Genomic DNA, 288,358 nt, shown 5'->3' with positions numbered 1-288,358 from the left:
AAGAGAGCCAAGGGAGCAGGGCAAATGAAATGCATGGCTTTTAGTGACATGGCCAGCATAGCCAGGGATGAGCAGGCCAAGTTAGTCTTCAGGCTGACTCTGTTCTGTGTCTGGTTTCGCATGTGAAGGGGAGTCTGTATGATGAGGGGTAATGACGTTGGTTACTAGACCAGTGGGCAAAATGCGGAGACAGAGTAGCTTGGGAGAGCTTTGTAAGTGAGCAGCACCTCATGGCTGCCCTGGGTTGATCCTGGGTCAGCTGTTGTTCTTCAGAATTCAGGGGACCCGTGCTACCCAAGGCTAAGATACTCCTGGAACAGAAACCATCCTGGTTCACTAGAGAGCTTCAAACAGTGTTTCCTGCAACTCCTTTATGTTATGCGGAGCGCTAAAACCTTGTTTTGCATCTTTGTGTTGTGGGCAGTTTTCCACAACACACTAAATGTGTCAGGGGTCCAGATAACAGGGGTCATGCTGTCCCCTCTCTTCTTGTCAAGGGTAGGTGAACTTCAGTGGCACACTGGCTCTGGCCTGTGGGGATTCCCAGTCTGATCTGAGCCCTAAAGTCAATGCAGTTTCAGATAACCCTGAGATGGGACAAACATAAAGTGAGACAAAAGCCCCTGCCACCAGATGTTAGCTTAGATAATTCTGGATAATTAAATATGCCTTCCTCCTACATGTGTGCACCCCCGCCCGCATTTTTACATACATACATCTATTAATTTTCATTCGTGTAATGATGAAAAATCCAGGTCAGATTTTTCCTCCGAGATGTCATGAAGCTGTCCTGAAAGAGCAGCGAATGGAAAGCACCTCCCCCCCCACACACACACACATAATAACCACATTTTCACCGCCTGTTATCTGACTATTGGGCATCTTGCTCTTTGTGTTCAGGGACCCGAGGAAGCCTGAGATTTAGATTCACTTTCCCTGGTCCCCTGTTGACAAGACCAGTGATGGGGGAATACGGTTAGGATGCTGGTTGCTTTTCCAGGAAGGCTGACCGAGCAGTTCTGCAAACCTCTGCAAGCGCAGGGCAGAATTCCACCCAGCCTTCCAAGTTTGCACAAGGCCAGCATTAACAAAGCCAAAGTTTCATGTCCGGACTGTGGGAGTCCTGCAATTCATTCTAAAGTGGCCTTCGATTTGGCTTTCAGTAAGCACTGGGATATGAGGCACTTTTGTTGCAAGGTGACAGTCTTTTAAATGGTGTATGGTGAGCGCTGCAGTGACTGTAGTCAGTTTGTACACACGGTTGACTTAGATGTGTGGGTCTTCAGGGTGTGTGTGTGTGTGTGTGTGTGTGTGTGTGTGTGTGTGCAGGTGAGGACAGGTGTGAAGGCATTTCTTCTCTATTCTACTTCAGAAGAATTCCTGATTTAAGCCCCGATGTCAACCTCACCACCTACATGGTGGACACTGGGAGCTCTGGTATCCTCACAGCAGGGATTTAGAGCTGTGGCATCTCAGTAGTCACTGATTTGGGCTTATGCTTTTCTGAGTTTTTTTGTTTGCAACAAGGCATCCCTATGCAGCCTAGGTGAGCAGTAAACTTTCAATCCTCCTTTCTCAGCCTGCCCAGGTCTGGGATAAGTGTCTGCCACCATGCCTGGTTGGGTTGCCTGTTAAAGTTCCACATGGAGCTGTCCCCGCCTGTCAAGATTGGAGTAATCACAGGCATGTGTAAAGGGTGGTGGTGTCAGTGTGCCCAAAGCAGAAGAAATTCTGCAGGACACTGCCTTGCTGGATCCCAAGAGGATGGGCCAAGGAGAAGCCAGTGCATCTCCATGGCAAAGAAGCAAGCTCTGTGAACCGTGAGACATCCTGCCCGATAGTGTGGGGCTGCTCACGTTCCCTTTAGATGTCAACACTGAACACGTAGCTGCATCTTTGCTCCTCCCAACTGGAGTATATCATGAAGAGCACAGTGAGGAAACAGAAGACCTGCAACAATTAAGAAGTGAGAGGGTTGAATCCGACTGTGCTTTCAGAAGGTCTCATCCTCAGTGGCCTGACTCCATCGTCCCTGGGCTGTGATGAAGCAGGATACTATGGTGGAGCCAAGCTACTCAATTTATGACCACCAGGAATCACAGGATTGAAGAGATCCAAAGACAAGATAAACCGTTCTAGGAGCTCTTCTCAATGACCAACTTTGTTTAACCAAGTCTTCCCTCCTCAGCACGCATCCAACGGTGATTAATCCACTGATGAGTTTGGTGCCATATAATCCAGTCGCCTCCCAAGGGCTCTCCTCGGAACACTGAGACAATGGGACCAAGCATTTGATACTGAAGTCTCAGGGACACTTCATATCCAAACCATAACGGCACTCACGTCAGTGCGTGTAAAAGTACTCCGTAGGCTTAAAGCACCAAACAAATACATGTTATCAGTGAGGAGGATCGCTTTGCACATCACCTGATTTGCCCAGGAGATCTGAAGCAGTAAAGTCATAGGGATAAACATGTCGCCATTGCTGTGACACCCATACCAGACTGCTCTTTACCTGAAAACAAAATAGAACGAAAAGTCAAATGAACAAAGGCTCGCCACAGCCAAAGGACGATGGTCTCTTCTGCTGCTTCCCGGACAGGGAGTCTGAGGTATTAGTTCCTTCTCTGTGAGAAAGGATGAGGATGCTCTTCAGTTTTTAGACACAGAAAGATAGCTGTGGCCTATGGAGTCAGTGAAGGTCATCACTGGGCATAGCTTTCTCAGCCGTTCTCCCTGGACACACAGGACAATTAACACTCAGGAGGGTACCACTAATTCAGCTATATATAACATAAGCGAGGAAGGACATATTTATTCTTATGCCATGCATTTCAAATCTTTGGCAGCTCCTATCGCTAATAAACGAGAAGTTATTTGTGACACATCTCACAAGCAGCGATGGTGTGGTGTACCTGAATCAAGCTTGCGAATGCTTATCTTCATCTGTGAACAGCGATGAGAATTTGTCTAACGCATTTTGGGGCTTCCAATGCCTGGTACGTGGTAGATATTTATTGTTGACTTAATTGGTAGCTATAACCGGGGAAGGAGAAACCTCGGCGCTCCCTACAGATAAGTTGGAGACCATTTCGAGCCTCGGGGTGACTTCGTCATAGCCGTGGTGGCATCATTACAGTCACATGTCGGACCGCGTGGAGGATTTCATGGCTAGGGTGAGCCAGCCCCCTTCACACTCTAAACTAGTGACAGTTTTAAGTGCCGGAGTTAGTCCTCGGCTTCTTTCAGGTCTCCCTTTAAAGAGAGTGGTCTTCTGCCAGAAAGAAGCACCTGAGGTTTTGGCTTGATGGGGATGGAGGAACAGAGTGAAGGCGATAAGGTTCAGGGAACAAATGTAAACAGCCCAAGTCAGTCTTTAAGCACACAGCGAAGCGTCACTCCTGAGTGTCCGTTGTTCTAAAGATGCTAAAGGGGCGCGCTATTATCCAGGTCCTGTGACGGGACCTGCGGATTTGAGGACTGCGGATGTGAAGGCCAAAGTTGGGGTGGATTTCTCTTCCTGACTGGGAAAGCCTTACCTGTTTGGGGTTCAGCCTGCTGGGAGCAGTCTGGAGAATGGCCACCCATGAGAACTAGCGAGAGCACACAAGTGTTGTGACTCTGTTGGGTAATTTGTCACAAGTGTGTTCATAACCCACACCTCATGTGCGGAAATTCGATTGTATAAACAGTAGATTTGTGAATTATTGAATATTCTACCTGTAGCTCAGAAAGAAAGTCAGTCTGAGGGCTGAGCACTTGCTTAGGAAGCAAGCATTCGCCCTGAGGGCAGTAGCATGACTCTTTCAGCTTGGCAGGTGAACAGCTGCCGGAGGCTGAAAACCTCTGCCCACCTTGGTATCGGTTATAAAACAGACCAGGTTGGGAAAAACAAAACATGGTTCCTTCCATCTTTTGAAAGACAGGAATTACAGAGAGCAAATGGAAGGAAAGAGGGACCGGATGAAGCACACAGACAGAGGGCACAGGGAGAGTCGGGTCACTTGCTGCACGGCCGACTCAGCTGTAGCTCGGTGTGAGCTTTACGTGTGACCAGACCCGGGTTTCAGCTCTGGGTCAGCGCCATACCAAGCTCTATGGGATGAGGTGAGCCGTCGGCCCTCAGGCTTCAGTCAATGACCCAGAAAGAAGTGAGGGAAGTCTGTAGTTCCGGCCACTGTGCCTCACACAGGCTAAGTTTGTTATTTTGACCATATTCTTACATTGTTGTGATTGCCATCGCCCAGTGTGACTGTTCCAGTGACCATTGCCACATCATACATAACACATTAGCCAGAAAGCATGCATGCGTGCACACACACACACACACACACACACACACACACACGACCTCATCCATTTCATATATTCACAAGCTGTGGGTCAGGAGTTATGAAGCAGCAGAAAAAAACTGGTTTGTCATTCTTTCATGTTTGAGGAATCAGCTGGGAAGATTCAAAATCCAGACTATCTTGCTGGTTGGGGCCTGGAGTTATCGGGAGACTCATTCACTCATACTTACAGTGTCCCAGCCTGGAAGACACATGAATGTTGAAACTGCCAGCCAACGAGCCTACTTAGACCTCTTTCAGTGGCTTCCCCATAACATGGCAGTCTCAGAGAACCGAGACTTCGGACATGACATTTGACTTCTTCCTCAGTGAGTATCCTAAGAGAACCAGGGTCAGGTGAGTCACCTTTTCAACCTAGCCTGGGAAGTTTGCTGTGTTGCACTGGCTGCCGGCGAGTCCCTAAGCTTGACACACGTGGGTGGAAGGAGTGTTAAAGACTATGTAGACATGTTTGGAAACCACCATAGTGATGATGGAAACAGTGATGCTTATCTGGTCCCCAGAATGCCTTTCGGGGGTGAACAGGACAAGAAAAAGGAGCCTATTTTGTCAGTGCAAGGGCAAGGCTTGGGAAGGTCCCTCATCCCAATCTAAGCTGTGAGGCAGAGAGTGCTTGCTTAAGTGGTCCCCACCACCTCCTCAGGGTGGTGGCTTTCTATTCTCTGCCGAAAGGGTTGGCTTTGCCAGCAGTTTAACCAGAATCCTGCTTAAACTATTTCAACAACGCCGGTGACTTCCTGGGGCAAATGGAATTGCTTCCACTTAGCCCGCACCTGGATTCTGAAGTCAGCTAATTTTAGACTCCTTGGTCCAATGCCAAATATCAAAGGGGAGTTGAAAGAATAATCTTTGCTCAATTAGAGTACAAATTCCTTCAACTGAGACCAATTCTGGTGCCTTGTTGTGTTAAGATAAGAAAACCCGCATTTATCACGTACCTTTAAGCTGAGACATTTCAAATAGAACAAGAAAGGGGAGGGGGGTGAGATCAAGAGCTTTGGGCAAATTACTCACCGAGAAAGTAAGCAGCAAGCACGGAGAGTTTTGTGGAAGTTGTGCAGATGTAGGGTGATTAGCATAATACTGTGTTCCTCTCCTGAGTGAAAGTCGGGCATCTCTAAATCCAATGTTTGATTTTAAGCTAATTTAGAAGTGATGTGAGGATGGATAATTTCCTAGCAAACATCTCCTGTGAAAACTGACATCTTAATTTCAATGTTTGTTAATGTGAGTTTCTAGAGATTGGATTTTCTTCAAGTTGGACCAACTTGTATTATATAATTTCCAAGTAATTGCTAATATGATTTTAGATTTTTTTCCTTCTGCCTGTTGAAATATCCACTTTGAATATTGCATTCATAGAATGTTTCCTTTTACTTTATGTTTTTACAAATACAGTGACAGTGAGGGAAGGGTAATAAGAACTGTGAAGAAACATTGGACAGAATTAAAGCCAAACATAACCCTTTCCAGAGGGAATCTCAGTGGGAGATCAGTACAGAATTACCGCACTCAAAGCCAGCAAAGATGGCTCCTTGAATAAATGCACTTGCTACCCATATGGTAAGATGAGTTCATCCCTGAGATGTACATGGTGGAAAGAGAGAACTGAATCCCACAAGTCATCTTTTGACCTCCACAAGCATGTGTGGTGTGTGCCTCCTACACACAAAATGAGCACACACACACATTTCTTTTGTTGAAGGACTCATTATAATATTTTAAGGCGTGCAAAATCTTTGTAGTTAACCTGAATCATTTGGCAAGTCTAGGCTTAATTTGAACATTTTAAGAAGGGTAACAGAACACATGAGTGTTCACTCAGACTTTGATCTTGCACCTTCCTATGTCTAGCACTTTCTTGATTGTGTGGGTAATAAAGGAGACATAAGAAAGTTTCTGTCTTTCCTCCCCACAATTGAGCTATGGGCTGAGATAGGTGCACAGACGCTGTAACCGCCAGCTTCGGTCACAGCAATATCATGCAGGGAAGAATATAGTTGTAGACCATGTGATGCTGAACCATCATAAGTGTTCTGTAAGATCATTACAGATGGTTCCGGGGCAGATATCCCCCTAATATAATTTATTAGCAACAATCCACATTTCCTATGGAATAGTTGTCTTTCTTTTCTCTATATTCTACAGAACTGTTCTGATAAAGGATCTAGACTACCCTCCCCTTCCACACAGAACAGCTTACTGCACAGCATATTGTCACATTAATCTAGCTTGTTATTTGACCCTCAAAATAATTACATGTTTGTTTTTCTTTGGAAGATAAACTGCCACTTACAATGGGTCAAAATGTTGTCACCAGGAAGCTAGGATTATTGATGGCTGAGGGATCATCAAAGACTCCTGTTACAGGAGCCGCAGGAAACTAACACCAACACACACACACACACACACACTAACATGGTAAAAAGAGAACCCTAGAGAAAAGATGTAGAAGGAAGAACACACATGATCAAGCATGAAGTATAAAGCTGGATGAATGGAATTAAGCTGGAAGTAACTGGACCTGGAATTAATAAACACAAAGAATGAAGGCCATGGTGTGCTAGACCTGGCTCCTACAGGCTCATGGGGAATCCCCTGTGCCACTGTCTCCAGTGCACATTGGGCGCCATCATGTCGGCAGTGAAGTGAGCCATAGTATGGGTATTTCACCATGGAAATGTGTGAACACCACATAGGCTTCTCTCATCTAGCCAGAGATTGACAGGTGGGGGAAAGACAGGAGAATGGGGAATTAGGGAGGTGGGAGACTCTAGGCGGGTTTGTGAGGTTCTGGGAACTTGAATTCAGAACACAGAGTAGAAGCCTAGGTAAGTAGGCTGGCTGCACTCATGTAGGTCTATGCCGACCGCTCAATGCCATTACCGGCTTGTTGCATAGCACTGAGTGAATTCAGTTAATACTTGTTAAATAAGTAAATAAATAAATGTGTTAGGAAACTTTGACAGTTAATCCTGTCAACTTGATTGGATTACAGTATTGTCTTAGGGCTTCTATTGTTGTCCTAAAATACTATGACTAAAAGCACTTGGGGAAGAAGGGGTTTATTTTAGGTTAGAACTCTCAGGTCATACTCTGTTATTGAGGGAAGTCAGGACAGGAACTCAACGTAGGAACTGAATCAGAAGCCATGGAGAGACACTGCTTACTGGCTTGATGCTCACATCTTGTTCAACTTGCTTTCTTGTACAACATGGTACTACCTGCCTAGCAGCAGTGCAAATCAGATTGAGAGAGAAAGGCAAGAAGTCAAGAAACTCACTAATAAGCTATTCTAATAGTGCCGGTGAATGCTAATGAAATCCTAAAGTAATTTTGTGCTATGGGGCATGGAGGAGACAAAGTCAAAGGATAATCAGGAGTTTTGGTCAACCACATGGGGTGAAGATGATACAAAAGACTGTGGGTGTGATGATGTAATGGTATTACTCTAAAAAGGAAAGGTAAGAAAAGGGTCTCAAGAAAGTTGAGGGTTATCCTTAGGATAGCCACTGTAATGCTGGACACAGACAGCCTGTGCTGCTGAGTAGTAAATCTAGAACCTAAACATAGCAGAATGTCTCATCAGAATCCACTCTCGTAGAATGGAGCCTGCCAATGTATATATTTTTGGGTCTGTCTCTCTATTCAAAAGTATGTTTCAAACCTGATGGTCAGAAACGATGTTGAATGTGTGTACTCGCTGCAAGGGAAGCTGGAAAGTCAGTACCTAGACGATCTTTGATTCCCGCCTAAGGTCTTAGGGAAGAAAATTGTTCAACTGAAGGATTTCTGGAGGGATTGTTCTACCATAAATAGCAAAATTTCTCTAAATACATAAAGAGATAAACAAAGAAGACAAAGACGAGAATCCTGAGGGAAATATTATCTAAGGGATAAAAAGAGTCGGTGAACTCTACGGAAAAGGAAGATTCAGAAGAGTATAAAGGAAGAGAACGCATTGAGCGAGACTGAACGGCCACTGGATGTGACATTGTGAGGTGGCCGGTGGCCTGGGGGGGGGTCACTTGTAAGGTCAAGTGAGGGCTCTCAGAAGCATGGAGTTATGTTAGTGAAGACAGAGGATAGACTCTTCCAAAAAGTTTGACTGTGGAGGAACAAACGAAAAGAAAGTCGAAACTAAGGAGTGGCAGAGAATGGGAGGGTGTGGACTGGAGTGTTTGAGCCTGGAGCACCGTGAGTGCGTGCCAGGCCAACTCCGTGTTCTCTAAATGTGCCCACAGGCTGCAGGGAAAACAAATTTAGCAATGGCCTCTCCCTTTCTGTTACTCTGACGAAGCTGCTCTGTTCAGCAAAAGGTATTAGTGTTCCTTTCAAGGTCCTAAACACCCTATAAATCTGCTTCTTTAGGGATTAAGTGCATAGAAAGCCTCAGCTTCGGTTCTAGTCTTTGCAAACGTTCCCTGTTCCCTGTAAAAGACTCCCGGGAAGGGCGGAGACATGATGTAGGTCAGAGACTTGACCTGAGCCCAACCTTGTAGCACCTCAGCCTGGTGCATCTTTACCAGACCCCAGAGGGGCATGGCATCTGGTCCAAGTATTTTAGAGTCTGCAGATGCCATCTCTTTTCTGTTCCATCCTAGAAAACTCCAAAAACTAGATGTTCTCAGTGTCTTCCCATCCCACATGCTTGCAAGCCCAACAGCTAATATGCAATCAGCCGCCTTCCCTAGACAGAGGGCAAGAAAAGCATCAGATCTTTGTCTGAATTGCAGTCCTCTTCACGCCAAAGATGTCTAACAATTAGACTCACAGGTACTGCATATGAGTTAATAAAAGCTGGAGAATTCTAAGCACTTCTGTTTGTATTATCACCTCCCCCAGGTACATGTCCGTGAGTAAAGTTGAAGAGACTTACCTTTCAGATAGGGAAGCCACCAAGTAAGTGGCGTAAGACAGGAGATACCTCACCACCATTAACAGTGGGGTTATCAATGCCTGAAAGTCCAGGGTACTTTTTCTGCCAAATGAATAACAAGAGACACCTGGGAGAAAAAAAAAGAGGTGAGCGGGTCGGAATGAGATGTTCAAGTCAGTCGCCCACCTGTGTATGTGTGTGTATGCTACCCAATAGTTTTGGGATGTCATTTATCATTGACTGCCCATCTATTGTTTGGTCTGAACTTTGCTAAGTAGACTAGGCAGGCTGGCCAGTGAATTCTAGGGATCCACCTGTTTCCCCATGCTGAAATGACAAGCATGTACAACCATACCCAGTTTTGTTGGTTTGTTTGGTTGTTTGATGTGGGTTCTGAGGATTGAACTCAGGTTTTGCAGACGTGGTTTTACGGACTAAGCTATCTCCCCAATCCTTGATTGCCTACCTTTGATCTGCATAAAGCATTTTAGTTCAAAACAATCTAATATTTGGTGGTATCGGTATGGCCGTCGGGGCATAGGACAAAACCATTCTTGACGCAAATTAGCGGTGGCCCACCCTGCTCTCCTCACAGATGCTGTGGACGAGGGCTCTGCTCATTTGTTGAAGGAGACCTGCAGAGGCTGCCATGGATGGCAACTCCCTTCTGCACTACTGAGCTGGCAGTGTCCCCTTCTCCCTTCCCCTTCCCTTAGCACTTTCATGACCGGCCCAGCTCAGAGGACCAGCTTCTGTTCTGCATGGTGGACTCTGCCCGGGTGACTTTTTACCCCTCGTTTACTGAGAGCGGTCGGTTTGTTTGTGCACTGCTGACCCACAGTGATCCCAGCATCCAAATAAGGGTATACCTACTGGGTAGGGCAGACATGTGTGTGCCTGATTTCCAGCTAAGGTTCCTGGAGACAATTAAGTTAAATGCCTTTGAGTCTTGGCCAAGCTCATGGTAAAACTAGGCAAGGCCTTGAAGAGGAAACAGAAACCAAAGTTAGGGCAAAGTGGTTCATTTGCATTTTTTTCTTCCTTCTGACAGCATAGCAGCTTGAATTCTGAGGTTTCCTTGCAGGAAGGTAGGAAATGCATTGCAGGATGCTGGGCAGAGGTAACAGATCGTGTCAATGAGGGGGGTGTAGTGAGTAGCACAGGGAAAGCAGGACAGGGGTTTCTGCTGGCCTCTTTATGATAACAACACAGTTGGGGAAAGTAAGGTTTTATGTGGGGTGTTCCAGAAGGAGACTAGAAGGAAGGCCCAGGATGCTTCAGGCTGCCTCATGGGGCTCTTTTCAGCCCCAGAATGCTGCTGTGGTTTTCGTGTGTGTCACCGGAGAGTGGCCCAGTGCTGTGATTGGAGAGGCCCAAGGACACTCTTAGATCCCCTTTTCCAATAGTATTTGTTTTATGTGTGTAACTGTTTTGCTTGCATGTATGTATGTGCACCACATGCGTGTCAGGTACCCAAGGAGATCCAAAGTGGGCACCTGGTCACCTGGTGCCGGGAACCGAACTCAGGTCCTCTTTCGGAACATCAGTCTCTCAGTAACCTCAGCTCCTCCCTCGAGCTCACCTATTAGTGGTGTAGAAGGCTCCCATGGTCTTCCCAAGGCAGGAGCCCCTGAGGTAGTTTTTTAACAAACATTTTAGAACATGTCCTTGAGGAGAAAACCAGTGCTGATGGGGACACCCCACCAACTGATTACCTTACCTGGGCAGACACTGGGAAGGGGTGCTAACAGGAGAAAATGATTTTGCTGCTAAGTTTTAATATGACCAACCTCATGCCCCAAGTCTTGACTTTTAAATCTAGAAGGTGGAGCTAAGATCCTTGTAAGAGTAAAGGGAAAACTCGGGTAACCGTCGCATATAGTATGGATGGTGGAGGCCATTGTTGTCCCTTGCCTTCTGGCCCTCAGGCTACAGCTGTCTTTTCTCACCACCTTTCCTGCCACCATCTGTCACCCATGACTCCCACCATCCCAGCCTGTCTTAGGTGTTCTTTTTACGTGACGTTGTATTCTTGACACTATTAAGTTTTAACCCTCCCCCCCACAAAGTACACAGCAGTAATGTAGACAGAGAGATGACAGGCACATGGGCCAATGGGGAGTCTTTATAGAAGGAGGCACCCTAAGTAAACATCTGTCCGCATGAGAGCAAATGATGAGGTCAGTGTACCTTGGGGTAACTTGGGGAAAACGGGTTGTCTGTTTGAATGATCGCTCTCAGCAAAATCCCACATCATTTCCTACACAAAGGACTCAACCTGAAAAAACACCACCTGCTTGAGCCAAAGTAGTCAAGTGCCCAGAGGGAAAGCCGTAAGAGTGCTTTCCCGTAAAGGCGCACCTTTTAGCAGTGAGGAAGGCTTATTGGGCCCGGGGCAAAGGAATTTATCTTATGGGTCTTTTGCCTCAGAAGCTCAAGACCTCGTGACAGAGCTGGGAACCTTAAACTTGAGGCTGCTCTGGGGGCTGTTCATAGGGCCATCTGTCTCCAGGTGGGTTTCTCGTCCACTGATCTAAAATGGCGGCCTCCAGGACTTCCCTTGTGTGATCTTTCTCTGCCATGTGATTTAGTACATCAAATAAAGCTCCAAGGAGACATTATTAATTTGTCTGGCTCCCATTCTCTCCAGGATTAATTATTTTAGGAAGAAATGCACGGCATAAGAAGCCTTCCCCATGGTAACAGTGTCGTGGTAGCTTTCCTTCTGAGCGTCTTGGAAATACAACCTTGGTAACAGTTCATGCTTAGTGTGATGCTACTTTGGAGGAGATCCTGAGCTCAGTTTGGGGGAATCTCCAGGGCACACCAGTCTAGATTTTGCTTGGCAAGTCCCCACCAAAGTAAATAATTACTACTGATAAGAAAAGAAAGCCCCAGGACAGGGTTCAGCAGAGCTGTGGTTGTCGGGAGCTCTGTGTGCGACCGAGCGCAGACAGGAGCAGCTGAATCTCACTCTATGGAGCCAGTGGAGTTTTCAAGCAGAAGAGTGAGAGAGGGTTTGTCTTGAACTGCCATCGAGATTTTCCCTTCAGAAACGTAACTTGGAAGTACTCGTGAGCCCTTGAACCTGACCGTCTGTTTTACCCCATCATCAGGGGTCTCCTATTAGCATAGGTGTCCGGGCTTCCCATAGTGCTCCCAGCATTCCAGAGCAGAAAGTAGCGCTTCTGGGAGCTGCTGCGCCATGTTCTGCTATGGGGAAAAAAGGTGGCAAGTAGCTTAAAATCACCCAGTAAATATACACAAGAAAGCTGGAACCCAAAGGCCAAAAGTGATCCATCTCAAGCAGTATCCAGGGATGCTGCTATTCAGCAAGCTTTATTCTGGGTGTAGTAGATACTCAAAACCAAGACATAATTCTTATCTTCGGGGTGTACACAGTCTTGTAATGGAGAGGAACACACTGGCTGGTCCTGTTAGCAGAGGAGCTCAAGAGGTGTCTGGAATTGGGAGAGGTGATCACTGTAGTGCTACTGGACTCTGAATTTCTCTGCGTTAGTGACTGAAACGGGAAGCCTTTAGTGGGAGATGGATGGTGTTGGGATTATGGGAAAATAAGAATGAATACTTGACACACACGGCAAGGTTGCAGGAGGTATTCTGTGTAGCTTCAACAATCAACTTGCCTGACACAGCCTAAAGTTATCTGAGAGAATGGTCTCAATTGAGGAGTGGCCTAGGTAAGAGCAGCTTGCTGGCATGGATGTGGAGGATTATTTTGTTAATAATTGATGTAGGAGGGCCTGGCTCACTATAGATGGTACCTTTCCCCTGGATGGCGGTCCCCAGCTATATAACCCAGTTAGTTGAGTATTAGTCAGCCAGTGAGCCAGGAACGTTCTGCTGTATTTATTTGGCCGTGAAGTGAGTTCCTGGACTGGAAGTAATGTTGTGTGAAATGGCAAGTAGACCTGCCTTCAAGTTTCTGCCTGAAGTTCTGCCTGGACTTCTGTCGTGATGGAGTGTCACCTCAAATGTAAGCTGAAATACATCTTCCCACTACAAGCTGTTTTGGTCAGAGTGTTTAATCATAGCAAAGAGAAGAAGAGAAAACAATGTCTTAGTCCATTCTGTGTTATACCAGCAACTCAACCCAGGTAACTTACAGTGAGTAGAAAATGCCAGGGACAAGATGGTGCCCGTCTGCTGTCCCATCACTGCAGATGCCAGGACAGGAGGATCACAAGTTCAAGGCCAGCCTTGCTAATATCAAGACTAAATCACAAACAACAACAAGACAGTTTATTTTACTTATGGCCGTTAAGACTGGGTGTTCCAAGAGCATGGCTCCGACATGCTTGCAGCATCTAGTGACAGCCTTATTGTCACTGATAGCGTGGCAGGGGCATCACACGGCAAGACAGCTCAGCAAGCCTATGTCTCTTCTCATAAAACCACCGATGCCATCTCTGGGGTCTACCCTTAGCTACTTCTCAAAGACTCCACCTGCACCTCCAAACAGCCTTAGTATGTGAATATGGAAATTGTCTTTCCAGCACATGAACCCAGGCTCTGGCGAGGCAAGAGCAGGCTCTGCCACGGAGCACATCCACAGCTCACCAACAGGTGACTCTTTTGAGGACATAGTCAAAGCAGAGCAGAAACCATCCCGGAACGGGCTAGTTTTGGGGCTTTGGAGGAGGCTGTCACTGTTGCATGCATTCTAGCCATGTTCCAAGCCCTCTCCTCCCACACTGAGTCACACCTGGCCATGGAACCATAACAGCATGGCAGAGAGGAGGGGAGAGGAGGAGGACTAATGGCCTTGTGGCTAGTCTGTCAGATCATCCTGAGGGGGATGACAGCTCTCCCTGCTTTGAGGCTATGCAAGCAGTCCATGGAGAGGCGAATTTAGAGATGAGCTGGGAATTCCTGACATCAGTGAGCATCAGTCTGTCCATCAAGTGAGCAAGCCCTCTTGGGAATGCTGGACTCTAAGCTCCAGGCAGCTGCAACTCTTGCTGACGTGTTTTATCAACCCTCAAGAGCCAGAACCGAATTCCTGACCGCAGACACCATGAGAGACAAGAGAATGCTATTGCAGCTCTCAGCCAATGAGTTTAGAAGTTATTTTATTTTCTTTTACCTAGAAATAGTGAACATAGTACTCAAGAACATGGGCCTTCTATAGCCAGTCTAGATATCCCTTGACCGCTTTTCAATTTATCACTATCCTAAACGTTCCTTTAATGTTATATGTGTGTGTTCATATGTGGGGGTGGGTGCATGGATGTGCGCACACACACGAAGTCCAGATGATACCTTGGGTGTCATTCTCAGAGCCATTTACTTTGGTTTTTGAAGCAGGGTATTTCCCTGCCATGGAGATCACAAAGTAGATGAGACAGGGTAGTCAACAAGCCCTGGATCCCCCGTCTCTTCCAACTGCTGGGGCTACAACTGGGCGTTACTGCACTCAGCATCTTTAACGTGTGTTCTGAGAGTTGGATTTATTCCTCAGCCTGCACAGTAAGAATTTTACCATTTCCCCAGTCCTCCTAAAATAATTTTAACATCAAAAGCGATTAAGTAACTTTATTAGTATTATATAAGGAAATGTAACATTATATGATTTAATAAAATTTGCTCTGTTTTAAAAGTGATGAATGGTTAGAAAAGAGGTTTGTGAAGTTAGACAGACTCTTCATTTTCTTTCCGAGGCTCAGTATGAGGGAGGTGACATTTCACTGTGTCCCTTCAATCACTTTCTTTATATGGTGGCATTTTGGCAAGAGAGTTTCTTTTCTGTGGGGTAGCATTTCTGAAATAGTTGTATGTGGGTTTTATTTGTTTGTTTTCTAAATAGTGGGCTTACAAAAATTCCCTGTTTCAACATGTAAAACAATGTGCTTCAGCAGAAATTTATCAAGAGTTCCTGTCAGGGTTTAAACGCAAGAGACCTAGCGATGCTCCGACCGATTTAGCTTAGGAGAGGACAAAGGGAGGGAAGCCATATGGATAATAAATTGCCTCTCACAGGTGTAGGTTCCATTTGGAATAGACCCAGATGCTCATGTGAACTGGAGATGATAGAGCCTAGCAGATGGAGGGAGGGAAGAAAAGCCAGGTCCCCCAGGAGTATTGGTTTCAATCACACCCACTCAAGGAACACTTCACTGAGATTTGGGGGATTATCAGGAACCGTTAGCAAAAGCCCGTTTTATAGCCTAAAACTACTGCCTCTGTTTTCTTCCTAGAGACTACCTGGTCTTGGGCCACTCTGCTGAGTTTCTCTCAGAAGAGCCCAGTGAATGACAGAGGAAGTGTAGACAAACCCAGCAAGCGTGTCTCTAATTTTTTCCGTTGCTAAATCGGGCGCCACACTGCTGTCCCAGAGAGACATCTCTCCTGCATCAACCACATCCTCACCATTAGTGCCCAGGGGAAATTGAAAGGACATCTTAGGGTTGGAAATGCCGGCAGAGATGCTGACTCGGGCCCTTCTCCCGTCTCCCCCTTGACCATGGATGGTATAATGGTGTGATGTGGGGCAGATGCGCGGGCTTTCATTCAAACTGGACTCTGTCACTTACCATCTGGGTCCCCTCAACAGGTTAGTTTTAAGACCTGCCCGTGGGCATCCCTTAGAGCAGCGCTTCTCAATCTTCCTGATGCTGCGACCCTTTAATACAGTTCCTCATGTTGTGGCAAACCCCAACCATAACATTATTTCATTGCTACTTCATAACTAATTTTGCAATTGTTATGAATCATAATGTAAATATCTGATGTCCAGATTATCTGCTATGTGAAAGTATCGTTTGACCCTCAAAGGGGCCGTGACTCAGGCCTTTGTGTGTTATACTGAGGACCGCATTTAAAAATATAATACTTTCACCTGTTATTGCACACTTGCTGGGTGCTAGGCATTAAGTATCGACTTATCCTTATAGTCACAGAGTTACCAGGTATCAGAGTGACATGTTCAAGTCCAGGTGGTCTGACCTGGGTCTATGATCTTCACCCCTCACTGCACTGTCTTCACAGAGACAGCAGATGTTATTAACATGGTGACTGTTAATAAGGTGTTCTTCTCAAACTGCAGTCTGGTTTCTCAATGTGGGCCCTGTTGTCCCTGGGGTGTTGGGGCCCAGCCATCAACCCCTACCCATTAGCACTGCTTCCGGGTCCCACCTGGAATTACATCTCTGAGTCCAGTAACATATTTTCTGAATTTGGGTGCTGGGTGCTTGATGGCAGCCAAGCTAGGAATACAAAGGGAGACAAGCAGGCATCAAGCCAAGCACAACTTAGGCTCATTCGTAGCTGTTATCCAGCCAGCCCCAGCCAGCGGCAGAGGATGTGGAAGCCAGCAGGGCACAGGGCTGGAAGCACAGCTGGAAACAACCCGCGCTCTGGGGTTATTCTTGACTTCCCATTAGAAATAAACAAAAGCAGGTGCTGCTGAATTTCCCATTGGCTTCTTGGCTTGACAGCTGGTCCCTAGTGCCTATGGCCTAAGATAGCAAAGATGTTAGGCCAGGTCACTGGACTAGAACAAAAGAGGGTGGGAAAGGCCATTCCCCTCCCTGACCTCTGCTCGGCTCAGCTACCAGGCTGTGGGAATCCAGATGTGTCAGGGTTTGGGGGCTGGAAGGGGATGGGTCCAGAGTGTGAGGTGAGGGGATCGTTGAGCAGGAAGACCAAAGAAGGAAAAGAATGCTGAGCAAGCAGAGTAGATAAACCTAGGGACACCTTCTGATTGGGATTCCCTGATGGAAATCCCAGGGCTTCCCTGTGCCCATTAACCAAGCCCATGTTTGGGCAAGGACCCACCCACAATAGGCTAATGGAAAAGTGGGTGAGGGAGACACTGCTCACTGTGGAATTGAAAATGGTGGCCCAGCTTGTGGCCAAGGCCAGAAGGCTCCATAGCCACCATAGGTCTCTGGACTTTGTGCTGTGCATACGTATCTGTGCAAACGCATATCTCTCTGGATATGCTGACTGTCCTGGGCCTGACGGGCCTCATGTGTGGCTCTCTATCAGCATCTGGGATGAGCAATCTTCCAGGTGTCCACATGCCTACCTGGGTGACCAGATTTCTCAAACGGCACCACTTCCCAGTGTCACTCTGTCACAAAGGTTGTCAAGGCTGGCATTGAAGTGTGCTATACTCATATCTTAGGCATATTCTATCCCTCCAGGACAGGGCCAGGAACAGAATTTACAGAGCCAGGTGTCCAAGTTCTAGGCCTCTGGTTCAGAAGTTATCAGGAGTTTCAAGATGGTGACAGCATAGCATTCAACCAATTGTAGGGTCCTTCTAAGTTCAGGGCCCTATGCATGTTGGAACCCATTACATTCTTACGGAGCTGGCTCTGTCATGGGCTCAAAGAGGCTTATGTTCCATAGACAAGACTAACTGGGTCAGAAATATTACACAGGATACCTTTTGAGTCATTTTTAGTCTTTGAATACTAAAATATTGCATTATAAGATCCAGTCATCAGGATTTTTAACAAATCATTGCAGGATTTATAAACTCCAGAGGACCTTAACTTTGGGAGATTGGAACATCCAGGGGCTTATGTATTAGCTCATACTCAACTCAAATACATGTTTGGAATTGCTGCTTAGAATAGCCCTAGTTTCTCCCCTTCCCTGAGTACCAGTGATTCCGTCTCACGGCTTCACTCAGGGCAAGGGTATCCCTCTAACCGGAGGGAAGCTTTCTTGAGGTTGGTGTGGAGTCAGTCAGCCCAGAGAAGACAAGTTCAGGAGAACTGAAGCTTGTAGCCCAGTTCTACAGTGAGAAACTCGGGAACAGAAACAAGGAGACTAGTTCATATGCATAGAGAAAGACGGTGTGCAATAGTTTTCAAGGTTGGACTTGCCGAAGGGTGGAGGCAGCGCCAGTTCAACCCAAGTACTTGTGTAAATTGGACCAAGGAAACGTACCCTTAGAGAATGAGGCAAAGTTCTGGCCCTCGGGCTTCTCCAGGGTTTTTGCTTTCTGACTTGGCTCCAAGTTAACCTTCATTGACCTGAAGGATCCCAAGGTCACTGGACTTAGCAAATTTGAATAAATGGCATCAGTCAAATTAAAATTTCAGTTTAACAATGAATAATGCTTTAATGTAAGGATGTCCTTTCCAACGCTTCTTCAAATATGAATTCTCAGTTGTCTTACATTTGAATTTGACTAGGAAGTTTGCATTTCATCAACCACGCGGACTTGTTACTCTTCCCCCACCTCTCCCAATTCAGGACTGGCTCTTCACAGCTATCAATGCTCCCAGACTCTGGCAAATCTCGGCAGGCTTTTAGGACTTTGCTGATCTACCCTGCCCAGCCAGCCCTGCCGAGGTAGACTCCACAGACACACTGTTGGAGAAGCTGCTAACCACGGTGGGAGACACTGGTGCCAGGCAGACTCCTTCCTGACCAGAGGCCAAGCTCTGTTGGGCCTTTCGTGCATTCCTTCCCAGCTCAGCTCATCCTTGGCACTGATACCAGCAGCAGGAGAAGGAGGCTGAACACGAGCTTCGTTCCGTCGCCAGCCTGCGGGGTGGGCTCTCTGTGGGTTAGGGTTGTGATTATGGCTTGGGGCTGCTTGTTGGACAAGTTTTCTGGATTTCATTTTTAATTTCCATGTTTGGAAAAGAACAGATTTCCTTAAAGTATGTCATTCAATCTGCTTAATATATACTCTATGGTTGGCCATATTGTCCCTACTTTGAAGTTGAGAAAACAGTCTTATTATAGGTAGGTGCCCAAGTTTGAATAAGCTCCAGTGTTCTTCATCCAAACCTATGTCCTGTTCAACCTTATCACTATGTTCAGCCTTATCACTGACCACACGACTCTATGCTTCTGAACAGTTATTGCTCACACACTCTCTACCCGATCTGATCTCTTGGTCTTTAACATCTTGCCACTTCATACAATTGTATTACTTCTCTTAATTATTCTGAGCGTCCTCAGAAAATGAACACAAGCCAGATGACGTAACACAGCAGAAATTTACTGTGGTAATCTGTTGTTGTTGTCCATAGTGAATGAAATACCTGAGGCTAGGTAACCTTATAAAACAAAAACAAAAACCGTTTTGTTGATCTTACAGTTTTGGAGGCTCAATCTCTAAGATCAGATAACCCCCATTGGTTTGGCCTCTGGTGCGGGCTCAGTGGTAGATGGTATCACGGCAGTGCGCCCACGGCAGCAAGAGATAGCATGACTAGACAGGAAACCACAGAGACCTGGCCAGTCTCCGGCTATTATAGCACCTTGTCCTTGTGAGAACTCACTCCAGAAGAACGCCATCCCCTCTGAGGACAGCACCTCCAGGGACCTGGCAGTCTCTCACAGAGATGTGCCTTCTCAAAGGTCCCAGCACCCTCTGAACCTCTGGAGGAAAACCACATGGGGTTTATCTATTCTCACAGTTACGAGGCCAAACAGACAAAACAACAACGAAACCCTCAAATGAATCCAGCTGTGAGTAGGGCTGCCTCCTGGAGGCTCCGAGGGAAGAGTGTCCCCAGTCCCAGCTTACTGCTGGAAGCAGGTGCCTGTGGCGCTCTGTGGTTAGGACTGCAGTGTCCTAACTACCCCATCATCACCGTCACATGGCTCCTCTTGTCATTTTTAACTAAAAATATTTTCATATAAATACGTTTGAATGATATTTCCCCTTCTCCAACCCCTCATAGCTCCTCCCCACCTCCCTACCTACCCAACTTTATGTTCTTTTTCAGAAAACAATACACAAAAAGGAAACCAAAATTAAACAACACAAACACATACACAAAACACCCCCCCCTTCCAATTCACTGGGTGTTTTAACCACACTCCAGACAAGTCCCCAGGTCCAGGAGTAGTTGGGCAGTACCAAAGGAACTCGGTGGTATTTTTGTAGAGTTTTTATGTCATTTTGCTTTGCTTTGGCACATGTCTCGTTTCCTTTATGTCTCCCGGGGTCTGCTTCCATCTCAATTTCCTTGTCTCTGTCACGAAGACATCGTTAGGTTCACGCTAATTTACTATGACCTCATCTTAACCAGATACAGCCACACAAGCCCCTGGGTCCACACAGGACTGCATCTTAAAGTTTAGACAGACGTGTATTTTTAGGTGGGGGTTGGAACACACTGCTCAATCCAGTATCCTGGTCTTTCTCTAGCTGAGACGCTCACCTGCACTGGACAGCACAGGAAACTCTGGACTGAGCATCTGTATTAAGGCCTCCCTATCTCCATTCCATTACTTTCTGGAAAATAAATTCACCCGTAGCTCTCCTTCCCTAACTTCAAAGTATGTGCCTTTTTGGCTTACATCAGCAGCTCTCAGCCTTGAGGGTGAAAAAGGTCAAAAACAACGGCTGCGCTGGGCGTTGGGTGGTGGTGGCACACGCCTTTAATCCCAACACTTGGGAGGCAGAGACAGGCAGATCTCTGAGAGTCCAAACTGGTCTATAAGAACAAGTTCCAGGACAGGCTCCAAAGCTCTGTCTCAAAAAACCAAAACCAAAACCAGAAAGAAAAAAGAAGAAGAAGAAAAAAAAAAGCAGTAGCCCTTAACCTGGGGGTCGTAATCCCTTTGGGAGTCAAACTATTCTTTTCCAGGGGTCCCATATCAGATATCTCAAATATCAGATATTTACAGTTCATAACAGTAGCAAAATTACAGTTATGAAGTAGCAATGAAAATAACTTTATGGTTGGGGGTCACCACAACTCAAGGAACTGTATTAAAGGGTCTCATCATTAGGAAGGTTGAGAACCACTGGTCAAGAGGAAATCCTTTTAGAATCCATAGTTTCTGGTTCATAGGTGAAGATAAAAGCTCAGGAATTTGCCTTCTTCCAGCTCCGGAAGATTCTGTAGGAAAAAGGAATTCAGATTCTGCCATTGCCCGCAGGAATCCTCATTCTTTGACCCAGCTTCTATTTTTAGTTGCACCACCCGGTTCTCCAGCCTCAGCCAAGAGGCCTTCACCCAGCCAACTGGACTCCTCTCCCTCCACTCTCTCATCTCCCACACAGGCATGGGGCACGGTGAAGTAGTTCGGATCTGCAGCCAGCCTGGGCAATTACTCAGCTGCCTGTCTCAGGTTCCTCAGCCCTAAAGCGGAGTAGCCCTCCTTCCCTGAGCCTGTGTGAGGAGAAGCCTTGACTGCAAAGGGCTTGGGGCTGGAAAACAGGTACACAGGAAGCATAAGTTTTTTTTTTCTGTTTTAAATTATCTTTGCTCATTTTTACCTTTCTTCTTGGGATTCTGCTCCATCTTTCTAGAAAAATTCCTTCCATCCATCCCAATCCAGAGAAGGCTTTGCCTATGTGATCTCTTCCCTAACTCCAGACCCATACTTCCCCCCCTTTTAAAGTAGTTTGGTGTCTTTTTTTTAGTTTACTTTTTGCTTTTACATTTTTTGTTTCCCCCTTTTATTGAAAATAGATTTTTTTTCTCCTCACATAATGTCTCCTGATGATTTCTTCCTCCCCCTACTCCTTCCAATTCTTCCTCAACTCCTCTTCTATTCAGATCCACCCCCTTTCTGTCTCTCATTAGAAAACAGGCTTCCAAGGGATGGTAAGTATAATAAGATTAAAAAACACCCTAACCCATCAGAACAGGGTAATACAAGCAAACAGAAGGGAAAGAGCCCGTGAAAAGGCACAAGAAACAAATACAGACATTGAGACCCATTCCTTCACACACTCAGGAATCCTATCAAAACTCTAACTATAAATAGATGCCAAGGTATGTAGGGCAAAAGATTTTATCTGTGTGTGTGTGTATGTAATTAAATTCAAAAGAAAAAGTCCCAATGATATGACATTATTGGACAAAGAACCTCCAAAGATGACATTGACATTCATTTTTTGTTGATCATTTGCTGCTGGTCATGTGGCCAACCCTTAGAATAATTTATTTCCCATCTAGAGAATCATTAGGCTATATTTCAAAAACCTGTACTCCACAAAATTGGAAAACTTAAATGAAATGGACAACTTTCTAGATAAATATCACTTAACAAAATTAAATCGAGACCAAATAAGCAAATTAAATAGACCTATAACTGCAAAAGAGATAGAAATAGTTATCAAAAGTCTCCCAACCAAAAAAAAAAAAGTCCAGGACCAGATGGTTTCAGCTCAGAATTCTACAAGATTTTCAAAGAAGAACTAATACCAATACTCCTCAAATTGTTTCACACAATAGAAACAGAAGGAACATTGCGAAACTCTTTTTATTATGAGGCTACAATTATTCTGATACCCAAACCACATAAAGGCATTATTAAGAAATATAATTACAGACCAGTCTCATTCATGAACATTGATGCAAAAATATTCAATAAAATGCTGGCAAATCGAATCCAAGAATACATCAGAACCATCATCCACCATGATCAAGTCAGCTTTATCCCACAGATGCAGGGATGTTCAACATAGGAAAATCTGTCAATGTAATCCGCCACATAAACAAACTGAAAAATAAAAACCACATGATCATCTCATTAGATGCTGAAAATGCCTTTGAGTGGTATAGTTGGATCTTGAGGTAGATTGATTCCTCTCTTCCCGAGGAACCACCATGTGACTGTACAAGTTTGCATTCCCACCTGCATCAATGAGTGTTCCCCTTACGCCACATCTTGGCCGGCGTGAGCTGTCATTTGTTTTATGGATGTTAGTCATACTGAAGGTTCTAAGTAGTTTTGCTTTTAATTTCCCTGATGACTAAGGATGTTGAACATTTCTTTAAGTGTTTCTCAGATATTTGTGTTTCCTCTTTTGGAAATTCTGTTTAGAGCTGTACCCCATTTTTAAATGGGGTATTTCTTTGATATTTGGCTTTTGATTTCTTTATATATTTTGATATCCCTTTATTGGATGTGTAGTTGGGAAAAATATTATCTTCTCTGTAGGCTGCTGAATGACAATGTCCTTGCCTTACAGAAGCTGTTCGGTTTCATGAGGTCCCATTTATTAATTGTTGCTCTATGTGCTATTCATGCTCTGTTCAGAAGGTCTTCTGGGCCAATGAGCTCATAACTCTTCCCGACTCTCTCTTCTTTCAGATTCAATGTATCTGCCTTATGTTGAGGTCCTTGATCCATTGGGATTAAGTTTGTGTAGGGTAAAAAGCACAACGCTATTTGCGTTCTTTTGCATGCCCCTGTCCAGTTTGACCGCTGCCATTTGAAGAAGCTATCTTTTTCCCAGTGGGTATTTTTGGCTTCTTTATAAAAATTCAGGTGTGCATAAGTATGTGGACTCATGTCTGGGTCTTTAATCAGTTCTGTTGGTCAAAACCAACAGAACTTACATATTTTGTTATTAAATTCTTTTGTCACTCTTCATTGCATAACATTGGATATTTGTAAGCCAGGTCCCAAATAATCACATGAAAGCTCATATTAATTACAGTATGTTTGGCCTATAGCTATTACCAATTCGGTCTTGCAACTTAAATTAACCCATTTCTATTCACCGACATTTTGCCACGTCTTCATTGCTTTACCTGTTCTCTAGCGTATCCTGTTCCTCTGGTGGCTGGTTCGCATCTCTCCCTTTCTATTTTCAGTTTGTCTTTCCTGCCTAGCCTTATTGTGCCTTACTTCCTTATTAATCAATGAGAGTAAGACATATTCACAGCATACAGAAGGATTATCCTACAACAGATATTCAGTTTACTACTTTAGAACTGAACTTCACAGGGCATTTTGGAATTTAATTCAGTGATGATGATATTTTGCTATTAAGTCATCTCCTCTGTCTTCCCACCTCTTCCTGCCATGATCTACCCTGTTTTCTTTCTCCTGAATTCTCCAAGTTTCATCTCTGTGGCCAGTGTGCAGTGCGCTTCACATTCCGAATGCCCACTCACAGATATGGCCCAGACTTCTGGGTAAGAATGTTCTCCTCTGTTCTGCCTACAGAATCCAGAGGAAGGCTGCCAAGTGTTAGGCTTTCTATAGATGTGTTTGAATTTCAGAAAAAACAAACTGGCTACTACCAGTGGCTACTGGGAGAGTGTGAAATTCCAGCCGTGGACCTTGCTATCTTGGCCCAAAGAATCTTCTTTCTGAGAATATTATCAGCAGGCCCCCTTTCCAATCAATCGATGAAGGAACACTTCATAGACCTATAAACAAGATGTGCGACACTGAGGGATGAACTCAGTGCCAGAACTCTTCCCAGGTATGAATAATGATCCAGGTTAAATTACTATTGTAGAAAAAAAAGGAACTGGGCATGGTGGCTCATACATGTTATTCCAGCACTCAGAAAAATGTTGTAGGTGGATTCCCATGAATTTGAAGCCAGCTTGTGATACATAATAAGTCTAAGGTTTGAGACAAGCCCGGGCTATAATGTGAGATTATGTTTCAAAAATATTTTTTTAAACCTAGGACTCTGTGTATGATAAGTAAGTGCTCTATCATTGGGTTATATCCCCAGTCTTTAAATCCATATGTATTTATATATGTCTATATCTGTATCATCTATATCTATATACCTATTACACACACACACACACACACACACACACACACACACACACACACATTTGGGGGTTAGCCAGATTCTCTTTAAATTATTCAGGCTGGTCTTGACCTTTCTCTATAGCCCATGCAGACTTCATACCTGTGCAACTAGGCCCAGCTGACTACAACTCTCCCATGGTAACATGTTACAGTTTATGTAGACGAGGGACCATTTTAGCAGGCTTTATAAGGGATATAGTCTCCCAAAGCAAAGGTGTTTGATGCTTATGAAGCTTTCAAAATAGCCTATGTTTTCTGTCATGGCTCTGTATCTGATTTCCCGGACAAAGAACATCTTTTCCTGTTCCTCGTGTGGCCACTCTGAGATCTTATCTTGAACAGAAAACAAACAAACAAACATCATCTAGTTAGATGATGGCAAGTCACTCTACAGTGTGGCCACTGGTATATGGTGTAGGACTTAGAAGAATACAGAAGACACATCTGTAGACAGCTGCTTCTCAGCTTAGAGCTGAGGTCCAGGTCAACACTGACCAAGGTAGAAGGAGCATCAGAGTGTCCTAGCTTCATCTTCGTTAATGTGATAAAATTCTCTGACCAAAATCAACATAGGGGAGGAAAGGATTTATTTTATTTTATAATTCCAGGTCCCAAGCCATCATTAAGGAAGTGAAAGTAGGAACTCAAGGCAAGAATTTGAGGGAAGGTCTGCTTGCTGTCCCCACACAACACTACCTCCAACCAAAAACAAAACAAACAACAACAACAAAACCATTTTATAGCTGAAGAAGCATGGCAGGAGCCATGGGGGAGCATGCTCACTGGCTGGAAGGCAGGTTTATGCTCAGCTAGCTTTCTGATACACATCAAGATCAAGAAGGATGCTCTTCACAGTGGGCTGAGCCTTCCTACACCAAACAACAGTCAAAGCCTCCCACAGACAAGTTAGCAGTCGATGTGAGCTAGGCGATTCCTCACTGGAGACTTCCCTTCCAGATGATGCGAGGCTGTGACAAGTTGGTGTCTAAAACGAACCAGCATGGAGACAGCGCATACCACTCAAGAAGGCCTAGAACTGTCCCGGCTTCATCAGCGAATCTACACTAAGCCTAACAATATTCCCATCACGGTGCCACTGCGGACAGATAAAGCTCTGAGCAGGGCAGGTACCATCTCTGCCCTTAGGAGCTGACAGTCCAGCTATGAAAACAAATCTTAACAGCTAGTTACAGTGGAGATAAGGCCACGGTGGGAACGCATGGGTGTTTAGCAAAAATGTTTGTCTAGTCTGGGAGCCAAGGACGTTAATGTGGTGGTTGAGAGGGGTTTGTAAGAGTTACCCATGGAAAAGGATTTCTCACAGAAAACCTCTGGGCTGCCTATCAGCTGCACCCAGAATCCCTTATGCTCTGTAGCCCTCCTGCTGGCCCAGTAATATCTCTTTTACCTGCCTTGGTGTTGCCGTTTGCTTGGAGCTCTATTGGAGTCACAGATAACTGCTTGTTTTCCTGATGTCTTGCTACACCTGGATGTCCTGGCCTTTGTACTTGATGGTTTGGTCCTGGTGGCCCGTTCAAAGATATGATGCCACCGCCACCTATTCATAAGCTTTAACACTGCTCCAGAACACCACATGATCTCTTCAAAGGTCAGCCCAGGCCACATCACCCTGCTCCTTGGCCTCTGTGACCACAAGGCCAATCTATTACAGCCCCATCTTCCTCTGACTCATGCCTACAACACAGCCGCACCTTGTGGCAGAACCTAATTGAATGTCCTGGGTCACAAAGCATTGCATCCCCAACAGGAAGATCCAGTGTACCCCAAACATATCCATGTGTCCCATTTGAGTCAACCCACACTGAAGATGAATGTAGTGACTTCTGATTGACATGATTATACACATAAATACTAGTGTAGTTTATAACTCAGGCACAGGCACACGGCTTCTGTGGGATCTAGTGTCAAAGCCTTGCAGCCTTTGCTCTCTTTGTTAAGATGAGGTGGGTGAGTGAGGAGGAGGCCTCTCCGTGGGGGTGCAGGTCTCAGATCAGACTCCCCCCTAAATAGGAGTGTTTGGGAGAAGGCGGTATTCGGAGGCTCCCAACACTTGACTGATCTCATGAAGGCCTGAAATGTGGGCCTCAGCTTTCCTTCTGGAATCAGGTCTTCAATGCAGTATCAACGGGAGAGAAGATGCTTGGGTTCAGGTGGCACCTGAAACATTTTATTTTGACACCTACTGTTTGTTTCTGTAAGGCACAGGCTTCCGCAGATGTCCCATCCCATTTAGAACCTGTTTTTGAAGCTGAGTCCATGGCCTTCCACGGCCTTCCTTTTCAGCCTCCTCCCTCTCCATATCTCCATGATAAACAGATTGACTGAAGGGCTCGGCAGGTCCGGTGGCTTTCCCCTGGCATAAAGTCGCTGCTATGCTTTCTCTCTGATGAAAACAAAAATCCGTCGATTGACAGAAAGGTTGCAAAGATAGGGCAGAGTTCCTGTGTCTCCCCCCTCTGCAGGTGTCCCTATTGTTAACACCTACGTTCCCATGGAGCCTGTTGTCCTAATGAGAACCCCGCCCCCCCCCCCCCCCCACACACCATGTTCAGATTCAATTAGTTGCTCCCAGTGTCCTGTTATTCTGCAGGATCTCACCCGGATGCCAGCCTTCCCCGAGTCACCCTCACCCTCCTCTGCCTTCTTCCCGACAGTGCCTGACTTTCTTTTGTTTTAATGACCTTGGATGTTTTGAGGGATGCTGGCCGGAGGCTGTGTAAATAGGCTTTCGGTCTGACTGTGTATGAGAGAGTGTGCGGGTGTGTATTTGTGTATGTGTGCACGCGTGTGTGTGTGTGTGTGTGTGTGTGCACGTGTGTGCAGAGGCTAGGTGTTGGTGTCAGGCCTCTTCCTCCATCGCTCTCCAGTTGAATTTTTTGAGACAGTTTTTCACTGACTCTGGAACTCTGGCTTGCATAGCCTCCAGGAATCCACCTGCCTTTGTCTCTTCAGTGCTGGGATAACAGTTTCATCTTGCTGTGCCCCCCTTTTTATGGGTCCTGTAGGGACTGAGCCATCTCACCCGTCCTCCAGTCTGTTTTCCTTTGGTGCTTTGGCTAAACTAAAATGTTGCGTCTGTGGGGAGACCCCATCAGTGCCGCCTCATTCTCCCATCACTACGTCAAGGATCCAGGCATCGGCACGACTCGCAGAGGCGTGAGTTAGCCCTGATCATCTGGCCTCATAAGATGCGCCAGGGCTCTCCATGGCTAGTTACTCCCCACTCACTTTCCACTCTGGATTCCCTGAAAGCAAAGCATGCTGGGGGGAGGTGGGGGCAGGAGGTGAGCTCTACTTCCTGAGCAGAGACTATCTACCTATACCACCTGACTTCTCCTTTAGGGGACATCCCAGGGATGCTTTTGATGTGACTGAGAAAGTCCCTCTAGAACCTACTAACAGGCCAGTGGGGCTGTGCACATGGATTTCTGTGGGGCGCATGCTGCAGACCCCACATGTGTCTCAAGGGGCCATACCCTGAGGGTTTCTAGCTTCTAGGCCTTAGGAACGGTTTTGACCTGCAGAATGCAGGGCACACGCGTATAGAAATGCAGCCACTGGCCAAATCATTGAGTCCTGAGAAAGCAATTAGCAGCTGTGCATCGATATACAGCACCCTGCTGAGTACCGAGGCACAGAGGACAGAGACGATGGAATCAGACAGACCCTAAGCATCACTGGATGGCATGCGCGCCAGCAAAGACCGCACGATGCTGTCTGCCCAGGACCGGGAGTAAAGGAAGCAGCGAAGAGTGATGAGCGGTAGCGGGAAATCCACGGTGCTGCCGGGGGAGCTGATTTAGGGGAGGTCAGTGAGGGTCCCCCTGTGGATCTGAAGATGAAGAGGAGGAATGAAATATGAGGCCTGACAAGGACAGTCCAGGGCGAATAGCTCTCCAAACAAGGAACTGCGTGTGTTCAAAACAGACTAGGGTCAAGACATCTGAGGAACCGAGAGAGGCATATGTAGAAAGACAGCTTTCCTGAAAAAAAATATCACATGTCAATGAAGTCATATGGAATGGTTCTGCTTTCTGAAAATGGTTTCTTCTAGAGAATTTAGCATGTGAAACTCGGTGATGTTTTGAAAATGTCTTTGCACCTTAATTTGTGGGTGAGTGTGAAGGATAAGCAGTTTAGAAACTCTGAACATTCAGTCTGCAGGAACAGCTTCCCAAGGGTGGTGGTTCTTTCTCTCCCTGGCTACTGAGGCCATGAAAGAAGTTTCAGGTTTGTGTAAGTGTGTGTGTGTGTGTGTGTGTGTGTGTGAGAGAGAGAGAGAGAGAGAGAGAGAGAGAGAGAGAGAGAGAGAGAGAGAGAGAGAGAGAGAGAGAAAGGGGAATCAAACAGCAACCAAGCCAAAAGTTAGGATCCATCTTTAAGAAACCTTCCCCAGAGGGCTGGCCCATGACCCCCATTAAGGGAATAGTAAAAGAGCTTCTTGAAAGAAAAACATCCCCCAGTTACAGTCAGCAGCAAAAGTGTTTGCATCCAGGTCCTTTACTGGTGGGAAGGGGGGCAGGCCACTCCCATGTTGCTACCGTGGATGCAAGGTACACACTCCCAGAAGAATCTAGAAGAGAAGGCCTGTCAACAGCTAAGTGTCTGCTTGCCTGCAAGCCAACAAGGCAGTTGGCCAGGGGATGAGGGGGAGAGTTTTCCTAACTTAATCTCTTGCTAGGTCGCTTTCCTGGCCAAGGTCTGTACTCCTGCTAAGAGCATTGATTTTCCAGAAACACCTTATCCCTGGGGCCAGGTTGGTGTTGAAGGATAGTCGTGGTTTTTTTCTCAGCACACCTCTGGGACTACCCCTGTTGCTTCATTTTTCCTCCTCCAGGCATTTTGAAGTCTTGCAGGGAAGCTCAGAGATCTGCCCGAGCCTCTGTTCATAGCCACTGTTTTATTCTTCAGGCCTCAACTTCAGTGACCTCAACTGACATCATCCTGACCCCTCCATCTATTTGAATCTCTCATTCTTTTGTCTGGGTAAAAGCGCTTACTCTCAGAGGTCTGACTACCCCACCCCCAGTGCCTAGCGAAGAAGGAGGAGCCTATTTGCTAGATTCTGGGGTCGGCAGCCCTCATTGGCAATCAAAGTGCAGACATACTCCTCTTCTGAATTCCTGCCCTGTACTTCAGCCCCGAACACAAGCTCTTCTGTTCTTCCGCTGCCCTCCGGCCACTGGGACCAGGACCGTGGAGAGGAGACTTATGATATAGAAAGGAATAAGTCACCCTTCCAACAGACCAGCATTTGGTACAGAAACAAGTTAGTTTCACTATTGTCCTGGCAATATGACTCCTCAGAGACAAAACAACCCCTCACAGAGTGTTATGGTTCTATAGTGGCTGCCCGTGGATAAATGTCTGTGAAGGTGACAGAGTCCGAGACTCAGGCCTTATTATCCTGGGACCCCGGTGGGTCAGTGTCAGCTGCCTAATTTCTGAACTTAAAAAGTACATAATTATGGTATTGTTCGGCTGCCAAGAATTCTGGGTTAATCTCGGTTTTATTTTGACTGCTACCTAAAATAGCATGTCCCCGAGGACAACAGCAGAAAGCCGGGAAACCTAAACCAGCAGGGCAGGCCTGCCTGAGAGTCAGGCAACCTCCCACTTGGGAGCATGGAGCCAGCTCATCCATCCTCCCCCCGACAAGCCTCTTCTAAGCTAGCCTCTGGCCCACAGGAGCCCCCACCCTACCACCACCCCAGGCCCAGGTTCAGGCCCAGGTCCAGGCCCACCCCCACAGCTTTGGATCTGGCTTGAGCCCATGTTGAGCTGCAAAGATCCAACCCCCAACATACTCGTATCCCCAGATGCACTCAGGATAGTTCCTGAGATGCTTTGGCGCAAACATGGTAACTAACATCCCCAGTCGAAGTGACTAAGTGAGTACCTGTCCCTGTGCAAGCAAGTAGCAGCCTGTTAGTCCTTGGGGGCCTGTGGCAGGTTTTTTGGCTAGTGTCTGACTTTACAACTAGTAAGAGGCAGAAATAGAATTCATCCTCAAGGAACCCTTGTGCCAGAGGCCATCTCCTATCCAGGTAACACACGGTCTCCTGGAGGTGAATAGTAACTGTATGCAGGTTTCCATTTGTAAATGGAGCCACCAGAAAAGCAGGCTTGTGAGTGGTGCCTTTCCTTCCTGTATCACGGGAAGAGACGTGTGAGCATTCTCCTCCATCCTCAGTTCAGTGCACGTATTCGGAAGGTCCACTGTCCCCTCTGGGCCTCTGGGCTTTGTAATATGTTAGCCATACACGGAAGGAAGAGATACTAAACCTTAAGGGCGTTGGATGCCTCTGTGTAGACAAGTGGAGACAACCTTCTAAATTAGAATGGAAGACATGGGGAGGCCACTGCTGTGTTCCACCAGGGTGTCTTTTTTTTTTTTTTTTGTGATAGGGTCTCTTAATGTAGTCCTGGCTGTCCTGGAACTCATTCTGTAGACCAGAGTAGCCTTGAACTCACAGACATTCTCCTGCCTCTGATTCCCAAGTGCTAGGATTAAAGGCGTATGCCACCACGCCAGGCAATGTCATCATCCTTGAGCCTTCTCTTCCTGACCCTCTGAGCAACTGGGCACAGGACTCCAGCCTGCAGGGCATGGCAGGAACTGAGTAACATCCTCTCCTCAACACTGCTGATCTCCACCAAGCTGACCTCAAGGCCTTCCCTGCTTCCTTCCGGCTCCACCTAATATCAAGTCAATTTCTCCAGTAGAAGACACCTCTGGAGTCCCGAGGTGCCCAGAGCTACCCCCTCCAGCTCCTGCTGGTGGCAGCTGTGTAGCAATGCGACCAAGGGTCAGCATTATCTCAGCTGGGGTACCCACCCAACTGGCTCAGCTTTGTTCCAGCCACTCAGAATCTCCAGCTATGCCAGCAGAACAATGTCAGGGCAGGTGGACAGCCTGAGAACACAGGGAAGGTACGGGCCGGCTACTCCAGATTGCTCCTCCTTTCCTCTACAGTTTATTAAGACAGGGAGAAAGAAGCCAGAGAGCCAGGCTCCCGGCAGCAGAGCAGAGAAGCTTGTCCTACTGGCCTCTTCTTCTTCGCTCTGTAGCCCAGGTTGTCTGGAACTCGTCATGTACCCTAGACTGACCTTAAACTAATAACAGCCATCCTGCCTCAGACTTCTGAGTGTTGGGGATTACAGACACAATCCTTGCCTAGTTTAATCCCACCGCTTAAGGGGTCTGCCACCTTCCCAGGGACTCAAACCTTCAGCACAGGAGCCTTCAGTGAATGTTCTACACAGGCATGTGAACTGGAAACACTGTTGCTGTCTTTCTGACTGCTTTGTATCTTTGTGGGAAGTGAAAAGACACTTTAACCTAATAACCACAGGGTCCATCTTGTGAGCATTTCCTCTATGGTTAGACCAACAGCGCTGGATAGACATCATATCATTTAAACGTTCTGAGGAACTTGGATGTGGCTGTCTTTTCTTTCCTTTTGTACTCAAGTAATGTGATGCTCAGAGGTGTGAAGTGGCTTGCCCAAGGTCATGGCTGGGATGTGAGAGAGCAAGGACTCACGTGTCTCCCTGAATTCATATTTTTCTCCATTAGTGTGGTGCATCCCTCCCTAGCATCATTCCTTATAATGTAGCCCGTGTCTGCACAGTATGCTGGCATGCTCTCACCTTGGCACATACAGACCCTCATCTTAGGTACCCGGTGTCCTTTTGGGGAGTGTCTGGTCACAGTAACTAAGTAAAAGCCTGCTTCTGTCCTTTTTTCTTAGCCACTGGTCCCAGTACGGTTTATGCTTACCACACACAACTGCCGCAAAATGTCTCTGCATCCTCCAGTTGGACTTCAGCATCTGCCTTAGTAAACGGTCAAGCTGACTGGAGGCCGATTGATCTAGGGACGTTCAGAACAGCCCCTGCACCTGTATCTGCCTGTCAGAGTCCATTCTGCGCCTATGGTGTGTCCGACCTCTATGTAAAGCTGACCAGATAATGCCCCCTTACAGGTTTGAATGTGGAGTGTCCTCCACGTCTTCATGTATTTGAACCCTTGAATCCCACCTGCTGGTCCTGTTTCGGGAGGCAGAGCATAGCAGACACAGTGAATCCTGCAAGAGGCTGGCCTTAAAGTATACAGCCCCACCCCTACTTTCTTACCTGCCTGTTCCACGGAACTGTGAGGAAGTTCGGAGTCTCAGCCACGAGCTCCTACTGCCGGGGTGAGGCCTGCGGGTCACAGCCATGAGCTCCCCTCCCTATTCAGCCATGCCTTCCCCACCATCATGGCTGTACCCTCACAGTCAGTCAAGATATTCCTTCCTTGAGCTTTTTCTCATCAGGCGTTTGGTCAGAGCAAGGACAGAAGAAAAGTAACATGGGCTGTTGGGGGAGAAACGACAGTGAGGAAGGAAGCCAGGGGACATACTGCAGCCTCCCACCCTTAGGCAGATGAGCCCAGGGTGTGCACTACACTCCCTCAGAGGGACCACGGACAGTTGAAGCCAGTGTCCCATCGTGGCCACTAGCCCCTACGCCACCTTTATTGTTCCTCCTCTTCCTTGTTTCTCACATGTTGCCTGCCGCTGCCTCATTCTCCGGAATTATCCTCCTCATGAAATCCCGCACTGTTTGTGACCAAAGCTCCTGAAATCTGCTCTGGGGGACGATTGTGTGAACACACACCGGCAGCAGTGTGCTTGTCGGTCTCGCAGGCCAAGCGAAAACCTTTGAATGTATTCTCTCGAGGGCCTTGAGCTAAAGAAAACTTATGTTTTCAAAACAAAATGAGTAGCGGAATTGGGCCTCATTCCCAGGTCCGCTGGCTTCGGGCCAGGACTGTTAAATCCTGCTGCTATTTCAACGTTCAGATGTGAGATCTGTGGATTTTTTTTTTTTAAAAAAAAGTCATTTCTCTTTCAAGGGGCAAGGAATACATATCTTGTAAAAGTAGAGAAGCACAAAAGACCTATTTTTGTAATCATTCCCACCACCAAAGGAGCACTGACATGCCATTGTTTTAAAGGTGTTTTGTTTTTTAATACAAAGCAGAGGGCTGGAGGCGTGGTCAGCGGCAGAGCGCTTGTCTACCATATCGGCAGCCCTGGATTCCATTTCTAGCACACATAGAAGTATATTTAAGTGACTTAAAAGGCAGGAGAGCTCGCTTTGACCCCATGAAAAGGCCCCAGCCTATGTCTTGCTCTTTATATCCCTATACTTCTGTCAGCCTACATAGGGCTCTCTCAGCGTGCAGCATCCCGCAGGCTGACTTCCCGTCCTCCCTCTGGAGAAGGATGCTGACATTCTTGGTTCAGAGATAACTGACTCAGTGGGGTTGACAGATGACACCCATTGCTGCATGTCATCACAAATAGCTACAAGTTGGCTGAATGCTACCCTATTGCATTGAGGTCTGTGGCTTGTTCTGACAGAAAGTGACACAGTGTATACCCAAGGCCAAGCTCGAAGCTTTTATCTAGATGAGTTGGAGAGCGGAGGTAATGATTCATCACACGTGGGTCTGTAGGCTTCTCCCAAAGAGCCTCCATCTGTCCAGAACATGAGGGGAAAAGGGCTGTCGGGTTGATTGCCTTGGATCAGTCAAAACATCTGCATCCCTTCCCATCAAAGTCCCCAACACTTCAGAGGGTCTGATGGAGGCCAGCTCTGAGCTCAGCTCTCTGGCAGTTCATGGAAGTCTGAACCACGAGCTCTGGCACCCACAAAGCAGGCTGATGAAGTGGCAGCTAGACAACTTTGGAGTCAGGCATCTCCAGCGAGGATTGCAGTCTCATCCCTGACAAGCTGAGAGATGGCTAGTTGAATCTTCTCTGAACTCATCTTACCTTTCAAGGGCCCTGCCTGAGACACAGGAGTACATGAAAATTCTAAAGGTGGGTTTCCACTTCCCTCCTCCTTCCCAGATACCAGTTAGCAGGGAAAGAAGATTTGTGGACTTTGCAAAACAAAGACATCTCTAAGACATTCACATTTCGAAATTTAAAAGGAAGCAAGAATAGAAGCAGACCCACTATATACCAATGTCTCATAGTAGGCTATTGGGGCTTCTTTTAATCTTTTGTTATTCAATAAAGCTCAAGAGTCAAATATTAGGGAATAAACCCCCATTGATCCACAGAACAGCAAAGCAAAGATCACATAAAATAATCTTCTCTACCTTTCTGCTCCCAAGGCATCTTTTTAAAAATTGATTTTTATTGAGCTCTACATTTTTCTCTGCTCCCCTCCCTGCCTCTCCCCTCCCGTTCAACCCTCTCCCAAGGTTCCCATGCTCCCAATTTACTCAGAAGATCGTGTCTGTTTCTACTTCCCATGTAGATTAGATCCATGTATGTCTCTCTTAGGGTCCTCATTGTTGTCTAGGTTCTCTGGGATTGTGGTTTGTAGGCTGATTTTCTTTGCTCTATGTTTAAAAGCCACTTATGAGTGATTACATATGTAATAGCTAGAACCTAGAAATAACCTAAATGCCCCTTGACTGAAGAATGGATAAGGAAAATGTGGTATATTTACACAATGGAGTACTACACAGCAGAAAAAACTTATGACATCTTGAAATCTGCAGGCAAATAGATGGAGCTAGAAAACATCATTTTGAGTGAGGTAACCCAGACCCAGAAAGACAAAACTCTGCCCCAACCCTAGTTCTGGAGAGTTTCCCTTTTTGGTAGGTTATAACTGATCGAATGAAAAGCATTTGCTAGTTTTACAAGTTAGCTTTGGATTAAATGATCAAACTGATCAATGAATTACCATCTCTCCTAATCAAGAGGTTTCTCCTGTTCAAATCTAATCTTTATCAATCTGGATTGTATCCATAATTTTTCTTCTCTTGTGAAAACCAAAGCAAATATTCTTTCCCAAAGTAACATATATCCTGGTTTCCATTCTGAGGTCAACATATCCTTGACGTACACAGGCCAATTTAATTCAGCAGTTTTTTCTACTATCCAATGTCTCTCCACAGCTGTCATTCCTTATTTCATTAGCATTCAAAAGCTTTAAAGTTAATAGAGAGCTATGTAATCTATTTCTTGGGGTCCTTATTACCCCTTTCATGTTTATTAAGCATATCTTTTAAAGTGCAATTAGATCTTTTTATAATTGCTTGTCCTATAGGATTGTAATATGCTTTATGTTGTAATATACAAAAAATTGTTTAACTTTATTAGATATATATACTGGAGCATTGTCAGTCTTAATTTGTACAGGTATTTCCATGATGGCCATAACTTCTAAAAAAATGTATAATTACAGAATCAGCCTTTTCAGAACTCAAAGCAGCAGTTGCTCATTGAAATCCTGAATATATAGGTATGGTATTATACACATACTTTAATTTTACAAATTCCACAAAATGAAACACATCCATTTGCCAAACTGCATTTCTTTGAGTAACTTTTAGGTTACTTCCTGCAGGTAGTAGAGTTTGGTTATACAAAGAACAAATAGGGCTTGTTGCCAAGTGATAGAAAAATATTTCTTTAAACCCTTGCTATTAACATGGTGTTTCTTATGAAATTTTGAGACTTCTAGCACATTTACTACCAACAGTTGATTGATTTCATTGAATTCTTGTGCTGGAGGGCCTGTCAGACATGTATGGGACATGTGTTAGACATATATGTGTCATATACAAGAGATGATTGCTATTTTTGATTTTTTTCTTGTAATTGAATAAGAAACAAAGTTAATTCTGAATCATCTGTAATAAGTTCAGTGGTTTCATTATATAAAACAACTCTGTATATTGAGAGACAGTAACTATTTTAAGAGGTTCAGGAAAATATAATAATATCATGAGAATAGCATATAAGTCTAACTTTTGAACAGAATCATAAGGGCTTTGAGCCACTATTCTTAAATTTCCTGACTTATAACCTGCCTTTCCTAATTTATTTGTGTCAGTATAGCATACAGGGCCTCCAGAAACCGATGTTCCTTATACCATGTGAGGAATGATCCAAATAGTTCTTTTTTTTAAACTGAAGTCTCTTCTTTTGGGATATTTGTTGCAAAAAAATTACTGAAAGCTCTTTGCCAATGTTCGTTTTCTGCCCATAATGAGGAAATTTTAGCATTAGTAAAAATCATCACAATTTCTGCCAGGTCTATTCCTGTTATTGACAAAGTCTCAATTTTCCTTTCATGATTAATTCTAAAACCTTTCTATGTTGGCAGAGGCTGCTCATCCATTTTCAGCCACCCAGACCCAAAATAAGCACATGGAAACTGTATTAATTGCAATGCTGTTTGGGCAATAGCTTAAGTGTATTTCTAGCTAGCTCTTACATCTTAAATTAACCTATTTCTATTAACCTGTGTATCACTGCGTGTTTGTGGCCTACCAGTAAAGTTCTGTCTGGTATCTGGCATTTGTCTCCTGTGGTGGCTACATGGCTTCTCTTGGACTCTGCCTTCTCTCTCTCTCTCTCTCTCTCTCTCTCTATATATATATATATATATATATATATATATATATATATATATATATGTTTTCCAGCCTGGCTGGCTATATTCTGTTAAGCCATTGGCCAAAAGCAATTTCTTTATTAACCAATGCCAATAAAACATATTCATAGCATACAAAGGGGAATCCCACATCACCCACAGAATTTCTACATAGATATTTAATTTTTTACTTTGTTTGTATGGCAAAATATCCATTCTAAAATATTATCTTCTCTCTCTATAAGAATTTCTGTAGTAAAATACATAGAGGGTAAAATAACCGGAATACAATCAAACTCTGGATCTAAATACTCCACATGTGCATCCTGCGATTTCTTTTCAATCAAAGCCAATTCTCTCTCAGCCTCAGCTGATAATTTTCTTGGACTATTTAGGTCTGTTTCACCTTGTAAGGTTTGAAATAAATTGCTTAGTTCTTGAGTTGTTAATCTAGTTGTGGGATGTAGCCAGTTAATATCTCCCAGCAAATTTTGAAAATCATTTAGAACTCATAATTGATCTTTCCTGATGTGAAATGTTTGTGGTTCAACTTTTTTTGTAAATCTATATTATATTCTAGGTAATTATAAAATCTACTCTTTGTACTTTTTCCCCAACAAGGAAAATAATTTCTTTACTTCAAACATTTCTCTAAGGTATCTGCATAAGAAATCAGTTAGTAAGGTATCATCCATATAATGTTAAATTATAGACAGAGGAAACTGTTTAGGGATTATTTCCAATGGCTGTTGTAGAGAATATTAATGTAAGGTGTGGCTGTTTAACATCCAGTGTGAAAGAACTTTCCACTGATATCTTTTTAACAGTTGGGGAATTATAAGTAAGCACTGTGAAGGCAAAATTTTCTCTACCCTGTTCTTGTAAGGTAAGAGTAAAAAACTAGTCTTTTAAATCAATTACAATAATAGACCATCCTTTAGGTAATAGAGAAGACAAGCAAATTCCAGGGTGTAGAGAGTCCATTGACTGAATCACCTTATTTATGGCCCTTAAATCTGTTAACTAGTCTCTATTTTCCAGATTTCTTCTTAATGACAAATATAGGAGACTTCTAAGGACTGGTCATTTCTTCAATATGTTCAGCATTTAGCTGCTTCTGTATCAGCTGTTCTAGTGCCTGCGATTTTTCTGGTGTCAAAGACAATATTTTACCCACAGAGGTTTGCCAGTTAACCATTTTAAAAGTAGAACTATTGGCACCTTTGAAAGATCAGATATTGTGCCCTGCTTAAGTAGAGCCTGAGCAGTCGTGACTGTTCGTAATATCTTTTAATATTTTTCTCAGAAGTATACTTTGGTTGATGTTTGTTTCTGAGATTGGAGGAATGTTAACCTGTGATTTTACTGCTATAAAAGAATCACATCCCCATAAATTTATTGCTATGTTAGGCACAGATAGTTTAATTTCCCTATCTGTCCTTCCGACCCTATAAACTCAACCCACCTTGTACTTTGTTTTTATCCGAGATTAATTTCAAATCCCTAGAAGCTGAATATTTACCTCTAAGAGGCTAATCCAGATAATAAAATTTTGGTGAAATTTTTTTTTACATCCACTCATGTGTTTAGTAAATCTTCAATCACAATGCCATTTATCTGTATTTTAAGTTTTGGTCATTGATCATTTATAGAAGCTGGCTAAAATTCTTATTTCATGGTCTCTCCTGAAAATTTTGTTTTTTCTAGTGAAGCTTTTATGTCATCCAGAGCAGTATGGTTTTTAACAGCTGGCATTAAGTCTTTTAATTGTGGAAGGGTTTCCTCAATGCTTACAGGGAACGATTGAAATAGATTTGACATTGGGACCTGTGAGAGGCTTCCTAAGACATTTACTGATAGCCAAGTGTTCCCTTGTTTGTCCCTTGTTAATCTGTACTCATTAGTCCAGTGCTCGCCTTGCCACACCTTCTGCATATTCCAGAATACTGTGACCTTCTGTTTGGATTATATCTATACAAACTATTGTTTCCAGGAATGCCTTGCCTATACTCCCCTATTAGATGACCTTGTTGACCACAATTAAAATATCTGACCTTCTTAAAATTAAAAAAAAAAAACCAACACTTTTCTACCCAAGTATCATCATAAGTGTGATATCCAATATCATCTGTATTTTGGATCTATTTATCTATGGGTAATAATCTTGTCTTTAAAAGTCTACATTTTTGCGCTCTGAATTAGCATTTTCAAAAAGCCAAAGATTTCATTAATATTTGCCTAGGTACTCTATCTGTTATCATTCTATTTAGAGCTCAAGTCAATCTTTGTAAAACAAAACTCAGTAAAGGCTTGTATAACTTTTTGTAAATGACTCAGTCCTCTTTCCTAAATCTTCAACTCTGTGCCAAGCTTTCAAAGCTGCTGTATGGCACAGGGACAAGCTGTGATCATCAAATCTAAACTGTATTTGCCAATACTGTATACTGGCCCTTTCTAAGAAGCTAGTCTTGGGAAATTTCCATACCTCTGTCTCTACTTCATTGTTCTATGACCTAGCTTCCTCTCTCCACCTTGTTTTCTATTGAAACTGAGGACCAGCTTCCAATGTTGCTGTAGCTGTATCTTTCCAATCCTGTGGAATAATTCTGTTCTCAGCTGCCCATGAATTTAACAACCTGCCTCACAAAAGGTGAATGTGTATCATATTAAACAACTGCTTCCTTACTTCTCTACAAATCTAACATTTCTACAGGATCCCAGTTAACTTCTGCATAGCCTTGGGAGTATCTGTCATCTGCTGGTCATTCTTGTGTGGTAACTGGATAAATTAAGGTTGGTTTTCTAATAACCTTGGGCTGCTGCTCTGTAATTTCATAAAGCAATGGTGCAGTAGGTTCTGCTTTAGTGAATATTTTTCTTAGTTTCATTAGTAGGTCTTTCTAAGGATTGTATCTTATCTGTCAATTTTCATATTTGACATCAATACCAAACCAGTTTTTTTAACCAAACTGATAATAATTTTAATCAATGTTATGCCAATCCTAGCTAAGTTGATTATTCCTTAATTTAATTTTTCAATTTTTCAAACCAGTAATTGTGGAACCATACAGAGACCTAACACCCTACATGGTAATAGTCACCATTCTTAACATGGGAAAGATGTATTATGTGTGTGTGTGTGTGTGTATAGTTTTTTGTTTTATTTTGTTTGTTTTTTAAACTTAAATTCCCCTTTAATAATTCCCAAATGTCTTATCAGATCTCTCAACTAGAGCAGAAGGTGAAGGCAAAGCTGTGGGGAGGGTAGCCGGTTCTGGCACAGGCAGTCAAGTGTCTGTGGGGGCTGACCAGGGAGCTGGTCCACACAGGACCAGGACCAGCCTGAGAGGGGAGCAGCAGGAGTTCCAGGAAGGTAGCCTAAGCATTTGTGCCAGGTTGTACTTGGAGCCCGGTGTGTGTGTGTGTGTGTGTGTGTGTGTGTGTGTGTGTGTGTGTGGAATCTTAGAAGCAGACTCACAGGCAGGAGAAGCCCACCTGTCTAGAGCTAGCGCACAGCGTGGAAGTGCACTGGCCACCTGAATGACAGGCCTGGAGATGAGGGCTGATTCAAACAGCTGTAGAGCCCTCGGATGGCTGTGACTACACTTTTGGAGACCTAGGGTGCACAGTTGGGGGATCGCAATGAGAAGAAGGCCCTGGTGGGACAAGCCTGGGACCTGTGGTGGCGGGATGGTACAGCTTTAAAAGCTGCAGCGTGATTTCACCCCACCAGGTATTGGGACTTCTTTTAATGTTTTATTATTCAATAAAGTTTGGAAGTCAAATATTAGAGAATAAACCTGATTGGACCACGGAGTGATAGAGCAAAGATCACTTCACCCTCTTCTCCATCTCTCCACTCAGAAAGCCTGTGCATCCTTTAAGCCCCTTCTTGGTCTCTGTCTCTTCTGAGTTTACTAGAAAACTCTGTAGTTCACTCCATGGGTGGTTTCAGCGTGAAAACACAAAAGTCTCTCACGACAGGAAGCACTCAACAGATGATTGTTGGAATGAATGTGCAATCAATCGATCAACAAATAAACTAATAAACAGATGAATGCTTTATATAACTTTTGCCGTTGAACCCTATGAAGCCTTTCCTAGACAACAGTATGCAGAAGTCACAAACAGAACGAATAGCTTTACTATTTAAAAAGTACCTTTCTCAGGCTGGCGAAATGACGAATGGGTCAAGATGCCTGCCACCGAGCCTGGGACCTGAGTTCAATCCCCAGGACCCACGTGGTCAGAGGAGAGAACCAGCAGGTTGTCTTCTGCGTTTCACATCTGCACCACGGCATAGTCACCTTCCTTTACACTTTAGATGGCTGTAAATCTTCCTGGGAGTCTGGGGATGTAGCTCAGTGATAGAGTACTTATCTAGTATTTGTGAGACCCTGGGGAGGGGAACCCACCATCCAATATTGTACTGACAGAAGCTGATGAAGGACAAACTTTGAACTTAACGTTTTGAAACACATAGAAACAAAACAAAACAAAGCTGCAGTGTGCAAGGAGCCCGTGTGTGGGCAAGTATAGTTGGAGAATTGCTCTATTTTGAGACATTAGAGGCTGTAAATATAACTAAACCAGGGAAGGAGCTGATGAATTTATGAAAGCTTATCTCAGAGTTCAGATGCCTCAGACTCCTCAGGGATTACACTGCTGGGTCCTAAAGGACTCCATGTTTACTCCTAGGTTGTGGAGAGCATAGATACAGCCTAGCTTCCGTGGCTTTATGTTTCTTCAGGGAATAAGTTGTAAGCATCCACCATACACAGGGCCATTTCCTCTGGAGAAGAAACCCTTACCAAGTTCCCATTCTGTTCTGGACATTGCTCTAGGAACCATATCCATAAATAAGACAGTAACCCAGCTGTCAAGAATCCCCCAGAATACACATAGAAACATATAAGTGCAGAGATAAATTGCAGTTTATTGAGTTAAGCTTCATAACAGGAGTATGACCAAAGTCCTTTATGACCTCAGAAATTCTAGTCTCTAAAAGGTCTATCTATGTATTAGAGGCAAGAAAATCTGATAAGTAAATATATGTATGAAAAGGACCTGGTAGAAGGTACTATTGAGATAAGGGGTTCAAAGATATATGTTATTTGGACTTATAAAGTCTGGAAAGTGATGGCTCAACAGTCAAGAGTACTTGCTACTCTTTCAGAGGACCACTTCATCCCCAGCATCCCTGTCAGGTTTCCCTAGCAACCAGAGAATCTGACGTCCTCTTTTGGCCTCCTGTGTATCTGCATGCATGTGCACAGAGATACACATAGGCAAACACACACATGCACATAAATAAAAATAAGGGGCTTCTGACCTCTATAGGCATTGGGCACACATGCAGTGCATGCATATAAATTGTGGCAAAATACTCAGACACACACACACACACAAAAAAAATCTTTAAAACATCTTTAAAGAAATCATGCCTCCCTCTCTTCAACTGGACTTTGGGAGCTCTGCCCAGTGCTCCGGATCTGCGTCCATCAATACTGGATGAAGGTTCTATAATGGCAATTAAGGTAATCAGCAATCTGACTACAGGAAAGACCAGTCAGGCACCCTCTCCACTATTGCTTAGAGTCTTAGCTGGGGTCATTCTTGTGGATTCCTGGGAATTTCCCTAGTGCCAGGTTTCTTGCTGGCCCCATAATGGCTTCCTCAATCAAGATATCTCTTTCCTTGTTCTCCACCTCTGTCCTTCCCCCAATGGGACCATCCCAATCCTTCATAGTCTCCTTCCTCTTCCCCTTTCTTCCCTCCCCCTCTTCCTTTCCCACATTCCCAATTTGCTCAGTAGATTTTTGTCTATTTCCCCCTCTCAAGGGAATCTATGCGTGTCCCTTGTAACCTAGCTTCTCTAGAGTTGTGGAATACAGGCTGCCCCGAGCTAGTGGGAACCCACAGAAACAGTTGGGAGGGAATCAAATTGGTAAAAGTTGCATTTCTAATTTTTCAGCCCCTCTTTACCTCCTGTGTTTGAAAACTCCCCACGTGCTCAGAAAATATAGATGGGCAAGTGGGTGGGCAGGTGGGTAGATGTGTGGAAGGATGTTTGGCTGAGTTTAAAAATAAGCAAAAGAATGAAATATATTTGCACAACAAGACAAACTTTTTCAGTTTTTAGGAATAGAAACATTTTTTAGGAATAGAAACGAAATAGAAATGTTTGAAGGCTCACTAGAATCTAATTTATCAGGTAGCTATTTCTGGTTTCTCTTTGTAGGAAAGTCCTCAATGCGCTTTTGAGAAAAAGAAAAGTATAGCTTAAGTTTATATTTAAGTTTCTGGAATTCTTGCTGTGAACTTTTAAAATCTGCATGTCCAGAAAACTTGAAGTAGAAAGCTCTATGGAATTCTAAGCTGCAGGTCAAAAGTCATATTGACTACTTACTGATTTTCGCAGCATACACTGATAAAGGCCGTCTTGCTGGCGTTCTCTCTTTTTATCTTTATGCTGGAATGAAAGTGTTTCATCCTACACATTGCTAAGGAGAGCTAGCTGTCTCTGGAGAGTCTCAATATCCTTGATAGGGCCTGGCATTCTTGGTACCAGTGTTATGATTTGGTGATTGGAAAGCAGAGATCCTGGAAGAATCTTAGACCAGGAATCTGAGCATCGTTTGATATGTTTTCCTTATGAAGTTTAATCTTGAGTCAATCAGTATTCAGGAGAAATGGTTCTGTAGCTTTTTCTGTCACTGCCCTTCCATGTACTCATTCCTAACCCCATCTCCCATCCTCCTCCTAATCACAACTGTACTAAGACCCCGGAGTTGTACTTCACAGTGCAGAAGATCAACTCCAAGTACAGCTGTTTGAGCTGGAAATATAGTTCAGTTTGTAGAGTGCTGGCCTAGTAGATGTAGAACTCTGGGTTTGACCATCTTTGCTGCATAAGCTGGGAATGGTGGCACATTTCTGTAATCTCCAAACTTTGGGGGGAGAGGCAGGACAATCAGGAGTCACCCTAAGCCACATAAGGCTGAAGACCAGCTTTTCTAGGCTACATCAGATCCCAGTCTCACATATATACATAAAGTGAAACATATATAGAGAGATAGATAGATATTTGTGTATATGCACATATATACTTAGAAGATTGTGTGTGTTTATATATCTTCATACTAACAACCTATCAAGTACTCTAAAGCCACATGTGTCTATGAACAATCATGACAGACATCACAGAGAACAATATCATTATAGAAGGACCTGTTGAGCTGCACTGTCCTAAGTAAAAGGCGAAGCAAGAGATGAGGAATTGAGAAAATGCTGATAACAAGTAGACCATCCAGACAGAGAGGAGGAACATTCTAGCAGGAAGTTGTCACAGAACACACAACTGAGCAACAAAGAATGAGTTTGGGGAGCAGAACTAGAGTTCAATTTTGGCTTTCCCGCTCTCGGAGCTTGTGGCCCGAGGAGACATATGAACTATATACATCTCCATCTTTTCATCAGGAGAACGGTGGAAAGAAAAGTTCCTGAGCCTCAGCGTTGATGTCAGGATGAACTAGACGATTGGTGTAAAGTCCTAGGGCTGGGGCTAGGGCGTTCAGATCAAGGTCAAGATGATACAAGACATTAAGGTAAGGGAAAAGTAATGACTTGTATATGTTTAACACAGAATACACACCCACACAACAGCCCTTCAGCAGCACCAATGGTTACCCATAGTTTGTGGGGGAAGAAATTGTCCTCATCAGGCAAAGGAACTTGCCAGTGGTATATGGTAGAAATAAGATTATACCTCCTCAAAATCTTGGTGTCACTAGACCTTCTACCCTTCCATTTCTTGAAATTCTTGAAACTCCAGCTGCCAGGTGACTGTGCCCAGGCTATCTGACCAGATGGAGAAAGACACAAGGGCCTTTTACTTCCATTGCTTTGACCAATGGTCAACCACCTGCCAGAGAAATAAAGGAAGTGATTTCAGACCCGGCAGTCCCATCTTACCCAAGAGCGATGCTGGATCAGTTATCCCAGTCTAATCAGGGGAGCCTGCACCAGGACAGAGCTCCAGCTCATCCACAGATGCATGGAAACAATAGAGGGATACTTTTCCTGAATCACTGGGTTTCCCTTGGCATGTTTCACAGCCAAAACTAACTGACACATGAACAGCACAAACACTGCTTCTCAAGAGTCTTACGGTCTAATGGAGAAGATCAACTTCCATCACAAAAGCCCAAACATGTACTAAGGAAAAGGAATTGAGAATTAGCTGAGCGTGAAGATGCATCACACACACACACACACCCCGCCCCAGGGATCTGCGCCCCCTTCTATACACACCATGGGACCTCTCCTCCGACATTATATGGGGTTTAGTTTTTGTGGACAATAGTGTATGACTGAAGGGATGTGCTCTTTCTGAGATTAGATTACAAAAGACTGGCACTGCTGTCGCTTGTCATTGTCAGCATCAGCAGCATCCACTCATTCTGGGAGAAGCCAGATCTACAGCTAAGGATGCTCAGGCAGACCATCGGGAGCCTCTGAACAAGGAACTGAGGTCTCCACCATCAGGCCAAGTCAATTCCCTGAAGTCTACTGTCACCTGTGTGAGCGAGCTTGGAGAGAGATCCTCTTGCTCCAGATGCCTGAAGCCTGACTGGCAGCATGAATGTATCCTCTTATGAACCCTTAAATTGAAACCACGCAGTTAAGCTGTTCCCAGATTCTTAACCCAAAGGAACTGTGAGAGAACAGAATTTTTGTTTTAAGTGGTTCTGTTGGGTGATAATTTACTACGTAGGAACAGATTACTAACAAAAGGCCGTGTACAGATAAACAGGCAGAGGGTGTGGAAAGGGGTGGAGTGTTCCACACAGAAGGATTAGCTAGAGCAAAGATAATCAGAAGGAGGGGGCAATAGCACGAGAGAGCCCTGTGCCTGGAGTCAAGAGGACAAACAGGACCACAGGAGGCTGAAAGGTCAATGAGGACCAGGCCTGATGGGCGTGGCCTAGTACCTGTTACTAAGAAGTTTGTGTTCAGGAACAAGAACAACAGATAATTAAGGGTTCCGTGCTGAAAGGAGAAGCTGAGGATGCTCAGTGTCTGTTTAGTAGAAGAGGAGAATCTGAGGATGCTCAATGTCTGTCTAATAAGAAGAGGAGAATCTGAAGATGCTTGGCGTCTCTGTCCAGTGAGGAGAGAGGAGGGCAGAGTACAGTTCTAGACAGAATTGTTCCCTTTTGGCCTCAATCATAAATTTTAATAGGATAGGGAAACCTCATAGAAACCAGCTTGGCTGTTCTCACTGAGGACTCTTCTCCCTTTGGGCACACATCCGGGTGTCTGGGAGTAGCAATGGGTGGAAATCAAAGGGAAGAAAGAGCAAGGAAAACATGGGTAAGAGAAAAAGGGTGAGAACTGGGGACTCCTTCAGGAAAGAGGAGCCAGCAGAGAAATAAGACAATGGCTGAAAGAAAGAACGATACTAGGGGAGGCAGGGGCAGCTAGGTTGGGGAATGAACCAGAGAAGGTGTACCCAGAAGCCTAGAGAGATTGTGGAGTGGTCACCTGAAGAACACTGGAGACAGAGAGACAAGGATCTTGGGGACAGTAAAGCTCTGAAGACCTGAGAATAAGAATCATAAACAGCATGTGTATCTTAGTTGGGGTTTCTATTGCTACAATGAAACGCCATGACCAAAAAACAAGTTGCAGGGGAAAGAGTTATTTGGCTTCCACTTCAGCATTGCTCTTCATCACTGAAGGAAGTCAGGACAGGAACTCAAACAGGCCAGGAACCTGGAGGCAGAAGCGGATGCAGAGGCCATGGAGGGGAACTGCTTACTGGCTCACTTCCCACAACTTGTTCACTGTGCTCTTTTGTGAATCCAGGACCACCAGCCTAAGGATGGCACCCCCACTGATGCCTAAATGGGAAAATGCCTTACAGCTGGTTCTCATGGAGGCATTTCTGCAACTAAAGCCTTCTTCCTCTGATGACTTTAGCTTGTGTCAAGTTGACACACAAACCAGCCAGTACGATGTGTTAAGAGTTCAAGGGCACACAGGCCAGAGAGGCAGCCCCCAACTGCAACAGAAACACCCTGGGAACCTGCCAAGCCTGCCAGAGAAACAAGTAGGACAGTGAAGTAGATCAGTGCCTTGCTCAGTCATCATCAGAGAAGCTTCCTCCTGTAGCAGATGGATACACACACAGAGATCCACAGTCAGACAATGTGCAGTGGGAGACACTCAGCCCTAAAGGGGATGTCTCCGTTAAATCCCTCCTCTTAGGGCTCAGAGAACCCCTGTGGAAGAGGAGGCAGGAAGAGTGTAAGAGCTGGAAGGGATGTGGGGGGCACCAAGGAACAAGGCCCTCTAAACTGCAGGGCCGACGCATACATGAACTCACAGAGACTGAGCAGCATTCCCAGGCCTGTATGGGTCTGCAGCAGAGAGTCCTAGAGCTGAAAGGAGAAGTGAACGCACACCGCATCCCTAAGTATCCCTAACCCAGAAGCTAGCTCCAGTTGATAGCTCTTGCAAATGAAAGTTCTTCTTCTCCAAGGGGTCTCACTGGGGAAACTACTCTTAAGGGTAGCCCACATGCCCAGCAGTAGATGGGTAACAGAAAGCAAACTCGACATCATCTTTGGAAGTTCATTATCCCATATTGTCGCCTCAGGGTTGTTTTATAATTTTAATTTCACATTTATCTATCTTACAGGTTTTCCATATACATTATGGCTTTTGGTTTTGAATTTTTATGGGATTCCTGAGTGTGAGAACAAGAGTCTCTGCGTCTGGATCTGTTTCTTTTGCCTTTCCTTGGGCTCTTTTCCTTCTGCTTGTTTTGTCCTGTTTTAATTAATTTGGTTTTGTTTTGCTCATATTGTATTAGTCAGGGTCCTCTAGAGGAACAGAACTCATAGAATGAATATACATGGGATTTATTACAATGGCTTACAAGCTGTAGTCCTGTTAGTCCAACAATGGCTGTCTCCCAATGGAAGGCCCAAGAAGCTAATAGTTGTTCAGTCCATGAAGCTGGATGCCTTAGTCTTCAGTAGACACCAGAATTCCAAGAGTGTGTTCTAGTGCCAGTGAAGGGTTTTGCCAGAGAGGCCCAGAGCATGCAGGCAAAAGGTACAGGTTTCTTTCTCCCATGTCCTTTATGTAGGCTGCCACCAGAAGGTGTGACCCAGGTTAAAGGTGGATTTCCCACTTCAAAAGACCGGGATTAAAAGAGGGTTTTACTACTTCACATGATTTAATCAAAAAACAAAACAAAACAAAACAAAAAAACTCTGACAGGTCAGTTAAGTCACTGGGTTTTAGGTAGTTCCAGATGTAGTCAAGTTAATAACCAAAACATCCATCACACTCACTGTATCTTATTTTATTATTATCCCTTAGATGTCTGTTTGCTTTCTAAAGAGAGGCAGGAAGGGGGTGGATCTGAATGGGAGGGGAGATGGGAAGGAACTGAGAGGAGTAAAGGGAGGGGAAACCGTAATCAAAATATTTGTGTGAAAAAAGCCACCCTATTTTCAATAAAAGAAAAAAAAATAGTTCACAGGATGGGTTAGTCATTGCCGTATTTTGGATAAGTATTCCTTGCAGTTCTATGTGTTGAGTTTGGTCCTCAGTCAAGGTATGTTGTATGAAATTCTCAAAGAATTAATGAAAGCATTATAATTTCTATAAAAAGTTGGGCTCCCAGCCGAACGCTGCTGGGAGAGGGTGGCACAGCCGTCAGAACCCTCTGGGGGTTCTGCAACTCATGGGGGTACGTTGTTAGGTGAACCGTGCCTCTCTGGGGCTCTAGCTTTTCCTTCTCTTTCTATTTCCTGTTCACAAGGAGAGTGACCCTGTTCAGCCTTCTATTTTTAGTATAGTGTGCTGCCACAAGGCTAAAACAATAACACCAACCAACCCATGGGCCAACATCTTTGATGCCAATATCTAGAATTTATCTCATCCCAGGCATTTGTTGTAGAGGTGGAGAACTATTAGAGTCACTTTTTTGGAACATAGAAAGGCTGAAAACAAAAAATAAAGGGGATAAGAATAGTATTGAGTACAGAACTGGACAGCACTCACAGCTCATGAGATTGGATGGACTCGGTGTACCAGGTCTAAAGCTCCCAAGCCATCACTGAGGCTGCTCTGAGTTCGCAGCCTTAGCGAATTCTCAGTCATGGACAGTGAGCCGTGGGGAAGAATGGGGAGATTGGTGGATAGGATGCTGGGGATGTGTTGGACTTGGAAGAATGCTCAGCGGGGTCTCGGAGGCTCTGTGGTGAGCTTTCCAATTACTGTGGCCTAAGACAAGGTCTGCCCTGCCAGCTTTCCAGACGAGAAACTACTGGCTCTAGTGTTCCCTTCTCAGGGGCATCCTTCAAGGTCGCCAAGGGGAGAAGCAAAGAGAGGTGGTAGCCATGCAGCAGGAGGAAGGCTTCTCCGGTCCTAGCTATGCCAGTACAATTCTGCTTGCCAGACTTTCGAGGTCCAGGGCCTCCAGCAGGTGCAAAGACAGAAGGAAAGGGCCACTTGTTTAGGGAAAGAGCCTGCTCTGAGTCCACCTTTCTCGACCTTTCTCGGTTCCTATCGTCCCATCTCCCTATCCCAGTAGGAATGCATGCATATTGCTTCCTGAATCCGGAGACCCTTAGACTCCTATTAATTAAGTTGCTCTCACTTTCTTTTTCTGTTTAAAAGTATCTAAAGCTAAGCTTGTGTCCCCCCCAAACCCAAAACATATGCAAAGCAAAGGAAGCACAGCATCAAGTAGATTCACTCATTTTGGGGTTTCATTATAGGAAGATAGTTAATATATAACTCCTTTTCTTAAAACTGCATTACTTATTTAAAGTAGATGTATGAGTTAATTACACAACGAACCATCAAGGAAAAAGATTCTACTATGAGGTCATAGAAATGAAGTCCTGGTCACAACAGAGGAGAATCAAGCTGATTTGGTAGATTTTCTCTCATCTACAATCCCATAAATATTACATAATAGGATTTGCATGAGACAACCTTCCCTTTTCTCTAGCACAGAGAATAACCCTTTCTTCCTTCTTTCTTTCCTGAAAAGGAACGGAGGGGAGGGCTGACTATTGAACCATCAGTCCTAACTTAATGCCACTAGTTCAAGACATCCACACACGGGATGTTTTCTCCCATTTTCTGGGCTGTCTCTGACTCTAAGACTAAGCAATTTACAAAGAATAAAGGCTCATCTGCCTCAGAGCTCTGAAGGAGGGAGGTGTAAGCCTGATGTCACATCTTCTTGCTGTGTCCTGAGAGGGTAGGGGGCATCATGTGATGAGACAGCAAGCGTGGCCAGCACAGGACGCACTTCTTCTGAAGAAGTCACCGATGGCATCATAGCAGCCCTGTCCCTCATCAATGTATCTACTACTAACTACTCACATAGATCCCTTACCCGAATACCTTTAGCAAATAAATGTGAGGTTTAACTTCCCAACCCGGTGTCTGGGTGGACGCAGTCAAATCATAGCGTGGTGAGCTACTCTGAGAGAGATGGCTCAGTGTGCGGGAAGCCGCTGGCGAACACCTGTATAGACCACAGTTCCACACCACTGAAGCTTGAGAGAGCAACTTTAAGAAAGGGTTTAGAACTTAGCATTTGCTCAAAACCACTTCCCGGGCGGGCAGACTCCTTGGTACCACTTCCCTGCTGGCTATGCTTTGAACAGACCACAGACTGGGAGGGACCAGAGGAAAAGAAAGGCAATGTGACAGAAAGCAGAGTGGCCTCTTGAACGCTGGAGGTCACATGGAGGGAACATAGGCCCCACTTCACAGTCCTGGGATTACCGCTAGTGCATGCGTGTTACCAAGCATTCTGTTTTGGCATCTGTACACCCCCTTGTTCTTTTCTCTCTGGCATGAACCACGTGTTCATGAAGAGCAACAACTCTCTTATCACAGCCCCCACCCCATCCACTTTTCAAACAAAGACTATCAGTGTTTTTTTTTTAAGGAGAAATACCTTCTTAAAAGATGCAATCTATCCTCATACTAGAAAGTTCATGATCTCTGCTTTTGCAAGCCTGGCTGGAGCTTTAGACGCAGATCCTGATAGACATCAACAGAAACGACTGGATGTTGGCACCACTGTCACCTCTCATGGAGAAATAGAACAGCCACCTACCTCCTGCCTGAGGCTTGGGCTGTCCCCTGTAGAGCAAAGGCCATCCCAAACACCATGCTTCTTTGGGAGGAAAGAAGCAGCTCCGGTCAATTTGTGTGTTTTAGAGAATGTCATGGTGATCTTTGTTTTTAATATATACAGTTACCAATGCAGCTTGCGTAGGGCAAACTGCACGGGGGAAGAGCCCTATGGCCCTGACATTTGAGAGGATTGAAGAGGGAAATGAAACCAGTTTCTGTCAGTCCAAAGTTTCCTGAAACCGCCCAGCATCAGAATTTGCTAGTAACATTTAATTTTCTTCCAAAGCTCCTCACATCTACGGGGTGTGATGGGATGCCAGGGAAAGAATTTATGAGCTAACCATGCAGAGAGGGAAAAGATTAGGACATCTTTCAAGGACCCAGCATGGCTTGGATTACAGGAAAGGGGGACATAAAACAGCGAGTGTTAGAGGAAGCAAAGCAGACGAAGTCAAAGGAGAGACGTTGGTAACGCCCTGACGTTTTTTCCGGATTCATCCTAATGCCAGTTCTCTGGTACACACAGGCTCCGTCTAACACTGGCCGCATCCATCTGAACTCCAGATGCAGGGTCTGTGGGGTCTTATTTATCTGCAGGTTGGCTCCAGATGTGCTGTACTAGCTAGCATCCCAGGTGTCCCGTGGTTGCGATTTGGCGCTCTTTCCGGGTTTGGGCTACTTGGAACCTGCAGTTGTTTTGCAGAGTTCAGGAGTGATTTGCGAAACTCTCAGTTCAGGGGTCTCTACTCACGCTCTCCATAAATGAGCATCGAGATGGGAGGCTGTCTGGAGAAGGCACATATGTGGGTCAGCTGTTGTTTAGGTAAGGTTCCAGTCTGACTCTGTAGGTGCAGTTGGCTTTTGATTATTCCCAGAGAGCAGATGGTGGAACGCATTCCCAGGAACATTTAATACTATGAGTTTTTTTTTTTATGGTAGTGTTTGACTTCTCTATAGCATGTGATACTGATCATGGCTTAGCCTCGTGGGATTGTGGACCACAGGGGATCGTGTTGTTATGACTTTAAAGCGTGATTATTGCATCTGAATTCTACACATCCACTGCCTTTCTGAATAACTTTTTTAATTACTTAAATAATATACGCAGGCTACAGGGAATTTGGAAAACAGAAACATCCTTTTGGTATATAATAAAAGTATATACTTTAATGTTTCCATTTCTATAGATTTCTTTACTTAAAGATTTACTGTGACTCTGTGCATGAATGCACACATGTGTGTGCAAGTGACCCGGAAGGCCAGGGGGGCTTCTGAGTCCTTTGGAGCTGGAGTTAGAGGTGTTTGTGAGTCACCTGCTGTAGGTGCTGACATTTGAACTCCAGCATTCTTAACTGCTGAGCCCCCTCTCCTGTCCCTGGATTTATTATCTTTTTTTTAATGATACATACTTTGCAATTTTAAAAATCATTTATAGTAGATCATGGATGTATTTCCATGCTCCTATGAAGATTTTAATGACCAAGTGGAGTTTATATAACCAATTCCCCCTTATCAGAATTCATTTATCAAACACTGATATGTGTCCTCTCTATGTTGCAGACACATATAGATACCAATTCATTCAGCCCTCACCATAACCTGCCATATAAGACTTAATACTGTCAGCATTTTGCAAATGAGGACACCAAGTCACAAAGAGTGTAATAGCTTGTCATACCTAGCATAGAAAGTGGTAGCTCCAGATTCAAGCCCACATCTGTGGCTCCACATTTGTGCCCCAAACATACTCCAAATCCCTGCGCCCTGTCGAGAAGCGAAGGCTTCCCTTACCTGGAGATTGCTTACTGTACACAAGACTTGCCTGGAAAATAAGACGGCGATGAGTCACTGGCAGTGAACTCATCACATCTTGAGGCAACAGGCAATGAAGCAGCTGGGCAGGACGGGTGTCAGGAAGGTGAGTCCAAGGAAGGGCACAGTTTGGGGCCCGAGCTGCTTGACTCCCAGGTTATTCACCCCCCAGGCAGAACCAGAGAGAACCCAGCTTCCCCTGGCAGGTGGTGACTTCCTGACACACAGGTTTTTCTTTTACGTTTTAAACAGGAGCTACTGCCTCTGACCCAGCCAGCTGGCGGGATGCCAGGGAGACAGATAGGAAGTGAGCTGGCTGGCTGCTCCTTTGCTGAGCCAGCAGGAACTGTAGCGGGGCCTGTGGTGCTGCTCATACAGCCTGTGAGTGACTTCTGGCACAGAGTCCGGAGCTTATGGGAAACCCCCTGGCTAATCTGGGGGAACCTGGGAGATACGTGGATCCTTACTCACCTTGGCCTTGAAACTGGGCTGGGGACATGGCCACCTCCCTTCCTTTCCTCTTCTTTTCAGTACTGATGATATGACATCATTGTTGACAGTGATAATGGTTTCCTGACCTCATTAATTCTACCTTAACCACTTTAATTCCCATAATGGTGCCAAGAAATTGAATAGCATTTATTAGCAATTATCCTCACTTTAGTAAATAAAGAAAGACCACCCCAGAGAGGCTAAATAGTCTGACATAAATAGGGAAGGGGGGCCAGGTGTAGTGATACACACTTTAATATAAACACTCGGGAGGCCAATGGAGAAAGATTACAAAAGATTAAGACCAACTTGGATCTACATGGTGATATCCTGTCTCAGAGAAAAAAAACCAACCAATCAAACAATAGAACAAAGGGTATCCTGTATGGCTAGTATTGTGGAGTTCTAGCCTGATGCAAGCCTGTACCCAGAGACAGGCCACCACAGAAGGCAGCTGTGGCCACAAGGGAAATGATGGTTGACCCCAGCTTTACTACAAGAGATTGAAAGAATCTCCTGGACTTGGTAAGGGAAAGCGTTATGGGCTGGAGGGGTTAGAGGTTGAATTGTTGAGACAGGGCTTCATGCCACTCAAACTAGCTTTGGATTTTATGTGCCTAAGGCTGGCTTCAAACTCTTAATCATCCGTCTACTTTCCAAGTGCTGGAATCCCAGGCTTGTGCCACCAAGCCCAGGGAGAAGTTATCTTTTATTTAAACAACTAAGTCAGTCATGTGTAGAGACCGGGAGTAGAGCAATATATGATAACATTCCACTTTTCCTCCCAAGGAGGTCTGTCAATTCCATGACCTAATTTCTTATTTTACAAGGGAACCTGGAACACTCAGACCCTGCATGCAAAGTGAGTGTTGGAGGTGAGCTGGTCTGAGGAGACATGATCACCCCTACAGTCTTGGTAACTTCCCCCTCTAAATACTCAAGAACAAGAAGTGTTCTGAGCAGCTCAGGAGGCCCCTTCCATTCTGAAACCCACTCCTCGGGTTATCCCCGAGTCAACACTCTCCCTACAGAAGCTGAAACAACCTTGAGTAGAGCCAGAAGCAACTCAGGTCAGACTTCTGAGCAGGGAGACACTTGGCATGATTTGATAGACATTTAAAGACTGTAAGCCCAGTGTTTTAAATCCAGACAAGGTGAGACCGGATTGAACTGCTCTCCTGCAATGATTGGAAAGTTGGGGTGCATGCATTCCGTTTTGGAATAACTCTTAGGGGTGTGTGTGGGTGCTTCCATGGAAGACGTAAATTGTAGATAGGTATTGCCTCCGTTAGACAGCTAGTCCCTGGCTGGCACGGTTCTCTGTTATCTGTTGTTCCCCTGTGAATAGGTGCTTTCAAACAGTTACTCCCTGAGCCACACCCAAGGCCACACCCCCAGCTGGAGTCCAGCCTGTTTGCTCACTGGCTGTGTAACTTTGCTAGTCTGTCCTCTGGCTCCGACTGTTCTCATTTATTTGAGATCCTACTGTCACATGGTAAGCCTAGCTGTCACCTCTACCTATTACTTTTGACCTCCCAGCTGCTGTTGCCCCTCTAACCTCAAGGTCACACTGCGACCACCCCAATGTTTCTGTTCCTCAACTTTGCCAGACTTTTTCTTACACTTCCCTGGGTAGAGTCCGGATGAGTCTGCCTGCCATCACTCCGGCTTGTCGTAGTGAGAGTTCTGTTGCTGTGAAGAGACACCATGACCACCGCAGCTCTTATAAAGGGAAGCATTAAACTGGGGCTGGCTCACAGCTTTAAAGGTTTAGTCCACTGTTGTCCTGACAGGGAGCATGGTAGCATGCAGTCAAACACGGTGCTGGAGAAGTAGCTGGAAGTTCTCCATCTGGACCCACAGGCAGCAGAAAGAGAGGGAGATGCTGGGCCCAGTTTGGGCTTTTGAAAGCTCAAAGCCCACCTCCACTGTCATACGTCCCCCCCCCCCCCACAAAGCCACACCTCTTACTCCCTCTCACTAAGTACCACAACCTGATAACCAGGCCCGCAAATATTTGAATCTTGGAAGACCGTTCTTATCCAAACCACCACACCCCTTCACCTGGAGTCTACCCTCCGCCCATCAGCCACTGATTTCTTCTCGTTTTCACACTCCTCCTCAAGGACCCTCCTCAGATAGGCCACCCAGTGTGAAGTGGCCCAGTCTCTTTTAATTCTTTGCCATTAGGTCTTCGAGGGTTGAAGTATTCTGTGCCCATGCCACCGGCCACTAGCCTCGTGGGACTAGTTAGCACTTGGCATGCAGTTGGGGCGAACTTAAGAGCTGCATTCTCATCTCACTTTAGTAATTTTATTTTAATAATTCAGACTTAAATTTAAGTGAGCTCCCATGGCTGTCATGGTGATCAACATAGCCACCACTCTGGTCATGGCCTGACTTTCTGATTCTCATAACACTTTAGCACTCTCTGAACTTGTCATGTGTTGAGTACAGTCTGTCCACCCTAGCCGAGGTGGAGCAACAGAAGTGTGTGTGTGTGTGCATGTGTGTGCACATGTGTGTATTGTGTGTGCACACGTGAGCATGTGTGTATGTGTGTGCACATGTGTGTGTGCGTGCATGTGTGTGTGTCAGGGGAGTTATCGTATCTGGGTTGCTCACAGCTGTGATCTCTTGGGGCTGGAATAGCGCCTGGGTCTTTGTCAATAAACAAATGAACGCACCCGTAGAAGCACTTAAGAAAATCAAAGTGCACTCCTGCACTGTGTTTTCATCTTCCATATGTATAATTAGAAAGCTCACAGAGGAGCTTTGCTTTTTATAATAATAAATCGCACGCGCGCACACACTTATGCTGGTTGTTAAAAGCCAATCATTTCTGAACATTAGCAATTCTTGGACAGGTGAGATGTCTTAGCAGGTAGCAGTGCTTGCTGCCAAGACTGACTGACAACTAAAATTTGATTCCCTGGGAACCACACGGTGGATGGCAAAAAGAAAAAAAAAAGTCAGCTAGAGCAGTGTTTCTCAGTCTGTGGGTCGTGACCCCTTTGCGAGGTTGGTCGAACAATTCACAGAGGGTCACATATCTGATATTTTCATTACAATTCAAAACAGTAGCAAAATTACAGTTGCGAAGCAGCAATGAAAATAATTGTATGGTTGGAGGTCAGCACAGCGTGAGGGATGGATACAAAGTTAAATTATATTAAATATTGTATCTATGCATGCTTCTACTTCTGTTAAAACATTTTTATGTATTGATATATATATATATTGTATTGGTATATATTTACCATATTGCAATGTACATTTCTACCTCTGATTAAGATAATTACATATTGTTTATGTATTGATATATATATACCATATTGCAATGTATATTTGTACATTGTTTATATTTGGAGGTCATTGTCCTCATTTATTGCACAGTTGTTTATTCTCTTAGTCTTTAAGTTAGATAGGTATTAAGAATTATAGATTAGTAGCCATCTATGCTTGTCATATTTATAGTTAGGGTTGCAGCATTAGGACGGTTGAGAACCCCTGAACAAGAGCAAGTTGCCCTCTGGCTCCCCTCGAGCTGTGCCATGTGGGCAGCTCCTTTCTCTACACGAGTTATCAATTAATTATAAAGGAAACGCCCACAACTTTTCCTGTTTATGAATGCAGTTGTCATTTCTTCCCAATAAGATTCCACATTTACAGACTTCACATACAACCCACCTCCCGCCAGAATCTTAAAGGACGCTGGGCCTGGGCTGGCTGCAGCTCCGTTTCCGGGTAATTTCTACGCAGCCCACCTTCCACCGAGGCAGCACACCTGAGAGATCAGACCACAAAGAGCAGCTGCCTTTGCTGGTCTCAGCCCGTTTTATCTGCTGCCTAGAGATTACAGCCATGGGCATGGCCAGGGTCAGGTCCTAAGCCTCTGAAGTGTGTGGGTGGCTGCCTCTCAGACTCCCATAATGACATGAGCATTTTCTAAAGCAGTATTGTGGAAATTAAGAAGTCAGGTGGCTCTCCGTCCTGTGGGGGCAGTGAAGCAGAGTGTCCTGAATCACAAGGCCGGTGCTCGTACAAGGGCTGGGACCTGCTAATTCCAAGTCACAGAGTGTGCGCGTGGTTTTTAGAGGGGGCTGAGTTGCGATCTGCCCTCCTGTCTTAATGATTTGTGTTGGGTTCAGGTCTGCTCTGAGAGAGGTCAGTGACCAGAGCAACAGACTCAAGTCAGAACATCCCCACCATGGAGCAAGTCATCTCTCTGTGCAGAATCTAACCTGAGCACAGCAACACCAGGAGCGAGACCTTGTGGCCAATCGGGCTGCTGGCACTGATCAAACGTAGATGTTGTGTCTGAGAACCTGGATCAGGTTGTTGTGCCCCGCTGTCCTGCACCAGGGCTGTTAAGTCGTTGGTACGTCACTAGTGCAGGCTGGATAAGATTGTTTTTAAGACTTCTTCGTGGTCACTGTGCTTGAATGTCCTGTCAACACCTACCCCACCTCCACCTCTAGACCTAGGCTTTTCCCCATTAGATCAAACCAGAGACTGGAATCCTGGAGAGGCTGAAGTAGCTGTGGGGTGTGTGTGGGGGGGGGGGGGGTGGCGGGAATGGGGACGGGGACGGGGTGGGGGCTTGGCTTTAGGAATTGCCAAGTGTGTAAGGATGGTATGTTAGCTCCTCTAGGTGTGCTATACCTGCAGTTCAAGAGCTACATGCTGCTAAAGATAGCTAAGAATATGGTCCAATACAAAATCTAATATAAAACATGAACTCTTTTATAACTCGGTTATGGTGTTTTGAGCGTAAACCTTGTAGGCAATGCCATGCTGTGAGTGGATATCCTTGCTAGGATTTCTTCCTTGGGGTGCCAGTGGCATGGTCCCTTCCTAGTTTAGACTGCTTTCCTGGATAAAGTGCCAGACCATTGTGCCCACTCTGATTCTGTCTGCAGACTCACATGTGGCACATTCCTCAGCTGCCGGCACCCAGGCACTGTCTACAGACTTAGTCCAGGTTCTGCCCTCTTCTTCGGGTACTTTTGATAAAAAAAAAAAAAAAAGTGGGGCTCTCAAGGATGTCTGGCTGCTTAGAGACACAGGAAATGGCTCCTATGTGGCGGGCACCAGCTGCCCCACTGGGGAGTCACTGACAGAATGCTGGGCTCCGGGGCAAGCCTGTCTAACAGGGACTCTAGGTGCCATGCCAAAGGCAAAATCATGTTTGCCCGTCAGTCAGCCCTGGGGCCGGGGCCTGGAAGTGCACAAAGTGGGGACAGAGAAACCCTGAGTGGCCCTGTGACCCAGTACTCTGCCACATTTTCTCACCTGTACCCCCATCCAGGGACTTTGTGCTGTTTCTACTTTTTGCAAAGGCTTTCTTCTTTATCTATGTCTTTTTCAAAAACAATAATCTGTCTTTGTGAACATATGTCTTGAGGAAGGAATCTCTGGGTGTGTGGGGAGGGGCTTCCCTCATTGCCCAGTAGACAGACAAGTGTAGGGTATCTTCAGCATTCTCGTCTGGTAGAATGAACCCCAATACCAAGCAGCCACTTAGGCCTCTTCTGCCCTTCCTGAAGGGGTTTGGGGGCTGGAGAGGACCCTGGGTCCCCTGAAGGGAAGCTGAGTAGGGGAACTGGGATGGCAGAGCCACTAGGCTTCTGCAAAGGCAAGTGGACCATCGCAGGATGCCTGTGGGTCCCTGGGCTTGCCTGGCATCTCTGTCTTATCCTCAAGGGCTGATTGATGTAAGAACTAAGTCCTCACAGGGTTCTCACCTCGCAGTTGGGAAACTGAGGAGCAGAGAAAACCAAAGGAAGTGGCTAAGATCAGGCTGTTTGAAGCAGCAGAAGCAGTCCTCACAGCTCTGGCGGAGCTGCCCCCAGGCTGTGTGATCTTAGTGACCATGCTGTCACTTTCACCGGATACTGTCCTCTGAAGGCTCCCCACCTCCCGTCCTGCACACCCCTGGGTGAGCCTCTGTTCTTCCATGTGTACCTGAGAGTAGTCTGTTTCCCTCCTCCCCAGTCAAGGGACTCAGACCCCATCCCCCAATGTAATGTTTCTTCCTGTGGAATTCTGAGAGATGGTTCCCGACTGTGTTCATTTGTTCAGCACAGGAGAGTCCTGTTGGGGGAAAGATTATCAAAATATTTGCCCTCCTCACAGGGAGTATTGCAGTCATGGCTGGAGCTCTGTTGGATGCTTGCGGCGCCGCTGTTCCTCTTGGCTTCTGTCTGCATCCGCCTGCCAAGGAGGCGAGGGGCAAAGACTATATTTAACCCATAGGTGGAAGCTGTATTTAGCCTCTGAGCCCATCAGGGATGCTCAAGTGCAGCGCAGATGTCTGACACGGGCACATCCAGATAAATATGCATTTAGGAATTGTCCTCTTTGAAGTGTTAGACGGGATCAAACTCCGAGTGTGTTCATTAGCATATTCCTGGAGTCTCAGGCACTGAGTCTTGACGTTCCTATTGGCTCTGACCTTGACCAAAGCTTGTATCCTAGCCTGTGAAATGGGGAGGGGTGGCAGGAGGGATGAGCTTTGAGTGACAGGGAAGCTTCTAGGAGCCAGGATGTTTAAGTTCCCTTCGTAAGAGGTGAAAGACCCATCACGGGCTTTACTTCCCATCTTTGCTTATGTGTATATATACACATGTGCACACTGTGGGTTGTTGTGTGTGTGTGTGTGTGTCTGTGTGTCTGTGTGCCTACGCATGCGCGATGACTCTAAACTGGTACTTGGCAATGATACAACAAGCATTCAGTGAAGACGGGCTGTTATTATGACCCTTCCCACTCCTACATTTTATGGACTGCGGTGCGGATCTTGGCAATGATTCTCTAGGGATAATGCTTTGTTTGAACAATGGGTTGAGATTGACTGGAGGAAAAAAAGGTTCTCTTCCTGGGATTTAAAAATGGAGAGGCAAAGGCAAGGGTCATATGTATGTCATCTATTCATGGGCGTCTTTTGCCCACCCTTCTTACCCTCCCCTGGTACATCATTAGTGCCATAACTTCTCCTGTGTGGAAGTCCTCTGGGGCAGGGGCAGAGGCAGCTTCCCTGAGATTAGCCTGAAACGATCATCAGGAAGACGGAAAGATAGCAGGAAGATTGGCTCCCATTACTCAACTCCACAGATGTTTTTTGATCTTTTGAATTATTTTGAGTCTCTTTCTCCCCAAAGAAAATATTTTACATATGGCACAGTATGGGTAAGAAACAAACAACGGACGACAAATAAACCAGAAACCACATTAGAGCCAGCCAGCTGGGGGTTTCAGATGGTGACTCCCTAAGACTCACAAAGCGGACAAGGGCATTTTGTCACAGCAAAGTGTAGTATCTTCGTCTGCAGAACGGGGATAGCGAGACTCCCCCAGGGTTGGTGTGGGCTGGAGATCCCCACATAGAGCACAGGACAGCACTCCCCTCTGTGCTCGTGCCTAGACCAAGCCGCAAGGCAGGGAGCAAGGATCGATCCTATAGGATGCTGTTCTCTTTCAGACAAGGCTCTAATCTTCCTAGAGGTTCCAGGCAGGTTAGAACCCGTGGGGTTCCATCAGCAGTGCACACTGCTGAAGAGAAGCTTTAAATAGGAAAGCAACCAATGGAGAAAACACAACAGACCCTTCTCGCCTGTCTGTAGCCACCAAGTGGTAGCTTAGCTTGGCTAAGGTCTTGGCTAGGGAGTGAATGACAGGGGTGGTCACAGGCAGGCTGAGGATGACTTTTCTCCACACAGGTATCTTCACCCTGTTCAGAAATGGGTTGTGAGATTTGGGATGGCTAGGGCCAGCGTCATGAAGCTGTCTTCTTTTCTCTGATCACAGGGGCCTCAGGGCTGGGGGCAGGTACCGGGAGGGCGTGAAGAGGATAATTGGAGGTGGATAAAATAGTCTATTCGGTATCTCAACAGGCTAAAATTATGAGGCACATCTGGTAGAGTGCCCAAGGATCCCCAAGCTCTTGCCACCTGCTGCCAGCTACTGGTTTCCTCTGGCTTTCTCCTCGTTGCTGCTGCCAATATTTTCTCCATTAAAGTCATGATCATCCCAAATGGCGCCTTTTACAGACTAGAAACAGGGACCCTCTTTTCCTAGCAACTGCCTCTCACCCTAGCTTGCCAGTTGGGTGCACAGGTTAGGTTTCGGTCCTGGTCACTGCCTCGGATGGGCACTCACACCCACGCAGCAGCACTCAGCACTGTTTGGCAACTCGGCTTCCCACTCTGTGTTTTATTGCATGCTGCTCTTGGGCTGCCTCCCCAGAATTCCCTGCTCCTGACTCTGCTGATGCCCTTCCTATCTGTGCAGGGCCTGTTGTATGGGTTGCAAAGTTAGCTCAACAGGGTCAGTTTCCAAGCCCACTCTTGAAGGGGCTGGCGATCTATTCCAGGAGCTGGTCAAAGGGCCTCGGAAGGACCCCACAGAATGTAGTCCAACATATTCTTTCTGACCTCAGTCCACACTCCAAGCCAGGTAAAGGTCCACTTGGTCTTCTATCGGAAGATTCCAAAGAGAGTCCTCTGCTGACCGAGGGCAGCGTGCCGCTATTGCGGGCAGAGAGTGCATCCTAGACTCACGGAGGTGCTGCCATCCAGCCTAGGCTGTTCACCTTCCCGTGGAGGAGCTTTTGAGGTGGCTTGTTACCTGCCCCCCACCCCCGAAGCCCCACTCTGACGCCTCAGGATTCCAAACATAGGTGGCTAAGTAAATTAGTACTTTTTCTTCCCACCACACAGTTCCCTCACTGATGACCTGGCTCCTGGGGTACAGGGTGGTCTGAAAACATGATATTTGTGTGATTCCATCTCTTCCCCCTTGAAATCCACAGTTCCTGACAAAGTATCTGGACCACCTGTTTAGACGTGAGCGATTTGATGCCAAGTTTCTGGTAGCTTTGCCAATAACCAGGAGGGCCACTCCCCCAAGGAGCAAAACTAGAGCTGCCCTGGTTCCTGGGTGGTCCTAATGCTCTGAGAGGCCCAGGAAAGGGAGGTTTGGTGTCAGACACCGTCTCCATAGGAGCAAGGAGGAGGTGGCTCTAGACACCCATAGCAACCAGGACTGGGGAGGATGTAATAGCAAAAACATCCCAGACTCCAGATCATGCTGAATTTGCCATTAGAAGCTGGCCGTGGAAGGTGGTTACAAAACATCTCTGAGGAGCACAAACCCAGATATACAGAGCCAGGAAAGGAACTGGGGGGCGTGACGCCAGCTGAGGGAGGAGGATTAGGAGAAACGGTGGCATCCGTGACAGAGACGGGGAGTTTAAGGAGTGATCCAGAGATGTTTGACTTTCAACCTGTGGGCAGCAAGAAGCACATAGCAGAGAGCTGGAAACTGGGCTTTCATTTTAGGATCATTTGTTAGGTGACTAAATGAAAGAGAGACTGAAAAGGGCCAGTGCAGGCCAGAAAGAGACTAGCTGGGAAGCCATGGACGGCTAGGTGAGAGAAGATGAACAGTTGGCCTGGAAGAGAAGTAGAAACAAGGGAAGTGGCCCTGATTTTGAGGACTAATGAGGATAAACTCCAAACCTTAGATGAACAGTGTGTGTGTGTGTGTGTGTGTGTGTGTGTGTGTGTGTGTGTGTGTTTGTGTGCACGTGTGTGTGAGCCCGCACGCATGTGTGTGGGGGCAGTGGAGGCATGTGTGGCGTGTGTGTGTGTTCTTGCACTCAGAAATGGAGAGAAAGCAGGATCTAGGACCATTCCTGGGGTTCCAGCTTGGAACCAGCTTGATGGAGGAGCCATCCTAACACAGGGAAATACAGCTAGTTTTGGGTGCGTTGGGCTTAAGAAGTGCTAATTTTGAAGTGTCCAAGACGCAGTCAACATCTCAAAAACCGTTTGAACATTAAAACCTCATTAACACTGCAGACATGTATGCAGTGACCAGTGACCAGAGACAGAGGTCAGGACCAGATACGTTCATTTGCAAAATAGTCACGGAAAGAAGGCCCACAAGGGAAAATCAGACTGGAAACTCCTGAGCATCCTGAGGAAACAGCGTCTCAGAGGTCACAAGATCAGGAAGATTCACAGGGAGGAAGTGAGTAATGGTGTTCAGTGAAGCTGCAAGACCAGGTAGCACGGGTTTGCCCAAATCACCTCACCAAGAGAAATTCTGCAGAGGTGAGAGCTCTAGCCAGAGGGGTCACAGCGAGTAAAGCAAGGCACTTAGGGTGCGGGGAGCCTGGGCAGATGCCTAACTAAGGAGGAGAAGCTATAGACACAGAGAGGAGAGAGAAGGAGTTTGATAGGATGAGACGTAATTTGGATGCATTAATGTGCAACAGGAGTAAGGCCTGGTCCTTTGGGGGCGGAGCTTGTGGTGAGGATAACTGAGCTCTTGGGTCTATTGTAGGTAAAAAGAGGATGAGGAGTTGAAGGCTTGCTGGACTCAACTTCTAGATGAAGTAGAGTGCAGTCTAGGCTGGAGATCATGGGCTCGTGGTGGACTAAGCCTGTAGAATTATGAAGCATCTCCGAAGATTTTAAAGTTCAGGAGAAGATCAAGGATACTGAGGCCATTGGAGAAATATAGTAGAAGGCTATGGATGGACCAGACTAGTTCCTGTGATCAACCCTGAGTTCCAAATGGCATGAAAAGGAATAAGGAAGCTCAAGAAGGGACTGATGGACTATGAAGATGTCCCTGCATGAAGGGACAGCATGTAGAGGGAGAATGGGTTGTCATGTAGGCAGAAGGAGACCATCGGAATGTCATGTTGGAGCCAGGTGATGGCAAGGTCCCTGTGGGGCCTGGTGAAGGAGACCAGGTGTAGGTCACTGGAGTTGGGAGTGAGTTCATTCTAAGGCTGGAGCTTTGACGGCATTGTTACAGGCACGGAGGAGATCCTTTGAAGACTATAGGCAGCTCCAGGAGGCTGAGTAGTAGCAGTTGCTACTGGGTAACAATGGGAGATCCGTCCAGTGGTCCCCAGAGGTGGGATCTCGTCAGCGCAGGCTCTCCAGTCCGTTCTCTCAGTTTAGAGCTCTAGGAGAGGAGCCTGGGAATCTGCATTGGCTTTCACGTTCAGGCAAGTTTGAGAACATTGCTCTGAGGAAGAGCAAAGCCTCTAAGGAAGGAAAACTGGGCCGTGCAGAAGGAAGGATGGAGAAGGGTGAAAGTAGGGGAGAGGAAGAGAACAGAAGAGCCAGGGCTGTAGAGGGCGCCCATGCCCAGAAGACTAGCTTTTAGGATGGGAGCAAGGGCGGCAGAAGGAGGGAGCACTCTGGGATCACAACTGGGCTGTATCGTGCAGCCCAGGCTCCAATAATGACAGAGCCACCATCCATCCCTACAGAGTCCTGCAGCGGAAAACCTGCCAGTTCAGTGGGATGGCATTCTCCCGGGGCAGCTGACTGTGGGCCCCTGAGCCAGTAAGGGTTGAGCTATTTGTGACTTTGGGTCCTTTGTTCTCTGATGCACTGTCTCACATGGAAGCAGGGGAGTTAACGCTTGGTCAAGCTCCGTTGCCATTGTTTCTTTGGGAGCCTTGTTTTTCTGTGCCTTCCTGCTCTTGGTTCCCATGAACAAACAGCCAGCACCCATCGCCTCAGTCTTCAGTGGTTCACGGGGTGTTTCAGGAATCTAGGGCTGGCGGGAGAGTGACACCTACGTGGAGTGGACAGTCTCCAGTGTGGTGTGAAATCGATGCACCAAGGAAACCCCGGCTGTTCCTTTACTCTCCATATACATCCCTTATCTACCTAAAATCCTGGAGTACGGACAACCGCGTGTGGAGGGACGGACCTGAGCTGTAGCATCCTTGTCTGATCGGCAGTCGAATCTCACACTGCTTAGACACACAACTTCTCAGAGCTCCAGCCTTTGTCTATAAAACGGAGGTGATAAGAGCCAGCTCCAGAGCCGTCTCACGGAGTAGGCAGGCAAAGCACATGGGTGGCCTGTAATCTGTGCCAAAGCAACGACATGGTCATGGAGTCATCATTGCCAAAACTCTGCCCTGGAAGCACAGATGGGAGGGGTCCAGAAAGGGAGGAAGAGAGGCGAGGGGCCCTGGAGCTGCTGCTGAATTCTAGCCCCAATGGTAGCACACTTCCACAGCATGCCAGTGTCCACAGGGGCCCCTTGCCTGGCCTGCGTTTTGATTCTGTTAGCAGTACGGTGGCATATTTTTGTATGGAATGCTTCAAGGCCAGAGACCACCCTTCATTCAGGGGACTCACATAAGTGTTTGTGACCTGGATCCTCAGAATTAAGAAACAGAAACTAGAAATTTAATCATCCGACTCGCAGCCCTCTGTGACTCATGAAGAATGTGTGGGGATTGATTCACCGGTTTCCTCCATTTGTCGCTGAGGAAGTGGGGCGCTCACTCCCTCCGTGCTCATGAACCTGAGACCTACAAGGTCACATGCAGGTCACACAAGGATCAGCCTTCCTGGAAATGCTGACAACTGAGAAGTCTGCCTCCCACACTCACAGGGACAGGCTCTGTGACCAGGGCGGTGGTACCTCGGGACTTAGTCCCCAAGGGCAGAACGAAGGACTTTCCCTCACGCTGCCTGGGTGATGACGGGGACATTCCTTTGCTGAAGAGAACATTGCTGAGCCCTGGGAACTCACCTTAAAGCAACTCACCTGGGAGGCTTCTGACCCGCAGGCTCTTGGGCAGTTCTGCTGGGTTGGGCTGAGGCTTGGCATTTCTGACAGGTTTCTGGGTAGTGGAGGATGACAGCAAAGGCAGCTGCTCCATTGCTCTTGGGGGAAGAGAAAGGCCAGAGAAGCTTTTCTGTGAGCCATCTATGAACACTGTCTGTGGTGTCTGCCACGGAGGAGGCTTGAGTGGGGTTCTGACCAACAGAGGCAGCTTTCCCCTTCACCCCCCACCACTGCCGAATCTAAAACTCCTTTGAAAAGTTCTGTTCACAGATATTACCAAGTCTTTCCCAAGCATTGTTCACTTTGTTAATGAGATCTCTTACTCACTTTTTACTTTTATTTATTTATTTATTTATTTATTTTTGAGGCAGGGTATCTCTGTAGCTTTGGAGCCTGTCCTGGAACTAGCTGTTGTAGACCAGGCTGGCTTCGAACTCACAGAGATCCGCCTGCCTCTGCCTCCCAAGTGCTGGGATTAAAGGCATGTGCCACCACCGCCCGGCCTTTACTTTTATTTTTTAGTGCTGGAATTAGACCTTGGTACTGTGTGGGAGAGGCACACGTTCAACTGCTGAGGTGTGTCCCCATTCTGCTAGACTCTTTCAAGATTCCCTTTGCCATTCTGCATGCTACTCTGGCAGTTTAGCCAGACCCTTTAGAGCAACGCTTCGCACAGAGGAATGGTGCAGGCCACGGAGGAAGGCAGTTGCAGTTTTGAGACCTCTAATCCCAGTTACGTTGTGGCTGGGTACTCCGCCTTTCTGTGCCTGCGTTTTCTCAACTTTGAAACTGGCTTCGTAACTCCTCCGTTGCACCTCTCTGGATATCTGGAAAGATTCATGAGGTGATACACGATAAGGTTGGAGCTCACTGGTGGTAAACATAGCTGGTGTTCCAGACCAGGCTATCCCCTCCCACAGGACATCTGATGCTCTGCCCGTTGCTGCACGCAGAGCGTTGCCTTCTAAGGGGCTCACTCCTTGAATTGGACTGTGTAGTCTTTGGGGAACTTAAGTACTGTCCAAATGGCCACCACCCAAGAGGAGTAGCCCATACTAACTTACACATTCATACACACTTGTGATGAGAAGGGAGGTGTTCCTATGAGGAAGAAACCAGAGAGGAAAAAAATCAAACCGACACCCTCACCCAGCTGCCAACTTTCTGTCCCAGCTGTATCTGCCCAGGAGTGTTGGCACTTACACACGGTGCCACAGGTTAAAACCCATTAATCTTTGAGAATTTCATACATGTAATTCTCGATGTACACGATGAAAACGTATTTTAAAGAATGAATTAGGAGACACAGATTGTCTCTATTCTAATACCCCTTTTATTCACTTGTATTCCGAATGGCTTTTTAAACATTTGTACTAACTTTTCACTGTGGTGTTTTTAAAGCTTATTTAGAAAAAAGTGCAACAAATATTTTGCTCAGGAGGACACTGCATGTGTTGGGGGGAGTGCTTAGTGGCCGGTAACCCCAGGTCTCCGCAACACTTGAATTTCCGCCATGGCAGGACACCAGAGGGAGGGTCACAGGTATAGACTTTAGTCCACATGTCAGCCACTACAGGGCATGAGAGTGAATGACAAAGGTGTGGGATTATAGCTGTGTCCTGGGATTGCATCCTGTGACAGTTACCTCAGAGCCAGATATACAGCTTCCACACTTGGCTGGGGAGAAAAGGCTGAAAGCTCTGGGACTCCAAGCCCCTAGCAAGGTGCTCGTTCCCAGTCATGAAGCTGCTTTCCCAGCTCCCTTTGTCCATTTTTCCTCGAAGCACCAGGTGCTGTCAGGCTATCCATCAAGAAAATAGTCAACAACATTAATGCTAATGTTAAACAGGTGATAATTCAACGTAAGCAGAGAAAACGGACATCAAATGCTCACTCACTAGCATGGGAGATGTCAGCTGTAGTTATCCCAGACTGTCACAAAGGATGTGACGATTACCACCACTCTCTAGGTGGGGAAACTGAGGAAAAGTGAGACAGTTGCTAGGAAGGGTACAGTTAAGTGTCAGAGACTAGGATCCGTAACCAGGTGTGTCTGGTTCTGAAAGCAGCACCGTTTGTTTGTTTGTTTTTGTTTGATCAACTTGAGGCCTTACAACCTCACCGCTAAAGAGCTCAAAGTCCGAGCCAGATATTCTCAGTTCAAAGTTAAGCTGCTTTGCCTTTGGCTCTGATATCTGGACAGAAACTGTCCACAACCCAGAGAAGGGGACAAGGTTAGTTCTGCCTCACCAGAACCTATGGTGCAGGCTTTCTATTCCAGATACCTGGGAGGCTGAGGCAGGAGGATCACAAGTTCAAGGTCTGTTCCAGTTACAGAAAAGAGTTCATGGTCAGAAGAAACAACTTGGTGAGATCCTACATCATTTTAAAGGGGGGAGGGCTTGCTCTGTGTTTAAGTCAGAGGTAAAGCACTTAGATAGTTATACATAAGGCCCTTGGAACAGTATCTGTAGATAGTAAGTACTATGTACATTATTATAAAGGCAACTGGTGTCCACTGTGGGGAGGAATCAAACGGTTTAGAAAAACATGAAGGAAATAGGAAAGTCCCTTTTGATCACTCATCAACTTCGCTTTCTCAGACTATCTGATGGGAAGACTTCTCAAACTGTGAATGTCTAGATGTATTCTACATGCTCCAACACAAATGCATGCTGACACAGAAATTTGTTTTTAGATTTTTAAAAAGACCTTAAGAAAAATAAGACAGAATCTTGCTATACTCCCGAGGAGCACTTTGAAGTGCTGGGTTCAAGCTAGCATCCTTCCTCTGCCTGCCTGGTAGCTGGAACTACAGGCCTAGAGCCCCAGGTTTGAAAGGGTAATGGCTTCTGTTTTGTTTCCTTCTTGCGCGATACTCCACAGCTGTCTCTCCTCACCGTCCTCTTGACAGCTGCATTCCATGTCGCAATATGGATGAGGTGTAATTTAGTCATCGCTGACACCCTGCAAATGAGGCGGCCATCAATTTCTTTACATTTAAACCTTAGCATGTTCAGGTGAGGGGAAAACCTCCGAAGTCTGCTTTGCTCTTGAGAATGGATTCGTACCTCTGCACGAGCCAGCGGGTGTTGCTGTCCGTCTGGCTCTCCTGTACTAGGGGAGCTGGTGGCTGCGTTTTCTTTAGCTACCCCGCCCCCCTTTCACCACCAACCACCCTGTCTCTCCACGGAGGGCAATGCGGGGCTTAACCTGAGCCCCTCCCCAACAGAGTGGCCACCACTAGATACTACGCACTTTTGTTTCCTCTGATTTTCCATAGTTAGGTGGACATCCACACTTATATTACATGCGTACTTGAAATTCCACCCTCGCCTTCATTTTCGTGAGCATCCCCAAGCTTTCCACTGTAGACTCTGAGCTCCACAGTGCAGGGACCCTCTGCTATAGCACCCCCCACCCCCCTCCTTTTTTTTCTCCGTTTGGATCTGCGCTATTTCCATATAGGAAGTCCTGGTACTGTTTTCGCCTTCCTATCTCCCAGATTAGAAGTGCTTCCTGGTGGAATATGAACAATGAATTTGCTTCTTAAGTGCTGTTTCAAATACAAACACTTACTAGGAGAGAAAAAAAAAGAGGGAGGGCTACATTGAGGAGAACGTTGAAAGCATTTGGAATTCCATAATTACCCAGAGGCACTTTATTTCCCTTCTAAATGTTAAATTAGTTAAGAAGCAAATTAATGAAAGTAAATGATAACCTGGTGTGTGGGGGGGGCAGGCTTGTAATCCCAACACTCAAGAGGCTGAGGCAGGAAGACCACGTGTTCAGATCAGCCTGAGCTACATAACAAAACTGTACTGCAAAACAAACAAACAGCAATGAGAGAGACAGAGAGAGAAACAGAGAAAGGGATGGAGAGAGAGAAAAAAAAAGGGAAAGAGGTGAAGGGAGAGGGAACAGAGAGAGAGACAGACAGAGAGACAGAGAAACAGAGAAAGAAGTGGAGGGAGAGGGCGAGAGAGAGAGAGAGAGAGAGAGAGAGAGAGAGAGAGAGAGAGAGAGAGAGAGAGCAAGCGAGCAGGACACAGACTTTGGCCGTGAGGACAAGTCCTGAAGCGGCCGGGTCAAACACGGACAAGCAGGTTTAAATGGACCCTGACTAGAAAATGAGCTGTGTTGCTGGGCGCATTTCTTTCACCCTCTCACTATTCAGTCAGGGCCGAGTGAGGCCCATTAAAGCCATAGCCCTCATGCCATGAATTCTCTAGCCAATGTGGCAATGAGCAAACAGCTGTGCTGCCAGCCTCTTGGAAGCAGCCTGACTGCCAGCTTAGCAGACTGGGGATTGCCATGGCACCAAATCCGCGGCAGGAAGTTAGAGGGGAATGTTCTGGAAAATACTGCGGACCTTGCTGCCACAGTCTGTACCAGAGCTGACAGTTCCCTGGGTCACGGATTGTCTTTCTTTCTTTTTTAATGTGTTAACTTCGGGGACTTCTCAGTCACTCTTTCTGCAGTTGTTTAAGTTTTCAGTTTGGGCCTCATTGCAGCTGCCTGCATCTCTTGTTCCTTATTTTTTTGGGGGGTGGGGTGGAGTTAGAACTCTGCAAAGCTGAAACATCAGGGACCATTCTAGCTTAACATGCAGTTTGCCCAGCGCCTGCTGCAGCTGCCAGTCAACGCATGATGTCATGGGTCGGGACTCAACAAAGTCCTCTGAGGAGCCACTAAGTGGAGGATCAAGTCCAGGCTGAGTCCTCCCTGTCCAGGCGTCCTGCTCAGCCCTGAAGGCATTCAAGCACCGTCCCTTCAGACGGTTGCTGGACTGAGGCAGCTAGGGGCTCCCCTGTCTAAAACCACAAGTGCAGGCTAGCACACAGCCTGAAGAAATATGAATTCTATGACTGCCACAACTAACACAGCATCCCATTTATTTAGTCTGCAGGGAGCTTTAGGATAGGGGAGAAGGATAAACGACCAAAGAACCTGGATATCTGGAGTTCATGTATTCATTCAACAAGTGTTGGGTAAGAATTCTAGGCCAGGCCCCTGACTAAGAACAAAACAGAGAGCAACCCAAACCTAGACCATACACTCTATAGAGCAACAACTATTAAACAGCAATAACAAAAACAAATGCATGAATAGCAACAGCAACAAATACAGGGACGAGAAGGAAGCTCTGTGTATGGGTGACTGGGGGACCCATGGGAAGAGCAAAGGAAGGCTTTCTGCAGAGCAGGACATCTGAGCCAAATTCGCTACTTATTTTGCTCTCGCATCAGTAACAAGGGAGCGACGCCGCTCCTCCGGACCCATAGAGATGTAGGAGAATGACCATGAAACAGACTTTGAAAAAAACACCCAGCGTTCCTAACACTAAGCCCGTGTCTCCAGGGCCAGAGGCAGCTGTTCCCAGGCTTCTGCATCTGTCATCAAGCTAGGCATTACTCACGTGGACTGAAGACTTTGATCATTTTCCTTCTGCCTGCCAGGCAGCTGGGGTTGGGCAGACCAGGGGTTAGCCTTACTCTGTCTGCCACGCACCTCTCATGTGAGTTGGAGCCACTCATTTCACTCATAAAACTCACCTTTTCCCATCCCGAGTGGGTCGGGAACAGTGCGAAGCTCCCCGGGCGCTCAGGACAGCACCTGCGTGTCATCCCTCCTACACCGGCGGCAGCTGCCATCGCTACAGATCACTGACTCCCGCCAGTTCATTTCTTGGTAATAACTTTGGTCCTTCGCTCCTGTTTCCACTGCCACAAGCCAAGTGAAAGCACTTGTTGTGCAACAATAAAGCTCTTGTCACAGCCTTCTGACCAGGGTCCGCCCCTTCCTTGGCTCACTATTCCCAGAGCTTTCAATGTGGGCTCCTAAAAGAGCAAAGCTTTGCCTACATCCCCTCTTTAATAAGTTACAATAGAAAAGGACATTAACGGCTCGCACCATGAAAAACTAAACTTCCTAATATGGAAAGACGCCGTAAAAATTGATAGAAAAGAACCCACAGTTGGATTTTTTTATTGGAAGTGTAGAGCCCTAGAGAGTTGTTTTTTGTTTTTTTTGGGGGGGGGGTTTGTTTTTTGTTTTTTTGTAGCTAAGAGAACTTGTTGCTTTTGCAGAGGACCTGGCTTTGATTCCCAGTACCCACATGGTGGCTTCCAATTCTAGTTCCAGGGGATCTAACACCATCTTCCAACGTCCTGGGGCACCAGGCATGCATGTACATAGTGTGCAGATATATATGCAGGCAAAACACTCAATACACATCAAGTAAAATAACTATACAAAAGGAAAGATAAACACAAAGACAGAAAAACAAAAGCCTAGTAAACACTAACTACGTGCAGCCTCATTTCTTATAAGCGAAATGCAAATTAGAATTCATATTTGACTTGATAAGTTTATGAAAACCCCAGAGTTATAACATCCCTGATCAGGTTGGGTGAAATTAGCCTGACTTTTATAAATTGACATAATTCCTATGGAAAGCAAGTTACCATTATTTATCATAATTTTAAAAAGCATATACTCTTTGAACCAGTGGTTTTTAATTGTGGACATTTGTTGTGTGGGTACACTTGCCGATTGTATTCATTGTAGCAGGTAAGGCTTGGAAATGGGAAAAACATCCAGGAACTCCAGTGCCGTCTTCTGACCTATCAGGGAACCAGACACGACCACGATACACATACATACGTGCAGACAAAGACCTATCTCCATAAAAGAAATAAATCTTTAAAATGTAACAAACCCACGTCTGAGAAAGTCAGGGATTTGCTCAGCTGGTGGAGTTCTTGTCTAGCATGTGCAAGCGCTGCATTCAATTCCTAGCCTTGTGTACACCAGGCATGGGGTTGCACGTCTGTAATCTCAGCACTGTTTGGGAGACAGGAGGATCATATAGTGACTTCCAAGACAGCCTGCGCTACGTGAGACCCTGTCTTTAGGAAAAAGAGTCTGTAGTTGGGAAGTAGAGGGTTAAAGGAGGGAGGCGACCATTATTTTTTTTTTATATTCATATATGAAAATGTCACAGTGTCATTATTTTGTATAATTAATATAAGGTAATGAGATAGATGAGAATGTGTCCTTATTCTCTAAACAATACAATTTAACAAGTATACACATAACATTTGCATTGTATTAGGTACTATGAACTATGGAGAATTTGGAGCACACAGGTATTTGTAAATATTATACCATTTGCTATAAGGAACTTGGGCATCTGTGGACTTTTTTCTAGCCTCACATGGGTAATAATTAACAAGGTGTGTGTGTGTGTGTTACATAGCTTTATTTTATGTGAATATTACCAAACCAAAAATTAAATTTAAATGTTCTCTTTTACTCCATCAAAACACAGTCTGATTCCTATTAGTGTGTAGTAATCCACATGTCTTCACACCAGATAAAAATGGGAAGCATGTCATCAATAATAGGTTTCCACAGTGTGAAGAGAAAATTAAACTTGACAGAGAAAGATAAGAGGGTCATGGTAGTCCATCTTTGGGGACAGCCACTGACCCTTAGCAGCAGTCAGTTGCCCATTTGATTCTACAGCTGGCCATGTTTTTTTTTTTTTTTTGTCAGTTTGCATTAAGCAGTAGACGGTAATCAGAAAATGAAATAAAGGGTCTCTCTGCTCCAGTGGCGCTCGGAGTCCAGGAGACTTGACCAGGACGTGACTGCCACAGTCCAAGCTTGGGAGACTGAAGTGTGACGCCTGGGTTCTTACAAGTGGTTGTTTACGGTCTTGCAGACAAGCCGGAGCTTTTGAATACCGTGTTATACAGCCTTCAGCTGACTTGGCCTCAAAATCGACTGGAACAAACTTAATGTTCTGGAACCAGGTCACCTTTTAAAGGCTACTTCAAAGCAAAACTAAACCAGTGGCTCTTTCAACAGTGGCATGGGGGCCGGGGGGGGGCATGGTTTGAAAAGGACTTATTGTGTAGGTAATACATATACCCATACGTGCTAAGGCTCTGCTTGTAAAGTTTGATGGCAAGGTAACTTATGCTTGTACTTAATTGGTTAGCATTCCCGGGGCTCCACGGATCCAAATGTTCCTTTCTCACATTCAGGACGCTCTCTTCCACTGTCTCCTCCTCCGCTCCTGCCAGAATTCCCACAATGCAATACATTGGTTCACTTGATGGTGCCACAGCAACCGATAGGCTCTTTCCTTTCTTTTTTCAAAAAGCACAAAGTTCCTCAAGTTTACTAATTTTTTTTTTAAATTCTCGAGTCTGTTATTAAAGCTGTCTGTGGAACCTTCACTTCAGCCTTTCTTTAGCTGCAGAATCATTTGGCTCATTTTAAAGATTTGTTCTTGGCGAACTCCTGGCTTTGCCCACTTATTGCTTTCCTGGTTTCGTCCAGTTGCCCTTCTATGAGAGTTTTTGTTAATTTGAGCAATCTAGAGTCACCTGGGAAGAGGGGGCATCAGCTGAAGAATTATCTCCATCAGACATGCCTGTGGGCATGTCTGTGAAGTATTTTCTTGATTAATGATTGGTGTAGAAGGACTCAAACCACTGTGGGTGGTGTCATCCCTGGACGGGGGAGGGGGAGAAAGGAGTGGGGGGCTGGGCTGCATAAGAAAACTGAGCACACCATGGTGAGCAAGCCAGTGAGCCTCGTTCCTCCAGGGTCTCTGCTTGAATTCCTGCCTTGGCTTCCTCGAGGGTGAACTGCAACTTGTAAGCCAAATAAAGGCTTTTTTTCTCCCAAGTTCCTCTTGGTCGTGGCATTCATCACAGCAACTGAATGGAGCTAGGACACTGCCTACATAAAACTACCCTGTTTTCGGTTGACCGTTCTGGTTTATTCATGTGATCTAAAGGCGTTCTTTATATATTCTGTATACACTTCCTTTATTTGGATGTGTTTGCTTATGTTTTGCCTGTGATTTGCGTTTTCATTCATGGTAAGGGAGCTCACAATGTTAATTATGTCAACGAGCAGTTTTCCTTTACAGTTAATATTTCATGTATTTAAGGAATCTTTTTGGCAAAGTATTTTCTGATAATTTCTCCCTTTTACCTTTTATATTTAGATCTAAAATCTATCAGGATTTGATTTGGGGTGTGATATGGGATGGGCATCATGACTCCATGACCTATCACTGGTTATTGGACTGTACTGTCCTCCGGTGTACCATATCAATAACTTTTACGCAAGTCAAGCCACCAGATAGTGCAGATGTGTTTCTGGATTCTGGTCCATCGGTCCTTTAGTCAGTCTGTTTCTGTGACTTTATAAATAGGTTTGAAAACTGTTAGTATGTGTAGCCCCACGAAGCCATATAGTACTGCGGGCACCTCCACCCACTGTACCTTCCATGCTCGCGTGTGGGAGTAACTGATTTGCCTGTTTCCAGGCTTATTCACTGTGGTTACCTCCGTCTTTGTCCCATCAAAGCCCTTTAAATTGAAAGTCAGCCAGGTGTCTGCCGAGCAGCAGGTCTGTTGGGTAATTAAATAACGCCGGCAAGGGGGAGGAGCGGATTAGGCGAGGCTTGCCGGTTGAGTGGGGTTCTCTGTAGGAAGAGTTTGATCTACACTTAAAGTCTTGCTTCTCGGGATAGACAACGGAGAGCCAAAACTTCCAAAGCCGGGGCCCGAGGAGAGCCAGACGAGGTCACCGAATGTAAATGTCGCGGGGGTTCGGCCCAGCCCGGCGAATCGGCTGGGCGGGGTGGGGCCGCCAAGCCGCAAATCACCAGTTGAGGGCCAGAGAGCGCGGAGCGAGCTCAGAGCCGCGCTTGTCGCCGCCGGGCCGGGTGGGAGCCGGGCTGGAACCGCGCCGCGCAGCCAGCAGTCGCGCCGGCCTCTCGCCGGACACCCGCGGACCATGAGCCGCCCGCGCTCCCGGAGCAGCTGCGGGACGGTGCGGGCAGAGCGGCGCTGAGCAGCCCTCCGGGACCCCGAGTGCGGTGCGGGGAGGTGAGTGTGCTCAGGATCCCGGGCTCCCTCGGTCGTCCCGAGTCTGCACTGGGAAGTTTTTTAGAGCGAAGTTAGATCGGGGAAGGGCGCAGCCTGCTTATTTTCCCCCTGAATTCCCATAGACTTGGTGTGGGAGTGGGGGTGGTCAAAGTGGGGGGGGTGAGACTTGTGCCCTCGGGGACATCAGGTCCCGGAGCTCCCGGGAGTGGAGCGCCAGTGATGTGCTTCCAGCATCTCCACACTTTGGCTCCGGAATGTACCATCCCGGGCGCTGGCCTCCTGACCCCTCCGGACCCCTTCACAGTCCTGTCCCGTTCTGCCCGAGGCCTGTCTTAAGTTGGGGAGGTGAGGTGGCCCAGAGGACTCTGCTGGAAGCCGGAGTCTTTCTCCACTAATCTCTTGGGAAGTTTGCTAAGAAAGTGAAGGAGTCTGCCCTGTAACCGTTGACAACATCTCCCTCCCCTCGCCTTCCCTTTGTTGAGAAAGAATGAATAGTTGGTTGTGTGGCTCCCCTTGAGTCCGGGAGGGGAAGGCAAAGGAGGGAGGGACGGGTCGCAGCCCATCTTCCTTTGCCCGCCGAGTCTGCTGCCACTTAAAAAAGTTTGATCAGGTGTAGACACTCATTGAGAGCAACTGGCAGCGGCAGCCAGTGCTGTGGGACTAAGGTTTAACAGTCGCTTGAGGCAAGGTGAAAAGGGGAGTAACCCTAGTCTGGTTTTGCCTACAGCGGTTAGGCAGGAAAAGTAGAGCCCCGAGTTCAGAGATTCTTTTAAACCTTGAGTCTTATCTCCCAAGGTTCCACAGACCTCTCCAAGGCAAGCACAGGGCAGGGGAAGGTCAGTTTGAAGTTGATTATCTCACTCTGTGTTCCCCCTGGTGGAGAGGAGATCCAGGAGGAGGCTCTGCAAGGCCGAATGGGAAGGGGCCTCTAAGTCCCCGGGAAGCCCACCGCCCACCCGCGAGGGTGCCATGAAGCCTCCTGAGTATAAAGGAACGGTTTATTATGCCAAACGCTCCCTCAGTGCCCAACGCCTCGCCGACTCCCTCACAAGTGCTGTTAAAAAGCCTGACATTTCCAAGATGAGTAACTAAGACTTCAGTTTCTATGGATATAGAAAGAACTGCTTTGTCAGATGGGTGCTAATCTTAAGAACCTTGCCCTGTAAATCCTTCACTGTATTGCTTGAAATACAATCCGTGGAAGAATTATTCATACTTCAGTCATTTGGCTAGACTTCATAAGCTTGCCCTCGATTCGTAAAGCCAAGTGAAAGTTCTAAGTGGAGAAGCCAATCTTATCTATGGGGTAGCCAGTCCCATCTGCCCTTGCTGTCTGCCTTTGCCGAGAAGATAGGGCCAAGGGCAGCTGAGGCAGGGGCATTCCCAGTTTGAAATATAAAAGTCCTTGAGGCCCTTTCCTCAGACTGCCACGTGTGAGTTCAACCTGAAAATATCCCGTTTCAGAACCAGAGAAAAATCTAAACAAGCGGGCTGTGCGCCTTTGCCTCCGCTTGCAAGATCATCAGGTTTTGCTGTGAATGGGACCAAGCTCATTAGCTTTTCAAAGCTCTGTGGCTGGCCAGAGTCTGGCAGGCAGCAAGGATGTTTGATGTGAGGGTCACTCATGGTCTCAGCATTCCCAGTGTCATACTCTCCCTATCAAGATGGGGCATTGACCTTTGTATGTGTTTCAGGATCTGGCAGTCGAAGGCTGATGGTCAAAGTCTTTGCTGGTGTTTGTTTGAAAGCATGCAGATGGTTCACTTGGTGTCCGTGCCCTTTTGGGTCTCTGTCCTCTTGACTCGGTGTGTTTACGTCTGTTCTAGGCTGAGACATCTCGCTCCTCACCCTTCCCAGCTGCAGTGGGGACGTAGTGACTGAGCTGTGCAGACATGGCCCCGGCCCTGTTTAGAGGAGATGTGTTTTTGTTTGCTGTGCACCAAGGACTTCATTTTACATGGTCGCATTTAATCTTTCACAACAATCCATGAAGACAGGATTGTTGGCACATTGAAGGAATGGTGACTGACTGTTAGCGGTGTAACGTATCCCAGACCTCATTGCTACCAAGGCAGAGGCAGGGTAGAGGTTTGATGTAGTAAATTCCTGGCTCTGAGACCCAGATTCTGAATTGTACCATTTTGATTTTCAAAGGCCAAATGGTACTTAAGAGTGTTTAGTGACTAGTGGCATCAACATAGAAATATCTGCAAGTAAAGAAGAATACATGGGAGTCAGAGTTTAGAACTCTGTGGATCTGCTCTAGCTGCTTAGTTCTTGGCTTTTGCATTGGTTGGACTGGAATCCTCCCCCTGCCTGGAACTTCCTTCAGATCTTTCCTTGCCTGGTCCCTTATCTTTTTGTCTCAGAGCTCCTGTCATTAGCTCTTCAGAAAGGTCCTGCCAGACCATCATATCATTAAGTTATCTTTCCCTCCAGCCAGCATCTTTTATCATTTCTTCTGTTTTGTTTTGAATTCCTTGGAGTACTTACACCTTGGGTATTGCCTGGTTTATTTTCTTGTTTATGTGGTTTGGCTGGACTTCCCACATCTCAACTGAGGCGTCTTGGGAGCAGAGCCTTATTATAGCTCATTCCTGGTGCACTGTAAGCCCTCACAAAAAATATTTTTGAATGAATGAACATGATTCCTCTGAGCTTGGAAAATGAACTTGAACTACCAATGTTTGCTGCTGTTGTTAGCTTCCTCTATAAATTTTAACCTGGCAAGGTCAGGGGTCATTTCTATATTGTTTTGTTTTGTCTTGAAGACGGAGCACAGTGTCAGCCATCTTTGAGGTCTTCCACCATTCGATTCTGTCACCCGGGAGACAGTTTGAGTGAAAGGTACTGTTGCCAGGGAGGACCCACAATGCCTTGCTTCTCAATCCTGGCTTCAGATTGGGCAATGCTGTGGAACTTTAGAAAAAGTGCTGATGTTGGTGTCCTGACCACAGAGATTCTCATTTTAGAATCTGGTCTGTGGTTGAGCCACACTGCGGATATTCCCTGTAGGGTTCTTAACATGCAGCCAGACTAAGCCCTGGGTGTTTGCATCTTTGAACTCGTTCTCCGCCTTGGTTCTGATAGGCTTGCGGCAGCCATGGTGAGAAGTAGGGATGCAATTCATGTTTTGCTGATGAGTCTTGGTAGTATGGGAGATACTTTCACATCTGTTGTTGTAAGGTAGGTGACACTATTACATGCTCTGGTCTAGTTCCTTTGTGCTGATGATTCCATCTGGTTCCCTGTATAGACTCTAACCTCCTTCCGCGCTGAACTGTCCCCTGGTGCCTCACACACAGCTCCAGTCACTGCCCTCTGGCCTGAGTCCCTTCTGAACCCACTTATGCTGTCCCACATAGCTGAACCCACATCATGCTCGCCCCCCCTGGCCATGGCTTTGCCTTCCTTCCTTCCAACTAGAGACCTTGAGCTTCTAATAATTCTTCCCTCTGTCCTGTCCTTTCTCTTGGCAGCTTCCTGAGGTCAGACTCCTGCATTGCTCTTCCTGGTCCTCTGCCATCTGCCCAAGTGACAGCTTGGCTTCCTTTTCCCTTACCAGAATCAACCAGAGTCACCTACCGAGGTGCGGTCTAGATGCCTCCTGTTCAGGCCTTCCCTGGCACTCACCAGTCATCCAGTCATAGTGCAGTCTAGATGCCTCCTGTTCAGGCCTTCCCTGGCACTCACCAGTCAAGTCCAGACACTTTGGCAGAGCCCTTAAGACTCCATGGCCTTGCCCTTAGCTGTAGGTCTTTCAGGAAAGGGTTTCTCAGCTTTTCCACTCAGGCACAAGGCCTGCAGGGTACCCAGTGTGTGGGGATGATTCGTACCTGAATGGGTCTGGCATTACAGTGTCCTCTCACTTTTTCTGACAGAGTACTTCTGTCAAAGTTAACTGTTGTTCCAGCATGAGGGTCGCTATTTATGAGTTCTAGGTTGGGGTTCTCTGCCTCTTATAGAGAGTCCTACTTAAATGTTTGTTGAATTAAAAATAGGAAAGGAAGACGTTAGCAGACTTTGCTATCGGAGGATAAGTTGAGGTGGGGGATATACTCAAGGGCATCATAGAGCCTTCTAGTGCAATCTCAAACTGCAAACTCAACTTGGCTATGCAGAGAAGCCACCTGCCAAGGTCACCGGGGCTAAAATCACTTTTGCTCTTCTTGGCTCATGGAAATAGACATGATCAACAGTGTGGCCTTACACATGAAGATGTTTTGTGTATGCTGTGTCTCTCTCCCCATCCCACCCCACCAGTTTCTTTAAGATGATGCAGGCCTGTCAATGAAGAAGGAAGGTGCTGATAGTTTGAACAGAGGCAGTTCACAACTGTGGGGGTTGAAAATGGGGGTGGGGTGGGGGACTGCTGGTTGGTTTGCGTCACTAGCGGTCAGGTAGAAGGCTAGGGAATTTTGATTTCTTTTTTTAATAACAATGATTAACATTGAGTAAGTGCTGGCAGTGTGCCAGGAACTGGCCAGGACTCCCCGCCCTGTTTTTCTACATCCCCGTGAGCCAAGCCTTCTCTATGTGGTCTCACACGCAGCAGACAAGCTTCTGAATTTATCAAGACTGGCAAAGAGCAGTGGACAGGGTTAGGGCTATATCCTTGAGTATATTCTACGCAGCCTCCAGCACTTGTGAACTTTTCCCTGTGGCGTGTAGCGGTGGATTTGTGTGGCTTCACATACAAAGTGTGTTTCCTCTGCAAACTCCTTTTGTCCCACTGCCACCTCTGTGGGCTCACATAGCCATTGATGGTGAAGCCAGCAGTTCTGTAAGAGCCAGCTCTGCAGGGGTGCCATAGGGAAATTTTCACTCAAGGCTCTTCTTCCCCTTGACGATTGCAATGGTGCTGCAAGCTTGGGAATGGACTGTGGAGTTCAGCTGTCCCACAGTGATGTGCAGACCCCTTGATGTCATGGGCATGGAAGATAGCTTACCCAGGGAATGGTTACAGTTTCTTGTAGGGCTCCTGTTTGATTTGTATGTTGGCCTTGACGGGTCTTGTATAATTTGACTAAGGTCAAAACCATAGTTTAGTTTGGTTTGGCGCTCTAGTACAAGTGACTGTGAGGCATACCTGGGAGTGGTTGTGGGAGCTGGTGCTGTTGTCTCGCTAGTCAGTTTCCTCTCTGTCTGTGCCCTCCCTCCTTTCTTTTTTCTCTTCGCCTTCCCTTTCTCTTCTTCCCTGACTTTACATGCACCTGTGGGTATGGCTTGACCTTGCTAGTGACTGGCAGGTTCCTGACTCCTCTTGGAAAGAATCTACAGGGTGTTACCACTTGCTGGCTTTCCGGTACAACCGATCATGCTGATGTATGGAAGAACGAGCCACCCCTGACCCCTGACCCTGCCTTGGTTAACTGGAGTACACTGATTTATTTATAAGCATCGAGTCTTTACCAGAAAAGCCGCCCTGTCATTGTGGGTAGCACAGTTTGGGTCTGGCACTGTAGATCCCAGCAGCTAAGGAATTTCACTAGCTCTGCCTGTCTTAACATTAGCAAGGTGGTGGAAATCACGGTAGCCATTGTCTAAGAATTTGTAATATTTTTCCTGGTATTTATTACCGAACCTACCAGTCCTTACGTAACAATCTTTTTTCTTAATTGCAACCCCCACTTCAATAATAGAAAGATGGTCCATAGGATTCTAACAACTCTGAGATGTTTTCGTCTGTTTGGATTGGTTGCCCATCCAGCTGAATTTCCCAACAGAATCCTGAATGAGCGAGACGATGAACAAACATCTGTGCTTATGATGTTCCCCTAGTAATACCATCAGACATTATTCACCTTTTGATGTTTCTTAATTTTTCTCTAGTTTCTTCAATTAGCTTGAAGTTGATTCTTGTGGATATCTTAGCTTTATCCTCTCCTCTTTTCTCCCTCCTCAGCATTGAGAATCATGGCTGCGGGAAAATTTGCCAGCCTTCCGAGAAACATGGTTGTGAATCACCAGTTCCCCTTGGCCTCGTCCATGGACCTTCTGAGCAGCAAGTCCCCTCTCGCGGAGCCTCGCACAGATGCATATCAAGACGTGTCTATACATGGCACTCTTCCGCGGAAGAAGAAAGGCCCTCCTCCCATACGATCCTCTGACAGTGCCAGTCACATGGGTACCCTTCCCCACTCCAAATCCCCAAGGCAGAGCTCACCTCTGACCCGGGACATCATCCAGGAAAACCCACCACAGGACTGGAAAGGGGACACCTTCACCTTCAGGTAACTCCTGTCATTTTATGAGTGAAAATTATTTGTCTAAAGGGCTTTCTGTTAAATCTATGCAATGTATCAATCTCTCCTCCCTTTTCTTGCTTCCTTCTTCCTTCCGGTGTTAGAGTACCCGGGGCCTTGTATATGTGAGGCCAGTGCTCTACCACTGAACTGCATCCCTAACTCAAATGAACAATTTAACGTCTCTAAAGCTCTCCCTGCCCCTTAGCTGTTACCAACTGATACAGCCAGTAGTGTTTTGCCTTTCTTTCTCCCTGTCTCCCCTTCTCTGCTATCACCTAAGCAAATCTCATTTTCTAATAAACTTCTTTTATCTAAATATATTTTTGTATGTGCCTGTTAAGGATAAGGATTCGGGTGTAAAGTGCCTGTAACCACAACTTAAATATAACAACTTTAAAGGAATCATTTCTTCATATCATGTAATATTTGAGTTGTAAAAAATCAAACTTGCTACATTAAGACTCTTAAAACACATAAAAAAAATCATAGTATTGGATTAAACTACATCCACTTAATTCTGTAGCAATGCCAAGGCATATGTAAGCTAGGATCCGCACTTCCTTTAGCCGCCAATCTGCCAAAATTAAATTCTGTGTGGCTGCATTGCCAGATCAGATTCACGGTATTGTTGGGGAAAGATTGATTTCTCTCTGCTGAGGCCAGGGCTCTGAGTAAGTAAGCGTCACAGCTGCCAATGCTGTTTCTCTGGGTTCCTAGTGCCTAGGTTGTGATTGGCCCCTGCTGGTTAGAGCCAGTTTGGAAACTGTGCTCCTTTTCCTGTAGATCAGCAGCGTGGGATGTTATCAGGTAAAGAACAGGGCGGTGTCTTCCCTCGTCATTCTTGTCCAACCTTGTAGCAAAAAAAGCTTCTCTGATCCGGACTCGTTTTTTGGTTCCATCTATAGACTGAATACCCGTGTTCTTCGGAGTATATTGACTTTATACTCCCCAGGGTTTCCACGGGAAAATTCTCCCCAGTCCCATTGAGCACTTAAAGGGTTGGTCCAGTGCTGAAGGTAGTCTCGCAGCCAAAGTATTGTGGTAATCAGCTTTTGTCCTCTTACATCTGAAGCCATGCCTTCTCTGAACTGCGATCAGATACAAGCAATCAAATAAGACAACTCAAAAGTATACCAAATGCTCTAGAAGAAACAGGTTGACATTCTGGCCTCCAGTGGACATAGCTAGTTATTGCTTTGTATTTGTAAAGGTCATTAAGGAGATGATTTTAGATCTAAGATGACTACTTAATGGAAAAGGTGACCTTGACCTGTGTAGGCGCTTCCAAAGGCAAGGAGCTGGAGCTCAGAGCAAGTTGGGTGTATTTGCAAACCCCCCAAAAATCTGGTGTGGTCTGTAACTGGAGTGGGTAAAGCTGAGAGGTGAGCAGTAGAGATTTGAGGGGCTGGGGAGCGGGCAGACAAGATTGAAGCATCAATTTTAATTTCATAATGTTTATAAGAAGAAAATAGGTGAAGGCCAGGTATTCTCCGTGGACAGTGTCAGAAGGCCCTGAAGTGTTTCTCATGTCAGATCGGATGGACCACCCATGGGACACCCAGCTCTGTGGTTTCCTAGCAGAGAGCCTGCAGGCAGCCCGCTGCTGAGATGAGCAAACACCCGAGGGCATTATTGTTACTATGGCCCCGCCGGCATCCAGTAGGCAGGATGAAGAAGATGATTGCCAGAAGCAAGCACCAATCAATGTCAGGCTGCAAGATGCAGAGGCAGAACTGGCTGCTATGGTTAGCTAACTGGGAAGCACATTTTTTTTTTTTTTGCCTTATCTCTTCTTGAGCTAGCTATCTGCCATGTACCAGACACAGACAGTTCACAGAGCCACACCTTAAACCCGTGAGGTCCTCCCTGAACAGATGCCAACTCACACGGGGGAAAGCTAGAGTCGGGCTGCTGGGGAGGAGGGTAGGCAAGTCGCCTCCCGTCTCCAGGAAGTCCTTCATAAACACACAGGGTCCAAACTGCCAACCTGCCTGGAGTTCAAAGCTTTTTTATTTAAAAACCGACTTGGGCAGAGGTCAGAGCTCTGTGAAAGATCTTATCAGAGGGTGGACGCAAGTCCCGAGTTTGAAGTCCCGGCTGTAGAAGAATTAGCAGGTCTTGCCAGCGTAGGGTTTGTGTGTCGTTCACAGCCCCATTAATCTACATTCATACCTTCTTTTCCTCAAAAAGTCTTATTATTTAACATAAATACAAGAAGAACCAAGTGTATATCCCACATGAATCACGGAGAGTGGGAAGACCTCATGGGTTGTGTGCCAAAGGCTCATGAAGTCTGACCTGTTGAGACTCATTACCAAAGATCATTTTCCAACATGTTTTTTTTAATATCTCTGATTTTTTAAGAGTTCTGAATACATGATTTTTTTTCTTCTTTTAAAAGTCAGATTATGAGGTACCTCTATTCCTTGAAATAAACCATGATATGAGGAAAGATTCCATACAAGGGTGGTTAAAGGTGAGATGCAGGAATGAGAATCCAAAATTCTGGAGAGGGAGGTTTTACCCAACGTGCCACAGTGGACGATACAACATTTACATCTGGTCTGGCTTAGAGCTGAAGGGAGCCGGCCAAACACCTGCCATCCACAGTTAATGTCAGCTTACAGTGACCTGGCCAGACGCAGAGTATGGGCCCTTTCCGTCTCGTCACATCTGGTGTTGAAATGGCGATGGCAGGTCCTCCTGGACACCCTAGGCTTCCCGTTTATGGTACCCCACCAACACACAGAAGGCAGCAATCCAGACCAGACCTTCCTTGCATTGTAAGTCTCTATCTGCACGTCTGGAGGTTCCAGTTACCCACCATCAGCTTTAGCTAAAATATTAAATGGGAAATTCTAGACCTAATTCACTAAATTTCAGTGTGGGGCACACTAAGGAGCATGAAGAAATCTATGTTCTGTTCTATTCTGTTCCACACGGGACAAAAATCTCACTCTGGTGCGGTGTCCGCACACTGTAAATGAGGCCTCCCGTCAGTCAGTGCGAAGCCATGTTGACTTACGGTATGGCATTGTTTGTATTCAGGTGGCCATGCTTGGCTTCATCATGGCCCCAAATCACAAGAATAGTGATGCTGGCAATTCAGACATGCCAAAGAGCAGCTCTAACGAGGTTTTTTAAAATCGAGAATTGAAAGTTTTTAACTAAAAAAAAAAAGTATGTTGGAGTTGCCAAGGTGTCCAGTATATATATTATTGTGCATGTTATAGTTCCTTTTTGCTATCATCCTCCTCCTGTGCCTGAGCTATACTTTATCACAGTTGTGTGTCCAGGCCAAAACCTAGCACCAACAGGGTCCAGTGCTATCTCACCTCCAAGCACCGTTGGGAGATAAGGGGACTACTTGTGGCCGATTTGCTGTTTGTACAGCAGACATGCTTAGCTTATTAATCATTAAACTGTAACCGTTATTGTAATTGAAAACAAATTGTATGTCCATCCCGTGGGAGACCTTGAACAAAGCAGACAATTTCCCCTGTGACCCAAATGTTTAGTTATTAAGCTGATATCTCCACATATATCATATCCTCCCTTCTATAAATAAGCCATGGACTAAGAATGCTATATAACATAATATAAAAGGGCACTATTAATGTTCTTACATGTTATAGCTTTAAAATATCTTAAAGGGCCGGGTGGTGGTGGTGGCAAACACCTTTAATCCCAGCACTTGAGAAGGAAAGGCAGGTGGATCTCTGGGTTTGAAGTCAGCCTGGTCTACAGAGTCAGTTCCAGGACAGCCAGGGATACATAGAAAAAAAAACCTGTCTCAAAACCAATCAGCTTAAAGGGTCTATCTATCCGTATTCTTATGGGACATCAAACCCTGTATAAGGCATGGCAGAACTCCTCTTGCTCTTCCCTCTCATCTTGCTCTTCTTTCTCACTCTCTTCATCCTTTCCTTCCTCCTTCTCCTCCTTGACACCACCATCATCATCAGTGGGAAAATGGATTGGGAGCTCTTGAGGCACCTAAGCCTAGACCCTAGTGGATAACTGAATTTGGTGGAAAGGGTTGGTGCTTATTGGCCATTCCTCAGACACTGGCTCCACGGCCTCCAAGAACAATGGTCACAGCTGTTGGCACCCCTAAATTGTCTGCTTGAATGGAAGACGACAGTCTCCCATGTAACCCTCTAACACCTCAGGCATGGGCTCTGGGGAGAATAGAGCCAAAGTTGCCAAGAGTCAGAGGGCCATCCTGGAGAAGGGAGTTGGTCTTCTCTTTCGGAGACCATATCTCTTAGCTTTCCCATTGTCTTGGCCAACCTTGGATATACTTGTGGTTTTGAAAAGTGGCCAGAGCCAGAAGCCAGAGAGTTCTTAAGCCTGCTGTTTGATGTCACAGGGGAGCCATTGTTTCATAAGGACAGCCAGGCTTCTCTAGGAGGCCAACACACAGGATTTCCTTTTGACGTTAGCGTCATTTATGACTGGTGTCCCTTTGACTCGTTTATCTTCAGGGTTAGATTTGTGTTTGAATCTAGAATGCTCCCTGAGTTGAGAGCAGACCAGTTCCTGCTGGGATGTCTGTGTTGCCAGGATAACCGAGAGATCGGTGCTCGGGCCCTTTTCCTGCCTGTGGGAATGTGGAGGAACGCATTCCTGGGAACAGCTGTGAGGGGCTAATTCCTTCCACATCTTGTGCTGTGGGCACATGTGGCAGACAATGTGGGGTTTCATTAGCTTGCAGGACGTGCTCTGACTGACTGGGCACAAGTGTTGTAACTGACGTTGAACCGCAGAATCTGTGTAATTACTCCTGGTGAAAGCCGGCGAGCTTTCCCAGATAGTAAGTAACCCCGCATCACCACATCAGATCTTTCGAGAGGGGGAGCTGGAGGATGAAATCCACCATCCATGCCGACGTTCCTTTGAGAATCATCTCAAAGTCCTGACTCTGGGCTATTAGTGCCGTTGTCTGGAACAATCTCCAGCAATGGCTTTCTCCTTGACGACACAAGATGTTGCCCCAGCAGACACACCAGCAAATCAGCCTTTCCTCTCAAAGATAACCAGAAGGACAAGGAGCCACGTGCAGCCACGTGTCTATAGCTTATGCCTGTCACATCTGCCACCTGCAAGTTGCAGACCTTCCGTCTGCAGAGGAAACCTGGCTTTTGAGTTTTAAAAACGTATTGAGTAGATGAATAGATGCTATTTAATAAAAGGCCCCCTTGTTGGGTGGTTAGGGGGTAACATTGGCTTTTCAATAGCTCTGAGCATAAGATTGCCTCTAGAAAAGGCAAAACTCCAGTGGGCTGAGTTTTCCTGACATTTGGAAGATCCTGCTTGATGTCCCAATGCAGCTGTTGTGGCTGGGCTGCTGGTTTCCCAGAAATTTTATATGGCCTGGCCCTGGTAGTCCCTGGTGTGCTGAGGCTAGGAGCAGCCCGGTCAGAGGTGAACCTGTCCCCTATCTTACACTGCTTCTGTCTTGAAGGAGACCAGAGGAGCTGCCTGGAGGGCTACCAGCTGCCCTACAGTAGCCCTAAATCCTGTCCTGACAAGGAACTGAGGGGCTGGGATCTGTGCATTCCCAGCTGCTCTGGGAGAAAGGAAAGGTTTTCTTTTTTCTTTCTTTCTTTTTTTCCGACCAATTGTAAACCACAACGAAGAAAATGACCAGAGAGTGACACAATGCAGTCCTTGTCTAGCTGACCTTCTTAAGTCCCATCCCTTCCCCCCAGGGCAGACCTGCTCTAACTCAGGCTTTTTGCAGACTCCCCCATGCTATTTGGAAAGGGCCTTGCTTTAATCTTAGTAGTTTACCTCCCACAGAATCTGCTAAGGCTCACTGTAAATAGACCCGCAGCTATGCCAGCGAATCCGCCAGCCATCCCAGTCTGGCCAGGGTGTGCCCTCTGGAGAAGTCATAGTCGCTTTTGTTCATTGGAAAGAAAGACTGTCTTCCAGGGACCTGGGCTTGATGGCCTGCTGTCCTTCAGGTCACAGCCACTCTGTCATCATCCAGTCTTGGAAGCAGACTACCAAGGTCTCTCTTCTTAGGTGCCCCAAGACAAGCTCATGTTGTCCTGTTGAAGCATTGTGTTATGTGCAAGCTATGGAGACCTGAGGGACCGTCTAGCCTGTATAATCTATAGTTCCAGATTCACCTGCAAATAGAGATCAGATTGGGGTGACTCTTACAGACAAAATAACCCTAACACAGAGGTGCTAGAGGCCTCAGTTCAGATCCCAGCTCTGCCTCTTAGGCAGAAAATTCTAAATTATAAAATTGGTTTGAAAATAACCCACACTAAGGAGTGCTGTGATGTTTAACTGGTCCCCAAATAGGAAGGTGTCCCTAACTTTCACTAAGCTAAATCTGGGCCACCTACTGAGAGTCTGCTTCCAGCAGGTCACTTCTTAGTTCTCACCTGGTCCCCAGTAGTCATTCCTCAGCTGCTCGACTCTTCTGGGATACGTGACCTTGAGGATCCCGGGGAAATTCATGTTGCTGGGACCATCAAAGCTACTAGGGACCTTGACATTGATGCCAGCAGCCAGCCCTGGTAGCTTCGGGACATTAGCATGCTATTTTATTCTTTTCTGGATTACCACATTCTTAGGGGGTAGCTCAAAGCAGGTATGGGGGAGGGGCCCAGGCCGGTGGGTTTCCTTCCTTCCTCCCTCCCAGAAGGCAGAGCAGGGAGGCTCCTAATCCTCCTGTGTAACCCGAGATCACGTTCTATGCCTGCAGCTACAGCAGGAGAAAGTTTCCCACGTGTTGATGGAGTTTGGCTAGGATTCCATTCTCTAGGTCCTCCCCACAGCAGTGTGCCTCAGCCAGCACGCTCAGCACCGTCTGTGGGGATAACCATCATCCAGGGTAGTAAGATACCAGCACACCATTGCCTTCCTACACTAAACAGAGCTTTGCTGACCCCTGGGGACTGAAGCAGCCCCTGCCCAATTGTTCTGTAACTAATGTTAGTCTTCCATGTATTTTTATTAAGTTGGTCTTATTTGAGGCATTGTGTTAGGTACCAGGGGCCAGTGAAGAATGAAATAGAAGTGGCCCCTGTCCTTAGGGGGCACCCAGTTTAGGGGCCCTGGAACAAATGCATTGATAAATATAAAAGGAAGTGTCAGGAAGATACCATCAGAGGACCCTGACTTAGATTGACGGTGACAGCTTCCCTGGGGGAGGAAACACTTGTAGATTAAAAACAACAACAACAACAACAACAAAAAAAAAAAAACAAAAAAAAAACTAAAAAAAAAAAAGCAAACGTGTCACTAGTAGTTTTTAATGTTACTATGTATTGAAAGGGTAATATCTTCGAAAGGGGTTAAATAAAATATATGATTAAAATGAGCTCTTCCTATTGGTCTGTTCTTGATTATCAGGAGACTTGAAATCACCTGTGTGATTCTCAGTGCATTTCCATTGGACAGCCAGACTTGCCTGCGTTGGCAGCCAGGCTTTGGCACGAAGAGTGACAGCTGCTTTCCCAACTATTAGACCGGCAGCCCCCCTTGAGAATGGCTGTCGGCCCCAGAAGGCAGCTTCTCTGTCTTCATATCTGGTTAGGTGGAACTCTTTTTATGAGCGGTCTCGACAGTCACTAAAATCTTAGCACTTTGATTCCGCCTTTGGTACCTGAGAAGAAGCCTTAGCAAATGCGCTCTTTTAGAAGGGTGTGGGGAGGATGGAAGGATGGGGGCAGGGTGAAGGGGACAGGGCGGGACAGCTGGAGGACAGCTAGATACCAGCTAGACAATGCCTCTGCTGTCATCGAAGGTGCTGTGTTTGGGCTTCCACAGCCTGACGGGTCCCTGATGCCAGGACCGTGTGTGCCTGCCAAGAGACATGCTGGCCTTGATACGGCTTTTCTTGTTCTTACTCTCTTCAGTCTGGATCCCGCCAAGTTAAAATTTCAGCAGTGACCTTTAGCTAAATGCTGCCACTGGGGTTCCACCGGGCACGAGCTAACCCCAGCCGGGTCATTTACCAACTAGTACCTGCTTGCTATCAGTCTTGATATCAGTCCCGGGTCAACTCACTGTAGCAGAGGGTACAAGAAACACAGACGGTGCTGTTGGAATGCGATGCCTCTTGCTGTTTCCTTTCTTTTTCGTTTTTACTCAGGCATTGCTACATTGTCAGATGAGCTAGACTGACTCAAGGAGGAATCCGCTCTTTGAGAGAAAGAAGCAGTTTTAGAAATACGTACCCCCTCACCTTCCCCCCAACCCCATCCCCACCCCAGGAGGGACATGTGTCCTCATCTCCAGCCTCTCAGGACTATACACAGATTCTCAAAGTGGAAAGTGATGCAAACGTGACCCTGTGGACTCAGACTCCATATGGGAAACTGTTAGCGAAACGAAAATAGAGTCCTTTGACCCAGAGAGAGGGAAAACAGCCAGGTGGTTCTTCCATTGAAGGATTTGTATAAAAGGTCACTTCCAGCCAGCATAAACAGGTTTAATACCGCTCCCCTACACACACACACACACACACACACACACACACACACACACTCATGCATGCACGCACACACGCATAGCCAGAGCCCCTTCTCATTTTCATTCACAGTATGTTGACCCACCATGAGGTGCAAGGCTTTGTACCAGGTCCTGGGGATTCATAGAGAGGCCAGACTTTGTCCTCAGGAGTTCGTAGGTCATGGAGAAAGGTGATGCTTTTGAACCATCTGATCTTCTCAGCACGATTATCTCCATCTTTGCATGCCCCTGACTTCCCACCCACCAGATAGCCCTTTGCACCACTCAGTTAATCCCTGACCTCTGACCTTACCACCTGTCCAGGTACCACAGGAACACACTCCAACACGGGTATTACGTAGGTAATCTTTTCCTCGGGGCCTGCCTCTTGTGTGTTCCCATGGCCACTATGGCATCCCAGTCTTGATCCTCCACCGCAGGAAAGGTCATAAAACTAAGGATCCTGGCGGAGGGTGTCACTGGTCTGAGAGAGAGGCAGAGGGCAGAGTGAGCGGGACTGTGCAAAATGCCACGGGTAACAAAAGGGCTTTCACGAGGTATGGCAGAACAGTAAGATCACAGAGAGAGGTACGGTAGAGAAACCAAATTGTTGGACTTCTGCTCTGCTCACTAGAAATAACTGCTCTGATTGGGAAGGGGGTGGATGGGAAATGTCCAGGCAGAATTGTTGGCCTGGAGTGGGTAAGGCCAGGAGAAGAGGCCCAGAGATCACGGAGACAGAACAGGAGCTGAAGGCATGATAAGCCCTGTCACTATGGGGAATATCAGGCTGACAAATACCTCCGGAAAGAATCTACAGATTTTTGTTTTGTTTTTTATACAAAAGGCAGGGAGTTAAAACTCGTCTATAAAATGTGCTAAGGTTTAGAAACGGTGGGGTGTGTCTCTGGCAGCTGGAGTGAGCCACTGACTAAGGTGGGAAGGGAGGGAGAGGTCGAGGTTTTTGTTGATTATCCTCCGGGAGATGGTGGTGTCTATGGAGTGAAGACAATGTTTGGGGTGACAGCTGGAGATGGACACATATCTCAGGGGACTTCCTTTGAGTAAAGCCAGCAGGGCATTAATGAAAGCAAGCCCTACCTGGCTTCCGATGCTTACCGTGTATAGCAATGTTGGGAAGGCACCATGCAAACATAGCTATTGGTACCATCCTTAGGGTGAGAGAGTCAGGCTCCATGATGGCACATGAAGCCTGCAGAACCATTCTTATCCATTTAAAAAGGCCATTTAGACGATAATATTGGCATAGCAATCTCCTGGGTGCCCGATGTGAATCTTGGAGACTTAAGAAGGATGTCCCCCGACAGCCACAGAAAAGGATATCGGATTCTGAAACAGTACACCAAATTTAATTAAATCAAGTGTTATAGGGAGAGACAAAGACTTATACTAGAAGTCCAAAAACACTAATTATAAAGTAAAAAATATGGGATCCAGATTAACTCCTGGCCATGAGAAATATCCTAGGGGTTGGATCGCTGTGAATGAGTCAGTGCCATGCTACGGTTGTCAGAGAAAATTACTGTGATTTTAGGGGCATTAATTGAAGCTCAATATTCAGACCAAGGGAGGTCGTCACACTTGACTGCGCTGCTCACATATGGTAGACGGTTTGAACTCTGACCTCAGAAACGCAGGATGATTCCTTCTCCCCAGAGCTTCATGGCTCTCTGCCGGGAAGGCCTGTTGATTTAGTCTTCAAGGAATCCTGGTGTCACGTGTTAACCCTGTTAGAAAGTCCTCACGTTGGTCCGGTCCAGAGCGTGTGATACGCATCGTGGTATCATCAGCAAACATGTTGAGATACAGAAGAATGTTTCTCTTCTCGTTTGTTTGTACAAGCTGATATGGCCAAGGTATCTTCCTGTGTCCAAAGTGTTCTGGCCCTTGTGCCAACGGCTACATACCCTTTGAAGTCAGCAAAGGCAAAATCAAACAGTATTTCCCAGTACCATTAGTATTTCCCAGTATAATTGATCTCAGTATCAGCAAAAAGAAACCTTGTCCGTCTGGGCGCAGCTGATATTTCCCCTAAGATGTCATGACTTTGCTCACTGGCTCCATGCTGGGTTTGTTTCTCTTGTTGAGAGAGTTGCTATCTAGTCCAAGCTGGCCTTGAACTCATGACTCTCCTTCCTCGACCTCCCAAGTGCTGGGATTACAGGTGCATACCATGAGCAGCACCTGCCTTTTGCAATACATCTGTTTATCCTTATTTTCCCAGCCAACAGATGGAAATTGTCCCATGGTGAATCCTGTCCTCTGGGTTACCCTCCCGGTTAACTTCCTCCCTGGCATTTCAAGCATGTCCAGAGATTTTCGTGTTCTGCAGGGGTGGTCAACCTGTCGACATCCCTTCAGAAGCTTCTGGTCTGTGGTGTGGGGAGTGAGGCAGCTCTCCGGCCTTGGGAATGGATATTCTATGGCTGACGGATCTATCTGAGGTTGTCACAGCTCAGTCCCAACGATCTTAATGGTTAGACTCCTCAATCTATGAGCACTCTTCATCTGATATTATCTTCCCCTTGGTGAACCCACTGAGTGCGATGAAAGAGAAGGTTTGGGGTCCAGGTCTTCTGCACAGTGCAGACCACACACCTACACACTCATACACACAAACCAACGTTTATCGAGCAAAGATGGCAACGATATGGAGCCTGTGCTCAATGTTTTCACAGTCCAGGGAGAGAAACAGGGCGCACAGTGCATATTCAATAAATCTTACCTTAAAACTTCAGGACTTGGGGTCGCAGAGATGGCTCACTGTTTTAGAGTGCTTGTTGCTCTTCCAGAGGACACAGGTTTGCTTCCCAACGTCCACATGGGGGCTCACAGCCGTCTGTGACTCCAATACCAGGGGATCTGATGTTCATTTCTGACCTCTGTGGGCTCCAGGCGTGCATGTGGCACACAAACATACATGACGCAAACACTCATACACATGAAATAAATATATCTAAAAGATTAAAAAACTTCCTGATTCATAAGAAAGGTGAACTGAGACACTACTGATTCTTTGAGTCGTGGCTGTGACGGAGCATAGAAGAGTGGTCACGTTATTTTTTCTGGGGACAAATGTTAATAAGTTAGAGAATCGAGGCTTGCTGATTCAGAGAATTTGGATTTATTGGAGTTAGAAAGAGCTAAGGCTGACAGCATAGACAGAAACCCAGAACCACAGATAACTTCTAATGGAGTAAAAAAGATGTTGAACTTTTCTGTACATTAACTTTCTCTAATTAAACATTCGAATTAAACATATTGTGACATGTAATATATGATTCTAATAGGCTGGAAGGAAGATTAGTAGGGTAGAGTCTGCCGCTGTATCCCCCTTCCTCTCTTCCCAGCCAAGATCCTGAGAGGTCAGTAGGGTTTCAGGTGGATAGCAGAGATTCTAAGGTGCTGAAGCCAAGTTACCAGTGGGAAACAAGCTTTGTCTTGGTTGTTGGGTCCCTCTTCCTGGCTTTTGCAGCATGCCCTGGTGCAGGGATTGGTTAAGAAAATAATTGGTAGATTCCAGGTTTGCAGGGTCACTCCTTTTGGGGGCCCAGTACTTCAGGTACACGGACTCAGCTACTGGCCACACTTGGCAAGTCTTCTTGTATTATTGTTGCACCCGGTGTTCTAGGAATGAGTGAATTTTGGGAACAATAAGTCACCCACAAAGCAAGGACTCTACCTCAGACGTACACACCTGCTGGCTCCTGCCCTCAGGAAGCTTTAATTCTAAGATTTTATATGGCACTTTAATATCTAGATCCTTGTCCTACTTCCGAGATCTTTGTAGATTTCCTTTGGCTTCTGTGCAGACAGTAATGTAGCACTGTCCTCATAACCCTGACAAAGGATTGACAGAAACACCTAAAGGGGGAAAGGTTATGGGCTCATGGCTGGGGGCAGAGGGTTCTGTCCACCAGGATGGGGAAAGCATGATCCAGCACTCCCAGCAGTAAGAACTGTGGCTCTGGATTTCCCATCGTGGACTGCCGAGGACGGTATAACCACAAAGGCTTACTTCCAGGAGCCTCCTTCTGCCAGCCAGGTCCCACCACCTAAAGGTTCCACAGCCGTTCAGTATGCAAACCATGAGCCTGTGGGGGACATTTCCCCTTCATATCCTAACATAATTTATGAATTGTAACAGTTTGAGTCTCCCTTTGCCAGCTTTTGTACCTTTATTTTATGTTTTTTTTTTTTTTTCTTTTTTGCTTATTTAGCTATATCATCTAAGGCCTGCAAGCCCACAGTAGACAGAAGCAGTAAGTAGGGTGTCTTTCCCTTGTTTCTGATTGGTTGATGCCATGACTGACTTATCCTACTAATACTTCTAATGCTTTATAAGTGAGACTGATGCTCGCTGTTAGAAACCTTTCATTGATCTCAGATGCCATGAAATGATGATTTTAAAAAGTATGTTCCAATCAACTGGGTGCCCCACAGATGTGGCAAGTTGTATGACTAGAACTTCTATTAAACTGACAAAATCCCTGGAGCAAATCTAACTTGGTTGTATTTTTCATGCATTCTTGGCTTTGGTTTGTCAGTATTTTGTTTAGACCTTTTTGTTTTTTCTTACAATTTGTGAAATTCAGCATATACATTTCATTTTTCTTTCCTTTTACTAACTTTGCTTTTTCTAGCAACATCTTAGCATCTTCTTTGTCAAGTCTCCCGGGGAGTTTTTATACTTTCCAAAGACTGGATCATTTCAGCCTGGCAGAACTGACTATGTAGTAAAAGCTGTCGTGTACAGAGATTTTCTTACTGGGAGGTTGTGAACTGCTAATTCCGTGTTTCAGATGGTTGTGGGAGTGAGTGTTCTCTTTCTTCTTGGAGTCTGTTTTAGTACTCTTTTTTTGTTTTCCCCTACACATCTGGTTGGTTTTCCTAACCACATGTATAATTATCCTCTGTTTCATTCCTGCGGTGTCTTCTGCCCTTCACTCTGTCGGCTTCGGTCCAGCAGGCTCTGTGAAGAGTCGAGTTTGTCTGTTGTTCTTCATGCTATCGCTCTTTACCATTTAATTTCTGCCCAATCTTTATCTCTATTTTGTGTTTATTCTGTTCTGTTAATGAAAACCAAACCCCTAATGGATTCCCAGTCTTTCTTTCCAAAAATAAGTACTTGAGGGCCCATACTTCCCTCCAAACATCACAGTAACTGGGTCCTTCTTGCACCGTCTCCTGTATTCTGAAATCTGCCTTGTAATTGAGAGTTCAGCTTTGTCCCAGCCTTGTGTTTTATAATATAATGGGTTTATACCTGCCACTTATTCTGCAGTTCTATAATAGTTGTAAACTAAAAACAGGTGGATTTTTGCTACTGCTTCTGAATTTTTGAAAGAAATTGTCTAAGGCTGGGCAAGGTAACATCAGCCTTTAATCCCAGCACTTGTGAGGAAGAGGCAGGGGGATCTCTGGGAGTTCTAGAGCAGCCAGAGCTACATAGTGAGACCCCGCATCAAAACAAAATAAACAAACAAAACTAAATCCCACTCCTGTTCATTTAGAGGGTACTTTCAGACCTCTTTGGATTACACCGCGAAACAACAGCCACCAATGCCTGCACTCACTCGTCTTGAGCCTTCAAATACCAGCACGGGTCACTTTCCTTTCGACTTTTCTCTCATATTGTCCCATATTTAGGAGTTCTTATCTGTAAAAACTTTGTGAAAATATACATAATACAAAACCTAGCATATTCACCATTTTAATATTGCATTTGTTTGAGTGCACACATTAAAAACTTAAGAATTGTCCCTATTGACTGGATAATGTGATGTTTTGATACCTGCACACAGTGAGGAATAGCTGAATCTGATTAAACACTAAGGCTGGGGGGATGGCTCAGTAGGTAAGATCCTTGCTGTGCAACCCTTAGACCTAACACGAATCCTGGCACCCAGGTAAGAAAAGCCAGGCATGGCCCGTGTGTTCCTGGACTGCAGCCTTGGGAGGGCAGAGGCAAGTGGATTATGGGCATCTAGGAGCCAGCCTGCCAAGTGCAAACAGAGTTTCAAGTTCAGTGAGAGATCGTGCTAGGAGAATACAGCATAGCACAGTGGAGAAAGACACCAACAGCTTCCACAAGCACACACATATGCAGGTCATGGGCTCGCGCGTGCACCCCCCCCACACACACACACACAGGCGCGCGTGCGCCATGTTAAATGTTGCTAACTTTACATTCATCATTGCCTTGCAGTGAAGTTTTAATCCTTTCAGCTTTCTGAAGTACAAAGCAGGCTGCTGTTATCTGCATTTACCTCACTGGGCCATCCTGCTCGTCTCAATGTGTCATTTACTATCTGTTCATCAACCTGGCCCCATCCCTTGCTCCAGCCTCCTCTCCCCAGGCTCAATGACACATGAAGGGGTTGTCATATGGAGGGGGGGAGTGCACACAAATGGGTACACATGGGTATGGATGAGCACACAATGACACTGCAGAATGGGGGTGCTGGCTCTGCAGAGTTTGGGGACATGTGGCGTTATCTCAGTCTGGAATAGTTTGGTCTGATTTCTCACATTCTTCTCTGATTTAAAATCATGATCCCAATCGAGGTGACTCATTTTGTTGTTGCTGTCACATCTCAAACAATGTCTGGTGACACTGGTAGCCACTAATTGTGCATTATTAACAAGGACAACAAAAGCAATCCTTGAGATATTTTGTAGACAGGCAGACCTCTGTGAGTTCAAGGCTAGCCTGGTCTACATAGCAAGTTCCAAGCCAGCCAAGATCATATAGTGAGACCCTAGCTTAAATGAAGGAAGGAAGGAAAGAAAGAAGGAAGGGAAGGAGGGAGGGAGGGAGGAATGAAGGGAAGAAGGGAGAGGAAAAGAGACACTCTGTGATTTAGGACAGAGGGCTTCTCAGTTTGGATTCTAACCACTCGAGAAAAGCAGGGAGGCCTCTCTCAGTGAAATACTGCTTAAGAGGTGTGACTCAAAACCACCACCACTCAGATCAAGTGTCCTTTTGAGAGGAAGGAAAGAATCAATCTGGTTACTAATGAGAGAGTAAATTGTGAGTATATCATTTCCGTGACTTTGACATTCCTGAAGTTGAAACTGGAAAACGTGAATGCTTTCTAAATGACTTAAGTTAAGCAGAGAGTGATGTTATCTACATTTAATACACTTTAAATAACAAGAGTCTGGTTTCACCCTGCTGTCGTCTCTGTTGACCTTGGGACACCAGCCTGCTCACCCACCAGGAGGGGCTGTGGTGCCAGCCAGAACTCCCATTTGTAACCAGAGATGCCACATCACGGATCATAGCCTGGGGAGTCATAATTAGCATGAGCCAAAAATATTATTTTTACCCCTGCCCCCTTCGCTTAGTTTGCCAAGACCCTCTGTTTGTTTTCTAGTGATCTCTCTTGGAGAATATAAATCTGTGATTCGAGAGTTCTGGCTGTAGTCTTATGTGAATAATTGGATATTCTATTTCAACTTAGAGGCAGGTCTCTCAGGCCAACTGCTATGGTATCTGGTCCATTGGGAAGGGTATTTGCGTAGGAGAATGCTCTCTCCTTTCTGGTGAGCTGAGTTCTAGTACTTGCCTGAGAAGGAGTAGACAGTCTTCTGTGTCTAAATAGGTGTCTCATAAAAGATTGTTTTAATTTCCTTTGAAGTGCTGTTTTTTAAAGTATTTGGACAGGGGATTGAACCCAGGGTCTCGTACATACTGTCCCTGTCCCAGACCCAACCAGCCTGGGTTTCTGTCTCTATCCTTCTCCTTCCCACACCAATCTCTGCCTAGCTAGGAGACTAGTTAGGAGTCTTGATGCTGCATTGACTGTATGAGCTGCAGCACTCCTGTCCCCGTATGGAATGCAGGCCTCACTGGGTTTATTTGAGGATGTGACCCAGGGGGACCTGGGTTGTAGTCTCTCTCTGCTCTCAAGGCCTTTCCGATGAGGAAAACAGAATAACCAGAGGGCGTGCCAAATCCCCCCTTGGAAGGTCCTCCAAGCAGCTTGCCAGGATTTCCTTCCATCCTGCGCACAGTGCCTGCCGGTCCATCTATGTGGAGAAGCGTGAGCTGACACGCCCTTGCTGATGTCTTCCACATGCCACCTCAGAGCCGTGTTGACAAGGGCTCGGGAGACTTGTGCTGATGTCTTCTCTCGACTTCACCTGCAGTAGGAGAACCAGGAAAGCGGGAGAGGCAGACAGTTCTGACGTGCTTGTCTTTTGGCCTCTGTCGTCCAGGCGTCTGCACAACTGACTCAGCCGCTACTTTTGAGAGTGGGGGTTGTACACTGTCACTCGCTAGATACCAGGTGCTCTGATCGGTGAGAGGGTCAAACACGACTCCTCCTCCTATCTCTCTATTAATCTGTGCATTGCAGGGAGCACCACTTGCCTTATAGGAGTCTAATTAAATATTATGGTGTCTTTCTTTTTTTTCTTTTTTTTAAAGCAGGGGTTCACTGTTGCCTTGGCTAGTCCCAGAACTCCCTATGTAGATGAGGCTGACCTTGAGTTCTTGAGAGATCTTGCCTGCCTCTGCCTCCCAGAGTGCTGAAATTCAGGTGTGAATTATCATGCCTGACTCCCTTGAAACAGGGCAGCACAAGCTAAATGTTGGTAGAAAGAGCTCCACCCTTACGCCTGGCTTTTCCACCTGGAAGAGACCTGCCCAGCCCTTGACTGACAAATGACCACCACCTTTCCCTCCTGTGTCCTGGGATGACCAGTCTTGATGGTTGGGAAGAGGCTGACATCTTCCTATGGGTCCACCCCTCCCCCTGGTTTTTTGGTTGTTATTGTTGCTTTTGTTTTGGTTTGTCTTTTGTTTTTCGAGACAGGGTTTCTCTGTAGCTTTGGAGCCTGTCCTGGAACTAGCTCTTGTAGACCAGGCTGGCCTCAGACTCACAGAAATTCACTTGCCTCTGCTTCCCAAGTGCTAGGATTAAAGATGAGCAATACCACTGCCAGGCTCCCTACCCCTTGTCTTAACAGAATATTTGCTCTTTCTTGCACAGAGACATTGAGCTATGAGGTGACAATCTTGCCAACTCTCTCTTCAAGCCTCTTCTTGATAGGCTAAATATCTTCTGTGTCAATACTTCTCCCCTTCTGCTCACTCCTGATTTTGCTGGCTGGCCTTCATAAGCTAGCATTTCATTTATTACTGTTTTATCACTTCTAGCATATTACTGAGTATTCCAGACATGTCTGACAAGCGGCTTCTACCTCCCTTTCATCTGGGGTTGAATCTATCAATGTAGCCTAGGATCCCTCTGGATCTTCAATAATCTCATCTCTCTATTTTATGATCTGAATATGGTTATCTAAATCTGATGATCATAAAGTTTCCATCTTCCCTACCATCTCTTGATGCAAGCATGGTTTTTAAAGTTATAGGTTAAAATTTTATCCATTCATTGTATTTGGTTACACTTTATCCTTCACTTAAACTATTTGGGGAGAAAACAGGGGACCAGATTAATGTTATCTGATGCATTGCTCAGACTTATGCTATATGTGACTTTTGTGTGTCAGGCACTGTTTTAAAAAATATTTTGACGAATTAATTTTATCATTATTTGGTGTTCACATCTCCTATGATCTAGGAGCTATTGTGATTCCCACATTATAGGTGACAAAAGCAAGACGCGGAAAGATTTTGTTCATGTGGCAAATTGGTCCCAGGTTCTCACAATTCAGAGTTCGTGCACAGAATCCCTTAGCACAGGTGCCTGTCCCGTGAGCTAGCCCTCCTGGGTCCCCTTCATGCATCCATTGATCACGGTGCCGTCAAACCACCATAACAGTGTGACTAGTGTGGCCGCCAGGCTGGGGTGATGCATCAGGGCCTTTCTAGGTAATCAGGGGTTGCTTTGGTTTTGCTGGGACGATGTTGGTTCAGTTTGAAACTAAGCTACTTGCTCAGACTTCCTGTAAGTCGTCTTGTCCTAGCAATATCATGCATTCTCAGCGCCCTAACTGAAGTCCAGATATAATTTAGCTACTGCATTCCTCAGACCAGCTCAACTGGTGAGCATATCAAAAAGGGAGATACAGTCGTGCGCTGTAATTGGAGCTCTGATTTTAGATGGAACTTTCTGTACTCTAGGATCTGCCCTTCCCACCCTATCTGGGTATAAATTTCCATTCTTTCCCCTCCTTGGAACATTCTTTTCTCCTGTCTCCTGCAATGTGTGTGGGTACTCACTGAGTTCCAAACTTAAACCTCCTTGGGAAAGGGGGTGCTTAACCTGTACTTCCTCTACTAGGTGCTGTGCCTTTGTGGCTCCCAAGCCAGTGCCGGTGTCCCCCGAGAAATGGGATCACCCAGATGCTGGGTGCTCTATGCTTTCCCTCAGCCAGGCCTCTTTAATGGAGCAGGGGGAAGGTTGACTGGCCACCTAGAACAGCTTGCAACAGTGGTGTGGACTGGAGTGACCTGAAGTCAGGCTGGGCTAGGGCCAACTTCCTGGAGGAAGGACTCAGAAGGAAGGTTCTCGGATGAAGCATATCTGGGAGGAGCAGCCTTGGCCACAATAACGCCTGCCTTTCCCAGGAAGGAGACCAAGATGGGTTCCTTAAGTAATTTGGGGTTTCCAAATAGTTTATCCTTAGCTCTGCTGCTTAGACCCTGGAGACTATTAGGAATAGGAGTTACAGTCGCTGGTGGGAAGGAAATTGAAACAAGCGCTCACTGGTTATGTCAGAGATATGAGAGGAAATCACACCTCTAATGTATCTAGCCAACTCATGGGGAATACTTGTCTTTTTGTTTTTCTCGTCTCCCCCACTTGAAGCTGTAGTTGTTAGAGTAGCCTTGGGAGTCTCTACGTGGAGGCTCATGGAAGAGCGTCCCTCTTTACTCTTTAGTGCGCATTCTCTGCTTTCACGAGCAGCTTTTGGCAACACATTCAGAGTTATACTGGAGCACCTTCTCCCCCTTTTAACTCTCAGTAAATCACACTGGACCCTGGATCTCAAAGCCTTAACTTCATTGCTGACATTTGCAGGGAATGGCTCTGCGTGGCTTCTACATGGTTTCCACCGAGTCAGAATTGTTCACACCCTGCTATAGAATGTTCGGGTGACTTGTGCTAGTTTTGACATCTAAAATAGTCTACGGACATGGAAATATTTCAGGGTCTTGAGCGGATAATTTAAAAAATGACTTCCAAAAGCGAATACACTTATTGTACTGCTGGCCTGTGAAGCCAGTGTCTGGGGAGACCTCACCTGTAACTGAACCTGAAATTTCCTTTGCCCATTTAGTCAGTAAATCACGGCCAAGGATAACAAAGGGGCATCTCTTTGGAAGATGGATGTCCTTCTGTTTGGAAGTGTCTTGTAGAGGATCCCTCACTGGGGTAGAACTTGGGACTCTGTGGTGGCAGAGCTGGTCCGTGACCGGGATGCGTAGGACTAGAGCTACTGACCGCACGTGGCCATTGAGCACTTGGACATTTTACTTAACTTTAAATGGTCGCTGGGACTAGTGACAACCACACGGACAGCGAGGCTCTCAAAGGAAGTCACTGGACTGAGATGTGGGCCATGTCATATTGCAATGGTGTGAGCTCTTGCTTAGTAAACCCAAGATCCTGAGTCCAGTCCCCAGCAACCTAAAAATAGAAATGACAGAGAGAAAGAAAGAAAGAGAGAAAGAGAGAGAGAGAAAGAAAGAAAGGGAAGAAAGAGAGGAAAAGAGAGAAAAGAAAGAAAGAATTTACATCAAGTAGATGAACTTAGGGGGCTGAAGAGATGGCTCTCGTAAAGAGCACTTGCTCCTCTTTCAGATGACCCGGGTTCAGTTCCCAGAATCCATAATGTAGCTGACAACCACCTGCAACTCCAGTTCCGGTGGATCGATCACCCTCTTCTGACCTCCATGGTGCACCTATATACATGCAGACAAACATTTATACACATAAAATAAAATCTTGAATAAATGAATTTTGTCTCCTAAGAACAACACCAAGCAACGGTTGTATTTTTTAAAGATGTTCGGGGTGCTTCGAATGCCTGGTTGAAGTGCCAGCCTGTTAGTGAGTGCAGCATGGGATGCCCAGAAGACCTCTCACCTCAGAGCTCCCTGCTTGCATTGCCCCTCTGCTAAGCCTGTGAAGCTGTACTTGGCTGCCTCCATGACTGGCTGGTGGCTTGGGTCTTGACCACCACAATGCTCCATGGTGTTTGCCTTTAGTGGGTTGTAAAGACATCGACAGGCTTCATTGCGTGTTGTAGATGATTGTGTGATGTGTGTCATAGGTGATGAGTGTTCTGTTAAAGTAAAGGGAAGCAAGAACAAGTTGGAGGTGGCGAGGGAATGCTACTGCTGAAGCTGTGTTCGATTGGTAGCAGCAAGCGTTCAAAGGGCGGAGGCTGATCTGTCTGTGCGCAGCTGCCCAGTGAGAGCTGAGGGAGACTGACAGGCACCGTGCGAGTGGGGTCTCCAGAGCCTGATTGTAGTTTTTAAAAAGTCAGTGTTATTGTATTTATCTGAGGTATGCAGTATGTTATTATGGGGTACATACATACAGATAGTTAAAAGGTTGCTATAATAAGGCAAATTAGCACATCATCTCATATAGTTACCTTAAGAGCAGAAAAAAAAAAACCCCAACTCTTCATTTACTGTGAATTCCAAATGCAGTCCGGTTTTGTCATCTGTACACCTGGTGTTACAGCATAAAATCCAGTTTTTGAGCGCTAGGCTGATGTTGCACATTTGTGTCTAGAGGCGAGCACTCATGCACGTGCACGCACACACAAACACCGTTTGGAATTCAAGTTCTTGATGGTTGATCTTGAGCAGGGAGAGCTTCTGTAACCGCCAGTCCATTTTCACAATGGTACCAGGATGCGGCTGGTCTTTTCTCTCTGTGATGACATTTAAGTGGCGATGGTAGAGGAAATGACTGACAGCTCAGGACAGGGCCCCTGTAGTCCTCCTCTCTGTGCTACTACCATTACATCAGACTACTTTTTATGAAAAGGTTAAAAACTTTACTAATAATATTACTAGGTCTCGTTTTTTAAAAAACTATTTACTAGCGCACGTGCTCATGCGTGTGTGTGTGTGTGTGTGTGTGTGTGTGTGCGCGCGCGCGTGTGTGTGTGTGTGTGTGCGTGTGTGCGTGCACGTCAGACACTTGGGGACCAGCAAGGCTGTCAAATACCCTGAACTCGAGGTTACAGGTGGTTTGTGAGCTGCCCTGTGTGGGTGCTGGAAAACTGTGTCCTCTGGAAAAGAAGCATGGCCATCGTCCCGGCCTCCAGACCACAGTTCCTAAAAAGCCTTTTCACTCTCACTGTTAGACCGGAAGCAGGTGGCATGTGAGGGGCTCTGTCTCTCACTGAAGATGCTACCTGCAGCCAGCAGAGCCTTGGGGGTGACTGAGGCCCGGCACACCGCCCAGCCGTGCTGGTTACACAGCCCCTAGTTGAGGTTTAGCCTGAGACCTGGCTGGAATAGTGAAGTGAATTTTCACGTACATTTCTAGAAAGAGGGAGAAATGCCCTGGCTTTCAAGGGTAAGAGTATATGTGGTGGCCAAGGAAGTAAGAAGGGCACAGATTCTAGACACAATTCTAAGGAAAATGATGCAATAAAACCTTGTGGCCTAAAACATTTTATTGTCACAGCACTGCTTAAAAAAAAAGTTGAAATCCCAAATCATGACATTATAGTCTTGGTATTTGACAGATATTTTCCTGAAAATGAATGGCGCCCAAGGGAAATATTTGATACTGTTACTTGCCAGTGATTGCGGTGGGGGAAGACAGGAAAAACAAAACCAAAAATTTAATCTTTCAAGTGAAAATTAGGAGTTTTAAAAACTTGTATCTTTCACCATGAATTTGACAGTCCCTGGTACTTAATGACCTCCCCAGTGAGGTCAGTGGTAATGTTAACAGACAAATGTACCATGTGTGTGTGTGTGTGCAAGTGTGATGTGTGTGTGTGTAATGTATGTGATGTGTGTGTGTGTGTGTGTGTGTAAGTGTGTGTGTGGGGGGGGAGGGTTATGCTGAAATTAGCCAGCACTTTCCAGTTATTGGTCACATAATCACACAACAGATAAAGAACAGGCAGTCTGAGAGTCATACACTTGATTTTTGGTTCCATTTTTGCACCACCAGCTAGCCTGTTGTGAGTTCAAGGCCTGCCTGGGACTCAAAGTGACACTATTGAAAACACAAAGAGGAGGAAAAGCTGTAGTGATAACTACCACTTGCTGATGCATTTGATTCTGTTGTCTTTTCTAAAAACAACAGGGTCTCGCTAAGGTACCCAGGCTCGCTATGATCCTGGGGCCACCTTCCTGACTTTTGGCATCAGAACATAAATCCGTAACTATAATATCTGTAATTTAATGATGTAGTTGTAATATTTGTAATTTCTTTTTAAAGTAGCCTCCCCTTTGCCACTTAACTTACCCGTGCTTCCGGTGTTTCACTCTTGATTTAAAACAGTGCCTATGACACCGTCCATGGAAGGCAGTAGACTCTAATTCAGATGAGTCCTACCAAGTCCACGCTAAGATCCGTGAAGCTAAAATGATGTTATCCTGACTAAATCTTTACTGTATAAACGTGCCTATTTTAAATGTCTTACGTAAATATAAATTTGTATTTATTTTATTATGATGTATGTGTGCATGCGCGCACACACCACGGTGCACATTCAGAAGACAGCTCTGTGGTGTTGGTTCTCTCCTTCCACCTTTTTATGGATTCCCGGCCTTTGACCCAGGGCTCAGGTCTTCAGGCCTGGGCTGCAAGCACTTTTACCCTTCAAGTCATCACGCCGTCTCCCCAGTTCTGTAATGGAGTTTTCCTTTTCTTTCTGCTTTTCCTTGTTGAAGGCAGAGTCTCTCTCCATAGCCTTGGATATCCTGGATAAGCTCTCTCGCTTTGATAAATATTTCAAAGTGTCTCAGTTTTATTTTCTAATATCAATAATTAATAGGCAAATATATACTAAGACCAAAAGGTTTGGAAGCCATCAATTCCGACAATACACACCAGTGTTTTTTTGTTTTTCTGTTTTCTAATCCATGCTTTAGGGCATGTGTGTGTGTATGAAGTAAATTTTAAAATGTCCATGGAACAGAAAGACAGAGAAGATGAAAGTCAGCATTATGGTTAGTGAGACCCTGGGTTGGGCCACTGGGCCTATAAACTCCAAACATCAAGTGAGCGAGCCCCAAGTTTTAAGAATTTAAACGGGGAAGTGCAAGCAAAATGCTGCGGACCATTTTGGTCACTGGTGGGATATTTCGTGGAACCAAGGCTTGATGACATGACCACATTCCAAGCATGACACTTTCCAGATGGACCTAGCACTGACTTCACAGGGACCTGCAGAGGGAGGTAGTGACGTCACAGCAGGAAGACTTAAGATCCCTCCACCCCTGCCCCTTCTGCCCCGCAGACTGTGTTCCTCTGCTGAAAGTGTGGAAGGGTTTTGGTTCATACCTCTCTTCAAAGGGAACATACCCTGTTACTGCAAACTTAGGCACTGCTCAGATCCTTTGACCCACAAAAGACTCAAGTCTGAACCTATCTGCTTGCCCAGCAGCGCCTTGAATACCAGTCTGCCCCTCGCCTGCACGCTCTGAACAGCTCTGAGTAGTGAACAGCCGTGGCGGTGTGAGGAGTGCTTATGAGTAGGATCCCACCTCACAACAGGGTCATTGCGTCCTTTACCTGTAGGATGGAACACTCTGATCCCAAGTGACCTTGCCACAGTCATTCATGTCCCCAGCCTTGGCCTCAGCACTGGGCTCACCCTTCCCAGGTAGCAACTGTCAGTGCCTTCCTACAGTGGCCTTTCTGTCTCTGTGCTAAGAAGCCTGCCTGTTCTTCAGAGACCGGCCGTGCAGGCTTTACAGCCTTTCCGTTCTTCGTCAGTGATCTCAAATCTGTGCGAATGTGTTGCCCTTTTGAGGTTGACGTCTGTGAAGCCGTTGTCCTTTCCACAATGTCTGCCTCTCTAAAACCACGCGAGCTCAGCAAGCGCTAGATCTGGTGTCTCCCCACTCTTCTCCCGTCTCTCCACATCTGCAGTAAGCCACCCTCCCCAGGACCACCCTGCTGTCTACTGCTGAGCATCTGGTCAGCCCTGATGGAGGATTTTAGCTGACGCAGAGTGTACATTAGATGGAGTGACGTACTAGAAGATATTCAGCTGAGTCACTCAGGTTTACACAGCGGGTGGGGAGCGTTACTGATAAGAGATGTTCTTGAGGAGTAGGGCTGTGTGCAAGGATCCAAGGGCTGGGCAGCTGCCCGCCTGCCAGGACCTCCATTTCCTTACTGTCCAACGGGCACAACAGCCCGTCTGGACATTAACCTAGATGACATCAATGCTAGAAAGGGTGGCATGTTTGAGCATCCGATGCCGCCTCCTCACCTTTGCTCCTTTGGTGCTCCGCTTTCAAGCTTGAGGCTAGTTTTCAAGGCTTATGTGTGCTTAGATTCATCACATATAAAATGCTATCACTTCCTGAGGCCTTAATTTGGCTCCAAAGAATGACACATCTGGACTGAGCTCCTGGTTGCGCTCTCTCTCTCTCTCTCTCTCTCTCTCTCTCTCTCTCTCTCTCTCTCTCCTTCCCTCCCTCCCTCCCTCCCTCCCTCTCTCTCTCTCTCTCTCTCTCTCTCTCTCTCTCTCTCTCTCTCTCACACACACACACACACACACACACACATGAGAAGACTCTGGTTTCACCCTTGTGTGTTGGGCATATCATCTGGGAATTGGAGGCAGCTCACTAACGTAAATGATGAGAGGGAAATAATGTTATATATTAAATTAAAATGGATATATTTCTGTAAGAATTAGTGTGCGTTGTCCTAACTTGTTCTAACTGTCTTGTGTCTGTCTCTCTGTTCTCTTTTCAGGGATCCACATCTTCTGGACCCGACTCTGGAATATGTGAAGGTAGGAAAGCAGGGCATAACTTGTAGTTACGGCTCTGGGTAACAGACTCCCCATTCTAACAGTGCTGCCAAATGCTGCCTGCAGTCTAACTTACATAGAGAGCCGACCATATCACCTGAAACAGCCAGAGAAAATTTGGCTCTCATGGGCCTTTGGTAATCTTGGTAAGGGTCTCTGTCACCCTGTTAAAGGCTATGATCTTTCCCCCACGTACCTCCGATGTGTTTTAAGATTTGGAGTCACGGGTTTGTTTTTGTTTTGTAAGTTCTGGCTTGCACTCAGTAATACCTCCAAAGCGGTCTGGCGTCGGCAACCCTATAATCAAACTCATTATTGTGTCCCTGACATATAATATTCACACTGAATAAACAGCTAACAGAGGGTTTTATGGGTCCAAATCACATTTTGCCACCAAGTGAGGTCATACTGTTCTGTTGTTGAGTGAATTCTTTCTTTGATCTCTTAGTTTTCAGATATGGGGGATTTGGGCAGGGCGTAGAAGAGACATTGTGGCCAAAGCTTTATCTTGAGTAGGGAGGATGAAGGCCCTGGAATCCTAAGAGCTGTCTTTTCCTTTACAACAAGGCCCCCACCTTTCCTCAGTCACTAAGCAGTTGTAACGGAGTGTGTGGTGATAGAGGTGGGGATTATTTCTTCCCTTTTCAATTTTTCTATTTTGGGGTATGGGGGCGAATTTCTTCTCTGTGTAGACTTGGCCTACTGGAACTTGCTCTGTAGACCAGGCTGGCCTCCTACTCACAGAGATCCTCTTCCTTCTGCCTTATGGGTGCTGGGATTAAAGATGTGTGCCACCACTATCGGCTTCTTCCTTTTCCTTAGTTCTGAGTACTGTGTGAAGGACTGGGACTGTGGCCAATGTGTGAGCCACAGCCAGCAGGGTTTGTGAACCGTGTGTCTGAGCCCCTCCTGTACACAGCACATCTGTTCGCACGAGGTCATGCACGGCTGAGCAGCGGTGGTATCCACAGAGAGTGTTTGACTTGGCTGTAGCAGAAGACAGTGCGCGCCAGGGTGATGCGGTTCCCACTTTAAAGTCACCCCGTTCCACGGTCCAGAGGTTGACTGTCCCCCACCAGAGGCTCAAACCCTCTTTGCTCACCCAGCGTATCCCTGATCCTTGCTCCAGGAACTCGCTTCCCCCTTTTACAAACCTCTAAACCTCGTTTCCAAGAATCCCATGACGACTCTGCTACATACTGGCCGTTTTAGGATTGTTCATTTTAGTGCAGAAGCTCTCGCCGCTTTGTGGTTTCACCTACCTACGACCAGCTAGGATTCAAAACTGCTAAATTGAAAATTCCAGAAGTAAGCAGTTCATACGTTTTAAATGTCTGAGTAGCATCTTGATCTTGCTGTGTCCAGCTCGTCCTTCTTGTGTGTCCACCCTGTACGCTGCCATGCGTCCCTCACACAGTAGCAGACTGGCTGGCCCAGCATTGCGGGGCTTGTGTTCAAGGAACCCTCATTCTACTGATGGGTTCTGAAGCACGGGTGAGCGATGTGACCGCCACGCTGGGGCGTTAAACGTGAAAGTGTGGACTGACTGTTTCCATGTGGCAGCTCTGCAGGCCACAGAGGCTAAAACACAGGACGGTATCTATAGACTGTGATATCATCTGTGATTTCAGTCCTGCTGAGGGCCTTGGATTATATACCTGAGGATAAGGGGAAGACTGTTGTGTTATCTGAGTTACTGCAACTCGTTCCTGAATGTCTGTCATGAGGAGTTGAACCAAGAAAAGGTGTAGTGAATGTCGGCGTCTTCCATTTACCCTGGCTTTCCCGGCCTTTTTCTGGCACTGGCAAAGCTGCTAGAGCTGCCCTTGGGAGTCTGGAGTCTGCATTTTCTCCCTTCTCTGAATCTGGTCAGAGCTTTAAAATGTGGCTGCATCTCTCTCTCTCTCTCTCTCTCTCTCTCTCTCTCTCTCTCTCTCTCTCTCTCTCACACACACACACACACACACACACCTGAGGAGGCCAGAAGGAAGCATCAGACCCCCTGGGACAGGAGGCACAGATGATTTGAGCCACCATGTGGGTGGGGTGAACCAAACATGGATCCCCTAGAAGAGCGACGAGTGCTCCTAACCCCTGAACCATCTCTTCAGCCCCCAGCTGTTATTTTCTTTCTCTGCCCTTGGTCTAGAGCAGTGGTTCTCAGCCTTCCAAATGCTGCAACCCTTTAATACCGTTCCTCGTGTTGTGACCTCCAACCATAAAATTATTTTCGTTGCTACTTCATAACTATAATTTTGCCATGGTTATGAATTATAATGTAAATATCTGTGTTTTCTGATGGTCTTAGCCAACCCCTGTGGAAGGGTCATCTGACTCCCAAAGGGGTCATGACCCAAGGTTGAGAATCACATAGAACAATGGCTGGGAAGAGGGTTGGGCCAGTGTGGAATATTTCATTGCCTCAATGGTCCACAATAACATCAAGAGAGGTCTCTGAGCACAAGGTCCCAAGAATCCTACCTATCAATCTTCTTGGGCCAGTTCTGGCCATCACAGCACCTCCCTGATGGACGTGTCCCTCAGAGCTAGGCGGATGGTGTAAAGACCAGAGTCAGGGTAACGGGTGTCTGTGGTAGCTGAAGAGAGACCAAGGCAGACGAGAGGTGAGGGTAAAGGGAGGAGCACCTTAGCCCCTTGACTTTGAGCTCTTTCTTCTCTATGATCTCCTTGTGCGTTCAGTATCTTCGGGGCATCAAGAAGTAAGAAATTCCACATTGAGTCTGTTGTGCCCCAAGGGGCCTTTCTGGTAGGTTCACCGTTGACCTAATGAACACCAGTCAAGGGGTCAGATGTTTAAGGACTTAAGGTTCCCCTAGGCTAGGCGTGGTCAGCTCGGCTTTGTGGCCACGCCCCATCTGAACAGAAGCACCTAACTATGGCAAGAACAAGCATCTCCCTGCTTCCCAGTCGTGTAGCTAACCTACGCCTCCCAGGCCTGAGGCTGAAGCTGTCCTCCTAGCTGGTGGCCGGACTGCAGTGTCAGGACAAGATAGTGCTGGGGGAGAGAGAACCCAGATGTCAGCTCTGCCCAGCTTGAGTTCTGTATCCTCACACCTGGGGGTTTGTGTCTGCTGCACATTAATATGGCATGGAAGGGGACCGTTGCTTGGTTACCGAAGTTCTTTGCATAGGGAACGGAAGGAAATCACCAGGCTGAGAAGCCCCAGGGTGGTTGATGGGGTTTCACCCTGCCCATGGGGCTGGCCTCCTGCTGCACCTCCTGCCTAGACCCTAAAGGTTGTATCTGATGTATGGATGGGACAGGAAAATAAATAGCAGATTCCACATAGTCCCCCACCCCACAGTGGGGAGGAGGATGGCGTTGACTTTGCCTTCTTTGCTGATTTTGTCTTTCATCTGCCCTTGGACCGTTTTGGGTCTGTTTTCTCCTGTTTCTACTCTTCCTCATTTCATGAATCCGCCCCTCACAGTTTTTTTTTTTTCCTCCTACAATAGCTCAGAAGGATGTCATCTTGAAGGTCGGGCTTGAGCTGTTTTATATAATCACAGAACCTTTTCTGTAGTCAAATATAACTCCTTCTCACTACATCTCAATGAGACCGGAATGCAGACAGCTCAGTGGCCTCCCCTTCTGCCGCTGCCGACTGTATTGTCACTGACTTGGTTAGGACGGAACAGCTCTGGAATTTTCCTCTGCGTATCTGGCATACCTGATGCTAGATAAAACCAACTTTTCTTTCTTTCTTTTTTAATAGAAGTAAGGAACATTTAGAGGTAGTTACCCCCGAGCATAGCTGGAGTAGAGCTTTGCACCCACCTCCTTCGTGCCTAATCTTGTCATAAGCATAGCTCCATCCAGACATGTTTACTCCGTGTCCAGTTTCTCAGACATGTCACGGGTGATTGCTTAGAAAATGTGATGCTGAAACCATTGCTAATAGTTCAGTGTGTTGTCCTTCCGACGGGAGCTGAGTCACGTGTCCCTTGGCCCCACCGATGAGTGTTTGCTCCACACCAGAGTTTTAACAGTGTGGCCTTGCTGGCCCACCCCAGCATCCATTAAATCTCTGAACTGTTGGAGCATGCGGAGGGGACGAACCTACAGATCTAAAACGGCAGGATCTCCATGACACAGGGCAACAGGGCATCCAAGAAGAACCAGTGTGAACCCCTTATCAGTGGTGTAAGAAGCCAGGCCTGGAGGCAGACCAGTGACTCCAGGAAATAAACACTTGCGAGCAAATATGAGTGGACTGAAGGGTAACCTTCCACAAGATTCTCCGACTTTTGTTTTTATTTTGTTTTGTTTTTGTTTGGTTTGGGTTTGGGTTTTTCTTTTAGGTTTGGTTTTGATTTGGGGCAAGGTTGCAAGTATGGAAGGTGGATTCAGGACAGGGAGATAAGTGGGATCGGAATGCGTGATGTGAACTCCACAAAGAATCAATAAAAGTTTTTTTTAAAAAAAGAAACCAGTGTGACCTTGAACTTTCACTTTCTCTATAGGTTCAGTCTTTCCATAAAGAAGAAGGCTGGGAAGGGCATCTGTCCTTCTAATTTTAACATTTTAGTGATCTCTATGAGAGACTAGAGAGAGAGAGAGACTTTTTTCTTTCTTTTCATTTTTATATTGTTTTAGCAAGTGGTGGAAGTTCTTACATTGTCACTGTGCCTTGTTTTCGTCATTGTTTGAGACAAACTATGTAGCTGAGGCTAGCCATAAACTAACTTTACTGTAGCCCAGGATGGTTAACTTGAAATTTGTAGTCCCCTTGTCTCAGCCTCCTGAGAGCCTGTGTCGTAGACATGTGCCCCCTGCTACCAGCTACGCTAGCGCTCTTGATTATATAAGCGCCATGTTGTTGGGACCACGAGAAGCACTTCATGTTGTATCTCAGAGATGGTCATGGACGATGATCGCTTACTGGTTCCGTCCCCTATGAAGATGGGAGATTGACACTTATATTTGCGTTATGATCCGTTGTGTTGCACTTTTTAAAAAGCCCTAGAGGAGTTATTGCACGTGTGCACACGCATGTGTGAAAATCAGGATAACTTGAAGGAGTTGATATTCTTCTTCCACTTTTACATGGGTTCCGGGGATGGAACTCGGGCTGTAGGGCTGGGCAGCTGTCGCCTTAGCTGGCCGAGCCATCTCGATGGCCCTGTGTCTCACGTCTGTAACCCTTCGTAAACGTCTGCTTCCACGTTTTTGTCATTCTTTGAACTGTTTTTCTGGGCCTGCTTTGTTCAGATTCAACAGTTAGGCATCTGCTTTTACTGAATTCCATGGACATGTATATTTACAGTCTATTTTCTTTAGTTCATCTCCTTTTTATAATTAAAATTTTAACTAATATGTAATCACACATTGCTTCCTTTCCTGTTCTCTTTCTCACCCTTCCCCCAACTCTCTCTCAAACTGATGGCCTCTTTTTGATTATTACTGCTAAACACATACGCATAAATCTATAAATATAGCCTTCTGGGTTTGTTCAGTATGGCTTGTTTGTGTGTGGTTTCAGGACTGACCACTTGGTATTGGATAACCAATTAGGGGGCCTCATCCCTGGGAGAGGCTGATTCTTTCTCTTTGAACAGTTATGAATCGCCTATAGTTCTATGTGTAGGCCTGGGGCCCCTGAGATGTCCCCCTTCCTCACTGGCGTGTCTAGCGATGTCATCATTGCTTGGATCATGGTTAGGCAGCTATGTTTCAGAATTGTCCTGGACGAGTGTTCCTGTGATTTCTAGGAAACAATCTCCCAGCAAACTTCCTGGTCCTCTGGCCCATCTCCTTCCACCCCCTCTTCCGAGATGTTCCCTGAGCTTTTGAGGCAAGCTCATCTTCCTTACGCTGAAGACTCCCCAGAGCCTCTTCACACGGGTGGTCCACCCTTACTTTAGTGAAATCTGTTTTCTGGGCATGTTTGAAAGTTGAGGAGGGATGTGACTGGCAAGGACATGGCTAGGTGATTTTCTTCCAGGAAAAAAAAAATGTTTATTATAGATTTTCCATCTTGAAATAAATTGCTTTTACGAAAGATAAATTAGAAAGCCTGGTGGAGGCGGAAGCATGGGCCGCCTGCATTTTCAAGTGAGGAGCGAAGAGGCAAGTGTCCTCCGATGAGCGGATGCGCACTGCACCGAGTGGCCAGCACACTGAAGGCCTGCTCTCCAGGGAGCACATAAGGAAGTGTTACGAGGGGGCAGAGCCTTTGTTCTGGCTTCGTTCCTATCGTCAGCCTTGCTGGATTCTTGTTGCCTACTTGTGAGCATTAATAAAGGTTGCAGTTTCCAAGCCTGCATTGCAGGTTAGAAGGAAGGTCACAACATTGGAGCTATTGTGCTGAACAGGGCCCAGGGCCCTTCTACTTCTTCCTCTGGGGCCTAGGGGAGTCCTAAGGGGGCTTAGAAAGCCATCCTTTGTGGGGTTAATGCCGTTCTCAGAGGGTCTTCTAAGTCTATAGAAATTAGTCTGCCAGGGGCTCAGATCTCTGTGAGGCCATTTCCTGCAGTCGGCTTGGGATCCCTTAGGTCACCCAGCAGATGAAAAGAGAAATAATTATGCGAATTCCAGCACCAAGAATAAGCAGCATGGCCGTGGGAGGCCTTGGTAGAAGAGGGGGCAGCAGGGCCTCAGCCTCCCCTTTTGTGCTCTATATGGCTGCAGCCATGGTCACGGCTAAATAGCTGTCTTTGAGGGGAGTCTTTTCTTCCGGCAGGAAAGCAGGCGAGTCTGCTCTGAATTAGCCGGCTCACGAAGTCATGAAAGGGACTTAGAGAAACAATGGCTCGCTGTACATTCCGTGAGATTTTAACAAGTTATCCGAACCAGAGAATGGCCCAACTGGCTGGCTCGGCAGGTTTTTTGCCTGAGTGTGCACATCCACAGAGCCTGTGCTGTCCCCTGTGGGACCAGATCAAACCAGTGCCCGCGGCCAGTGTGAAACAGTCCAGGCTCACTCTGGGCCCGCATTCAGCTTCGCCCACTCTGCCCCCAGTGCACGCTGTGTCGCTCGCTATTCTTAGGAAGGTTAGTGTTACTACAGTTTAGAAAATTGTAGCCGCTGGGTAGGAAGACAGACAAGCAGGGTAGAAAACAATTCCTCCTCCAGCAGAATCCTATCCTTCAGGTTTACAGAAGTATGGCCACCTTAAAAAATAAAAAGCAAAATCTTATAACAAGAATTTGTGTCCATAGGAAAGTCTCCGTGTATGTGCTTATATGTGGCATTGTTCTCCAGTGGCAAAAACTGGAGACAGCCTGAGTATCTACTTCAGTTGATGGAGACCCATGCAATGACATACTCTTTGACTAGAGAAAGGAATGGACACAACCCCTAGTGCGCCAAAAGGGCAGTATGCCTCATGAAAAATGTCTCAAAGGCTACCAGCAGGGCTGGAGAGATAGCTCAGTGATTGAGGGCATACACAGCTTCTTAGAGAGGTCCTCTAGTCCCAGCATCCACGTGGCGGGGGGAGGGGGTTAAACAACCACCCGTAACTCCCGTTTCAGAGGATCTGACACACGTAGTCTTCCATGGGCTCTGCACCTCCCCCCCCCAGACACGTACACACACATGATTTTAAAAGAAAACACGTTTTTAATCTTTAAAAGTCCATCAGTTAGAACCATATCTGTAGAGACAGAAAAGGAGTTTGTGATTGACAAGGGATGAGAGAGGGTATCTTTAAAAGAGGACCTTGGGGGAATGATGGGGGAATGAACAAGTCTTTGATGCTAGAAATAACTACCCGACTGGTCACTTGTCAACGCTCACAGAACTGTGCTAAAAAGGCTAACACTTACTGAATGCAAATAAGACTTACTAAGCCTGGCTTTTGAACATGGAAGTGAAAATCTCCTCTTTTAATCTTTGGGGACTGCCCCCTCCCCCATGGGGGGGCAAGTTTCCAGTTTGAGACAGGCTGATTCTGTGGGGACAAACCCCCCATCCCCCCATGCCCCCCATGCCCCCCATCCCCCCATCCCCCATGCCCCCATCCCCCATGCCCCCATCCCCCCATCCCCCATCCCCCCATGCCCCCATCCCCCCATGCCCCCATCCCCCCATCCCCCCCCCACAGGTGGAGTGAACCCTTATGGATTGGGTTTCACCATAGAGGCTCATTCAGCAGGTGCCTTCTGAGCCTCTACCATGTATTCACAACCCTCAGTCAAGAGGGACCAGGTGAGGGGGAGGTTACATGAAGCCTGCTTACCTAAGAGGGTGACAGTGGGCAGGCCAGGCCAGGTGTTGCCAGGCCAGGTGTTGCCCGAAGCCTTTTAGAGGGGGAATTAGGAGCCATTTTATGCAGCGAGCCAACAGATCCTGGCAGGGCTTGAATGGAGCAGGTGAGAGAGAGGAAGCTGGGGGCAGCTCAAGTTCAATTGAAGTCTGGGATCTGGCCAGAGGCCAGGCAGCTTCGTGAGCAGGAAGGGAGTCCCACACAGAGAGAGACCTTGCTACCACCGTGGTAAATCAACCCACGAGCATTTAGGGACTGTTTAAAACCAGGGGTTGGGGAAGCTCCTATTCAGGGCCAAATCTGGCCCATCCCCTGTTTTTCATGGGCAAAACATGAACTTTAGCCTGTAAATGTCTTTATTTCCTAATTTAAAAAGAGTGGCAAAATGATACAAAATTCACATGGCAGCATATATTCATAAAATTTCATCAGGGCACAGCCAGCTCTGTATTACGAATCACCTGCCTTTGTGTGGTCACCGTGTGTGTGTGTGTGTGTGTGTGTGTGTGTGGTGTGTATGTGTGTTTGTGTGTGTGTCTGTCTGCAGAGCCAGCAGGACTCTTCACAGGAAGGTTTGCTGACCACCCCCACTCTCTAGCCGCTCCACCCCACCCCCACCTCCTGCCTTAGACAGTTTACCGCCTCTCCCTCCCTCCTTCGCCCTGCCAATGATGTGTTGCAGGCTCCCAACAGAAAGTTCTGTCGCCTCATGCTGACATTACCATTGTGCAACTTCCTATCACTGACGTCACCCTTATCTGGTGCCTCCTGACCCAGCTGAGTCCTTATGCAAGGCCTGTGATCTCACACCATCACAAATGCAGTGGTGCTGAAACACCATGCAACCTTCGGCGGAATGCAGCTCGTGGGGCAGGCAGACACGCTGGTTCCCAGCAGCCTAGCTCGGCTCTGCTGCTCAGCTCCATTCCCTCTGCATGCAGCGGTGTGTGGGGACATCCCGGTGCTCGAAGCCTGGTGGCTCTGACTGGGGCTTGTCCAGATGGCCCCGCAGGTCGGGTGCGGCTCTGCTAGGAGAGCCCGAGAGTCCAGTTTGACTGGTGAGTGGAATAAATCAAGTGTGGATTTCCTGGGAATTATATTTCATGTTACAAACTTAAGCCTCGAAGCCGAGACACGGCCCTTCCTGGAGGCTTTCCTAAGTCTACTTATATCAGTGGTCATCAGCCTTCCTAATGCTTCAACCCTTTGGTACAGTTCCTCATGTTGTGGTGACCCCTCCCCAACCTTCAACCCTTTGGTACAGTTCCTCATGTTGTGGTGACCCCCCCCAACCTTAAAATTATTTTGTTCCTATGTCATGGTTATAATTTTCCTACTGTTATCAATCATAATGTAAATATCTGTATTTTCAGATGGTCTTTCAGTGACCCCTGTGGAAGGGCCATTCCATCTACAGGGTCGCGACCCACAGGTTGAGAACTGCTGACTTAGACCCTGAGAAAGAGAAGTCACTGAAAAACTGATGAGCAAACATGAACCAGAAATGCGGCTTCTTTTAGAATCAGCTCCGTGACTGGACCTAAAATCCCAGGGAGCCTGTCTGCGTCTCACTTCGTGTCCTGCAGTGTCCCTTAGTCCCTCAGCTCCACCATCCTGTCCTTGCTGCTCCTTTCCCTTGGCCTATAAGGTTCTGAGGCGGAACAGCTGAGTGGCTTGAAGCTGATGATACTATGATTTCATTGTGTGTTACACCGTGTCCACTGGTAATATATATTGGAAATGTAACTTCTAGTATCTAGGCATGTGACCTTTTTTACAAATAGTTTTGCAGCTATAAGCAAGTCAGGAGAAGATCCTCCAAAAAGAGACAGATTGGAATTCTAACCTCAGTATTTGTGAGTGACACCTTATTTGGTAACAGTCTCTTTTCGCAATCAAGTGACCAAATTAAGATGACGTCGTACAGGCTGGAGAGATGGCTCAGTCGGTAAAGCACTCGCTACATAAGTGTGAAGGCCCAAGTTTGGATCCTCAGCAGGCGCTTGAAGAGGCGGAAGCAGGCCAATCTCTGGAGCTCACTGCCCAGCTGGCTTAACCAAATAGTGAGCTCCAGGTTCAGTGAGAATCCCTGCCTCAAAAACACCGTGGAGTGCTCCCTGGTAGGCGCGGATGATGATCAAGGAGGTGGTTTCCCAGGGGAAGTTCCTCCGTTGTACTTGGGATTTGCTTACCCCTGTGACCTCCTCAGGTGCAGAACAGCACACTTTGTGGTAGTGAGGGCCTAAACGCCTTGCGCTCTCCCCTGGGGGTGCAAAGAATGTGGGGGGCTGGCTTCAGTTAGGAGCTCTTTGAACAAGCACCATTCTTGTGTTTTCCTGGAGCTTTAGGGTGGGTGTGGCCTTGCTGATCTCTGGAAACCTCGAAAGGACACTTTTATCTGAAGCAGGGTTTTGCTGTGTACCCAAGGCTGGCTCTGAATTCAGCGTGTAGCTGAGGCTAGCTTCAGTCTCAGCTCCCGAGTGCTGGGATTACAGGCATGCACTCCCACCCCTAGCTTCATTTTAAAGCCGCCGGGTCTGTGCGTGTTGGTCACAGCGATGCTGGTAAACAAATACGCGTGCCAAACTGGTTCTCGGCATTCACTAAACTTCTCAGGAGCCAGGCTTCCTCGACCATGAATGAAAGAATCCGAGGGTTGAGTGAGTTAATACAAAGTTCCTCGCAGAGAACCTGGGGTGTGCTTGGTGCCCATAGCACATGATAGCAGCTTCTGTTCCAGCTCCCTGGGCACAGGGCTCATCCCTGACTCAGGCCTTCCCCCATTCTTGACAGTAACCTCGAGGGTCAACCTTGGATCTCCCTTCGAGCGCTTCTCCTATGTGGTGGTACGCTTTCAACCAGCCAGCTCGGCGGCTAGGGGACTCACTTGTGCTCTTAATACCTAGCTGGTGCCCGAGTGCCACCCAACTGAGTACAGGAGCATTTGAATGGAGATTGAAACAGGGTCTCACCATGTAGCCCAGGCTACCCGAATCCGTCATCCTTCTGCCTGGGTTTTGTCACGTGCTGGGATTACAGGTGTGTGCCCCAATCCCAGCGTTCCGAAGGTCTTTGTTTCCCAATGCAACTACAACTTATATCTGTAAGAATTCTCAGAAGTTCCTCCGTGTCTCTATTTCGGTCTGGCTTCTCTTGCTGACCTGTCACACAATGTGGAAACAGGAGTCACTTCTTGTTTCCCTAAATGCTCACATTTTTAGGAAGAGGTGTCCTAAGTTTTTAGAGATGTAGTTCTGGTATCTTCTGTGGCTTAGATCTGTCTACTTAGGAGATCTTGTTCTCACAATACCTTAGATTATTTGAGAGTTTAGCCCTGGGGTTGTTTGCTGTTAAACCCTGCCCTCTAGTGGTCACAATGTGTTACAACAACGCGACGTTTGGCTATACCTCTGTTTCTAAACATGGGAGTTTTACTATGAAATGTAACAACATAGCACGTTATAACTCAACTTCGAAAAGAAGAACTGCATTTAGACTACATAAAGAAGCAATGTGTTTATGTTGGTTCATGTACCGCAAGGTGAAGTTCTAAAGGCCTTTTGTTATTAGAATATTGTCTGGCCTTGTGTGGTAGGAGACGATTGGGTTTGGCCTGAAGTTTTACCCACATCAGAGTTTCTTTGGAAGGACTTGCATTGACATTGTGAATAACACTGACAGTTTGTCAGGAAGGATGCTTGTCTTAGTGAGGCAGCAAACAGCTGTCAGGACTTGGAGGACTGTTGGAGACATTTTAGCCCTTGGGGACAGTGTGTGTGCTCAGACTGAAGAAGCAGGAGAGGGAAGCAGGGACTTAGGGAAGCCATGGCTACCCCTAGAGTCCCTGGAAGGGGAAAACTGAGGGAGCAGTGTTGTTGGGAGATTCTGAAAAGACCACCTGTTGTTAAGAGAACAAGTCTGGGTTTTCAGGAGTTTTCTTTACTTATCATCAGAATAAAATATCATCAAATAATTCTTTGTGACTAGCTTTGTTGGTTATACATCATTCTGTGTTAAACCCATGAGCCCATCTCCTTCCTTTACCTCCTCCCGAGGGACAGGAAAGTGTCCCAAATCTATCTGAAGCCCAGCGTGCGCCATATCCTGTAACTCTTTTGAGTATCAACTTGAAGTCACAACTAGGAGTTTCCAACCATGCAGCTTTGTTTCATGAACAAAATTATTGCGTAAGTTATCTTCATTCCATGAATATAAAGTATATTTGGAGCATAAATTAATTTCATGTTTAGATCTGGATTGCACTCCCAAGATATCTCTCTCTCTCTCTCTCTCTCTCTCTCTCTCTCTCTCTCTCTCTCTCTCATTCCATATGTATTTTTGTATGTGTATGTGTATACAGATTTTTTTTTAAATCTGAAATCTGAGTCAGGCAGTGGTAGCTCACACCTTTAATCCCAGAACTTGGGAGGCAGAGGCAGGCAGATCTCCATGTGAGTTTGAGGCCAGCCTGGTTTAACAAGAGCTAGTTCCAGGACAGGCACCAAAGCTACAGAGAAACCCTTCTTGGGGGGAGGGGGGAGAATCTGAAGTCTGAAACATTCAAGTATTTCAAATAACAGATACCCAACCTGAATTTCTTTATAAGAAAATGTCCTTGTGACATTTGGGCTTTTCCAATCAGCTCTGGTTTAAAACAGCTTTGCAGTTAGAACATAATCATTTCATGGTTTGTATTATCTACTGTACCATTACTGCGAGCCACGGTCTAAGGGCTAAGGATACAGCACCCTGGGCCTTCTGTTCTGGAGGTGGGAGAAGGGGACAATGAAAAAGAAAGACAACCAAGTCAATTCTGCCAGACTGTGATTGTGCTAGGGGGAAAAGGCTCACCAGGCATGGGACTCGGAGATGTTAGGGTAAAGGAGCTCAGGCTAGGAACTTGTCTTTCGAGTGGAAGGGGCAGCCAGCGGGGTGTCTGGGATTGCTGTGAACTCAGCAGCCTCTTCTGTAGCGGATAACAGGGAGGCCATAGGAGCTGCTTTTGGGGTTGAGGCGAGGGTGATGGCGGCTGGGCAGGCTACACAGGATCTGCACATCAGAACGAGACTGGAAGCCGTCTGCGGTTTACTTTCATAGACAGATAGGTAAAGGGCAAGAAGGAGGAGCGCAGTTGGGGGGCCGTGCAAGTGTTTGGTAATGGGTAGGAGTTTAGAGCCGCTCCACAGCAGGGTGAGGAAGAAAGGGATTGGATGAAATATGAAGGTGGAGCTGGATTTCCTGACGGACCAGATATGAGGTGGGAGGAGAAGAGGGGTCAGGAGCAACGCTGGAGCAACGCAGGAACAACTGAGAAGAACTGCGGTATTTTCTCCCAAGAATTCCTGATAAGATAAAAACCCAGAGGCCGGAGAGATGGACCAGTGGCTAAGAGCACTTGCTCTCCCAGAGGCCCTGGGTTCGGTTCCCAGAATTCACACCAAGCAGCTCACAACTGACTGTAACTGTGGAGAAAAATTCCTAAGCTCTGGTCTCAAGACTTTTTCCCATTGTTAAAAATGGTTGAGAAGCCTTTTAAAAATTCTTTGGTTATAACTATACTCACTGTGTGGGAAATTAAAGTGGAGAATTATTTACATATGTGTGTGACATGCATGATATGATATTTATATCCATGTGCTTGGGGTACACATCTCTGCTGGTGTGTGCGCGCGCGCGCGCACACGTGCATGTGTGCATTTGTGGGTACTTGGGATTAATGGTGATTGTCTTCCTAAATTTCTCTACACCTTATATGTTGAAGTACGGTCTCTTGGTGAACTATTTTGGCTAGCCTGAATAGCCAGCTTGCTCCAGGGAATACAGGCGGGCTGCCAGGTATACACAGCTGTTATATGAGTTCTGGGAATAACCTCGGAGGCATCTCCCCAGCCAAGAGTGGGAGATATTTTAAATGTTTATTTTATTGTATTTCATGCCACTTTGTGTTCATTTAGTGCATTCATTTAAAACGAACAATAAGCCTATTATGCGTAAAGATAGAGTGCATATGTTGGGAAAGATAGTCTTTTCTCAAAACACATTTAGTGGTAAGGACGGCCTTGTTTTATATTTTTGCAGATCTCTGTTGTGTCTGGTCCTAATAGAGCACAGCTCCCTGTGCGCCTGCTTCTGCCTCCAGTTTATTAGGTCCTGGTCGGATGCTGAAGCACCAGCCTCACATAGCTATGTGGTTCAGAAGGGCAGGAGCCCCTAGTGAGTAACCGGTGACGATAATTACAGATCTCCTCTGGTTCTAATCTAGACCCTGGAGGTTGCCTCACCTGGGCCGTTAGCTGCAGTGTAGACTCTGAAGTGAGCTCTTCAGCTCTGTTCCTTTCTGGTCCGTCTGTCTGTCTTGCTGTTTGAGCGAGCGGCGCTGTCATGCACTGGCTGTTTGAAGAACACTGGTTCAATGGAGTCAGCTAGATCATTTGAGCGTTTCCGTACCTCATTATATCCTGTCAAAACGCACTAGTTGATGTCGCCACCAATCTTCCCAGACAAGCTGTGACAATGTGGACAAGGTATGAGCTTCTTGGTGGTGACTGTCAGTCCTTCAAAACCCCAGTTTTCGCTTGACGGCTCAGATCTTTGGGTAACAAATGCTACTGGTTGTTGAACAGCCCACTTCGTTCATCCTCGCCCCACCCCACCCTCCATAAATGTCTGCCAATTAAATACTCAAGCAAGGGGCTGGAGAGATGGCTCAGAGAGTAAGAGGTCCTGAGTTCAATTCCCAGCAACCACATGATGACTCACAACCATCTATAATGAGACCTGGCGCCCTCTTCTGGCCTGCAGGCATATGTGCAACCAGAACACTGTATACATAAACATAAATATTTTTATAAGTATCTTTAAAATGTAATAGTAGTAAATACTCAAGTGAGACTAATTGTAGTTTTTAGGTAGTCTTTGTTAGCTGGAGGATGGTGCCCCATGATGGAGCAGCTCTTCAGTGAGTGAGGCGGGCCAAGGTGTGCGTCCAGCCACTGTGTCTGGATGGGTAGCTCAGGCGAGGCCATACGCTGCCCACAAGCCCTGAGCTGGCTCTCAGTAAACCAAGTGGTTCTCATGGTGTCATCTACCCCAGCTTAGGTCGGAACCGCCTCTGTTTCCTTGTATGCTGTGGGCCTGGGGTGGTCAGGAGTGGGGCCTGCAGGATGGGTGCAGCTGGTGGCTCTGCCTTGCATCTTCTCAAGGAAGCTGCATGCCACTCAGTGTCCCGTTTGGCCCTGTGTAACAGGAGAAGAAGGGCTCAGTATTATTACGAAAAGAAGTTTTAGGCTCTTGGACCCCTTGGAAGGTCCCCAGTACTAGGGGTAGCCTAGCATTGACGAGCTGTAGAAATACTAAGGACGCGAATAGCCCTTTGCCGTTTGTCCAGGCCCTTCACCACCACCCCAACTCAGCCTTCCCTAACAGTTACACTTATATTTAAGGACCGATTATTAATATAGAAAAGACATTAAGCTATATGAGTCCTCTATAGCTTCTAACTATTGAACATAACTGAGTCATTAATCACTATATTCTGTAGAGTGCTGGGCCGGAAACAGTTGCTGGTCTGTAATTACTTTACAGTAAAGCTATGAAAACCCAAATTTAGTTGAGGCCAAGGCCTGATCACAACAAAGATGCCGTTCTTGGAGTAAAAGTGCAGGCAAGGGATAAATTCGTTTAGGGGGCCGGATTTACTTGGGAAAACCGGCAGCACACACACTCCTGCTCCTTAGTTTTTATCAGTTACCCGAGCGCTTGCTCACTCTGTGCCCGCAGCGTGGATGAGCTGGCCGGCCTCCCTCCCCTCCTCGCTCTGAATGAGATAAGGATGTGTCAGGCCCTGGGAATGAGACTGTAACTGCTTGGCCCTCTGAAGCCATTTCCCAGTTCTCCCCAGATGGCATCTGATTGTTTCTTGAATGACCTCAGTGTCCAGGCTGCAGGAACCTGGTCCGAGAGGCCACTCCACATATTTATTAGCTTGTGGATGAGAACTCGCTACATAAAGCCTCCATTCAGCCTCTCCAAAGAGCTTTCTGTGCAGAAGAAGCACCGAAGCTGATGGACGGCTTCCTGTGCCCCAGGCTCCATCTGGACCCTGGGTTTTCCCAGGCCCAGGTGGCTGTGTGAGGAGAGGGCTCTGTGTGCTCAGCTGAGTCCATCCTACGTGGACTGTCTGCCATGCTGTGTTCTCGTGGTCTTTATAAAGAAGCCTAGACCTGAGTCGAGCCAAGGCGGTGTGAGCTGGGAATTAATGCATTCTGCCTCGACTCCGCCCAGTTTGGGATCCCGGCTTGTTTGCAGATTTAAGTAACCAAGATGATTATTTGAGTTAAAGTGAGAGCCAGCTCCACATAGTTCATTCCTGTTGAGATAAAATACCCTGACAAAAAGCAACTTAGGCAAGAAAGGCTTGATTTGGCTTACAATTCCAGTTTACAGTCCACTATTTCCAGGAAATTGAGGCAGCTGGTCACAACACATCCAAGAGCAGAGAGAGAATAAATGCATACAGGTTCGCACACTCTCTCTCCTCTTTATACAACCCAGGACCTAAACCCAAGGAGTTGGACTGTCCACAGTGGGCTGAGCCTCCCTCTTAATTAGGACAATCCCTACCAGAATGGAGAGATGGCTCAGCTGTAAACAATGCTTGCTGCTTGTAGCGGAGGACCAGGGTTCAGTTCCCAGCACTCACATGGCAGCTTGTAACAGTCTTACTCCAGTTCCAGGGGATCCTGCACCATCTTCGGACTGCCATGAGCACTGCATGCATGTGGTACACATACATACATACAGGCAGAACACTTATACACATAAAATAAAAGTAGATAAAATTTTTTTAAAAAAAATGAGAGAATCCCCCACAGACAAGCCCTCAGAACAACCCAGGATAGCCAAACCTCATCAGGACTTTCTTCCCAGGTGACTTTTGATTGTGTCAAGTTGGCAGTTAGCAATAACTGTCACGAGTCCTAATCCAGAGGATGGCAAGGCTGGCTTGTCAGTGTGGGGGGGGGGCATTTGATTGCAGTATAGCACATCATTCCTCATGCCTGTATGGGTAACTATGTGGGGAGCAGAGGACAGAGTCCCTACGTGTTACATCTAAGATGAGAAAGACCATGTCCCTAGAAGTCCATGTGCACAGCGCTTGGGCACTCTTCTCCCAAGGGAACTGCAGACTGAGACTCTACAGTGCTTGTGTGTCCTCAGCCACTGTTATATTTAGACGTTGTGCTGGACATCGCGGTGATGAATGTCACCTATGAGTAAGAGATGGTGTCTAACTAGGCATGTCAGTCATTCTAACAGCTGAAACCGGAACTCCTCACTGGGAGGAAGAAGCGCCACAGCAAGAGAGAAGGAATTCCTAAAAAGGCCACCTACACTGACAACCTAGGCACCAAGTTCTCTAAGTTCGTCCACCTACAGATTGGCTACAGAACGAATCTGAGGACGGTTGGGTGTGGGAGATGGTGTAAATTCCACGTCTTTAAGTTTTGTCTGGGGTCTGACCACCAGAGGGGCGCCTGGCTTCTGGAAGGAAATGACTCTCCAACACCTCTGAATCTGGTCCTGGGGTTTTGCAAATAACCAAATAGCCTTTAAGAAATGTCCTCTAGGAGTTTAAGGTAGTAGATCGTGCCAGTGTCTGCATGGAGGAAGCTACAAGACATTGATTCATGGCTTCCCTAGCCCAGGAGGGTCCTGGGTATGGAGAAGAGGTCACGCCCGTACTCACTGACACAGAACATCCCAGCTCCAGGAATCTCCTTCCCTACAGGCAAATCATGTCTTCTCTATCCCAGAAAACCCAGAACAACTCAGCTCCTCCGTGTAAGTACCTGGAGCAGACTGAGGAGCACCGCTCATATCCACTTGCTGCTGACGCATGGGTGAAGAGCCCTGTTATTAACGGGAGAAAATCATACACACGCTTCATGCAACGTCAGTTGATGTTGGCTTCTCTCTTAGCATGTCTCCGATGCGGAGTTGGCCGCACATCTTTGCGGCGGAGCCCAGCATGCTGCGTTAACATCCACCTTGAACCTAAACTAAGCTTCGCCGTTATTGTTGACGTGTTAAGGGAATATTTTAGGAAAACAAGTTTGAAGGACACAGATGAAGGTTGCGCCGTACCATCAGCCCTACTCCCTAGCCCGCAGAAGGTTCCTGTGTTACCGTTAATCAAGTCTGATTCTCACTCTGATAAGTGATCCTGTAAAGCTAGCTGATGTTATAAAGTAGTAAACTTCCTAGTAGAAAGGGCTTGGGTTTGGAACAGCCTGGGTCACTGCTTCTTCTGGAAAGGGGAACGCCCCAGGGATGCTTGCTCCTGCATTGCTTCTCTGCTGTGGAAGTGTTTTCTTAGATCAGCTTCATCCCCCAGTGGAAGCTTCTGGTGCCAAAGATTCCTCTTCAAAGGAAAGGGAACTTCTTCCTCAAGTCCAGTTTGGAAAAATCCCAGGGTAGCTCTCTGACTGGTCTCAGGTTGGTCATATGTTCACTTTCGGACAATATTCTGAGTGGTTCACACATCCATCGCACGAGTAAATACACATGCTCTCCAGTAAAGCTTTGGGCTATGGGAAGCAGTGTCAGAATTAGATTGTCAGGTCCACTTTCAGTATGAGGTGTGCTTAGAGTCCATCAGTCACCGACAAGCAGGAAACCCAGCCCTCTAGTGCTGCCACCTGCTTGTCCCCAGACGCTGGAAGTGCAAAGGTTACAGGAAGCCTGCTAAGTGATTATTAGGTCCACATCAGAAAAAGGGGCAGACAACCCCAAGTTATTCAGTCCCAGCCAATGGGAGAAAAGGACAGGAAGTTCTCATTGCCAGGGACCTTTTTAAAATGTGCCGTCTTATGCCACGCGGGCACACCAGCCGTCCCCTCCATCTCTCCGCTGTATCTCCCTTCCTGAAGAATTACATATTAAAGTCTACTTCCTTTCGACTAGCTTCTGGAATTTGTTATGATCTCATTTCCAACACTACCATCTGCTATTTACATATTTCTCCATAATTGTTGAGGATCATAGTAGGCTATTTTTCTAATTCTCTATGTCTAGTTAGGATACACATATAATGTGTTGACACGCGACTGCTAAACTTTGCAGAAATACCTCCCCCGACCCTTTTCCGTTTTATCCCTTTAAGCCCTGCACGATGCTTTCTGTAGCTTCACTCTCTCGTGGTTTATTTGTGGGCTGTGACCCCTTGCCTTTGTTTCATGGCAGCTGCTGTTACAGAGGGTGGAGAGGTGGGACCTCGTGAGAGCTTGTTATCTGGTATGTGGGTTTGGAAAGGTTCCCACGTCTGTTATCACAAGTGACCCAGCCCTAAGACACAGTGTTCCAGAGACTTACCCAGGTCAGCTCCTGCCACTCACCCCTGAACCTCTCCCTTCCTCCACCTAGCTCTCCCACCTGTCTGGGAAGGAACACTTAAGGCATGCAGGGACCGGGTGGGGGTTGGGGGTATTGTGTTAGCCTTTGAACACTGGCAGAAACAATCCATTGTCCCCACCCTAGGCATCAGGTAAAGAAAATATTGACCTTCTAGATGTCACTTCTGAAGACGCCATTGTGCTTGGCGGCAATCAAGGAAGTGAAGACATCGGCCATCAATTCCGTGGCCCGCAGAGAACCATGGGGTTTGGCCTTTCCCCACCAAGGGAGAGGTGCTCCTGGCCTTCACTCAGTACCTGAGGTTCTGCTGCCTCCTGGTCTTGAGAGTCTGATCCCAGCATCCTCAGTCCATGCCCTGCTCTTTCCCATCAGTTGTATGTTGTCTAGCCTCCCTGATGTTCTAGATGAACCCTCAGCCCACGTGGCAGGACTGCCCGGCATTGGATCAAGGGAGACCTGCTCTCTGGATGGGCTTTAGATAAGGCAGTGTAGGCATCCGGCGAGATAGATAGGCTTCTATTAGTGCATCGGCTAGAGCGGGTTCTGGCTTGCTTTCCTTCTTCACTCTGAGAGCTGCTCGTTGGTACCCACAGAACGGCAATAATGATGTTGGTCTCCTAGAGTGTGCTCAGTGAGACACTGGTAGAATTTTTTGTGGGAACACTGACTGTTGTGGACCTCACTTGGAAATGAGGTAGAAAGACGTCGGGAGCTGCTGTGGCCTTGCTAGATGAGCCCTCTAGGAGTGTGGCTGCTGCGGGGTTGCTGGCGTCCTTACTTGTACATAGTCTACATTTACTGAGATACACAAAAGGCCCTCCCCAAGACAAGGGCAAGGGCTTCTCTCCTCTTACAAGTGGGAAAGCTACTTCTCAGTCATAAGGACCTTCTTGCTGCTTGCCTGGCTCCTCCTCTTACTGGTCACAGCCCTGCCAAGCCAAACTGTGTCCATGGTAACCAGATACCATGTCTCTAGGTCCTCAGTCGCGTTCTTGACCACGAGGGTATTTAATTCACTTCCTTCATACTGACTATTGAAAGTCGTTCTGAATCTTAGGCTGGTGAGACTCAGCAGGTAAAGGTAACTGTCATCAGGCCTGATGACTCGAGTCTGAGCCCTGAGACCCACAGGATGAAGGAGAGAAGGGATTCCCACACGCAAGCGTGCATACGCATGTATAAACACACACACAATAAATAATGGATTTATTTACCCACAAAATGAATGGATAACTAAACAAATAAAAAAAGACTTTTTCTAGTGAGAAAACAATCAGCAAGGACTTCTAGGTCACCTAGGTGTTTTGAGTGTTGGGTATAAGCGGTAACCCATTTCTCCAGTGAGTGAATCATGACCACACAGCAGTGTGTATGGCTCACGGAATTCAAACTTCACCCCCAAGTTAAGAACTCCTAATCTGGACTGATTCTAAGAACTATTTTGGCGGAATGCAGGATTGACCATTGCAACATTCAGATGATAATACCCAGGATGTTTCTGACGTGACATGACCAAAGGCCATTTTCCTACTGAAACTCACCCAGAAGGGATTCCTTAGAATGTTTTCTGTCATGGTTGGAATGGGTGGGGCTAACCCTGCCGACTCCTCTCACCTAGTGCCTGCTTGCCCTGGACTCTGGCAATCCTGCCTTTTTCTCATTCCTTGGTAGCCGGTTGGTCCACTCAGCACTTGGGAGCCTTCCTAGGTGGGGGTGGAGTGGGATGGCTTAGGAAGAATGAACTATATTATGACAGTGAATGGCTGCTGTTAGGGGCTTAAAGGGAAGAGGGGGTCAGAGGATAGCTTCCTGGGGATACAGACAGGCAGTATTAAGGACAAGGAGGTGACAGCCTTCACGAGGCTAGATCTGGCATGACCCTAGAAAGAGCTGGCATCAGGGTTATAAACCAGGGCAGTATGAAGAAATCAGACAATGGGGAGATGGTTCTCAGGGGACTCTAAGCTAAAGTCAAAGATCCGTTGTCATGGCAACAGCCACCCAGTATGGGAGTGTTGGAGGAGCGAGATTGGCAGGACAGCAGGTCAGAACATAGACCAAAGTCCAATTCTGCAGCCAGAGTGGTATACACGCAATGAAGTGGGGTGGGGGAGGCCACCCATAGCCCATGGGAATTGCCCACAGGTGCTCAGTCAGATTGGCTGGGACAGGGGTGGGCTTGGAGTTAGACAGCATGGATACGTTTCCTGTCTGTTTGCATAAACAGCTCCTCAGATGCCGAAGACACAGGAGACACTTGCCTGAACAAGCGAGAGTAAGATCTTTGTGTAATTTTGATTTCCAGGTTTTAAAATGTAGGGCTAAAACAGACTTTTAAGGCTAAGCATGCTTGCCCATCTCCTCTTTAATCTCAGTTTTCAAAGAAGGGTCCTAAGCACCAACTGCAGTTGGTCAGTGGCTCAAGTCATCGTCCACCTTCTCTGAGGACCTGGGTCTAGCATATATTGCCTAGCATATAAGAGAGTGGGTGGTAGGGGGGTTTCTTGTGCTCTCCTTCAAGGCTGACCCTGCCTTCCATGTGTTGGGGGACACATGGAATGCCTGTTATTTGGAGCCTTTGGTTACTTGGTGAGTTGGGGAGCGGCCTGAGGTTTTGAGAGGTTAAGTACTTTCCCAAGGTCATTCAACTGGCTGTTCTCGCAGCCCCGCCCTTCCTCTAGTCTGGAGTGTGCTCAGAGCCACTTTAGAGCCCCGTGGATGTCTGTCTAGCTCAGTTTTGGAAGGTGCCAATCTGCAGAAGGGCTCATAAGATGGGAAAAAGCTCAGCTGCTCCTGGTGGGAACGGGGCGCTCCCTGAAGGCTCCCCTGCACTGAGGGGCCCTGTGCCATGTCTGTAGTCACTACCTGCTGGCTGCTTAATGTTGTTCACACTTACTAAAAGTAGGAGGGAAGGAGAAGGCCATGTGTGCGGCAGAGAAAAGCCGGAAGTCGAGATGACAGAAACGAACTTTGCTCAGCTGTGATGTCTTCATAGTCGATGTAGAATGGGAGGCAGCCTGGCCAAGTCGGTGGTGAACTACCTTAGATGGGTTAGACTCCCAGGGGTTTACAGGGATATATAGGAGCCTCTGAAATGTTCTGGCAAACATCATGAATTTGTGCCTCTTGCCCTGGGAAGATGGTCCATGACTTTCTTCTAAAAGTTGCCCAAGACCACTGGATAACCTGAGTCTGCTGTTGGAGCTGAAATTACTATATCACTTCTTCTTCTTCTTCCTCCTCCTCCTTCCTTCTTGACAGGATCTTACGTATCCCAGACTGACCTCCAGCTCATTGTATCATTAAAGATGACCTTGGACTTCTGATCCTCTTGCTTCTTCTCTTATGTTGGGAATATAGGAGTGTATCCCGCACATCCATGTACGAAGTGCCGGAGTGTGGAATCCAGTCTTCGTCTGTGCTAAGCAAGTGCTTTGCCAGCTGAATTACAGCCTGAGCCTGTGCATATATCTTCCTCATTTTCCCTTAATGCCACAGTATAGAGAAGCATTTCTGAGAAGATACCAGGAGATAATAGGTGGTCGAGATGCACGGATCTATGAAGTAGAATTATACAAGATAAAGCAAGAAAGAAAACCCAAAACTGCCTATTGCTTCACGTTATTCAGTTATGCAATTTTAATAGCTATTTAGGGAATCATAAAGTTGTTGGGGGAGGGGCAGGGACCTGGAGTCCAGCAGAAAGAAATCTATTTGTGGAGACTGTACTTAGTCTCCTTGTGTCGGGGCAGATCGATACTGTTTCCTGAAGGAGGCCATTTAACAGCCATCTCCCTTCATCCCCCTTGAGGAATCGGGGGAAACTGTCAACCTGAGATCAGAAGCCCATCAGAGAGTGTCTGTCACACTGGAGAGCCTGCTTCTGGGGGCTCTGTGTCCACCGGGGCACGGCAGGTTCTTATGGACCCTGAGCAGCAGAAATCTCGACAGCATTGCCTGCCCTCTGCCCACCGAGGCCAGCTTGCATTCTTGTTTGGAGCAAGAACTGGTTCTCATTCATAGAGGGGCATGTGCCAGGCTGTCAACAGCCTTCACTGCTCTGTCTAACCTGAAGAAAAAAAAAAGAGGATCTTCCAGTCTCATCGTTCCGCAATGGTATCTGAGACGAATTCTGTCCCATCGGGCCCTGCGGCTCTCCACGTGAGGGTGCAAGTGGGAATTGCCTTACAGACGCTCCTCAACTTAGGACAGGGTGGCATCCTAAGGAGCCGACCAGAGGCTGAAACTATTCTAACATGAAGATGAACTTAATGCACCCGACCCTCCAGGCATCCCAGCTTTGCCCAGCCTGCCCTGGATATTCAGAGCACTCAGCCTCCAGCATAGCGAAGTGCTCAAATACGAAGACTCTATAAGAACATGTCCAGTGTCTCATGCCACTGGCTGACTATGACTTTGGAAGGGAAATGGAGAGTGGATGCTGCCTTTTTTTACTTTGGAACAGTCAACCAAAGACCGGCAGAGCCAAGTTCAAATCCTGTAACTCCACTTTCAGTGGCAAAGAACTTAGCTGTCTCTTCCATTCCTGCCTTGTGAAGTGCAATTCCCTTCTCTCTCTTGGGCTAGTGAACTCCTCTTGGTGCAGTATCTTGGGGCCTCCAAGGCATTCCTGGAGTTACCTGCACACAATGACCTCTCCTATCTTGCATGCAGTAACTCCTTAGCCACACACCTGGCCTCAGTGGGTTTTCTTGACTGCCATGGAAGATGCTATGACCCCTGTCCTGCACCTTTCTTGATTCTAAATCCAGAGTCAGGTGGCCAAAGCTCCAGGGGAAGCGGGAGACCATTGTGTTTGTTTAGAACTGGGCAGCTGCAGAGCAGGCATTGTGGGAAGCCGAGCACTGATAAACTTCCCTCTCCTCCTCCTGATGCTGCTGTGCTGGCATTTGCCACACAGCTCTTCGGGGAGGTGAGACTGTGGAGTGTCACCTTGCAAGGCCCAGCTACCTTTCCCGCTTTTCAGGGACACCTGAGGTTGAGAACCCCAGGGTTTCTTTGGCTTTATCCCATGGCTCATTTAAGATGCCTTTGTTCACCAAAAGTTAGGTCACTAGGACTTGGTGGAAAGAAAGCAAACTGAACCACAAGGCAGAAAGGATTGGTGCCATGCGTGGGAGGGAGGCAGGGAAGAACGGCAGTGTTTTGTGGGGAAGGGGAGGTCACGGTCACCTCGAGAAACTCAGCTATTTTGAGCACCATGACTGATGTTCACCCCAATAGCTAATCTGAAATTGCTCACTCTGGACAGGGGTAGGCTGAGCCTCGCAGCCCTGGACAGTGTCTTCCAGTGCATGGATGGCCAGCAGTGAACCACAGGACGGCTTGGAAGAGACCGAGAGTAGCTCCACGGAAGCTGGATGTCTTGATTCTGAGGCGGGGAAGGCATGGAGGCTGTAGATAGTATATTTTCCCTGGTGTCCTGACTAGGGAAAGATGGAGAGATAGCGGCCTCCATGTCCTATCAGAGAAGAGTTCCTGTCATTCTGGGGAGCCTGCTTCTACTTGGGGTGGTACTGATGCTTTGGAAAGGGATTCCACCTACACTTGCTCATTCCTTGGAGCCAATGGCTGCTGCCAACAGGAAGCATGTGTCTGCTGAGTGTGGCTGGGAGGGCCGCTCCAGTTCCATGGTTACTGAGTAGGGCAGGTCAGTTAGGAGGGCTACTCAAGGGGAGCCTGCCATTGAGGGCAGTTCTTTTGTGTGTTTTCTGGGTGTTGGGGGTGTCCCTTTGACAGCTGAACCCTCCATTTTGCATGGGGTAGAGACAGTATTTGAGCTAAGGAGTGGGGATTTCTCCGCAAGTGTCCACATGACCGCCTGGCTCGGCCCTCTCGCCTACCAGGTGTTTTCCTTGGTACAGAGAAACAAGCCTCTTGGGTGGCCTGAAGAGGGTGGTACACAGGACCCGTCCCAGCGTTCTGCCCACTGGTCCCTTTCTTTTCCTGGGATTTTATTAGAGGCTCCCTTCCCATCCGCAGAAAGGCATGGTGTTTAGAAAACCCTAAATCTGAATTGGTTTTAAGTCTCATTTACCAAGATATCAGTGAGAACCACTTTCCCCAGATCTCACCATTTGCGTGTGGCTACACGAACGACAGCTTTAATTACACAGCCTTCTACAATCTTTTATTTTGGGTTCCATGCGATCAGTTATCTAGGTCCTGCAGCCCCAAACTGGAGCCTCTGGTCCTTTGTTCTCTGCAAACGGCACAACCATTCCAGTCCTGTTTCTCTGCAGCTAGAATACAAGAATCACTGTGAGGAGACTGGGGGGGAACTGATCAGCGCAGACAGGAGAAGGGCGCTTTGAGAGCTCGTGCAATTATTACCTTTAGTTGCAAGAACACAATATTTTAGTGTCTCTTTGGCCATTTGAGAAGAAAATTAAGACTTGAGAGTTGCTTCAGAAATTTGTGTGTGTGAGTGCGTGTATATGTATATGAGCATATATGTATGTGTGTGAGTGTGTGTGCGTGAACATAAATGTGTGTGCGTGCGTGTGTGTGTGTGTGTGTAAAACAAAAGCAAAATGTGTTCAGGAAACAGTTACCTGATGGGACAGTCGTTGGCCATTTCTTAAATAGGGAAACCCTCTGGTGACAGAGCAGTGACTCTGTAGTGACCTGAAGCCATTGCTCTGTTTTTACCTGACCCTGGAGCACCAGATTTCATAATTCTGTGTACTTTATGTCCACATTGTTTGCGTATTTGTTTCCAAGAATGTATTTCCCTGGGCTGGCAAGAAGGTTGAGTAAAGGTACGTGCCATGCAAGCCTAGTGTCATAGGTTCAAGCCCCAGGATCCACTTAAAGCTGGGAAGAGAGAAACCTTCGCAGAGTTGTCCTCCGAGCTGTGTATATGCACCTCCCCCCCCTTGCCCCCAACACCAGAGAAACACAGTAATTGATGTCTTTGAAGAATACATTCTGTCTTGCTGGAGATGCAGGCCGGAATTCCAAGGCTCTTGTTGACTAATCTTAGTAAGTTTTGCGCAGGAGAGAAGATGCTCTTTTTCCTGAGCCCAGCCCCTTGTGAAGACGTTTGTAGCCTGAAAGAGCTTGTCGTTTCCTGCCAAGGGACTAACAGCGGTGGCAACTGGGCCCCTACTGTCGTGGCTCTTACCCCGGCTGATGAGTCATCGCTGGGAAGCTGCTCCATGTGCGCCCACCTGACAGAAACGATAGGAAATAGAAAATGCCGCCTCCCCCCCACCCCGCGCCCCCGGGTGCAAGATATGGACCCCAAAGGACCATGTTGACTCACCACCTGAACAAACTCTGGGCTCAGCCATCTCAGAAGCCGGCTCGAGGCTTCCCCTAACCATGTGATGTTTTAGGTAGGCTTTACAGGAGATCTCAGGATAGCCAAGACAATCTCTTAGCAGAGCAAGCGTGAGAATGGGAGCTTGTGCAAGAGAAGTAGAACCAGCTTCCCTGACGCTTCCTGAGTCTAGAGAGCCTTCAGATCCCTGAGCCCATGTCGGACATGTTCAAGCAGAGCCTCAGCCTCTTCTAGAGGGTATGAGGCCTGTGGTTCTCCATTCTCCCTGATCAAATATAGAAGCTGCTCTATGGGCCCTGGACAAACAATTCCCTATTTTTATAGGCAGTCCTGACCTAGGCCAAAGGCCAAAGCCTCAGAGGATTTGCCGCTAATCCCACCGGATAGTTCTCATACCTCTCTCATGCCTCATCCGGTGTTGTTCCTTGCTGGAATGAATAGGTTCTGTTTCTCCCGTGTTACATGTTTTAGCCGGGGTGAGGTTTTAGGAAGCTTCGGGACACACTCCGCTTTCGAAAGGGGCTGGAACCACTGAAAGCTAATGTGTGGAAAGATGGGGGACGAAGAGCTAGGGAACCAAAACCTGGGTTTGATTTTGAAACAAAACAAACAAGCAAACAGAAAACATGACATAGCAGAAGCACGGAGGGTCCACTCTAACTGGGAAGAAGGAGGGAATCTATTGCTGCCCCTCAAGGTGGCTGGGGCTCTCTCGCTAGCTCTTTCCATAGAGTCTTCTAGGAAGGTTAGGCAGGGGAGGCAATTAAGTGGAGATGGGTAATTAAGGCGAAGGACTTAAAGGGAAGAGGGGAGGAGAGCCAACAGCTGGGTCAGAAGGGAGTACCTCAGCCCCCATCCTTGGCCTGCTGCACAGCCAGGTGGGAAGGGCACGGGCCCTTCAGGGTGTTTGCTGACAGACTTGCTAATTAAACACCAACAGGCAGTTGTGTTTTGCTAATAATGACGGCTGTGCCAGTGTTATCAGCTGCAAACGGCCTGCCCAGAGCATCCTAATGAAAAACAAACAGCCCTGGAGGTGGGCATGGAGACCCGGCACCTGCCTGCCTCCTCAGAGCTTCTAAGATTCCTCTCAGGGAAAGCCACGACCTGATTGATCACTTGTGGGCCACCTTTCCTCAAAGGAGCCTCTTTCTCACCCCAGGATGGTGTGATCTGTACAACTTGCCCTGCTTCTGAAAAAGCCCTAAGTGCTGGGGTGAGAAACAAAGCCACTAGGAGCAGATTGCTGTGGTGTGTTCCAGCCCTGGGACGGAAGGGAAGGCTGCCCCGAAGGGGGGGGGGGTATAACGATTTCTGCCTGGCCTCTGAATTAAGGGACAGCTAAAAAGCTCAGGCACAAGCCCTCTTCTAAGAGGGGTTAGAATTTCATCGAGTCTGGTCACATGAGAATTTCTGGCACCGTGTGCATGGCAGGCTGGACACAAGCCGGCCAGAATTGAGCGAGTGGATCGTATTGGCTTCGCCGGAGGGGGGAGAAGTCACAGACTGGCCTGGGAGAAGGAGCCGACTCACTCCCTTGGCCGCTGGCCGTGGGCAGGAGCTGCAGAGCCGGACTGAGGAGCCACCATCCAAGGCCCCCTTCCTTTTGACTTGAATGAAGGTGTGTGGTGTCTGGGACTGAAGATGCCTAAAGAATGCAGCGCCTTCCACGCCCTCTCGGCAGCCCTGTGCTGCTTCTATCACCGCAAATCATTCTTTGGAGTCAAGGTAGGTGTGGCCTGGAGCTGTGCACATCTCTAAATCCTTTTGGGGCCCCAAGACACTGGGTTTCTAGAGGGCACTAGGGGGAGTTTGCAGTTTGCAAAAGCCGTTTGGTCCGGTGGATCTTCCTGAGGTCCTAGCTGTTTTTCCCCCCAAGAAAGTCAAATCAGGATGTAGAGAAGGGGGAGGGGGCTCCTTGTCCGTGTTTGGGACAAAACTCTGTTGTTTGCCACACTTTCAGGCTCCCTGGGTTGAAATCGTATGCCAGAGTAACCAAATATGACAAAGCTGTTTTTTTTTTTTCCTTCTTTCTGTTTGGCTGTCTCTTTCCCCGTGTTCAGAACAAGCGTGAGGTGGGTGAGTCCCTTGCTCTGTTCAACCTCGTGGTTCATTATACGCCCACAATGTATATAATGGACAGAAACCACAAATTATTTTCTTTCGAGTTGCAGCCAGCTCCCAGAACATCTCAGGGTTCAGAAATGTGTTTCTTTTTACCGCCTGCATTTTAACCTTGGTGACGAGACCCCAGTGCCGGTGGCTTTTGCATGGCATGTCAATTAGACTGTGGGGGGGACTTGGCTAATTGAAACCAAGGTCTGTGTTCATGTCGCCCGCCCATGATGGACTCAGGACTAACACGAAAACAGGCTTTCTCCAGGCTTGATTTGTCAGCCTCGAACAGACTCCCGCCAGCCCCAGAATAACTGCAGACCTCAAGTATCCCTGGGAAATTGGAGGCTGAGCGCTCTCAAGGAATCCTTCCCACCCCAAAGCAGAGCTGCCTCTCCCAAGGGACTGAGAAGCCACAATGGGGCTATAACACTCTTGTTTCTTTCTTGCTACACAAAAGCTAAACCTTGGGAAAGTGACCTGTTGCAGGGAGAAAGACCCAGCTATAGAAAAGTACACAGTGGATGGGAAGAGAGGAGGCGCCCTCTGCTTCTCCTGTCTGGTTGGAGTTTCCCCGCAGCTACTCTGCGCGCTCATTTCTGTGCCTCTCTGTCAAGAACGTGTGAGGAGAGCGCTGAGGTATGGGTTGAAAGTGTTCCTCCTTGACTTACGACAGAGCTCCTATGTTATCCCAGAGCCCGGCTGGGCACTATGGTTTTCGACCTAAATATGGATCGTTCTGGAATGGGGTAAATGATGTCATGCCATCAATAGTATTTTTGAGTTGTCAAAGATAGACTGGGCGGTCCCAAAGGGACTCATGTGCGTCAAGGATTGGCAGTTAGCCCTCCCTCGAATAGAAGCCCATCCACGAGCCAATTGCTGTTAGTTCAGATGAGCTCAGCTCCCTCAGTATATGAGGAATCAGCTCACAAATGCCTGGGTCTCAGTGGTGAGCTGTGTGGATGTCCCAAGGCCCACCCAGAAGGAGCTACATAGTGGGTTAACTTGGGCCATCTGTCCTTCTGTTTGTTCCTTCTTGACCTCCTGTCATGGGATCCTGGTGGATGCCTCTTGATAGAACTGACTTCCTTTCTGCCCAGGTTTCCCACCCCACCCAGCTATGCTGAAGATTTTGTGCCATGAAGAAAGGCTCTGAGCCATTCACTCACACATCACTGTGGCTCTCTGCTGGGCCCTCCAGATGAGCTTCCCTGTTTGGTTTCGCTCGACTGGTTACCTGGGCAGGAAAACCGCTCGTACTTACTTCTTCGTGGTGCCAGTGTTGCCCCAACGATAACAGAGAATCGTTTTATTGACTCCCACTTTAATCAGGGGTTCAGGTCGTGCTGCCCGTAATTAGTTTCCATTGCAATTAGAATTTCGAAATTAAATTGGGATTGATTGCCTGATAACAAGGCGGAAATGCTGCTCCAGTTTGACCACGCTCGCTGCTTCCCTTGGCATGAATGTCTCCTACCCCAAAATAACACTGCGGTAGCCATGGTAACTTTCCGTTTGGTCTAATCCATATCATCTCAGGAGAAAGCAGGGTGTTATTAATAGTGTTGGTTGTATGGGAAGAAAACTAAAAATACGAGAGTTCCTTGGTTGCCCAGTCGCACCGTTGCACTCTGGGAATAAGATCTTATTTGCACAGGCCTTGCGGGATTTAAGATGCAGTTAGCAGCTTCGTGGACTTGTACACAAAGACCCTGGGAAGGAATGATGTGGGAGGCCGAGGCAGAGAGAACGATCAGCGCTGAGCATACATTGCTGGCCCTCCCCAAGGGAAGGAGAGAGAGACGGTCCAGCCAGGCTGAGCATCTCAACTCACAGTTGACACCCATTTCAGGGAAGGGAATCTTCAGTCTGAATGAAAAAGAAAGTCTTTTGCTTAGTAGGCCCATCCAATGGGCGGAAGCTGGTAACAAAGAAATACCAGACCGATGATACCAACAAAGCACACTCAGATGCAACATTGGATGTAACCCTGACTGTGTCCATGTGCAAAACACCTTTTGGGTGGCTGGGCCTGGGAATGGGGGTGAAGTGTTAAATGGCAATTGAGGTGTAAGTCCTGACTTCAAAGGACTTGCCCCAAAAATGCTTAGAGCGTGGTGTCGTTACTTTCAACAGGCTTCCCACGGTCTTAATTTTTCATGAGTTGTTTCCCCAGAATAAGTTCTGTGAGCTGGGCAGAGTGATAGTTTGCCTTTCCAATAGAGGAGAGGCTGCACCTCAGAAATAGCCTCTCCACCATCAGTCTGTGGGGCACCAGGAAGGGGAGCCAGATGTCCCAGCCTTGAACGTAATGGTCCTTCTACGATGCCGTGTTAGGATACTTGATGTCTGAACCAAGATGCTGTTGTGTATATTAATACTTCATTTTGCATTGCAGTTGAGAAAGAGCAGAATGAGCCTTTGTTTTTAGAAAAGATTTCAAGGGGGATATTGCATGCATGTGTGCATGCATGCATGTGGTTAGAAGGGATGATTCTTCAAAACACTATTTTTAGTGACTCGGGATTTAGATGGATTCCAGTCTGGGTGAGCAGCGGGTTCCATGGCTCCAAGGTGTAAGTGGTATTAGCAGAAGCACCGAGGCCAGGCCTGGTCAGAGCAGAAAGCTCACGGAGAGGCTCAGTTCATAGCATGGCTGGGAAAAGCAAGGAGAGTGAAGAAGAATGTTCTCTCCAGCCTTGCCCTGCCAGGAGTTCACTGACAGCGGAGGCAGGTTTCACCCCGCTTACACCTTAGTTCAGGATGGAGTTGTTGATCATGGTACCGTTGTGCTCTGGCCTTTGCCAGTTGCTTTGGCCCTAAGCAGTTAGGACCCAGTCTTGACTCAGAGGAAGGTTTGGGTCCATTTGGAGACTGTGCCGCAGTGCTGGACAGGAGTTTATTGACAGGCTGAAAGGAAGCCTCATTTGTCAGAAATTTGGTGGAAGGCACCTTGGCTCCCCAGAGGAGGGCGCCTGGTTGTAGTCTGTGCTGGAGGACTCACTGGGGAGACAGGCCTCTGCTAAGTCTACAAGAGCGAACAGAAAGTATCCTGAGAGAGGAAATGACAATCTGGGTTGAGAGAAGAGAATCCACAAAAGCCTAGACATAACAACCAGGTGTGGGCAGGGGGCCAGCCAGTGGCAGATAGCACGTTATGTTCTTTAAGAAGCTGCAGAAGCACTTTGGCTAGGAAGGCATGGAAGTCTTCATTTTAGAGGCTGGCAATGGAATCCCATTAGCTCTGGCCCCTTTGTCTCTGATGATTGATATTTTTACCTATGGGAGGTAGAGGAAGAGAGAGAGAGAGAGAGAGAGAGAGAGAGAGAGAGAGAGAGAGAGAGAGAGAGGAAGAAGAAGAAGAGGAGGAGGGAGGGAGGGAGGGAGGGAGAGAGAGAGAGCGCTAATTCTGAAACCCACCGCTGTACCCAGTATTTGGTCAAAAGGAAAAGCAGTATGATTGTATTGGAGAAACCTAAGAGACAGAAACTGCCATGCAAGGGTCGAAATGCTGCCTGCCCAAAACAGCGTAGACAGAAAGGTTGGACATAGAGACTATGTGGATGAAAGGACCAGAAAGGCTTGGTTAAGAACAGGCCATTAAGTCTAGTCCAACGGTCTTGTCCATGAGCTTCCATAGTTGTGAGGAATTGCGAGTGCAGACTTTCCCACACTAGGATTGAGCCATCTTTGCAGGTGTTAATCACTGCCATTATAGTCAAAAGATCCCGAATTGTGCTAGGGTGCTTCATTTGGATTAACGTTCTCTTGTCCCCCTCCCCGGGTGGGTGGGGAGATTTGGAGCCTACTGAATCCACATTTCAGCTCAGGAGATCCCACTGGCCGTCCGTGGAGTGTCAGGTCCCTGGCACTTGGGTTCCTCCTGTGAAGAGTAGGGGAGTGGTGGTTCCGCTCATTCTCCCTGTAGCTGATCCTTTGATCTGTGTTACCCGGATAGCCTGAGGAAGAGTGACATTCTGGCGATGACAGTGGCCCCATTGCCTTTGTCTTGGTGCAGATACATCATCCGTATGAACTGCCAATGGTGAAAAAAGCCACGAGGAGGAATCTTTCCAAGTGACTCAGCCCCTCCCCCCCGGTGGGCGCTTGTTGCTCATTTGTGCTACCAGACCTTAAACTAAAAAGGCCAGCATACTTCTCTGTAAAAAAGAGCCCTTTAAGTGCATTCCATTGGCGTCTGGGAGCTGTGGGGATCTGGTGTCAGTATCAGGACATGACTGGGAGAGGCTGTGGTCCCAGTGTTCCCCAACTAGCCTTAGAGTTTAGGTCCCAGCCAAGGGCTTCTTTTTGCTGGAGAAACTAGAGGGGAATCAGGGACAGGGTTGGGACCTTAGGGATATCTGTCTGGGGATTAGCACCTGCTGAACTGCAAAGTTGGGCTGTATTAAACACTGTGGTGATACCAGAGAGGTTGAAGAGGGAGTGTGTGTGTGTGTGTGTGTGTGTGTGTGTGTGTGTGTGTGTGTGTGTGTAGAAAGAACAATCTAGAACTTTCAGCGGAAGTGGAGAAGACTAAGGTTAGAAGAACAGTAGAGAAGCCTCTCTGCTGTGGTCAGGGTTAGAGGTCATCAGGACATAGCAGAGAGCCCCAGGCTCTGAGGTTTAAAGCCATGGCCGATTTGAATGTTCTGGCTAGAGAGGAAAGAAGTGTGTCATAGGGTTAGATGCCACGGCGGCATCTCTGTCGTCAACTGCCATAGCCCCAGGAGCTATTGTTGCTCTGACTCTGGTCATGAAAATGTGCCGACTTACTGTCTAGCTCATGAAACCCATAATCAGTATGTTAATTTTTGTGACTAAGAACTTGCCCTGGTTTCTGCTGTACATACGTGCACACTTTTATAAAGATGGTTACCCGTAAAGGCATGACTACCCCAAATCCTAGCTTCTTACTAAGGGACTTGAGGAAGCATTGGAAGGCTCACCTGTCCCTCCCAGCTCCACTCATCCCCTGCATCTAGACCTAGAGTGTACGAGGGGGACAGGGCTGGGTTCCCACCTGGAAGGAGCCTCTCCATGGCTGCTGGGGCATGGCTTCATAGCCAGTTCTCTCCGTACCTGTGGCAGATAGAAAGGAAGGAAGACAGACAGCCCAACACAGCTTATTGTGACACCCTAGAGGTTTTTAATGTCAGCCCTGGCCAGAGAACTTCCCAGAAGAGGTAACAGTCGGTGCATGCGTGTGAGGCCGAAAGAAACCATCAGTCTAGAACTTTGGTGAAAAGGAGGTCAGATGGAGGAGGGTGGGAAGGGGGGGTGGAGTGCACAGGCGTATGTGCTGGGAAAAGGAAGGACACACCCCTCTGAACAGCTGGGGTGAGGAATGGGGTAAAGGTTTGCTGGTTGCTCTGAGTGTAGGCTGATGTGTGGAACAGAAACAGCATCTCTCCCAACACAGGCCCCTCCAGGCTCCTTTCGGCACCGTGTCACTGATCAGCCCCTTTCCCAGGGACGTATACAAGATCAAACCCAGTGGGTGCCGTCTAACTGGTTGATTGGAATGCCCCTGCTGCACTTGACCTTGGCAGTTACTTCTTCCAGAAACTTCTCTTCCAACCTCCAGGAGACTGCACCTTCCTTGGTCTCCTGGCTCCTCCTTAGCCAGTCCCACACTTGGGGTTCTTTCTAGTTTGCCTCTTCAAAACCAATATCCCCAGCTTTCTCTTCATACTGTATCCCATTTCTGAGGTGGAAGTTGAGCAAGTTCTTCTAATTCTTGGGGGATCCCATGTTGTGTCTAGTCTAGTCAACCTATCTCCACAGTGCCCCACAGCCTGGTGAACAACCCCATTCAGATACACGGCAGCACACCGGACTCTCCGCTTTCTTCGGAAAACCTGTTTGCCTCGCCCTTGGGTTTCTATATTGGCTGTGGGTGACTCATGCATCCTTTCAGGACACTTAAACTTCTTTGCTTGTTCACTTTCCGCATGTAATCAATCGCCAAGGCTTCGCAGCAGCACCTAAACATAGCTCTCGCCGGTTTCTTCCCTTCTGTTTCCACCACCACTGTGTTAATTCAGGCCTCATTATCTCTTGCCAGATTTCCTGAGCCTTCAGAGAACGTTGACATTTCTAGAGGAGGCGGTGCGTTCGCATAGTTGCACAGATCTAAGTGCTAGGCTCTACAGGGTCCTATCTTGTTTGGCTCAAAAATCTCTGCAGCTTCAACATATTCCTGGTTCTGGTCAGGTGGGCCTTCTGGCTGTCAGATGCACAGTTCCCCCTCCAGACTGTGAGCACATCTATTCTGAGGCTGCATGAGCTTGTGGAAAGGGGCACCTAGAAACAAGGGAAAGAGGAATGCCCAATCCATCTCACTGGGGAGTTGGATCAAGAATATCTGACCTGATCTTGGGACATACTAGCCTCATAAACTTTGAGCTGCTTCTAGAAGCCCTCAGGGGCCCCTAAGGGTTCTGTACGGGCTAAGTGTGCCCAGTCGTATTCTCTATAGATAATCTGTATGACTTTAATCATCCTAAGTGTCGGGGAACCCTTATTTCATTAAGTCTGATCAAATCGTGAAACACGTGGCCCCAATCGCGCCTCCTCTTGTGACGTACAAAGACTCTTACTTGTTGTTAGTCTCCAGGCACATTGTATGGCTGTGTGAGATCTTAGTGGCATTGTGTGGAGTGTCTTGTCCAAGTGAAAATCCCAGTTCTCTGTTTCCTTTTACAACAGCTAGTGATGTTCTGTTTTTAACATAGCTAGTAACCAAGATTTGTGGGTGTTGAGTGGCCTGAGCTCCTCTGGGAACAGAGACCTTTGAAGTGACGGGTGAGTTATATATTGAACGTAGTGGAGTTGCTACAGAGCCTGATGCTGGCTTGTGATTAGCATTTGGCTTTACTGAAGCCTACTACACACTCAGCACTGACATATAATGTTCTAGCCCAGATCAGAGCTCTAAGGCAGTTGTTCATCATGGTTCTATTTTGGAGAGAGAATTTGAAAGTTGTTTGTCCCATACCCCACACTAGAGGACTCTCGGAATCTCTCCCTTTTCCTCCCTGTGTGTTAGCACATCTCAGTTTTGCTTCTAATCACATCTCCCAGCGCCTTTCCACTGTGATACATTCCACTGATTCATCAAAACTCCATCCATTCAAGATGAATTAAGAAAAGGATGGTGTTAGAATTAAATTGATTTTGGTTTTTCTGACATTCCTTATTGAAGGGCAAATAGGACGTCTATCTCGGTTAAAAGCTATGCTCCAACTCATTTATAATTTACAGTAAGATGTTGAATCGATGAGGTTAAATTGCCAGTGATCAAAAATTCTGGCTCAGATCTTATACAGTGAGTTCTGATTGTCTGAACCCTCTCGCCACGGCCCACCTCAACCCCAGTCTGTGGTTTTCATTCCCTGCAGACCTTTACTGAACACTGCTTTTCTGAATGCAAATCTCACTGAACAGCGAATGATGTCTCATTTATACTGTCTCTTTTAGCACACATGTCAACCCTGTATGAGAGGAGAGTATTCTGGGAGTCTCTGGAGGGCACAGTGAAAGGGACCAAAATGATTTCGAGGGCGTTTCGTAATCCAAACTAGTACTCAGCTTTTATTTCAAGCCCATCATGTCATCAGCCCATTAAATGATTAAGTGCAACCAAGTGACCTTTGACCATGGCTGTGGCACTCTGGTTTTCTCCATGGGGATCAGAATGCAGGGCTGCCCCACCGAGTGGTTCCGGTGCCGACCCCACTTCCAGCTGCTCCAGAAATCATCATCTAAATTTGATGCATCCATTTGTATACATACAAATGGATGGAAATAGAAAACACTATCCTGAGTGAGGTAAGCCAGACCCAAAAAGAGGAACATGGGATGTACTCACTCATATTTGGTTTCTAGCCATAAACAAAGGACATTGAGCCTATAATTAGTGATCCTAGAGAAGCTAAATAAGGAGAACCCAAAGAAAAACATATAGGCATCCTCCTGAATATTAACCTTCATCAGGCAATGAAAGGAGACAGAGACAGAGACCTAATTTGGAGCACCGGACAGAAATCTCAAAGTCCAAATCAGGAGCAGGAGAGAGAGTACGAGCATGGAACTCAGGACCGCGAGGGGTGCACTCACACACTGAGACAATGGGGATGTTCTATCGGGAACTCACCAAGGCCATCTGGCCTGGGTCTGATAAAACCGGACTCGCTGAACATAGCGGACAATGAGGACTACTGAGAACTCAAGAACAATGGCAGTGGGTTTTTGATCCTACTGCACGTACTGGCTTTGTGGGAGCCTAGGCAGTTTGGATGCTCACCTTACTAGACTTGGATGGAGGTGGGTGGTCCTTGGACTTCCCACAGGGCAGGGAACCCTGATAGTTCTATGGGCTGACAAGGGAGGGGAACTTGATTGGGGGAGGGGGAGGGAAATAGGAGGAGGTGGCGGGGAAGAGACAGAAATCTTTAATAAATAAATAAACGGAAAAATAAATAAATAAATTTGATGCAGATAGAAGGTCCCTGTGCTGCTGGAGCAGAGCAGCGTGTTAACAAACGGCCTTTTGAAAAAAATCTCTTCGTTTTATTGGTTAACAGACTAAGGTGAGACACCACCACCTTGGAACTGAGTGCTGAGTGGCCCAGGGTAAATAACACTTTGTCAAAAGTAAACCACTCATTTGGCACGCCTTTAGGGGCCAAGGTGGAAGGAGATCTTAGAACAGATGAATTCAGTGAGCAGCTTTCCCGGTGCATAGAAGAAATAAGCTGTCTTTGTCTCCTTTGGGTTTGCTGCATTTTCCAAAGCTTAGCTGCCCCAGTCTTCAATCTAAAATCAGTCTCCTTCAGTTTAGGAAAAAAAAAGAGGGGGGGTTTTCAGTCCCTTGATGTTTCATCAAAATAAAACTGAGCAGCGAAAGCAATAGCTTCCTGATCCTGCAGGGTGGGAACGCATAGAGGAGACCTTGCCCAGAGGATGAGCGTGGATGAAAGGCAGAGCCGTCTAGCATCAAAGGGAGCCGTGGGCTCCTATCAGAGTGACTCTAATGTAATTAGTTTGGATGTAGGATTAAGTTCCTCCTTGCAGGGTGCTCTACTTCAAAACGCCAATCCACAAAAATTGCAATTAAATTAGTCTCTTTAGTCCGCACACGGGAGCGGGAGAATTTTAATGAGTGTTTCTCGGAATCTTGACAAGCAGAGAGCTCTGTAGAGGGCCTCTTCTTGGTTCCTATTCACGGTGACGGAGCCTCTTTGATAAGGGTTTGATAAGTTTGGGTAATGAATAATCTCTTGGACTTGGGCTCTCTGGGGGTTTTGCCGGCTTTCCTGTCTGCAAGAGCATCCGATGGCCCTTGTAATCACTGTTCATCTGCGAAAGGGAAAATCATGTACAGCAGGGAAACTAAGCATCTTCATTTAACTGAAAATTGCAAATCAGTTTTTAATGGTGCTGGAGTGGGAATCTGCTCTGCGGGGTGATAAATTGCCTTGATTGAGTTAGAAAATGGGGAAATGGATGGTGAGAGCCCGTCTGCAGAATCTGTCCAAGATGATGAGGTTCTCGAGGATTCAAAAGAGCAAGTGATGTTGTCCAGGTGCTTAAATGTCAGCAGCACATCAGTGAAAACAGGTCACTGAAACTTGTTGAGAGTTTTCAGGCTGTCTTTCCAACTGATCCCTTTCTCAGAAGGGGCCAGAAACCTCCACCAGCCTCATAAAACTGAGACTCCTGGGCATCTGCAGCACCACTGGCCAATTTCCAAATGCCTTGTCTCCTCAAAGAAACAGTGACCACGTGGTAGAAGGCGTGAAGTCCTTTTACCATGCCATTTGTGACCTTCTCAAATCTGGGGAGGGAGAGGGCAGGTCCAACAGACACACTCTGGGGTGTAGAGGGAGCACAGCAGCGGTGTAGAAGGGAGCACAGCAGGGGTATAGAGGGAGACTTGGAAAGAATGGCTTGAAAATACGGGTCTCATCACTAAATGTTTGGCACCCAGAGGGTGACAGGGCCACAGGGTTATGCCCATAGGACGCCCTTGGTGACTTATAATTAGGCGCCCTTTCCTTAAGGCCCTCCATTGCCATCTGACTGGCAATGGTTGCAATCAGTAGACAACTCTGTCCTGGCCCCATGACCAGCACATGCTTCAGTACCATGTCACTGCACTGCCCACATCTGGGGTCACAGGCCAAGCTACCGTGTGCCCATGGGGCTAGAAGAGGCAGGGATGCTTTGGGGCTTTCTGTAGTAAACAGTAATGGAAAATTTGAATTTGTTCTTTTCCCTCTTTGGATTTTTCCTTTCCAAAGTTAATTGTCGATTTAAGTAAAAGCTTTGGCATTGATCACCATTATGAACATGGGAAACTTCTCGTCCATAGAGTGGCTGGCACACCTGTTCTAAAGTAGGAGCCGTGACTTCATCGCTGCCATGAATTATCTTTGTATTTTCATCTCTTTATGGGGACAGGGTAGATGTGTACATGCCATGGCACACATGTGGGGGTTAGAGAACAGCTTGGGGCTGTGCATTCTCCCCTTCTACCATGTCAGCCAAACTCAAGTTGTCAGGGTTAGGGATAACTTTCTCCTCTGAGCCCCGTTGGAACTCCCTTGCTAAGTTATAATAAAATATTGTAGGTAAGCCTCAAAGGCAGCTGGTATCCATGAGGTGAAATAAGCTGATATTGCTCTCACACATATACACAGTCACGAATACTGTCTCATTCTCTCTGTCCTCCTTCAGGTTGGTACCTCCAAGGGATCACACTAATTAAAAGTTGCTGGTCCTGAAATCTGTAGAGAACAGGATCTCTTTGGGCTGTGGGTAGAGCTAATGGTTAGGAAATTAGTTGAGATGTATTTGTTTGGGGGAGTTTATGATCCATTCAGGCAGGGTTTCGATTGTAAAATACCATCTGGGTCTTTAAAAGTCATTTATGGGGCTGGAGAGATGGCTCAGCTGTCAGAAGCTACACAACAAAGTCGTTGATGTATATACTTTGGAATTTGGCTTTCAACTTAGCCAGTCTGAAATTCAACAAAAGACGGGGTTCTAAAGAGCTAGGTTTCTGAATTCTACAAGGAACGTGGTGTTTAGGTGGGGTTCCTGCAAGATGATTGCAAAGGCTGTGCATTTCCGAGTGATTTGTGGGTCGGCTATCCAAGACACACGTTTGGGGAGGGTTTAACTGATTCCTGGATGTTTAAGACATTTGTCGGGGATTGCAACGTTCTTTGTCATGTCACATTGGGTCTTGCGAGAGTTCAGAGAATCTGAGATGGGGGTCTGTCATCTTGAATCTCTGCACCACCCCAGCTTGGGTGGTTCAGCATAGCATCCACCATGCCACACAAGTCCCACCTGAGCCCTTGGGGAGGACAGATTTCACTTAGAAATCAGACCAGTTTTACACGATGAGCTAGAACTGCAGTCAGACTTGTAAATTCGTGAGCATAATTTCTGGGTAAGATTGCTTTAAAAACCTGGCCCATGGAGTTGTTTGGTATAACTCGATAAGAGGCCTGCACTGTTGTTGGCGACTCCCTTACTCTAATAGGCTGTTCCAAGACTGAAGAAAGGAAGCTTTGTGTGAGATCCCCGATGGTATTCTGGGTGCTGTGGCCTGATACTCTGAAGTAGACCAGAAAAAGCCCAGCTGCCTGCCTGCTTGTGTGTTCTCCAGTCTTCTCCCCTCCTCCTGCCTCTCCCTCCCCTCTTTCCTTGCAGTTTATTCTCCTTCATCTTTGTTTCTAGTAATTTAATTTCCAGTCTTAATCATAAAATGAATGAATGACCAGAAATTTATCTTATTTGAGAAAATTCAGTAAGATTTTTCTGTTTTTTTCCTCAACTAGATGTTCAAGGCCCTGAAGGAGGCACAATCTCAGTTTTGTGCACATCCCAACACTTTCTTGCACTCTTGTGTGAGGCTCTGCCATCTTCATGTCTGTGGCCTCATGAATCACCAGGGGCCAACTGGATATACATATTAAAGTTGAAATTTGTAATTCAGGTGCTTATCATGGAGGATGGGTTCTTATAAGGGACCAGCTTCATCTGCATAGACAGACCATTTACTGACTCTGTCCCCAGGTCCCAGGAATTGCTGGCTCTGAATTTGAACAAACAGACTAAACGACGTTGTGTCTAAGTAGAGATTAAGTTGTCTAACAGCTGTTTTTTTTAATTCTATTAGAACTAATTTCTCAGAGGCCAGAGAGATGGCTCAGTGGGTAAAGGCACTTGCTGCCAAGTCTAACAACTTGAGTTTGATCTTCAGAACCCCCATCGTAGAAGGAGAGACCATATTATCCTCTGACCCCCTCCCCCACACATCAGTCAATCAATCAGTGTAACTGAAAAATATTTTAATAATTTCTTAAAGGGCAGATTGCTAAAACTTCCTGGTGGGTTTTATTCATAGGTTATGTTTTAATATTTTGGTTTTCTTAAAAAAAACCTTTTCATGTCTGTTGCTAAGAGTCATCTTCGAAAGAAGTTTCTCATTGCACATTGGTTTGAGTGTCTGCCTGTGCCACCTGCAGAACTGGGTTCTTTTTTCAGGTCGTCCTATGAGGTGAGATTTCTCACCCCTGGGTGCCAAGAAAAAGCTCCTGTGCCTAAGGTCACTTGTCTTTGACCCACCTGCGAACTCTCTTCTCCACAGTCCTGACAGAAAGGTTACCAAGTGGAAGGGAAGGCGAACAGATGAGCGCAGTGCCTGTCTCCGTCAGACAGCGCCTGTTCGGGTGCAGCAGTGTGTGAGGGGCTGGGCCAGGCTCTGGGACCCAAAGGCAAATGAGGCCCAGCTGGCCGTCTTCCATGAGGATTAATGTCCTGAGGGCCTCTCCTAGAGTGGAGTTCTCCACCTTAGAAAAGTGTAAGCTCCAAGCCCTTCCCACACCTGTCTAGCCCCCCTCTGGCTGTCCTCCTCCTGGAGTCCAGCCGAAATACACAGCCAGCAACTCCCCAGGTGTCAGTCTGTCTTTCCATCCGCACTACTAAGGCACAAGGGTGGGGGCATAGGGGACAATGTATTTGGGGAGCCATGGAACAGGGTTCCATGCATGAGAATATAAGTTATTTAGGGGGCCTATTGGGAGAAAGCTGGGTTTTATCCATAGGTGACTATGAACCCTTGATGAGATGTCCAATATTTCCCTAGACCTCAACAACCTCAAGACCCAAATAAGAGCCTGAAAATTGTATGCAAATTTGTGGGCTCTTAGACCCCCACTTGGCTGCTGAAGCCCACCTTCCCTGTCAGTAGTCCTGTCAGTATACACGGTATTTATGACCCTTCAGTGAGCTGGGTCTCCTGGCAAGTTCAGAGCTGATCCCAGCAAATTAGCAGGTTCAGCTTACAGCAAGGCTGCAGTTTGGCTTGTGGAGCTGTAAGGAGGATGGGATGGGACAGGATGGGGTCTGGGCCTCTGGCCCTCGTGGACGCAAGCCCTGGGGGTTGCTTTAAGTCCATTAGGGGTGAGACTGAAAGGATCTCATGTCTGCCTCAGCCTGGTGCAACTGTGACGAAAAATTGCTTGATATGCGTCCTGTGACATTGTGGGTGGCAGATTGTAGGACTGAAATCAGGAGGTGGAGAAATTATAGGCCGTGGCTACTATAGGTGTTTCAGAACAAGAATTGAATTCAAGTCAGAAGCAAATCAGGGTTTGTTTTGCCTTAACCAAAGGTAGTTCTGAGGATCATTTGGGTAATGAGGTCAGAGATGCCAGCGGCCAGCCGTGAGTGGGTTTACCCAGATGGACCTCGGAGCCTGCCACTCACTGTCAGGGCTGGAAATGGAGACTTGAACATGCAGCATGCATTTCACATGACTGCACTGGCCTTGTGCCTCCCAGCCCTGATCCACCCAGCCTTCTGCCATTGCAGGAGATTTGATCGCTCTAAAGTGCCTTTGTGTACTTGGTTCTTCCCAGGGAGAGGTTTTCTTTCTCTTTCTTTCTTTCTTTCTTTCTTCCTTCCTTCCTTCCTTCCTTCCTTCCTTCCTTCCTTCCTTCCTTCCTTCTTTTCTTTCTTCTTTTCTCTCTCTCTCTTCCTTTCTTTCTTTTTATTTTTTGTAATGACATTATCCATGAAATAAAGAGCTGACCCTCAAATTCCAGTGCCAGGTCCCCTGCGTCTGAACCCTGTCTTTCCTAATTAGAGCTGTGTTGGTCACAGTGAGACCCAGCTCGTACTGGCTAAGTCACAGGGGATTTTACTGTCTGCTTTAAGGGTTTGTGCTTAGGGACTTGCAGGTCACAGGGATACCAGTCATCTCTTGTCTCCCTTTTGAGCACTGATTTCATCCCCTCTGCCACATTGGTCCTTCTGGTATAAAAAGTGTGGAGGTGAAGTAACTACCAGGCTCCAAGTCCCATGGCATTTTCACCAGCATGAAATAGGCTGTCTTCTTCCAGAGTGGACGAGGGGCTCTCTCCCAGGCAACCAGTGATGGCCAGAATGACTCCGTACCACAAGCCTGGAGTGGGGATGGGGTTGGAGGGTAGGGGTGAGAGAGCTGAAGACACAGGTATAGATCACACGCATTGCTACACCCTTGCGGGTTTCAGTTCTTTGTGCCCCATCCCTAAACCTCTGGGCCACCATGTTCCACTACTCATTATCTCCCAGAGCTAGGGTGCCCGGCATCTCCCTCCCATTCTCTTCCAGTTTTGTCCTCGAGACGCAGTTCTTATACGCTGGCCCTCACTTTCACCCCACCCAGTGCTCTGTGGAAACTGTCTTCAGAATAGCTCCAGGCCACAGTGTTTCTCATTTGGGCACAGGAGAAACCCAAAGACAAAGAACTGGAGAAACTCACCCAGGCTGCAGAGCGAGGAGAGGCAGGGATCGTATGGCAAGGCGGTTGGTCTGTCCCCAGAGCGTGTTGTTGGACTGGTGTGAGTGTGTGTACGTGTGTGTGGTCTTCCCAGAGAATGTCCCTCTCTGGAGCCTCCATCCCCTGCTCCTAGTCCCATGCTTGATCAGGTTCCCAAGTGTCCCTGCCAGTTCCTGGTGATTTGTACAACGTAAAATCCTATGGGAACTGAACCTTTCCTTACAGCCAGGGATAGTCTTAAGCAAATATTAATCATAATGCAGATGCTGTCTTTCTCTGAGTCTCCTGTCTCCTTCACAGGAATGAGTGGCTGCAGCATCCTCTGGGGGTTTCTGGCAGAGGTCTCCTGAGCTCCCTCAGCTGCTGGCTGAGGAACTCACTTTGCCTGCATGTCCAGGCCCGTTCTTGGGTTTGATTTGAAATGTAGGCTCCGGGGCTCATGCAGGAGACCCAGGGCTCAACTCTTCCCAGGCCGGATTAGCTTTTCCTTCCTTGGAGAGCTGCTGAGACATGGGTTTCCACAGTCACGGAGGATCCCAGTACATCCTTGGAGCTGGCTCTGAGCCTCCAAAATCTGTTTTGCAACATTTCCTGGGCCCTGGCTATTCCGGCTCACCAAGACCAGACTTGTAAGGTGTGGGGGCTACAGAAGCGCTCTTTGTACCATTAGAGTGAGAGGCATGGTTCCCCCAGCCACGCTCAGCCAGCTAGTATCAGTTCTGGCTGAGGAACTGGGCTACGGCAAACTGGCCATGAGCTCTGTCGAGAGAGTTGGCGAAGCTTGAGGCAGGACCCTTTCCCTAACTGCTTCCTTCCCAGACTCCAGCCTCTCTGAACTTCCTGCATCAGACTCCAGCATGAAGTCTGCTTATTTTCCAGATCTAGATTAATAGCATCTGGATGTCATTATCACAACAGCTAGCATTAGTGCTGATTTCCCTGCCAGAGTGTCTTCCAAGTCCTTACAGATACCCACTCATTTGGTCCCTACTAACATTATTTGGCATATTATCCCCACTTAGCAGTTAGGGAACCTAAGGCTCTACGAGGAATTAAGGTCCCTTGCCCAAGACCACACAGCTGCTCAATATTACTCTGGCCTCTGGATTGAGGTGGCCAACTGGCCAATGTTCATGAATGCTGTAACATCTGTTAACATCAGGGTTACTAAGACACCAGTGGTAGAGCCATGTGTGATGGCGTATGCCCATAATCCCAGCACTTGGAAGGCAGAGGCAAGAGGTACGGGCCTTCAAAGCCACCCTTAGCAACACAGTGAGTTCAAGACTAGCCTGGACCACATTAATCTCGTCTTAAACAGCAACAACAAAATGCTAGTGATTCAGAGCCCCCATAAAAGACATCCACCTATAGTGATTTATGAATTTTCTAGCCAGTCTTCAGTCTAGCTGGACAACTGTGGGTCTCACTCACCCTGTCCCTCTGTTCCCACATCCGCTTTCTGCATCTTAGCTCAGACACTGGTGCTGATGGTGGGACTTGGGTGCTAATTTACACACGGGTCTGGTAGAGGGTAACCTTGACACAGGAGTTAAGAACTCCACTTAAAATCAGGCAGGCCGCGGAGTAGATGATAAAGGTCCCGCCTGCCTCCATCCCGTAGGACTGTGGATGGTTTCAGCTCCTAGAATGAAGTCGGAGGTCTCGTGGGCAGAATGCCCTTGATCCAGAGACGAGCTTCCTTTCTTAGGCTGTTGAGCCCTACATATCTGTGGTTGGTGTCCATAAGAGTCAGAGCCTATACCAGGCCACCATCTCCTTCCCCCTCCAGACAAGATGGGGAGGAGTGCCCTGAGGTGCTGTCCTCCAGATGTGGCGTGGCTGCTGCACACATGAAGGACATGGTATAGTGGCTGACACATGAACCCACAGCAGCTATAGTTGCCAAACATGGAGGGCCAGTTGAGGTGAACATACCTTTAATCCCAGAACTCAGGAAGTGGAGGAAGGTGGATATTTGAGTTCAAGGCCAGCCTGGTCTACAGAGTGGGTTCTAGAATATCCCGGGCTACACAGGAAAATCAATCTCTCTCTCTCTCTCTCTCTCTCTCTCTCTCTCTCTCTCTCTCTCTCTCTCTCTCACACACACACACACACACACACACACACACACACACACACACTTCAGAAGAGAGGAAGGAGGGACTCTCAAGGCCTTATCCCTAGCTGAGGAACTATTGACAGTTGGTAGGGGCCGAGGGAGAGTCACTTTGTGAGTATGGCCACTGGTAGGTTCCTCGGGCTCCAGGGGATGACCCAGTACTCATGGGCGGGCACTAAGGACTCAGTGAGTAAACAGATAAGTAAAAAGGAGTACATGAAGTTGGTGGGGAAACTGGAGGGGACAGTGAAGGGGGGAAATGACCAAGATATTGTGCTGCATGAGAATGTCAAATAATATATAAAAATAGAACATTTTAAAAGACTTTGAGAAACAGGGAAATCAGACTTGCCTTCTAAGATGAAATTCATATCTCATAGCTAGATAGGAGTTCGAGCCTGGAGAGAAAATTGCACAGTTGCAGTGCAGTCATCTTGTGAGCGAGAACTGGCTCTTGCATTTTCTCGCTTCTGCTTTCTGTCTGGCAGCAGGAGAGCACACATCTCAGGGAGCAGAGTTCGAGGCTAGCCTGGGCTACCCAAGTGCTGTCTCCAACAACAAGTTGCATTAATTAATTAATATATACAATTAAACAGTAAGTGAAAGCTTTAGAGGGTACTCACTCCCTCCAAAAGTGACCACCTACTCATGTGGTGGCCCTGAGCGGTGATTCTGGGACATCCCTTTTTCAGTCTGAGAGCGATTACACAGGTTCCCTACAGCAGTGTATGACCCGGTTTTAAAGTCTGGTCTCCACCTCAGTTATTGGGGAGAGGCATGTCAACACTCTCCTTTCCTCTCCTCTCTGGGTGCCCCATGACCTCCCCCATCTCCTGGAGCATGCTATTACAGCCTGTTTGTAAGCACAGAAGCCGAGAGCGGTAATTAGGGACTTTCCTCTAAGGAGTCAGGACAGAAGTCACAGTAGTGCCAGCTGAATTTATAGTTTGGGTAGCAAGTGAGAGTGCAGTGTGCTTTCCGGGAAAACTTACATTGTAGCCAATGCCTAGAAGGGCGGGGAGGCGGATAGTGGTCTGGATGTCAGGCCCGGTGAGGAGAACCCAGCAGCAAACAGGGGAATAGCTTTTTGGGGGTGAGCAAATAAACTCTCCGAGATTATAGCAGAGCTGGCTCCACAGGTTTACATCTTCTATGTTGTCTCAGCTCAAACCTGGAAGCGAGCCCAGGGTACAGCACCAGGGCCTTGCGTGACACTGCCTGTCTGGGTGACTGAAGAATGATTGGGTTCACACTAGGGGTTAGGCTTCAGTACAGCCACCTTGAGGGGAAGCCCCCTAAACTATAGGCTTCATGAGGCTTAACAGTAGAAACTGGGGACCAGTTGTCCTCAAGTTGGTGTGTGGGCCCCATGGATATCAGTGCCCCAGTTTTGTTCTGGCCTTCTGTGCTGTTGTTCCTAGCTATGGCTTCCCCCTCATGGTCTAGGCTATTGTTGGGGTGCTGGCTCTCACACATCACCCCAGAGGTCTCTTTAGCTCTGTGACTCGACTCCATTGTCCTTGGCTTGGCCTCAGAGCAGCATCTTACAATGAGGAATGTTATGTTGGTATGAATGGTGGTGCCCACAGGTGAAATAAAACCGCCAATGACTGGAAGAGAAAAATCCCCACAGCCAAGCAAAGCTGCAGAAGCCTCATTCTGGGATCTTTGTTCCTGCGGCTTTAATGAGTTCTTGAGGTGTTCAGGCCCTGCCTGAGGCCCTGCTCTGGGGAAAAGGTTGACAGAGTTCATTTCCCATGAAACATAGCGTCCAGCAGGAGCTAAACAGATAATAGATGACCATCAGTTGACAGGCTGCCTTTTATACATGAATCTTCAGATGTAGCTTTGCATAATTAATGCCAAGAGCTGCCGGTGCCAAACACCGCTGTGTGAAGCCCATAAGCGTCCTAGACAGCCAGCCTTGCTCATCTTTGATATAAATTCCATCCATCAAAAGTCCCTCACCAGGCCTCGCGGCTCACACCTCTAAGCCCAGCAAAAGCTCCGCTGTGATAGAGGTCATCCCGGATTATGTAGTGAGTTCTAGGCCAGCCTGGGTTACAGTGTGAGACCCAAACAAAGCGAATGAACCGAAAACGCTCAGTATCATCCTCAGGAACCTCCATGCACACACGTGTACATCCATCCTCATGTAAACTCAAGCATTCTTTCATATACAGAACATAAGCAAGAGAGTCATCTATAACTCAAGGGCTGGGAAGGTGGCGCAGCCGTTAAGAGTTCCCAGCACCCATCTGTGCTCATAATCATCTGTAACTCCAGTACCTACCTTGTCTGACCTCCAGTCATGTGATACACAGACAAAAATGCAGGCGAAACACCCATACAAATACAATTAAAGCAAATAAAAGCTTTTAAAAAAGAAATCTTTAAATGAACAGTTATGTATAACTCAGACATTTATTACTAGATTGAAGGGTAAAACTCCTCCCTCTGCTTAAAAACCTTTTATAAGCTAACTTAATTCTTGAACTGGAGTTTGCCTACAGCAAAAAATAAAAAGGAAAGAAAGAAAAGAAAAGCAAACTAGAGCCTTTGCTACCAGCCTCAAGAACTGTGCTTTTGGCTATCCTGGCCCTGGGGCCTAGGGTCAAAGGCCACTGGGGAACTGCTGTCCTTCCCAGCTCCTTGTTAGGGCGGTTATAAAAGAGAATGAGGAAGCTCCCACAGGAAGACAGCAGCCTGGTTGGGCTGTGTCCCTCCGTCCCTCACACCTCTCGCTTGGTTAGTTGCTTTGCGAGCGGATGATTTCCCTACCAGAGCTCCATGCACAGGTGAAGACTTTATTCTCTACCTGCAGTTGCATCTGGGGAAGCGAAAGGGCGCGGCTCTGCCTCCAGGTCCCTTTTCTCGAAGGCAGCTTTGGGTCTACACCGGTTTGCTCTGTAAAGCAGTGGGCCAGAGGTGGTGGTCACCTCTGGCTGGCTATGGCCTGGCCAGGCCCAGGGAAGGTGAGGTCACTTTGGACTCTGTGTTGCAGTTCTCCAAGGAGAGGCACATCATGGACAGGACCCCCGAGAGGCTGAAAAAGGAACTCGAAGAGGAGCTGCTGCTGAGCAGCGAGGACCTGCGCAGCCACGCCTGGTACCACGGCCGCATCCCGCGACAGGTATGCTCTCTGCTCTCCTTAGGCAATGTCGTACTGATGATGCTGTTGGGTCCAGCCCACAGATCATAAAACTCTAGTACATATAGTGACTCAGCTTAGGCCTGGCTCTAAGGAGACCTTGGGAAGAGCCAACAGTGGGATTCTAAATGCATTTCCAGTTACAGAGGAAAGGCCAGCGCTCCTGGGAGCTACATACATGTGGGCAGGAGGCTGCAGCCGCAGTACCGGCTGCCGGAAGTAGGTGGAAGGTTAAGGTTCAGATAATTAACCTCTTGGCCCAGTGGCTAGAGCTTCCTACCACTTGGACCCTTTTTGTGAAGGCAGTGACTTACCTCAGATGACCAGGCAGGTGGCACAGACTGACAAGGATCGGGAGGAAGAGGGATCATCCTAGGGACCGTGGCGCCATGGCCCAGGATGTCTTTCATGTCTTTCAGGATGTCTTTCATCAATAATTTTTTAATAGTATAAGAATTGAAAAATAGACTAAGTCTGCATAATTGAAGTGTCCAGTTACCATGGGTTTTTATTATAAGTGTAGTCTGTCCAGTCATTAGCCAGGGACAACAGGACAGGAAATGAATGTCCAAGTCTACACTGGTGGCAGGTAAATATTGTCTTTGGTGTAATAGATTTCACCTTTTAAAATTGTTACATTTATTCATTTATTTAGTGTGTGTGTGTGGAGTATGCCTCACCACACATGTGGAGATCCGAAGACAGCTTGTGGGAATTCTCTCTCCCTTCCCACCATGTGAGTTCTAGGGATCCAAACTCAAGTCATCAGACTTGACAGCAAGTACGTTTACCTGCTAAGCCATCTTGCCAGCCCAAAATTTACTTATTTTTTTTCTAACTGTCCTAGAACTCGCTCTGTAGGTGAGACTTGGCCTTGAACTCACAACAATCCACCTGCCTCTGTCTCCCGAGTGCTGGGTTTAAAGGTGTGTGCCACCCCTGCCCAGTTTAGTCCCAAATTTCTTAACACTATCAAAGAAATAATTCTTATTCTGATCTTGATTTTTGTGTGTGTGTACATGTATGTGTGTAATCTTAAAATTGATTGTAGAGGGGGCTGAAGAGATGGTTTGGCGGTTACCGCTCTTCCAGAGGACCTGGGTTCAATTCCCAGCAACCACATGGCTGTTCACAGCTGTTTGTAACTCCAGTTCCAGGGGGACCTGACACCCAAGGCAAATGCACATAAAAAAAATTGAGTATAGGAAATTCAGATAAGAAAAAAGAAAATTCAACTCTTATCCCTAATTGTCTCCCCTGGAAATAGTCTTTATGAATATTTTGGTGCATATCTCCCCAGACCTCCTCTATCAAGTAGGGGATCTTCCTGCTTTCCTTGGCCCACTTTCTTCACCTAATGATGTGGCCTGGGAATTCACTCTGGCTGTAAAACATCCTCCTGCCCCATCACACAGCTGCATCACAATGTATTGGGTACTTAGAGCATTTCCAGCAGTCTGACCAGCATCCTGTAAGATAACTACCATGTTCAGACCTATAATTCTTCCTACTGGCTCGATTCCGGGAAATGGAATTTCTATGTGAAAATATATTTTAAGGCCAAGATGCAATTTCAAAGTAACCATGGTAGCATACTATTCTGAGCTAGCAGAAGTATAGCATCACTTGGATGCTAGAATATCCTAGAAAAAAAATGGCATCACTGCTATCCTTAGTGTGCTCAGTAGTGTGCCATCCTGGACTGGTAACTGAAGCCTCTTAGCAATGATAACAGTATGCCAGCGTTCTATCCCTTTGACACTTTTAGCCCCTCTATAGGCAATAGCATTATCTATATCTCATGGATGATGCAACCGAGCCACAAAGAGCTTATGAAATTTGTCTAGTGACACATCCAGGACAGAATGTAAACCTTGGTGGTCAGGCTCTGAAATGACTGACACAGTATAGGTCTCTGCTGTAAACATCACCATCATAGTGGGTACCTATTTGGGGGTATCCATGGTGTTACAGGCATTGTAAAACTAGTGTTTTAAATATTTTATATATGCAAATGTATTATCTTTACAATAACTTTTTGTGAGATGAGGGAACCTCAAGCAACGTTTTTTTTTCTAGCCTCCTAGCAAGTCCAGAACTCACCATGTCGTCTCTGGGCTCACCCTGCTGTGCAGATGGGAATCTTAGGACAATGTCTAGGGACCAAAACAGCCTCCTGCTCTTCCTCCCTTCCTGCTTAGAAAAGAATCAGACCCACAGGGCACACACTCTCCTTTCTTTTTGCTGTTTTACATTTGTCATGTTCTTGTGACATCTTCCTGACCGCTCTCATTTTAAAGATAACCTTCCCAAGCACCCTGTCTCCCTTCCAAAGTTTTCTTTTCCTTCACAACACCTGACATATTCCAGTGGCTGTCTGTCCTGAGATGAGAGTGGCTACAACACATAGAAAGTCCCTGAAGAAGGACACTTAGTCACTACTGTGTCCCTAAACCTGCAGGCAGTAGCGCTGGGCACGTAGAGGATGGGCAATAAATAGTTGGGGTGTTATATTTTTGAGAGAGGGATGACCTCCTGCGTGTTATGTGTCCCTGGCTGGCCTCAAGCTGACAATCCTGTTTTAGTGTCCTGAGCACTGGGCTTACAGTTGTGCATGGCCTTACCCAGCTAGTAAATACCTCTGGAGTGCGACATTTAACAAACTGAAGATCTGACCATAGGGGAGTGCTAGGAGATGGCTCAGTGGATAAAATAGTCATCTCGTAGCACAAGAATCAATCCTTAAATCCACATAAAAACGGGGGAGGGAGGGAAGAGAGAGAGAGAGAGATGGAGAGAAGAAAAGAAAAGGAAGAAAAGCCAGGTGTCGTAACACAGGCAATGGGGAGGCAGAGAGAGGCAGATTCCTGGCTTGCTGACCTAGTGAGACTACTTGGAGAGGTTCCAGGCCAGTGGGAAGCCCTGCCTCAAAAAAAAGATAGATTGTGTCTACGGCTTGATCCCCAAGGTCTCTGCATGGATGCACACATGGCACACATACACGAAGTCTGACTTCTGCTAAACTCCTGAGAAAATGTTGCCTTTCCTGCTCCTCACCCACTGTTTTGTCTACAGGTATCTGAAAACCTGGTGCAGCGAGATGGTGACTTCCTGGTTCGCGACTCCCTGTCTAGCCCGGGAAACTTTGTTCTGACCTGTCAGTGGAAGAACCTCGCTCAGCACTTTAAGATCCACCGGACTGTTCTGAGGCTCAGCGAGGCCTACAGCCGCGTGCAGTACCAGTTTGAGATGGAGAGCTTTGACTCCATCCCTGGGCTGGTGCGCTGCTACGTGGGCAACCGGCGGCCCATCTCCCAGCAGAGCGGTGCCATCATCTTCCAGCCCATCAACAGGACAGTGCCCCTCTGGTGTCTGGAGGAGCGTTACGGTACCTCACCAGGCTGCGGCCGGGAGGGCAGCTTTACTGACGGAAGGCCAGATGTGGCTAAGAGACTGAGCCTCACCACCACCGGTAGCATCCAGGCTCGGGAAAGCTTGCCCCGGGGAAACCTGCTCAGGTAGGTCTGAGGGGTGCTGGGGGCCCAGCTCAGGCCAACGAGTTGAAGATATTGCTACCCTCAGTGTGAGTGGGGAGTGTTACAAGGTGTGCGTGATTAGTTCCCAGTTAAAGAGCACGAAAAGCCAGTGATGGAACCCGGTGTGTAATGCACGCCTATAACCTCAGGGCTTCAAGGCTGAAGTGGGGAGATTGCCCCAAGTTCAAGGTCTTCCTAGATTACAGAATGAGACCCCTTTTCAAAAACAAAAACAGCAACAAAAGTCACAGGGGCTGAGCAGGGGGGAGGCTGACCTGAAGGTATGGGGATGTTTGGGGGACACTGCGAAAAAGAGGGGAAGACAGCCAAGGGCCAGAGGATCCTGGAGGGTTGAGGGCTCAGTCTAGAACAGAGGGCTATGTAAAGAAGGGGTGGAGCAGGGGTAATGGTGGAGGCATTTGGCAGACTAAGGTGCTACAAAGGCTTGGTATGTTGAACAAATCCTATACCAAAACTGGGCAGCACTAGGCACGGACCGAGGAGAGAGACTAAATGAAGCAAGCAAGTTGGAGAGAGTTTCAGGAGGGGCCCAGGCTGAAAGGGAGAATGAGAGAGAAGCTAGGCTTCTGGGGTCTTGGGGGTTGGAGGGAGACAGAGAAGACCGCCTAGGCGACACACAGCAGTGACTCTGGGAAGGGGGTGTGTCTTGAAGGAAAAAGTCATTTCATCTGAGAAGGGACCGCGGCCGTGCCGGTGTCAGCATCCAGCAGGGGTCAGTGTTGAGGACTCGGACTGGGAACTGAGAGCCCAGAAAAGGGTTTGGCTTAGAGAGGGAACTGAAGGACTGAGATGGGGGGGTGGGGCACACGACTGTACCCTGTGCCCGTGGGAATGAAGAGAAACATTCAGAGAACAGGACAGGAAAGGGATGAGAGGCGAGCTTCCAGAGCTGAGACTCCTTCACAGATCCAACTGCTAGAGTGGGTGGGAGGAGACAAGATGAGATGTAGACTGACCTCCCCCCCCCCGCCATTATGCCCCCACTCCTGGCTTCTGAGCTCCCATGTTTAAGTGAACGTGTCTGTTCTCTTCTCGGTCTGGGCCAGGCAAAAATATAAACTATAATTTCTTTACGGCAAAAAAAACGCCTCATGAAATCCAGGACTATGTGAGTAACAAATTACAGCTGTGCTCCCTGGTTCACGTTAGTCAGCATCTGACTCAGGACCTGTGGCTCCTGGCTGGCTCCATGCGGCTTGCTGTGCAACCCCGGACAGAGACCTTAACTTCTCTGGGACTCCCTTTCTCCGTCGGGAAGCATGGAACTTGCATGGGTTTAGACGGTGAAGGAAATGGAAAGTGTTTACTTACAGTAAGCGCTAACGTTCCCGGTATCTGTAGGGGAGGCAAAAGTCAGACTTGGGCGTAAGCAGGGAGGCAAGGATGATATGGGAGATGCTATTCTGATTGTTCTCTGGAATGTAGAGGCGCTGCTGCAGCAGCCCACACACTCCAGGTGGAGGAAGGGCGACCTCAACATGACCGGTGGCCTTAATGAACTTGTCACCCCTACCCCGCTGCCCTTCGGCGACTTCCCCACGTCAGCTTTGGCCCACTGCCACCTGCTCTGACGTTGGGCATGCTCCTTGACTGGCAGCCTCAGGCTCTGGGCAAAGGTGTGCCTTGGTGGGCAGGTTACATTCCGCTCATCCAGTTGTTCTGGGCCCCTGGAATCTGATGGGTTGATCGTTGATCTCGGTGGATGAGGCTCAAATATCATTTTTCAGGAGCCACTTCCTTTTGGAATTTGCCCCGTCTTTGACTTACTTATCTTTGAGAGGTTGCTGGAAGTTTGTTTTGTTTTGTTTCCCAAAGGTAGGGAAGACCTGGTTTGTGTGAGATGGGGGTGGAGGAGCCGGGAGGTAGGGGAACGGGTTCACTGCAGCCTGGCTGGTCCTGTGTCTCTCTTCCCCTATTAAGAGCATCCAGTCCCCTGATAAAAGTGTTCCAAGCTCTTCCAGCTGCCACTTTGCTTCTAGCTCAGCAGCTGGGGGTCACCTGTGCGTGCTTCAGGCACAGAGTCAGGAAGATAGGTGCGTGCAGGGATTTGCAGATTATTGGGGTGGGAGGTAGGGAGGAGGGAGTGCTGATCTGTGCATAGACATGGAGTGACCTCCAACTTCCGTCCAGCTGACATTGATCCATGGTGGAAAAGTCGTGTTAGTTAAATAAGTCATCCCCCCAGAGAATGAAAATCATCTTAAGCTTTTTTTAAAAGTACACACTCCCATCTATCAGATTCCTCCTCATCCCCCAGAGGGCCGCGACCCATGCACCCTGCTCTGTTCAACAGGATGGAAGGCTTGAGGAGGCCTCCTAGGACCCAGCTGCCTTGGCCCTGGGGGACTCAGCACACCCTGTCAGTTTCTCCTCCTTGTGGCCTTTTCTTTGCTGTGAAGGGTATGCGCCGCACTTGTTCTGGAAGATTTCTTTCCTTAAATTTCCGTGACGTTGCCTGCAGAAGGCTTTACTACTTAATGACACGTCTGTGCCTGGTCTTTGGCTTCAGGAATAAAGAGAAGAGTGGCAGCCAACCCGCCTGCCTGGATCACGTGCAGGACAGAAGGGCCTTAGCCCTCAAAGCCCACCAGTCGGAGAGCCACCTGCCCATAGGTAGGTGTGGGGGAGCCTCAGGGACGAGGGTGGGAGTGTGGCCCTGGCTGCAGCTGGGCTTTTCCTGCCTGAACAAGCCCCAGGCTTTGAGAACTCCATACCTGCAGCCTAGAGGGGAGGTCAGCAGAGCTGCCTGGTTGTGGTCCCTGAACTCAATGCTCTATCATCATCCAAGCATTTAAATCCCATACCAGCCTTCAAAGCGGGCAGTTATCCTCATCTTGCAGCTGAGGAAACTAATGTATTAAGGAGGAGGGTCACCTAGCATTTGCACCCAGGGTTTGTACATTTCAAACCCTTTTGATAAGTGGTGGGCATCATGACAGAAAAGTGCTCCCCTTTAGCGTTCCCCCATCCCCTACCCTGTATAGCAGTAGCTCACCCACAGATGCATTGCTGCTTCTCTGTGCTCTTTCCATGATGTGGGGGGTGGGACCTGGGAAAAGCAAAGCATTTGGTGTTAGTGGGATGGCTTTTCATTTCTTTTATATGTAACCTCCCATGGGACCACAGAGTGATTTTTCCTAGTGCCCCTTTGTAAGCTGTTTCTGTGCGACTTAGCGTGTCTGTCTACCATCCCTGCATCTCTTGCTCTCTCGTGAATGCTGACTGAGATCAACCAGACTTCGAGAGTGACTCAGAGCCCTTAAGGCTCTGTGGCTGGAGACTTCTGTTCCTTAGTGCAGGATTGTGTTATTCACTGCCCAAGACATGTTTTCCTGTTCTGACTGTCCCAATCCGCTGTGACCATAAAATGATGTTACAGCCCAGCCCCTGGGGTTTAGAATCTCTCCCGAGAGTGAGGTGGAGCCAGGGGAACCTTCACAGTGTTCTGGACTGCCACAGAGCAGACCTGCTGGGAGAAAGCCCACCAGTGTTTCCTTTGTGGCTGAGAGGGGAACCCAAGGGCACGGAGTGAGAGCTGGGAACTGCCACTCCCACTCTGCTCTCTGCTCTCCAGACAACTGAGCTTTCTCTGCCCTTCTTTTTTCCTCTGCAGGCTGCAAGCTGCCCCCTCAGTCTCCAGGTATGGACACAAGCCCTTGCCCCAGCTCTCCTGTGTTCAGGACTGGCAGCGAGCCCACCCTGAGCCCGGCACTGGTCCGACGATTCTCTTCAGACACTAGGGGAGGAGGGGAGGCCCTGCGGGGATCAGACAGTCAGCTGTGCCCCAAGCCACCCCCAAAGCCCTGCAAGGTGCCCTTCCTCAAGGTTCCCCCATCTCCGTCTGCCTGGCTCAACTCCGAGGCCAACTATTGTGAACTGAACCCTGCTTTTGCTGTGAGCTGTGACAGGGGAGCCATGCTTGCCCCACACGAGGAGCTGCTGACAGCCAAACACAATGGGGCGTCAGGCCCCCGGAACTCTGGCATCAACTACTTGATCCTTGATGGGGATGACCAAGCGAGACCTTGGGATCCTCTGGCGGCACAGACGGACGAGGGTCAGGAGGACAAGACGACGTTTGTGCCACCTCTCACGGAAACTGTGTCGTCATTCAGACCCAATGACTTTGAGTCTAAGCTCCTTCCTCCGGAGAACAAGCCCCTGGAAACCGCCATGCTGAAGCGTGCAAAAGAAGTGTTCACCAACAACGACGCCAGGGTCATCGCACAGCACATGCTGAGTGTGGACTGCAAGGTTAGTGCTCTGGGGTTGGCCCCTTCCCACAGTGGAGGCTTGTAAGGGCACCTGCCTGGCTGTATGTACTCTGCCTCCTCGGCTAGGTACTTTGTCATAGGGAAAAGCCAGAGGATAACCCAGGTGTGGAGATTTACTTACAGGGTGGGAACCACCAGCAGGACAACCTTTGCCCAGCAGGAAGCTGGTAAACTTCACCTTGAACAGAGGGAAGGCAGGCCCGCCCCTGACCCCCTCTGCTGATATTTGTGACTCCTCCTCCTCCTTCCTGGTGCTTGGTTAAAAATTCCACTCAGGCCCGTCAGAACTGAACAGCTGGGGCCCAAGGAGTATAGCTGAAAGCCTGGTTTCGGGAGTTGCAGGACCCTGGCTGTTTTATTCTATACTTACCTATGTGCCATATTTATTTTATTATTGACACGATCTCTAGGATAATCATCTTCAACTACATCTTTTTAAATTTTTATAAGAATTCTTTAAGTTAGAAAAACTGTAAAATGAAGATTAGAAGAAAAGATAAAATCATACAAAATCCAGTTTCCTTCCTAGGTCTGAGAGATGGCTTAGCAGGTATGCTGGCTGCTAAGACACGGCCTGAATACAGTCCAGAATCTACATGGTGGAAAGAGAGGACCAACTCCTGCAAGTTGACTTCTGAGCTACACAAACAACATGGCATATATACATACTTACACACGTACACACACACACACACACACACACACACAGAGAGAGAGAGAGAGAGAGAGAGAGAGAGAGAGAGAGAGAAATCTCAAAAACTCATGCTGGAGAGAGAACTCAGTGATTAAGAGCACTGGCTACTCCTCCAGAAGACCCTAATTTGATTCTGGGCACCCACATAGCAGCTCCTAACATATTTAACTCCAGGTCCACGGGGTCTTACTTTCTCTTCTGGTGTCTGGGCATGAGTCGCACATGTACTGTACAGACATACATGCAGGCAAAACACCCATACACATAAAATTAAATTAAAAACTCATTTAAAAAGTCCTGGTTCCTAAATGACAGCCACTGATAGCACTTGGCATGTGGCATGCCAGGCCTGCCGGCTTTGTGGGTAACACTTGCTAATCACACACAGATACGATCTCAAGCCTGTGGCTCTCATTCCACAGCTACACAATTTCATCATCTTCATTTCTTATAGCGGCATTTGCTTCAGGAGCAGTGACCTGTGTCTATAAGCTCTCAGTCTCTCTTCGACAGTGGGCATCTGGGGCTTGACCCACCTTTTCGGTATACAGTAGTTGACGCTTGGGCATTTGAGTGACAGCTAAGGCCTCAGTGGAATTTGATGTCCGATTTCATTCAGTTCAGAGAAGGCCATGAGTTTCAAAGGTTAGGATTTGTTCAAGAGCTGAATTTTCCTTCCTGTGTCAGGAATCGTGGCTGGAAATCTAATCTCCTAGCAATCCCCCAGGGGGTTATGGAGCTGATAAAGGGCTCCCAAAAATAACTATAATATAAATAATCCACTAAATAATTGTGGGCTCTCCTGGGTAGAAAAAGCAAGGTAACTAGTGCCCATAGTTGAGGGGGTCATCCATGTTGGTAGAGGAAGGAGCGGGTGTCCCTGCTAAGCAAGGCCCGACAGGAGAGCTGAGAAACAGGACTGGTGTGAAAGAACAGGACTTGTTGACTTCATTAGATGGGCATCGTTGGGCAGAGCACACAGGTGGGTAGATGGGTCTTTGCCTTAGTGTCCTGTGCAAGAGGATTGAGAATTTCCATCCCAGCAAGTCAGCCGTGTGGGCCCTGGGTCATGCCAGTAGGCCAGAGGTGAATGAAATCCCATCTAGTGTGAGCCTGCCTGCTCACCACCAGCTCCCAAGAGGGAGCTTTTTGTGAATGCGGGGTTCTGTATTTACAGAACAGCTTTTCTCCTGGGGGTAGTCAGCCTGTGAGTGTCTATGAGGGCTTGAATGTCTAGAAGGAGGAAAAGGGGAGATGCCTGCCCACGCTTCACAGGTCTGGAACCTTCCCACTGCTTTGGACAGCCTTGAAGGGAGAGCCTAAGTCTGATGTCACCAGACAAGTATGCAGTCCTCCTCCTCTCCTGCCCTGTGCACTTTGTCCTTCTGATGGGCCTCCTCCCTTGTCTGTCTTCAGGCTTCCTGGGAGTCCCCAGCAAGCAAGGAGAAACCAGCCTAGACTGTTCACCCTAGCCTCACGGGCAGGGCTGTGGTCAGCCCTCCGAGTATTTCCCTCCGCCACCCATGCCTCTTCCCCAGAACTACCAAGCACAGCCAGTGCTTCGAAGAGGAAAACTGTTTCCCACCCCAAATGTAGCAGCAATGAGATGGGGCCACCCAGGAGCGCATCTGGGTCCCATGTGCCCATTCCCACCCCGGCACGTAGTTCAGGCACAGATGCTTATTAAGGGCATCAGGACAGTGGGTGGTTCTGAGCACACGGGAAGCTGGAGCCCATCAGTGCCCAGCACCCAACTCCTGGGCCCCTCCTACCTGCAGATGGGCGCTGCTTCTTTCCTCGCTCACCCTGGGGAAGCACAGCCACTCCTCCACCTACTGTCTTTGAACGTGGACTGAAATCCAGTCATTAGCTGTGTGACCCTCGTTCTCCATTTGCAGACAGGGTCCTGCAGGTGGCTACGAGGCGCGTGTGCCAGGATTTCTGTCAAAAGCCATGGGGAGAAAGCTTGTTCTAAATAGGCTTCATTTCTGGATCCAAGCAGGGGGTGGGTTGGGAAGGGCCTGTCTGCCTTTCCCGGTGTGTGTGAGTTTCTTCTGGGCTCATACAGGATCTTGCTGTTAGAGCACTTTACCATCAAGTAAGGAAAACAAACCTATGAGTATGTGGGTGCAGGTCTGAGTCCTCTGCCGTGGACAGCGGAGCCAACACAGCTAGAGATTGGCCTGGCAGTGTGATTGCACTTCAGGGCTCTTGGTAGCCGAGAAGAGGGCCAGGCCAGGTACCCACCAGGACTCTTGCACACTGCACTGGCCTCGAAGCAGTGGAGTGCGGAGAAATGGGTCCAGGGGCTTCACTAAGTGGTGACAAGGAGGACTTAGAGGGCAGAAGGAAGACTTCTGCATCCTGCCCTGCCAAGGTGGGGTCAGCCCACGGTAAACACTGCCTCCTCCCTCCACTATAATACAATCCCCAGAGGATTTTACCTAGGTCTGCACGTGAGCTTCACATCCCCTAGTCCTCCAGCGTGGGCCTGGTAAGCATGTGTAGCCCAGGAAAGGGACCTGCTGATGGCCGACTTAAGTCAGAAGGGAGACGTTTCGCTCTCCAAATGGAACCCCAGAATTCCTGCTACTGCTTCTAGAAGGAAACTGCCAGTGGCGAGCCTTTCGGCCTTGTTATGTAGAAAGTGTGGGTTACAGTGCACCCCAGAGAGGCACTGCTTGCATGCCTGGAGTGATCACGATAGAGCCCAGTCCACCAGATGAAGCACGAGAACCATCCTGTGCCAGCGACGTGTCCAGACTTGGTTAGGCCCCCGAATCCCAGGGTCACACTGCAGTATGTCACCGAGCTCTCGTGGCCCCAATTTAGGGACATGCTGAGTCCACTGTCACACTTCAGCATGACGTGTACTAACTAGGAACGGTCAGGTCTAATATCCAATTCCATTAGACCGTTCGTTAAACACATGAGAAACGAGCTGGTAAAAAACACACTGTAAGAAACAGAAAGAGCAAATTTAATCAATGAAGAGAAAAGAAAAGGATTGGATTGGGATGAGAGCTGGCTCGGACAAAGCCAAGATTTCCTTTCAGGGAAACCTCTCTGGAGGAGACGTGGGTGTGTGGGTTTCAAATCACCATATGTTTGTAATGGTTCCCAGCCGTAAGGTGCACTTACGGCACCCAGGAGAGGCGTAATTAGGGGCAATGGTAGCCAGCTGTGGCTGCTGAGTGAGAACATGAATGGCAGAGCCCAGAGCAGAGGGGAGCTTGGAGCGCACTCTGCCTTTCCCCTGAAGAGACTGGTAGGCTCCACACACGCGCAGCCTTGCTGTTGGCAGCAAAATGTCTCTCTAAGATCCAGCCTGTGTCAGCCCAGGGCTTGAACGAATGATTAATTCCCTGGCTGGGCATGAACGCATGCCAGATCTGCAGGTTGTAGAGATCATTTGGGAGTTCCCTCAGCACTTTGCCCACTAAGCAAGGGAACTGTGTGTGTGTTCATGTGTGAGGCAGTACACATGGGAGGAAACACTTGCACATGTCAGTGTGTGAGGTCAGAGGACAACCTCAGGAGTCCTGAGGAGCTAGGCACCTTGTTTTTTGAGAGACAGACTCTTACATGGATCTGGGGCTTGCAAATTAGGTTAGGCTGACTGGCTGGGAAGCCCCAGAGATCCACCTTTCTCTTCCTCCTGAGTGCTGAAGATTGAGCCCATTCCACCATGCTTGGCTTTTTACAAGGGTGCTAGTAGTAATCAAACTCAGTTCTCAGATTGCACAACAAACACTTTACAGACCAAGCTATTTTATCAGTCCCTCTCCCAGCTTTCTATCTTATTCTGTATATTAAAATTATGCTGTCACTCAAAGAAATATAAGTGCACTCTGTCCACAGCCACAGAATTTCCGTGGACCGTATTTCTTTCCTCATGCTAAATTAACAGTGGGGCCAACCCACTTCCTGATCTAGCAAATTTCTACTTGGCTCCTGACAGGTTGCTAGGATACTGGAAGTCTCTGAAGACATGAAGAGGAGCATGGGTGTGAGCTCAGGACTGGAACTCATTACCTTGCCTCACGGACGCCAGCTGCGCCTGGACATTATCGAGAGGTGAGCACGCTGTCTCTGCAGCTACCACTTTCAGCTCCTTGCACACATCTGTGCAGCAGGGTGCAGAGGAGCCATATTACTCCAGGGTCCGCATGGCTCTTCTCAAGCCTGAGCTATAGAATACCTGATGAGAAGACAGTGCAGTGGGGGTCAGGGGCATCGCACTGTCCTGGCCCCATTTCTGTGGGTGGCAGGAGAAAGACTTTGAAGCTGTGCATGGCTGCAGCTGGGAAACTACACCTGCTGTATTCTACCTCTCATGAGCATCCGTGGCTCTGGAACTCAAGAGCTCTTGATGAACTGGGGAAGACTGGGGAAGACTGAGGAGAGTGGGTTCTGACCTCTTTCTGTAAGGGGTGGACAGGAGGACTATGGATCCCAGGGCTTGGAAACAAAATCACGCTGCCATTTTTTCAGAAACACTACGATCCTAAGGTAGCTTCCTTTCTAGTTGCTGTACTAAATTACCCTGGCAAATACAACCTAAGAAAGGGTTTATTTAAGTTCTATTTAAGTTCACAGTCTCTCTGGTGGGGAAGTGGAGAGAGCAGGAGCTTGTGTCCACAGTCAGGAAGCAAACAGTGAGTGCAAGCTGCTGCTAATGGGGGGCACTGCCACCCACAGTGGCATGTCTTCCTTCCTCAGCTATAAAACCCCCCAGAGGCCCATTTCAGATTCTCTCAAATTGACAGTACTGGCCACCACATCAGGTGTCTATTAAAATGCACACATGCCTATAATCTCAGTACCTGGGAGGCCGAGGCCAGCCCAAGTTTCATAAAAAGACTTTTCTCAAACAAACAAAAAAATGAAACAAAACAGAAACGTGCCCTTGAACATGAAATGCTTAGAGATGAGACATGATTTTAAGAAGCACAAGACTAAATTTTTGTATGACCACAAAATCAGTCTATATTATACACACACACACACACACACACGCATGCACGCACCCACTATTGGGCAAACTGTTTCCCAGTAGCCGTGACTCTAACTGCTATGACTTCCATGATATTCTTGGGCATGGCCCTGACCAGTTGAGCGTTCTGTGGTGCAGGAGTGCGCACAGACACTGACTGTTCTGGCCACTGTACATGGGTGGCAGATGCATCTAAGAGATGAAGAAAACTTTTAGCTCTCCAGTATCTAAGTGTAAATATCCACACGTGCTGGCAGCTGTCGGCCTCTAGGAAGTAAAGGCTCTATTCACATAATGTTACAAAGATGAGCCTGGATTGCACAGCTGTAATCCCAGCACTGTCATCTAGAGAGAGGGCTTTGAGGGAGTGAGGCAGAGGCTTTGGGGATGCCTTTGGTCTCACAGCGGGTGGGGGGATAAGAATGGGGGGCAGGAGCAGGATTGATGGGTTAGAAATGGCTAGTTTTGTTCAGGTGAAGGCATTGGGGAATTACTTGTCGCACTTCTGAGCTGCCTGCTTTTCCTGACCAGACTCCTTTCTCCAGTATTGCCTGGGTGGAGCGGTCACTCTCACTTCCTTATTCCTAGTAGATATGCTATAGTCTGAGATCTCCAGAGATTTTTTCTTTTTCCTGGCATTGAGAATTGTGCTGGAGCCTGAGCTCTGAGCCTCAGCCACGATGAGCAGTTGCTGGTCTCTCGTCAACATCCCTCTCTCTATCCTTCGTGCCTAGAATCTCACATCCTAATTTGTTTCCTATTCGTCTCTGACTGTGGGATCTACCCACAGAGCCAGGGGGACAGTCTGAGTAGCTATGATGTGTTAACTAAATAAGGACCAAGGTCAAAGGAATCCTGGACTGCCCAATGACTTTATTCTCTTGCTCTTGAATCAAATCTAAAAGCTACCCTTGACTTCCGGTTTACCATCTCACTCCAGGGGCATCCTTCTGATAACATATTGAGTAACCTCTAGCTGCCAGTCATTGACATGTAAGCCACATACTGAGTCATAGACACACACATCCTTCTGGTAACATGTGAGTACCTCTAGCTGCTGACTACTGACAGGTGAGCTACAGACCGAGGCACATGCGCTCTCTCTCTCTCTCTCTCTCTCTCTCTCTCTCTCTCTCTCTCTCTCTCACACACACACACACACACACACACACACACACGTAAAGACACTTGGAGCCAGCAGAGATCATTACTTAGTTAACAAGCAAGGCATTTGGGGGACTTGGAAAGGCCGAGCATGAGCTAACTCCCTGCCACCCTCTGCCAAGGGTGAGAGACTACTGACCTAGGCACAGCAGGAACACAAGAAGCCCCAGCCCCCTTTGTGAGTTTTCAGGACAGTGTGACCCTGCAGTTTCAAAGGCACATGGTACCTCTAGCAACTGCATAGTAGCCTAGAAAATTAAGACTATTTTGACTCAGTGCAGTAAATTCCTGGACTGAGATTTACAGAGGGAAAGAAAGAGGTCACTGTCTGAGCTTCCTGCCACTGACTGACCCTGTTCATAGGGTCCCATTGTCATGTCCAGAAAAGTCATCCTGTTTCCTGCCTTAAGTCTCTGAGTTTGACCCATGTAGTCTAGGGTGAGAAAAGGGAGTCTGGGGGAGGGCAGGGTACTGTTTTATTAGGATCTGACCTGATAGCAAATTCCTGCCTCTCCTTCAGCCATTGTCTACCTCTCCAGTCACTCTGTGGCATCTGTACTGGGGTCGTAGAACACCCTTCTTGTCCCCATCTCTCCTCCTCTTGTTCTAATATCCATGTCATCTTTCTGAATCAAGTATATTGCCTCTCCCTGTTTTTGTCTTTTACACTCCTCACTAAGAGGTGGTCCCAGTCTTCCTCAGGGGTAGCATCCTGTCTGTTAGGGAACCTGGTATCTCCTTAGGCCTCTCATGGTAGTAAAGGGAGCCTTGTAGCCACATCACTTCTGAGGTCCTCTTCATGCTTCCATTTGCAGAGCTGACCTGGACATGTTCAAGGGCATCTTACTTCCTGAATCCATCCTCTGCCTGGTGTGGGATGGCTTTATTAAGATCAGCTTTTCAAACTGGCTCCTAGCCAGGAACACACAACCTTGTTTCTGGAGGATTAGGGCCATTTTCTCCTCATCTTGTTGACCTGAGCCTGACCCTTGGTCTTCTTCCACCTAGACACAACACCATGGCCATCGGCATCGCTGTGGACATTCTGGGCTGCACGGGTACTTTGGAGAACAGAGCAGGTACCCTCAATAAGATCATCCAGGTGGCGGTGGAGCTGAAAGACACCATGGGAGACCTCTATTCTTTCTCAGCCATCATGAAAGCCCTAGAGATGCCTCAGGTGAGATGTTGGCTTTTTGCTGCTGCCCACACAAGCGTGCATTCAACGCTATGCAGAGTTCTGTTCATCTACACCATGTATGGCTGACTGCTCCAGCCAGTCTCTAAAGATAACTGAATTTTAGTGAAAGCTAATAGAGGCAGCCAAGAGTATTGTCCCCAGTATTTTGGCTCTGTTTGTAAAAGCACTGGTAAGTGCTGACAGCCCACATCTCATCTTCGATGTGTAATACTAAGAATTAGCCTTACTAATAAGCAATACTCCTGAAGAAGCATTTAGGACAAGACAACAGGCTGGAATGTGTGGCATGTCAGAGGCTATATCTACTTGGGACATCAGGAATGTGATGTTTGGGTAATGCCTTGGGGAAACCAAGTCATTTAAGAAACTTATACCAGAGAATCCCTAAACCAGCAGTTCTCAACCCCTTTCATGGGGGTCACCGATCAGATATCCTGAATATCAGATGTTTACATTACAATAGCAAAATTGCAGTTATGAAGTAGCAATGAAAACATTTTTATTGTTGGGAGTCACAACATGAGGAACTGTACTAAGGGTCAAAGCCCTAGGAAGGTTGAGTACCACTGTCCTAGACTGATGGTCTCAAAGTATCTTCCTCAGGTTCCTTAAGACGGATGCCATGTAGCTCCCTGGAGGATATCTCAGGTCTGACCTCTGACTTTGTCTGCACTGACAGATGTTGGAGGTTTTCAGAAAGAATCAAACAGAATGGGCCTCCTAGAGGGAAGTGGGATCTGTTGTCTCCCCCTTGTGTAAGTGCTTGGAGAACTTTGAGTAGAGTCAAGTCCTGCAAGCCAGGTCAGACCAGCAGCATCGACCTGCTGGGTCTTTATCTGGGCTGTTTCCTAGACACGGGTTAGTCCTGAAATCCTGCCAGGTGTCCACAGACATCCGTCCTGGCCACTAAGGGACATGCTTGGTACATAATTTCCCTCATTAAGAAGAGTGACGGAACAAATTAAGTGCACACCAGAAGTTTCTTGGAACTACGTGGCAGGAGAGAACCCACTCTCACCCACAAAGTAGCTACAATGCTACAATGAGATACCTACTTTTTCAAAGCATGCACAGACACACACACGCAAACTTAACTTGTGGGATGGGCCATCAGAACCATGCAGAACAGGATAGAGGGGTCATGTTTTTCTCTCAATGCACAACTGCTTCTGACACTGTCCTGCACATCTATCACCTATTCCAAAATTGAAGCAGAAAGGCAATTTTTAAAAAGGCTTTCTGAAACAATAACCTTTCCTCCTTCCAGATCACACGGTTAGAAAAGACATGGACCGCTCTGCGGCACCACTACACCCAAACAGCCATCCTCTATGAGAAGCAGCTGAAGCCCTTCAGCAAAGTCCTGCAGGAAGGCAAAGGTGAGTGCTGGGGCACAGAAGACCCTACCGTCAGGCTCCCTCAGTTATATAATCTCACGTGGCATTGCATATACGGACCTGCAGTTCCTACACGAAACACAGTCAGCTGGTTTGTAATTAACATGATATGGAACTTCCCTCCTTGTTCCTCAGAGTCCACACATGTCCCGCCAGGCAGTGTGTCAGTCCCACTGCTGATGCCTCTTGTGACCTTAATGGAACGGCAGACTGTCACTTTCGAAGGAACTGACATGTGGGAGAAAAATGACGAGAGCTGTGAAATTATGCTGAACCACTTGGCGACAGCCAGATTCATGGCCGAGGCTTCCGAGAGCTACAGGAGGAATGCTGAGAGAATCCTGGCAGGTAGGAACTTGTTTCTGGAATCCTCTCTCTGTAGGGATTAGAGTGAAGGAATAAGAGAAAGGGCATGGATGCCCTCAGCTAGAAAAATGACCAACGAGAAGAGATTAAGGTGTGGACACTCCCTTTCCTATGTCATTGCTCATTATACCTATTTCAATAGAAGAGCACACAAATACATAGGTGTCATTGTATGTGCGTGTTCGGGCCAGAGGTCAACCTCAGATGTCTTTCTTCAGGCACCGTACACCCCTTTTTTGTGTCAGCATTTCTTACTGGCCTGGAACTTCACTATGGAGGCTAGGCTGGCGGGACAAGTCCCAGCGGCTCTTCTATCTCTGTCTCCCCAGCATGGGGATTAGAGGTACATACTATGCCTGGCTTTAAAAAATTATTCTTAATTGCATGTGTCTATGCAGGTATGTATATAGCATGAGTGAAGGTGCACAGGGAGTTCAGAGGCGTCATCCCTGAGCTAGTTACAGGTCACCTGACATAGCACTAGGAGACAAACTCAGGTCTTCTACAACAGTCGCGCACATTCAGAACCACTGAGCCATCCAGTTGACCATGGCCAACTTTTTTTTTTTTAGAATTTTATGAGTACTGTGTTTAATGTAATTTCTACCACTTACCTTCACTTTCTGTCTCCCTATGAAGACCACCTGTTACACACACGCCTGCATCTATAAGTATCATCTGATGAGTCCACTTTGTTGTTCATATGGCCATGTGTTTAGGGATGACCAACTAGGATTGAATAACATATCAGGGAGTTTGTCCCTTGAGGGGACTGATTCTTCTCTCAGCAGCCATTAATTATTTATAACACTTCATCTAGGGGTAGGGCCTTGTAAAATTTCTCCCATCCACTTTGTCAGCTGGTGTTGCCACTGGACAGGTCTAGGTACATGACCTATTTTTGAGATTTCCTTAGTGCAACTCCTATTGTATGTAGAAGACAGTACCTCATAGCCTATACCTTGGTCCTTCTTCCTTGATGTTCCCTGAACCTTTGGTGCAGAGATTGAGTTGTAGATTATCAACCGGGAAATGGGCCGTCCACAATAAATTTTTCTCTGCACTTGGACCACTTGGAGATTTCTGCTGCTGGTCACCATCTACTGCAAAGAGCAGGTGCTCTCTGAGGGGCGCGAGCTACACCTGTCTGTGGGTGTAAGCATAGATATGTAGAATGCACTTGGGAATTATAGTGGTTTAGGAAAGTGATGGTAGTATGTTCTCCCCTGACCTCATCAGCCACAAGTAGTTGGCTAGGTTTACAGTACCAGACACGAATTCCCTTCTACTGAGTGGGTCTTAAATCCAATTAGATGCTCTTGGTAACCTCCAAGATATAAGTGCCACTTCTGAACCCTTGCTGTAATAGCCATAGTTGTGGCTCACAGGCCTTACAGCTGAGTAGGGCTATTGGTTGTGTATCTCCCCTGGCAACTTGCATAGCAACTGCAGGTGCTGAGAGCCATTCCTCAGGGTGGAGGCTTCCAGGTCATTCCCAGCTTGATTCCTCAAGGTCCTGTGTCTAAAGTATGTGGTATCTTTAGCAATAGGGTTTTACCTTCAAGTTCTGAGAGTCTCTTGAACCCCTTTGGTTAAAGACTCCAAGGAGTTCCCCATGCCTGGCAACTGGGGCTTCTGTTAGATTGACTATGGCTCTTGGGGGAGCATTACCACCCCCAGTGGCATTACTTCATTTAAATTATGCAATACACTAACATAAGTAAACAAACTATGTTTCTCTATAGCCTTTTCATTCTTAGTATCTTTTAACTGGGAATGGGGCGGGAGAAGGGATAGAGCTCCCCCCCACTTTCCCCTTCATAGCACCTGTGTTCTACTGTCTGCTCTCCATAGACCTCCCTACACAACCCACCACTGTCTCTTTTCATGAGAATAGGACTTCTTAGATTTGTCCACTTACTTGTAAAATTCATTATTTCACTTTCTTTACAGTTGAAGTGTTCCGCAGAATCACAGTGTATATATACCCCTGAATAGTTTTCCGTGGAATCACAGAGTATATATACCACATTTCATATACCACATTTCATTATCTATTCATCAGCCAAAGGACACTTAGGTTATTTCTATTTCCTAGCTACTGTGAGCATGGCTGAACAAATATCTGTGTAATAGGATGTCAAATACTTTGGGCATACGCCAGGGAGTGGTATAGCTGGATCATACGGGAGATCTATTTTTAGCTTTTTGAGAATTTTCACACTAATTTCCATAGTGGCTGCACCAATTTACAATTCCACCAACACTGAGTGTTTCCCTTTCCCTGCATCCTTGCAAGCATTTTTTTTTTTAAATCTTAGCCATTCTGACTAGGGTAATGGGTAATGACATCTCTAAAGTAGTTTTAATTTGCATTTTCCTAGTTGCTAAGGATAGTGAACTAACACTTTAAAGGTATTTCTTAGCCATTTTTGTTTCTTCTTTTGAGAACTCCATGGCACATTTTTAAATTGGGTCATTTATCTCCTTGACTGTTTTTTGAGTTCTTTGTATATTCTGGATATTAATCCTGCCAGAGCTCTTATGTGTTATAAAGTGCGCTGTGGACATTGCACTCAGGCCTCTACTCACACAGCAAGTGCTTTTCTGATTGAGCCGTCTTCCCGTGTGGCATTATCTTCTAACTCATCCCCAAACTATGTCCTGCAACTGCAGATGACTTAGGGGCCCCGCATTTCTTTTCTTTTAGCAGTGGCAAGAAGAACGTGCACCATTACCACCTGGGAAGGCAGTAGCCAACACAAGGTGTTTTATCCAGACTTCATTGTCTGTGTGCCTCTTCCTTCCTGCTCCAAGTGTCCCAGAACACATCCTGGGAAGTGTAAACTGAACTTTCTCCTTGAGCTCTGAAGAAGGACAAACATACCTTCACCGCTGCGGCGGCGTGTGCTGCATGAGCTAAGTGGTGGCCCTCAAGGGTATCAGCACACAGTGCCAAGAGCAGAGCCAGCCATGAACACTCAGTGGTTTGCTCAGAAGGGCAGTATGTGGGAATAACACCCAGAAGAAAAGAAATCCCACTGTTTGTGAGACAGGGTCTCATAGAACCCAGAATGACCTCAAATTTGGTACCTTGCCAAGGATAACCTTGAACTTCTTGATCCTTCTGCTTCCACCTCCCAAATGCTAGGATTACACGTATATGTGAGCCACCAATCCTGATGTATGCGGTGCTGGACTCTTCCTATATTAAGAGTGAAGAGTTTATGACTAGTTCTTTCGAAGTAAACACATGCTTACCATATGACTGCCTTGAGAAATGAATGTCCACACAGGCTTGTCCATGTTGACATTACTCACCCTACATCAGTGAATGGGTATGTCTGCATAAATAAATGCCTATTAATCAGCAATTAAACAGAATGTGTTATTGCTAACACACCACACATAGAACAATTTGAAAACCATTCATACAGAGTTGAAGAACCCTGACAGCGCATAATATATCACGATTCCCTTTTTATCAAACCTCTAAAGATGCAGAGCTCATCAGTGGTTCTCTAGGACCGGGGCTGAAACAGAGGCTATCTCTGGAAGTACTAGGGACTTTCTAAGCTGAAGAAAGTATCCTAAAATGATAAATTTACTAAAATCAAACTTTACAGCTAAAATAGTTGAATCACATGGCAAGTAAAGTTGTTACAAATGCAGACAAGCTGCCATCCAACACTCCTCATATCGGACACAGGCTTGGGAATTCTTTGATGCTCGCTCGTCAAATGAGGAGGTCCTGCATTTTTCTAGAGGAGAAAGTTCATTTAATTCTACTGTAAAACAGGATAGCTTTCACTCACTTACAACCCTCTGAAGCAGAACCCAACTTACCTGCTTTATTTTGATTAGATTTTCAACCGGATGAAGAAATGACTGAGATCTTGAAGACTGAATTTCAGATGCGATTGCTGTGGGGCAGCAAGGGTGCCGAAGTCAACCAGACGGAGAGATACGAGAAGTTCAACCAGATTTTAACAGCCCTCTCACGGAAACTGGAACCTCCTTCTGTAAAGCAGGCTGAGCTCTGAGAACCACTCAAGAGACCTTGGGGCATTACTGAAGCTTTCCCAGACCTGCTGGGAATGCTTATCATCTTATAAAGTAGTAATGTGCAAATCTAAGAAGATACAAGCTTTTAATATCCGCAGGATATTAAATGTATAAACTGCACATAGCATACTTATTTATATGAATTGTTTAAAATTACTACTGATTTTTAAATGAATGGTAATTTATTATTGAGATAACTATTGCTAATGTTGATCAGCAAATTCAAGAAGACATAGCTATGTTGCTGGTTGTTTAATAATCATGGTATTTGACCATCTTAGTTTTAATTCCATGTCATATAAATGTAAATAGAGGCATTTAAAAGAAAAGCACGAAGCATTGCAGAAGGTATCAGTTATATGATATTCTTTTGAATATGAAACTGTAAATAGTCATGAGTAGAAATATATGTTTTTGTCAAATGATTGTATCCTGTCTCTTTAGTATTGACTCACCTTAGCATGATAATTCTAACTCCTGGATTCTAAGGAGCTTTCTTCCCTATTCCCATATTAAACCAAAAGTGGTTTGCAAATCTAAGGATTCTACTGCAAAGACAGAATGTGAGCCAAAGTGAAATCCTACTTCAAAAGTCCTAGGTTCAAACTCAAAGGAAAGTGCTAGCTAACAGCTGGACTGGGCACCAGATGTTAGCTGCCATTCTATTTCTTTATTCTTAATTTTCGAGACAGGTTTCTCTGTGTAACTTTGGAGCCTGTCCTGGAACTCGCTCTGTAGACCAGGCTGGCCTCGAACTCAGAGATCTGCCTGCCTCTGCCTCCTGAGTGCTGGGATTAAAGGCGTGCGCCACCATCACCTGGCTCCCCTGGAAAGCTCTCCAGACACACTTGGAGTTGGGTAACCCTTAGCCCCTTTATGTTAGTTACTTTGTGTTGTGCCCAAAATCAACTTGAGAAAGGGTTTATAGTTTGGCTTATGGTTCTTGACGGACAGAGAACATCATGGTGGCAGGAAGCCCCAATCTTTTTCATCTGCACACAGAGCAAGAACAGGAAGTAGGGTGAGGCTATAAATACAGCCCACACCCCAGTGATGTTATTTCCCCCAGCAAGACCTTTGTGATCTTCCCAAATACATGAGTGTTTAGGGGACATTCCCACCACATCATGCCAACAAACTTAAGAATCTCCATGTGAAGGCAAACCTTAACATTTTTAGAATATATAGTATTTGCTATAGTCTGAATCAACTGTAATATACAAAAAAGGCATATGAAATAATCATTTCCTCTAGAAGATACACAAATCTTACAGGCTCATTTTCTAGGTTTCTGACTTTCCCCAAAGAATGTCTAGTATTTATATAGTCTCCATTTTTCCATTGTAAAACTTTTGTAATACAAGATTTTAAAGTCTTCTGTAATCAACTATCTAACACTTACCTATTTGTTTTCCTGTCTTTTTTGCTTGAGACAGGGCCTCACCATGTAGTCTTTCTTGGCTGTCCTGGAACTCACCATGTAGACCAGGCTAGCTTTGAATTTACAAGAGATCCACTTGCCTCTGCCGCCAAGTGCTGGGATTCAAGGCGTGTGCCACCACGCCTGGCCTGTTTCCCTCTAAGTATTTAAACCACACCAAGTTTTCTTCATGATATTAAATAGACTTGGAGGATTGACTGCCTGGTTATAGATACTACACTCTAACATGGCCATCTTAAGTACAATGTCCTGGTTTGCTTTTTCTTGTGATTAAAATAAAGGGGTTGGAAATGGCTTGTTACAACTTCTAGGTTAGTCTGTCAGCAAGGCAAACCAGGGCAGGAACTCAATGCAGAACCTGCAGGCTATAACGTGGAGCAGAAGCCATGGAGGAATGATGCTTACCGCCTGCTTCTTGCTTCTGTGTTCTTACACGACTCAGGACCACCTGTCTGAGGTGGCACACCTACAGTGGGTTGATCTGCCCACCGTAGTGAACTTGAACTGCCTCCAGGAAACAGGGATCTACTTATTAAATAGGGTTGAGGAGAACAACTGGTTACCAGATGTGTTCTGGCTCTCCAGACACAGAACCAAGATATTTATATAGTTATGGGGAGGTTGGTAAGGGAACTGACTTACTTGATTATGGAGACCAGAAGTCCCATGCCAGGCCATCTGCACATTGGAGATCCTGAAGGGCTGTAGCCTCGCTCAGTCAAACTCCAAATGCCTCAGAATCAGGAAAACCGAGGGTGTGATTTTCAGTGTAGAGCAAAGGCCCAGGACCCTGAGAGTCTATGAAAAGTCAGTAAGTTCAAGGGCAGGAAAAGTATCCACTGTTCTGTGTTTATGTTCTGTGTAGGTGCCCATCTACACTGAGGGTGAATTTTTCCCACCAGTTCACATGCCAGGCTCTGGAAACATCCCAGACATGCCTAGTGATAGGACATTCCCTCTAGTGTTCTAGTGGTTCCTTAACCCAGGCAAATTTAACCACCACACCACAAAATATGCCTATCTTCACATACAACTTGAGGAAGAAAAACTGTACCTTTCAGTGAGGTTCTGCAGCCATTGTTCTCCCATACAGGTCTTGCAGCAAAACTTTAAAAACCGAGATATTGATTGGTTGTGATCCCAGGTTGGTATATCCTACTGTTACAGATTAAACATGTTTGTTTTGTTAGATAGAAAAGCTCACTAGGGAGCACTTTAAGAAGACAGCATACTCCTTTTACTTTAGATAACTAAGAATTCTAAGATTTTATTTTATATGTAGGGGGTGGTGTGTGTGTGGGGGGGGGTTGTGCACTTGAATGTATGCCCATGGACAGCAGAAAAAGCATCTGATTCCCCTGGAGCTGAAGTTATAGTTTTGATCAGCAATGAACTGGACCTTATCAACAACCTAAAAACCTTTAGTTCCTGGCAAGCCTTCAGATAAATGCTACCCGTGAGAATGTCTGAGTCAAAAGTAGGTATCTATGTTTCATATCTAGCTGTGGTGTGCTACACAAATGACACATTAGCATCTTCAATACATTAAAGGGTTCGAAGAAATCAACTGAAGTCCTCTACAACAGTGGTTCATGATCCTAACTGCTAAGCTATCTTTCCAACCCAACTAAAGAGTTTTCTTACAGTAGATAAAAGAAAAAAATAGTAGTTATGAACAGTAGTTGATATGAACTAAAATGGACCTCATCAAAACAATAAGTGGGAAAGAACCAACACAGAACTGAAGAAGACTGGTATGACAGGCACCCTCTGAGAAGGCCACAATGTTCCCTGTCCTCTGCTACTAACAGCCATGTACTGTTCCACTCACACTATGCCAGGGTTGGTCACTGTGCTCACAAGCAGAGGACAGACGTTATGTCACACCTGACATTAGGGCACAAAATTAGGTCTCCATCATGGCTCTTTGCTCTCCTGGACCACTCCCTGTAAGATACTACACTGACAGCGTCCCAGGACAGAGGTCCACACGGTAAACCTATGGTCAGAAACCAGCAACGAACTGGAACCTATCAACAACGCAAGAACCTTTAGTTCCCGGCAAGCCTTCAGATAAATGCTACCCATGAGAATGTCTGAGTCAAAACTAGGTATCTATGTTTCATATCTAGCTGTGGTGTGCTACACAAATGACACAATTAGCGTCTTCAATACATTAAGCATTCCCATGAAAGACAACCAACCAAAGGGAAAGAAAGGTCAAAGATAAAAATGGGCTTTCCATAGAAAGGGAAACACAGTATACATGTAAAGATGCCACAAGAGTTAAGAGAAACCCAAACTACAATGAACCTTGACATCTTTTGAACTGTCAGAAGAGAATGCCTGACTCACAAGAGTGACAGGATAGCCGGGCGGTGGTGGTGCACGGCTTTAATCCCAGCACTCGGGAGGCAGAGGCAGGCAGATCTCTGTGAGTTGAGGCCAGCCTGGTCTACAGAGCTAGTTCCAGGACAGGAACCAAAAAGCTACAGAGAAACCCTGTCTCGAAAAACCAAAAAAAAAAAAAAAAAAAAAAAAAAAAAAGAGTGACAGGATGTAGAATAAGTGATCCTCACACAGAAATTATTAGAATGTAAAACTACATACAGTAACTTTGGAGATTAAATGTGGCACAATTTTTAAAACTGAAAATTAATTCATCACTGTCTTAGTTACTATTGCTGTGAAGAGACATATGACCAAAGCAACTTATAAAAGAAAGCATTTAACTGGGGGCTTGCTTACAGTTTCAGAGGGTTAGTTCACGACCATCAGTCAGAAGCATGGTGAGAGGCAAGCAAAAATAATGCTTGGAGCAGTAGCTGAGAGCTCATATCTGGTCTGTAAGTTGTAGGCAGAGAGAGACTATGCCTGGTGTGGACTTTTAAAATCTCAAAGCCCATCCCCACTGCCACATCTCCCAATCCTCCCTAAGAGTTCACCAACTAAGGATCAAGCATACAAATACACGAGCCTATGGAGACCATTCTCATTCAAACCTCCACAAACATATAAATTAGGAGTTCCACTTCCAGGTGTGAGTTTCAGATAAACTTCTATGCTGGAAATACACATGTGAATATTCTCAAGCAACACTTGTTTCGACTAGAAAGTTCAGGAAATATCAAAAGTGCCCACCAAAATGACGGGTAAATTTTACTATACACAGTAAAATGAACTATGTATGTATGTGGATAATCTCACAATAAACCTTAGGTGAAAATCAGTAACAAGAGCTATTAATATATCCATAATACACAAATATGTATATAATCCAATGTACAAACCAAACAAAATGAGTTGTTTTACTTCTCCAATAAACTACATAATAGAACTGCGAAAAGATAAAAGTACTCCAAGCTGCCGGTAGTATATAGATTCTTTGTTTCTCTAGTGGGTAGTAGACTCCTGTTTCTAACAGTCAGTGTAAGGCATGGCCCTCCCATGACTCCACAGAGGGAACTGCATTTTCCAGTCGCTTCGTCCTCTGAATTCAGCCATGAATGTACTAATGTGCTTCTGTCCCTGAAGAGAGGAGCCACGCAGTAATGCCTCCAGATCCCATCTCCATGCTGACTCAATGGCCAGAGCGTGGCAGAGGAGACAAAGGGGACAAGGGGATGGAGACTGCTGATCCACTTGAGTCTTGTTCTCATTCCACACCCAGATTGCACTTTCACACCAGACAATCAGGAAGCCAGTGGGCTGTCAAACAGATGCTGTGAAGCAGGAGAAATGCCAGAGGGAAAGAGGCTGAAGAATAACAGGCCGGGAAAATCTACTAGGGTTTCCTCCAGTTCTGAGTCACAGGCACTTGGTCTTCTCAGCGGGTCAGCAGAGGGAGACAGATAATATTCTGGAGACCAACCAAGCAGAGGAGAACATGACAGCTGTGCTGTGTCATTCAAAGAGCTCCCTTCTAAGTAGACACAAGTCCCTTTCCCCATACTTACATGGACAAGGTGGGCGGGCCCAGGCCCTCCCTCCACTGCACAGATTAAGTTCCCAAATAAGGCAAAGATTTTAGGACCATTCTAAGGGTGGACTACTGCATTGTTGAGCGGCCTGCAACCCATGTTGATATCCAGCCTTTTGGAACTTCTCTGTGGGGTGAGCAGAGTAGAGCCCCTCCCATTCAAAGGTTTATGAAACCAGTGTAGCTCAACATGTGAAGAAAGAAAACCATAGTAAACTTTAGCTTTGTGTCCAGTGTTCACACCAGAAGGGCTGAGTGACCATAGGAGCAAGGACTTAACAGTTCACTTTATGACTTTTCTGGTTACTCCTCCCACTGAGCAGTATGAGAGTCAACATTTAACACTTCACTACAGCTATGCATGAGTGCACAAAGCATGAATATCAGCTCCGCTCACATGGAGCACCTCTACTGAATCATCTGTTCAGGGTACCAAAATACAATGAACCATTTCGGAAAACCAACACTCAAATTCAAGATAATGGTTCTTCACAGAAGAGTCGGTGATGGTGTTTCTCCACTTGTTGAATTGCATGACAAATGCTTCTTCAGTGTGGTCCTTACAAACTCTCTTCAGGGTTGACATTCTGGGTTACCAAATCGGCTTGTTACAAAAGCTCCCATTCGTAGTCTACTGCATCTCACAAAAATGAGGACTCGTCACAGTGGTGCTGAAATCAGGAGAGTACGTATGTCTTAGACTTCTTCATCTGTACCAGACAATGAGGCCTTAATCTCATAAGAACGAAAGTCAGTTTCCTATTAAATTTCCCCTGAAAGCTGGGGAAATTTATGTAGTACCTTTAAGGATTGTTCTCAAACATTCCAGAAATTACTCTCCAAATTTTATGATTGCCCATTTCCCAATCTCTTGGTGCCTTTCTACTTTCTATGACCTCTATAAATGCAGACAGTGATTGTCAGCTCGACTACATCTGTCCGGAGCACTAAAATCTAAGCAGCTGGGCACAGCTGTGAAGGGTTTTCTTGACTGGACCATTTGATCTGGGAAGACTCACCCTAAATCTGGATCATTTAAGGTTGGAAGGCCCAACCAAAATCTGGGCCACACCTGGTGGCAACCACATAAAGAGGACATAGGAAGAAGCTTTTGATCTTTGCCTGCGTGCCTTCATTCTCACTGGCAAGTTCCTCTCTAAGGCCGAGGCTGAGACATCCCTTCACTGGTATTAGAGCTTACCACTTGAGGATCCCAAAAGAGACAAAAGACCTGCTGAGACAGTCGCTGAAAAACAACTAGATTCTTGGCCTCTCTACTGAGATGTCCACTGCTGGACTAGCCAGATCACAAACTATAAAGCCACTCTAACAAGCCAAGCAGTGGTGGTGCACGTCTTTAATCCCAGCGCTCAGGAAGCAGAGGCAGGTGGATCTCTGGGAGTTTGAGACCCGTTTGGTCTACAAGACCAAATAGGACAGTTCCAGGACAGCTAGAACTGTTACACAGAGAAACCTTGTCTTGAAAAACAAAAAACAAACAATAGTCACTCTAATAAATTACCTTGTAATAAGTATTATAGATCAGTTCTGTTCCCCTAGAGAACTCAACACTGTGACATCCTTCCAAAGAGGCTGGGCTCCTTTCTTTCCAGAAAACAAAGTCAGAAGCCTTTTTTATTGTCTTGGATGCCCTCCTCCCACACACAGCCTAAGGAAAACACACACAAACAACTTCTGCTCATCTGAAGCTGTAATGTTTGAAGTTTTGCTGCTGTTTTCATTGTCTTGCACTTGTCTACTCCCAAATTTTGCACTGATCTTTCAATTTTCATCATCTTAAAACTCGTAGCCTCTCACTGCCAAGAATCTCTACTGAAGCGTTATTCCCTTTGGGTTTCTAAAAACCTGCAGTAATGGTTGACCACTTGCCTTTTTAAGAGATGGTTCTTCTGAAATTAGACTTCCTGAAAGTTACCAACAATGTGTCACTAACTGCAGCAAATGTTCTCTTTCCATGCATTTTCTTTTCCCAGGAAGCATGGATGTTCTGCAACTAGTCAGGAAGGAAATTCTGGCCAATGTGCAGAGGCCAGATCAGACTGTGTGGTCCAGGGACAGCTCTTACAGATGCAGTGAAGAAGATGGGGACAAAGCAAGTCTGTGCAACATGGCTACTGCTGAATAAAAATAAACTGAAATTACACTTGACGTAAATTCACTCTAATTAAACATCTATTCTTTCTTTTAGCAAAGCTTGGAAGAAACTAAAAACCCAGAATAAAGTACCTATAATGGCTTCTCCCAAAGACTGTCTCACTTTAGGAATTTAGCGTCTACTTTGAGTTATCTAAACGCTTTTATTGGAAGTATCACAACTCTTTGGTTCAAACACCAGAGTAAAAGATAAATACACATCTTAACTGACCATGAAAAGATTGTTTTATTCCATGAAAATATTCTCAACAGAGAACACTATCATAAACAAGGCATTTTACCATTAAGAAATCAATATGTGCACAAAGAGTGAAATTACTGCAAAATTAAGAGATTTCTTTTAGACAGTTCACATGTTCAAAGTTTAAGAATGATTTAACTGGGTAAGCACGAGTGTCTTTTCCAATGGTATAACCCATATGTAGCCTGCACTACTCCACAGGAAGGAACTTGCCTCCTATGGAAGCAAACCCAAGCTTTAAAAAACACACAGTAGCTTGAAAAGAACAGTCTTTTCAAAAAAGCTTTGAACTTTGCCCTCTGTGATTGTTAGTCAGAAAAACATAAGCACTTCAGGCTTCGTACAGAAGACAAACACAGTCAGATCACATTTCCTTCTCCTTGCTAACTTCTGAAACAAAAATAGCACTACTTTTTAAAACTACTTTATGTAGTCTGTCAGTATAGAATAATGTCACATTCTATAAATAACCCTGTAACGAGATTTAATATCTAAAACTGTATAGTTTACTAGCCTCAAAGGTAATACACTATATGTCAGCTGTATAACAGTGGTGTACTTGATCTTATGAAGGCATTAATGTTCACACAATTGTCATTCAGCTTTAGTATAACTGGTAGTATGATTCCAATAGCACTGGAAAAAATTATTAAAGCAGTCACACAGTTTCTAAAATATTGCTTGAAATCCAATAATACACAGAACATTTCACATTCTCTTTTTCCCCTCAAAACAGTAAGGAACCAAATTAATGGAGCTTCAGTGATACAAATACCCCTCCCACCCCACCCATGTCCCTGTTACAAGACCACTAAGAAATTAGTTCAGATACAAGTCATTAACAGAATCACAAATGCGAGGCAGGACAACATGAGCAATGAGAGCACTAACGACAATTGTATTTACAAGTATAAACATACAGAAATTTCCATTTTACAAGTAAAAGTGCACATAGATCATTACAAAGTTTCACTAAATTTTATCTGGTTCAAACAAAAGCATCACTTGGAAACAGACTATCATTGTAATAACCAAATGAGATCGTCATCACCCCGTTAAAAGACAATAGGGGAAGGTCCATCAAACTTGTCAAATATACTGATGAAAGTAAAATGGACTTGGACAGGTCTTTAGTTTGATGCATAAATTTGAAGATGCACCACTGCACATGGTAGAGCTCTAGAAGCCACCTACCGAGGCTACATCACAGCTGCGGCGACACCACAGAGTTGGAGGAGGAGCACTGAGCTGGCACATAAAGCCCTTTGTGGGATACTGTAGTGGTAGTGTTGGCAATCAACAGATTTAGGCACTCGAGTTTAAGGCAGCATTTGAATGGAAGCAGCTGACTTTTGACAACAGTCCTTTCGGTGGTGCGTATCCTCTGTGTTTATTATGCCAGGACTTCAGTGCTGACTAGAGTCTTCCCAGACTGAGGTGCTGAAGATGTGTCACATTTCACAGAGTTCTTTAACTGGGCTGTAGGCTAGAGCAGAGATGTTTTCTTTTTCTTATCATAAATACTTCAGGTTCACAGACTATGTCTTCATAATGCCAAAACTGGAATGTTTGCAGTAGGGAAGTTTTAGCAGCATACACAAATACTAATATGGAAACATTAGTGCGGAGATGTTTGACAAAGTGATTTGCACTACAAACGCAGAACGAAACAAAGGCTTTGACAAGAACAAGGGATTACAAAGACATGCCTGAAGAATCTAAGCCCAGATAACTCTAGACATGCAACAGGATGTTAAGCAAGCACGGAGGTGGCTCAGGCAGACACTGACAAATGGCAAGGGTTCTAACAGACGACGGGTCTAAAAGCCAATTAAAACAGAGCTGGATGAAGACAGTCCTATTGGGACAGCCCAAAGTAAGACAAACTTTAAGACAGCTCTGCATTCTTTCTGATTTGGTATCAGTAAAATAAATGAAAAAAGAGGTTAGCCATTGCTGGCTTTTTTTTCTTCCATGTGAACTAGGAATTTAAGGACTGGTACTATAATGAATTTTTTAATGTATGGAAATGCTAATGAAGTTAGTAAAAAAATCTGCATGCATTCATGCAACTTGCTTCTCTCACTTTCTCTTTGAGCCTGACAACTCTAATACCCTCCCCCCAAAAGCAGCTGCATGTAACCTCCTTCAACATCTTGCCCATTTCCTCAGAAACCCTCTTCAGGAACCTGCAGTCCAGGAGGAAAAAGAAAAAAACAATTACTGAAGACCTTTGGTAAGACCAAAAGGGGTATTCAGTTTAAAGTGTCCATCCCAAATGTTCCTAAAAGTATTTTATACTCAGCTACTAAAAACACCAGCCAGCTTTGAAACATAAGATAAGCAAAGGCCAGTGTTACTGCTTCCTCCCTTTCCTTCCCCACTCGATCAACTGGGGTATGGCCACATAGGACTGTACAACTCTTGACTGGACAATGATTCCAACAGATGCTTCTGGTGATACAATGGAAAAAAGGTATCTACTCTGACAGTCAATGATCCCGAGAAAATGAAGCCCTCAATGGTAGTACAGAGGCCTTCTTTCATCTTAGTAGAAAAAATGTTTCTCCTCTAAGAGTCAACATTGCCAGCACTTTCCTCCATTCCAGACTGTCCTCTGTCTTCACTGAATTAGATTCAATTCTTCCTACGCGTTAACTGCCAAATGCTAAATGAGCACTAATGCAATATTCCTAAAAGACAATTTCAAGTGAAAAGTACAAGTTTAAGATTAACTTGGAATGAACTTTGTACATCATTAAAAATTACCATAAGCCTGAAAATATTTTCAGGTCTCAATGCTGTCTTATTTGCATACAAGCTCCACCAGGTGATTTATCCTGGGATGCTGTGATGAGCTCATATTAAATAGACTATCTACCAGAGATTCTCTTTCTTTAGGAAACCAAGTTAAGACTAGCAAAGACAATGGCTGTTATTTTACCCAATTATCCAACTATTACTTTTCTTTCTAGAACCTGAAGCTATAAATTCAAGCTCCTAGGTCGAGACGTTCCTGGAAATGAGCTTCCTGCAGTTCAGAGCAGGCTTGTTTATTTCAGTTCAACAGTCACTGTTGCCTCTGAAGTGAGGGGGTCAGGGAACATTCTACCTATGATTCTTGCCTAATAATCAAATCTATTATTTATAAGGCAGAAAAGCACACATCCTTTACACACACTTAGGCAGGACAGAAAGCAAAAGGCATCAATTAAGCTTCCACACCAACATCACTTGAACAGTAAGGCGTCAAAGAGAGTTTCTTGTGGCAATATTCACATCTCTCTGATCAGGCCTGCACTCAGCTCACATAGTGAACAATATAGATCAGGATGCCCTTGACTTTTTGGTTTTTCTGACCTGTGGAATGTGTTGTCATTTTATGTTATACATGGCACAAAGACGCCTGGTTAGTTTAGATATAAGTTACTGCACCTTTACTGTTTTTCTCTAGAGTTACATCTATGTATGTCGTGGGAACGTAGCCTTCTTCGCCATTCTGTCTCCGGGCTCTTGTCCACCCATCACCTTTGTCCTCCTCAATAATGTACAGAACTTCGCCTTCTTTCATTGCCAGAGTACCTTCATTATGTCCTAGGCAAAAGTTTTCAAAGCACAAGTGGAATTAAAGCACTGCAATAATTCTTAATAAAAAATTATAAATACAACATAATACAAACTACTACTAAATTTCGTTGTACCTAGATGCAAACCCACTGACTGCCACAAGCAGCATCCTTCTTGTAATGTTTTCTAGTTTACTCAACATAATTCTACACATTCTCATGTAAACTACACAATAAGCCCATGAGGCTGGTTGTATCACCTGCTGTATAATGGATTAGTAACTGACCCACAGCAGCACTGTGTGACTTCATAGGGTAGTCTAATCACTATTTCACAATCTAATTCTTTCCCCAAATCTGAGCAGTGCCTACCCAAAAGCTTCATGAAGTATGGATAAGAAAAAAGTAGGGCTGTGAGCAGGAAAGGAAGAACATATACAGAGGTGCTCCTCAGAGCAAGCCAGCTAGCCAGATCAGCCATACCAATGAGCTTTGGGTTCTACTGAAGGACTCTTGAGTAAAGGGAAAGAAGAACTAAGGATGACTCCACATGTACTAGCGCCCCTGTACATATATGAACCTACATATGTGTATACCAGACCTACACATGAAAATGGAAAACTTAATATATTTGTGCTTGTGTGCATGCGTGTGAGTAAGCATGTGCTATGGCCCAAGTGTGGCGATCAGAGGACAACTTCAGGCACCAATTCTCTTCTTCTACCACATGGGCCCTCAGGAACAAACTTGGGTTCTCAGGCTTGGAGGCAAGAGCCTTTACTCACTAGGAGATCTCCCCATCCCTTTAAATGTAAAACCTACACAAGGAGAAAGGTGTCAAATTGTAGAACATTTCATAACTGTTGATGAAGATGCTATTTTGCTCTTCTGTTAAAGAAGAGAACTATAAAGTATGCAGAGAGGGTGACAACACCTCCTGCCCCTCACGAGCCTACTCTTCAGCCATCATAGGAGAAGGCACAGCAATCAGAAACTACCATTTTCTTTGCTACTCTCATCTGAAGGGGGAAGCCTGCAGAATCAGGATACAGTGACAGCACTCAGTTATGCCTTATACTTGGCTCTTGATATTTTTAGCTGCAATGAAGACCATGAAGAGTCATTTACTTCCTGGTTTGGGCTATATGTTCAAGCTTTCAGCATATGTAAGATCTAGGATCTGGGGAAAATTCTCTATTACCTAGAGTTGATAGGTGATCACCTGTTTTAGTATTCTAGCAACATGCATGACTTTCTTTCAATTCAGCTATGGGTGTGGAGGTAGGGGTAATACTATATTTATATCATAGTTAAAACAAAACTATGCAATTAATGAACCAGGAATATAATTTTCGACACTATATCATTTAGCTAAGCATAGTAAAATAAATGGTGACATATTTTGTGTTTGAGGAACCAATTTTATCAAATATTATATATTAAGAACATCATACCATCAAAAGGATAGATAGCTTTGCAGTGTCCAATAGCAGGCAAGGGATCATCATCTTCGAATTCATCATCAAATTCACTGTGGTGGCCATGCTGCTGCGGTGGCCCACGGACTTCTTGGTTTGCATCGTCAGTGTAACTTCCCTCAGGACTAAAACCCATGAAAGTATCTCTGATCAAGTATCACATCATGACAAGTCTTTGTGTATTATTTATAAGCGGATCTCAGGGGAAATTAGGTATCAATGACATACTTTCATATTGAGCCCTATTTTCAGACATTAGCTATGTAAATTGCTTGTAGTAATATAAAATAATTCTTCACTTAATTTCCTAAAGTAAACACTTAAAAGGTTACAATGTTCTAGATCAAATGCTCAGTAAACACATTCCACTGGTGTAGGATCTAAAGGTGAAATAGAACTATGTGGTAAACACCAGGCTTCTAAAATGAGAAACAGACCTTAGCAGATCCACCCAGGTCTACATTCAGTTCACAGCACATAAGATACCATGAACACAGCATGTGCACTATCATACCAACAGAAGCTCACTTCCTTTTCTCCTTAAACCTGGAGGAAAACTACAAATTTCAATTAAAAAAAAAAATCATTTGGAGCCTTAAAACAGACCCAGTACAGGAAGAGGGACAGCCAAGAAATAGGAAAAACAAAACAAAAACAAAAGCAAAAAACAAAATCAAGTCCTAAGAATATTATCTAGGCTGTTTCTTATTTAATGAAGTGCACTTTTCCTCTACTAATTTTTTTTTAAATAAAAATTCAGTCTGCTACTTAAAACCAAAATACTCCAAATTCAAATAATATAATTCCCAACTGATTAAAGGAAATTAGTAATTCAGAAAATCCAAAAGAACGGATTAACACATGCACGCAGTAGATTTGGCAGCACTGCTAGATAAGTTAGAAAACCACATTTTAAAATCACACATAATAGAAAAACTAAACTCATTTAGTTGGGTTTTTAGCCTAATAACAAAAACCAGTTATCTGTATATATCTCTTGAAGTGACAGGAGCTGGAGAGGAGGCACTCCCACCTGTGAAACACACACTATGACCAGGTATTTCACTACTAGCTGCCTACACCATTTCCTTTGCCAGCAACAAGTGAGTATTTTAACTTCCATTTTGTGTTTTTAGGAAACTGAGATTAAGGAAATATGAAAAAAAGAACGTGCTCGAATTATGTTGTAATCAGTAAACCAATATCTGATATTAGGCCTCTCAAATTTTCTCAAAGATGAAACCCAGTTTTCTGATTTTTTAATGATAGGGAAAACAAACACATTACACTAAGGAAGACATGTCATATGCAGGATGGAGACCTTGCAAAAGCTAAGTTGAAAACTGTCCAAGCTAAGACACAGCTCCATTTCTTCTTCACCAAACTCTAAGCAATTTGATAGCATCCCCCCCGCCCCATCATAAGCTAACCAAGTCCATAAAAACCATAAGGGAATCTCTCCCATCCCTGAGGTTCCTAGGTCTGTTAGTTTGTGTTGTTATTTTTATTCTTACACGCTCAGGGATGTAGTAAACTAGAACTGAACAAGATGAAATTTCTAATTTTCCTACAACCATTACTTAAGGTACAAAATAGTTCCAAAAGACTGAAGTTATTTAACCAAACTTACTAATGGGGCAAAGAAGGATAAAAATTAAATGAATAATGAAATTAAAAATAAAAACTAAAACAAACCCCGACCTTTCTCTGCCCTGTGTCACAAGATGATTTATGTCACTACTATGTCTTCTGTCTCCTCTTCCACCTGTTTTGCCTTCAACTTCAGAGAGCCATGCCTTCAGAGAGAAAAAAAGACAAAATACCCGACAGTTCAGTAAGTCTGAAACTCCTAAGGCACCCTAAATTTAAATGTACTTTCAGACTTTATGATTCTCAGAGAATTAATTTTAGAGTTGATTTTTTTAAAAAAAAGTATATTTAGTTTTATATGAAGGTTCAAATAACAAAATCAATAGGCCGTTAATTTGATAATTATATATCATAATTATATCTCAATTCATAAAATTCTAAATTAAACATATATTTTATGTTTATAAGTATGTTTTAAGTTTATATTTTATGTATATAAGTCTAGCAAAACACAATCACTATAAAGCTTATAAAATACTTAAAAATATGCTTTTATTTCAGACTGCTGAGTTAACATATGTACCTCATTCTTGTGGATTTCCATTCGTAAGCGGTCAATGTTATTCATGGTCTCTGCTAATTTAGGCTGCAAACTTCCTGGGTCCCCCATTTGTGGATTTTTCTCATACACATCCTTCATTTTGTTGAGTGCTTCTCTGAGAAACAAAAGGAAACCACAAGATTAACCATCCACTTAAGTGTTTCACTGGGGACTAAAGTTTACCTCAGCCTTAAAGAGTCACATTTCTAAGTTTAGACAAATGTATCCTAATAATGAAAATTCACATAAGGCTGTCTGTCTGTATATGACTATGTATACATAATGAGTAATTTAAGGAAGACTCTTTTAAAACATGACTGTGCTTGACTGTTTACATTTAAAAGACTTCTAATATGAAAAACATTTCTCAGGTCTTATGTAACTTACGCATATATGGCCTTAATAAACTGTTAGTGGAATATTTTACACTGTTCTTACACATATTGTTTTCCAGATCAAATTCATTAGGTTGCTTTATTTAGAAACAGGTTGTTACTAGGTGGCCCAGGCTGGCCTTAAACTCTCGATCTTCTGATGTGCTAGGATTACAGATGTGTGACACCATGCCTGGTTCTAAACCAACCTCATTCTATTTGCACCGAGCATCATCATTCCTGCAGCATTCCTTATCTCATTTCCCACAGCACCACTGTCCTCCCACTCACCTGTGCTAGAAATAGCAATGCCATCTTTAACTGTGCCCCCTTCAGCTCCCTGCCAATTTCTTAGCCTACCTCCTCTTCTCTAGTCCCATTACCCTAGACTATATCCAATCAATGTGTCTGACACAAGCACCTGACACTGTTGACTAATACTCCTTAATACTCTTCCGTCTTGACCTAACCGTTCTAGTTTCAATTTTTCCTCCACGCCTCTGCTTTCTTAACAATCATTCATTGGCTTCTTCTTTTGTTCAACTTTTAAATGTCTGTTACATAAAATGACAAGCAGTGTCTTCTCATCTCATCCTACACTCCTCTTTTAGACTGCTTCATCTTCAGATGATTCTCCTCCAATGTTTGTCTCCAGTTTCTCTTCAGTTCTAGGTGTCTATTTCCAAACTCAACTAGACACTTTCTGTGTGGATTTTTCACAAAACATAAGCAAAACCACTACTTTCAATTCAAAATTTATTTTGCTTGCTTTTCAATTCAGTATCTACAAGTTAGTTCCCTAACAAGTCTCCTTGTCTCCTTTCCTCATCTACATAAGGTTCAGTCTTTTCTAGGACAGCTGTTAATGTCCTAATGCCCATTCAAAACTTCTAGAGACCCCACCCCCATTACCAACAGAATGCTACAAAGACAGTACCTTAAGACTTTTCCTAACCCATCCTATACTTCTCCCTTGTTCTAGTACAACAGTTTATAATTTCCAATTTCCACCTTTCCACTTATACAGTAAGAACAACCTCAGATAGCCATTTTGAAGGATTTAATGACATCATACTCCATGAAAAATGTTTGATAAGTAGTGTATATAATCCCTCAATCAACTGTTCTGAACTCAATTGATAATTTAAACAATATATAAGACGTGGTTGGTGCTGGTAAAACTACTCTTGACAATGAAATACCATGTTTGAGGTTCTGTTTTATTTTTACAAATTTATAGAAGGAACTCCAATAGCAACTAACAAAAAAATCTGCAATTAAAAAAATATTCTATTTGATTTTTGCCTAAATAACATGTAAGTCATAATGTTTTCTAGTATAGGTAGTATGGTTTTTTCCCCCTTAAAAAAAGCATTTCAGGGGGCTGGAGAGATAACTCAGATCACTGACTACTCTTCTAGAGGAACCAAGTTTTATTACCAGCACCCACATGGAGGTTCACAACCATTGTATCTCCAGTTCCAGAGGTCTTCTGGCCTCCACAGGCACCCAAGTTGTACACACACACACACACACACACACAAACACACACACACACAGATAAAATACTCATACATATAAAATAAAAATAAACATTTTTAAAAAAAACTTCAGAAGTGTTTCAATTGGGATATATGACTTTTGGGGCAGGGAAGGGGGATGACTGAATTCAGGTATTCATGAACGCTAGGCAAATACTCTTACCACTGAACTATACCCCCAGGCAAGAATAAATGATTTAGAAATATTCTATGTATCATATGAGACTCTAAAAGGAAGAACAATGAGGGCTTAACGGAACACTACTTTTGGTCTGACTCTTTCTGCAGCCCTCGGTTGAGTTCATCGATGCGCTGCTGTAACTTCTTCCGCCTCTGCTCTGGTGGCAGATGACTGAAATCTTCTAGTGCTGGGCCCTGAAAAGAGAGTCTAAGTCACTATTAAAAAAGAGCTTTCAATATTTTATTTTTAAACTTTACCTTTTTATAAAATAAGAATACTAACTTTAATTTTCAATTAGCCTCAATCTTTAAAAAAAATCTACATAGCAATTAGTAAAAAGAGCTTAAATTTCTTATAAAACATGAAAATAGGCAGAAATAAAAACAGAAACCTCACCAGACACAGGTGAGTAATAACTGTATCACACTATTTCAAGTCTCGGGAGAGTTAAACACATGAGGCTTCTTACAGCAACAACAGAATGGGAACACAGAACACTTCTTTATTTACATTATCTTGTTACTGTGTATGTTCTCGTACATAGAACCTTAAGGAATAAAATCCACTGTCATGACATTCTGAATACCATGAATGTGCAAAATAAAAATATAAAGTTCGTAAGTGAGCAAGATAAGCAACTTACCGCTTAAAGACAACTGATTTAATATATATTTCAATACTGCAGATAGTTTTTGAATGATTACATTTATTAGACCATTTGGAAACAAAAATATTTCTGATCATTAAAACATTAAAGGTATAATCTACTGATTGGAAATTATATTCATAATTTGGAATACACTTCCAATCTTCGTTTTGTAGAACTGAATTACACACCACAGTTGTTTCTAAAAAAATACAATCCCACTTCCCTCTCTATTTTGTTGAGACAACAGTCTCTTAACTATAGTTTGTAACTTGAGCTCAGATGCTCCTGCCTCAGTCTCTTAAGTGCTACCATTACAAGCATGTGACACCATGCCCCGTCTTGACACAGTTCTTTAAGGTTTCTTGGTTAGAAAGGCTTCAATGCTTCTGAACCTAGATTAATGAAATGCAGGTATATAGGAGATTTTCTATTAATGATGTCTTTTTCCTGAAGACTAGGCCTCACTTAGTGTAGCCCTACCCTAAATTCCCAGGCCTTCTGTCTTAGCCTCCTGGTATTGGCTAAGAGTGTGTCACCACACTTGGTTCCATTTTCCTCTTAAATGTTAACCATTATTACTTCAGCTATATTATTAGAGATTATAACAGAACCATTATTAATTACTGAATCAATTTAATATAACCTGTATTAACATATGACATTCCAAAAATTAACACTTATTTTTCACTTCAAATGGTTGAATATGAATACTGTTCAATTTTTTAAAGTGCTGCTAAGACAAGCTTGTAAAATAAAATGTATTCTTGCTCTCTGGGCTACTAGTACCTTTAACATATGCTTAATGGCTTGATTTCACTATGTACAAGGACACTTTATTTACCTTTAAATTATTTTATTTTATAATTTTATGTGTATGGATGTTTGCCTGCATCAGTGTCTGTACATACAGCTCATTCTTGCAGAGGCCAGAAGAGGGCATCGGATCCTATGGAACTGTAGCTCCAGACCATTCTGAGCTACCATGTGACCATGTAAGTGCTAGGAATAGAACCTGGGTCTTCTGTAAAAACAGCTCTTAACCAACGAGCCACCTCTCCATGCCTGCATCATTTACTTTTTAACAAAAGTAAATTCACTTACAAGAAAAGCCATGACCAAATGTTACAGTTAACTAACAAGAACCTCTGAGAATATTTACTCAGTGGCCTCACTACGGGCATTCAACAAGCATGAAGACTAAAAGCCCTGTCTAAGTGGCTTGTGTTTTGTATCAGGCATTTGTGGCAATGTTAATCAGTCAAATTTGAAGTAAATAATGGAATATCAAAATCTTCTATATAAAGTTCCTTTATATTTATTAGCTAATGTTCAATGTAATTTGTTATATTCATTCTAATTTGGGGCCCAGGGATTACACTATCATGTAACAGTACAAAGAAAACCTTCTAATTTATATTTGAAAAATGTTTCTGAAAAGCTTGAACATTATTTAAGGAAATAAAGAAATATAATGTTTTAATAGGTATCAAGACACTTGCATTCCTGATATCCCATTTCAACATTATAACCCTTTTTATATAAGTGCACAAAGCAAATCCATTCTATTTACCAAGGTCTTCAAAACAAAAACAAGCAAGGCATTTACCAAATCCTCTTACTACCAAGGAACTTATAAAAGTCTCAACTACAAATGACTAAAACAGTAATTTGTTTTCTAAACCTGCGTGCATAGTTTTCTATGCAAGCGCCCAATAATTTGAGGATTAGGTCTTCATAATGTAACTCAATTTGTGTGCATAAATGTATATAGGAACACCTCAAACACTGAGGGATGGGGACACACACTCACACACACTCACACACAAAAACAGATTACCTGTGCTTCTGAACAAAGCACTGAACCCATAATGAAATTAACTAAACTTTTTTCTCTATTAGACAAACCTAATAATTCTTATGATAAACAAGTTTATATGACCTTTAAAAAAAGTACTCAAAAAGAAAAATATTTTTTCTAAATTTTACTACTGTACAACAACTTTTGCACCATGTAAATAAAAAATTTATTAAAAAATTTTAAATTCTCTTAAACATGACACAGATTCTATCCAATAACATTTAAGAATTTGATGGGCTGATGACAGTTAACCACATTACTGTCTAATCTAAGACACCCAAAAGGTATTGGCATATGCTGGACTATGGATTAAATTATAAAAAGAAAAAACATACAAGTTGAAAATGTGGATGTACATTAACACTTGTTCTGAATTAAATAAAACAATGTTTTGAGATTATTTAATGTTTGCACAGTATATAGATCAGCACACAGGGCTTACCATCTTCACCGACCACTGAATAGTTCAATGGAAAACAGAAAGAAATGGTAAATTATTCACATGAAATCATAATACAGAAGATGCAATAACCTATATTTTTTTTACTATAGTAAAAAAATAAGTTAAGTACACTTTACAATCCAAACAATTCTGCCAAAAACAAAAAGCTTTAAGCACATTTGGGAAAGCAAATTACTTGCACAGAAAAAAAAGAAAAAGAAAAAGAAAGAAAAGCACACACTGATAATGGGCAGATATTTTCTAAATTTAACTAAAACTCAAAAGTAAATCATTCTGCCAGTAATCATATATTCTCTTTCAAAGAGAATTTTATGAAGGCATTTACTCAAGTCATTCATTTTCAGAATCAGTGATATGATATTTGAAATACATTGAATCAAAAAGATCTAATGTCAGCCACTTAAAAGGAAATCTACGGAAAGTTTAAAACCCAAAATGTCCTTCCCAATGCACCAGAGAAAGCAACATTTCCTTTAGTTTCTTTAGCTTCATACTTCAAACACTATTGTGGATTTAAATGTAATCCAAGTTTGGTAAAGGTAATGTTCTTAAGGTGCTATTTCTAAAAATAAAAATAACAAATGATTTATCCTGTATCAAATTCTCTTTATATACTTATTAGACACAAAGATATAGCTTAGGTGTTGCTTTGAAAATAGATTTTCTATTTTTAAAGTTTCATTCTGAAATCGGTGTGCCTGAAAAACAGCACTAAACCCGTAACATCAATTTTAGCAAACGGCATATGAACAGAGTCAGAAGAGATCAACTACAGGTGCTCTTATAGAATCAAAATATCATAAACCATTTTGACAATAGGATTCTGCAATGGCACAAAATGTATCACACATGAGTACACACACAAGCGCGCACACACACACAGTGGCCTAGATGATGCATCAAGCTTTATAAGTCTTCACACTCGTCACATCAGCTAGTCTTAAAATGTCTTCATTTTGGAGGCCTGGAGGCACAAGTCAGTGACAGGCTATTTGCCTCACACGTGCAAGGCCAAGGGTTCAATCCCTAGTACCCCTCATTAAAAAATGTATTTTCTGTTTTTTAAATCATGTTGTTTTAAGGAAAGGTAAAATATATATCACAAATTTTCACATAAAAATAGAAAGATATTTAATAAATATCTAGCAAAAATATCTACCCCTTATCTCTGATGAGTTGGCCATGTATATTAATGATTATGACAAAAAGATGGTATTTGCTATCCATTGTCTTTCTAAACTAAGCTTAACATTCTTTAGACTGTCAGTAGTTTAAAGAAGAAAAAATTTCTTTTGTTACCACAAAATTCAGCGAGAAAAACAGACAGATAAATTAAGGAAGATATTCACAGTATTTTTTAAACACTAAAAAATTGTACGACAAAGAATAAACTAGTCAAATGAGTGGCTTAACTTTTATACTAATTTTTACTACTGAGTGATAATTATTTTTCTAATTTATATTTTAATCTTTTAAAGAAAACAGGATAATTATAGCTAAAATAACAAATGTTTCTATTTTAGCTTATCTAGTTTTACTAAAAAGCAGAACATAGTTCATTGAAAACTAAAGTTCTCTGTAAAAACAGCACAAATATAATCTGTTTTAAAGTGTTACATGTTCATGCAAAAATACCAGAGTTTCACAGAGAAATAGTTTACAAACTAGAAAATTTCATACAATCACTCCATCTTAAGGTACTATAGAATACAGGAGTACTAACATTAAGTAAAGGAATAATTAGGTGTGTTTCATTTAGAACAGGTCAAAACCATGGAACTATATTCTCAATATATAAAAGCTTGAAAGAGTAACTCTGAAACTCTTAAGATTATGAATAATTAAACACAAACATGAATTCCTATTATAAGCTAAGTAATTCTGTTACTTTAAAAAGGGATGTCTATGAAAACAAAAGAAAGTTTAAAAATGTTCGTTTGTGTATTAAGCAAATTTGAGTGTATTTCTGAGTCACTGAGGCAGAGCTTGACGTCACAGAGGTCAATTATAGAACCTTATATCTTAGAGCAGATCCAGTGGCACCACTGCCAAACTCAAAATCATCATTCTGATGTAACAGTTTTCAAATCCTTGACTATGAGACTGAATACACCAGTTTTTCTTTAAAAGTGAATATATACACCAACACTGTAAATTAACTGGACTGAAATCCCTGAAAAATCCATGTAAAAATATTAGTTTAAGGTATACTTTCCTTGTGGAATTCTTAAGTGGAAAGATAATATCGCTATCACTAGTGTTAATTCTGAAATATTATCTAGTAAACTTCCAAAGATCAATCAAAATATAAAAATTTCTCAATCCCAAGACAAATACTGTCCTCCCTGCTCTGCCCTCTAATCCTCCGGTTGGGTTCACCTGTCCTAGTTTCTACTTTGAACACTGCATTCTTCAGTTTTCCAAAATTATGAAAACAATTTATGACTTTAAATTAGAGCAACACATGAAAATAAAACTAATAATAATGAGCAAGCTAACAATTTGTAAGTGCTGCAGTTTTAAGATTCTAGCTGCGAACTGTTCAGTAAGAATGTCACACATTTAAGGTTCTCCTCCAGGCCTTATAGTTCTAACTCCTTTAATTTTTTTCCATATAATTAAATTTACTTCACGTTATCTATGAGAAGCAACTTAGGAATTCTACTCATAACTATGGCAAGAGGAATCCCAAGTATAACACCTCTCCAGCAAGCAATTCAGTTAGCTAAGTTGAGGGGGAGTTGAAGGAGGAAGTTACACTACATTACTGCCTTCAGTGAAGCTTGTCACATTATCTTAATAGATAAAATGTGACCTTGCCCTGAACAAATATATTTTGTTCTTCAGGTAGCTAAATGTAAATGTATTTTAATTTTGGGAAAAGCTAAAGGAAAGAGAAAAAGCACATTATTACTATATTACTGTTAATAATTGGATGGTATGTATGTATGGTATCACAACTGTGTCTTTCAAATGGCCAAAAATCCTATAAATTAACCTAAATTATAGCTATATAATTAAAAGTGCTAAAAACATAAAAACAAAAATTTATGGGCTGGGGAGTAATTTATGCTCAATCTTCAGAACCAAAAAAAAGGAAAATTAGCTTTACTAATAATGGAGTATCATTATTTATTAGTAATGTTAACAGTCATTGCTAAGAGACAGTTTAAAACTGTATTTGAATTTTACTAGTCTATACATTTTCATTTGTAAAGCACTTTTAGGAATAGATTTCTAAGGTTGGTCAATTAAAAAAAGAGTAAAGGATAAAACTCTTAATAAAATGGAGTTTTTGTTGCTGTTGTTCATGAAAACAAACTCCATATGAACATTACTAATAATACTTAAATATTTTGAAGGGTTTATCATTTAATAAATATTTCTAATATATTAATTTTATATATAACACTTTGTATTTAATGTACTAATTATCTTTTTTTTAATTTTTTGCTTTTAGAAATATCATTTCTCTGTACAACCAAGACTGATCTAACTCCATATGTAAACAAGTTTGGCCTCAAATTCTATCCTCTTGCCTCAGCCTTCTAGGTGCTGGAATTACAAGGGTGTGTTCCACCACCACAATGGCTTTTAGTTTTTGTTTATTATTGGGGTATTAGAAATTTTATGCACCTAAAAGTAAGTAGGGCAATTTAAATCACGCTTGACATTTTACGGTCAACAAAACAAGACTATAAAATTGGTAGGTGAAGTCAGCATTAGTGATATTATAATTACAAGAGCAACTCCAGTGACAAATTACTGAAAGTCTCAAAAATGTAAATACATTACAAGACAATGGTGGACATATGATTTCACATAAACAAAAAAGGCTAAAATATGATCGTACCCAGCACCCTCTTTATAATACCATTTTTTATGGTTGAACATTTCAAATGTTATAAAGAGGAGTTGTTTTGTAGTTGAGGGCAGCTATACTTAATTCTGTGGGGACTATGTATTTACAGGAGAGAGCCTTATAATGAGGGTGGAGAGTATTGAAAAAGCCACACTACACACACAATTAGGCCATCATGCATTTCAACCCATTTTTAAACTTACCCCTCTTTTGAGGCTTCTGAAAGAAGGAATTCTGGGCTTCCCTGTTTTTATTTCATTCATACAATAATGCACGGGCTCAATGGAGAATGTGAGAAACTGGGACCCATTAGGAGTACTGGATGTGAATAAACTAGTAGGGGTTAAGGGTGGGGACTGTGGCTAATATGGAAATAAAGAAAGGAATCAATAAGCCAAACGTGAATAGCTTTTTCCTAAATGAAAATTCTATTTCTGGCAACATATTTTTCACAAAATATACTTCAACTAAAGTTTTCTAAGAAAATAGAGAATAAACATAATTTTGCCAAAGCTATCTTTTAAAAGTCAGTTACTTTTACACAATATGACTTCATGTTTTTTAAACAAGCTAATAGATTAAAAATATAGAGTAAACAAATTATGTAAGAACAATAAAACTTAGATTAAAAAAAATCTGGATTCTAGCATATTATCACCATAATGGATTCCTGTAAGGGTTATATTTAACTTGTAGTTGTCAAGAGATAAAGGCAGCAGCTATAGTTAAAGTTATCACACAAAATACTTCTAAAACTGTACCTAATTACCATAAATATTCAAAAAGCTTCCCATCATATCAAAGCTCTCCTCTCAGGCTGTCTCTTCTTAAGTGTTGTAATCTGTAACTTCTAAGCTGCTCTAGCTACACTGCTTTGGCCAAACTTCTTGACTGGACAGCATTACTAAAAGCATAGGTAAAGCCTGAGTTACCTGTAGCTGTGTTTTAAAGATACTTACAAATAGGAAATTTGAATTAAATTGTATATACCTTATATGCCAAGATCAAAGCAAAGAATTAAATTAAGTGTACTTTAAGAAGTACAGCATATCGGACTGGAGGACCACGGAGAGAGAAGCACTCATCTACTCCATTTGCTCATGTGTTGAGCTATGTTTAGTTTCCTGAAATTAACAGCACATCAAGAAGCTAACACTAAGATTCTCTTGGCAACTAGAGGTTCCTAAAAGCTGAAGCTAATCAAGCTCTTCTCATTAAAATCATACATGGATAATAAAAATTATAGTAGTATGAGCTATAACATCTAACCTGACATATCAGTGAGTTTAATCATTCATTGCAATTAAGAATTTCCATTATTACAGTAAGCAGTGATAGTAAAACATTGCCTTAGAATTCTGAAAGAAACTCTATGCAAAGGCATTTCAAAAACATTTAATTCAACTAGATATTAAAACTTAGTTCTTCCACATTATTAATTGCTCAGCATTAAGGTACAAGACTGTTTTCTAATTAGTAAAAGATTGACTCATTATGGCTGAATGAAAATTCATCTGCCCAACGTCTTTTTTTTAACACTTTAACTATTGCCTAAGTAAGAGTCTGATCAGCACATGGGGATTCTGGGTTTTTACCTTTGGCTTCTTCCCAAAGAGCCACAGTTTGCCCTTGGCCTTCCCTACTGTGGACTTGGCATCCATCTTGCCACCCTCCTGTTTGGATGCACTGATAGTTCCATCAGAAATGGTTCTGTAAATGTGCTGACTGTAGTCTTCAAATGGAAAGTCTCCTGGAGGTTCAAAGCCAGACTTGAAGGAGTCTACTACCATTTGAGAATCCTAGAAACAAGAAACATTTTTAAGACATTTATCTGACCACAGTACATTAGCTTTCAAACCGATTTTTTTAATGATGGCTTAAATAGTTCTACAGTAATCATCAAAGGTTTAAAGAAAACTAATCTCTCCCTGTTGTAATAAGCATTCACTATATTATTCCCAATTTTAAAAAAGAAACTACAAAATAAACTTTCCTTTCTAAATTTAGGGATTCAGTTAGTTACAGGTAGGCTCATTAGTATTGACTGAATGATTTTCTATGAAGACTAAAGTACACAGCACATATCTGACATTCATCCAAAACTAGTTTTTTTTTCTGTCCATCCCCTTGGAATGTCAGTGTCTACCTGCCCATACTTCTTAATGACTCAATTAGCTCTACTGAGAAATAATCAAATCTAGACTAGGCTACACTGCTAAGTCCTCGAGAACAGGACTGTGCTGTCCTTGTCTTCTGATGCCCTCTTCCTCCTCCTCACGGTCACTATTCCATTTGCCTTTGTTTCTTGCTCAGCCCAAGCACTAACACCTGCATTGAAGGCAACTGACAGCTCTAGATTGATCTAACCACATCCTTCTGTTAACTTTCACTAGAACAACAGTACAATATAAACACAGTTCAAAGGTTATACTCTCGGATTAGACTTAAAAAACTGAAAGGGACAGGGCTGCAAAGTTTCTTTTAAAGAATCCAAACTTTAGAGTTCAACTCACTGTAGGAATAATTAAGAGCCAAGTATTCCCTAGGTTATTTCGTTCCTAAGGAAAGTCTGGGAAACCATTTCAACTTCAACTGCAGTACTACCCCGCATGCATTAATTCAGAGACAATACAGTACTTACTCTTCTTTCATCAACTGATTTTGCTGCAAGAATCATCCCTTCCAAACACTTTGAGATGATAGGAATAACTTTACGTTCCGAGTCTGCAAACCCTCTGTAACATTCACTGAGTTTAATTGTCCTCCGTTCATCCATTTCTTGTAGTTGCTAATAATCCAGAATTCAAACAATGAAGGGAAATTAATTTTCTAGTCTGAAGGAGAACAATGAATGACCTCCCCAAAAAGATTTCTTCCCTATACACTTGTATTTTTAAGATCTTTCAATTGTTCTATATAAACTTATTAATATTTGCAATCTGTTAAATAATAGAACAAAACAGGCTTTTAATACTGATATTCAAGATTGTCCAAAACGTTTCTCAGCTGGCAAGCAGATAGCTGCGTTACAGCTCTCCTACCTTTTCCTCATCAATAAGGGAACTTTTATGTTTTCAGGAAATGCTCTATTTGAAAACCAAATTTTAGCACTAATTTTTTTTTTTAAAGCAATAAGCCATAACACCCAAGCCTGAGAAGTACTCCTTAAACTGGTTTACAGTACTAGCTGGATGAAGTGTCCATGATGGTGGCACACAAACAGACCCCAGACCTTACTATAACTGGCAGCTCAGAGTTGGGGGCAAGGAGGAGAACAGAAAGTCACTCCACCAAGGCAGCACATGCCTAAAATCCCCCAAGTCCAAACGCACAACAGGAAATATGCCGAGGCAGGGGAGTGAGTTCAGTAAGTCATCTCTGCACACTTGCTCTCTGACAGCACTGGTCTTTCTCCTCACCATCTCAAACTCTACTTCACATCACGTTTTTGCTGTTTCAAAGGTTTGGGGATTTATTCTGAAACCTATAGGGATTGTTTGTTTATTTTTAAAGATTATAAAATGGCAAGACTGCTCTAAGCACATTCCACAAAGGCCTCCAAAAACAAAGGGTACTTCACTTCTAAGCTAAAGTTGCTGCAGAATGTGAAAACGTGGCTAGTTAATCCTATCCCAGTGAGGAGTCACAGGTCTGCTGCTCTGGGTTCAACAACCAGAATCTGCTACCCACTGGGTGACACTCTTTCCCCAGACTCTCTGCCTTCATTCAGCACTGGTTCCCTAACTCACTTTCTTCTAAAATTCTAGATTCACTATTTGCTACAGCTATAATTAAGGGTTGGCACATGGAGCTAATAAGCAAGCCTTACAACTATGCCCTAGCAGACCAGCAAGGCAGAGAGACAGAAAAGTCAGGCCAGCAAAAATGTTAGAAGACTTACTGCTGCATCCGCACTAATGCCAATGATTCTAGGGTGGTGCCAAAAAAGTTAAATCCCAATTCTAGGTGAACACATTACAACATCCAACCTCAGTTAATTCCCTTTACACAGTGAAAATACTTCTACTGAACAATATTTCAAAAACTGTCATTAGCTTTGTGAGTTATATGTAACATTAATAATAAATACACAGAAAAGTCTGATTTAAAAATAAAAATATCTCCTTATCACCTATCTTAGCAACTAGTAAATTTAGAAATATTCTGATTTCTAATAATTAAAAATGTAATTAATAGATAGTCATCTATAATAGTCAAACTTGTAGTTGTTACTTAGGTTTTCTAGATGTATAGATATATCACAAATGGATAGTTATTATTCAAACCTTTCAAAGTCTATAGAATATGGCATTTAAAAAGTTTTAAGAACTTAGGAAATTTCATGACAATGAGAAACATCGGATCCTGGCAGCACCAATCTACTTCAAGAGGAAGATGGGCATTGAAGAGGCTCCTTATGGAGTTTGGGCAAGAAACTGCTCTTGCCTGTACTGCTTGATGTTATGCTGTATGAACTGGACATGCAGGACCCACAAAAAAAATGACTGCTTAAATTGCCTAAAGAAGGTGAGATGATCCTTCGGGGTTCCTGCTTCATGAAAGAGTCTGCAAGACATTCTGTAGGATACAGAGGAAAGTGACTAACAAACTGCCAATAGAGGCAAAACAGTCTTTCAAATTTCCTGCTTTATGGAAAAGTCTGCCAGATACTATGGGTCTGTAGGCTGGAGATTGAATGCCCCAATGTCACAGAAGAACTTTGGATGACTGTCCAGGTAGCAAGATGTCTGTCAATTCTAGAGTTTTGGAAGTAGCTTATAACTACCTGTTAACTTAGGTAATATATCGTCTGGGTCTTTAATGGAATTGAAGAATAGATAGTAATAATTATAATTTTCCTTAGTTATGATAAAAGATAAAATAGATATAAATATTGTAACTGGAATTCTTGCTTGATACCTGTTTTGTTATATGTAATTTTACTATGTTAAAGTTAAAACCTTCCTCTTTACTTGAACAGAGAAGGGGAAATGGTGTGGGAGGTCCTTCTGCCTATGTGTTGCTTTTATTGTTTAATGAATAAAGCTGTTTCAGTCAATAGCTTAGCAGAATAGGGCAAGACAGGAATATCAAGTAGATAGATGTAGAGAGAGAGAGGAGGCAGAGTCAATGAGAAGCCATGTAGCTGCAGCAGGAGACAGATGCCAGATGGAACCTTACCAGTAGGCCACAACCACATGGCAATACACAAATTAACAGAAATGGGTTAAGATTTAAGAGCTAGCTAATAAGAAGCTTGAGTTAATAGGACAAACAATGTTGTAATAATACAGTTTCTGTGTGATTATTTCGGGTCTGGGCATCCAGGAAACAAACGAGTGGTCTCTGCCTACAGCAGTGGTGCACGCCTTCGATCCCAGCCCTGGACAGGAAGGGGCAAGGACAGCTAGGGAGGATGCACAGTGAAACTCTGTCTCAAAAATACTCTTTGAACTCAACTAAACTTACCTTGTAAATCTGAGGAATCACCACATAAAAATGCTTGTGCTGTTCTCCATTAAAGTTTTGCAGCTGGGCAGCATACTCGTTCTTATTCTCATCAGCCATATGCGTACGAAGGTTCAACTGCTGCTTGGCCTACAGGCAAAATTGGTCCAAGAACAAATTAATTTTTCTGAAAATTATACCAAAGCTAGATTTTTGTCAATAGATAAGTCAACAGCTAAAGAAAATGCTTTCAGATCTTATATGGTTTTCTTATCACAATAATCCCTCTGTCTCTATTATAGTTGTCCTCTTTGCAGTAACTGAAAAAGTCTCTACTTAACAAAATTCACACAGAAAATAAAAATGACATTATGCCTTGAAACATAACATGTATAAACAGAAGAGGAGAAAAACAAATACCTCCAGGAATACTTTTGACTATTAAAAAGGTAGTGAAATATTTCTTTACTCCATTAGAATATGAAACTACATAACAAATATAACAATTAAAATGTGTTTGAATAATGTAAAATTCAGTTTCCATCTCTATAAATCCATAGGTATTTATTTTAAATAGTTCTGCATTCAATTTTTTGTAGAAAATCAGAGAAAATTATATTCACTAGCAAGAATATAAATAAAACTGTTCATTCTAATGCACTGAATATGAGCAAAAAATTTTCCTAACTGGTCTTAAAAAAAAAAGGGGGGGGAAACAAAGTAAGAACTGGCTGCCCAGATGCAGCACTGCACACCAGTAGTCTTACGTACATACAAGGCTGAGAGGAGAGGATCATCAGCGTTCCATAGCAACCCAGGCACAACACAGCAAGAAGAGAGGAGAGAAAAGAAGGGGAGGGTGGGAAGGTGTGTGTGTCCACTTTCCATTGTTCCAAGGAACAAAACATTTAGCAGGCTATACATTACAAAGCACACTGGGGCTATACGTCACTATTTTTTTTCCAGTTTTTTTTTTTTTGCTAAGGATTGAAATTAAGGGTCTTACCCTTATTAGATGAGTGCATTGATCCAAACCCCAGCCCTATCCCTAACTCTTCTGATTCTAATTTCTACAGATGCAGTTATTTACCTAACGTTAGTCCATAACTAACTCAGAAATAAACTGACTATGGAAGCAAGGTAACCAAGATCTTATATAAGCCCATAAAACCCTATTAACCTACGGCATATTATTAAAAGATTACTGCAAATAAGTACCATGTAAATTAAATACTACAAACAGAAGTTATTTCTATAGGAAAAAAACTGAAACAAAACTTGAAGTTCCAACCTGAAACCCTAAGTACACATTTATTTACACATCCCCTTTCTCTTTCTACCATAAACCACATTGGGACAAAGATTCCAAACATCCTAGCCTTAAGCCCTCATGACCTGTTGGAAAACTACCCCACCAGCTGCAAGTCCCATGAGCTATGGTGAAGGTTTCAGCAGGGTGCACAAGGGAATACGGCTACGAACTAAAACAGTTAAGTTTTCTAATAATAAAGAGACTTCAAATAATTGAACATTACACGATGAACACCAAAGATCTGAGTAAGTTAGGACAAGTTAACTAGCACATAGATGCTTAGCTACTGTGCAAAGCTAAACTCTGCAGACAGAATGAAGGTGTTAAATGAAGAGTCCATCAAACAAGGAACTTTACATTCCCAGAAATAAATTTCAATAACCATTATTTGATGATGAATCAAAGGAGTGTTTAAAGAGTGGGTGTTAACCTTCAAGAAGCCTCCCACATGCAAAATAGTGCCTTTGGTAGTTGCTGTTATTCACAGTACTGTCAAGTAACACACTGATCAGTTACAGGTACAGCCTAATGTTGTGAAGGAAATTATACTAGACGATCAAAATTAGGACATAAAAAATTTAATAGGATCAAAACTAATCATGAATAAAGATGTCCATACAAATTTAAAATACAGCGTAAGTTATGAGAGACACATCCTCATATCAACTTACACATAAAAAGACAAGGATTCCATTAACTCTATGGGAGTTGGTTCAAACAATGTGACACTCAGGTCACATGAACAAGAACTTAGTGCTCAGACAAGAGAGGCAATCAAAATCAGAACTGATCTGACCAAATAGTATTATATTCAGAAAATGACCTAAGTGGGACATTGAAAATTTAAAGGGAAGTCAAAGAAAGTAACATGATAAAGGTAATTCAAGCTATTTCCAAGATGGAATAGTAGAAGAAATCTGTTTATCTAGAAATAGAGAATGTCTAATAAGCTAAAATATATACAAAACTACTACAAAAAAATGTATTTGACTTTTTCTATATAATTCAAAACTGTGAAACATAGATGCATAAAGCCTGTGTAAGGAAAATTAAAGCTGGAATAGAGGGGGGCAACCAACTGAGCGCTAGCAAATGACAAAAAAGAAATACTGTTACAAGGCCAATGCTACCAGCAACTTATGCTACAGAATAGCCAGCTTAGAATCAGACAAGACGTTCAATAAGTGACTAGGTAACATGGTGACAACTCAAGGCCTAGCTTCTGCAAAGCTGCTGAGGAGTCCTGTTCAATCACACCCAGTCTGCATACTTGATAGATATGTCTTGGTCTTTCTATCTAATTTTGGAGTAGGGAAGAAACAATCTTAGTAGCTACTGTTTCTCCTGAGCACTCTAAGAGCAGCTAAGATATTTTATTATCAAGTTTTCTTCTCAGATCAATATATGCCATTTTCAAGTAAGCAAAATTTGCGTATTTTATATTTAGACAGAACAATCTTTTCATGTGTGTAGTATCTGCACCTCAAAGCAGGATTGCTGACTGCATGCAGTGAATACACACCAGCAAGTAATCTAGTTTTAAAAGCAGTTTGGACATCTTACCTTTTCAACATCTGCCTTGGTTGCATTAGTATCATTATCCAATCTTTCATAACTCTGTTGTGCTTTCTCCGCTTCTCTACATTCTCTTTCAAATTTCTTTTTACTCTGTAAAGAAAATGGAAATAACTTATCTCCTTTGAATAGTAGGTTAAATGTTACCAATATGTGCTAAGTAAAAATGAACGGAACACTGTAAGTAAAATTGTTCTAAGTTGGAAAATTAAATCTATTATTATAACTAATTTATATTGGTTATGGTATTTATGTGTCTTAAATTATCAGATATTTATTTTTGACAATAAAGAAAAAAATCAGGCATGATTAATACTCAGTGTATACCGAATTCTCTGTCCAAAAAAGGGAAAAATTTTTATTATAAACAAATCTTCATTGGTTAGTTTTGGTGTTTGCTTCCATGTTTTTCTAGCAGGACCCCAACACAATTAAGATGCAGAACTATTCCTTCAAAAGGGTTTTTTTTTAAATATTTATTTATTTATTTATTTATTTATTATGTATACAATATTCTGTCTGTGTGTATGTCTGTAGTCCAGAAGAGGGCACCAGACCTCATTACAGATGGTTGTGAGCCACCATGTGGTTGCTGGGAATTGAACTCAGGACCTTTGGAAGAGCAGGCAATGCTCTTAACCACTGAGCCATCTCTCCAGCCCCCCAAAAGGGTTTTATGTTGCTTCTATTATTATGTGACAGGAGTATTATCAGCACAGATAGAAACTTACTTGTTTTTGTGTTGGATTTTTCCTTTAATAAACAAAAGCAGGGTTTTACTATGTAGTTCAAGCTGGCCTAGATTTCACTTGTGTAGTCCAACTTGTCCTTGGGCATTTAATCCTCCTGCCTCAGACTTCAGGGTGCTAGGATGCCTAGCTAGGTGCCACCATACCCAACTTTAATTCAAACTAATATGATTTAAAAATGCTGTTTATGAGTGCTCAGCAGTTGAGCACTTGCAGCTCTTGTACAGGAGGCTGACTTACAATCATCAGTAACTCCAGTTCCAGGGAGCTGACACCCTTTTCTGGCACGAGGCACACACATGGTGTACATAAATGCATGCAAGAAAACATTCATACACATAAAAAAATGAAAAATTTAAAAGCTATTTATGACAAAAGCATGATACTTAAATGTACACACACAAGTTTGATTTTTTTATTTTCAATATACACTTATTGCTAATTCAACCTGAGTCTCCCCACACTGTTTAAATCTCTCCACAGTAAATTCTAACATTAGGAATTCTATCAATTTTGTTTTCTCTGTTCAGTTTCTCCTTTGGGTTTCTAATCTGCTTGCGTCTGAACTCATACCAGCTATCCCAATGCATAGCTGTTCTCTTGGGGTTTCCCTTTCCTATAATCCCAAGGACACCTTGCACCTCTTATCTGGATCACATTTAGCAGTAGCTTTCTAGAATGTTTGTAAAATACCATTTTTTTTCCTTTTTCAGAGAATTTTATTTGAGTGGTTCTTACAAAGACTGTTGCAATATGAAAGTCATTTGTTTGATAGAAATATCAAGCTGTCTTGTCAAACACACTGAAGTAACCCAAAAATATATTTCAGAGCTCACAGACCTTTTAAAAAGAGCAAAGATTATATGCAACCAGACAAAACCTATTTCTGCATTTCCTTATCACTTGCTCAGACAGCTTTGCTCAAACTGTTACATCAACCATCTTCAGGAAATGCAGGGATCATTTTGTTTGGAACCTCAAGACACACTAACACACAGTATTTACAAAGAAACTTTTACAGATACATTAATTGAAAAGTTACCAATACTATTTTTGAGATTAGAAATGTTTGTATTGTTACCACTTCACCCCACCCCCATTCTGAAGCTTTCTGAACCCAAGCTACTGTGACGGCCTTTCCCACCACTTTTAACACAGTTTGGCTGAGTATAATTGCAAACAATTTCTTTCAGAAATTTAAAAGTACTACTTTACTATTTTCTGTGGGGTTTTGTTTTGTTTCTTTGTTTGTTTGATCAAGACAGGGTTTCTCTGTATAGTATCTTTGGCTGTCCTGGAACTCACTTTGTAGACCAAGCTAGCCTCAAACTCATAGAGAACCTTCTTCTGTCTCCCGAATGCTGAGCTGTAAGGCTTGCACAACCACTGCTGGCTGATTTTCTGGTTTCTATATACACAGACCAGGATATGCCCAATCCTATTTGTATTTCTGATTATTTTAGAAGACATGCTTATTTTATTTATTGCATCATTTTGTTGCCATGATTAAATGTGTTTCTCAGGAAATTCATGTCTTTGAATTTTTTTCCTGGATTTACTTATGACCATCTTTCTTTTATATCTGGCATGCTTATTATTTTGAAAAAGAAACTGCTAAATAAAATCTTCTAATTTTATTATGTTACTTTATAGTTTTAACCTATGTTCCTTTGGTTTACTAGTGAATTTTTCTTTCCTCCTTCTATGAACTTCTTTTGTTCCTTATACCCACTGTTTTAACTAGTAACCATATTTTAGTAACTGTCCTTATTTCCAAAGATATAGTATTTCCTCTGTTGCACAGAGAAGATTAATACCAGTTTTAAGTTTTTAAGCTTTTTACCTTTCATAGTTGCTGTTTCTTTTTCTACCACTTTTTTCTTTTGGTTTTTCGAGACAGGGTTTCTCTTTGCAGCCCTGGCTGTTCTGGAACTCTTTCAGTAGACCAGGCTGGCCTCAACCTCAGAAAGATCTGCCTCCCGAGTGCTGGGATTAAAGGTGTGCACCACCATGCCCAGCACTGCTGTTTCTTCTAAGTTGCTTTTTTCCTATATATTAGTGTGGTCTCTGTCTGGGGAATCTTTAGCTGTGTGCTCTTATTTTAAATGCCCATTAAAAACTCTATAGGTGGGGTTGGTTGAGCCTGGTCTTTCCCTCTAGAATGAAACAGCCAGGTAGTTTCCTTGGAAAAACCCTGTGTGATTCCCCTCCACCCCCACCCCACCCCTCTTTCTAAGTCCTTGCCTGGAGAATGCCTTGCTATCAGTGTTCTGAGAATTACCCCCCAAAAAGAAAGCAGAAGATTTGAATATTTTTATTTACCCAATCCCATTGTGGAGCCAGTGGCTATGGGTTAATAAATCTGATACAAATTGAGGTTACTTACAAATAAGTATTTTATATTAGGTATCTTATTTGTGGAAAAACATTTACTTTTCCTGTAATTGTCAAGTACACAAAAGAATACAAATGAATTAAAAATAATCCTTTCCCAGTGTGAAAACCATGTCTAGTCCCTATTCTTCCTGCCTCTCAACACAGAGGCTGTAAATAGCTGTGGCGCGCTGTCCCACTCTCCTCACAGGCTCATCAAAGGTACCTAGGGGGAATATGCTGGGGGTTTCTGGAAGTTTTATGTTCTTGATAAAAAAAAAAAAGGACAGTGAGAAAAGAAATTTTCCTTTTTTTCCTGCCTCTGGGTGCCACTTAAACGAGAACTGGTTCAATCCCTGACCATAAGGCACAAAGCTGTAGAATAGGAACCAGAACAGTCCGTGCGGCAAAGCAAGCACAGATGACAGGTAGCCCTGTGACGCCACTGCACTGACCCCGGGAGCTGACACCTGTAGCCTCCTGACTGATAGGCCCAGCATCTGACAAGGGCCTATCAAAAGATCTTCAAGATCCCTTTCACAGCCTAGTTTACTCTGCCCTCAATTTAAAAGCCATTGTTTATCCTGAGAGTAATAACTATCTTCCAACTTTTTCTTCAATTTTCTCCTAATTTCCCCCAGTTCTTTTATAGCTCCTTCCAACTTTACCAAACTATTAGAAATTCTGTAATTTTGTTTTGACTAAAAAAAGAAAAGAAAAAGACAAAAAATTAGGAAATAGGATCCTATACTTATTTGTACAAACATAAATTATATCTGTCAGTTTCTTTCACTGACTGCAGGTTCCACCAAAGATAAAAATCAGGTCATTTCTACTTTTGAACATATAAGGACAAGTACAAGTAAAGGGTTGATTAGGGTTGAATTTACTTTCATAATATTATTAATGACTTAAAAATACATTTGAAATACCTTATTTTTATAATGGTTCCTTCTTAAGACCTTTGCAACTTTTTCTTAATAACTGCCAATTGTTCTAAAGGCAAGTCAGCAAACTATCAGCAGAGTTATGTCAACAGTCATTTCTAGAGGAACCAATATCTCCTTCGTATAGGAGTATGTTATTCTGGGCAAATGAAAATATAGACACTCTCACACTAATTAGATGGCAGAAACTAAGGATGCCACTGACAGTAATTTAAAATTTAATAAATAAAAATCCTCCCTTAAAGTCTTGTTGAAACCAATTACAAAGAAAACGAAACAGACTATTAATGTACCTATGAACTCTAAATCAGCACTGGAGATTAAAAAACATTGACAGCTAAATATAGTTAACTAAAATTAGTTTAAAAAATTAAATTAAGTTTTGAATATGCATTTTAACAGGAAAATATAAAAACATGGCAAATATATGCATGAGCTTTCAAAATGCCAAAGATCTGCACAGCATGAAGAGAAAACAGTGTACCCTGCACACCCTTGTAAACATTCAGCCACAAAGTTCTTATTCTTAAGGAATACAGTATCTACCATAAAAATGCTAACAAAGAAACAATCATTGGCAACCTGAATGTTTAAAGACTGCTTTATACTACAAAGTCTTTCAATCCAGCATTTCCAGTAAAGAAGACTAGTGGCAATATTGACATGTTTAGCAAATATTTAAGAAAATCCACATTATCAAGGACCTTAGGGGAACTTTAAGTAGACAGTATATTTTCTATCTCAGTCCTATCAAGTTCTTTTTCTAGTTAGATGCTTACAGAATTGTAGGACTACTGAGCTGGAAGAAACACTTCCTGAAGGTAATCCTTGCTTTTAGCATTCATATGCTAAAAAGGAGGTCAAGAGAAATATAGTGTTAAGAAGGTTCAAGAACCACAATCTTGGTTCTCTCCATTTGGAGGCAAGTGGTCTCCCTGTTTCCCACTACTCCAAATCCCTCTCCATATTGGATAAGTTTCTCTACCGTACACCATGATATGAAGACTAGAGAATTCGTCTAAATATTTACATAGGAAAAAAGGAAAAGGAAATGAGCTCATCTCCTTCATTTCTATTTCTTGTTTATTATACAACAAAACAAATGGCAGATTATGAACAATACACTAGAAATATTAGACTCAGAGGTAAAGTATAACTGGGTTTAGGAGAAAGTCAGTCTTTACGTTTTCTGATTAACCATGAAAAATACTGTGACTCACATTATCCATCTGTTTCCAACACATGTCAAGGTACTGTTGAGCTTTTCGTCCTTCTTGGAGATGCTGAAGATTAAAACCGCCAACAAACAAAAATAATTACACTAGTAAGTAAAAGGCCCTTCACTTTATTCTTTTTCAAGGTGATACAATACATACATGTATAGTTATGCTTCTTTAACTAGAGTTAGAAAGAGAATAAAACAAACGTCTTTAAACCACATTTTATAGATTACAGGCACATTTAAGGAAATAATGATCGTCTTCAATCTATAAAACATCAGATAACAAGTAATATATCTTTTAGCTCTACCAGCCAAATGATATTCTGTCTAGACAATACAAAACAGCCATAGAAAATATCAAATACAATGAATGCAAATTAAACTTTATAGACACTGAAATCCAAATTACATAAAACTTTACATGACAAATATTTAGTTCCTAATTCTTTCTTCAGTCACCTACATATGTAAAGTATCCTAGCTTGTGGGACCTAGGAAACAAATATAAGTGATGGGCTGTATTGGTCTGTGGGCTGTATGTTGCCAAACCCTGCTCTTAAATTCAAACAGGCCAAAAACTGGTAAGCATATCTTACAGTTTTTCCTCTTTTACTGAAAAATATTTCACAGTATATTCTGATCTCCCAATTTATAAGTAAAAGAAATTTAGTAATATAGAAAACAAATTTTATTAAATATATATTTCTAAAAAGAAAAATAATTATTTGTCTGAAACTATTTTATAAGACTGTTGTAATTATATAAAAATTACAAAGATTACCATTTTTCTTTCAGTTTTCAGATCATGGGCATATCTCATTAATTCACCATACACTCTGTGTGCCATTTCTTCCGCAACCACCTCTCGCTGTCCTGCATAGTCGTTTAACTCATTAAGGATGTTAAAAAAGGCAATACATGAAGTAAACCTGAAAAAAAACATATTCAAAATAGTAAGATTTAGTTTTGCTTCCATTACAATTTTTTGGTGAGGGATTTTTGGTGTCTAAAGCAAGTTTTAATAACACTCAACCTAAATTCCAGCTACTGGTTATACATTAACTACATATGGAAAGAATCCTGTATTAAGCTTAAGTTGTACATGTCTAAGTATCTTTAAGTAGCCTTTAATTTATAAAAGGGATATTAGGGGATCAAAATATAATAAGAATACTACCTGCAGGCTCTTTTGACATAGTGGAACCTCTTAAGTTGCCAACTGACTGGCCTGAGCTTGGGAATCACTTGGGTGGATTCCTAGGCTTGGCAGCTGAGCCTGTTGCAGAGATGATGTGCTTGTTCTCGAGGACAGAACCTGCCAATCACACCACTCAAATGCATCTTGATAGCTGATCTACAGAACAACTTTGCTATCAGCTCTGGATACAGCTGCCTGTATGCCTGCCCACATCCTGAATGAAGGTGTACCATTATGATTGGCACCAAAGCGGGATAAAGGGGGCAAAAATAAGGGTAAAAATGTGTGTGAGGGGAAGGAGAGAAACAAAGAAAATTACTGTGTTAAAAAAATGTATATATCTACTTGGAACACACCAAGGAGTAAATTCTTTGAAACTGACAGATCAGACAGGGATCCCTTAAGAATGCTAAGAACCAATACATATACAAAAGCTGTTGAGCCTAACCTCATTTAGTTTCTGTATAGTCAAGCTTAATATTTTCCAAACACCCAAAATAAATGTATAACTTTTTATTCAGGATTTAAAAATTATCCCCCATATTTCACCACTTTCCATTATCCTTTTAAAGCAACCAGCCAAGCAGTTTTCACTACCTGCAAAGCAATACTCTTAGAAAGCTAATGTCAACTACACAGTAAACGCCACAATGAAGTATGGGAAAATACTTTCTTTTAGACACCAAACAACTCAAGTAAAACCCTGGTCTAAATCTTACTTGGAAATCCTCCTTTCAATTATTCTAAAAAAAATAAATAAATAAAAAACAACAAACAAAAGACAACCCAATACCAAAAAAAAAAAAATAACAAAAACACTACTAAGTTCATTAAAGCACCCATCCTCAAAAGATAAAAAGCAGTCCATGTGATGTTTTTATTAAAACAAATTTAAAGAAAAACTTCATAAGCCAATCACAGTATATTTTACAAAGTAATAAAGTGTATATATGTTCTGAATATTTTTAACATGCAGTAACTAACAGCTTAGATTTACCTTGGCTCTTCATCTTTGGATGAGCGTTTGGGACAGTACTTCTTAACCAAATTTCTACAGGAAGAAAAGTTGTAATTTTATAAACAACACTTTTGAAATAAAAATATTATATAGTTTCCAATTTTATAAAATACTATTGTAGATAAAAACACTGAGAACAGCAACATGATCTTCAGCAAACATTAACATAACATGATCATTACTTACATTTTGTTCTTAGGATATTAACACTACATCTGTTTATGGTATTGTATTTAATTAGAGTATGCTATTAACGAAGAGGAACAATACAAAAATAATAAGAAATTACTACATAATACAGTAGTCATTTTAGTTTCATTTCTGTTGCTGTGACAAAATACCCTGAAAAAATTACTCAGTGGAAAGGGTGTTACAATTCCAAGTTACAGTCTTTCATTGTGGGGAAATCAAGTCAGGAACCTGAAGCAGCTAGACAGTCACAATCAAGAATAGAGACTGTGGATACGCACATACCTGCGCTCATCTCATCTCGATTATACAGTCTAGGACCTGAACTCAGGAAGTGCTGCCACCCACTATGGTTAGGCCTTCTTGCCTAAATTAATGTAATCAAGACAACCTCTCACAGACATGCCCACAGGCCAACCAGATCTAAATAACCTCTCATTGAGACTCACTTCCCAGGTAATTCTAGATTGTGTCAAGCTGACAAGTGAAGTTAACCATCACCATATTTTTTACACACACACACACACACACACACACACACACACACACACACACACACACACACAATTTCTAAGCAACTATACAGAAACACAGACAAACATTTTAACAGGTAAGATCACTGATCTAGACGTATGAAATACAGATATTTCTAAGTAATATCACATGAAGAGACTAGGTAGCTTTTAAAAGGGCTTTCTGAAAAGAATAAAGGCTAAAATTTCCAATTTGCTGACTATACCTAAAGAGGAAACAAGAAATTAGGAAGCTGGAAAGCCTTGGGGGAATTCTAACAGAGAAAGTACAATGAACAAGGAACAGGAAGCAAGAAAAGAAATTCATGAAGAACTCTAAGTGGGCCCTACCTTACTAGCCCATCAAAAATGAACCAGAAAATGAGGAGCACTGAGGTAGAAAGAATAAATAAGGAACACATGGGAAACCTCCTAAGTCATATTAATAAACACTAACTACTCTTAACCAATGGTTAAGTACCAGAAACGTAGCCCAAACTCACTGTAGTACCTTGATATGGGATTCCCCTCTGTATGCTGTGAATGACTACCACTGGTAAATAAAGGAACTGCTTTGAGCCTATAGCAGAGCAGGGCAGAAAGAGCTGGGGGGGGGGGGGACACGACTAAATGGAAGGCTAGGAGAAAGAAGGGCAGAATCAGAGAGATACCATGTATCCCTGCCGGAGACAGACACCAAAACTTTAGCTGGTAAGCCACTGCCAGCTAATACAGCGATACACAGATTAATAAAAATGGGTTAAATTAATAGGTAATAGAGCTAATGGGCCAAGCAGTGATTTAAATAATATGGTTTCTGTGTGATTATTTCGGGTCTAAGCTAGCTAGGCAGCAGGGAAGAACAAGCCACCTTCCTCCAACAGTACCTAATTTCACAATTCACCTAAATACCAGCAAAGATATGAAGTGCTACTCATCATTTCAGGTATCAGAATGGCAGGGAAAACAAGTAATAACTATCAAACTAGTAATTGTGCAAAACGTACAGTCATTCTAAAAGAGAACCCAAAAAGGGGAAGGTATGAGGAAGAGATGACACAAACCTAGAAGTTAAGTAGAATAAGCAAATCCAGAGACAAAAATAGATTAGCAGTGGCCCAAACCAGGAAAAGGAGGAAATTACTGGGGATAGGAACAAAGTTTATTTTTGTGATGATAAAAATGTCCTAAAAGTATAGGACTCTTGAGATGGCTAAATCCTGAAGTGCTTATGTGAAGAGAAAGGAAGAAAGAAAAAAAGAAAAAAGGCCTTTGACAAAATCCAACCTCCAATCATGACTGCAGAAAGAAATTTGATTCTGGGATCTATCAAGTTAAACCATCATAAAGGTATCTTGCCTTCAAAACTTAAGTCTAAGGGTATGTTACTTTGAAAAAGAGGTTTTGTTTTTGTTTCCACAGAAGATGAGAACCTATGGATTCCTTCCAGGCTAATGTGGTTTGATGGAACAATAACCTCAAAAGTTCCCCATGACTGGAGAGGGAGGGGGAGAGGAGTAGGGGGAAGGGGAGAGGGGTGGGAGGAGGGGGAGAAGAGTGGGAGGAGGGGGAGGGAAATGGGCGGCTGGGAGAAGGTGGAAATTTTTTTTTATTCTCCTTTTATCAATAAAAAAAGTAAAAAAAAAAAAAAGTTCCCCATGAACCCTAAAAATACTTAGCCCAGCAAATAGTAGGAAGCAATTTGTAGAAAACAGCCAAATTCCCCAAATGATTATTTATAAATGTTTATTTTCATTTAAAGAGAGATATGATATAGAAATGAATATTTTGTATTGGTATGGATATTGGTCTATTGATACAAGTTTAAGGTTGATTTTGTTATACTGTGTTTATGTATTTCTGCTCTAGTTTAAGGTATGATGTTTATTCAGTGAGACATGTCTGGTTCTGGCAGCACCAGTTACTTCAGAGAGGTTAATGGGCATTGAAGAAATTTGTTATGGAATTTGTGTTCTATATGACCAGGCTAGTCATTTGGACAAGAAATTGTTCTTGCTTGGACAGCTTGATGGTATGCTGTATGAACTGGCCATGCAGGAACCACAGAAAAATAACTGTTACACTTGTCTAAAGAAGGTAAGACAGTCCCTCATGTTCCTGCTTCATGAAAAAGTCTGCCAGACATTCTGGAGGATACAGAAGAAAGTGACTGACAAACTGACAGTAGAGGAAAACAGTCTTTCAAACTTCCTGCTTCATGGAAAAGCCTGTCAGATACTATGGGCCCTTAGGCTGAATGGATGCCCCAAGATTACAAAAGAACTTTGGGTGACTTTCTAGGCAGAAGATGTCTGTCAATTCTAGAGTCTTGGAAGTTGCTTACAATGCACTTCTTGTTAACTAAGGTAATATTATTTCCTTCTAGAGTCTTTGAAGAGTTGAAGACAGTCATAGTTTTCCTTAGTTATGATAAAAGATAAATTAGATATAAAACTTTAGACTCATAAAAAAATATTGTCACTGTAATTCTTGCTTGATACTTGTTTTATTATATGTAATTTACTATGTTAAAGTTAAAACCTTCCTTTTTATTTAGACAGGAAAAGGGAGATGATGTAGGATGTCCTTCTATATACAAGTTGCTTTTATTGGTTAATGAATAAAGCTATTTTGGCAGATGGCAGGGCAGAATATAGCCAGGCTGGAAAAGATAGATATATATATTATATATATATATATATATATATACACACACACACACACACACACACACACACAGAGTAGGCAAAGTCAGGGAAATGCCATGTAGCTGCCAAAGGAGAAAGATGCCAGAACTGTACTGGTAAGCCACAGGCTCATGATGATACACAGATTAATAGAAATGGGTTAATTTAAGGTGTAAGAGCTAGCTAGAAATATGTCTGAGTCATCGGCCAAGCAGTGTTGTAATTAATATAGTTTCTGTGTAATTATTCAGGTCTGGGCAGCTGGGAAACAAATATGCAGTCTCTGTTTACAAAGAAAAGTATTTTTAGGGGTTAAAGGAGATTGAATTGAGGAGCTATTATTTAATGGGTAGAGTATTTCTGTTCTGAATGATGGAGACGGACAATGGAGATGGCTATACAACCATGTGAATGTACTTAATATCAATAAACTATACCTTTTAAATAGTTAACATAGTAAATTTTATTATTTTGCTTCAATTTTTTTTTTTTTTTTTTTGGTTTTTCGAGACAGGGTTTCTCTGTAGCTTTGGAGCCTGTCCTGGAACTAGCTCTGTAGACCAGGCTGGTCTCGAACTCACAGAGATCCGCCTGCCTCTGCCTCCCAAGTACTGGGATTAAAGGCATGCGCCACCACCGCCCGGCTTTTGCTTCAATTTTTAAAGCTAAAACTAGGCTATGATCCTACTCATTACTACATACTACTAGAATATCTGAATATAATGCACTTTCAGTTTCAACATTTATACCCATACTAGTGACAGATGCTGAGTAGACAGGTAACAAAAAGAAATTAGAAGCTTTAAATATTGTTACCTAAAAATCCCCAGGAAAGAAAAAAAAATTAAACAAGCTCCAAGATAAGAGCTCCAAATTGGTCTTCTCACATCTTTTATACACTTTATTTTTAACATGTCAAGAAGAAACTACACATACAGATGAATGTGACCTACACATGTTAGTATATCAATTCCATATACACTCAAAGAATGTTAGCAATGTATCATTACTGTTATGTGATAAGCGTAACAATGAGGCTTTTTAGGAAACTGTAGATATTTTAGAAGAATCTTTTAAGTATTTAAAATAGAAAAGGAAAAAAAACTTAATTATCTGTTCAATTTAGACCGAGAGCAAACTGACACCACAGACCTAAGTATTATGTTTTTCAGATAAATTCTGCTAAGAAATTTGACCATTTGTTTTTCTTTTAAATGTTAGATTCAAAAGACCAACCAAATGGGAGCTATCAGACTCAGTGCTTCAGTGCCTATCTAACAGACATGAGGCCCTGAGTTGATTCCCAGAAATGGATGAAAGGCTGAATAAAGTATACACAACTGGTATTATGAACAACCAAACATTTTTCAGTTTAATGTTTAAACAATGAGGTCCTTAAAGAGTGGGAATTCCACCATGAAGACATTTAACCCAACAGGTTTGAACTTATTTTCTTTCTTAAAAGGTTTTATCCTTTACATATTAAGGTCTGTTTAGATCATAAAATCTAAGAAAATGCTTTCATATAATAGTCAGGAATACGCCTTGCATTTCTTGGGGAAATGGTTATGCCTACCTTTAACAGAAAAGTGACAGTTTACTAAATCATCCCACAAAAATTTAAGGCAAAAGTCTACTGTAAGACATACCTCTTGAGCGCTAGAAACACAATGGTTATAGAAATCAAATTCTTGAGAACATTAAATGGGACAGCAGTTTAATCATACTGATAATAATCTAGTTGTTATAATCAAACTAGCTTAGTAGCCTGTTAGTTAAACTAAACAGCCATCTATTTAGGTATAGCAGAACAGAAAGATTAAATAGAGCTCCAGAGCACACAAAAATATGCAAGAATGGGATCAGAAAGCAATGGGAAAAAAAACAAACAAAAGCCAGCTATACTAATGATAGCCAAGGGAGGTCCAACTATACATAAAGATGCAATTACATAATATTGAAGAAAAATTCTCCAAGTATTGTACTTTTTTCTTCTGATAAAGCATCAAAAGAAAACAGTTAATAGAAGAACTGAGAAGAATATTAGTTGGAAATCAGGGGAAACTAAAGTAATATACCATCTGTAATTTATAACAAGTTACAAAAACAAATTAAACAGTATCTACTCAAATCTTAAAAGCATTCTCTAAATGAGGTTAAATACCTCAAGTAACAGAGGTATCCCAAGTCTGTCCCTCAATAGGGCTTTTTGAAATAAATGCTGTTGGTTTTTAAGAAGCTTCATTAATGAGAAAACATTTTTTTTAATATTTATTTATTTATTTATTATGTATACAATATTCTGTCAGTGTGTATGCCTGCAGGCCCGAAGACCCCATTACAGATGGTTGTGAGCCACCATGTGGTTGCTGGGAATTGAACTCAGGACCTTTGGAAGAGCAGGCAATGCTCCTAACATCTGAGCCATCTCTCCAGCCCCGAGAAAACATTTTCTTAATGGAAGAACCTCTAAACTGTTAGCTCCCACCCCCTTTTTAAACCTTAACTTTATGGAAAAATACATAGCCAAAACTAACTTTATAAATTATATAACTTCTTTTTTCCCATTGAGACAGGTCTCACTGTGCAGCCTTGGAAGGCCTAGAACTTATAATTCTTCACTTCCTCTCTCCCCCAGGTGCCATCATGCTAGGATATCTAATTTATATTTTCATCAAATTTCTACAATTGTTACTATGCTATATTTACATGGATCAGTTAATTGGAAAGGGTATGCTACTCAGTTTGGTGATAAGTTACTAATGGATGCACAGTCTTTATAGATGTAAGATGTACTTATTATTCATTGACTATGGGGTAGGGGGATCAACAGAGAATTAGTAAATCTCTTAATGGTGAAATGCAATATAATGCAATACCCAAGAGCCCACAATCAGCAGCGACAGATAAATACAACTAGTTCTGCCTTAACTTTTCTATCTTCATTTCCAATACTGAAACTTCAATTTTTTTTTTTTTTTTTTGGTTTTTCGAGACAGGGTTTCTCTGTGGCTTTGGAGCCTGTCCTGGAACTAGCTCTGTAGACCAGGCTGGTCTCGAACTCACAGAGATCCGCCTGCCTCTGCCTCCCAAGTACTGGGATTAAAGGCGTGCGCCACCACCGCCCGGCTTTTGCTTCAATTTTTAAAGCTAAAACTAGGCTATGATCCTACTCATTACTACATACTACTAGAATATCTGAATATAATGCACTTTCAGTTTCAACATTTATACCCATACTAGTGACAGATGCTGAGTAGACAGGTAACAAAAAGAAATTAGAAGCTTTAAATATTGTTACCTAAAAATCCCCAGGAAAGAAAAAAAAATTAAACAAGCTCCAAGATAAGAGCTCCAAATTGGTCTTCTCACATCTTTTATACACTTTATTTTTAACATGTCAAGAAGAAACTACACATACAGATGAATGTGACCTACACATGTTAGTATATCAATTCCATATACACTCAAAGAATGTTAGCAATGTATCATTACTGTTATGTGATAAGCGTAACAATGAGGCTTTTTAGGAAACTGTAGATATTTTAGAAGAATCTTTTAAGTATTTAAAATAGAAAAGGAAAAAAAACTTAATTATCTGTTCAATTTAGACCGAGAGCAAACTGACACCACAGACCTAAGTATTATGTTTTTCAGATAAATTCTGCTAAGAAATTTGACCATTTGTTTTTCTTTTAAATGTTAGATTCAAAAGACCAACCAAATGGGAGCTATCAGACTCAGTGCTTCAGTGCCTATCTAACAGACATGAGGCCCTGAGTTGATTCCCAGAAATGGATGAAAGGCTGAATAAAGTATACACAACTGGTATTATGAACAACCAAACATTTTTCAGTTTAATGTTTAAACAATGAGGTCCTTAAAGAGTGGGAATTCCACCATGAAGACATTTAACCCAACAGGTTTGAACTTATTTTCTTTCTTAAAAGGTTTTATCCTTTACATATTAAGGTCTGTTTAGATCATAAAATCTAAGAAAATGCTTTCATATAATAGTCAGGAATACGCCTTGCATTTCTTGGGGAAATGGTTATGCCTACCTTTAACAGAAAAGTGACAGTTTACTAAATCATCCCACAAAAATTTAAGGCAAAAGTCTACTGTAAGACATACCTCTTGAGCGCTAGAAACACAATGGTTATAGAAATCAAATTCTTGAGAACATTAAATGGGACAGCAGTTTAATCATACTGATAATAATCTAGTTGTTATAATCAAACTAGCTTAGTAGCCTGTTAGTTAAACTAAACAGCCATCTATTTAGGTATAGCAGAACAGAAAGATTAAATAGAGCTCCAGAGCACACAAAAATATGCAAGAATGGGATCAGAAAGCAATGGGAAAAAAAACAAACAAAAGCCAGCTATACTAATGATAGCCAAGGGAGGTCCAACTATACATAAAGATGCAATTACATAATATTGAAGAAAAATTCTCCAAGTATTGTACTTTTTTCTTCTGATAAAGCATCAAAAGAAAACAGTTAATAGAAGAACTGAGAAGAATATTAGTTGGAAATCAGGGGAAACTAAAGTAATATACCATCTGTAATTTATAACAAGTTACAAAAACAAATTAAACAGTATCTACTCAAATCTTAAAAGCATTCTCTAAATGAGGTTAAATACCTCAAGTAACAGAGGTATCCCAAGTCTGTCCCTCAATAGGGCTTTTTGAAATAAATGCTGTTGGTTTTTAAGAAGCTTCATTAATGAGAAAACATTTTTTTTAATATTTATTTATTTATTTATTATGTATACAATATTCTGTCAGTGTGTATGCCTGCAGGCCCGAAGACCCCATTACAGATGGTTGTGAGCCACCATGTGGTTGCTGGGAATTGAACTCAGGACCTTTGGAAGAGCAGGCAATGCTCCTAACATCTGAGCCATCTCTCCAGCCCCGAGAAAACATTTTCTTAATGGAAGAACCTCTAAACTGTTAGCTCCCACCCCCTTTTTAAACCTTAACTTTATGGAAAAATACATAGCCAAAACTAACTTTATAAATTATATAACTTCTTTTTTCCCATTGAGACAGGTCTCACTGTGCAGCCTTGGAAGGCCTAGAACTTATAATTCTTCACTTCCTCTCTCCCCCAGGTGCCATCATGCTAGGATATCTAATTTATATTTTCATCAAATTTCTACAATTGTTACTATGCTATATTTACATGGATCAGTTAATTGGAAAGGGTATGCTACTCAGTTTGGTGATAAGTTACTAATGGATGCACAGTCTTTATAGATGTAAGATGTACTTATTATTCATTGACTATGGGGTAGGGGGATCAACAGAGAATTAGTAAATCTCTTAATGGTGAAATGCAATATAATGCAATACCCAAGAGCCCACAATCAGCAGCGACAGATAAATACAACTAGTTCTGCCTTAACTTTTCTATCTTCATTTCCAATACTGAAACTTCAATTTTTTTTTTTTTTTTTTTGGTTTTTCGAGACAGGGTTTCTCTGTGGCTTTGGAGCCTGTCCTGGAACTAGCTCTGTAGACCAGGCTGGTCTCGAACTCACAGAGATCCGCCTGCCTCTGCCTCCCGAGTGCTGGGATTAAAGGCGTGCGCCACCATCGCCCGGCTTGAAACTTCAATTATTTTTAAAGGAAAACGTGTTACAGCATGGAAAATAGTGCTGACATATTAAATGTTACGGTAAGAATTAAGTAAATATACTTTTAAAAATTGCTTATTCTTGCTATTGCCAAGGAAATAGGAAGAAACAGAACAGAATGAACAAACCCCTCCATTTGTGGATTTTATATTTCAGTGCAGAGATCATACTCTAGAATTTAGTAATAAAGTTATTCAGTGATTAAATTCAGGTAGAGATATGTGCTGAGGCAAAGTGAGTGGCAAGAGACTGACAATAATTGTGTTTCCACCAGATCAATTCTATCCAGGCAATATAGATATAGCTGGGTATAGTGACACATATCGGTTATCCCCCTGGGTCACATAGCAAAACCTTGTGTAGATAGAAAGGGAGAAAGCTTACAGGGCAATAAAGCAGTCAAGAGTTAAAAAAGAACAGCAGACCAAAAAAGAAAAAAATAATAAATTTTTTACTTTAAGAAAATCAGTATAAAAATGGGTTCCCTGGGTTCTCAGTTTAAATGAGTGACAAGTTAATGGCAAATTCTGATAAAGGAATGGAAACTATGTAAGCTTACCCTAGAAACAGGCTAACGTAAACCAATAACCTTAAAACATGTACATGATACCAAACTCCAGTACAGGCAGAAAGCAGTACATCAAAGGCCATGAGAGTCTAAGTTTGATGGAAATAATATTCATTCATTCATTCAATGTATACTTACTCAGCTAAATTATCCAACTTGGGAATACAAATGCACATAATACAGTCTCTGATTAAAAAGGAAGTCAAAGAGATTTCTGCTCTAAAAGAAAACTAGCTTATAGACTCCTTGCCTTCCAGAATAGTTTGCTCCCAGGACCCCCACACTATCCATTTGGGTGTTCTAATGTGGATGCTGTAGGATATAATTTTACACAGCCACATTTCTGTGATAGAACATAATACTGTAATTATTTTTACTAGAAGAGAAAATAATATATACTTATTGTGCATATACAACTTCTCTTTTTTACTTAGAAATCTTAATTAATCCCTGCCATTAACATATACAAGTTTATCAAAATAACAATTGGACTAGAGATCAACTTAGTGGCAAAGTGTCTGCATAGCAAGCATAAAGCACTGCATTTGACACACACACACACACACACACACACACACACACACACACAGCCTGATTTCAGTTGTCTCTGTAAATACAAAACAGTAAACTAGTACTGTTACCACCATTTTGCATCATTCATTTTCTATACTTATACTTGTACCAACCCACCAAATAAATCAATAGTCAGCACCAAAATAGAGTTAAATTTAAACTATCAAAACTCATGAAGAAATGGGTGAGGTGGTATACTCTGTTAATCCCAATACTCCAGAACCAGAGGTGAGCAGATCCCTGAGTTGGAGGCCAGCCAAGTCTACACAGTGAGTCAGGACAGCCAGGGTCACACTGAGACCCTGTCACAAGAAAATAAAAAAGAACACAGAAAAAAAGAATTTAAAATAGGAATAATGGGAGGTAGACACAGAATGCCTTGGTATCAAAGTCTTATGTTTAGTCTTGCAATGCAGTTAAACTGGAGCAGGCATGATGATATAAGACTAAAACCAAGCATTTAGGAAGCTCAGATGGGAAGGATGCTGAGTTGGACAAGGTGGCTAAATATTAAGACTCTGCTCCCAGCCCCCACCAGGGAAAAGGAGGGGGATATTTAACAACCTGAATACAGTTATTACAAAGGAACAGAGAGTACCTCAGTAAGCAGCATTCTCCTCCTAAACATGAAATCAACTTCTATAACAAAACTAGGAGGAGGTAGCTAAACGAAGAGGAAATAAACAGGACAAGCTTCTTCCCTTTTTGAACCAAAAATAAAATAAAATAAAATAAACAGCACCTGACAATTCAATCATTTACCAGCCATTCATCCAAAGCAGCTAATCTCCACACAGAAAGAAGGAAGGAGTAACCTGCTTCAAATTAAACATGGCTCCTCCCAAATCTTCTTTACCTAAACACCTCAACATTACCTAACAAAATAACCCCGCTACTGAGAGCCAACCTGGAAATTTGACAAATTCCCTGAGTGTGTGACAGTCCTTTCAAGAGGCAAACCCTCACACCAAGCAGACATGACAAACCTAGTCTAGAGTGCTTAAGTTTTATCTTATAAATTATCAGTTTTTCATTTTGCAATTTGTAACAGCACTCTTTCCAAGCACACCACCACTTTGCTTAAGAGTTTTAAATTATCAATCTAGAACAAAGTCACTGGAAATAACGTAACACAAAGGTGCACAGTAAAAACACCCTTGCCTTGTCCACAAGAGCAACAACAGGCACTCCTGGAACCCTCAAGCTCTTCAGAATACAAATTTCACAAATTTTTACCTAATTATACATACAAATTCAAACAAGCAAGTAAGATCTACCATTGAGTTCTACAGCCTGCTTTTTGTACTGATGGACTGAATACAGTCTTCTAAGTTTAAATAAGCTGGTTCTTTAAGCTGGTTATAAACAAAGGTATTTTTCATCATTCATATGTTGGTAGGCATTTCTAGAAGGGAATTCTATTTTTCCTGCAATGAATAATTTTGTGCAGGCATGATTGTGTGTTTTCTATAAAACAGTTTAGAAATTAAAATGCTGAATTAAAGATATTCATTATAATGAGATCTCTTGTCAAACGCCCTATCCATTCTCATTTTGTTTTTATATTGGAACACAGAGGTAATATTCCTGGGGGCCTTCAGTAGTAAGTTCTGTTTGTTCCTATGTTTCATCTGGTTTGTGTTTTTAACCTTTTATCATTTTATGTTATGTCTTCACTTCACTTGTACTGGAAACTTGAAACCGTAAGTTTTTATTTGTTAGAATTGAGAACAAATTCAAAATTAGATGAGAGAGCTGAAGAGTCCAGTGGTTAAGAGCACCAGCTGTTCTTCAGAAAGCCAGGTTCAGCTCCCAGCACCAACACAGACGGCACTGATAGCAGTGTGTAATGTCAGTTCCACATCTAACGCCCTCTTCTGGCTTCCCTGGGCACCAGGCGCACACATGTGCACAGATATAAATGTATGCCTAAAACCCATAAACATAATAAAACAAGTATACTTTTTAATAATTAGATGGTAGACATTTAATTTGCACGTGACTAAACTTTTCATGTTACCCTCTCAGATGTCCTTCATGTTAAAAAAGAATCCCAGACCATAATTATGAACAGATAAAGTATCATCACTGTTATCAGTAAAATACTAACAGGCTCCCTATTTGTATTCTTAAGAAAAACCAGAAGGGAATAGATCAGGAAACTGGGACGGTGTCAGTGTTTTCATAAGTAGCATAATAATTAAAAAAAAAGTTTTACTAAACATTCACTCATTATACCTTTGTCATCCCATACCCATAGTGAGTTGACTACAAGGATATAACTGACTTATCCCGAATATTTCCTCTTCTTTCTGGGTCTCCTATCTTTAGCTATCTCTCTTCTACCATTAACTATAAGTCAATTCAGTTATCATCATTTCAATAAATTATACAAAACAGGCATATTACCTAAGCCAAGTCAAAATGAAAAAGGAGATCTTATTAGAAGAACTAGAAAAAAGAAGGTGGAAGAATGGTGGCACACGCCTTTAAACCCAGCACTTAGGAAGCAGAAGCAGACAGATCTCTGTGAGCTGGAGGATAGCCAGAGCTACAAAGTGAGATTCTGTCTTGATAAACATCAAAACAAACAAGAGATGGTAGAGAGACTTCTAGTCTTCCTTCTGCCTCCCTCTGCCCCCACCCCCATCTCTCCTCTCTAAGGTGTAACAGAGAAGAGTGCCTGGCTAAGATACAGAGTGCAATGGAAGCCTAGAGGCAAGCAGTAGAAAGGAGGGTGCTGAGAGGAACTTACACACAAAAGGAACAAGGAAAAGTAGAACTATATAACAAGCAGCAGCTTACTTTGCCCGAGTGGAAATATGCCTCCTTTCTCAACCACGTGTGCCTATGTAAATTGGAATTTTGTCCTCTGAAGCACCCTAATTTCTAGCTAAAATTTTTATAGATTGGTCTTTAAATTTCAAGCATTACTTTTATCAAGTTCCAGCAAGACTACTAGAAAAACTGTGGTAAACAATAATAACTGTGCTATCTGAACAAATAAAAATCGTTCCACCAAATTTAAGATTTTAAAACTCCCCTTTAAATATTCTGACAATAAATATATTAACATAGAAGCTCAGTTCAGTACAAACTATTTCCAAGACCTGGAAATTCTCAAGTTCAGGGCATCAGAAAGCTTCTCAAACAGTAGCTATGAGGGAAGAGTGTGAGCGGAAAGCACTGAATACCCAGGCCTTGTTTGCTTCCTCACTGAACCATTTTATTCAGAGGCTTGAAGGTAGAGAGGCCATAAAGAAGACAGCAGGCTCTGGCTGCCTGGACAGGGTTTCCCTTTGCTGAGATTTAAGGATTTTAAATGCCTTTCTGCAATTAAAGTTGATTTTATTCAATATTCTCCAAGGGTACAAGGTAATGATTTAACTAAACTATTAGTTCTCTAATTCAAACCAATCTGGATAAAAAAACACAAGGTTTAATCTATACAATACTACATTTTATTAATATTAAGCTGCTTAAACATGTAACTTCATTTGTACAAAGTGAAAAATAAGTTAAACTTACCTCAACTGTTTCGCGTAATTCTGTTCAATTTCAATCCTCTCTTTAACAAACTTGGCGTATCTTTCCAAGAAGTCAATTCCCCATTGCGTATGCTTGTCTAAGCTATCGAACTGATCCTAGAAAAGGAAAGCAAGAACAGGCTGAACAGGTTGAAATTGTATCCACAAATATTTTAACCACTTTCCCATATTTGTACATAGAAATAATTAAGTATAAAGTATAAAAGGAAACCCCTGGCTCCGCCAACCTTTTCCTAAATCAGAAGGACAAATGCTAGAGGACCACCTTGGGTCTGCAATTGTAGCTCTTCCTGGATTATCCTTTGCAGATTTTTGTAGCACGAATAATAAAAATCCAGAGACGGATATTGGGGTTCAACCTGAAGATCAGAAAAGCAAAGCAGCTAGCCACTGGCTCTTACCTCTGCCTCAGATCAAATGGGTGAGATCCTGTCTCCAGGAATCCTAAAGACCCCCAACTCCACTGAGTTCCTGTCTCTTCCCTTTTACATTCCTCTCTTCACCCAAGACATATGGCTCGTGTCTCCACCTCCCTGGTGCTGGGATTAAAGATGTGTGATCCCAAATGCTGGGGTCACCTCTGTGTGAGCACTATTTCTGTTTTAGAGTCAATCTTGTGTAGCCCAGGGTGAGCTCACAAGATCCATCTGCCTGTCTCCTTGGTGCTGGAATTAAAGGCATGTGCCACCACTCCCTGGTCCGTATGGCTGACTAGTATGACTGCTTTCTGTCCTCTGATCTTCAGGCAAGCTTTATTTACTAAAACACAAATAATATACCACTGTAGATTTGTCTTGCCAAGTCTCCATAACCACACAAGCCAATTATTTTAAAGCAATCTCTCTTGAGTGTAGTTATCACTCTCTGCACAGAGTGTTGGCGCTGGGCTTGTAAAGTAGCAAATCTCTAAGACTATAATAATGGCGCACACACCGTGTCTAGAACTAGGAGGAGGAAACAGAGGAAACAACTGTAAAGATAGGCTCAGAAAGCCAAAGAAATGGAGCAGCCAAAGGAGAGAGAGATTGTCCTTGGGGAGGATAAAGCCATCAGGCTACAGGAGTAACAGACAAGGTCACTGCTTGCTCCTAACTTCTGAAGGGAAGATGTTACCCTTTCGTCTCACACCTTGACTTCTGTCACTTTCTATGAGCCTGAGCTCGTAGGGGAAAAAAGTTCCCACTCTTTTCCTTTCTGCTGCACTTTACTGATCCACTTACTGTGAAACCATCTTATTCTCGCTATCAAGAGTCTTGTGTTCCCAGTTCCTAACTGCCCGTGTAGTCCAGCTTCTGTCAGTACTAGAATTTCACCCATCATCATAGGAAAGGTAAAGTTAATAAATCAAAAAAAAAAAGAAAGAAAAAAAGAAACAAACAACAACCCTTTCTTTGTAAACATATATGTATGTGTCCTGTTGGTCCTTTCTCTGGAGAACACTGAGGAAAACTTTACAGATTTTGAAATAAACAGAACTTGGCAGTCATTGTTTTGGCCTAAGCTCCTCTACTAGCTCCCAACAGACCAAACCAAAATGGATTTGCTCGAGCTGAAGGTCCCTGCCCACCACGCCCAAACTAAGTTACCCATCTCGCCTGAGAAGTCAGAGAGGGAGAAACCGAGACAAATAGTAATAACCAAGCCCCTAAGCATGCCAGTTTTAACCTGCACAAGCGCTTCAGCAACTCCCACAAGCAAAGTAACATTTAAACCTTCAAATTGCCTTTGCTCTGTTCTGCTTTCTCAGCCCTTCTGTCTGCAGGACCAACACGCTCCTTGTGTTTTATGGAATCAAGTGTTGCCCTGTAAATCAGGTCAATTATAATCTTTTAACTTTTTAATTTTGTCTTTTGACAGATTTGCTGCCAATAAATGATACAGTATTTGTAGATGACATAGATAATAGATGCAGTCCCAACACTTCATCTTCAAAATGCTTTTTTCATAATTCAGAGTCCTTTGAAAAAGCAACTAATCACTAACCATTAAAAGTTCCCTTTATCTTCTGAAGATACAAAATTTATCAAAATTACATATCATGTGAGGCTATAACTGACAACCACTTATTTAAAAAGGGTAACATCCTTACCAAGAGATAAACAGTGAATTTATGAGAAACAGATTTTCAAGGGTCCCTCCCAATTCTTCTCGGGAACACTTGTAAACAGTTCACCTTCCATATATTATGAAAGTATTATTTCTGTAAGATTAACTATAATAACAATATAGCTCAATGTTCTATGGACTCCCCTTATTCATTTTCTCTTTACCTGTAAATTACAAAGTGAATAAATTCCAACCTTAATTCCCCTGTCCCTTTTAGTCAAAGCACAGGGCTAGTGACAGAATGGAAAAACTCTAGTCAACACACCACTTTACTGGTAGTTAACAGTTTTTTCAAGGAACACTGTTTTTTGTTAAAGACATTTATTACTGAGTATAAATAAATGTTCAACACATCTTTTCTTTAATGGCTCACAAAAAAAGTGGTTCTAAATATACGTGTATATTGAAACAGAACCTAACAGACGTTATAAGTTAAGAAATATTAGCTATATCTGTAATATATATTGTATTAATATAGAACTTTAATCAAACTACCTGATCAGTTGTATGACAACACTGTGGTGCATTTTACTATTGTTTTTGAAAATAAAAACTAAAAGTGAAACATTCCTTTCAGGGCAGCTACTTTGGAGACAGAGGCAGAAGAGCCACCTGGGTCCAGGAATTTCTAGAGGTGTTTTCTATGCAGCTTCTAAAGTACTTAGCTTGTTGCCAACGAGGTGACTTGGAGCTGGAGGTAGTTTACCAAAGGAGTCTTGTTAAGACGAGGTTGAAACTTTCAGCATTCTTAGGTGAAAAGGGGCTAGATAGTGATTTCAATAACCAATAATTTAACCAATGGTGCTTATGTTGTGGAACATCCATAAAAAACCTAAGCAACATGTTTAGAGAGCCATGTGCCACAGGGACCAAGGGTCTCCCTTGCACTCTGAGCCTCTCTAAACCTCATCTTATGGGCCTTTTCTTATGGCTGTTTACCTGCATGTATCATCATCTAGTAATATTTAAGTGTTCTGAGTTTTGTGAGCCATTACAGCAAATTACAAAACTTGAGGAGAAGGTCATAGAAACACCAGACTAAAGTCAATTCATTCAAAAGTTCTAGAGGCCCAGGAAGCACCCAAGGTAGGATGAGTCCTACAGTGCTAAGGCCTTAAACTTATGAGGTCTTTTCTTCATTAAAAACAAAAACTAGTTTTTCCTCAAAATTCAGTAAGATGACAAACATTATCTTATCATTTCTTAATGTCTACCAATGCTCAATGTATTAAATTTAACCTAATACCTCTTTGAATCCAAGACACCAGTGTCAATTCATGTTTTATACACTAGTAGAGTTTTAGATGATATAAAGAATTCTAGAGTTTTCTGCTTAGCTTAGTGGATCATCTTGTATGCTCTTTTCTTAAGATTCCTGCTTTAAATAATGAACTAAGCTTATCTGTTCTGTATTAAATCCTGATTCCCCTGCTGAAATGTTACTGAGTTTTTCCAGCACTCAGGAGGCTGACAAGAGAGGCCAGCCTAGGTTACCGTGAATTCAAACCCAGTTCAGGTACATATGCCGAGACCTTGTCTCAACAATAAACAAACCTGCTTTTTAAGTACATGCTATTTTAACAGTCAAAGGCATCCACGCTGTAGATTCACCATCTATTTAGAGTCTTGGGCTTTATATATGACTATTAGCTCCCCTCTCTGCCATGCTGCCCCTGAACTTGCCTGATCTCACCTAATCTCAGACACATGAACATTTTAAAACTCAACTAATCAGACTAGTGAGACAACAGTCAAATTTCATTGTTAATGGTTAAATTACAAGCTATAAAATCTTTTAAAATATAATTCTCTTTTACAAGGTTTTACAGATTTATAAGGTTTATTTTGTACATTTTTTTTGTTTTGTTTTGGTTTTTCAAGACAGGGTTTCCTCTGTGTATCCCTGGCTGGCCTCTTAACTTAGAGATACCCCCAGCTTCTATCTCCTGTGCTAATATTAAAGATGTGTGCCACTACCCCCGATTATTTTTGCTATTTTTAATTAGGGTGTATATGTGCGTATGCATGTGAATACAGGTGTCCAGAGAGTCCGCGTGCATCAAATTCCCCTGGAGTTACAGGCAGTTGTAAGCCTCCCCATATGTGCTGAGAACAGAACGTACTCTTAACTACTGAGTCATCTCTCTAACCCACATTTATTAATTTTTGACAAAAATCTTATATGTATAATATATAATTCTAATTAGTTTTTTGAATGCAGAGTCACATATAGCTCTAGTAAGTCTCAAACCCACTATGTAGTTGAGAATGATTCTGAATTTCTAATCCTATTTTCACCTCTAGAGTGCAGAGACTGCAGGTGTTGTCATCAGGCCCTGATGACAGCTGCATGCATGCTAAGCAAGTACCTACCAACTGAGGTATATTCTTAACCACACAACTTTTTTTAAAAATATTTATTTATTTATTTATTATGTATACAACATTCCTTCCATGCCTGCCTGCATGCCAGAAAAGGGCACCAGATCTCATTATAGATGGTTGTGAGCCACCATGTGGTTGCTGGGAACTGAACTCAGGACCTTTGGAAGAGCAGGCAATGCTCTTAACCTCTGAGCCATCTCTCCAGCCCCCAACCACACAACTTTTAATTGTTAATGTAAATACTCAGAATTAGTACTGGAGAGCTGGACCTGGAGACTAAAGAAAGATCAAAAGTTCAAGGCCAGCTACATAGTGAGTTCAAGATCTGCCTGGACTAAACAGCAAGACTCTGTTTCAAAAAACAAAACAATCAAAATAGAAACAAAAGTACTAGATAACAAGCAGAAAAACTAAAAGTGCAATAATTAAATATATTTTTACTAAGGTTTTACTGCATTTTAAAGTAAACAGGTACCAAATAAATGTCACCTTTATTAACAAAACAAAAGTCAGTGTGAAAAAGTAGCATGAAGGTAAGAAAAAGTCAGGCTGGTTCTGAGTGAAACAGACTTTGCATGGTAACCGTTGGAAACAAGAATAAGATCAGAGTTGGGAGGAAAAACAAGTCTTAAGATAGAAACATTCTATTATGCTACAACCATATTTTATAGGTTTTCTTCTACCTCAAACAGTAAACCAACAAGTTGAAAAAGTTAATATATTTAAAACGCAAAAGAAATTCTTTACGTTTAGGTTAGATTTTGCACAATTCACTAAGTAGTAACATCTTGGGCTTCAAACAGACACATTAACTGCAATATAAAGAAATAAAACCTATAATCCTAGAACTCGGGAAGATAATACAGAACAATTACTGGAGTTCAAGGCCAGCCTCAAGTATAGGGAATATCAGGCCACCAAACAACAGTATACTTGAAAAATTAAAATATTTGGTAAATACACGCTCATTTTAAATTCTTACTAATTATTTTACTTGAATCACTGTTAAGAAGAACCAAAGAACACACTGGTTGGCTGACTGAAAGATGTTGAAAACTGGATCTCACAATCCTCCTGCCTCAGCATTCCCATAGCTGGATAAGCGTGCCCTACCAAATCCAGCTCACAGGTCAATTTTACGGAAACAAGAGTATCAATTGTGAAGTTGGTCTAGTTATTCTAAATCCAAAAAACACTAGATCAGAGAATATTATTTGCTGTTACATAACAGTCTTCAATCAGTTTAATTATTCATAATTTATATACTTGGAACTCAAAACCAAACGCTAAATTCAGAAGAGATGACAAAAGTGGACTTCTTCTGAAACCGTGGCACGTGAAAAGCTCTTAACTGCTGGTTGAATCACTCTTTTTGTATAGCACTTTAGAATTTACAAAGCTTTGCATGCATTACTACATGTCACTAACAATCTTTTCAAATATGGCCTTTTACAAATGTAGACAGCATGTTTCTGAAATTGAGAAATTCACCCAGCATTTTTACTGTAAATTTCATTTTCTTTCTATTATAAGACATAATTATTTGCTTAAGGTTAATAAGTAGGAGCTGGAGAGATGACTCAAAGGTTAAAGAGCATTGCCTGCTCTTCCAAAGGTCCTGAGTTCAATTCCCAGCAACCACATGGTGGCTCACAACCATCTGTAATGGGGTCTGGTGCCCTCTTCTGGCATGCAGGCATACACACAGACAGAATATTGTATACATAATAAAAAAAATTAATTAATTAATTAATAGAAAACGATTAATAAGTAAATTTATTAGGACATAGTGGCCCCAGACATCTCATTTTGATATAAGATCACACAGCTTCCTACTCTAACCTTGCAAATATACTAGGGGGAAGGACAGAGACAATTTAAAAAGTATGATTAATAAAACCCACTCTGAAAACATCTGAAAAATGAAATTTATGCCCTGGCAAAGCTGAAGTACGCATGAGCAGCCCGAATATGGCAGCTCTGTTAACCTTGTCCATATTGGGTTTCATGGTCTAAGTAGATGAGGACGACTGACCAGGTCTCTTCCTCCTGAAAACATCTACAAGTTAGAAATAAGAATACTGGGCTGGTAGGTGCGCTGGCTCTGCAGATAAAGGCGCTTTGGCACCAAACCTGACCACCTGAGTTTGATCCCCAGAACCCATGTGATGGAAGGAGAGAACTGACTTGAGCAAGTTGTCCTGACTTCCTTTGGAAGCTGTGGCATTCTCATGCCCACTCACAAACACACACACATGTAAATAAAAAAACTGAAAATACTGCATCATCAAAGCAGGCAACTTAGAACCAACTCCCTTGTTCTTACTCTCTCTAGCACGTCTTCTCATTCCAGATTACTAGTTGAGTCTAATTTCTTTGTTCCTGCCTTAATCATTCTCTATTCCTTTCAAAAGGCATTCATTCATACCACAGCTTCTATGAAATGAATCCCCCATTAGTGGTGTGCCCTAAATTAATCTTTTGTCATATTAAATTCAAGACAGCTTTTCTGCTTCTTTTAGGCATTTCTTTTTAACTCTGTAAAATATTTCAAGTTAGCTTATTTTATTTACCTCAGAATAAGAAAAATATTCTAAGAGCTAGCTAGAATTATCATCAAAATCAAATGTTCCATACTATGCAGTATAACTCAAATTATGTTTGTTACTCCCAATAATCTACTATATGTGCTGGCTCATAAATATATCTATTCAAACTATTTTCATCCAGATACTTTATATCTAATTCAGCATAAACTATTACAAAACATTTCAAGTTTCTTCAAGTCACTTCTAAATATGCAATTCTTGTTTTTATAATTACTTTGATACAGCCTTGCATCCAAATGAAGTCCCAATAAAGTGCTCTGGTAAAGTACCAAGGGACACCGCCTTTTAAAGAAGACTTTTTAACTGAGAAGTTGAATAATGACTCTGCTGTCCTAGTTTAGACTTACTTTATGGCTCTGATTTGGCTGCCAGAGTTTCTCCAGCACTTCTGAATACCAAACCACTACACTAAAGACATTTAAAAGACCTAACACAGCTGACTTTTCTCCTCTAGCTCCTATGGGCTGCAGAAAGATTTTCTGTTTGCTTTTGTCACATAAAGCTAAGAAATCAGTTATGCCACAGAGTCAATTAATAACAGCTACACACAAAGAAAACTAAACAATAATGTGCTTTTGTCTAACAACTTAATTATTCTGATGCTTCTTTAGGTAGAATTACAAGCTGTATATCTGGACAACTCAAGCATCTTTAAACTTGAGTTTTTCAACTCAATTCTCAATTACGCTCATAGTGACTTCAATTTTGATACAAACCATCCTTATCATAATTTCCTCTGTAGCTTCTCTTTCTAACACTGACTACACCTCTACCTACCTCAGATACCCATTCTTATGGCTATTTCCATTGTAGTTAACAATCCTACATGACCCCCCCCACACACACACCTACATGAAAATTCAAGCATCTCATTCAGATGGCTTGTTCTATCTGTTTCCCCTCAAAACCCTAGTCCTGCAATTGTTTGACCCCACAAAGACTAGTACTAACATATTACTATCTTTTCTTCCCTCTTCTTCATTTCATCTTTACACATGTCGAGTTCCATAAATCATCATTATAAGCACTTCTCGCAAATATTGCTCACTGTCCTTGCCACTGTCAAATTTTAACACTGATCTTATATTCAGCTTTTAATCAACCTTTCCTCAAGCTACTGTAGAAAGGTAAAGATAAAGAATCACATTGACTGGTCAAACTTTGAAATTTCTGTCTACTAAACTAAGGGGTCTTTAATGCTACCTAAGTCGAGCCAATTCACTATCCCATTATCATAGCCAACTATCTCATACCTTATTCTCTTAAACCACTTCCCACCCATTCCACTCAGAGTCAACAACTTTACTTCCTATTTCACTAAAAAAAGAGAACAATCGAAGACTTCTATTCTGAAATGGGATACAAAGATGGGAAGTTAGCAAAATTAACACACTGTGAAGATTACCTATAGAGACACGAGATTCCTTTTATATACAGATATTTAGGAATAAATACGCTTAAAGGCTAAGTATACACATATGCGCGCGCGCACACACACACACGAATTTCACAAGAAACTACATTTACTGTGAAAAAAAAAGTTTTAGCCTCTTATGTAATCTTCTGTGACCCAGAAATCTTATCCAATGCACCTCCAAAGACATTCTGTAATTTCACTTATCAAAGGTGGGAGGAGCTGGAGCTTGCATTAGCAGCCTTTTGAAATGTAGCTCAAAAGCAACCAAAACAGGTATGGCTACTGCCAAGACATTTTAAGATTCACTGTCTCTTGTGAATCCCTCACCCCCATTTGGGGGTGTCTTACCCTTTCCCTGAATGCTTCTCTTTTTAATACTCCTTCCCCCCCTTACAGACGTTAATCTCTCCTCCTAATAGACTCCACTCTTTTCATACTGGCTCACCCCAAAATTCTTTCTTGCAGCAAAGTCAAGAACCCTAGCTTCATCTGATCAGAGGTCTCTGCAAAGAACTCCTCCAACTGGTGCTGGCTGTAGCATGGAGCTGTGTCTAGCCTACCTGGCAAAGTTCTACACTGATGAGAGAGACCATATTTTGCATAAAAGGTGGAAAAACTTGAGGAGTGATACTTGAGATTGTCCGCTGACCATCACATGCACATACATGTGTATCCACACACAAAATAAAATGTATGAGTGTGATCCCCACTCCCCTCTCAAAAAAAAAACGTACTGTGCTATAAATTAGCATCCTCAGGACACATTTCCCCCTACTTCTTTACTGAAAAATTTCATCTCTCCCTTAAAGGTAACACTTTATAGATGCTAATCCTTTCTGTTTTCCTGAACATAAACACTGCAGTGTAAAGACTGTATCGAGTTATTAGGTGGTAGATTGCCCAATGGGTGGGCAGCACATACAGCATGGGTTACTGCCCTACAGGTCAGCGCACTACTCAATTTACAGATAGTTTATTTCTGGAGTTTTCCCATTTAATATCCTCAGCCCTTGGCTGACCGTGGGTAAGTGAAATTGCAGAAAATAAAACCACAGATAATAAGAGACTACTGAATCATCTCCCTGGAGCTGACATTTTATCCCGAGCCCACAGAACATAATCAGCACACAGAGAAGCCAAGAGCAGAACTGGTCTTTATGTGTATGCTTTGTATTTTTAACACGGAAATTCTCCACAACAGTGTTAGCTTCCTTCTGCAGGTTCCTCTTTGATTTCTTGGCATTCTCTGTTGGGTTCATTTTCCTTTTCACTCTGGCCTGACTTTCCCTTTTCCCTTTCTAAACCAGATTCTTAATCTCCTCGGTAAGTGCAAGTATAAAGTCTAATCACAGGCATTTAATGGCTAGGAAGGACTTTAAATATTAGTGTTTGTGGATAAAGAAACTGAAGCATAAAAACTATTTGCCTATGGTAACAGAGCTAATACAACTGAATCAAAGATCCATGAGTCTTAATTTCCCGTTTTCTTGCTTCAACTCAGTCCACTTACTTAAATAAATACTCTTAAGCTACATTTATTATTTAGAAATCAAATAGGCTTCCTGGTGCTAATCAAATCTGAAGGGATACTTAGCTGTTAGTATATTCTTGGGAATAATTCCAAGGAGTGACCTCATGCTACTCTTACCATGTAATTATGGTTAAATGCTGAGGTAATTTAGTTCTACCCATTTATGTTGCTGTAATTTGAAAGAAGCAGAGTTGACCCAGACAATACTTGATGCCTTATTTTCATTAATACTATTAGAAAATCTTAAAATTTACAATTAAGAAATTATCATTAATGAATTATATTATAGAGGATACATATGCAAGTATTTACATCTATCTGATGAATTAGGTAGCTGGTTAGAAGTTATCAAAATAGGCTGACCCTCCCATCCACACCCAATTCCATCCCACCCCCGAGACCTCCAATTGGCTTTGGAAAGCAAGGACAAAGTGGTACTCAGGCTTTGCTAACACCCATGAGGAGAAGCTCTTTCCTTCTGGTTAAGAATGGCCATTACCGTTCTTATGACATTTCTGTGACAGAATGTCTGACAAGAACAATTTAAGGAAGGGTCCAGCTCCAAGGCAGAGAGTATAGTCCATTATGGAAGGGAAGCCACTGACTGTGGCAGAAACAGGAGGCATCTGGCCACTTAAATCTCTTGTCAGGAAGCAGAGAAATGAAAACTGGTACTCCTTTCCCTTTCTCCTTCCCTTTAAATTGGGAACCCAAACAACAGCGTGGCACTGTCTACATTACAGCAGCTGGTCAGTTAAACCTTTAGGGAAACACCCTTGTAGTCACATGCAGCAGTGTTTCCATGGCAATTTTAAATACTATGAACTTGACAAGTAACAATCACATTTTTTTATAATTTATTTTTCTTTAATTATCTTAACCTAGTCACTCCATTACATGATTTTTGATATAAAGAATGGGACTTTAGTTCTACCTCTGGCCTGAGTAAACACATAATTCTCTAATATGCTCAAAAGATTATTCTCAAATTACAAAAATACACTATTGTTCCCTCCTGCAGAAGTTAATTCATATGAGCCTGTCAAACACCTAAAGAGGAACCTGCCCTCAGAAAAACTGTCTATTCCAGAAGCTTAAAACACACACACACACACCTGAAGACATACTGAGAAGAGCAACTATCCCCTTATGACATTGGAACTTATATACAGACGTCCCTCCCTTGATCTAGCTGCTAACAGACCTGCACTGCTCAACATGCCACTGACCCAAACCACAAGCTGCTTGCCTTGCCTGATATGCTGACCATTCTTCTCATTCTCTTGCTCTGTCCCTCCACGGCCATGCAGTTGCTTGTGGCTCTCCATTGCTAAAGCTACCTACTTCCTCAACCTCTAATTTGAAATTTAAATGAAATTATTTATTTCCCTCCTCTGGGGATCAACACAGATCTCCAGTTTGCCTGTCAGGTTTTGTTGGTTTGTCCCCCCCCCCCCCCAAATAATAAGCTGTCTTCAAGAATCCTTCTAGGTCGACTTCCAGTTTTTTTTTTAAGCTATCAGACTAAGAACCCACAAACATGATACTGTATTCCCTAAAACATCTTCATGACCCAAACAGAAATATATGCATGTTTTAATCAATATTTCCCTCTCCTCTCTTTTACTAAAGACTTATTTTTACTTTATGTCTATGGGTGCTTTGCCTACATGTATGTCTGTACAACACATGCATGCAGTGCCTAAGGAACCCAGAAGAAAGTGTCAGATCTCCTAGACTTGGAGTTAGATGTAAGCTGTCATATAAAGCTGGGAATCCTCTAAAGAAGCAGCAAATGTTCTTAACCTCCAAGCCTTCTCTCCAGACCTATTTCCCTTTTCTTACAGATCTTAACTTGATTGCAGTAATAGAATCAAGTCAATAAATTCTCTTGCACAGTAACAAACTACGCATTCTTTTTTCTTTTCTCCCCACTTGAAACATGAGTGAGCTTAACAGTCATTCAAAAGTTCTTGCTTGAAGCAGCCCAATAAAGAAAAGGTGCAATAGGCTTCAACTCTATGCTAAAAAGAAGTATGAGTTTAGGGACAAGGAACTCTACCAGGCCCTCAACAAATAAATGGGGAGGATCTTGTATCTCACAAAAGCCCAGCTTATTTTCCATCAAAAATGGGGTATCTCCAGGCATGGTGGTACACACCTTTAATTCCAACATTTGAGAGGCAGAAGTAGGTGAGTCCATGAGTTTGAGCCCAGTCTGGACTACACAGAGAGACCCTGTATCAAAACAAAACAAATCCACCATAACCTAGCTTATAACCTGGTAGGTAGCTACTGTTAGTGCTGTGAGCTTTTATTCCAATTGTATGGGAGGGGGTAACTGATTTTTCTATATTAATCAGAAAATTTTAAATAATCTGGTAAGCTTATTATGTGGAAACCCGCACAAGAGATTTAATAAATTGCTTTCTTAAGATTAGGAGGCTTTAAGATTAAAGGACGGTGAGAGGACCCCATTTGTAGAACTCCTAAAGGCACTGGTTAGAAAACAGAGATACCTAAAGGGAAGTACATGCTAAATGCATGAAGTGTGGAGAAACTTGGTTACCAGCTTGTGGCATTATTTTGGGAGGTTATAGAAACTTTAGGAGGTAGGGCACAGCCAGAGGAAGTACACCTCTTTGAGACATGCCTCTCTCTGATGTTTTATCGGGCCTCTGGTCCTTTCTTTCTCTTTGCATCCCGATCACTGTGGAATAAACAGCAGTGATGCTCTACCCAACTGCATAGGGTGAGCAACCGTGGACCAAATTCTCTGAAAATATGAGCCAAAGAAAAGTCTTTTTTCACTTGTTTCAGTCAGGTATTTTAACTATGCTAACAACAACAACAACAACAAAAACCTAGTACACCAGGATATTGTAATTTGTTCTCTAAACACATGACTTAAAAGGATGCATATAATAATCAAGGAAATTCCTCTTCCTCATGAAAGTTCTCACTTAACTTTTGCTTTGCTCATTTTCATTTGGTAAGTTAGATTCTATTTTTCATTAGGAAAACTAAATCTATAGATAATTCCAAATATTATGATTTGGACTTTAAAATATTCCCAAATGCCCATATGCTGAAGACTTGGTTCCCAGAATCTAACACTAACAGGAAGTGGTAGAACCTTTAAGATGGGACGTCTCATAAGAAGTTGGGAGCAAATGCCCTTGAAGGACCCTAGCTCCTTCCTTTTTATTCTGTTCATTTTTGCTTCTGGACCACCTGAGGTTAGCAGCTTTACTCTATCAGCATTCCCTACCACGATGTACTCACTCACTACCTGGCCAGACGTCAACCAACTCTGTGCTGAAACCTCTAAACTTCCAGGTACTTGTCACTACTGTGGAAGGCTAATGCACATTTCTATCGTTAGCTATCAACTTATACTCTGCATTATTTTTACCTGGCTCCTAAGCTCAATTCTTTCAAGGCTGGGAGATCGCTGAGTGGGTAAAGTGCTTACTCTGCAAGCCTGAGGACCCGAGTTCAGATTCCCACCAAGCACGTAAAGCCAGGTGCATCTCTAATGCCAGTGCTGGGGAACAGGCTTTTGGGGCTCACTGGCGGTCAGCCAAGCCAAAGGATGAGCTCTGGGTTCAGTGAGACCCCTATCTCAAAAAATTAAGATACCTTTATTACTAAGAGTAAACTCTTCTGTTTTAGAGTCAGTGGTGTCTTCTGTTTAATCCACTCACATTTAGAGCACACTTCCTTTTAACTCTCCTATCTGGGGAGCAGTAACAGCTTTGTACTATAACTTGCTTTGTACATTTAAAGGCTTAGTAAGAACTAGAAGAACTTTACAGTATTGAGTGCACCAAGAAGTCTGGAGGGTGAAAATAGCCTGTTAGTATACAGACCAACATCTTCTACTATGTACATAAGATTGAAGTTTTTATTCCAACAGGTAATTCAGCAGTTGTTCCTTATAAATAGCAAATACTGAGGCAGCACACAGTTATACGCAAGCCATTGGTTTAATTTGCCATCTACTCACAGGATACACTCACTTTGTATTATAGCCATCTATTCTCCGCATCTCCCTTGCCATCATTTACTCTTAAGAACAACCATCATTTGGGATTCTGCAGGACTATCTTATTTCTCAATGTCATTCATTCTATTGATCCTTGAAGCCAAATTTCACATTTTCTAGCTCAATCATTTCAAAGTTCAAAAGCAATCGTGTAAGACTGCTTTGGGGCTAGGGAGACAATGTGTACAGGGGACCAACTAATCTCCATACCCATACAAGAAAAGCAGAAGATAAAAGTAGAGAACTCACAGGATGCAAGTGGGAAGACACACCCAATGTCGGACTCAGGCTTCCACACACTACCACAGGAACTTAAGGTAAACTTTTGCATATTTAAAAGTTAACTGAGGTGAATAAATCATATTTTTCCCAAAGTTTTTACAAATGGGCTGAGGGTGTAGCCTTTTTGTTAAGTGTCCCTGAGGCCCCAGTCTCCTCTCCTGGATTACCTCTCAGCAATGTCTGCTCTGTACCATCTGCCTTTCTAGAATCACTCTCCACCTGCACTTCTCTAGACCCCAATAGACCGCATTAGTGGATTCTCTTGTTTTCTATCTCTTCCTTGAGCTCAGGGTATGGGAGGGACAAACAGGATAAAAGTGAGGCCAAGGTTCTTATTTCTTTGGCACTCTGCCTATCGGGAGCCTACAAGTTTCCTATGTTCCTTTACTGAAAGTCACAGATCCTATCAGGTACGACTCCGTCAAAACTATATTGGGGCCTGGCAACCATTTCCTTCTCTTGCCTTTAAAGCCTAAGCAGTAATAGTTCCATGCTGTTACCATGACAATTATACTGGTAAAGTACTACTGGTACTTTATTCCTTTATTGTTAAGTCTCTTAGAGAGGACTAATATATAGTGGGCAGTGTTATCACTGCCATCTTTACAATAAACTGACCAAGACCAAATTTATCCTCTTTAATTGACTTTAGTATGCTGTCAGAGTTCTCCAAAGGCCTTCAAACACCTAGCTTCATCCATTTTACTTTTCTATCAATACTAGTTATTTTCCTGATACACACTACCACAGGAATTTAAGATCAACTTTCACGTCTTTAAAAGTTAACTGAGGTGAATAGATAACTTTATCCCGAAGTTTTTACAAATGGGCTGAAGGTGTAGTCTTTTTGTTAAGTGTCTCTGAGGGCCTAGGTTCCAGTCACAGCACTGGGGGAGAAAAAAGAAATGGAACAGGTACAGAAAAAGATGCTCAGGGGTTAGAGGGATGGTCCAGTGATTTAAGAGCCCTGGGTGCTTGTCTAAAGGATCCAAGTTTGACTCTTGGCATCCACACAGTGGCTCACAACCTCTCTAACTCCAGTTCCAGGGGTCTGATGGCCTCTGTGGGCACTGCATGCATATGATACCCATACATGTAAAACATCTATACACATAAAATATAAATAAATAAAAATTTTAAAGGATGCTCAACACTATTTGCCACCTGATAAACGCAAATCCAATTCACAATAAAGTACTGCTTTATACACACTATGAAGGCTATGGCTATAATCAAAAGAGCGAATGAAGGGCTGGAGAGAAGGCTCATAAGATTGCATACTGCTCTTTCAGAGGACTCTAGTTTCAGTTCACAGCATCCACACTGAATGGCTCACAGCCAGCTCACAACCCAGCTCTGACATCCTCTCTGACCTCTGTGGGCACCTGTACTCCTATATATATATAGATACAGATTATTAAAAATAACAATAATCTTAAAATAAAACCATTTGGGAAGAAAAAAGCAGATGAAGGCCAGTGAGATGAGTCATCAGGTAAGGGCATTTGCCAGTAAGCCTGGTGATCTGAGTTCAATCCCCAGAACCCACATGGTGAAAGGAGAGAACCAACTGCCCTCTGTGTCTCCTCCCCTCCTGAAAAATATTAGTGTAAAAAAAAACTAAGGTAGATGAAATAGAAAACAGTAGAGACAACCCAAGTGTTCAATAGTGGATTAATAAAATGTGCATGTGTATACAATGGAATATTATTTGATTAAAAAGAATAAAACACTTACTGATAAATGTTACAACGTGGATAACCTTTGAAATCATTATGCTGACTGAAACATGACCCATCAGCAGTAACTACATATTCTGTGACTGTTTATATGAAATGTCCATAATAGATCAATCTACAAAACAAGCTGAATGGTTTCCTAAGGCTGTAGGTAGCAGAAGAGGAGAAAATACAAAACTGACTTTTAATGAATATCAGTTTTCCTTCTGGCACAATAAAAAAAAACAAACATAGTAAACAGACCACTGATAGGGAAGGCAATAAACAGATAAAGCACATGGAGTTTGTGAGAGAGTAAAAGAGAGGGAGGAAAAAAGGAGGGAGGACAGCAAGGAGGAAATGGGTATTTCCAGTGCATATACACACACAGGTACTCATGTCTTATACACACATGTATTCATGTCTAAGTGTAGGGGCTACAGCAGGTGTGCAGACTGAAGAACTTAAATTAAGAATAGAATTGAGGGCTAGAGATGGCTCAGTGGTTAAGAACACTTGTTGCTCTGCAGACAACCCAGCACCTATAGGTGACTCCCCCTCTGTAACTCCAGTCCCAGGGCATCTGAGACTCCACAAGCACAAGGTACACACATACATACAAATAAAACTCATACACATGAAATAATAAGATATCTAAAACAAAAACAGAATTGACTTACAGTTCTGGTGCCTGCGGAAACTGTTCTCCGCTTCCAAGACTGCCCCTCATGCTGTATCATCGAATGGTCAAGTCCTTCTTACGGGCTCCAACCCCACTCTTGTCCTCATGGCCTAATCATCTCCTAAAGATCCCACCTCTAAATACTATTGTGTTAAGAGACTAGTTTCTTTCAACTATAATTTGGGGAAGGGAAACAACCATCCAACTATATTTCGGCTATTATAAACAACACTGCAATAAACACAGAATACATTTATCTCTTCAAATGCTCGCATCATATGCTTTACCCAAGAGTGAGACTTTTGGATCATATAAAGTCTAGTTCAAATTTTTTAGGAACTCCCATACTTTTCCCACCAAAAGTATACAAGAGTTCTCTTTTCTTACATGTTCACCAACACTTACTTTTCACCATTTGCTAAAAGCCTTTTTTAATGAGATGTGAGGTAGTATCTCAGTGATTTCAATCTGCATTCTCCTTAGGAGTAGTGACACTGAATGTTTTTCTATAAACATTGAGTAATGTTTATTCAGGTCTGCACGCACTTGTGTCAGAAGACAAATCTCAAGTGGGGTTCTTGCCTTCTACTTTGAGACAGGGTCTCTGTTTCTCACTACCGCATACGCCACATTCTCTGCCTTGTGCACATCCAGAGACTCTCCTCTCCGCATAAGAGCACCTAGACTTCACATGCTTCACAAGATAAGATTCAAACTCAAGTCCTCAGTGCACACACTTCGCTCCTTGAGCCATTTCCACAGACCCATTTGCCTGTTCCTAAGATCAGGTTATAATTATCTTGACATTATATTCCTTATCAGATACATCTTACAAAAAATAATCCCCCATTCCAGACATTCTTTCCTTTGCTATGTAAATGCTTTTCAGTTTAATGTAACCCTATTTGCGTCTATTTTTTCCTTTGCTACCAACACTTGTGGGGATATATTGGGAAAAAAAAACTGTCAAGAGCGATGTCATGAAGCCATCTTTGTTTTCTTCTAGTGGTTTTATAGTTTCAGGTCTTCCATTTAGATCTTTGATCCATTTGGCTTTATTGTTTTTATGTTTTTAGGGTTATTGGGTTTGGGGGGAGGGAGTAGCGATAATGGTATGAAGTTAAGGGTCTAGTGAGGTTTTCTCAAAAAAAAAAAAAAAAAAAAAAAAAAAGGAAAAAGCAAACCAAAAAACTATCTTTGATCTAGACCAGCAGTTCTCAACTCCTTTGGAAGTCAAATGACCCTTTCACAGGGGTTGCCTGAGACCATCAGAAAACAGATATTTATACTGCAATTCATAACAGTAGCAAAATTACAATTATGAAGCAGTAAGGATAATTTTATGATTGGATATCACCACAACTATATATTAAAGGATCACAGCATTAGGAAGGTTGAGAACACTGATCTAGACAATGAAGTGTTAGAAATATCCTCCAAGATACAGACCGACAATTAAAGAAGTGCATTCAGAACTGGGGAAGTAGCTCAGTTGGTAGAACATTGATCTAGAATACAAAATCCTGGCTTTAGTGGATAGCACTGTACAAACCAAGTGTAGGGGTGGATGGCATAATCTCATTATCAGGAAGTAGAAGGCAGGAGGATTGACATCAAGGCCAATCTTTGCTGTGTAGCAAGTTTGAGGCCAGTATAAGTTACATGAGATCTTGTATCCAAAATAAAAATAAAAGAACATTCAGAAAACAAAATATACAATAAGTCAGCTCTAACATTAAGGTCAAACTAGCTCATGTAGATCAACATCACTATTCCACTGGATAGTCTAGATTAAAATCTGGATAAAAAGCATTTCAATAAGCTAAAGCAACAAAGACAAGTCAAGGTATTGTGGTTTAAATGTGAACTGCCCCACACAGGCTCATGTATTTGAAGCTCTACTATTTTGAGAAGTAGTGGAGACCATGAGTGGTGTCTAGCTGGAGGAAGTGGGTCACTCAGAGGCAGGTCTTGAAGGATTATACCCCCCCCCCCCCATTTCCAGGGAACTGTTTACTGAGTCAGAGACATAAAAAAACCATATATACCATAATCTTCCAGCACCACTGACAAGAGCTGCCTCGGCCACTATGTCCTCCCTCCCATGGACTGGAAGCTATGAATCAGCCAAAACCCTTAAATTGATTCTGCTGTGTACTTTTGACAGAGGACAAAGAAAAGTCACTAAAAACAAAATAGTATGAAGTTACAAGGCCATAAGTAAAATAGAAATGAACATTCAGAATGAATGAAGGCCTAACAGCGACCACTGCTCTAGGAAGTTTGATAATTTTGAAACATTAGATCTTTGTTTTAATAAAATAACAAGAGATAGGAGACGAGAAAGCAAATCCAACAACCACACCAAGTGAATTCCAAAACCTTAATCTTGGTTTAAAGTGGTCCCACTGGTAGTGACCTAAACACAACAAAGAAAATCAAAGTCCTACATGTGTAACTAACCACAGATGAACAGTTCTCACAGATCGTGTGTCAAGATGGATGAGAACAAACACAGGAGGATATGCTATGTGATAGCACTTATATGAAAATTAATCCTTTGTTTTCCCAATTCATTAAGTCAACTCATATTGACCACCCTACAGGTTAACACCAATCAATTAGAGGAACAAGGAACAAAAAACTGGGTGCTCAGAGTACTACCATTTAGAATCTGAACAGTCCAGAAGTACACTATTAAAGATAATCAATTGTACTCAATCAGGAAACAAGACTCCCAGATCTAAATAAAGGGAGAACATTTTCACATGAAAAGATACAGCTGGTTTTATTTCCAAGTTATGAAAAGGATCCTAAGGCTAAAACAGATATAACAGGGAGACCTCAGAATCCATAGGGGACTGAATTCAGTACTACCCACAGAAAGAACAATCTATGAATGCCTCAAGATGGAACCATATCTGGTACAACCTGAGCACACAACCTGAAAGTTTTCTCATATACTTTAAAACATCTCTAGATTACTAATGAAAACTAATACAACAGAAATGCTATGCAAACAGCTGTTATACTACATGGTTTAGGGAATAGTAAAATGAAGAGAGTTTTGAGGTAGTGGGTTTTGGTGCTCCATACAGACACAATCTTTTTTAAACATTTTCAAACCACAGATGGCTGACCATATTGATGCAGAACCCAGGGAAGGCCAACAAATTACACAACCAGGGCATAAAAACCACCTTGGTATCCAAAGCTTAATTTAATTACAAAGTTACAGCAACCCATTGAATTCCTTAAAGTCAAGAAGAATCTGAGTGCTTACTATACACCAGTAGCTGCTTGTCTAGAAAAGAGGAAACAAAATAGGTACAACCCTAAATAAAATAAAATCTAATGTGCTAGAAATGGGGATACTTGACAATGAATGTGTGCTTTTAAAATTACGATAAGCATGTAACAGATTTTCACACCCAGAGCTATAAATCAAACCCAAGCTACTAGGCAAATCTCTCTGCCATGGAGCCACATCTCCAGCCCCCTCATCAGGTATTTTAAAGACTGCTGATTAGTGTTCTCTCAAGAAATTAAAGAGAAGTCAAGCGGAACGGTGAACACCTATAATTCCAGCACCTGGGAGCTGGAGGACTTAGAATTCAAGTAAGCCTCGGCTACAATAGAGAATCTGAAGTCATCTTGGCCACAAGATCATGTCTCAAACAAACAAACAAAACATAAGGAAAAATTGCTCCTAAACCTTACATGTTAATATTACTTTGGATTCAGGGGGATATTTTATATAAACCCTTTCTCACTGTGCCTTTCTCAACAGCTCTTCATACAAATCCTAAATGCTGAATGCCACATTAACAGGGCAATCATACATCATCTTATGATGCCTAAAAGCATCCCTTTATACTATAAAGGTTTCAACAAACTAGTTAGTAGAAATTATGCAAAAGCAATCACAAATTTTATCATAATGTTATTTTAGGAACAAAAGAAAATGTTGAAAAGCATGAATGACAATGTTAAAATGATGTGTAGGCCCAATAGACTGTTTTCAAAGCACAATTTGCAACATAAAGCGTTTATCATTCTATCACTAAAGAGTGGTATCTCACTCATAAACAAGTTCATTACTTACACACACTTTTAGTGCATAAATCAGCTCACAAAACTCTTAAAGAGCAAAGTAAAGTAGCACAATCAAAGTTATTGCCTTTTCCTATTGAAGAGTAGTCTTACCTCCAGAAACAGCTCTGTTAACTAAAGTGATATGGAAGTAAAAATACTAAATGGCAGATGAGGGGAGAGAGGAAGGGGTAACAGCATTAACAAGTTGTGGTCATAGTACATATTAAAAAGTTACAGCTGGTTCAGAATCAGTAACATACTAATAAACTGAAGAAACCAAACTCTTCAAATACTTTCTTGGGAGTGATGAAGTAGATGTAATTTTTATCTTCTAAAACCTAAAGAAAGGGCTGGAGACATGTTCAGCAGTTAAGACCAATGCTCAGTTCTTAGATATGGCAGCTCACAACCATTTTTATTAAAACTCTTATAACTCCAGTTTCAGGGAGTTCAATACCTTCTTCTGGTCTCCAACAGCACACAGGCACACACATGGTCACAGACATACATGCAAGCAAAACAGTCACACATATAAAATAAAAATATATCAAAAATTTCAATAAATAAAGCCTAAAGCAATGCCTCTTCCTTTCACCAAAGAATCCCTTCTAATAAGGCAAACTAAGATCTCCTTCTGTGGATTTTTTTTTTTTAATGCTCCAAAAGCTGGGCTAATTATATGCGAATGCAGAGCTGCACGTACACAGACACGCAAATACCAAGTTCCTGAATCAAGCAGTCAGTCCAACCAACCTCCGTGCCTGGTCCCTGTCTACAACTCACCACTTTCTCGTATCTTACATTTTACACTATAACCAGGTCAGGCCAGAAAACATTTATTCGAGTTCTTATTAACACGAGGCTCTGTGCCAAGAAGCATGCTGATAACTGAACAAACAGTAATGAAGCACACAATCAAGAACAATGAAGAAGATGTGATCTCTGCCCTTTAGAACTTGAGAATTCACACATGAGAATTCTTTCCTCAAGATTCTAAAACCCGGGCGAAATGCCACAATCTTTCTAAAGTTTTCCTGACAATGACCGGAGTAATAATGTTTTTCTTAATAGTTTTAACCTTCAGCTGTTACTATCTACTCATTGTAGTGTTACTTCTAAAGTCTTAAGTCAGGGCTGGAGAGACGGCTCAGTGGTTAAGAACACTGGCTCTCTTCCAAAGGACCCAGGTTCAATTCCCAGCACCTAAACAGTGTTCCAGGACTCCACTGCCCTCTTCTGGCCTCCAAGGACCACAGGCACACATCCTGGTGCATAGACATATATGTAGACAAGCATATGTAGTAATAGTCTTAAGTCATATAAGCTACTAGATTCATTTTCTAATTGATTCTTTTAGTATATGCCCACAAAGTCTAGATTACTGTATAAGTCAGAACAACACAAAATTAAATCTAATGATTGACCCAAAATCAGTCTTTCCCACATCTTTTTAGTAGGTTACTATATATGGGCTAGACTAAAATATAGGGCAGCTCAGTTTTATTTACCGAGGCATGGTCTCTCTCTGAATCTGGGGTTGGCCAACTGTGGCTAGTCTAGCTAGCCATCTTTCTCCGGGGTCCTGTGACTGCCCTGAGTACAGGGATTTCAGGGTGTCTGACTTTTGCAAGGGTTCTTGGGGATCAGAACTCCAGTCCTCACACTTGAACAAACAAGTGCTTTACCCAGTAAGTAATCTTCCCAGGCCCAGGTAGTAAAACTTTAATAAACCATACAATTGGGTTATAATCTAGTTGATTTCTATCATATATATACACGCTAATCTGTACTTTGTGAATATTAAGATATGATCCTCTATTCTTTGTATGGCAAATTCAACTAATAACGAGTATCCAAGATGTCCCCACGTATCATGCATACTAGAAAAGACAATGCAGGCTGTGACCCTAGTCACTACCTCACTTAAATACTCATTTAAAACTAGAAGTCTCTTAAAGCACAGCTCAAATACACTGCTGCGTAAGACTTTAAAAACTACACAACCGAAGCCTGACCCGATCCACTTACTGTTAGTTTTGCAACCCGGTGCTACAAGTATTCTACAGAATACTTTTATGAGACTTTAAAACAAGCAAGCTATGGTAGTGTGCACCTGTATTCTCAGCACGCTGGAGCCTGAAGCAAAAGAATCAGGAATTCAAGGCCAGTCTGGGCTGCATAGTGAGACCCTGTGAAAGAAGGAAGAATTAAAGGTGTAAAAAAAAAAGTAGGACTGTGGAGATGGCAGGGTTGATAATGCGGCCTTGCAAGTATAAAGACCTGAACCCAATGCCCAGAACCAGGTTAAATAAAAGGTAAATAAATAAATAAATGCCAAGGAGAAGTCCCAACACCGAGGAACCAGAAACAAGTGTGCTCCTGGAGCTCCCTGGCCACCAGGCTCACCTAGTCTGTGAGCTCAAAGTCAAGGAGAAATCCTGTTACAAAAAAACAAGATGAATGTCTCCTCAAAAACATCCAAGTTTAACCTCTGTCTTCCACAAGCATGCATACCCACATATATAAACACACACACACACAAAGGACAGCAAGAGCCACCATTTATGTAACAAACGACCCAAATTTGAGCATATAATTGTATACCATCAAATTTGTATGTAACAATGAGTTTTTGATAATTAAGCCTTTGTGACAGTAATGCAATTCCAAAGATGAAATGTGACAACTACTTTCTATATTTAAATTTTGATGAAAATTTTCCCCAAATCAAATTCTCAATGACAATAGCCATTAAAGGTGTCTGTATCCTGTGGCAACCCACTGGGAAGCACACCATCCTTGTTCAACACTGTAACAGGGACTGGAGACATGGCTCAACAGTTAAAAGCACATACTGCTTCTTCATTATCCGTTAGACAACTCACAAGCACCTGGAACTCCAGCTTCAAAGAATGAGACATCCTCTTCTGGCCTCCCTAGGCGAACGTGCACACACACACAAATATTTTTTTAAAAAATGAAAACAAAGTCCAATAAAGTTTTATGTTCAGTCCATTCCTAATGACAATCCTTTATACCAAGTTCTATTTATTTAAGGTTTAGGAACTAAGTTCATAATAGTGGAGTCTACATTATTAATTTATAATAAATGTTCCCCTCAAGTCCTCAAACTACCAAAAATGTTTACTCAAGTTTAATGGAAAAATAGTATTTTTTTTAAATTTCTGAGTTCTATTTAAAATATTTTTAATCTGAACCTAAATTCCCATCACTCTGCTTATCTTTTCAAATTACTGAGAAATTACCTAAATGTTAATGCAAATAAATTAGAATATATATTGGAGGACTGGAATTATTTCTGAATGTAACATATTCTTAACTTTTTAAATAACGTTGATCCTGGTAAGGCAGCTCACACCTGTAATCCTAGTACTTTCAGGCCAAGGAAGGGAATCACCACCATTTCTGGGCTAGCCTGGGCTACACACACAAACACAAACAATCACCTTTTAAAATTAAATGTAGTTTTACCTAGAACTGTTTTTTTTTTCTTAAAACTTTCACTGTAGTAAAATACAAAGAGAATTTCTTTAAATTTGATTTTCTTTCATGGTTTTCCTATAAGTACTTTAAAAAAAATTCTGTTGCCTTCTAGATTACTCTGTGCTTGGGTCATCTGAATACGCAAAAAAAATAAATAAAAGTATCTTCTAATTATAAAGATGAAAAATAAGTGGTTGGAGAGACGGCTCTATGGATAACAGCACTTGCCGGTCTTGCAGAGGACTGAGTTTGGTTCCCAGCATCCACATTGAGCCTCTTTTATCTGCAACTAGAGCTCCATTGGATCTGATGCCATCTTCTGGCTTCTTTGCCATATAGACCCACAGTATGACACAAATGGGCTCATGATTTATTAAAAAAAAAATAATAAGGGGCTGGAGATACAGTTTGATGGTAATGTGTTTAGCTAGCATGTGTGAGGTCTTGGGTCCAATCGCCATCACCGAATAGATAAATAATAAATTCGGAAAATAAAACTATACTTATTTCCATTCACCGATGACACTGCAATCCATCATAAAATGTACAAATAAAGGGGGGGAAGCTTTAATTCCAGCAATCAGGAGGCAGAGGCAGGTGGATCTCTGGGTTCAAGGGCAGCCCTGGTCTATATAGCGAGTTCCAGGCCAGTCATGACTTCAGTGAGACTGTCTCAAACAAGCATACAAGCAAATGAGAAAGGAACAATAATGCCTGAAAAAAATCTATCTCATGTTACACAATTCATCTCTAAATGATGCTTCCCATTATTAGAACAATCAATGCAATCTAAGAATCAGAACGGAGAGGTTCCTGAGGTATTCTGTCTTGGAGTGGTGTGTCTGCAGACTGGGCAAACACTTGTGCCGTGTTAAGAAGAAAGATTCCTGGGGCTGGGGGAAGTAGGTGCCTAGATGGGCTTTTAAGTGTCACTTCTAACATTCCCGATGTACAACACGTGGAAAATGAGAAAACATTCGGTCTTCCAATTAAACGAATTCGAATCCCAGCCAGGGCACACACTCAAAACTTGTTCCTCCCCCACCCCCATCCCCACCCCCTACGGAGCTTTCCCGAGATTTTCGCAAACAAAGGCACGGAAAATATGCACAGGTGGGATAAAAAGGGGAGTGGCAGAGGCCAGGCGGCGCTCGAGACAGCGCCCCCAAGCCGCCAATCTTCCGGGCCGCACCTGGGAAATCACTGCCCAACACACCTCCACCCTCAGGTGGCGGCGTCCCGAGCGAATTCCCCGACCTCTTACCCTCCCGCCCGCACCTTGCTCAGGCGCTGGGCATTGTCTGGAACCTCCCGCGCCCAAGGCAGGCACGGAGGAAAGACAAAAAGAGAGAGAGAAGTGAGAAGAAAGAACGAGCGGGAAGGACATCAAGCCATCGGCCAGCCGCACGCTCCTTTCGGGCAAGCTGCGCGTCCCTGCCTCGATCCCTCTACCTAATTCCGGTCACACACACACAAAAAGGCACGAGCCGCCAGCCCGAAGAGGCTGCAGCCGGCGCTGGCCGGCGCGGAGTGGCGGGCGCCCTGGGTCCCGAGCACGGAGGCAGCGAGAGGGAGAGGGAAATGGGCGTGTGGGTTGGGCCTGGCTGGCCCGAGGCCGGGCTCGGAACAAAGCCGCCCGGCTCCCCCTACCTGGAGCTGGGGCGTCGCCCCGGCGCGCGACGCGGGGAGAGCGAGCGGCGCTCCTTCGGGACAATGGTCCCCTCTCCCGCCGTCGGGCGCCGGGTACAAAGGCGCGGAGCAGGACCGGGCGCCCGCCCGCCCGTCCGTCCGCCAAGTCAGGCGGAGGCGGGCGAGGGGACGGCGGCGGCCGTCGAGGGCTACGGCCAGTCCCCTTTCGGCGGGAGCACGGGCAGCCGCCTCCCCGCCGAGGTGGGGGGAGGACTCTCGCGGGCACAAAGAGGAGCGGGACCCCCGCGCCGCCACCACCCCGGGCTCCCGCCGCCTCCCGCCGCCGACGGCGCGCGCCTCCCCGCTCGCCTCACTCACCCACAGCTCGGTGCCCCAGCTCATGGCGGAACCTGAGGCGACTGGCGCCGGCAGGCTAGCTCCCCGCTGTCTGCTTGTTCGTCCCGACTTTCCCCTCCTCAGGCTCGGGCCGGCGAGGCTCTGCCGCGGAAGGTGCCGCCCGCCACCACCGGGTTCCCCAGTGAGTGAGAGAGAGCCACGACTGGAGCGAGCGGGCGCCGCGTCCCCGCCTCCCGGCCGCGGGAGGGAGGGAAAGAGGGAGGGGGCCGGGGCCGAGGGGGGGCGGGCCGGCGGGGAGGGGGCGGACCGCGGTGCACGCTGGGATCGGGGCGGGCCCGCCCTCGTGCGCGCGGGGGGCGGCGAGGGTCTCCGCTCTGCCCGCGGCCCCCGGCCCCTCCGCGGCGCCTGGTGCAGACGCTGTCGCCGAAGCCACACTCGGACCCCTGCTCCAAGATGGAGAGGAGAGGAGGGCGCCCGCTGTCCGCTGCCTGGCTCTGAGACCCCCCACTCAAGCGAGGCGACCCCACACGTCAGCGTTCCCCGCCGACCACTGACAAAGAAATCTCGTCCAGACGTTCGAGCAGAGGGGCGTTTGTGTGTGCGTGTGCGTGTGTGTGTGTGTGTTTAGGGGAAAATCTTTCTTGTTAAGGGACTTCTCATTCCAGGCTTTGCTGCTTCAGCCTGGGGTCCTTAGGAATCACAAAAATGTGTAGAGGTCAAACTTCATAAAGCATTTTGGATTGTCTTTCGGGGAAAATCTTTTTTTCTTTTTGAAAGAGACAAACGATCCGGTAATCACCTGGGGAAGTTGCCATGGTGAAAGGAGAGGCTTGGTGTAAAGCGAACCGGGCTGACACCTGCTGGAGGTGAGCCACTGTGCTAGCCCGGATTCTGGCTTTGCTGAGCTCTCTGGACCCGATGTCACCCCTCACTGTGCCAAACACCCTGTTCAGAAACCGAGGCGTCTCTTGCCTCTGATAGGAATCTGGGATGCGGACCACCAACTTCCTTTTTCTCTCTGCTGAGTTATTTCCCAGCCTGCCTGCACTGGCAGTCAGCAAATTTGGCTGGTGCTACTAAATTACCGAGTACAGTATGCTCGGTAACTCCCTAACATATGCTTTAGTATTAATTGCTCGTTGCTTAAAACACACACACACACAATCTATAACTAGTAGCGTACTCCTCAGTAGTGAGTCACGACTGACTACCTAATATTCCAAGGTCCCCGCAACAGGCTTCGTGTCAGCATTGAAACTCCTCCCCTCCAGGGCCTGGACAGGTGTCCTAGCTTCTTCCGCCCCAGCCTTCCTGTTTGCCCAGTTCTGCTCCGCCGCCACCACCACCACCACCACCTGAGATCCAGGCAAACAGCCAGAGCTCTCCGGGCAGCGTAGCCACCACTCAACAGATTCTCTGCTGTCCTTTTCTGAACACTCTCTTCTAATTAGGCTAAGGCTGGTTTTTAAATGCTTTTGGAGAGTCTCTGAAGCCCGGTGTAAGTCATCACCCTGGTAATCTTATTGCCTCCCGAGCGGCTAAGGCGGGACTCCTGGAGTTCTAGGCTAATCTGTGCTGGGGTGGGGGTGAGTATAGACTGTCTTCCAAACATTGCCTAAGCAATACTTACTTTATAGTCTTTTTATTTTATTTCTCTAGTTCAAACAGAATTCTTTGAAGCTCTGTCTCCCAACAGTGCTAATCTCCTCTACTCTCACTCTCTAGATAGCATGAGTTTATGTAGCAATAAGAGGTTACACTAATTAGCGGTGGAAAGGACTTTCTAAATGACTTTCTCCTGTTCCAGCGCTAAGATGTATCGTACTGAAGTTCAGTCCTGTAAGTTAAGATGTAGGGAGAGGAATGCAAACCAAATTACACCTCTAAGAGGCAGAGGCAGCTGATTTCAAGGTCAACCCAGTCTACCCAGGGAGTTCAGGACAGCCAGAGCTGCATGGACCCTGTCCCAAACAAAACAAAATAAAATAACTTATTAGTCATAGTAAAACTATACTGACTACACAATTCTCTAATAAGGCAAATGCTTTGACTCCAAGCTGAGCCATTTTTCATCTCCCGAAACTTGCAAACATGACTATAGGACACATCCATGACAAGCTCCATAGAGAGCTGAGTCTTGGTAGTTTACTCTAAGGCAAGACCTGGTTCCAAAAAAGACCCCAAACTGAGACCACCCAGGAAAACACCATCCAAAGGAAATTCCTGATGTTCCAACCATTGTAGATAGGATCACCTGCCAACACACACCCATCACTTTTCCCCAGAAGACCCCTAGACAAATGTCCGCCAATGAGGGGTTCTCAACCTTAGAAATCCCTCACCCCCACCTTTCCTACTATAAAGACCCAACCCCAACTGAGCTGGGACTCTCCGATCAGTCCAATTCCTTGGACACAGGGAGAGTCCAAGTTTGCAAACTTGTATAAGAATAATAAAGGCTCTTTGCTTTTACATACAGGACTCGGTCTCTTAGTTGGTCTTGGGGGGCACTCTGTGATCGGGGCATAACAATGACTCCACCATTAAAAAAACTCATTTTCTTACAAATGGAAGTAGATCTTAAATTGGGACCGTGGGCAAAGCACTTGCCCAGTATGTGAGAAGTCGTGGGGTTCAATCCTTATTTCTGAAAAAGACATTAAAAAAAAAAAACCACCTAGATTTGGTGTGATGTAGAGATTTGTCTATACTTGACTACACCTGGAATTAACGAAATCCCAAGCAGCTGGGTACACTTGTGTGGAATTTTTCGTACTGAAAACATTTGAAGTGGGAAAACCCACCTTTCTTAAGGTAGGAAGAACCACTTTAACTCTGGACCACGACTTCCATCACATATTCGTTTTTAACCACTGCAGCCTTGTCTGTTGTGTTCAGCATCTGGGATTTGACATCCAGCACCACAAAAAAGAAAAAGAAGTTCTTACAACACAGGAATAAATATGTCTAGTGTTATATATTGTTTTTAAAAAATAATAATAGAATTCAAAACATACTCTACCCTATATCCATATAGGGCTGTGCATGTACGGACAAGCCCTGAGGCAGAAGTGCCTAATGGCCCCCGGGATCTTAAAGGGCCCCCCACGTGACCCACGTGCGGCATGGTTGCATCATCTACATATAATGCAGCTGTGTGAGCCCTTGCACAAATGCATGAGCTCCGTCATCTGTGTATGATGTAGCCCCGTTATCCCCCTGTGCGCATGCGCTGGGCAGCCTTTAAAAAGCTAGACGGCCACCTTCAGCCCTCAGCAACCCCCTCCACACACCTTCTCCCCCCCATGCCGACATTACCAGGCCTATACACACACCCCCATAAACTCCTAAGCGGGTTTGTGGCGTGTTCTGTTTTTCCTTCTCACTCACACCAGGTAATTTCACTGTGAATGCTTACATTACTACAAAAAGTCTTTCACAACTTTTGCAACCCTTTGTTTCCTTTTTATATTATTGTTTTTATTGAGCTATATATTTTTCTCTGCTCCCCTTCCATCTATCCCCTCCCCTTCTACCCTCTCCCAAGGTTCCCATGCTCCCAATTTACTCAGGAGATCTTGTCTTTTTCTACTTCTTATGTAGATTAGATCTATGTATGTCTCTCTTAGGGTCCTTTTTGTTGTCTAGGTCCTCTGGGGTTGTGAATTGCAGGCTGTTTTTTTTTATTTTACTTTATGTTTTATTTATTTATTTATTTTTGCTTTATGTCTAACAGTCACTTATGAATGAGTGCATACGAGATTTGTCTTTCTGGGTCTGGATTATCTCACTCAATATGGTATTTTCTAGATCCATTCATGCTCTTTCACAATTTTAACCAATTTTACACTGTATCCTTTATTTTTTAAAAACAGGGTCTCGGCCGGGCGATGGTGGCGCACGCCTTTAATCCCAGCACTCGGGAGGCAGAGGCAGGCGGATCTCTGTGAGTTCGAGGCCAGCCTGGTCTACAGAGCTAGTTCCAGGACAGGCTCCAAAGCCACAGAGAAACCCTGTCTCGAAAAACCAAAAAAAAAAAAAAAAAAACAGGGTCTCATATAGGCCAGCACGACCTCCAACGGGCTGCCTTGAACTCCTGGTCCTCCTGCCTCTAGGTAGGAAGGGCTGATAGAGCACTGTAGTTTGATACACGGTTTCTTTCCTGTTATGAAAAGCTCTTTGATAGAGAGCATTTATATTTCAGGCTTGCACTCCTGGTTTCCTGCCTCTCTAGAGGGCAGATATGCCAACACCTCGATACACTGTTTCTTCCCCTCTATGAAAAACACTTCGATAGAGGGTGTTGTTTTCCTTCAGGCTTCTGTCCCAACTCCAGTCCTTACTAAACCAAGTGATACACTTTTCCTTTTAGCACATATTAACTCAAACACAAGCCCCTTTTATAATTTCTTTTTCCACTGAGTAGGCTGTTTTAAAGTTTTTATTTTCAATTGATGCAAAATAACTATTGTCTTATAATTTAGTTATGTCCTTAACATTTATCTCAGACGCTTTCCAGGTTCTGTTTCCCCAAGTGAATTGTGGCTTCTTTAAAAGTCAGGCTGTAAAGCACAGTTGTTCACCGTTGCATTGTGAATATGTAGTAATTCACACACCAAGCTCCAAACCCTTGGCTGCAAGGAAGAAGCACAGCCTCGTTCAACTTACTATCTGGAGTATAGGAAGCTTCCCTTGCATGTGTGTACCAGTGTCCTCTCTGTGATTACCAACCATGCGCAATTTCTACCGTCCCAAGTATAGATAGCACAAGTAGCAATTAACTTTCTCTCATTAGAAATATCTTAATAGCTGGGCGTTGGTGGCGCACGCTTTTAATCCCAGCACTCGGGAGGCAGAGGCAGGCGGATCTCTGTGAATTCGAGGCCAGCCTGGTCTACAAGAGCTAGTTCCAGGACAGGCTCCAAAGCCACAGAGAAACCCTGTCTCGAAAAACCAAAAAAAAAAAAAAAGAAATATCTTAATATTTTCATTAACTTTAAAATGTGATGGTGGGACACGCCTGTAAGTTCCCGACCCAGAAAGTAGAAGCAGGACCATCAGGAGTTCAAGGCCATCCTCAGCTACCTAAGAGTTTGAGGGCAGCCTGGGCTACTGGAGATCCTGTTTCAACAAATGAAAAAACCTACAGAAGCAGTGTCCACAAATAAAATGATTAGTTAAGACAGTAGGCCAGAAGATCAAGCTAAACATGATTAGGAAGAATGGCAAAAGCTATCTTACCCTTCAAATGAAGCCTGCACAAAGAAAAGAACGCTACTAGCCAGCCAAGGAAGGAATGGCAGTAACTAGTTAATAGTTGTCATTCCTTTCTGTGCTGTTGAGAACTGGAAGAAATCCAAACTTCAAGGGCATAGTTTAAGGTGGCTCCCCAGAGGAAAGAGAAAAGCAGGAAGAAAGTGAGCAAGGTGCAGAGAAGGACTAGTCTATGCCTTCGGGGAATTCCACTCTCCAATATTAAATACAGTTAAACAGTCTCCCGTAATAGTTCTAATGAAACTTTGCAAGAAGAAAAAACCGTATCTGCTGAGCATGGTGATGATGCACGCCTGCAATCCCAGGACTCAGGAGGCAGAGGCAAGAGGATCATTGCAAGTTCAAGGCCAGCCTGTTCTACACAGATTAATATAGGAAAACTAGCGAAAGTAATATAGGAAGACCTTATCTCCAACAAAGTAAAGAGCTATACCATCAAATGAGTTAAGTGTAAAGAGGTGAATTGCTTCTACATATCTTTGTCTTTCGTTTTTGTACAGTTTTAAAAACAATTCAATACGGGACTGAAGAGATGACTTGGTGGTTAAGAGCAGTAGCTGCTCTTGTGGGTGACCTGGGCTCAGTTCCCAGCACCCACATGACATCTTATAGCACCTATAAGTCTAGTTCCAAGAGACCAGATGTCTTCTGGCATCTATGGGCACCGGGCATGTACACACTTACATGCGAACAAAATATTAATCCACATAAAACAAAATAAATAACTTTTAGAAAATTTAAAAAGTTATATATTTAGCTAAGTTCTCTTAAAAGCAACAGAATAAATATTACAGCTTTCTTCGGATATTTATTTTAGTTTAAAAGTTTATATTATGAAGCCGGGCGGTGGTGGCGCACGCCTTTAATCCCAGCACTCGGGAGGCAGAGGCAGGCGGATCTCTGTGAGTTCGAGGCCAGCCTGGTCTACAAGAGCTAGTTCCAGGACAGGAACCAAAGCTACAGAGAAACCCTGTCTCGAAAAACCAAAAAAAAAAAAAAAGTTTATATTATGTAATATGTATGAGTGCACGTAGGTATATGCACTGTGTGAAGCACCTGGTACCTTTGGAGGCCAGAAGAGGGCATCCAATCGCCTGAAAGTGGAGTCATAGGCAGTTATGAGCCTCTATGTGGGTGCTGGGAACTGAACTAGGGACCTCTATAAGATCAGCAGAGCCACTGAGCCTTCTCCTCAGCCCTCCACTAGTTAAGTAATTGAACCACTACGGTGGTTTCTCCTACTTGTTGGTGTGTTTGAAGGTTATCTGTGTTGACAAATTTTAAAATATGAATATCAACTAGCAAAAAAACCCCACGTAGTTCTCAGTGTTATTCTTAGGAAACCCGTTTAGAATTTTATGTGGTTGCATCCGCCTGCAATCCCAGCACAGAACAGGTAGAGGCAGGAGGAACAGGGTTCAAGGTCACGCTCAGCTCCTTAGTTTAAAGCCAGCCTGGGCTACAGGAGACCCTGTCTCAAAACAACACAATTACACTAGGGTTTATTTTCTTTCTTTCTTCTTTTACTTTGTTGTGATATATGGTCTCACTCTATGGCCCAGAGTGACCTGGAACTCACTATGTAAACCAGGATGGCTCTAAACTCTTGTATCAGCCTTCGAGTGCTGGAATTACAGGCATGAACAGTGATACCTGTCTTGGAATTAAATTTCTAATATGGGAATGTTGAAGAACATATTCAAACCACAGCATTCAGGACCCCCAAATTATGTTCTCCTTACATAGAAAACACAATCACTCTGCCTCAATAGACCCCGAAGTCTGAATGCATTCCAGCGTCAACTCCAAAGTCCTTAATTAGCGTCATCTAAATCAGACATGAGACCCAAGGTTTGATTTGCCTTTTCCTCCCAGTTGCTAGAGATCAAATTCAAGGCCTTAAGCCAGTGGTTTTCAGCCTTCAGAATGCTCCCAGACTTTAGTACAGGTCTTCATGTTGCGGTGATCCTCAACCATAAATTTTCTTCCATTACTACTGTTATGAATCATAATGTAAGCATCTGTGTTTTCCAATGATCTTAGGTGACTGTAACACAGTGGCTGCTCTATGCATTACGGTATGGTTCGCGAGCCAGGCAAGGGGCTGGAGATTGAAACACACACACACACACACACACACACACACACGGACACGGGTCACTCTTGAAACAAGAACACCAAGAGTGCCCCCTTGAATCAAGAATGCCAACTTGAATCAAGAACACCAACTTTATTGTGTCCCACGGTAGCTTATATAGGCTCTCCTTGACTAATAGCCACACCGCCCCAACTCTCAGCTGCAAGCCCATCAGAAACCACTCCCCTGTCTTGTGCTCAGAGCAGCTGCAAACACAGGAAAACAAGTTGTTTGCTCAAAGCAGCTGCAAGCATAGGAAAACAAGTTGTTTACAAGAAATTCATGGTCTGGGAGTTCACAGTCCCCAACAGGTGACCCCTGTAAAAAGGTTGTTTGACTCCTCCCAAGGGGTCATGACTAACAGGTTGAGAACCACTGTCTTATACCTTATTAGACAAGCATTCTGCCTTGGAGCTGTATCCAGCTGTTGGCTGTTGTTAAGGTTTATCTTTCTGTTTTTACTTATGTATGTCGACAGGGAGGTGAGCTGCCCATCCTGGGTTCTAGGACTAGAACTCAGGTCCTCCACAGGACAGTAAATGCTCTAACCCCTGAACTGTTAGCATTATATAGTCCAGGCTAGTCTCCAACTCACAGTCTTTCTGCTTCCGCCTTCTAAACACTGGGGTAACAGATGTGACCCAGCCTAACGCTATGATTTAGTGAGTCACCAAGTTCAGCCTGTGTGATTTATTTTGAGGCAGATTCTCCTCCAACTGTGAGCATATGAAATCAAAACATGATATGTGATTCTAAAATAAACTGGTGGGCTAAGGACAAGACGGACGTGCTCCTTCCAAAACGGAGGAACAGGCAGGGAAGAGAATAACAGACTCTAACCTATTCTCAAGCCCAACATGAAAGACAGCAATACATCTCTTGTTTTTATTGAATTTATTATTAATGTGTGTATGTGTGTTTGATGTGTGAAGGTACACATGCCATAGCATGCATGTAGAAGTTATAAGACAAACATGTGGTCGGTTCTCTCCTTCCATCTTTACTCGGGCTCCAGGGATCAAACTCAGGTCATCCGGTTTGTGCAGCACACCTTTACCCACTGAGCCATCTCAGTGATCTTTCAGTAAGTTTTAAAGCTGGGGGAAAAAACCCCTTTTGATTCCATGCTCCTCTCTCTGATTACACAGGATGGGCTGCTGCCAAGGACTTTGCCCCTCTGTTCCAGCTCAGGCCTGCCTGTTGAACAAGCTCATGGGTTAGCTTCCCTACCTATGGTTTCCCAGGCTGGTGTTTTACACTGGTGGCCTGCTGCCAGCATTCTTTCCCTGGGGAAATGTAAACAAACGCCTACTTCTCCTTATAAAACCCCCAATGACAAGACAGACCAATGTATGATTCCACCAAAGCCCAACTTGTGAACCCTTGAGTTTATTGGGCTTACTAACAGAGCACGAAGAGGAGTTACCACTTACAGAATGAGTGACCCCCCCAAAGCAGCCTCACTGAGTGGTGGCTTCCCCATAGCTGCACAGATAGAGGCTTCCCCTCCATACTCCTTCCCCGACCCCCACTGCCCATGCCCAGTCTGTGTGTTCTGACACTCCTGAGCTCACTAGGCCATGTGGAATTAGGGCATAATTGCGTACAAATGTCTAGGAGCACAGGAGGGAGCTCTCGGGATCTCAGGTGAGGGTCCAGTGACTTTCTTCATCCCTCCCTCTCTTCCAAGGGAAATCAACCGTCAAGTCCTATCTCAGGGGTCTCTTGTGAGTAATCACAGTTATTGGGGTGACAACAATGGGCGGTTTGCTCAGGACCAAATTCTGCAGCATGATTATTTGTTCCCTATTCCATTAGACAGCGCTGTTCTGAGGACTTTCAGCAGGTGGTCTACCTCTGTGACGCATCTCTACCTGGAAATCTGGCTGTCTGTGACACACTTTGAAATCTAAGTGGATGTCATCCCAGGATCACAGCTCTTACAGTAGGAAGGTCTACAGAGTTAGCCCCACATGGATACTGCCAACGCTCACTTCTGTGTCCCTTAGAATGGAAGCAAAGCCTCCACCAGAGCCTGTGTGAGCCATAGCTGGGGAAGCCAAGGAGAACTTCCCTGGGAATGCATTGGAAGAGAGTCCTAAGATGGTCCTAGCTCACCCCAACCCCACAAACCGTTGTTCCCCACTGATACTCTGGACCTGGAATAGGGGGAGCGGGCCTAAAGACCTCTGAAATGCTTAAGGTCAGTCTTTCATTGCCTTGAGTAGAACCTGGCTTCTTTCTACCCATAGTAATCACCAATGAATGGTTCCTTGGCCACATACTTTGTCTTCAAAATAAATTCTTTAAATGGCAGTATGATTTGAATGACTCATCACAATTCATTCTGAAATTTAATCCCCATTGTATTAAAGGGATGAAAACTTTATTCAATTGCTGTATTTGAAGGCGGCATCTCTGGAAGTAATTGGGGTCAAATGAGATTACAAAGACAGAAACACACACACACACACTGTTCCCATGATTGTATTAGTGACTTTATAAGAAGAAAGGGTAGATTAGATTATGGCCTTTGCTACCAAGTCAATGACCTGTCTTCAAGCCCCAGAACTCACACAGTAGAAGCAGAAGGAAAAGACTCCTACAAATTGTCCTTTGACCTTCACTTGAATGCCTCAGCACCCTCACGACATGGAGATGCACACATACACACACACACATATGTACCAGGTGTTTTTCTTTTGGAACCACCAACCAGCTTCCAAATCATAACAGGGAGACTTTTTATTAGTTATGAATGTTCAGCCTAGCTTTGGCTGTTTTCTGGCTAGCTCTTTTAACTTAACTTGTTTCTCTTTAATCTACCTTTTGTCTTGGGAATTTTTTTCTTTCCTTCTGTATATCTTACTTTCACTACTTCTTGTGTCTTGTTAACAGTTTCCTGGCTTCTGGTCCTAGGTTCCCCCTGCCCTCCTTGTTCTCTTTTCTCTTCTCTCTTTCTTTAGTCTAGATTTGTCCTCCTATTTATTCTCTCTGCCTGCCAGTCCCACCTATCCTTTCTCTGCTTAGCTATGGGCCATTCCGTTCTTTATTAGACCAATCAGGAGCCTTAGGTAGACAAAGTGACAAATGCAACACATGTTTACATAATTAAAGCAACGCAGTACAAGCAAATGTAACACACCCTTACACTGTTAAACCAATGCAGCAGAAGAAATAAGTGTAACACACCTTTACACAGTTAAAATAATATTCCACCAGCATAAACAAATACAGCACAGCTTTGCCTAGTTAAGAAAATATCCCACAACACACATAAATAAATGTAATTTTAAAAAGAAAAAGATGAGAATCCAAGTAAACAAACTTACTCTGTCTTGCCATGTGATGCCCTGGATGGCCTTGGAACTCTGAGAAGAGTCAACCAAAGCAGGAAGGTCCTCCATAGATGTGGCTGCTCCATCCTGAACTTCCCAGCTACCAGAGCAGGAAATCAAACAAGCTTTGTGATTTAATCTGTGGTATTCGGTTACAGCAACAGAAAACAAAGTAAGACACATGGCCAAGTTAAGAGCATTCTAAATCTTTCTGCTCTGCTATCCTTTTAGCTTTCAATGCCTTCCATTGAGGGGAGCACTGAATCCACCTTGCCCGTGCCAGGCAAGTACGAATCCACTGCTTAGCTCCATCCCTAGTGCTAAGTGGTGCCCCACCCCTTTCTGAGATAGCATCTGCTGGCCTCAGATTGGCCTTGGGCCCAGAGCTTCCTGCCCCTTCCTCATTCTCCTCTAAATTGCTGGAATTGTGCATATGTGCCACCATACTTGGCTATATAAGTCCCATCTTTAAACCATTTCTTTCTTCTCTCTTTTTGCTGTGGTGGTTAAATGTAGCCGTGCAGCCTCTTCAGTGTTTTGTTGCTTAGCAATGTCTTCTGTTAGATGCTCTAGTTTATTGCTCTTGAATTCTACTTTCCTGGAGTCCCGGAAATAAATGGAGTTCTACCATGTTCTTTCCAACTGTGTAACAAGATTGGTCTTAAACTCTAGTGTTTTGTTTTGTTTTTTTAATTATTTTCTTCTTTGTGTAGATGGGTGTTTTGCCTGTGTATGTCTGCCACTACTACTGGGTATATAGCCAAGATGACTAGATAAGAGATAGGACAGAGTTCTGGTCTTCAAGTCCCATTCTTATCCCCAACCCCCAGCCCCAGAAAGCGCAGGTGGTCACTGCCCTTTCCCCTAGTAAACTTCTCAATGTTATGGGCAGTTGAGCCCTTATGGAGGTTCACACATCTAATTATTGAATTGTGGGAAGAGGGCTTCTAAGAAAGCTTCCACCTATTCTACAAAGAACACCTTCCCCACCACCCTGAGAGTGGGGAGGGGGAGGAGAGATGGCAAACCGGGACTTGACCCTCAATTCTGTCCGTCCCCACTCTGGAGAGGGTACCTCCTCTCCACACTTGCTTCCTCATCTCTTCAAATACACCGTGAGTATTTGCTTGCTCTGCCTGTGACTTGGCATGAGTTCTCTTCTTTAGGGAGCACAAGGTCCTAGACAACTGCCCTGGTTGGGGTTAGAGATGATGCAGATGGAGGTGTCTGTCATCTACAATTTATGTAGTTCAGACCCAACTAAGGTTTTTGGCTGGGGCTCAAACCTAGGACCTTGTACACTGCAGGCAACATTCTGGCATTGAATTATATCTCCAGCCCTTTTAAGCTAAGATTCTAATTCTGATTTCAAAACACATGTAGCTCAAGACTTAGATATTTCTGAAGGAGTTTGCCTTCATATGTTACCTAGGTCTTCTCTAAAACAAACTATTGGTTGAAGTAATCTGTAAGATTCTCAAATTTAGCAGCTAAAAATACAGAATTACCATTTAAATCCCAAGTTCAGAAACTAAAAGGATTACATAGAATGCTTACACAATTATGCTTCAATTGATGATGGGGACACATTTTGAGAAATGCCGCATTAGGCAGTTGCATCCAAGTGCCTTTACCTGAACTAAGACAGCGATCTTACTAGCTGAAATCATACGGGACCACACACCACGTCAGCTCCAGCAACACTGTCAGGTGGCATTGACTAGACTAGAAAATCACCTTCTTATCTGAAATTCAAATTTAATAGAGAATCCCGTATTTATCTGGAAACATCAAATATTCATGCTTTAAACCCCCAAGGTCAAGGGCATTTGAATAGACTTATCTACACCATGGATTTCAGAGATTTAATGAATCAGTAACATTGTCTATAAATGATGCCTGTTTGTTGTTTGAGACAGGGTTTCTTTTGCCTTCCGTGCACCACGTAGTCAAAGATGACCTTGAACTCCTGAGTATCCTGTGCCTACCTCCCAAGGAGGAGAATCTCAGACCTGCACCAACAAGTCCGGCTTATAAAATATTTTTAACAGGTATGTCTGTAGTTCTTCTCCTGGGGAGAGGAGGGAGGGCTTTATTAGTGACTCTTCATAAGAGAGTTTGCTCTGACAAGGTTTAAAACAGTAGGTAGAGGGTGCTTTCCCTTCTGTCTGAAAGAGGAAGAAGCATGGATGTAGTGGCTCATACCTGTGATCCCAGCACTTGGGAAGACGAAGTAGTATGATTGTCCTCAGTTCAAAGACAGCCTACGGTCCATAGTGAGTTCGAGCCCAGCCTGGACTACAAGAGTGAGACCCTGTCTCAAACACTCTAAAAGAAAAAAAAAGAAAAGTAAATGTGATATAAATGGGTCCTTTTCAGCCCGGAATACAGAATACTTACGAAAAGACTCACAGGAAGGAGACCAGAGGAACTAAGAGATGAGAAGAGAAAGGTCTTTCAGGCCACTGTTACTCTTTTGTGCTATTTGATTTTCTCACAAGGCACATGCTTTATTTATTTAAAAGAGTTCGCAGCTACAGAATCACAGTAACAAACCCTAGCAGTACCCGGGCCCTCCCCTGGGCCTAGGAAGTCAGAAGTTCTAATGCTATAGCGTGTTGTGATTTGACACGAAGAACACACACCTTCTCTCAGTGGCCCTGACCTAAATAGTCGAAGAACACAAACGCAGAAACCTCTCAGGATACACACGTCATCCCTTGAATATCTCTGAAAAGAGTCAAAAGGAAGAATGAGTCTCTTCACGTGAGCCAGGGCGTTCTGTTTTGCACTCTTACGGGGTGAGCCGAAGCACTCCGCCCTCAGTTTGGGGTAAGACCGGAAGCTCCGAGAGCTCCAGTTTCAGGCTCAGGACAACAGACCCGTAATTAATAACCTTGGCCACCAGATCCCGACTAGAGGCCATTAAGCCTTTATTTATGTCTCTAATAAGCAAGCTGCTTTTTCCTTGCTTGCACTGGGCAGGGCCAAGAATAACAAGAGCCGGACGTCCTGCCCCTCCTGGAAACTTCCCGTGTGTTCTGGCATCGTAGGAATCTGCCCAGCCTGCTTCAAGGTGACACGCCACCTGCTCACAACTGACCTCACTGACCGAGCAAATGCCAGTAGACAGTCAAGGATTTCTTGATGGGAATCTGCGTTGACAGCTAGGATGGCGACAGCCCCGAGATCACTGTTCTGGAGTCCACGGCAGAAGCGGTGCCCCTTTATTGGTACGTCTGCCCGTCTCAGCAAAACTGGCAGCCAAGAAGTTCTTTGAAGACAAACATGCAATCTGATGAAAACAAAACAAAGAGCCAAAACAAAACAAACAAAAACCGTTTATGAGGCCTGGAGTGTCAACTCAGCGGTTAAGAGCCCTTGCAGCTCTAGCAGAGGACCTGGGTTCCTTTCCCGTGCTCACACCAGGCAGCTCACAACCACCCGTAACTCCCAATGCCCCAGCAGCTTTCCAACCTCCACAGGCACCTTCTCTCACACACAGAAACCCATACCCGCACCCAGACACACGCACATGTAGTTAAAAATAAACAATTTTAATGCATATAGATTTTTTTAAAAAAATATATCTGTTTATTCCTTTTCTCAGTGTTCTGTTTCTGTCTGATGTATCCAGAAGAAAGAAATACCAAAAGTTATACAATACCATGCAGTTGATTATATTCACAAAGCCAGCCGGGGCACTGCTAGGAACCCTGGGTCTAGAAATATGTTTTCTTTTGATATTATTCCTGGGGTTACTCAATCTCTAAACTGGGCAATTTCTGTAAATATTTCATGTATTCTTTGGGAGGTAGAGGTCTGAGTCTCCCATACGGGTCCTGGTAATTATCAAGAATCCTTAAGATAGTTTTGAGGGTTTGTTTGGCTTGCCTGGATTTGTTTTAGGTGTCTGTGTGTTAGATGGGGTTTGTTATATGGTACAGGCTGATTTAGAATCTTCCCAGCCCAGTTTAGTGAATTCTGGGATTATGATGCCCTCTACCACACCAGACAAGTTGTGAGTGTGTGTGTGTGTGTCTTGCTGACAGTAGTCTGTTTACTGTGTGTGTACCTGGGGGTCTGTCAAGGCCAGAAGAGGGATTCAGATCCCCTGGAACTGGAATTACAGCCACTTGTGAGCTGTGAGCTGCCACGTGACTGCTGGGAACAAAACATAACTCTCTGCAAAAGCAGCAAGGGCCCTAACTGCGGAGGCATCGCTACACTCTCTAGTCCCCTAAGGAGATTTTTTTAATAAAAAGATAAACTGTAGAATTGTGATTTTTACCTGTGCGTGTGTGTGCGCACACGCGTGCCTGTGTGAACATGCGTGTGCCTATTATTCCATTCTTGTTTGCTTTCAGAGTATAAAGAAACAGGATTAAAGGAGATTAAAGGGAAGTCTGAAGGGCTGCAGAGAGGGCTCAGTGTTTAACTGAACTTGCTGTTTTTGTAGGAGACCTGGCTTTCGTTCTCAGCACCGCATCCGATGGCTCACAAGCCACTGCGACTCCTGTGCAGGAGAAGCCAAAATCCTCTTCTAGCATCCACAGCTACTGCGAGCATGCGCAGGCAGACAAGCAGGCACGCAAACTTACACATGAATAAAACCAAAATGCTAAAACAGAGATCTTAAAATAACTACTGCGAAATATTGTTAACATATTATTATTATTATATAAGAAGAATGGAGAAGAGCCAATTCCTTTAGATTTGTGTAATACACAGAAAGTTGTGTAGACTGCCCTTGACAAACACTGTTTACCCCAGACTAGCCTTGGACCACAACCCTGCTGACTAAGCCTCTCAAGCGGTTGAATTGTAGGCACGTGCCCCAGTTCCAATCACAGGTTTCTGAAATTAACAAATGCTCTCAAACTTCAAGTTTTGGACAGTTCACACGGAAATGGTGTCATCTGACTACCATTTTCTTTCTTTTTTAAAAAATATTTATTTATTTATTTATTATGTATACAATATTCTGTCTGCATGTATGCCTGCGGGCCAGAAGAGGGCGCCAGATCTCATTACAGATGGTTGTGGGCCACCATGTGGTTGCTGGGAATTGAACTCAGGACCTTTGGAAGAGCAGCCAGTGCTCTTAACCACTGAGTCATTTCTCCAGCCCCCTGACTACCATTTTCAACCTTGTTCAGAAATCCGGATTCAGTGAATTACTTTCCAAATAAGCAAACCGACCGTACTGACAGCACCCAGTGCGTGAAGAAGGAAGATCAGCTGCAGACCAGTTCAGGCGAGGTGTCAAGTTTGAGGCCAGTCTGGGCTCTCTAATGCGATGTTTTCACCAAAGCAATCAATAAACAGAATTCAGAAAGATTAGGGCAACTGTGGCTCCACCGCGCCGAGCAATAAAACCAACCCTGGTGAATGGATTTGTTAGTCACACATTGAACAATACGCGAAAGACGGCAAACTTAAAATACAGAAAAAGCCATTTAACTGCAACTCCCAAGCTTGTAACATAAAATTTCATTTTTGAGATAGCGTCCAGTTCCTAGCCCGGGATGACCTTGTCTCCCCTGCACTGAGATTACAGGCATTGGAGATGACAAGCACGTACCCCCAAGCCTTGCCCTCATTTTTTTCCTGTTGTTACCTTCCTAAATATTTAAACTTGCAGAAAAATCATACAATGTATCAACGCAAGACATTTCATGTATTCCAGTGCATTCAGTACTTTACCAAGGTTTGGATAGGGTGGAAGTCCATAAGATAAAACCATTCCGAGAAAATACACACACAGCCAAGACTCTAGAGAAATAGGAAGCGCATTACCCTGCCTCGAAAGAAATTAAGTTACAAAGTACGGAAATCATTTTAGATTACAATACCTCTTGTCTAAAATCACACAATTAGGCTTTTAAGTCTTACTCTTGATTGTGGAGTGTGTGGAGGTTGTAAACCACGGCGCCATTGTGGAAGTCAAAGCCTCATCACGGGAGCCGGTTCTCGCCTTCCTTCTACCATGCTGGTGCCAGAGGCCGAACTCAGATCCTCGGGCAACAGGCACCTTTACCTCCTGAGTCATGTCCCTGGACCACAATTAGATGCTTGTCACTACAAAAACATAGCCAGCAACAGCCAAAGATACTTGCTACCACACCTGAAAACCTGAGTCCAAATCCCAGAACCCAGGTGGAGGAAGGTGAAAACTGATACCTGCCAGCTGTCCTTGGTATTACACATTGTGGCATAGGTATGCCCACACAACATACAAAAAATAAATAAAAGATTTAAACTGTGGCTTTCACTATTAAACGCGTGGAAAGGGGACTCTTGTTTATTGACTTTCACCCTTTCCTGCCATAAGGAGAGAGGGAGGGAAAGCATTTGGCTTTACTGTGTCTGTGTTCTAATGGGTTAATATGGTAGTATTTCCTAATCTAGATGACATCTTCAAAGGCTTGAGTCAGGGCAGTCACAAAGACACATTAACCCAATCTTTGAGGATGGTGATTAGCGCTGCAGGTATGCAGGGTAAGTTCTAAGCCTTCATAATCTACCTGACTTCAAACAAATTGTTTATCCTCAGTTTGAATTCCTTTAAGGAGAAAAAAGGGAACTGTAGATCTCTCAGACAATTCAATACATCTTGGCTTGTGATGAAATTATTCCGTGTGATAACCAGGCATGATCAGAGTTTAGCTCCTCCATTCTCAGTCCCACCGTGTTTTGGTAGCACAGGTTCTCCTGTTCATGCAACATGTTAACATATAATAAATGTGTTCTAGCCATGTGGCGGCTTGGGCACCCTTGTTCTCACACCTGCTGTGTCCTTGGGCTGCAGCGTGGTGGCCTGGACATGCCTGTTGTCACACCGGCTGTGTTTCAGGGCTGCCATGTAGTTTCCTATGCACGCCTGTTTGCCGGCTGTCTTTTTCCATATCGCCACCATGTGACGGCTCAAGCCTGCCTGCTTGCTGGCTTTCTGTGTCCTACGGCTGCCATGTGGTGGCCTGTGCACGCCCGTTCACACACCTGCCGTGTGCTAGACCCACCAAGTAATGGCATAGTCACAATGCCTATTGTCAGCTTAGACTCACCTGTTGGAGCACACCCCACTGCCCAGGGCCGCCACACGTCGGTGGGAGTGCGCTTATTCCCATGCCTGCCTGCAGCGTTCCAGCGACACCATGTGTTGGCACAGGCGCCTTTGTTCACCAGCCTCCTGAGTTACAGCATTGTTGTAAAAGTCTAGGTGAGCTCCGCACTCACGTGTGAACCACATATCGGCTATATCGTGTTGCGGCGCACCTGGCAGCCATGTTCCAGGTCTGCAAAGCGTGGGAGTGGGTTCGCCGGCAAGTTGTGTCCCGTCATCTCCAAGTGCATGCCAGGCTCACCTATTGACACTTTTCCGTGCCCCAGTATCTCCATGTGGTGGCCTGGGCATTTCTGTTCACAGGTTTGCGGTGTTTCAATGCTGCCACCTGGTGACATACTCCTATTCACGTCTGTTTTGTCCCAGTGCTGCCCCCTGGTGGCCTGTGCATGTATGTTCACTCGTCTGTTTTGTCCCAGCACTGCCATCTGGTGGCCTGTTTACATATCCGTTTACATACTTGCCATGTGTTGACCTGGACATGCATGTTTGAATGCCTGCTGTGTTCCAGTGCTATCACTAGGCTGCCTGGGCACACCTGTTCACATGCATTCTGTGTCCTTATGCTGCCACAGGGTGTCCTAGGCTCACTTGTTAGCATGCATGCTGGGTCCCAGTCCCAGGACCAACGTGTGTGTGTGTGTGTGTGTGTGTGTGTGTGTGTGTGTGTGTGTTGGGTAGAGTATGAATTGCCATATCCTTGTGCTACAACTTGGTGGTGTGGAGATGCCAGGTTATGCCTGCCACATCCCATTATCTACCACTTCGTGGCCTGGGACTATATTTCCATGACTGCTGTGTCCCAATGCTACACCACTGTGGCTTAGGTGACCCATTTGGTTGCCTGCTGTGACCTAGGGCCACCAAACGATGCCTGTTCTTACGTATGCCACATCCCAGCGCAAACCCTCGGAGGCCTGAGCATGCCTCTTGGTGTAGAAGGTGTTTCCCAGTGCCGCTGTATTTGGGTGCAGAATCCCTAGTTTGCACATCTGCCATGTCCAAGAACCACGCTGTGGCAGAATAGCCCTGGAGCTCAAATGTGTGCCCTGTGCACGGCTGTGTGGTGGCCTGAGCCCTGCCTACTCTCATACAAGTCAAAACTCAGTGCTGCCTCGTGGTAGCGCTGGTTCTTCCGTTCACGTGGCATCCATGTTTGAGCATTGCCATGTGGGAGGTATGCTCACCTGCCATACTCCAGCTGTGTCCCTGTGCCTCCTATCTGCTGGCCGCCATGCCCAATGTGTTTGCACTGGCACCCTTGTTCACACGCTTGCGGTGACCCAGCGCTGCGCTGTGGCAGTCTGGATTCACCCAGGTGTATGCAAGCCAAGTCCCAGCTCTGCCATGTTGTAGCATTGGTTTTCCTGTTCATGTAACAGCCATGTTCCAGGACCACAATATGGGGGAGAGGGGTCATCTGTTAGGAGGTAAGTGTGTCCCCGTACCCCCCATGGTGGCTAAGCTCGTCCTATTTGAACTCCTGCCCTGTCCCTTCACTCCCATGTGATGGCCTAGGCTTGCCTGCTTGTTGAGTTCCTTCGCTACCATGTGGTAGCCTGGGCGAGCCTGTCAAATACCTGCTACGTCACAGCGCTGCTGTGTGACAGCTCAGGCGCTGCTAGGTAGAGGTCTGGAATGTCTGTTTGCATGCCTGCCATGTTTCCAAGCCATGATGTGGTGGCCTGGGCAAGCCTGTCACATGCCTGCTGTATCCTAATCCTGCCATGTTGCAGCCCTGGGCAGGCCTGTTCAGTAGCCTACTGTGTCTTAGGGCCACCAAGTGATGGGCAAGGATTCAGCACAGAATCCTACCAGATTTTCAAAACATATTTAATACCAAATATTCTTCAAATTATTGCATAAGACAGAAACAGAAGGAACATTGCCCAATTCTTTTTACAAGGCCACAATTACCCTGATACCAAAATTATCACATCAATACACAACAAAAGAGAATTCCAGACCCATTTCCCTTATGAACAGAGAAGCAAGAATTCCCAGTAAAATAACTGTAAAAGATAACATATCAAGATCATCACCATGACCAAGCAGGCTTTATCCTAGAGATATAGTGATGGTTTAACATACAGAAATATAACTCACTATATAATTAGGATGAAAGATGAAAATTACATGATCATCTCATTAAATGCACAAAGGGGGTTTTGACAAAATCCACCCCCCCCCTTCATAATAAAAGTCCTGGCTAGACTAGGAATACAAGGGGCATACATAATACAGACGATTTATAGCAAACCTCACAGCCAACATCAATCTAAATGTAGATTTAATTAAAATCAACTTCACTAAAGTCAAGACAAGGCTGTCCACTCTCTTCATACCTATTCAATACAGTACTTGAAATCGTAGCTAGAGCAATAAAGACAACGGAAAGACATCAAGGGGATACAAATAGAAAGAAGTCAAAGTATCTTTATTTGCAGATGATACGAGCATATTATTAAGTGACCCTAAAGACTCCACCAGGAAACCTGTACAACTGACAAACAATTCAACCAAGCGGCAGGATACTAAACCAACACAAAAATCAGTAGCATTTCTATATATAAATGATAGATGGAGAAAGAAATCAAGGAAACAACACCTTTTACCATAGCTTAAAAATATCCTGGGGTAATTTTTACCAAGCAAGTGAAAGATTTTGCGGTGGTTTGAATAAGAATGGCCTCCTAAGTTCATATACCGAATACTTAGTCATTAGGGAATGGCAATACTTGAGAGGGATTAGGAGGTGTGGCCTTGTTGGGGTAGGTGTGGCCTTGTTGGGGTAGGTGTGGCCTTGTTGGGGTAGGTGTGGCCTTGTTGGAGGAAGCAAGTCACTGGGGCTGTGTTCTGGGGTTTCAAAAGCTGCAGCCAGCCCCAATGTCTTCTCCTGCTGCCCTCTGACCTTGATGTAGAACTCTGAGCTACCCCGTCTGTCTGTCTGTGTGCGGCCAGCTGTACTCCCTGCCATGGTGTCTCAGCCATAGAACACTGACTAAGATAGACCTACATGACAGAAATTTTAGGTCATTGAAGAAAGAAATTGAAGACGATATCAGACAATGGAAAGCTGTACCATGATGATGTATAGCAGGATTACTATATGGCAAAAATGCCCATTCTACCGAAAGCAATCTATAGTTTTAATACTATCCCTTAAACATGTTTTTGTTTCTTTCTCCCCATATGCTCATTCCTGAATTACACCACATTGCCACTAGGGGGCAGAGGAGTGTTTCATTTTGTGAAATGGATTCCTCGGCAAAACTGATAGTGCTAATTCCTGCGCTTATTTCATAAATTAGACTCAGTTGGACCCAGTATCAACAGCATAGCACAATTAATAACACTAATATTAGGAAATTTGAATCATCTCTCTCTTCAATACACCCATAGACTTTTGGATGCACGTGCACTGAAGCTTCCAAAAACCTTGCTCTTTTATTGAGTGCCAAGTGTGAGAATCCATAACAGCACCTCTGAGACTTTACAAAGTCGAGAGTATTATTTTCTCTACAGTTCAAAGTCTTATTTTTCCATTCTCACTTTCTCCAAAGTGTATAGAAGCTGTATTACTTGGGGATAAGACCTGTCATCTCATTAAAGAATGTATTATTATTGTATGATTGTCTCTAAAATTCCTAGTTTGAGTCTCATATAATGCATACTGATAGCTATACTACACTAACAGACATTCTTTGGGACTGTCTACTACTTTTAACTGTAAATGAGTATAATTTTAGAAGTATAGCTCAGAATTATAAAGGATCTCTAATTAAGCATGTTCCTTTTTCTGTCTTTTCTGGGGATAAAGGACTCAGAATTTACTTCTGAATTTCATTCTATCACAGCCTTGGTATTGACAGTGCAAATCAGACTCTTAAGAAAAGTTTGTTAAGGGGCTGGAGAGATGGCTCAGTGGTTAAGAGCATTGCCTGCTCTTCCAAAGGTTCTGAGTTCAATTCCCGGCAACCACATGGTGGCTCACAACCATCTGTAATGAGGTCTGGTGCCTTCTTCTGGCCTGCAGACATACACACAGACAGAATATTGTATACATAATAAATAAATAAATATTTTTTTTTAAAAAAGAAAAGTTTGTTAAAAAATAAAGTATTGCTGAGGAATATTCGAATAAAATGGATTAGGAAACCCTCAATAAGGTTACTTCTTAAAATCATATATCCAAATATTCACTTTTTAAAAGATTCATTTGTGTTTATGTCTGTGTGAGCGTGTGCCACTGTGTGGGTACTCTCAGAGTCCAGAGGAGGGTGCCATGTTCCTGAAGGTAGAGCTACAGGTGTTATGAGCTGTGTGGATGCTGGGGCCAAACTCTGGTCCTTTGGAAGAGCAGCAAGAACTCCTAACCACTGAGCTCTCTCCATCCTCAGGGAAATTTAAGTGTGATTTTGGAGAATTTTCACCACCTTTTCATTATGCTTATGGAAAGATACTGTTAACAGTAACCAGAATTTGTCTTTCCTCACTATTGTTGTAAACTGTCAAGTGATGAACTGGAAACATCCCAAACTTTCCTCTTAGTGTCCAGCTCTATTAGAAGCCCTGCAGGCAGTGCATCTTCGTGTCTAGCCATCAGCTAATCGGCTCCTACTGTAAATTTCAATCTTAAAACAGAGGAGCACTGGGCTGACTGGGACTTTTGTGTCCTACACGTTTTTAACTTTGAAACAAATTTTATAGTTTATGTAAGTCTATTTTTAGCATGGTATATCTTATTCTGAATCCTTTTATCTCCTTTTAAAACCATGAGGTCCTTTATAGAAAATGTGTGTGTCGGTACAGAAGTTGGAACCAGGGTCTGGGGTACTGCTGTGTCAGGCCTCACCGTGCTTTTGCCTGGAGGAATGTGGACTTTGGGACTTGGGAGTAAGCAGTTGAACACTTTAAGTGGGGCTTATGGGTCATCCCAGTAGGAACATAGAGGATAGTGGTGCTGAGGGTGATTTGAACTCTGGGGGCCTGGCTTAACAGGTTCCAGAGGAGATCAATATTTAATATGTGGGCTAGAGTCTGTTCTTGTGATATTTTGATGAAGAATGTAACTGTTTGTCCAAAAAGTCTGCCTGAGACTAAGTTGAAGAGTTTTTGATTAATTGCATTGGCAAAGGCAATCTCAAAACAGCCTTGAACTCACAGAGATTTGCTGGCTTCTGCCTCCCAAGACACTCTTCAGATCTCCACTTCCACTGTCTTTCTCTTGGGCTGCTTCCACTCCCTGTTAGCAGCTCTCATCGGCAGGTATCTCATGGCTCTTTGGGGTCTCCAAAGATGTTGGTGCTCAGTTAACATGAACTGAGTACCAACCCCTCCCAACAATCTCCTTCACAGCTTCTACCACCTTTAGGAGCCAGCTGAAGCTACGGAATCTTAGCAGCTGTCTATCACACACAAGGTTAGCAGTTGTTGTCTTTCACACACAAGGGTGATTTTCTAACGCTTGTCATTAACCCACAAAGAAGAGGGAACATTCAACAAATGCGAATACTCAGTTCTTTGTCACTGGCTGTTTCCCTGAACTCTGTGGGCATTCCAAGTGAAATAAATATATATAAAGATCCAAAGTTAACATCCAGTTGACCCATTATATTGTGAAAGTTTTCCACTGATATCAAAGCCTTAAAGAGACCAAACAAACAAAACATAATAAAAGCCACTATAGACCCACATCCCTGATGAGCATAGGTGCAAGAAAGTCTCAGAAACTCTTTCAAACCAAAATTCAGAACAAATTTAGAAGATCATACACTGTGAAAAGGTCAATTTTACTTCAGTTATTATCCAATGTACACAAATCTACAAATGTGATAGACAACATGGATTTAAGGACAAAAATATTGTGATCCTATTGATGGGTGAGAAAATATTGTGATCATATTGATGGGTGAGAAAAAGTCAGTGACAACGATTCACTGTCCCTTCATGGTCAAAGTCCTGAAGAAATTAGGAGTAGAGGAAACAAAATCTCAATGTAATAAAATCTATATATACGGCAGACCTACAGCCAACGTTACACTAAGCAGTATAAAACTGAAAATATTTCAGTGGAAGGCTAGAAAGTCAGTCACTTAGAACATTCAAGCAATGACAAATAACAGAAAGAACAAAATGACTGGAGAGATGGCTCAGCGGTTAAGAGCGCTGCCTGTTCTTCCAAACGTCCTGAGTTCAATTCCCAGCAACCACATGGTAGCTCACAACCATCTGTAATGAGTCTGGTGCCTTTGTGAGGAAGAGACCTGGTCAGTTGTCCTTATCAACTTAGACCATGAAACCCATTATGAACAAGTTAAACAGAACCACCATGTTCGGGCTGCCCATGTGTGCTTCAGCATTGCCAGGGCATAAATTTTAATTTTTTCAATTCACAAATAGAATTGGTGATATCTATAGGATACCATTAAAAGACCAAATCTATTAGTCCTTGGGTACAACAGGGGGAGAAGTTCAAGATAACGACGTAAAAAAATATAATCAATAAAATGATAGTGGAAAATTTCCAAAATCTAATCAAAAAGTGGCTTTTATGGAAAGCATTTAGAACAGCAAACAGACAAGAACAGGAGATAACATTGTCATGTGAGAACACAGGAAAACACCTTAAAATAGAAACACAGGTAAGGGTTTTCTGATTGGACGATGAGACCAAGAATTAACAGACGGGACTGCATAAACTAAAACATCTTCTATATGGCAAGTGAAACAATTAATTGTGTTAAGAGACAGTCTATAGAATGGAAGAAATTATTAGTTGGCTGCATATCACATGTAAGGTTAATATTTAGAAGGATATCAGAAACATAAATGCAAAGAAATCAAGCAATATGATCAATCAAACCAGTTAATAAAATGAGCAGAAAGTCAAATCAAGCAATATGATCAATCAAATCAGTTAATAAAATGAGCAGAAAGTTCACAAAAGTGGATGAACAGTGGCCGACATGGAAAGGGTTTTCTTTCGGCAGCCTTAACCATACACATGGAAACGACTCTGTGGTTCTGCTATCTCACCTCAGCCAGAAGAGCGATCCTAAAACAACAACAACAAAAACGCAGATAACAAATTCTGGCAAAGATGTACAGACGAGGAATCCTTAGGCTGCTACTAGGAATGTGAACTAGTGAATTTCAGTGTGACAGTTGCTCAAAAATCTAAAATTAGAACGCTCATGTGACCCAAATATACTGCTTGTAGGCATATATCTGCGGAACACTAAGTGAGCGTACCCCAGAGATAGGGTAGTACTTAGGATAAGAAATATCCTGGTAGCCTCATGTCTTTGAACACTTGGTCCCTAGTTGCTGGTGATGGGTATTTTATAAGTTGCTCCTGGTCATGGTAATCTATCACAGCAACAGAAGGTAACTAGCTCAGAAGTTGGCACCGGGCATCTGGTGTCCCTGTGAAGAACTTCTTTGGGTTGTTTTTTAGAATGATATGAAGACTTTGGAATTTTGAACCAGAAGCAATTGAATGCTATAAACTGAGATTAACAGTCCATTTTAGGAGGACCCTGGAAGACAGTTGTTTTGAGAGCAATGCACAAAGACCATAGAGACAGCAAGATGTATTAAGTTGCTGTTTGCTGCCGGGCTAGCACACGCTAACAAAACCAGCTTGGGGAGGAAAGGGTTGATTTGGCATATGCTCAGCCCATCATTAAGGGAGATTAGGGCAGGAACCCAAGCAAGAGCCCGGAGGCAGGCACTGAATCAGAAGCCCCGAGGACTGCTTCTTACTGGCTTGCTTCTCATAGCTGCTCAATTTGCTTTCTGCATTCCAGGACCACCTGCTTGGGGATGGCATTACACACAGTGGGATAAGCCCTCCCGGATCAGCCATCAGTGAAGAAAATATCCCACTGATTTGGCCATCAGTCAGTCTGATAGAGGCGTTACCTCTCTTCGGATGACTGAGGCTTGTGCCAAGCTAACAAATGGGGCAGGTTCTTTTCGACTTCCAGCCCCAAAATCACGACAAAGAGATTTAGTATTAATTATGAAAGCTCAGCCCTAGCTTAGGCTTGTTTCTAACTAACTTTTATAACTTAAATTAACCCATGTCTATTAATCTATGTGTTGCCATGTGACTTGTGGTTTGTTTTTTTTTATCTCTTCCCCCTGTTTGTTCTGCTTCCTCTGCGTCCGGCTGGCAACTCCATGTTTCTTCTTCCCCAAGACCTCTCTGTCTCCAGAAGTCCTGCCTAAATTCGTCTTGCCTAGCTGTTAGCCATTCCCCTCTTTATTAAACCAATCACAGCGACACATCTTCGCACAGTGTAAGGGAATATTTTGCAACAAACAAACAAACAAACAAACACAACCAGCACAGTTGATCCCTTGACAGCTTGATGCACAATAACCATATTCTTTCTTGCTTGCTAATTCCCAAGGTCTCACATTAATGTTTCAACATAAAACAGTGTAACTTTAAAAGCCCTCAATTCTTTTAAAAATTCAAACACTTTGGAGGTTTGAAAATTCAAACACTTTTAAATATGCAACGTTTCTCTGCAAGTTCAAAGCCTTTCAGCTGTGAGCCTCTATAACATAAAACATACATTAAACAACTTCTTTAAAAAGGAGGAACCAGCGAGTAGTTGCAATCAGATCAAAGCAAAACCAAGGTTTAGCACTACAAATAGCTCTGTGTGCAGCATCTGGAGCTCACCCTCTTCTGGGATCCACAGGGCTTAGGTGGCTCCCCTTTTCGGCTCTGCCGTTCATAACACATGCAACTTCTTGTAGGCTCAGGCTGGTTCCACCATACGCCTGCCGCTGTCCTCGGTAGGAGGACATGGTCCTAGCGTTGCCAGTATGCTGGGGTCTCCACTGCAACTGAGATGAGTCACAATGCGTGGTGCCAATCTCTGTCTTAGTTTATTTTCTATTGCTTTTTTAGAACATGCTGACCAACACCAACTTAAGTAGGAAAGAGTTTGCTTGACTTACACTCTAATATCACGGTCAAGCACTGATAGCTCTTGTTCAGGTCTACAACTGAAAAGAGCATGTAAGACAGAAAGAAATACAAAATGTAAAGTCTGGAGACAAAATGAGCACTAGGAAACCTAAGGCTCTAGCCAAGGCATATGCTGAAAGAGAAGTTGTTGAAGAAATTGGTCCTGTTAAGCGGGGCCTTCTGCTCTGTGCTGGAGATGTAATCCCAGGGCAGACCCTTCCCAGATCAGTTTCCAGCTAGTGAAAGAAGAAAGCACAAGTTGCTTTAACACACAAAAGCTGTAGATAATCTGGTCAGTCGGGGAAAGGGTCCATCCCTAGCTAGAGGCCAACAATGGCGGTGTTATCTATGTGGTACTTGGCTTAGGAGTCGTGAAAGATGCAAGAGTCAGGGGGTCATGGATTCTTCCTCTGTGGTTTTGGGGACCTACTTAGGTTTCTTTTTTTTAAAAAAAAAAAACAAGCAAACAAACAAAAATGAACAAACCCAGAAAAACAGTGAGCTATATTTTTAAACTAATTTGATTGCTTCTAGATTTTTCTGTGTCTATTTTTATAGTTTCTATTCCATTCACTTTATAACCCCGTGACTCAAACACTAAGCAAGCTTTTAATCTAACCTAACAAGATGAAATGAGTGCAAGATACTTTGATGTTAGTACATAAAAACCCAAAGCGATGTCAAATCATCTCTGATGAACCTTAGAATTAAACATATTAAGCATGCTTTAATCTAAGGGTCTCATTATTAAATCTGGTATCACAAATTGTTATTAAAGCAGGTAGCAAAAGGCAAAGGCCAGGAGGTGATTAGTAATAAAGAACTAATTGATCAGAATTGATTGTAAGATATGTATTTTTAGTTGGTGATTTTAGGAAATAGTTGACATCCACAAGTGCCTTTGCAAGGTCTGCATGACATTAATAATTCATAGTCAGTGCTGAGAAATCTTAATAAGCAAATGCCTGCCAGGTGTGATTGACTCCCAGTTTCATCTCCTCTGTGGACAAAAGTTCTTAAGAAGCAGCTGCACCTTCCCCTGAACCTCTGACAGGCCGGTTAACTCCTTAGAATGTCAATGACCGTGGAGAGTTACAAGTCTAGAACCCAACTTGGGCAGTCTCTTGGTTTTTTGAGACAGGGTTTGTCTGTAGCTTTGAAGCCCGTTCTGGAACTAGCTCTTGTAGACCAGGCTGGCCTCAAACTTTTAGAGATCCACCTGCCTCTGCCTCCAGAGCGCTGGGATTAAAAGCGTGCACCATCACTGCCCGGCTCGTGTCTTGCGCCCTTAAGGGCTGTTTACTGAATTTCAATGTGTATGAGCTAACATTTTTGTGACCATCAGGGTAGATCTCCCGGGATGCAAAAACACTTAGTTCCCACCAATCACCAGGCTAAGCGTCCACACTGTCCGAGGCGTATAGCAGAGATTTTTCCCACTTCTCTTTAACCTGACTCCCTAATGTTATATTTCAAATAAATATATTTGAAAAGTGTCTTGATTTATGCTTTTCTTGTTCTATTACCATAAGAGCTTTAGGAAACTTCTTCTGCATTGGAATATGAATCTGGACGGAAACGAAATCTCTGTTCTTGGGCCATGCTCACTAATATTTGGCTGTAGAATAAATGACTTCTTTTCATCTGTGAGGTAAGGATTGGGTCTTTTGTGCCAACAGCAATGAGTCTGATGTGCAGCCCTGAGAACGATCCACTTTTCACCAGAGTAATAGCCTGGATAGAAGGAGGAAGCCAGCATGGCCAGCCCCACCCTCACCCCCACCCCACCGTCCCCCAGTCTAAGCCACCTGGTGTTATCTCCTTAGGAGGATTGTGGTGAGCTAAAGATCCCCTCGTTTGTTCTGAACTGAGAGTTTAAGGATTATATTTGATAGATGCTTTTTTTGTTTCTTTTTGCTTTCTAAGTGTTTGGTTTAAGGAATCTATTTTGTTTGCTGGCTTTGGAAGTGTTTTGTTTTCTAGCATTCAGTTTGGTTTTTGTTTGCTTACAGACCTCTGAAGGCATTTTGGTTTGTAAAGCTTGCTGGAGCTCTCCCCTTTATACAGCCAAGAACTTTTCTTCCATATATTATCTAAGCATAATGTTTGGGGGAAAAGATATTTGGGTATTTAGTATTCCAACTGGTCTTATGTCTGTTTATTTAGTGTGTTAATTCAACCTGCAAGCTGAAAATTAAAGTGCAATCCAGCTAAGCTAACTTAGATTTCCCTCTATAGGGAAAACTATTATTTCCTAATTGTTTTTTGATGCATTTAACTAAAAAGTTCTCAGCAGTAAATTTTTTTAAGTCAAAACTGTGTCGCCTGCTTTAATTGGAATATAAAATCATCTAAAAAAGAAGTAGTAAAATTAGTAATTTATAAAACCAAATGCCTGTAAAAATTATATGTGAGTTGAAAGGAGATATTAAAGGAAAATAAGATTTTTTTTAAATTGTAGAGGTTATAGCAGAACTAAAGATAAATTCTGAGAACAAAACTGATCTCTGATCTCTTTCTCTGACGTGTTAGGACAAATTTGCATCAAAGAACAAGATTATAATTGCCACTAATAAAGTTGAGAGAAAAAAGATCTCATTCTGTATTAAAATTCCTATTTATAAAGGCCACTTTTCCTTGGGAAATCTCTACCTGCAGTTGGATAACATGTTTGCATTAAATTTAACATGGTCCCTTGTTCTCTGCATGTTGATCAGTTGTGGGTTTCTG

General features: G+C 44.1%; 2 protein-coding genes across 7 annotated transcripts; one reads left to right on the top strand and one right to left on the bottom strand.

Moving 5' to 3' along the window:
• Window positions 1-76,119: 76,119 nt before the first annotated feature.
• Bcar3 (BCAR3 adaptor protein, NSP family member) lies at window positions 76,120-179,260 on the top strand. Of its 2 annotated transcripts, XM_075981473.1 has the most exons (12): window positions 76,120-76,241; window positions 82,147-82,474; window positions 107,878-107,917; window positions 156,975-157,103; window positions 160,197-160,639; window positions 163,188-163,291; window positions 164,292-164,932; window positions 169,608-169,723; window positions 172,815-172,986; window positions 174,275-174,386; window positions 174,540-174,752; window positions 178,635-179,260. In XM_075981473.1, exons 2-12 carry the CDS (start codon window positions 82,158-82,160, stop codon window positions 178,811-178,813), a joined length of 2,466 nt encoding a protein of 821 aa, XP_075837588.1. In that variant the 5' UTR covers window positions 76,120-76,241; window positions 82,147-82,157; the 3' UTR covers window positions 178,814-179,260. The 2 variants fall into 2 exon arrangements, with proteins under 2 accessions (XP_075837588.1, XP_075837589.1); XM_075981474.1 differs by lacking the exons at window positions 76,120-76,241; window positions 82,147-82,474; window positions 107,878-107,917 and adding an exon at window positions 136,285-136,616.
• A 7,014-nt stretch (window positions 179,261-186,274) lies between these two features.
• On the bottom strand, window positions 186,275-259,003 carry Fnbp1l (formin binding protein 1 like). 5 transcript variants are annotated; one of them, XM_075981472.1, is made up of 17 exons: window positions 258,786-259,003; window positions 232,382-232,497; window positions 218,656-218,709; window positions 217,242-217,389; window positions 216,459-216,521; window positions 211,158-211,262; window positions 208,304-208,432; window positions 205,476-205,622; window positions 204,430-204,633; window positions 203,038-203,196; window positions 198,952-198,966; window positions 196,087-196,196; window positions 193,889-194,021; window positions 193,417-193,511; window positions 191,692-191,840; window positions 190,107-190,265; window positions 186,275-186,393 (listed from the first exon to the last, which is right to left on the bottom strand). In XM_075981472.1, the coding sequence occupies exons 1-17, from the start codon at window positions 258,807-258,809 to the stop codon at window positions 186,338-186,340; spliced, it is 1,866 nt and encodes a 621-aa protein (XP_075837587.1). In that variant the 5' UTR covers window positions 258,810-259,003; the 3' UTR covers window positions 186,275-186,337. The 5 variants fall into 5 exon arrangements, with proteins under 5 accessions (XP_075837587.1, XP_075837584.1, XP_075837583.1 ...); XM_075981468.1 differs by lacking the exon at window positions 186,275-186,393 and adding an exon at window positions 186,635-188,860 and having other exon boundaries at window positions 258,786-259,002; XM_075981469.1 differs by lacking the exons at window positions 198,952-198,966; window positions 203,038-203,196 and having other exon boundaries at window positions 186,284-186,393; window positions 258,786-258,991.
• Between the last annotated feature and the right edge of the window lie 29,355 nt (window positions 259,004-288,358).

The sequence above is a fragment of the Microtus pennsylvanicus genome, chromosome 7, assembly GCF_037038515.1.
Source record: "Microtus pennsylvanicus isolate mMicPen1 chromosome 7, mMicPen1.hap1, whole genome shotgun sequence".
Classification (NCBI taxonomy): domain Eukaryota; kingdom Metazoa; phylum Chordata; class Mammalia; order Rodentia; family Cricetidae; genus Microtus; species Microtus pennsylvanicus.
The sequence above is the reverse complement of the archived record's forward strand: the minus strand, read 5'-3'. Positions and strand labels throughout refer to the sequence as shown.

What these genes read in the sequence shown, in the direction of transcription:
- Bcar3 (XM_075981473.1), top strand. Translation starts at nt 82,158, where the DNA reads ATGGCTGCGGGAAAATTTGCCAGCCTTCCGAGAAACATGGTTGTGAAT. An exon ending in TGCTGAGTGTGGACTGCAAG is followed by an intron (nt 164,933 to 169,607) that starts GTTAGTGCTCTG and finishes GGCTCCTGACAG; the next exon opens with GTTGCTAGGATACTGGAAGT. An exon ending in AGTCCTGCAGGAAGGCAAAG is followed by an intron (nt 174,387 to 174,539) that starts GTGAGTGCTGGG and finishes CTTGTTCCTCAG; the next exon opens with AGTCCACACATGTCCCGCCA.
- Fnbp1l (XM_075981472.1), bottom strand. Translation starts at nt 258,809, where the DNA reads ATGAGCTGGGGCACCGAGCTGTGG. An exon ending in AATTACGCGAAACAGTTGAG is followed by an intron (nt 218,710 to 232,381) that starts GTAAGTTTAACT and finishes TTCTTCCTGTAG; the next exon opens with AAATTTGGTTAAGAAGTACT. An exon ending in CAGAAAGAGTCAGACCAAAA is followed by an intron (nt 194,022 to 196,086) that starts GTAGTGTTCCGT and finishes TTTGTTTCTCAG; the next exon opens with AGAAGCACTCAACAAAATGA.